Genomic DNA, 239626 nt, shown 5'->3' on the forward strand with positions numbered 1-239626 from the left:
GGTCTTTTCTCCTTAAGTTATAAGGGCCACAGTCCCTGCACCACTTCTCTACAGCCCCTCTCATGCCGACCCAAAAGAACCGTCCTCTTAGCAGGAACTCCAGTTTCTTCCAACTGAAGTGCCCCACTCTGTCATGGTAAGCCCCTAGGACCATAGCTGCATCCCGCCTTGGGACCACGACTTGCCAGGTCAGCTCGTGTGTCCAGTGGTTGACAAGTCTTCTGCACAGCTTGCCTTCATAGAGGAACAGCTTGCTCTTCTCTTTCCATAGCTGCTTGGCTTCCTCTGGAGCATACGGATCTAAGCGGGCGTCTTCCTGGGTCAGCAGATCTTTCACCAGGCGGATCGCAGGATCACTATCTTGGGTCTCGGCCCAGCTGTGGTGAGGTAGGGGATTGATCATAACGGTTGTTAAATCTTCCTCCTTCATGCGGTGGGAGTATTGGTCTTCTGGGTCTTCGTCACCTTCAGGAAGTGAGGCATTCTCGACAGGGCGTCAGCGTTGGCATTGGTTTTGCCTGCCCGGTACTTGATCACGAAGTCATAATTGGAGAGACGGGCCATCCACCGCTGTTCCAGGGCACCAAGTCTTGCACTGTCTAGGTGTGTTAACGGGTTGTTGTCCATGTACACAGTGAACTTCGCGGAGGCCAGGTAATGCTTGAAGCGTTCCGTTACGGCCCACACCACCGCCAAGAATTCTAGCTTGAAGGAGCTGTAATTCTCCGGGTTCCTCTCGGTGGGCCTCAGCTTCCGGCTGGCGTACGCGATCACCCTTTCTCTGCCCTGTTGGTTTTGTGACAGTACGGCTCCCAGTCCCACATTACTGGCGTCTGTGTGGAGAATAAAAGGCTGGCCATAATCAGGGTAGGCCAGGATCTCATATCCTGTGAGGGCCATCTTCAACTGGCGGAAGGACTCCTCTTCCGGTTTATCCCACTTGAAGGCTGGCTTTTGGCTTCTGGACTTAGACTGTCCTATCAGGAGGTCCTGCATAGGAGCTGCCATCTTAGTGAACCTGGGGATGAACCTTCGGTAGTAGCCTACCAACCCGAGGAACTGCCTCACTTCTTTGATGTTCGAGGGGCTTGGCCAGCTCTTGATTGCTGTGACCTTGTCAGGTCGGGGGCTACTCCTTCCGCACTTACCACGTGCCCTAGGTACTGGACTTTCGGTTTCAACAGGTGACACTTTGATGGTTTCACCTTCAGGCCATAGCCTGCCAGGGCTTCGAACACTTCGGCCAGGTGCTTTAGATGGTCCTCGTAAGTCTTCGAATAGACGATCACGTCGTCCAGGTAAAGGAGGACCGTCTCGAAGTTTCGGTGCCCTAGACAGCATTCCATCAGCCTCTGGAAGGTCCCTGGAGCATTGCAGAGCCCAAAGGGCATACAGTTGAACTCGCTCAGTCCCATCGGGGTGGTGAAGGCGGTCTTCTCCTTGTCAGCCTCTGCCACAGGAATCTGCCAGTACCCGCTAGTAAGGTCCAAAGTAGAAAAGAAGTTAGCTGATTTTAGTGCGGCTAAAGACTCCTCTATTCTAGGCAGCGGATATACGTCTTTGTGGGTGATACGGTTGATTTGGCTATAGTCCACGCACATTCTCATGGTGCCGTCTTTCTTTTTTTACCAGAACCAGGGGGGCTGCCCAGGGGCTACAGCTATCTCTAATGACCCCAGCTTCTTTCATTTCTCTTAGCATGCCCTTTGCGTTCTGATAATGTGCAGAGGGTACAGGTCTATGTCTCTCTTTTATTGGTGGGTGGCTCCCCGTGGGGATATGGTGCTCTATCTGCCGAAGTCTAGCGGGAGCTTACTAAAAATTCTCTCGTACTCCTGGACCACCCGGTAGACTCATTGGTTTTGGTGCAGGGGAATGGAGTCAGCACCCACATGGAGTTTCTGGCACCAGTCCTCCTTTTGTTTCTGGAAGCCATTACCCTCCGCCTGTGGAGATGGAGGCAAAGGCTCCACGGCCCTGATAGCTTTGTGTTCGACAGCAAACACTTTGGCAAGTGTAGCGTACCTGGGTAAGTGTACCTCTCTCTCTCCAATGTTGAGAATGCGAACGGGCACCTTCCCATGACGGACATCAACCACCCCCTGGGCTGTCAAAATGGTGGGCCTGCTGTCTGAGTACACGGGTTCTACCATAGCTTGGTAGTCTCTACCTCTCAACCCGATTGCAGTCTGACACCAGATCATCATTTCACTTTTGGGAGGCATGGAAATGGGGAAAGGGTCACTCAGTCTTACGCTACCGATCTCACCACCAGACAGTTCTACCTGCTGCCGTCTCATCAGGGCTTTTATCTGCTTGTTGAGGACTCTCTGTTGGCTGGAACTAGCATTCACCGCCACCTGTTGTAGAATCACAATTACCTCTGAAAGACAATTTTCAATCACGTTAGTACCCACAGTTATTTTAGGGTGACTTTCACGACGGTCAATGTCCACAATAATCACTCCCTGTGCCGGTAGTTCAACTTTACCAATTTTAATGGTCATCTCCTTGAACCCCATCTGCGGCACAGGCAAGCCATTACTGGCGATGATGCTCAAGTCACTGTCTGGATACAGTGTTATATCAGCATCAGTCCAATACTGCTTAAAAAGTACATAAGGGATAGTAGTTACTTGCGACCCGGTATCCAGCAAGGCGCTCATGGGGATGCCGTCCAGCACCACGGGTAAAACCGGGCACCCCCCAACGTACTTATCACGCCAATTATAAGGGCCTGGTGATCTTATGCCTGGGGTTTGGCCCTCTGCCCCAGGTTGGACCCGTTTAAATTACAGTACCTGGAGATGTGTCCGGGCTGGTTGCATCGACGGCAAATGGGCTGTCCATCCTCTGCGTAGCAATCTGTGGGCCTCCCTCGGAACGACGGGATCCTCCTCTGTCGATGCCACGGGACATCCTCCGAACTTGAGGCCAACTCGATGGGTCTTGACTGGTCCACTTGCAACGCCTGGACGGTCCTGGTCAACGCCACGACGCTCCTGGTCAGCTCCTGGACTTGGTGGTGCAGATCTTTCGATGGGGCTTGGTTCAGGGCCTGTGCGTCAGCCCCCACGGAGTCCATAAAGGAGGGCACTGTCTCCTGGTGATAGGTGAGAGCAGGGCGCCGGGGGTTTATAGCACCACTTGTTGCGGGTTCGCGGAGCACCCTTATGGCCCTGTCCTTGAATTGGGCAAAGGTCAGATCAGGGTTCTGAAAGAACATGAGGTGCAGCTGGGTTCTGTGGGCGCTAGACAGCAGACCTTCTATGAACTGTTCTGTTAATAGCCTATCTGTATCTTGCACGCTGCCAGGGTCAGCTTGTTTGATGGATCTCAAGGCTTCCTGCAAATTTAGAGCATAGTCTCTGATGCTGTCCTGTGCCCGCTGCTTACATCCATAGAAACGCATTTTAATTTCAGCGGAGGTACGGGTATCAAAGGTACTCCGCAGCTGGGCCAGAATGTCCTTTACAGTTCTTTTCTCCTCAGCGGGCCATGACTTTACCTCCCGCTGGGCTGCGCCAGTTAACTGCCCTGTCAGTATGCTAATCCTCTGTTCCTCTGTCAGGGGGTAAACTTGGAACAAACTGTACAGCCTTTCCTTAAAGTCGGTTAGTGCATGGGGCTCCCCTGAATACTTGGGCAGCCAGGCCGCTCCAGGGATGTAAGGCAGGGAAAATGGCATCACCGTTGCTGCAGCGGCGCTGGTGGTAGAAGGTACCTCCGCGTCCGTCATCTTCCTCCCCCCTAGTTAAGCGTGGCCTACCTTTCGACGATCCTCTTCTGTAGGCCGCGGCTCAGCTGGTGCTGCTCCGGACGAGGACCTTGCATCGCGTCCTGGTAACATAGTAACATAGTAACATAGTTTTTAAGGTTGAAGGAAGACTAAGTCCATCTAGTTCAACCCATAGCCTAACTTGTTGATCCAGAGGAAGGCAAAAAAAAACCATGTGGCAAACACTAAGCTCCACATTGGGGAAAAAAATTCCTTCCCGACTCCATACGACAATCAGACTAGTTCCCTGGATCAACGCCCTATCAAGGAATCTAGTATTTATAACCTGTAATATTATACTTTTCAAGAAAGGCTTCCATGCCCTTCTTAAATTTTAACAGTGAATCACTCATTACAACATCATGCGACAGAGAGTTCCATAGTCTCACTGCTCTTACAGTAAAGAATCCCCGTCTCTGATTATGATTAAACCTTCTTTCCTCCAGACGTAGAAGATGCCCCCTTGTCCCCATCTCATAGTAACATAGTAACATAGTTTTTAAGGTTGAAGGAAGACTAAGTCCATCTAGTCCAACCCATAGCCTAACTTGTTGATCCAGAGGAAGGCAAAAAAAAACCATGTGGCAAACACTAAGCTCCACATTGGGGAAAAAAATTCCTTCCTGACTCCATACGACAATCAGACTAGTTCCCTGGATCAACGCCCTATCAAGGAATCTAGTATTTATAACCTGTAATATTATACTTTTCAAGAAAGGCTTCCATGCCCTTCTTAAATTTTAACAGTGAATCACTCATTACAACATCATGCGACAGAGAGTTCCATAGTCTCACTGCTCTTACAGTAAAGAATCCCCGTCTCTGATTATGTTTAAACCTTCTTTCCTCCAGACGTAGAAGATGCCCCCTTGTCCCAGTCTCAGGCCTCAGAGTAAAAAGATCAGTAGAAAGGTCTTTGTACTGTCCCCTCATATACTTGCACATAGTAATAAGATCACCCCTAAGCTTGCGTTTCTCCAACGTAAATAACCCCAAGTGTAATAACCTGTCCTGGTATTGCAGACCCCCCAGTCCTCTAATAACCTTGGTCGCTCTTCTCTGCACCCGCTCTAGTTCAGCTATGTCTTTCTTATACACCGGAGACCAGAACTGTACACAGTATTCTAAGTGTGGTCGAACTAATGACTTGTATAGAGGTAAAATTATGTTCTCCTCATGAGCATCTATGCCTCTTTTAATGCATCCCATTATTTTATTTGCCTTTGCAGCAGCAGCCTGACACTGGCCACTAAACATGAGCTTGTCATCCACCAATACACCCAGGTCTTTTTCAGTTACAGTTTTGCCCAGTGTTTTACAATTAAGCATATAATTATACATTTTATTTCCTCTGCCCAAGTGCATTACCTTACATTTATCCCCATTAAAGCTCATTTGCCATTTATCAGCCCAAGCTTCTAGTTTACATAGATCCTCCTGTAATATAAAATTGTCCTCCTCTGTATTGATTACCCTGCAGAGTTTAGGGTCATCTGCAAATATTGAAATTTTACTCTGTATGCCCCCTACAAGGTCATTAATAAATATGTTAAAAAGAAGGGGGCCCAATACTGACCCCTGTAGTACCTCACTGTTAACTGAGACCCAGTCTGAGTGTTTTCCATTAATAACCACCCTTTGTTTCCTATCACTGAGCCAATTCTTAACCCACATACATATATTTTCCCCTATCCCCATTGTTCTCATTTTATGTATCAACCTTTTGTGTGGAACCGTATCAAAAGCTTTTGAAAAGTCCATATACACAACATCCACTGCATTTCCTTGGTCCAGTCCAGAACTTGCCTCCTCATAAAAACTGATCAGATTAGTTTGACAGGAACGGTCCCTCGTAAACCCATGTTGATATTGGGTCATGAGGTTATTCTTCTTCAGATACTCTAGTATAGCATCTCTTAGGAAACCCTCCAGGATTTTACCCACAGTAGAGGTTAAGCTTTACCGGCCTATAATTTCCAAGTTCAGTTTTTGTCCCCTTTTTGAATATTGGCACCACATTTGCTATACGCCAGTCCTGTGGTACAGACCCTGTTATTATGGAATCTTTAAAGATTAAAAATAATGGTCTATCTATGACGTTACTTAATTCCTGCAGTACTCGCGGGTGTATCCCATCCGGGCCCGGGGATTTGTCAACTTTAGTGATTTTTAGACGCCACCGTACTTCCTGCTGGGTTAAGCAAGTGACATTTACTGGAGAATTTTTGTTATCACTAATCATGTTTTCTGTCATGCGATTTTCTTGTGTAAATACGGTTGAAAAAAAATCATTTAGCATATTGGCTTTTTCCTCATCCTCATCCACCATTTCACCCAGACTATTTTTAAGGGGGCCAACACTATCATTTTTTAGTTTTTTACTATTTATGTAGTTAAAGAATATTTTGGGGTTATTTTTACTTTCTCTGGCAATGATTCTCTCTGCCTCAATCTTTGCTGCCTTGATTTGGTTTTTACATAATTTATTTAATTTTCTATATTTATTTAATGCCTCATCACTACCTACTTGCTTTAGTTCTCTAAATGCTTTCTTTTTGTCACTTATTGCGCCCCTTACAGCTCTATTTAGCCATAGTGGTTTCCTCCTATTTCTAGCATGTTTATTCCCATAGGGTATATATTGTACACAGGTCCTATTCAGGATGTTAATAAATGTCTCCCATTTGCTTTGTGTAGTTTTATGTCTCAGGATATCGTCCCAGTTTATTGCACTAAGATCATCTCTTAACCGTTGGAAATTTGCCTTCCTGAAGTTTAGTGTCCTTGTAACCCCTCTACTACACATCTTATTAAAGGTTACATGAAAACGTATTATTTTGTGATCACTATTACCCAAGTGACCCCCAACTCGTATATTTGATATGCGGTCTGGCCTATTGGTTAATATTAGGTCTAGCAGTGCCCCCCTTCTAGTTGGGTCCTGAACCAGTTGTGAAAGGTAATTGTCTCTCATAGTAGTCAAAAACCTATTTCCTTTGCTTGAACTACATGTTTCTGTCCCCCAATGTATTTCAGGGTAGTTGAAGTCTCCCATAATAATGACTTCTCCTTGAGTCGCTGCTTCATCTATTTGCTTTACGAGGATATTCTCCGCTACTTCCATTATTTTTGGAGACTTATAACAAACTCCTATCGGTATTTTATTATTTTTTCCCCCTCCCCTTATCTCCACCCACAGGGACTCTACATTTTCATTAGATTCACATATATCCTCCCGCAAGACAGGTTTTAAGGATGATTTTACATATAAACACACACCCACCCTCGCTTGTTTGTACGGTCATTTCTGAACAGACTATAGCCCTGTAAATTAACTGCCCAGTCATGGCTCTCGCCCAGCCACGTCTCAGATATCCCTACTGACGCGCCCCCTGGGCCTGTGCTGTGCAGGGGGATACCTGGAGCCGGATCGCTGGGGGTTGTAGTCCTCCGTGGCGGTGACCCGGTCCGTGCCCAGGGCGGTCAAACCAGTGGCAGTCTTAAGTAATAACAATGTCCGACTACGCCACCCGTGGATTGCGATCAGTGGGGACCGCCGCTGCGCTGCAGACTGCTGAGGCTGATGTAATTTGCGCAGCCGAGTATGGAATAACTCCCCATGGGAGAAGTATTGCCTCAGGGTAGCTAGTGTGGAAGATGGGAGTGATGGTGTGAGCGTCCCAGTAGTAATGGTGCTGGTGCGGCGATGAAACACAGAGACGTGTGGTGCAGTTCAGGGTCTTTACTGATGGTATAAAGCAGACCCTTCCGGGAGTACTGGTTAGCAGTAGGGGTCTGGTCAGTCTGTGAGCAAAGAAGGATCTCCCCTGGCCAGGTGGAGTTGTAGGCCTCCCCGACTATCTGCACTCTTTCCTGGCTACCTTGCTCTATGCGGGTAGAAGTAGCCCACGTCCCTGAGTATACCGTGTGGTGCTCACCCGTATGGCCGGTGACTTGGGGCCTTCCGTTAGCCTCCGCTTCACGATGGCGGTGCTGGTCCCTTGCTTGTGACTGTGCCTCCGGGCTTCTAAGGCCAGAGGACATGGAATCCTCTGCCGGTTGGATTCTGCTGCTGGACCTGGATGTCCCCACAGCCTCGGACTCCGTGTCCGGGTTTAGTGTCTTCAGCCAAGGCGAGCTTTCTAGCTTCCAGCCTCTGGCACTCGCTCCTGCTCCTACAGAGCTCCTGTTGTCACTTTCCCTGTGTCTGCTGTCCTCCAGACCTGACTGCCCTGCTTGTTCTGCAGGCTCTGTCTGGGACTTCACTGTCTAATCCCGCCCCAGACCCAGTTTATAAGGGCAGATTCCTCCCCTCCCAGGTCTGGGTGGGCCGTGTTGCATGCTTAGGGCTCCTGACCAGAGAAACCTCCCACTTGCTCTCAGACATAATATTTCTATTACTGTGGCAACCAGACCCCTGGGGTCTGGGGAGCCGCCTTTTTCTTTTCAAGACCTGCTCTCCAGGTACCAGGGGAACAGCGGGAGCATGTTGGTTATAAGTCCTCTCCTGCCTTTCTCTTGATTGACAGAGACTTCGCTCGACGCTCTCCTGTACCTTCCAGTACTGCTGCTGCTGTTCTGTATCCCAGTCTGCTTCTGGCGAGGTATCCTAGGGTGTCAGGACTCCCATATCCAGGTCAACAGGCAGCTTACCAGGTTTTGCTCTCATTAGGTAAGCCGGGGTACAGTTGGTGGAACCTACCGGGATGTGGTTATACAGGTCCACCAGATCGGGCAGTTTCTCAGGCCACAGACTGCGTTCTTCCAAGGGCAATGTTTTTAGCAGATCTATCACCACCTGGTTCATCTTCTCGCAGAGTCCATTGGTTTGGGGGTGATAGGGCGTTGTTATCTTCTTGCAGCCATACAGGTTGCAGAACTCCTGGAAGACCTCCGCTTCGAAGGCTGGTCCTTGGTCCGTCATCACTTGGTCCGGGTACCCGTGTGGGCGGCAGAAGTGCAGCTGGAAGGCTCTGGCTGCTGTCTGAGCCGTCAGGTCTTTGACAGGGACCACCACCAGGAACCGGGAGTAGTGATCCACGATGGTTAGGGCGTAGACATACCCGCTTCTGCTTGGAGCCAGTTTAACATGGTCCAGAGCGACCAATTCCAACGGCTGACTGGTGATGATGGGCTGCAGGGGAGTCCTCTGGCTGGCACGGTCCCATCTTCTTAGATTGCACGGGCCACAGTCTCTACACCACCTCTCAATGGCTCCTTTCATGCCTATCCAGTAGAACCGTTCACGCAGCAGGAACTCCAGCTTCTTCCATCCGAAGTGCCCTGCCCCATTGTGGTAGGCCTCCAGCACCATAGCTGCGTCCCGTCTCGGTACCACCACCTGCCAGATCAGTTCATGTGTCCGGGAATTGACCATTCTGCGGCACAACTTCTCCTTGTAGAGGAACAGTCTGCTCTTCTCCGTCCACAGTTGCTTGGTCTCTTCCGGAGCATCTGGGTCCAGGCGGGCGTCAGCCTGGGTCAGCATCTCCTTCACCAGACGGACTGTGGGGTCACTGTTTTGCGTCTCCGCCCAGTTGTAGTGGGGTAAGGGGTTGAACGTAGCGGATCGCTGGCCCCTCACACGGTGGGAATACTGGGTAATCCCATGACGGTGGAACGCAGGGAGTTCGCCCTCTTCCAGTTCTTCTGGATCTTCCCCTCCGTCCGGTAGGTTTGGCATCCTGGACAGGGCGTCCGCGTTGGTATTGGAGCGTCCTGCCCGGTACTTGATCGTGAACTCAAAATTGGACAGGCGGGCCATCCATCTCTGCTCCAGGGCACCCAGTCTTGCAGTGTCCAGGTGTGTCAACGGGTTGTTGTCCGTGTACACGGTGAACCTGGAAGAGGCAAGGTAATGCTTAAAACGTTCGGTTACTGCCCACACCACTGCCAGGAACTCTAGCTTGAACGAGCTGTAATTCTCAGGGTTTCTTTCCGTGGGTCGCAGTTTTCGGCTGGCGTAAGCAATTACCCGTTCTCTGCCCTGCTGGATCTGGGACAGAACGGCTCCTAGCCCGATGTTGCTTGCGTCCGTGTGGAGGATAAAGGGCTGGCTGTAATCAGGGTACGCCAGGATTTCATCCCCCGTGAGGGCCATCTTCAACTGGCGGAATGACTCCTCTTCCAGATTTTCCGATTTGAAGGGTGGCTTCTGGTTTTTGGCCTTCCTGGACTGGCCTATCAGGAGGTCCTGCATAGGAGCTGCCTTCTTGGTAAAACCGGGAATGAATCTTCGGTAGTAGCCTACCAACCCGAGGAACTGCCGCACTTCCTTTATGCTGGATGGTCTTGGCCAGTCCTTAATCACGGTGATCTTGTCAGGGTCGGGGGCTACTCCGTCAGCACTCACCACGTGTCCCAGGTACTGCACCTTTGGCTTCAGTAGATGACACTTTGAGGGTTTTACCTTTAGGCCATAGTTTGACAGGGCTTCAAACACTTCTGCCAGGTGTTCCAGATGGTCCTCATAGGTCTTGGAATAGACGATGACGTCGTCCAGGTATAATAGGACCGTCTCGAAGTTCCGGTGTCCCAGACAGCATTCCATCAGCCGTTGGAAGGTTCCTGGTGCGTTGCAGAGCCCGAACGGCATACAATTAAATTCGCTGAGTCACATCGGGGTGGTGAATGTGGTCTTCTCCCGGTCCGCCTCTGCTACAGGAACCTGCCAGTACCCGCTAGTGAGATCCAAAGTAGAGAAGAAGTTAGCAGATTTTAATGCAGCTAAGGACTCTTCTATCCTTGGTAACGGGTACGCATCTTTGTGTGTGATACGGTTGACCTTCCTGTAGTCTACACACATTCTCATGGTGTTGTCTTTCTTTTTCACTAAGACTAGTGGAGCTGCCCAGGGGCTACAGCTGTCCCTAATTACCCCAGCCTCCTTCATGTCTTTTAACATCCCCTTGGCGTGCTGATAGTGTGCAGGGGGTACGGGTCGGTATCTCTCCTTTATGGGAGGATGGTCTCCCGTGGGGATGTGATGTTCTACCCCCTTTACTTGCTCGAAGTCTAGCGGGTGTTTACTAAACACTCTCTCGTACTCTTGGACCACCCGATAGACTCCCTGTTTTTGGTGTGAGGGAGTGGAGTCAGTACCCAAATGCAGTTGCTGACACCAGTCCTCCATTGGTTTCTTAGAGCCGTTACCTTCCTCTGGTTGAGATGGAGGCAAGGGTTCCACGGCCTGTACAGAGTTCTGGTTGATGGTGAACAATTTGGCTAGCGTGGCATACCGGGGCAGGTATACTTCTCTCTCCCCGATATTCATGATGCGGACGGGCACCCTCCCATGACGTACATCGACCACCCCCCGTGCTGTCAAAATGGTGGGCCTACTGTCTGAGTAGACGGGTTGTACCATTGCTTGGTAGTCTCTACCTCTTAGACCAATAGCTGCACGGCACCAAATCATCATCTCACTTTTTGGGGGCATGGCAATAGGGAACGGGTCACACATTCTCACGCTACCTATCTCACCACCAGATAGTTCCACCTGTTGCCGTTTCATCAGTGCCCGGATTTCTTTTTGGGGGACACGCTGCTGGCTGGAACTGGCGTTCTTGGCAACCTGTTGCAAAATAAGAATCACCTCTGCAAGACAGTTTTCAATTACGTTAGTACCTAGGGTTATTTTTGGGTGACTCTCGCGACGGTCAATGTCCACAATGATCAGTCCTTGTGCCGGCAGTTCAACTTTACCGACCTTGATGGTCACTTCCTTAAATCCTATCTGTGGCACGGGCTGACCATTGCTGGCGATAATGCTCAGGTCGTCATCTAGGTAGCGGGTTATGTCCGAGTCATTCTAGTACCGCTTGAAGAGCACGTACGGGATGGTGGTGACCTGTGACCTGGTGTCTAGTAGGGCACTCATAGGAATGCCATCCAGTACCACAGGCAAAACCGGACGTCCCCCTACGTATTTGTCACGCCAGTTCGATGGGCCTGATGATCTTATGCCTGGGGGTTGGCCCTCTACCCCAGGTTGTGCCCGTTTAAATGACAGTACCTTGCCATATGTCCGGGTTGATTGCAGCGGCGGCAGATGGGTCGTCCGTCCTCGTTGCATCTGTCGCTGGGTCTTCCTCTGGCCGGTGGGGTCCTCCTCAGTCGGCGCCACGGGACGTCCTCCGTTCCGGATGCCAGCTGGATCTTTCCTGGAGAAGAGACCTGCAAGGACTGCACAGTTCTGGTTAGCGCGGCAACACTCTTAGTCAGCTCTTGGACCTGATGGTGCAGGTCTGTAGCCGGGTTATTGTTCAAAGCCTGCGCATCAGCTCCCACAGGCCATGCAGACAAGGGCGCCGCGTCCTGGTGATAAGTGATAGCAGGGCGCCTGTGGGTCACAGTGCCACCTGGTGCCGGTTCTCGGAGCACCCGAATGGCTCTGTCCTTGAACTGTACAAAGTCCAGGTCAGGGTCCTGTAAGGCCATTGCCCGCACTGGGTTCGGTGGGCATTGCACAGTAGACCCTCAATAAATTGTTCAGTCAACAGCTTGTCTTCATTTCCCACGCTGTCAGGGTCTGCCTGCTTAATGGCTATCAGGGCCTCTTGTAGGTTTAGAGCATAGTCTCTTATACTTTCATGTGCCCGCTGTTTGCACCCGTAAAATCTGAGCTTTATTTCGGCTGAGGTGCGGGTGTCAAATGTGTCTTTCAGCCGGGCTAGTATTTCTCTGACAGTCCTCTTCTTCCCAGGTGACCAGGACTTTACCTCCCTTTGGGCTGCCCTGATTAACTGGGCCACCAGAATGCTCACTTTTTGCTCTTCTGTGAGGGGGTATACCTGGAAGAGGCTATCAAGTCTTTCCCTAAAGTCACTCAGGGTATGTGACTCCCCTGAGTACTGGGGTAGCCAGGTTGCCCCCAGGATATAGGGCATGGTGAATGGCATGACCGCTGCAGCGGTTGCGCTGGTGTGGCGGTGGAGCTCCCCTCGGTGCCCGACATCCTCCTTCCCCCCTAGTGGACCGTGGCCTACCTTGCGATGCTCTTCTTCCGTAGGCCGCGGCTCCGCAGTCAATCGTCGGGGTAGAGGACCTGGCGTCCCGCTCCGATGACGTCAGCGTCGCTCTTCCTCCCTTCTAGGACCTTGCGCAGCGTCAGTGCGTGGGGCGGAGCTTCGGATCTCACGAGCTTTCGGCGTCCACGCCCCTCTTCTTCCCGCGCGGCGTCCTGAAGATGGCGTCCGATGGCGGGAAGCAGCTGTGGATGGCGGGAAGACGGCAGAAGACGGCGGGAAACGGTCCAAGATGGCGTCCGATGGCGGGAAACGACTCCGGAGGGCGGGAAACTTCACCACAGGTAAGTATAAAAGTCTTTTTCAGGCACGCAGTACCCGGTGGTTGCGGGCACGAAATCCTGCCGACTACGCCAAAGTTGACGCGCCCCCTGGGCCTGTGCTGTGCAGGGGGATACCCGGAGCCGGATCGCTGGGGGTTGTAGTCCTCCGTGGCGGTGACCCGGTCCATGCCCAGGGCGGTCAAACCAGTGGCAGTCTTAAGTAATAACAATGTCCGACTACGCCACCCGTGGATTGCGGTCAGTGGGGACCGCTGCTGCGCTGAGGCTGATGTAATTTCCGCAGCCGAGTATTGAATAACTCCCCACGGGAGAAGTATTGCCTCAAGGTAGCTAGTGTGGAAGATGGGAGTGATGGTGTGAGCGTCCCAGTAGTAATGGTGCTGGTGCGGCGATGAAACACAGAGACGTGTGGTGCAGTTCAGGGTCTTTACTGATGGTATAAAGCAGACCCTCCCGGGAGTACTGGTTAGCAGTAGGGGTCTGGTCAGTCTGTGAGCAAGCAGGATCTCCCCTGGCCAGGTGGAGTTGTAGGCCTCCCCACTATCTGAACTCTTTCCTGGCTACCTTGCTCTATGCGGGTAGAAGTAGCCCACGTCCCTGAGTATACCGTGTGGTGCTCACCCGTATGGCCGGTGACTTGGGGCCTTCCGTTAGCCTCCGCTTCACGATGGCGGTGCTGGTCCCTTGCTTGTGACCGTGCCTCCGGGCTTCTAAGGCCAGAGGACATGGAATCCTCTGCCGTTTGGATTCTGCTGCTGGACCTGGATGTCCCCACAGCCTCGGACTCCGTGTCCGGGTTTAGTGTCTTCAGCCAAGGCGAGCTTTCTAGCTTCCAGCCTCTGGCACTCGCTCCTGCTCCTACAGAGCTCCTGTTGTCACTTTCCCTGTGTCTGCTGTCCTCCAGACCTGACTGCCCTGCTTGTTCTGCAGGCTCTGTCTGGGACTTCACTGTCTAATCCCGCCCCAGACCCAGTTTATAAGGGCAGATTCCTCCCCTCCCAGGTCAGGGTGGGCCGTGTTGCATGCTTAGGGCTCCTGACCAGAGAAACCTCCCACTTGCTCTCAGACATAATATTTCTATTACTGTGGAAACCAGACCCCTGGGGTGTCACACTACCATGTCATAATTATTTTCCAACAAAATTAATTCTAATTCCTCCATTTTGTTGGCGAGGCTTCTGGCATTAGTGTACATGCATTTTATGTATCTCTCTGTACCTCTATTCCTTCTTACTATATTGACTGTTCTAACCCACCCCCAATTTCTTTATTTGTGCCCAGGTCACTATCTGCACTATCTTCCCCACCAATAAAATGAATACCCTCCCCCCCAATCCCTAGTTTAAACACTCCTCCAGCCATTTTCTCCCCCAGCACAGCTGCACCCTCCCCATTAAGGTGCCTAGTTCTCCAGGAACCCAAATCCCTCCTTCCTACACCAGTTCTTGAGCCACTTATTTATCTCCCTAATCTCCCGTTGCCTCTCTGGCGTGGCACGTGGTACCGGTAGTATTTCAGAGAATACCACCTTGGAGGTCCTTGCTTTCAGCTTCCATCCTAATTCCCTGAAATCATCTGTAAGGTCCTTCCACCTACCTCTAACTTTGTCATTTGTGCCAATGTGCACCATGACCGCTGGGTCCTTACCAGCCCCTCCCAGTAATCTGTCAACCCGATCAGCGATGTGCCGGACTCGAGTGCCAGGTAGGCAGCACACTGTTCGATGATCCCTGTCTTTGTGACAGATTGCCCTATCTGTTCCCCTAATAATTGAGTCCCCCACTACCAGCACCTGCCTGGCCTGCCCTACTCTCCTATTTCTCTCTTTACTGGAGCTGACACTCCTCCGGCTTTCAGGGGACATGCCTTGCTGCAGTAGTGCTACCCCTGTACCGTCACTCCCCTCATCTGCCAACTTTGCAAACTTATTGGGGTGTGCAAGGAGACTAGCCTCCCTGGCACTCTTCCCTCTACCACCCCTTCTAACTGTCACCCAACTAGCGACCTCACTGTCCTGCAGCTCCCGACTACCACCCTCCCCCACATCTACCCCAGTGAGCTGCTGCTCAGTGAGCAGCAGACTCCTTTCCATGTTGTCAATGGATCTCAGTGTTGCCAGCTGCTCATGTAGATCCAGTATCTGGGCTTCCAAACGCACAACGTGCACACATCTGTAAGCAACCTCGACCGGCTGTTCAAGGAACACATACATGTGGCAAGATGTACACTGGATAGCATTGTCAATAATGGAGCTCATTTCCTAATGGGGATTGCAATATACAGAATGTTAAGTAAAAAGTAAAGTAAAGAATTAATTAAATACAGTCAGCAATTCAGTCCAAAGTCCTCCCTTCCAAAGTCCCTGAATACAAAGTCACTGAAAAACAAGTCACACACTTACTTTCGTTCGCACTCGCAAACTAAGAGATTTAACCCCTTAAATACCGGGGACGTATTAGTATGCATATTTGCGTACTGCCCGTTCAGTGAGGGCTGCTGCGCTGAGCCCTCACTGAACGGAGCACATGTCAGCTGATTCTTACAGCTGACATGTGCCCGCAACAGCCGCGGGTGGAATCGCGATCCACCCGCGGCTGTTAACATGTTAAATGCCGCTGTCAATCTCTGACAGCAGCATTTAACGCGCGCTTCCGGGTAGCCCGTCATAAGCCCCACCCACCGGCGACCCCGTCACGTGATCGCGGGTCGCTGATGGGTGGGCATGACAACCCAGGGTCTGCAGCAGACACCTGTGGTTGTCATGATCTTGTCGCTATGAGCGCCACCTAGTGGTCGGCGCTCATAGCACAGGACCATTTCTGCTGCATGCAGGGGACCTGCTCGTCCCCTGTATGTAGCAGAGGCGATTGGATAGTTGCTGCTTCTAGTCTCCTATGGAGACTATAGAAGCATGCAAAAAGTTAAAAAAAAAAGTTTTTAAAAATATAAAAAAAAAATAAAAAAATATAAAAGTTTAAATCACCCCCCTTTTGCCCCATTCAAAATAAAATAATAAAAAATAAGCCCCACATACACATATTTGGTATCGCCGCGTTCAGAATCGCCCGATCTATCAATATAAAAAAAGAATTAATCCGATCGGTAAACGGCGTAACGAGAAAAAAATTCTAAACACCAGAATTACGTTTTTTGGTCGCCGCAAAATTGCAATAAAATGCAATAACGGACGATCAAAACATCGGATCTACCCCAAATGTTATCAATAAAAATGTCAGCCCGGTGCGCAAAAAATAAGCCATCAACCAGCCCCAGATCACGAAAAATGGAGACGCTACGGGTCTTAGAAAATGGCGCTATTTTTTTATTTATTTTTTTTAACCAAATTTTGGAATTTTTTTTCACCACTTAAATATAAAAGAACCTATACATGTTTGGTGTCTATGAACTCGTAATGACCTGTAGAATAAGAAGGGCAGGTCAGTTTTAGCAGTCAGTGAACGTGGTAAAAAATAAAAATAAAAAACAACTGTGGTATTGCACTTTTTTTGCAATTTTACCGCACTTGGAATTTTTTTCCCGTTTTCCCGTACAGGATATGGTAAAACTAGTAATGGCGTTGAAAACTACAACTCGTCCCGCAAAAAATAAGCCCTCACATGGCCATATTGACCAAAAAATAAAAACGCTATGACTCTGGGAACAAGGGGAGCAAAAACGAAAATGCAAAAACGGAAAATGCTCCGGGGCTTTTTTTTATGTTTTTTTTCCACCCTTTTCCAGCATTGCACCCTTCACCTCAATGCACTTCCAAAGGACTGGATGCCCAACCAGCTGCCCCTTATAAACCCTTAATTATGACCCCTTCCCCTTAATTAACCCCTTGTGAGTAAAGCTACACCTCAGGATTTTAGTGCAATGTAGTTAACCCTTAAATACACAGGTAGTAAACTAAGAAACTAAAACTAGTGAGAAAATAGATTTTAAAAAGCCCAATAAATCTAAACAGGTAGAAAAGCACTCAGCAGGTCACAATGCAGCACTCACCGCAATTCACACAGATATTTTCTGCAGGATTCCCAATACCTCTTCACTGAAAAACAAGTCACACACTTACTTTCGTTTGCACTTACGCTCCGGACACACGCAGCTCGTTCACACTTGCAAACTAAGAGATTTAAAGAGTTTTTTTTTCTTTTTCTCCCTTTTCCAGCAATGCACCCTTCACCTCAATGCACTTCCGACGTCAGCGTCGCTCTCTCTCCCTTCCAGGACCTTGCGCAGCGTTGGTGCGTGGGGCGAAGCTTCGGGTCTCGCGCGGTTTGGACGTCTACGCCCCTCTTCTTCCCGCGCGGCATCCTGAAGATGGCGTCCGATGGCGGGAAAACGGCTGAAGATGGCGGGAACCGACGGAAAATGGCGGGAACCGACGGAAGATGGCGGGAGACGGCTGAAAATGGCGGGAGACGGCTCCGGATGGCGGGGAAAACTCTTCTTCAGGTACGTGTACAGTCTTTTTCAGGCACGCAATACCCGTTTGTGGCGGGTTGGTTACTATCCTGCCGACTACGCCAAAGCTGACTCGCCCCCTGGGCCGTGGGGCACTCGGGACCGGGCTTCAGGGCAATGCTGGGAGTAGTAGTGGCGACCCGGTCCCATGGCTCAGGGTGATCAGACCAGTGGCAGTCTATGATGTGCTGTAGGTAATGTCCGACTACGCCACCCGTGGATTGCGGTCAGGGCTAACCGCCGCTGCAGTGCAGACTGCTGGGGCTGATATAAATGTGCAGCACTGAATAGTTCAACTCCCCACGGGAGGAGTATGGCCCCAGGGCAGTATATATAATGGATGATGGAGGGGATGATTCCGACCGCAATAGCCAGTAAACGGAGGCCTCTTAAACAGTTCAGGGTCTTTATTAGAACAGGTAAAATGACCCAGAAACAGGCCCGGCTAGGAGGGGGCCTGGATGTCTGAGAACAAGTGGGAAGCTGACCCTGGTCAGGGTGAGGGTGTAGGCCTACCGTGCTCTCTGTGCTCCTTCTGGCTATTTCCCTCCTTGTAGTGTAACAGCCCACGTTCCCGAGCTCACCGTGTCCTCTCGCCCGTATGGCTTGCAACTTGGGTCCCTTTCTACTCCCGGCCTGGTACAGCTTTGCTGGTCCCTTCTGCTGTGGCGGAGCCTTCGGGCTTCTTAGGCCAAGGAACATACAGTCCCCTAGGGACTGGTTATCTGCTGTAGGACTTGGAATCCTCCCAGCCTCAGACACCAAAGTCTGGTAGATTAGTTTCTTTGTCTGCCAGGACAGGCTCACTTCACCTCTTGTCCCTGGCTCGTGGCTCTCCTACTGCCACACATCCTCTTAGGCTGCAACACAACTGTCTGTCCCTGCTCTGGGACACCTCTCAATCCAGTGACAGGTTGTCCAGTTCTCCCTAACCCTGCCCCCAGCTCCAGCTTTTATAGGGGCAGCCTGCTCCCCCTACTGGTCTGGGACAGGAGGTGCTGCATGCTAATGGTCCTTGACTAGAGGACCTCCCCCTTGCTCTCAGACACAGCTTTATTATATTTGTGGCATCCAGGCCAGGGTGACACACGCACACTACAGCGAAATAGGCTGTCCTTCCCACTAAATGCACTGGGGAGGGCACAGGTAATGTTTTGGTATGAGCGCTTGTGTATAAGGGGCAGCGGGACAAATAGGGGCGGCTAGGGATTGAATATGGACACCCAGCCGCCCCCTGGCGGCTGGGGACCGAGTGTGGACACCCGGCCGCCGGGCGGCTGGGGACTGAGTATGGATACCAGGCCGCCAACGCAGCCATGACATGGTGGCCGGCGTCTGCCTCCACAAGCCTAAAAGGCCTCATTTCAAGTGAAAGCAAGCTAGCAGTATGGTATTGCAGCCTGGGAGTGGGTGGGTGGCAGGCTGCACACTTACGCTTGCATTCCAAGAAAACAAAGCAGATGCTAACTTCTATCATCATCATCATGCTCCTCACCTTGGCACTCTCAACTCCCCTGATGGAGAAGCCAGGGCCCACCGGAGGAGTCTCTGGTTGTCTGGTGGGCTCATCCAATGCTGTCCTAAAGCAGGCCAGGCTAAGAAAAGTTTGGGGAAGGTTCCTGGGACAAATAGCGGTGGCTGGGGACCGAGTATGGAGACCTCGCCGCTGACACAGCCATGAGGTAGTGGCCAGCTTTGGCCTCCTCCAAACTAAAAGGCCCCATTTCAAGTGCAAGCTAGCAGTATAGTATTGCAGCCTGCGGGTCGGTGGTTGGCTGCATATTTGCGCTTGCATTGCAAGGAATGGGGGAGGTACAATTGAACACTACCCTGGGACAAGGACTTGCACGGGGATAGTTGCAAGTCTGCATCTTCTGATGCGGCAAGGATCACTTCTGATGGGCACACTTTTAGGCAGTGACCTGGGTGTCAGAGATGCTTCCAGGGGTCTTCCCCATGCTGTTCCCATGTCTTTTCAGCACTGTATGCATGTGTCACACAGCACATGGCCAGATAAGGTTGTAAAATGTTAAAATGACATTTCCCGGTGAATGCATTTGTCACGGTTGAAAGCAATACAAAAGTGCAAAAACGCATAAAAAATGCTACTTGTGAACATAGCCCAAGGTGTGGAGGAGTATTTTTGTTTTTGGTTATTTAGGCTATGTGCCCACGATGCAGAAATGCTCCAGATTTTTCCTGAGCGTTTCTGCATCTCCCCCGGCAGAAAAAACGCATGCGGATTGTACATGCGTTTTTCCTGCCAGGGACATGCGGATGTGAAGCGTTCTTCACATGCATGTCCGCATGCGGGTTGTCAAGCGCTTTCCAAGCGATTTTAGCATCACTTGGAAAGTGCTTGTCAACTTGGTCACACTATATAAATCCATGCAAACAGTATGGATTTATATAGTGTGACCTAAAGAATGGTTAAAAATAAAAATAAATTTATACTTACCTTCCTATGGCCCCCGCAGTCTTGCTTTGCTGCGTCCTGGCTGCCGGCAGATCGCAGTACACTGAAGGACCTGCTGACGTCAGCATCGCGTGACCCGTCACATGACTATGACGTCAGCGCAGGTCCTTCAGTCCATCGCTAACTGCCGGCATGGGAGGACGAGCGCACCAGGGGCCATCAGAAGGTAAGTATAACATTTATTTTTTATATAAGGGTATGTGCCCACGTAGCGTTTTACAAGCGTATATGCTGCGGAATTTCCGCAGCGTAAACGCTTGGGAAACACTTGGTAATCCGCCCCCCATGGTCCCCAATGACAAGCCGCAATGTCAATGCCCATGCTGCGGATTTTTCTGCAGCGTTTATGCTGAGCTCAAAAATCCGCAGCATGTCCATTAATTTTGCGGACACACAGGGTAATCGCCGCCATTGACTTGCATTGAAATGCATAATATCCGTGTCAGTACTTTTGTACACACGGATATTATGCGTTTCTATGTGCGGATGGTACCCAAGTCTGGAGGAGAGGAGACTCTCCTCCAGACCTGTATACCATAGAAACTGTAAAAAAAGAATTTAAAAGAAAAAATAAAGTTTATACTTACCTTCCGATGTACTCCCGGTGTTTTGTCCACGCCGTCCGGTCTCTTGCAATGCTCCCGCTGTTGTGAAGACCCTGCCATGACGTCACTGAGTCATGTGACCCATCACATGGCTCAATGACGTCACCGCAGGTCCTTCACACCACCGCGAGCCGCCCAACACACCGGACGTGGCAGAGAGAACACCGGTAGGACACCGGAAGGTGAGTATAAACTTTATTTTTTTATTTTTTACCATTTTATTCTTTTTTTTTAACTAACTTGGTCACACTACTATAAATCCATGCCGGTTGCATGGATTTATATAGTGTGAACAAGTTGTCAAGCACTTTTCCAAGTGATGCTAAAATCGCTTGGAAAAGCGCTTGATAACCCGCATGCAGAAATGCAAGCAAAGACGCTTGACAAACATTACTACCTGGCGGGAAAAACGCATCTAAAAAACGCATGCGTTTTTCCTGCCAGGGAGAAGTGTAAAAAATATGCAGCATTTCTGCATCGTGGGCACATAGCCTTATTCTTTTTTTCACAGGTTCTATGGTACCCGGGTCCGGAGGAGAGCCTCCTCTCCTCTAGACCCGGGTACCATCCGCACATTAGAACACATGGAATGCGCATCTACATATACAGTGATGCGGAATCCATGCGTTCCAATGCAAGTCAATGGCGGAGAAAACGCAGCGCTTCCGCAAAATAATTGGTAGTGCTGCGTTTTTTTCCGCAATGATAATCCGCAGCGGAAATTTCCGTAGCATGTGCACAGCACATGCGGATTATCATTGGGGAACATGGCAGGCCTTCTACCATGCGTTTTTTAAGCGTTTCTGCAGCGTTTTTGCCGCTGCGGAAACGCTTAAAAAACGCATCGTGGGCACACAGCCTTATTTTACCTTATACACCTGGAAACGATGTTCCTTAACATATTTCATAAGAAAACAGTTTCAGTTTCGTTTTTGAACATTTTATTGTGAGCCCGTAAAAGTGGCTTAATACCTCTGACCACGTTGTTGACAGCAGTGACCTGTGGGTCAGAAATGCTTCCTGGGGTGATCCCCATGCTGTCCCCATGTAATTTGAGCACTGTCACTATCGTTTTGGGCACTTTTTAGGCTTTCTACAGACTGCCGAGGGTGCCGTCGCAAAAATGCTGGGGTCTCCCATAGACTAACATTGGGTTCGTTGCTCGGGTCGAGCACCCGAGTATCACGGTGAGCTCGGCCCGAGCTTCGAGCACCCGAGCATTTTAGTGCTCGCTCAACACTACTGAACATACATTTCAGTAGGCCAACATTTTGGATCTTAAAACATTTTTCAAGCAGTTGTTATATAGTATTCTAATTTACTGAGATAATGACTTTTGTGTTTTCATTGGCTGTAAGCCATAATCGTCAACATTAACAGAAATAAACACTTGAAATAGATCACTCTGTAATGACTCTATAATAATATATGAGGTTTACTTTTTGTATTGAAGAACTGAAATAAATTAACTTTTTGATGATATTCTAATTTTGTGAGATGCACATATATATATATATATATATATATATATATATACACAGTACAGACTAAAAGTTTGGATACACCTCATTTAAAGATTTTTCTGTATTTTCTTGACTATGAAAATTGTACATTCACACTGAAAGCATCAAAACTATGAATTAATACATGTGGAATTATATACTTAACAAAAAAGTGTGAAACAACTGAAAATATGTCTTATATTCTAGGTTCTTCAAAGTAGCCACCTTTTGCTTTGATGACTGCTTTGCACACTCTTGGCATTCTCTTGATGAGCTTCAAGTGGTAGTCACCGGAAATGGTCTTCCAACAATCTTGAAGGAGTTCCCAGAGATGCTTAGCACTTGTTGGCCCTTTTGCTTTCACTCTGTGGTCCAGCCAGGGTCGGTCTGGGCTGGCGGGATACCGGGAAATTTCCCGGTGGGCCCCGCCCCCTGCTGCAGAGTAGAGGGGGGAGAAGAGAACAAAAAAAAATCCTGCGGTTTTAAGGGGCACGGGCCCTTTAAAAGCGCAGGCACAGTGCATGCAGGGACGCGCGCACGCAGCGTTCATTACCTGAAACACCGCGGCGCACGTCCCAGTGAAGCCGCTGAAGCTGCGTGTCTCCCTTCGCCGGCCGGCGTATGACGTCATCGTCATGCGCCTGCTGTGAAGGAGGCGTGCAACTCAGGAGAAGGAGGACACTGCACGGGAGCGCAGGAAGGTAAGAGGTGTGTGTGTGTGTGTGTGTGTGTTGGTCTGGACACACAAGGCGGGGCCCAGCTGGACACACAAGGGGGGGCCCAGCTGGACACACAAGGGGGGGCCCAGCTGGACACACAAGGGGGGGGCCCAGCTGGACACACAAGGGGGGGGCCCAGCTGGACACACAAGGGGGGGGCCCAGCTGGACACACTAGAAGGGGGCCCAGCTGGACACACAAGAAGGGGGCCCAGCTGGACACACAAGAAGGGGGCCCAGCTGGACACACAAGGGGGTAGGCTGGCTGGACACACAAGGGGGGAGCCAACTGGACACAAAAGCGGTGGTCCTGGATGGACACACAAGGGGGGGAACCCTGGCTGGACACACAAGCAGGGGGCCCAGCTGGACACACAAGGTGGGAGCGGACTGGACACACAAGGAGGGGCCCTGGCTGTACACACAAGGGGGAACACTGGATGAACACACAAGGGGGCCCAGCTGGACACACAAGGGGGGGCCCAGCTGGACACACAAGGGGGGGCCCAGCTGGACAGACACACAAGGGGGTAGCCAGGCTGGACACACAAGGGGGTAGCTGACTGGTCACACAAGGGAGGAACCCTGGCTGGACACACAAGGGGGGAACCCTGGCTGGACACACAAGGGGGGAACCCTGGCTGGACACAAGGGGGGAACCCTGGCGGGACACACAAGGGGGGAACCCTGGCGGGACACACAAGGGGGGAACCCTGGATGGACACACAAGGGGGGAAGCCTGGATGGACACACGAGGGGGAACTCTGGCTGGACACACGAGGGGGGGCCAAGCTGGACACACGAGGTGGGAGCCCTGGCAGGATACGCAAGGGGGTCCCTGGCTGGACATGCAAGGGGGAACCCTAGCTGGACATGCAAGGGGGGGCCCGGCTGGACACGCAAGGGGGGGGCCCTGGATGGATGCACAAGGGGGCGAGCCCTGGCTGGACGCACAAGGGGGAGCCCTGGCTGGACACACAAGGGGGAGCCCTGGCTGGACACACAAGGGGGGGCCCTGGCTGGACACACAACGGGGAACCCTGGCTGGACCCAGGCAAAGGGGGGTGGGCAGGATGGGTATATGGGGGGGCAGGCTGGACACATGGAGGCCAGGATGGATATATGGGGGGCAGGATGGATATATGGGGGGGCAGGCTGGACTCATGGAGGCCAGGATGGATATATGGGGGGGACAAGCTGGACTCATGGAGGCCAGGATGGATATATGGGGGGGCCAGGCTGAACACATGGAGGCCAGGATGGATAAATGAGGGGGGGACAGGCTGGACACATGGGGGGCTAGGATGAATATGTGGGGGGGGCGGGCTCGATACACATGGGCTAGCATAAATATATGGAGGGGCACGCTGGATATATGGGGGGTGTCTCAGGATGGATATATGCAGGGGGTAAGGGCAGTATGGATATATGAGGGGGGAGGCTGGACACATGGAGGCCAGGATGGATATGTAGAGGGCAGGCTGGACACATGGAGGATATATGGGGGGGATATATGGGGGCACAGGCTGGAAACATGGAGGCAAGGATGGATATGTGGGGGGGGCAGACTGGCCACATAGGGGGGCTAGGATGGGTATATGGGAGGGGGCAGGCTCGATACACGTGTGCTAGGATAAATATATGGAGAGGTCACACTAGACAAATGGTGGCCAGAAGGGACATATGGGGGTGCCTGGCTACACAAGGGACTTAATTACTGTTTGAGAGCCAGATTGAGGAACATACTTTATTAGTTTATGGTTACCAGTGGGGAACATTATTACTTTAGATTCCAATTATTATTATTACATTATTACTTCTGTAATATAATTTACTTTTTAGGAAATTGTTTTCCATGGGATGGGACAAAAGAGGGGTCCTGTTATTGTGCAGGACGGCACTATGTTGCTTTTTTTCTTCAACTGGTGTAGTGTAGAAGTCGGGGAGGAAAAGTGGGAATATTCTCTAGAAGAGATCAGTTATTGATAACTGTGTGTTATTTTCTGCAGAGATGATTCCTGGCTGGAAGAAGTGATGGCTGTCTGTGCCAGATGAAGAAGAAAAGCGAAGATGAAGGACTTCACCTAGAGACATCACTGGTGAGTCAGTGTATTACATGTACACTTACACTACACACATGGTCAAAATTGTTGGTACCCCTCGTTTAATGAAAGAAAAACTCACAATGGTCACAGAAATAACTTGAATCTGATAAATTACAAATTTTTGAAAATGAACAAATGAAGGTCAGACATTGCTTTTCTGCTTCCACAGAATTTAAAAAAAAATTAAACTCATGAAATAGGCCTGGACAGAAATGATGGTTCTTCTTAACTTAATATTTTGTTGAACAACCTTTTGAGGCAATCACTGCAATCAAACCATTCCTGTAACTGTCAATGAGACTTCTACACCTCTCGACAGCTATTTTGGCCACTCCTCATGAGCAAACTGCTCCAGTTGTATTGTGTGTGAAGGTTGCCTTCTCCAGACGGCATGTTTCAGCTTTCCAAAGATGCTCCATAGGATTTAGGTCAGGGCTCATAGAAGGCCACTTCAGAATAGTTTAATGTTTTCCTCTTAGCCATTCTTGGGTGTTTTTAGCTGTGCGTTTTGGGTCATTATCCTGTTGCAAGACCCATGACCTGCGACTGAGACCAAGCTTTCTGACACTGGGCAGCACATTTCTCTCTAGAATCCCTTGATAGTCTTGAGATTTCCTTGTACCCTGCACAGATTCAAGACACCCTGTACCAGATGCAGCAAAGCAGCCCCAGAACATAACAGCCTCCCCCATATTTCACAGTAGGGACAGTGTTCTTTTCTTGATATGCTTCATTTTTCCGTCTGTGAACATAGAGCTGATGTGCCTTGCCAAAAACTTCCATTTTTGTCTCATCTGTCCATAGTACATTCTCCCAAAAGCTTTGTGGCTTGTCAACATGTAGTTTGGCAAATTCCAGTCTGGCTTTTTTACTATTTTTTTTTTCAACAATGGTGTTCTCCTTGGTCGTCTTACATGAAGTTCACTTTGGATCAAACAACGGTGGATAGTACGATCTGACACTGATGTTCCTTGAGCTTGAAGTTCACCTTTAATCTCTTTAGAAGTTTTCCTGGACTCTTTTGTTACCATTCATATTATCCATCTCTTTGATTTGTTATCAATTTTCCTCCTGCGACCACGACCAGGGAGGTTGGCTACAGTCCCATGGATCTTAAATTTCTGAATAATATGTGCACCTGTAGTCACAGGAACATCAAGCTGCTTGGAGATGGTCTTATAACCTTTACCTTTTAACATGCTTTTCTATAATTTTCTTTCTAATCTCCTGAAACAACTCTTTCCTTTGTTTCCTCTGGTCCATGTTGAGTGTGGTACACACCATGTCACCAAACAACACAGTGAGTATCTGTAGCCCTATATATAGTTACATAGTTAGTAAAGCCGAATAAAGACTTGCGTCCATCAAGTTCGACCTGTTAGTTCTGTAATTGCTAAAGATGATCCAGAGGAGGGCAAAAACCCCAAATGATTTAGCCAATCTTCACCTGAGGAAAAATTCCCTCCCGACTCTGAAACCAGCAGTCAGAATAAATCCCTGTATCAACCTACTATTTTATTCTATTTTTAAGTATATGCAGAAATCTGCCTGGTATCTAGAAAAGCATCCAGTCCCCGCTTGCACTGGTTTAGTGAATCCGACATTACCGTCTCCTCACTCAGTGAATTCCATATTCTCACTGCTCTTACCGTAAAGAACCCCTTCCTATGCTGGTGCTGAAACCTTTTCTCTTCCAGTCTTAGTGAATGCCCTCTTGTTACCGTAATATCCCTCCTTTTGAACAAATCCCGGGCAAGGTCTCTATACTGTCCCCTAACATATTTGTACACATTTATTATGTCCCCCCTCAACCTTCTCTTTTCCAGGCTGAATAGTCCTAGTTTTGCCAACCTCTCTGGGTATTGCAGTCCCTCCATTCCCCTTATTAATTTTGTTGCCCTCCTTTGTACCTTTTCAAGCTCATTTATATCCTTTCTATATATTGGGGCCCATAACTGAGCACAGTATTCCAAGTGTGGTCTGACCAGTGCTTTGTACAGTGGAAGAACAATGTTCTCATCCTTTGCAGCTATACCTCTTCTGATACATCCCATTACCCTGTTTGCCCTTACAGCAGCCGCCTGACTTTGGGCACTCCAATTTAGTTTGCTATCAATCAAGATGCCCAAGTCCTTCTCCATCTCTGAATTCCCCAATGGTTTCCCATTCAGTGAGTACTGGTGACTTCCATTTTTCCTTCCCATATGTATGACCTTACATTTCTCCTCGTTAAACCTCATTTGCCATTTAATGCTCCACCTACCCAGCTTATCCAAATCCCTCTGTAGGTCTTCACTATCCTCTTTTGTATTAATTGTTTTACATAACTTTGTGTCATCTGCAAATATTGATATTTTACTATTTATCCCGTTGACTATGTCGTTAATAAATATATTAAATAACATTGGGCCTAGTACAGACCCCTGTGGTACCCCACTAGTGATGCTTACCCAATCTGAGTATATTCCATTTATAACCACCCTCTGCCTTCTATCCTTTAGCCAGTTAGCTACCCACTTGCAGACATTTTCCCCCAGCCCCATCATTCTCATTTTGTATACCAACCTATTATGTGGCACGCTATCGAACGCTTTTGAGAAGTCGAGATACACGACATCCACTGGTTCCCCCTGATCTACTCGAGAGCTAACCTCCTCGTAGAAGTCAATCAGGTTTGTTTGGCAGGAGCGATTCCTCATGAATCCATGTTGGTTCGGGGTTAATAGATTATTAGCATCAAGATGCTCCATGATTGCCTCATTAATAAAGCCTTCAAAAATTTTGCCCACAACGGACGTCAGACTCACCGGCCGATAGTTTCCGGTGTTACTTTTTGCTCCCTTTTTGAATATTGGCACTACATTCGCCTGTCGCCAATCAAGTGGTACAGACCCAGTCTCAACAGAGTCCTTAAATATAAGATATAACGGTCTGTCTATCACATTACTTAGTTCCCTTAGTACCCGTGGGTGTATGCCATCAGGTCCTGGTGATTTGTTTATTTTAATGTTACTGAGGCGTTTCTGTACCCCAGCTTGGGTTAGATTTGTCATACTTAGTGGAGGATTAAGTTTGTCACTTCTCATTTCGCCTGTTAGTTCTTTTTCCTTTGTGAAAGTTGACGAAAAAAATTTATTTAATAGATTAGCTTTATCCTCATCTTTCTCTATGATTTTGCCTTCATCACTTTTTATCGGTCCAATATTATTCGATTTAATCCTTTTACTATTTATATACGTAAAGAACAGTTTGGGATTTGATCTACTTTCCCTAGCAATACGTCTCTCTGTTTCCTCCTTTGCTATTTTTATTTGTTTTTTACAGGTTCTCGTTTTTTCCTTGTAACACATTAGTGCCTCCTTACTGTTTTCCTGTTTTAATCTCTTGAATGCCTCTTTTTTGCTATTTAACGCCCCTTTTACGTTCTTGTTCAACCATATTGGTTTCCTCTTATTTCTGGCCCTTTTATTCCCATACGGTATATACCTCTCGCACTGAGTATTCAGAATTCTTTTGAAGGTTTCCCATTTACTATTCGTATTTCCTTGATTAAGAACTTTGTCCCAGTCTATAAGTTGAAGGTTTTCTTTCAGCTGATCAAACTTCGCCCTCCTAAAGTTTAATGTTTTTGTTGTTCCCTTATTGATAACCCTACTGAAGGGCATTTTGAAATTGATAATATTATGATCGCTATTACCTAGGTACCCCCCTATCTGTACCTCAGTTATTCTATCAGGCCTATTAGTCAATATTAAGTCCAACACGGCCTTCCCTCTCGTTGGTTCCTGCACTAGTTGGGAGAGATAATTATCCTTGATATTTGTCAAGAACCTTTTTCCTTTCTGCGATCTACAGGTTTCTGTTTCCCAGTCAATATCCGGGTAGTTGAAGTCCCCCATTACAATCACCTCATTATGTTTTGCTACTTTGTCTATTTGTCCTAATAGCAGTTTCTCATTCTCCTCTGTTATATTAGGTGGCTTATAGCAGACCCCCAGTAATATTTTATTATTATTTTTTGCCCCCTCTATCTCTACCCACATGGACTCGACCCCCTCTTCTCCCTCTCCTATATCTTCCCTTAGTCTGGGCTTTAGACGTGACCTTACATATAAGCAGACTCCTCCGCCCTTCCCCTGTTTCCGGTCCCTTCTAAATAAACTATAATCTGTTAAATTTACCGCCCAGTCGTAGCTATCGTCTAGCCAAGTCTCTGTTATACCTACGATGTCATACCTCTCCTCCGATATAAGCGCCCGCAGCTCATCCGCCTTATTGGTCAGGCTTCTTGCGTTGGTCAGCATGCAAGATAAAACTTTGGGGTTATTTAGCATCCTATTCTTCTCTAACGATCTAACTGTACTATCCCCACCCCCCTCTCCACCCTCATTATATTCACTTCTCCCCTTTCCCCTTGCTTGCCTCACATCCCACCTATGTCCTTGGTTTCCCCCCCCGTCTCTAGTTTAAAAACTCCTCCAACCTATTAGCCATCTTCTTCCCCAGCACCGCTGCACCCTCCCCATTGAGGTGCAGCCCGTCCCTACGGTAGAGCCTGTAGCCGACAGCGAAGTCGGCCCAGTTCTCCATGAACCCAAACCCTTCTGCCTTGCACCAACTCTTTAGCCACTTATTCACCTCCCTAACCTCCCGTTGGCGCTCCTGTGTGGCTCGCGGGATTGGTAGTATTTCTGAGAAAACTACCTTGGAGGTCCTTGCCCTAAGCTTCCTACCTAGATCCCTGAAATCATTTTTAAGGACCCTCCATCTACCACTCACTTTGTCATTGGTGCCAATGTGGACCATGACCGCTGGGTCTTCGCCAGCCCCACCCAGTAACCTGTCAACCCGATCCGCGATGTGCCGGACTCGAGCGCCAGGGAGGCAGCACACCGTTCGGCGATCCCGGTCTTTGTGACAGATTGCCCTGTCTGTCCCCCTAATAATAGAGTCACCCACTACCAGGACCTGTCTAGCCTGCCCTACACTTCCCCCCTCCCCCTCATTACTGGAGCATACACTCCCCCGGCGGTCAGAGGATCTGTCGTGCTCCAATAATGCCGGTTCTGAACCAGCCTTCCTATACTTCTTCCCTCTATCCCTTCTAACTGTTACCCAGCTCCCTGCCTGTTCAGCCTGCGCTTCCCCACTAAGCTCCACCCCCAGTGTTGACCCATTGAGTGTCTGCTCGGTGAGCAGCAAACTCCGTTCCATGTTGTCGATGCTCCTCAGTACCGCTATCTGAGCACTTAGATCCAGGATTTGGGCTTCCAAGTGCACGATATGCTCACATCTCTCGCAGCAGTATGGATCCCTGAGCGGTAGCTCAGGGAATGCATACATTGCGCAAGATGTACACTGCACGGCTCTGGCCAACATGGACGTCATTCTAAATATGGGGATACAGTCAGTATATATGTACAAGTACAAAACACAATTATTTATATATAGGTGTATGGACGGGGATCAATTAGGGATGTGCAAGTGTATCGATTAGATATCGGCGCGGGATCAGTTAAGTATGGACGGGGGATCAATTAAGTATCAATTAAGTATGGACGGGGGATCAGCTGAGTGGGTCAGGTGGATTAATTAAGTATGGACGGTGTGTCAATTAACTATGGACTGGGATCAATAAGTATGGACTGGGGAAATAATTAATTGTGGACTAGGGAATCAATCAATTAATTATGGACAGGGGGTTTAATTAAATAGGATGGGGGGTAAAGCAAATAAATAGGTATGGACGGTGGGTCAATTAACTAAGGACTGGGGATCAATAAGTATCAATAATATCAATAAATATGGACTGGGGAAATAATTAATTGTGGTCTGGGGAATCAATCAATTAATTATGGACAGGGGTTAATTAAATATGGTGGGGGATAAGGCAAATAGATAGGGACTGGGGATGAGTAAAAGTGGACAAGGGGAATCTATTAAATAGGACAAGGGGGATCAATCAATTATGGGCTGGGGGGGTCAATCATTTAAATGTGGTCAGGGGGATCACTTTAATATGGACGGGGGGTGGTCGGGGATCAGTTAAATGAGGACGGGGGGGTCAATTTAATGTGGTCAGAGGGATCAGTTAAATATGGACGGGGTGTTCAGGGGAATCAATTTAAATATGGACGGGGTGATCAATTAAATATGGACGGGGGGGTAATCAATTAAATATGGACTAGGGACTACAATACAATTACAATACAGATACAAATACAATACAGTACAGTACACACTTGGGTTCAGTAGGGCCGCTTATCGCGGCCTCCTGCCCCTCACTCACCTCCTCTAGGGACGCTGCACGCTATCACAGCGCGCTTGTCCCTCCGGTCGCCTCTTACCGGTCCTCCTGATCACCTCCTGGTCACCACCACCTGTCACCCTCCGCTGGCCGGCACTGCACGCTGCCACAGCGCTCTCTTGCGCTCGTCCCTCCGGTCGCCTCCTACTGGTCCTCCCGGTCCGCTCGGTCACCTCCGCCTGGCTCTCCTCCCTTCCCAGGAGCTCTCTCCACACAAACCCACTGACTGACTCTCCATACAAGCCCACTGACTGATTACAAGATTGTAGACACCTGTGATGCTAAATAGTGGACACAACTTGATTTAACATGTCTCTTTTGTCACATTATTTTCAGGGGTACCATCATTTCTGTCCAGGCCTATTTCATGAGTTTAATTTTTTTTTAAATTCAGTGGAAGCAGAAAAGCAATGTCTGACTTTCATTTGTTCATTTTCATAGATTTTTAATTTATTATTACTTTTGTCAGATTCAAGTTATTTCTGTGACCATTGTGGGTTTTTCTTTCATTAAACGAGGGGTACCAACAATTCTGACCACGTGTGTATATAGTATATACAGAACTCCTGTGTATGTCACTGGTGATCACTGTATTATGTATACACTATATACAGAGCTTCTGTGTATAATGTCACTGGTGACCACTGTATTACCTGTACACTAAATACAGAGCTCCAGTGTATAATGTCACTGGTGATCACTGTATTACCTGTACACTGACACTATATACAGAGCTCCTGTATATAATGTCACTGGTGAACCCTGTATTACCTGTACACTGACACTATATACTGAGCTCCAGTGTATAATGTCACTGGTGGTCACTGTATTACCTGTACACTGTACACTATATACAGAGCTCCTGTGTATAATGTCACTGGTGATCCCTGTATTACCTGTACACTAACACTATATACAGACCTCCTGTGTATAATGTCGCTGGTGGTAATAACAGTGTTGTTAGTATTGTGGTTTGTATTCATGATCAGTATTGTAGTATTTGGTCACTTTGGGGTGGTAATATGTGGTCTGGTCATAGTGTGGCCTTATTTGTTCCTTGTATGTGGTATTATTCGGTCACTATGTGATCTAGTCATGGTGTGGCGATATTTGTCCCTTTTGTATGTGGTATTATTGGTGTTCATATAGTGGACTGTGTTGTGTATGGCAGTCATTTTGTTCTTGCTGATATTAACTAGGAAAAGATTTTTTTCCATTAGGCCACAGCCCCATCATTAGTATTTGGTCAGTATTTTTTCTCAGGAGTCGCTGCCAAAACCAGGAGTGGGTGATAAATGCAGAATTGGTGACTTGTTTCTATTATACCTTTTCTCTGATTGTTCCTCACCTGGTTTTGGCTCCCACTCCTGAGAAAAAATACTGACCGAATACTGACCAAATACTGATAGTGGGGCCGTGGCTTTAGAGATTAAATACTTGGATCAGAGCGGCAGAGATGCACTTACAGGGGTTCTCCGGTGAAAACAAGTAATCACCTCTCCACAGGATCAGTGATGATATTGATTGGTGGGGGTCTGACTACTGGGACACAATCGGCAGAATGGGAAGCTTTTCTCCCCATTAGACTGGAGCGGCATGTGAGATGCGACCACTGATCCATTCATTCCCTCAGTGACTGTGAGCGCTGCTCTTTTTTGGAAGCTGCATTTTAAAATGGGGATAAGTGTCCTGTCAGGGATGAAACTTCCCCATTCTTCTGATAGGCGCGTTTTCCAATGTGCGGACCCAAACGATCAATAAGTGATCACCGATCATGTGGATCCCATGGATCGGTGATAACTTGTTTTAACCAAAGAACCCCTTTAATGCAAACTACCGTAATTATACATCCCAGTTAGTGTCGCACAGTAGATGTGCAGGAGCCGCCTGTCAATGCTCCACTATAACAGGGATAGCGGATAACAGATATTTGCATATGGCTGTAGGTGGGCCCCTAGAGTCAGTTCTCCCTGTGGGCCCCAGACACCTCAGTCCGACCCTGGGTCCAGCTCACCCCAAACCATCTCGATTGGGTTCAGGTCTGGTGACTGTGGAGGCCAGGTCATCTGGCGTAGCACCCCATCACTCTCCTTCTTGGTCAAATAGCCTTTACACAGCCTGGAGGTGTGTTTGGGGTCATTGTCCTGTTGAAAAATAAATGATGGTCCAACTAAACGCAAACCGGATGGAATAGCATGCCGCTGCAAGATGCGGTAGTAGCCATGCTGGTTCAGTATGCCTTCAATTTTGAATAATTCCCCAACAGTGTCACCAGCAAAGCACCCCCACACCATCACACCTCCTCCTCCATGCTTCACGGTGGGAACCAGGCATGTAGAGTCCTTCAAGATTGTTGGAAGACCATTTCCGGTGACTACCTCTTGAAGCTCATCAAGAGAATGCCAAGAGTGTGCAAAGCAGTCATCAAAGCAAAACGTGGCTACTTTGAAGAACCTAGAATATAAGACATATTTTCAGTTGTTTCACACTTTTTTGTTAAGTATATAATTCCACATGTGTTAATTCATAGTTTTAATGCCTTCATTGTGACTGTACAATTTTCATAATTGCAAAAAATACTTCGGCACTCCATACATGAATATATGAGAAATATTGTATCTAGACTAATGTCACTTTGAAAAATGAAGTTTTTTTGCGCATAATTTGGCCAATTTATGTGTGCCCATCAACCACGACAAGGTCACCTTCGTATGATGGGAAACTACGCTACGCTACCACTGGATATTTCTCATATATTCATGTATGGAGTGCCGAAGTATTTTTTGCAATTGAGATTACTTTTTTCTTCAGAGCACCCGAATAGACCAGTGAGCGACCCCTCTCTGTTTTCTATTAATCATTTTTGGGATCCCGCTCCTGGAACATTGCAGCAGGTACGTGTTCACACTATTAGAAGTTTGACAGCTTTTTTTCTGACCATGTGTCCCTCCCATTCAGTCACAGGTGGTTTTAACTAGCTCTACCAGCCCATACATTGTAGGTTAAAAGCCCAAGCAGAGACATATTGTTCATACAGGCTAACAGCCCAAGAGTGGCATATCCAGTGGTATCGTATCGTAGTTTCCCATCATACGAAGGTGACCTTGTCATGGTTGATGGGCACACATAAATTGGCCAAATTATGCGCAAAAAACCTTCATTTTTCAAAGTGACATTAGTCTAGATACAATATTTCTCATATATTCATGTATGGAGTGCCGAAGTATTTTTTGCAATTGAGATTAGGTACTTTTTTCTTCAGAGCACCCGAATAGACCAGTGAGCGACCCCTCTCTGTTTTCTATGTACAATTTTCATAGTCATGAAAATAAAGAAAAATCTTTAAATGAGAAGGTGTGTCCAAACTTTTGGTCTGTAATGTATATATATGGACAAATCATCCCCACTGTTCTTCAACATACCGTATTTTTGCGGACTATAAGATGCACCGGACTATAAGACGCACCTAGGCTTTAGAGGAGGAAAATAGAAAAAAAAATTAAGCAAAAAATGTGGTCATGATGCCCTGTTAAGGGGGAGGGGGTCTGCTGCTGACACTGTTTTAGGGGTAATGTCCCCCAATTCTGTTAATATCCCCCATCCTGGTATATATGGCCCCCTCCTTTCTGTTATACGTGGCCCTCATCCCCATCCTGATATGCATGGCACCCAAGATCCCCAACCCTGGTATGCATGGCCCCCCTCATCTGTCTTCCTGGTATGTATGGCACCTTTAATCCTGGTATGTATGGCCCCCACCTCACACCCATCCTGGTATGTATGGCACCTTCATCCCTCTTCCTGGTATGTATGGCACCTTCATTCCTGTTCCTGGTATGTATGGCACTCTTTATCCCTGTATGTATGGCACCCTTCATCCTGGTATGTATGGCACCCTTCATCCCTGTATATATGGCCCCCCTCATTCCTGTATGTATGACCCCCCTCATCCTGGTATGCTTGGCACCCCCTGATCCCGTCGTGCTGCACAAGAAAGAAATAAACAATTATACTCACCTCCTCTCTGCTCCAGCGCTGTGTCCCGCTCTGTACCGGAATAGTCACTGCTCCCCACGCTGGGACTGCGTGCGTGAGGAGCAGTGACCATTCATTCTAATAGCGCGCACACTGTAGTCGCAGCGCGGCTCCTGCTTTGCTCGCCTGTCAGCGTGCCCATTATTAAAGTCCATGAATATTCACCACACCATGAGGGGGGCATACATACAGGGATGAAGGGTGCCATACATACCAGGAAGAGGGATGAGGGGGGCCATACATACAGGGAAGAAGGGTGCTATACATACTAGGAGCCGTGCTGCAGTCACAGTGTGCTGGCTATTAAGGAAAATGAATAGTCACTGCTCCCCACGCCCATGGGCATGGGGAGCAGTGAATATTCATTTTCTTTAGTAGTGGGCACAGTGTAGGCTGCAGCAGGCGGCTGCTGCCTCCTGTGCCCCGCTACTCCGCCGCTGTCGCTTCCCCCACATTCCCCACCACCCACAGCCACAGTATTTATGTATATCGGACTATAATACCAGGGGCGGACCTACCGCCCGTGCAGCCGGTTCATTGAACGGGGGCCCCCGAGGGAGAGGGGGCCCCTCCAGCCTCCAGCAGGGCCGCCATCAGGGCATGACTGCCCTGACTCCAGCATGGGGCCTGGCCAGTCGGGGCCCCCTCGGAGCCCCATTGGGGCCCCCCTCTTGTGCGTCTCCTCATGGGGCCCCCCCTGCAGGACCCCCCGCCGTCACATGACCGGAGATGTCCCTTCGCTCAGCATGGGCCCCGGCCCAATGCTGAGTGCAGGGACATCTCCGGTCATGTGACGGCGCCGGCACAATACTTACCCCTCCCTGTGCCTCCGCAGCGTCTTCCGCGTCCTCTGACTGTAACGTCTCAGGTCAGAGGGCGCTGTGATATGTTTACACCGCGCGCGATCTCTCCTGAGCTGTCACAGCGGGAAGACGCGGGCGATGCTGGAATCCGGATCAGCATCAGGTAAGAAGTGAGGTGAGTATTTGATTTTTTTTTTTTATGTATGGGGCCATGGGGCATTATATGGTGGGGGGAGAGTGGGTGTGACATCCTGCATGGGGCATTATAGGGGGGGGGTGACATCCTGCATGGGGCATTATATGGGGGGGTGGTGTGACATCCTGCATGGGGCATTATATGGGGGGGTGACATCCTGCATGGGGCATTATATGGGGGGGGTGACATCCTGCATGGGGCATTATATGGTGGGGGGGTGTGACATCCTGCATGGGGCATTATATGGGGGGGGTGACATCCTGCATGGGGCATTATATGGGGGGGTGACATACTGCATGGGGCATTATAAGAGGGGAAGGGGGGAAGTGACGTCCTGCATGGGGCAATATAAGGGAGGGGGTGTGACATCCTGCATGGGGCAATATAAGGGAGGGGGTGTGACATCCTGCATGGGGCATTATAAGGGCGGGGGTGTGACATCCTGCATGGGGCATTATAAGAGGGGAAGGGGGAAAGTGACATCCTGCATGGGGCATTACAAGGGAGGGGGTGACATCCTGCATGGGGCATTATAAGGGGGGGGTGACATCCTGCATGGGGGCATTATATGGGGGTGGGGGTGTGTGACATCCTGCATGGGGCATTATAAGAGGGGGAGGGGGGAATTGACATCCTGCATGGGGCATTATATGGGGGTGGGGGAGAGTGTGACATCCTGCATGGGGCATTATAAGAAGGGAAGGGGGAAGTGACATCCTGCATGGGGCATTATAAGAGGGGAAGGGGAAGTGACATCCTGCATGGGGCATTATAAGGGAGGGGGGGTGTGACATCCTGCATGGGGCATTATAAGGGAGGGGGTGTGACATCCTGCATGGGGCATTATAAGAGGGGGAGGGGGGAATTGACATCCTGCATGGGGCATTATAAGGAGGGAGGGTGTGTGACATACTGCATGGGGCATTATAAGAAGGGGGGGTGTGACCTCCTGCTTGGGGCATTGTAAGAGAGGGGGTGGTCTGACATACTGCATGGGGCATTGAAAAGGGGGGAAGTGACATCCTGCAAGGGGCATTATATGGGGGGGGAGAGGTGACATCCTGCATGGGGCATTTTATGGGGGGTAGAGGTGACATCCTGCATAGGGCATTAAAGGGGGGTGTCATCCTGCATGGGGCATTATAAGGGGGGAACAGCCTGCATGGAGCGTTACATGCAGGCCAATATTCTGTATGGAGTGTTACATGGGGGTCAGTATTCTGTATGGAGCGTTATATGGGGGACAGTATTCTGTATGGAGCGTTATATTGGGGTCAGTATCCTGTATGGAGCGTTATATGGGCGTCAGTATTCTGTATGGAGCGTTATATGGGGGTAAGTATTCTGTATGGAGCGTTATATGGTGGTCAGTATTCTGTATGGAGCATTTTATGGGGGCCAGCAGGGCCGGCTCCAGGTTTTTCTGGGCCCCGGGCGAAAGAGTCTCAGTGGCCCCTTTAACACATACCACGATTCATGATGCACAGATACTGCAGAGAAATATATATATATATATATATATATATATATATATTGTACAATGCAAAGATTTCACTTCTTACATTACATGAGTGATATCTATTGTAAATTCCACAATAGCTCAGAAACCAGCGAATCGCTCCACACAGTATACTGGCGCCCATATAAGGCTCCATACGGAATACTGGCCCCCATATAACGCTTCATACAGAATACTGGCCCCCATATAAGGCCCCATAAGGAATACTGGCCCCCATATAAGGCCCCATGCGGAATACTGACCCCCATATAAGGCTCCATGCGGAATACTGACCCCCATATAAGGCTCCATGCGGAATACTGACCCCCATATAAGGCTCCATGCAGAATACTGACCAAATATAAGGCTCCATGCGGAATACTGACCCCCATATAAGGCTCCATGCGGAATACTGACCCCCATATAAGGCTCCATGCGGAATACTGGCCCCCATATAAGGGTCCATACAGAATACTGGCCCCCATATAACGCTCCATACAGGATACTGGTCCCCTTATAAAGCTCCATACAGGATACTGGCCCCCATACAATGCTGCATGCAGGCTGTTACCCCCCACATAATGCCCCATACAGGCTGTCCCCCCCTTATAATGCTATAAGGCTCCATACGGAATACTGGCCCCCATATAAGGCTCCATACGGAATACTGGCCCCCATATAAGGCTCCATATGGAATACTGGCCCCCATATAAGGCTCCATATGGAATACTGGCCCCCATATGGAATACTGGCCCCCATATAAGGCTCCATACGGAATACTGGCTTCCATATAAGGCTCCATACGGAATACTGGCCCCCATATAAGGCTCCATACAGAATACTGGCCCCCATATAACGCTCCATACAGGATACTGGTCCCCTTATAAAGCTCCATACAGGATACTGGCCCCCATATAACGCTCCATACAGGATACTGGTCCCCTTATAAAACTACATACAGGATACTGGCCCCCATATAACGCTCCATACAGGATACCGGTCCCCTTATAACGCTCCATACAGGATACTGGCCCCCATATAATGCTGCATGCAGGCTGTTACCCCCCACATAATGCCCCATACAGGCTGTCCCCCCCTTATAATGCCGCATGCAGGCTGTCCCCCCCTTATAATGCCCCATGCAGGCTGTCACCCCTCCTCTTTATAATGCCCCATGCAGGATGTCCCCCCCTCTCTTTATAATGCCCCATGCAGGATGCCCCCCACCCTCTTTATAATGCCCCATGCAGGCTGTTCCCCACCTTATAATGCCCCATGCAGGCTGTCACCCCCCCTCTTTATAATGCCCCATGCAGGATGTCCCCCCTTCTCTTTATAATGCCCCATGCAGGCTGTCACCCCTCCTCTTTATAATGCCCCATGCAGGATGTCCCCCCCTCTCTTTATACTGCCCCATGCAGGCTGTTCCTCACCTTATAATGCCCCATGCAGGCTGTCACCCCTCCTCTTTATAATGCCCCATGCAGGATGTCCCCCCCTCTCTTTATACTGCCCCATGCAGGCTGTTCCTCACCTTATAATGCCCCATGCAGGATGTTCCCCCCTCTCTTTATACTGCCCCATGCCTCCATACATTAAAAAAAAAAAATCAAATACTCACCTCCCTTCTCCTCACCTGCTACCAACCGCCCGCTGCCCGCTGTCCACTGCTCGGGTCCGGGTCTCCAGCGTTGTCGGCGTCTTCCCGCTCAGCGCTCCCTGTGACGGCTCAGGGGAGGGCGCGGTGTAAAGGCGTCACCGCGCCCTCTGACCTGAGACGTCACAGGGAGCGCAGAGCAGGAAGACAGCTGATCTGCGGAGGCACGGGGAGAGGTAAGTATCCGGCTGCCGGGGCCCTGAGCAAACGGCGGAGAAGGGCGGGCGCTGGCACTGCTCTCCTCCGCCCATAGCCCAGCGGGGTGCGCGACCGCCAGTGGGCCCCTCTGCCTGCTCAGGGCCCCGGCATTTGCCCGGGTGCGCCAGGTGCTGACGCCGGCCCTGGGGGCCAGTATTCTGTATGCAGTGTTATATGGGGACCAGTATCCTGTATGGAGCATTATATGGGGACCAGTATCCTGTATGGAGCATTATATGGGGACCAGTATCCTGTATGGAGCATTATGAGGGGGTAGAGGTGACATCCTGCATAGGGCATTAAAGGGGGGTGTCATCCTGCATGGGGCATTATAAGGGGGGAACAGCCTGCATGGAGCGTTACATGCAGGCCAATATTCTGTATGGAGTGTTATATGGGGGTCAGTATTCTGTATGGAGCGTTATATGGGGGACAGTATTCTGTATGGAGCGTTATATTGGGGTCAGTATCCTGTATGGAGCGTTATATGGGGGTCAGTATTCTGTATGGAGCGTTATATGGGGGTAAGTATTATGTATGGAGCGTTATATGGTGGTCAGTATTCTGTATGGAGCATTTTATGGGGGCCAGTATTCTGTATGCAGTGTTATATGGGGACCAGTATCCTGTATGGAGCATTATATGGGGACCAGTATCCTGTATGGAGCATTATATGGGGACCAGTATCCTGTATGGAGCATTATAAGGGGGTCAGTATCCTGTATGGAGCATTATATGGTGCCCATAATACTGTATGGAGGACTATACTGTCCGGTCTGCACTGTGCGCTGTGAGGATTCGCCGGTTTCTGAGCTATTGTAGAATTTACAATAGATATCGCTCGTGTAATGGGGCATTATAAGGGGGGAACAGCCTGCATGGAGCGTTATATGGGGGCCAATATTCTGTATGGAGGGTTATATGGGGGTCAGTATTCTGTATGGAGCGTTATATGGGGGACAGTATTCTGTATGGAGCGTTAAACACATGAGCTGATGGCAAAATGGGGCACTTTTATCTCTGTTAAATGAAGCGGCAATCCACTTGCTCGACCACCGCTCTATTCATTCCCAATCAGGCTGTCTCTGCTTTTTCTGGCACTCCGTAGAGACTGAATGGAGCGGCAGTCAGGCGTCTTCCTTGTCCCTCCATTTTGTGCTCCATCAGGGATAAAAATTCTCTATTGTGCTGATCTGTGACAGTCCCAGCAGTCGGACACCCACCGATCAGCAAGTTATCACCTATCCTGAGGGCATTCCCTTGAAAGACCTGTGATAATTGGAAGCCCTGTTGAAAATTTTGCAATGGAGCTCACGAGCCTCAAGTTACGCCACTGGTCCATTTAAAAAAAAATAAAAATTTCGTATGCATCATAAAAGTGATAGAAACGTCTATTTTCCCCTTTTGTTTTTCCCTCCCCTTCTTACAACAGCTATAATGTTATTATTTTTTTTGCTTTGCTAGTTGTAGTTTTGGATAACCCATTCACTTTAACATATAATGTGCTAAAAGAAAACACATAAAAAAAATCCTAGTGGGATGGAATAGAAGAAAAATGGAAATTTTGCAGGTTTTTTTAGAGTTTTGTTTTTATGACTTTCACTTTGTGGTAAAAATGAAATGATAACCCTGGTCTACGGGTCAGTACGGTCATGGTGGTACCAGGTTTCAATACAGTAGTTTTTTTATTTCACTACTTAATAAAAAGTAAAAGAAAAAAAAATTAGTCTTCAGTCGCCATAATATCAGAGCTATAACTATTTTATGTTTTGATCGACAGAGTTGTATCAAGACTTTTTTCTTTTTTTTGTGGGATGAGCTGCATTTTATATCACCAATTTGGCATCCGTACGACTTTCTGATTTCCTTTAAGGCGGAGTTCACACGATGCGTTTTTAATGCGTTTCCGCTGCGTTTTTGCAGCTGCGTAAACGCCGCGGAAAAGCATTAAAAACGCATGGTAGAAGGGCAGCAATGTTCCCCAATTGAAATCCGCATGTGCTGAGCCCATGATGCGGATTTTTCCGCAGCGTAAACGTTGCGCTCAAAAATCCGCAGCATGTCAATTAATTTTGCGTAAACGCGGCGTTTTCGCCGCCATTGACTTGCATTAGAACGCGCCAATTCCGCAAGACTGCATCTGTACTTGTGTTATTGGCGCGTTCTAATGTGCGGATGGTACCCGGGTGTAAAGAAGATGAGACTTTCCTCCACACCCAGGTACCATTTAAAAAGCTGTAAAACAAGAATAAAATAAAAAATAAAGATATATTCACCTTCTGACGGCCCCCTGTCTCCTTCCCTCTGCTCGCGTGCAAGACTGAAGGACCTTCGATGACGTCACAGTCATGTGACCGCAGACCCTTCAGCGCAGTGTCTCGCGATATCCCGGCAGCCAGGAACAAGCCAGGAACAAACGTGGCAGCACACGCCGGGCCATCGGAGGGTAAGTATAGCTTTATTTTTTGATTTTTAAACATTCTTATACGGTCACACTATATAAATCCATGCCGTTTGCATGGATTTATATAGTGTGACCTAGTTGTCAAGCACTTTCCAAGTGATGCTAAAATCGCCTGGAAAGCGCTTGTCAATCCGCATGCCGAAACGCATGTGAATCCGCATGTATTCCGCAGGAAAAACGCATGTACAATCCGCATGCGTTTTTTCTGCCAGGGAGATGCAGAAATGATGCAGAAATTTTCTGCTTCATTTCCGCATCGTGTGCACATACCCTTACACCATATTTCTGTGGATGCATAGTAATAAAAACAAAAGAAAAAAACAGCAATTTTGCCATTTCGATCTTTTTCTGTTTCGGTATTCATTTTATAGAATACATATTAGGCTATGTGCACACGTTGTGTTTTTGTCAAGATTTTTTTTTGTGCAGATTTGTCACAAAACTTGAAAGGATTCCTGATACCAACAAAGTGAGTCCTGAAATCTCGTGCACACGTAGCTTATTTTTTCCTTGCAGATTTGGAGCAGTTATAAATCTGCAGCATGTCAATTCTTTCAGTGTTTTTCCTGCAGATTTCAACTATACTAATGAGTAGGGGGAAAAAATGTGAAAAACTCATCAAAAACGCACCAAAATGTGGCAAAATCAGGGGAATTTTACACTACGCTTTTCCAGCCAAGAGATGCAAAAATGGTGCAGAAATTACTGCACCAAATATTTAACGTGTACACATACCCATAAATGAATTTTTTATTATTATTTCAAAAAATTTATGTTTACTGTATTTTTCGGACTATAAGACGCACCTTTTTCCGCCAAAATTTTGGAGGAAAGTGGGGGGTGCGTCAGGGGCGGACACAGACTGTAGTGGGCCCCTGTGCAAGAATTGTTTTGGGGCCCCCCCCCCTGCCCTTCATAGGGGACATGAAGCCCCCCCCCCCTGTGCATCTCTCATCCCCCCGTGCATCTCTGATTCCCCCCACTCCTAGTTAATTAATTGTATTTAAAAAAATAAAACTTGTTATACTTACCCCCAGGGCCAGATCCAGGTTTTTGTGGGCCCCGGGCAACAGAGTTTCAGTGGCCCCTTTAACACATACCACGATTCATGATGCACAGATACCACAGAGAAATATACAGTGCCTACAAGTAGTATTCAACCCCCTGCAGATTTAGCTGGTTTGATAAGATGCAAATAAGTTAGAGCCTTCAAACTGCAAACGAGAGTAGGTTTTATGAACAGAAGCATAAATCTTACAAACCAAAAAGTTATGTTGCTCAGTTGAATTTTATTAAATTTTAAACATAAAAGTGTGGGTCAATTATTATACAACCCCTATGTTTAATATTTTATGGAATAACCCTTGTTTGCAATTACAGCTAATAATCGTCTTTTATAAGACCTGATCAGGCCGGCACAGGTCTGTGGAGTTATCTTGGCCCACTACTCCATGCAGATCTTCTCCAAGTTATCTAGGTTCTTTGGGTGTCTCATGTGGACTTTATTCTTGAGCTCCTTCCACAAGTTTTCAATTGGGTTAAGGTCAGGAGACTGACTAGGCCACTCCAACACCTTGACTTTTTCCCTCTTGAACCAGGCCTTGGTTTTCTTGGCTGTGTGCTTTGGGTCGTTGTCTTGTTGGAAGATGAAATTACGACCCATCTTAAGATCCTTGATGGAGGAGCGGAGGTTCTTGGCCAAAATCTCCAGGTAGGCCGTGCTATCCATCTTCCCATGGATGCGGACCAGATGGCCAGGCCCCTTGGCTGAGAAACAGCCCCACAGCATGATGCTGCCACCACCATGCTTGACTGTAGGGATGGTATTCTTGGGGTCGTATGCAGTGCCATCCAGTCTCCAAACGTCACGTGTGTGGTTGGCACCAAAGATCTCGATCTTGGTCTCATCAGACCATAGAACCTTGAACCAGTCTGTCTCAGAGTCCTCCAAGTGATCATGAGCAAACTGTAGATGAGCCTTGACATGACGCTTTGAAAGTAAAGGTACCATACAGGCTCGTCTGGAACGGAGACCATTGCGGTGGAGTACGTTACTTATGGTATTGACTGAAACCAATGTCCCCACTGCCATGAGATCTTCCCGGAGCTCCTTCCTTGTTGTCCTTGGGTTAGCCTTGACTCTTCGGACAAGCCTGGCCTCGGCATGGGAGGACACTTTCAAAGGCTGTCCAGACCGTGGAAGGCTAACAGTAGTTCCATAAGCCTTCCACTTACGGATGATGCTCCCAACAGTGGAGACAGGTAGGCCCAACTCCTTGGAAAGGGTTTTGTACCCCTTGCCAGCCTTGTGACCCTCCACGATCTTGTCTCTGATGGCCTTGGAATGCTCCTTTGTCTTTCCCATGTTGACCATGTCTGAGTGCTGTTCACAAGTTTGGGGAGGGTCTTAAATAGTCAGAAAAGGCTGGCAAAAGAGATCTTTAATCCACACATGTGAAGCTCATTATTCTTGGTGCCTGAACTACTTCTTAATACTTTAGGGGGACCAAACAGAATTCTTGTGGTTTGAGGGGTTGAATAATAAATGACACTCTGAATTAACTTTTAACGTTTAAAAAAAAAAAAATTTGCTGCAGTGCATTTCCCACTTCCAGGCTGATCTACAGTACAAATGTCACAATGCCAAGTTAATTCCGCATGTGTCAACCAGCTAAATCTGCAGGGGGTTGAATACTACTTGTAGGCACTGTATACATATAGTACAAGGCCAAGGATTTCACTTCTTACATTACATGAGCGATATCTATTGTAAATTCTACAATAGCTCAGAAACCGGCGAATCCTCACAGCGCACAGTGCAGACCGGACAGTATAGTCCTCCATACAGTATTATGGGCACCATATAATGCTCCATACAGGATACTGACCCCCTTATAATGCTTCATACAGGATACTGGTCATCATATAATGCTCCATACAGGATACTGGTCCCCATATAACGCTCCATACAGGATACTGGTCCCCATATAACGCTCCATACAGGATACTCGTCCCCATATAACGCTCCATACAGGATACTGGTCCCCATATAACGCTCCATACAGGATACTGGTCCCCATATAACACTGCATACAGAATACTGGCCCCCGACCGTCATTGATCAATGACTTGTTTTCACTGGAAAACCTGTTTAAGAGCAATGGTCTTTTCATGAGGACCAAATTTCAGCTTCCAAAGCCCTGCACTCACTATAGTTACCCCCTGTCAACCACTCCATTCCTTTCCTAATCTGGGTTACTATGCTAGCATGACATGTATGTGAGGTAATGGTGCCATTTTACCTCACAGATACATAGAGGCGCTTATTTATGTGCTTTATTTTTGCAGGGTTATTATCTCAGTACTTTGTGTCATGTTTTCCTAAATACTGGTGTAAGAGCTTGGTCTTTTCCTAAGGACCAAATGTCAGCTTCTGAGGCCCTGCAACCATTATAGTTACCTCCTTGGCAACCACACCTCTCCCATTTCTTCCTCCATTTTTTTTTTAATGCACTGAGTTTTATAGACGATGCCCAAAATGTGACTGAAAATTCTCCATAACTAAACATCAGGACAAAGGGGGGTAAACGTCCCTTGTGGCCTGATACAGTTTACCATGATACCATGAGGTGTTTGTGAGGTAATGGCACCATTTTACCTCACAAATACATAGAGGCGCTTATTTATGGGCTTAATTTTTGCCTGGCTGTTTTATTATCTCAGTACTTTGTGTCATGTTTTCCCACACAGATGCAGGTGTAAGAGCATTGGTCTTTTCATAAGGACAAAATGTCAGCTTCCAAGGCCCTGCAACCACTCCATTCCTTTCCTAACCTGGGTTGCCTCCATTTTGATTTTTGTCACTACAGTGAGTCGAGGTCCAAAATATGACTGAAAATTCTCCATAACTAAACAGGACAAAGGAGGGTAAAGGTCCCTTGTGGCCTGATACAGTGATACTGCGCTATAACATGAGGAGTTTGTGAGGTAATGTCGCCATTTTACCTCACAGAAATATCAAGGCGCTTATGTACGCGCTTTATTTTTGCTGGGCTGTTTATTAGCTCAGTATTTTGTGTCGTGTTTTCCCACACAGCTGCAGGTGTGTGGTGTCACGTAATGGCGGCGGTTACATGAAGCCGGTTGTTACTTTCCTCAGCGCTGCCTTCCATTGGGCTGCGCGCTGACGGTTGTAACAAGTTGTCAGCCCCTCCCCCTCTGCCCGTGCTTTCTCTGACGGTTGGTAACTGACTGCGCTCAGATCCGTCGCCACACGAGTGGAATAACATGTCGGCCATTGCCGGTGATTCCTCCCCTCCTATTCGACCCCCTCGGACCCCAAAATGTACCCGCTGCCGAAATCACGGCATTTTGGTACCGGTGCGGGGTCACTCAGGGGGTTGCAGGTGGAGACTTTGCAATTGCCCCAAATGTGCCCTCATCACCCAGAGACACAAGATCCTGTCGGCGCATAAACTGCTCCCCAAGCCGGGGAGAGAGGAGCCAGCCCCGGAGGACCGACGTGGGAAGGCCGGGACCCCCGAGAGAACCGGGAACCTGTCCACGGGTAACCACACTAGTGACGTCATGGCTGAGCGTGGGGCGTGACGTCATTACATGATTGCTGTGACGCCATAGCAGGTTTTCTTCTGCATTATGAGGACAGATATGTTATTATGTGGCCATAGTGGTGCACGTTGTATAAAAATCCACAGAAACCAGTAGGAAATGGCAAAAAAAAAAAGCATTGATTCCTATGGGAGTCAGCCATTTATCTAACTTTGCTGCTCTGGGAATTGGAATATCCCTTTAATTGTAATTTTTCTCACTATTTTTATGTTTCTGTCCACATGTGGACTTGTTTCTTGCTGGAGTAGTTGTTTTGAATGACACCATTGTTTTTAATATATAATGTACAGAAAAATTGGGGGAAAAACCGATCCAAGTGCAATGAAATGGTGAAAAAAATGCAATTCCACCAGTGTTGCTTTTTTTTCCGGCCATGACCGGCGTTCATAGGAGATTGTGATTTCTGCTATACCCCTAAGGGAACTATTAAATAAAGTTAAAAAAAAAAGTTTTAAAAAATAAAAAAAAACACAAAGTTCAAAATCACCCCCCTTATGCCCCATTAAAAATAAAACAAAAAAAATACACATATTTGGTATCGCCACATTCAGAATCGCCCGATCTATCAAAATATAAAGTAGATGAATTCGATCGGTAAACGCCGTAACGAGAAAAAAAATCAAATCACCAGAATTACATTTTTTTAGCCAACTGCAACATTGCAATAAAATGCAATAACGGGCGATCAAAACATCATATCTACCCCAAAATAAATCAATAAAAACATCAGCTCAGCGCGCAAAAAATAAGCCCTCACCCTGCCCCAGATCCCGCAAAATGAAAATGGTGCTTGTCTCGGAAAATGGCGACATAAGCTAATTTTTATTTTTCTTACAAATTTCGGATTTTTTATTTCACAGCTTAAATAAAAAAGAACCTATACATGTTTGGTATCTGCAAACTCGTACTGACCTGGAGAATCATTGCCAGGTCAGTTTTAGTATTTAGAGCTGTTAGTAAATAAAAAACCCAAAAAAAACAATTGTGGAATTGCATTTTTTTTTTGGGGCAATTTCACCACACTTGGAATTTTTTTCCCGTTTTCCAATACACGATATGGTAAAATCAATGGTGTCGTTAAAAAGTACAACTCCTCCCGCAAAAAACAAGCCCTCGTAAGGCCTTATTGATGGAAAAATAAAAAAAAGTTATGGCTCTGGGAAGAAGAGGAGCCAAAAATGAAAATGGAAAATTGCAAGGTCGTGAAGGGGTTATTTTTTGTTTGTGTTTAATTATTACATTATTGTTAGGCTCTCTAGGGGACTTTATACAGCGAAAAAATCACAGTCTCTTATGCATCCTGACTTGTGGATGGGCTTCACAGGGAAATGGTAGCTGCGAAAGGGTCTTTCAGCAGAGCCCTGGATGCCTTGAGCTCCCAACAAGTACCCTCGGGGGGCCGATGGACACTGCAGCAATTGTGCCGTGCAGCTGGGCCATTTATATGCCGCTGTCGGCGATTGTCAGTGGCATTTACCATGTAAAACCTAGCATATCTGACTAATATGACATCGCCAGCAGGTGCATTGGCATGAACACTGGATTGCAGTGTAGTTTTGTATACCACCATAAATTCCATCGTGTGATCGTTCCCTGTCATCACATTCACATTTTTAGATTTGAAAAGGAAGAAAGCGTCACCGCCCAGGACTTCAGCTTTTGAAAGTGTGAAGAGAAGTGCACCCTCCATACTGACAGGTATCATCGGTCCACAGGTTTACACGCTGAACCGTGCGGGATAGCATTATTGATGTGGCTGATTTTTATCCTAACATTTTTATTCACATTTATCGTGGACCCCCTTGGGGAGAGGAATGATTATCACATTATGTATGTGTGTTTGGAATGTACGTTGTAAGGCTATGTTCACACATGTTGGGTTTTTCATAGTTTTTTGCTGCAGATTTTTATGCAAATTTTCAGCTGCTTTTTGCTGTACTAGTAAAGTCTATAAGAAACCAGAATGCTCTGTTCACACATCTTGTTTTTTTTTGCTGTGTATTTTGTGCCTTGGTTGGATTTTTGGAAAATAAAGCATGTCACTTCTTTCAGCGTTTTTTGAAGTGGCCAGGTCCAGACGGTCTGAAAGCTATCCAGCGATTACCCTAATTCGTGAACTATTACCATCAGTTTATTCCACATTTCTCCTCTTGGACTTCCCCTATTTCTGCCCTGAGCCGCAAGGGGGTCAACCCTAAGATTTGGTCTCAAGAGGCAGAAAACGCCTTTGTGTCTTATAACAGACCTTCTCCTCAGCTCCTGTGCTGCATCGTCCGGACAATAACAAGCTGTTCTTTCTGGAGGTGGATGCTTCTTCCTCAGGGGCCGGAGCCGTTCTAACTCAAGTCTTCTTCCATTCGCATGGTGACCTGCCACTTCCTATCCAAAATTTGCTCTGGAGGAGTGGCGGTTCTTGCTAGAAGGAGCAATGCATCCAGTGGTTATCTACACTGACCACAAGAATCTTGCCTATCTGCGATCTGCACAGCAGCTAAACCCATGACATGCCAAGTGGTCTCTGTTTTTCGCCCGCTTCAACTTCACTCTCCATTTTCGGCCGTCAGACAAGAACGTCAAGGCTGCTGCTCTCTCGTCTAGATCCTTCCAGTCTTCCGACCAGGAGGAGGAGCCTCAACACATCGAGCCCTCCAAAATTCTTACGGTCGCTTCGTTGGATTTCTCTCGGTTCCTTCTGGAAAAACTTATGTTGCTGAACGTGATAGGAAGCGGGTTCTTCTGTAGGGTCACTCGTCTAAGTTGGCTGAACATGCCGGACAGAAGAAAACGGCTCTCCTCATTTCCCGACATTATTGGTGGCTGACCCTGTGCAAGGGATATTGCAGATTTCGTCTCTGCCTGTCCCTCTTGTGCACAGAACAAAACCCCGAAACAGCTTCCGACCGGCCGGCTACTTCCTTTGCCTGTACCCTCTGCTCCCTGGCAGGATATTACAATGGATTGCATCACTGATCTTCCAGTATTGGCCTAGTGTATCATCATCTGGGTGGTTGTGGATCGCTTCTCCAAAATGGCCCATCTGCTCCAGTGCTTGCAGAGAAGTTCATTCTACATATTTTCCACCTCCATGGTCTACCGATCCATATTGTCTTAGATAGAGGCTTCCAGTTTACTTCTCTCTTCTGGAAGGCCACCTACAAATTACTTAATGTCACTCTGGATTTCTATTCTGCCTACCATCCGCAATCCAATGCCCAGGTAGAGCGGGTTAATCAGATCTTGACCAACTTCCTGCGGCACTTCGTCAGTGCCCACCACCGTGGCTGGTTCAAACTCCTGCCTTGGGACAAAATCTCGTTCAACAACCATGTGACTGAATCCTCTGCTAAATCTCCATTTTTTGTAGTCTACGGTCAACATTCCAATATTCCGTTCCCTGTTTCTACTACCCCCGATATTCATATTGCTGAATCCCTCGTCAAGGGTTTTTCTAGGATCTGGGAGGACACCAAGTCCATATTATTGAAGTCCTGTAAATGGATGAAAAGACACGAGGACGTCTGGTTCCTCCTCTGCCTGCTTCGTCCTGGGGACAAGGTTTGGCTGTCGTCTAAGTATGTCCGTCTCAAGGTACCCTCCTATAAACTGGGCTCTTGTTTCATCGGTCCGTTCGAGGTTCTGAAACAGATTAAGCCAGTAGCCTAGAAGCTCAGACTCCCGGTCTCTTTATGGAACCCCAATTTTTTTATGTATCTCTCCTCAAGCCGTTTGTTCTCAGTCCTTTTTTCAAAAATCCTGGTTCCACTCCTGCTTCAGTCAGCACTGAAGACTTTTTCGAGGTAGAGAACATTCTGGCCACCAAGAGGGTAAAAGGAAAGCCTTTTTTTCTTGTAGACTGGAAGGGGTTAAGGGGTTTGGTCCTGGGTACCCAGGGAAAGCATCCATACCCCTCTCCTGGAGAGATTTCTTGCAGGCTTGAAAATGAGGGGGCGTAAAGGGGGTATTGTAGCATCTGCGTCCCTGCATGCTGCCCCTCTCTCCTGGCAGGGATGCCGACTAACTCACCGCCGCGGTCCCGCCCTTCACCCGATGTCCGGGGTAGGTGCACAAATCCCCAGGCACCTTGAGGGTCAGCTGCCATCCATCTGAGGTCAGTCCTGGTGTAGCACCTGGTCCCACCTCCCTCGTCTCTCCTCAGATCATGGTATCATCAGCTGCCGTGCATCCAAAGTGAGGCACTTAGTTATGCCCTTCCAGGCCTTCCTTGGATCACGCCTCAGTGGTTCCACCATCCAGTCCCTTACAGTGTCCTCACCTGAGAATGGCAGTTAGTACAGTTTAATTAAATTAGTGATATGTGCTAAAGTAAACATTGCCTGATCATCTCAATGCTCGACCATTGTGTAAAACTAAACATTGCCTGACTAATATGTGAAATTGAACAATGCCTGACCAACTCAGTGGCTGACCAATGTGTGAAAGTGAACTGTGGCCCAACAGAGAGTGGGTCTTAAGCAGGGCTGTGGAGTCGGAGCCCATTTTGTCGGAGTCGGTATAAAATGGACCGACTCCTAAAATATATAATAAGGCTGTGTTCACACGATGCGTATTTCATGCGTTTCCGCGGCGTTTTTGCAGTTGCGTAAACGCCGCGGAAACGCATGAAAAACGCATGGTAGAAGGGCAGCAATGTTCCCCAATGGAAATCCGCATGTGCTGTGCCCATGATGCGGATTTTTCCGCAGCGTTAACGCTGCGGTCAAAAATCCGCAGCATGTCAATTAATTTTGCGGAAACGCAGCGATTTCGCCGCCATTGACTTGCATTAGAACGCGCCAATTCCGCAAGACAGCATTTGTACTTGCGTAATTGGTGCGTTCTAATGTGCGGATGGTACCCGGGTGTGGAGGAGAGGAGAGTCTCATCCACACCCAGGTACCATTAAAAAAGCTGTAAAAAGAAGAATAAAATAAAAAATAAATGTATTCTTACCTTCTGTCGGCCCGCGCAGCGCTCCCGCTTGGTTTCCGGCACTTGCAGTGAGTTGTAGGACCTGCGGTGACGTCAGAGTCATGTGACGGGTCACGTGACGCTGACGTCGGCAGGTCTTTCAATTCAAAGTTGCCGGCAGCCGGGAGAACGGAGTGAGCAGGACAGCGCGGGCCATCGGAGGTAAGTATATACACTCTCTCGGTTCACACTGTATAAATCCATGCTGTTTGCATGGATTTATATAGTGTGACCTAGTTGTCAAGCACTTTCCAGGTGATGCTAACATCGCCTGGAAAGCGCTTGTCAATCTGCATGCGGAAACGCATGTGAATCTGCATGTGGATCCGCATGTATTCTGCAGGAAAAACGCATGCACAATCTGCATGCGTTTTTTCTGCCAGGGAGATGCAGAAATGATGCAGAAATTTTCTGCTTCATTTCTGCATCGTGTGCACATACCCTAAATTGGGTACAGTTGTTCATTGCAGTTTGTGGGGAATATTTTTTCATAAGAATTTGGGAAAGTTATGAAATGTCCTATAAATGTCTGTCCTATTCCTGATCTAAGGGTCTAGACTTTTAGCTGAGATGAATCTGTGCTACAGTAAATTTATCACTTAAACATGAGCCGTGTATGAGGGAGTCGGAGTCATGGAAATTGAGGAGTCGGAGGTTTGGCTTACCGACTCCACAGCCCTGGTCTTAAGGGTAAAAGAATAGTTTTCAGACCTTTAAGTTATACCTATAAAACTGTTTTACTAGTTAACCCCTTCAGTGAACACCGTAAAAAATAAATGAAAAACAAGGCAAAAAACAATGCTTTATCACCATACCGCCAAACAAAAAGTGGACTAAAACGTGATCATAAAGACGCATGTAAATAAAAATGGTACCACTAAAAACGTCATCTTGTCCTCCATAAAACAAGCTGCCATACTGCTCCGTCAGCGGAAAAATAAAAAGTTACAGCTCTCAGAATAAAGCGATGCCAAAATAATTATTTTTTCTATAAAATAATTTAGTATTGTGTAAAAGTGCCAAAACATAAAAAAAAGATATAAATGTAGTATCGCTGTAAACGAACTGACCAGAAGAATAACGCTGCCTTATCAATTTTACCACACATGGAACATGATAAAAAAAAATCCCAAAAAACAATTCCTGAAGTGCTAGTTTTTGTTCATTCTGCCTCCCAAAAAACGGAATAGAAAGCGGTCCAAAAATATCACGTGCCCGAAAATGGTACCAATAAAAACGTCAACTCGCAAAAAAACAAGCAGTCACATGACTCTGTTGGCAAAAATATGGAAAAATTATAGCTCTCAAAATATGGCAATGCAAAAACTTGTTTTTACAATAAAAAGCCTCTTTTAGTGTGTGACAGCTGGTAAACATAAAAATCGATATAAATCTGGTATCGCTGTAATTGCTCCAACGAAGAATAAAGTCGCCTAATCAATTATACCGCATGAGGAACGGCGTAAAAAATAAATATAACCAATGCTTAACCTGCTGTTGATTGGTTCTTTCTGCCTCCCAAAGATCGCAGTAAGGCTGTCACATTTATCCTGCGCTCTATGCTGAGCGCTTACATCGGGGTTTCAGTGTAAATCTGTGAAATACTTGATTCAGACGGAACCCCTGACAGAAGATTCCCTATAGTGAGGCAGATGGAGACACTGTGGACGCCGCCTGGCCTATGATCCAACGGTGTCCATCTTTTTATTATGCGTGCATAAAAGTGCCGTCGGCCACAGTTTTGTGCACTTCTAAAAAGAAGGATACCGCTGAACAGAGGCCAGATGGAGTCCAGAGTGACTCTGCTGTCTCGTTATATTGAATGGATCCCTCGGGGATTTCATCTGAATCACGTCACTTGGAGATTTAGATGGAAACCCCCATATCAGTGCTCAGCTTAGAGCGCAAGATAAACGTGATCCAAAATGTTATGTAAAATGTTCCCAATACAAGCTTCAACTCCATTCACAAAAAAGCAAATCCCCACTCAGGTCCGTCATCTGGTAAAAAAAAATAAAGGGGCTTCCACATTACTGATAGCACAAAGGCTCTGTAAAAGCAAAATGGCTCCTTACCCTTCAAAAGAAATCCAGTAAATTCTGCTCTCCCAAATCCAAATGCCCCCCTCCCTTCTGAGCTCCAGTGTGTGTCTAAACCGCAGTTAGCGACCACATGTTTGGCATTCCTGTAGCGATGAGAGCCCGTCTTAATTTACGGGTGCATGTCTCCAGAAGCACAAGCTGGGCACAACGTACTGGTCACTACAACGGCAGTTTGCAATCTTCACTTAGCAACATCCGCTGCGGCTTGTTTCTGGAAAACACCCATGGAGTCAAAATCGTCACTACACCTGTAGATAAATTCACAAAAGGGTATAATTTCCAAAATGGGGTCACTTGAGGGGAATTCTGCTTTTCTAGCACATAGGGGTTCTGTATATGGAGCCTGCATACTATTCTAGGAAAAACTGCGCTCCAGGAGGCAAAAAGCGCTCCATCCCTTCACCAAATTTTCGATTTTTTCACAAATAAACGTAAGTCATATCAAAGAAATTCGACCACTGTCATGAAGTACAATACGTCACGAAAAAAACAGTCTCAGAATCACTGGGATCCTTTGAAGCGTTCCAGAGCTATTACCTAAAAAAATTGCCCTGGTCAGGAAGGTGAAAACAGGCTTCGGGGTGAAGGGGTTAAGTAAATCCAGACCAATAGATAAATCGGTAAGCTCACTGCTTTTTTTTTTCAGGACCTCCCAAGAACCCCTCAGAATATGCACCAACCTTGGATTACTTTGAAAGAGAGACTACAAGGATGTATCTTGGCTGTCCACCTATATATCACTACCCTGCCTTCCAAATAGGCTTACCTCCACCAGGATTTGGGAATGCATTCATCCCACCTTCTACCTCTCCCACTTCTCCTGTTATTCCATTGAGAGGCTTACGGCCTTGCTACCCAGTGAGTACAGGACTACGATGAGAGTAGATGGTTACACATTGTACATTGGTAAATAATGAATAATGGTCTAATGTGGAACAGTCACATAACCGTTGCCTACCTAAATGAAGGTGGATAAAGACCCAAAAGTAATCATATTGTTGCACGAGCAGTTCTGATTGCAGCTATAGCAGATTTACTAATGCGTTATCATAGTTATACGAGTCATTACACTTGCATTGGGAGTATATATAGATATGTGGGTTTTCAACACTTTACGAAAAAAAGTGATTTTTTTTAAAAATAATTTTCATTAGAATCTCACAATCATTTGCAACTGAACCACCTGCATTTTTTACATACAACGTCATCCATCTGGGTGGGGTTATAAACGGCATGGCTGTATGGAAACATTTTTATACATATATGAATATTTATATATACGTTTAATGATTTGCTTCATTTTTGCAGTTACAAGATGGAAGAGGAGATTTCCGTCCAACCTATTACCCTTCAATACCTCAGTACATGCCACCTGGTTTTCTGCAAGGTCTGCACTACATGCCTCCTACCATGCCTATGAATGTTACATTCATGGCAGAACCTAAGAAAATCTTATCTGGTAAGGGACAAACATATTGGCCAAATTCATCATGGTGTATTCACCAGAATGCTGGTGTAAAACACTTTGCAATGTCAAAAAATGTACGCACAATTGAGGATGTACAAAAATGTTGCTACTTTTGACAATTTAGTTGGCAGTGCTAGAAAAAAACGTGGCAATGCCCGCCTGGCAATTTCATCACTACACAGTAGTAGCTTAAATTACATCATAAATGTTTGCGGGCTCCCTGGCTGGAGTAACATTTCTGGCGAAGGCATACAGCAGCATTAAGAGATGCCCACCTCTTAATGAATTAGGAGCTTCTTACTCCTACATTGCCTTCATTAAGACTGGCATACAAAACGCCAGCTTTATTGAATTGGGCCAGTACTTCTCTTCTTTGTAAAAGTGAATAAGTCCAGGGCTACACCACAAGTTTTTATAGATAGGAGTCCTAAAAATAATACTGCAGCTTGGACAACCATCATCACTTCATACAGTTTTGGTTGCAGGCATATACAATCCGGCTCATCGTTATTGGCACCCATGAAGTTTAAGTACATAATGTGGAATATCTCCTGAAAACAATGAATCAAGTGAAACCGTTTTTTTGTATAGAGCACTCGTGTTAAATACAAAACAGCAAATGATAAACAATAATTTAAAACAAAAAACAATGGGAGGGAAAAATAGAAAAACCTGAAGCTTGCTGTGTCACTGGTATTGGCACCCTTTACATTAATTTAGTATGGAAACACATTTTGACTCGCCTGTGGTAAATCACAAAAGAGATTTACCGGTGATTATTGTCTGTGCCCATGTGACATGAATTAGCCAACGAATGATGACTTCAGTGTTTTAAAAAGCCACATGGTAGGCCCTGTTCCTTTGTCACAATGGTGAAGACAAAGGAGCTGTCTGAGGACATCAGAACTTCTATTATTAGCAAACACAAGACTTCCAAAGGGTATAAGGCCATCACCAAGCACCTTGGTATCCCAGTTTCAACAGTGCGCAATGTTATTAAGACATCTGCCAAGCATGGAACCATCAAAAGCCTCCCTGGACGTACAGGAAAGTTGACAAGAGATGTCTTCGAAGGTTGGTGCGAATGGTGGAAAAAACAACAAGTTCAAACATCCAAAGACCTGAAGGCCAACCTGGAACAGTCTGGGGTCATGGTTTCAACAAGTATACGCTGCACACTAAACAAAGCAGAGTTTTATGGGTGAAACCATTGCTGAAGAAAATACATAAAAAGGAACTGATCTTTGCCAAATAGTTCCTTGACAAACCACAGTCCTTCTGGGAAAATGTTGTGTGGACAGATGAAACAAAAATAGAGCATTTTGGCAATGCAAAGCAACAGTTTGTTTACAGACGGCGCAATGAAGCTTATAAGGAAAAGAACACTTTACCAACAGTTAAGCATGGTGGAGGATCCATAATGCTGTGGGGTTGCTTTGCTGCATCTGAAACTGGGGGCCTTGACTGTATCACAGGAATCATGAAGTCAGAATTATCAAGTGATTTTAGATCGAAATGTCCTACTCGGTGTAAGAAAACTTGGTTTCGAAAATCATGGGTCCTCCAGCAAGAAAATGACCAAAAGCACACATCCAAAAGTACACAGGAATGGTTGAAAAAGAAAAATGGACTGTTTTAAAATGGCCAGAAATGAGTCCTGACCTCAATGCCACTGAAAATCTTGAGTGAGCTCAAATCTGCCATTGGGAAAAAGAATCCTGCAAACATTCAAGAGCTTGAACAAACTGCAAAGGAAGAGTGGGAGAAAATTCCAGCTGAGAAGTGCATGAAGCTTATAGATGGCTCCAAGAAACTTTGGAAGCTGTTAGCAATGCCAAAGTGTGTGCAACCAAGTATTAATTAGGGGTGCCTTTATTGCTGCACATGCTGTTTATTCTGTTTCTTCTTTGAAATTGCAACATGGACGTTGTAAAACCACGTTTTATTGTTATATTACTTTGGACCACTAACTAAAAAATTCTGAGGATAGAACTTTGGTACATTTCCATTTATTTCTGAAGATATTGTACAGGCTATGAAAAAAATGAAGGTGCCAGTAATGGTGAGCAGCACTGTATACTATCTAATAGGCTCACATTACAGACTGCTAGAAATCCACTTGTAAAATTGGAGATCAGTGACATACAGTTTATCCTGTGATAGCACCACTACAGCAGAGAGTGACTAATTTTGATCTGTAGAGACCTAAATACATTAACTATCCCTGTGACATCAACAACTGGAAAGAACATATTTGACCATGTTCTAGGTGTCCGATCTTAAAAGGTTAATACCGATATTGCAAGTTATCACTTACTCAGTGGTTGCACCTGTTAAAGGGGTTGTGCACTATCTGGACAACCCCCTTTAAATAAAGTACTCCCCCTGTAAAATAAAAATAACATCCTGCACTGGCGCTGTTCTAGTGATGTCAGCATCAGGGCTCACGTGACATTGTTATGCCACGTGAGCTCTGCAGCCAATTATCGGTCACGCAAGACTCAGCGATAACATTGCTAGAACAGCGCCAGTTCCTTGCAACCTGCGATGGCAATTTACTCAGATTGACTTTGACAAGTGAATCCAGAAATACATCCTGATCTAGCAAAAATTTTCTCAGCTCTCTCAAGCTTCTTAATTTTGTTGGGATATATAAAGCAACACATGAATATTATTCATGATTAATATAAGCTGCTGAAAACAGTAGCGGATTTATCCTGATGGTTAAATAGCAATTGTATGTTAATACAGAGGTATTTGTGTTCTAGGTCAGGCTGTTCCAGATAGCCAGAACCTTAGGATTGCATCAGAGAGGAGCGAGACACCAGCCAGGGGCAAAACTACCTAATAATTTGTAGTATTACTGACATATGTATGTATTGATATTTTTAGGTTTATTTGTTATTATACCCTCAACACTTGCACGGAGTGAAAGTGGCTGAACAGTTTTATTGAAATGGAAGACAACTGCAAGATCTTAGTGTACAGTTTAATTTAGATGTTGATTTTCCGAGAGCTGCTGAGAGTGATTCTCTTGTGCTGTTCTGTTTCTTTATCCTGCTCTATAGGTATATAGATGAGAGAAAATGCTCCAAAACTCCAGTTACGGGGCTAAGGGTCCATTTACATCAGTGTTTCCCAAACTCCAGTCCTCATGGCCCCCAACAGATCATGTTTTCAGGATTTCCCTAGTATTGCACAGGAGGTGGAAGTATCATCAAGGCATCAGAGGTTGCCACAGGTGAACGCACCTGTGCAATACTAAGGAAATCCTAGAAACATGATTAATGTGGGGCAGTGAGGATTGGAGTTTGGGAAACAATAGTTTACATGGACTGACCAGCGGCACGATACGACCGCTGCTTGGTAAACGTTTACCTATCGGCTGTCGTTTGAATGAGCATTTACACAATCAGACCAAAGTAAGCAACGTGCACCAAGAAATCTATACTAGTTCGCTCAGTGCACATAGGCTGCCGTAGTCCTCGGCAGCGGGAGTCCTGTTTATTACACAGGGCAATGCAAGAACGATGATCTTTTACATTGCACAAAAAATAACTTCACCTGATGAACGAGCATTTTGCTTGTTCATCGGGTGATCGGCAGCTTGTTTACACGGCAAGATTATTGTGAAACGAGTGTTTCTAACAACGCTCGTTCACAATTATCTCGCAGCCTAAATGCAGCTTAAGTCCGTGCCTATTAGGACAGCCCAGTATTCATGATAATGCAGTTTTTGCAGTGCACACGGGATGGACATTACCCCTGAGATATACGTTGGTCAGCTACTTAATTACTACTGTATTTGTATACTGCATTCTGATGAATCTTTTATGACCAATGAAATGACTTATGAATTGATAGGATGACATCTTAGAAATACTGAATTGAGGTAGAAAAAAAAAGAAGATCTCTGCCTCCTCTGCACCTAGGACTGATTAGACCGTTATGTCTACACATACCTGTTTTCAGTTATAATTGTTACATAAGAGATGATTTATTCAGTTTTTGTCTCATTTACGTTACCACTTTGTAATTGTTCCCTTGCAGTGTACCAGAGAATTTATTTAAATGCATGTTGCAAATAAAAGTTGAAAGTTTCATTTCCTATCATCTTTCTTTATCCTGCAAACCTAAACCCATGTGCGTCTGACAGTATGTGTTTTTTTTTGTTCGCCGTCAATGTATATGTGTGTGTGTCGAGATATATGAGTATACAGATGCATCTCACTAAATTAGAATATCATCAAAAAGTTAATTTATTCCAGTTCTTCAATACAAAAAGTGAAACTCCTATATTATATAGAGTCATTGCAAACTTGTCTATTGGTCATGAGTGGCTTGACACAAGGAATGTGACACTTGTAGCCCATGTCCTGGATACGTCTGTGTGTGGTGGCTCTTGAAGTAACGACTCCAGCAGCAGTCCTTAAGGGACCTTTTTAAATGCAACGGAAGCCTTGGCAGGTGTTTTTTTGTTAATTATTCTAATTTACTGAGATAATGACTTTTGTGTTTTCATTGGCTGTAAGCCATAATCATCAACATTAACAGAAATAAACACTTGGAATAGATCACTCTGTTTGCAATGACTCTATATAATATACGAGTTTCACTTTTTGTATTGAAGAACTGAAATAAATTAACTTTTTGATGATATTCTAATTTAGTGAGAAGCACTTGTATATATCTATATATAAAAACAACCACATTTGTTTCATTTTACTTCAGATTTGCAGGACTAGGCGTCTTCATAAAAATCAACTGGAAATTTCTCTTTTTAGCGACTACATATAAAATCTAGTAGATGAAATACTTGCCAGATAGAAGATGTGCCTTCAAGCTAATTTCTTATTTATGTAATATTTTCTGATGTTTATCCAGAAGGGGGCAGCAGAGCACAAATTATTTTTTCCTAAATTTAGTTGCATGCTTCCTATAAGCTGCTACACCTCTGTGTATTATTGTCTATACTGCATACATAGGGTGCATGGCTGGCCTAGATTTAAATGATGACCAGACAAGGTTTTACAGTGATCGTCAGCCATAGTTTTTTTTTATTAAAGTACTTGCAGTAAATAATCTACCAGTTTTTAATACTTTTTTTCCTGTTGCATTTTTTTCTCTTTGAAGTCAGTAATGACAAAACCTCACAAAAATGTGACTGAGGGCATGAAAAAAGCTGTGGTATCGAAAATCAAAATAATACAGAATATGTTGGGGAAAAAAGGAATACCACGTTTGAAAAACGTATATCAATCACTTAGACCATGACAGCCAATCACAGCACAGCCTATAGCAGTTTAAGAAACTTAAGCTGAGTCCTGATTGGTTGCTCGGGACTCCAAGGCTGTTTTTACTGTCAGCACATTTTACTAAATGAGGCCTTTGGTGTGACTGCAAATACAGCTAACATACAGATACTGCATTTTCTCATCTAATGGAAACTAAACGTCTTGGGGCCCATTCATGATTGACAATTTTTTTTTAAGTTACTTTGTTTTTTGTCTTGAAGCGTCCGCTGACATTTTTTACACAAAATTCCGAAAGACGGCGGTCACAGTGCATTAAATTTTCACAAAATAAAAAATACTCGATTTTTTATCTTTATCCCGTCTTGCGACTTTTTAACTCATAAAGCTGCGTGTTCTGCTAAAATATGTACAACATTTTCAGGCATAGTTTCAGGCATACATGAAACAACCCTGGGAGGGAATGATGGGGGCTGTGGTACACTTGCAATAAATGTTTGCAATTTTTTGAAAAGTCGAAAATGATGAAAAGGCGAAAACATGTGGAACCCTAAACTCCAACCATGATGGCGAACTAAAAAAAACACAAACACATTAAAGAAAAGATGAATATATGGCATGTGCAAAAAAAGGTGCAAAACACCAAAATCTTGACAAAAAACAGCATAAATGCAAAAGTGATTCAGGCCCCTTGTGTGAATTGGAAAGGATTTTTTTGGATGAGATATTTTTTTCCTTCAGATCCTGTTTGTTGACAGCCACTTCCACCTCTCCGTAGTGCAATCACCAGCGTACTCCTGACAAATTCCACGAATTACACAACTCTCTTTACGTACGTATAAAACTGAGCTCAGAAATGTTCAGTAATGTAATCCATATGGCCAACCCTCCTTATTTAATTTCCCCGTAACTTTTAATTATTAACTGAATTACTTGTATTTGAATGTTATTACTGTGCTAACAATAAGATTTAGTGTTCTGCCCGGAGCCATTGGTCTGAAAGCGTTTCTCTCTTTTATGGCCTCGATAATTAAACCCAGCTTCACAGAGAGGGGAATGCATCAATGTTTCTGTAAACTGTCTGAGAAGCATGGCTGCCGTTATGAAGTTTAGTAAAAAAAAACCTCATTAGCTCAGTTATTAAAACACCTTTGTCATATTAGTGACACCTCACTTATAAAGAATGTAACTGTGACCAATAGACTTACAACGTCAGCTTCATCAGATAAACCCCTGCTACAGTTAGAAGAAAGGATCCATGGACTTGTGTCGTGCTGATCTCAGGGTAGAAGGTAGCACCAGACATACAGTATATACGATGTAGGCTTTGTTCACATCTGAGTTGGAGGCTCTGTCTCAAATTCTTTCATATTTAATCGGATAAAAATCACAATTGATGATCAACTCAGCTGAACCCTATTGAACCAGTTGACATTTAACACCTATTCAAAGCATGAGTGATAGGACTGAAGTCTCCTTTCAACCTATGTAACTCAGGACCCACAACAATAAACATTAAACTGAGGGTCCCGAGCACCTTTTCAATGCATGAATGGAGATGGGAGGAGATTGAATGAAGCAATGATGGAGCACGCATCTATCAACTCCATTCAATATCTATGGGGTGTCTGCGATGTACTCTGCTGTCTCTACCAATTCCATAGACCTTAAATAGCGCCGTACCACATGTTATCGAACACTGGTCGCATAGTGATTGGTGAGGGAAACAGTAAAAGAGCCCCTATCGTTCTGACATTTGCCACATAACGGGGATAGGTTAAAAAATGTCTGATGTGGAAAAATCCATGTGAAGGAGCTGTCTCAACATCATAAAAGGTTAAAATTGCAAAGTGCATGTAAAGACTCAACAACTTTGCAACTTGCTTCTTATTAAAAATCCTAGGTTACCAGTTACCTCCGCAGTGTATCAGCAGTGGCCAGTCTCCTAGGCAAGGAGCGCAGTGCTTGCAAGCACTTTGCCATAGAGTTTGTAATTAATGCTCTGAATGAAGCTCTTCGGATTGCTGGAATTATTTGATCCTCAGATACTGCAGCGGTAAAGCTGCCTCAGGATGAGAGGGCACTCACTTCAGATCAGCAGTGCAGCCATGCCGCCAGCACAACCTGTCAATCATCAGGACCGCACTGCCCCCTTGAAAACAAAACTGGCCAAATAAATACTATGGTATAGAACAAGGTGCTAGGACAGGTTGTCCGGCACCAGGTTCAAATTGCCTACTCTCAAACGATATGAAAAAACCAGAGGACACACGAGTATAGTAGCAAAAAACAAAAAATATATTTATTAATAATACAAAAACATAGTAGTAGAAAGTATTACAGAGAAAAAGTAATAGGGCAAAAGGGATCTAAAAAAGCAGTGCCAGACCCCGTGACCCATGGCAGTAAAACTGCAAGGCAGTCCCAGGTAAAAAAGGCATCATTAAGTGTACATATATAAAGACCCTCCAAATGACAGTACATAATAACCACGCATAATTATAATGGTTAACCCTTAATAGGGCACATGTCTAAGGAGGGCCATATAGTCCAAGAACACTCCCGGTGGTCATACATACAAATCATGCTTAATAGCAGTAATTGACCCTTATAAGAAACAAATCAAAGAGGGGTCATATAATGAGCACAAAGCTCAAAGAGTAGTAACTCTATATAGAGATAGTATGGATGACAGAGATCGAAGTCCTGACTACTATATACCCAGGAAGTGCCTAAAAGCACAGGGAATGCCAAAGAGGTAAAGAAGATAACTCACCCAGATGATAGACACCGGGCAACGGAGAGCCTGCAGACTGCCAGAGGGATCAAAGGGAGTACCAACAGATAGAGACGCGCCTCGACGCGCGTTTCGCTCTTCTTTTTCAAGAGGCGCTATTTAGTGCACCTAACAGGACCTGAATATATACGCCCACCACCAGTCACGTGATAAATCACGTGACTGGTAGGGACGCAATTCATTGGTGTAAAGCGGCGCGTGTGCCCAATACCGCGCCCCCCGCCGCACGCGTCACGGCCACCAACACCAGAGCGCGCGCCCGGGGGCGTGCCTAGGAAACGCCCCCAGGGTCGCGCCCGGGAACACAGGCAGCCAGACACAAGCGCAGGCAAGACAAGGGTTAGAGAACCCGCGTTCCACCAATGAATAAGTAAGAATAACAGATAAAGAAGTGCATAGGGCACTAAGAGCATAGAGAGACATCAATAAAGTAGAAAATTCTCTGTCCCTTAACAATAAGTATAACAGATGACTGGGGCATCAAAATACAGAAGACCCAAAATAATCACATATGTAATTAGGAACATTCCCAAATAGGGTCTGGATCACAGGGTGTATACATAAATATAATTCGACATAAAGCCACATTCCCCCACAGAGAATGATTGGAGACTGATAATCATCAGAAAGTTCTTGGGAGATGCTCCAAAGTGTCAACTGTAGATCATCTTGAATACTGAGTAGAACAGAGTCCATAAGGTGCACATAATAAGGAGTTCATAGCCATAAATCTAAAAGTATAAAAAGGGAAAAGTGAGAGAAAAATATAATAAAACAGAAGTTAAAAACTGAGGCACAGACAACGGATCGGAGAGACACAACACTGAGGGGGAGCACCAACAACCGAAAGGGCCCAATCACAGGAATGATGAAAAATTCAAATTTTCATTAAGGCCGCGCGGTACCAGGGTATCCAGGATGCAAATCCATCTGGCCTCTTTTTGTGCAAGGCACAATTTATAGTCACCCCCCCGAGAGCCCAGATGCACCACGTCAATTCCACGCACCATGAGACTGCGCGGATCGCAGTCATGGGCTAATTTAAAATGCCGTGGCAAGGTTCTGAGCTCCCGGGGGTCCGACACAGATCTAGCCGCGCCAATATCCCGAACATGCTCCCGTACCCGAATCCTCAATTCCCTTGTAGTAAGACCTACATAAATTTTGTGACAACCACACGTGGCGTAATACACCACGTGTGTTGTACCACAGGAAATATATTTGAGGATTCGGTATGTCCGGGAGCCCTCTGAATTCATAAAAGAGGAGCAACGGAGCACATTAGCGCAAGCTACACAATGGCCACATGGATAGGATCCAACCCTGGGACCGCGCGACCCAAAGGGGTTGGGTGTTGGTGGGACGTAGTGACTGGAGGTGACCAAGTCCCCCAGATTCCTGGCTCTTCTAGCAGTCATAAGTGGAGATTGTCCCACAACATCCCTCAAAGAGGGCTCCGCCCCAAGAACACTCCAGTGTCTCGAGAGGACCCGCCTCATAGAATCCCACCCATGATTATAGGTGGAGATGAAGCGGGTCCTCCCAGGACACTCAGACGGTGGCGATCTCGGAGGGGGGTATAATAGACTACTGCGGGGGGTACTGCGGGCCCTACCATAGCCACGGCCGATACACCGGTTACTATAACCTCTTTGTCTAAAGCGTTGTGTCAGAGCAGCCGCCTGCTTATCAAAGCTGTCCTCCGTCGAGCAAATGCGCCTAATCCTGAGGAATTGTCCGACCGGGACGGCCCTGATGGTGGAAGGGGTATGACCAGAGGCAGCGTGTACCAAGGAGTTCACAGCCGTTGGCTTCCTGAAGACGTCAGTCTGAATGAGGGAGTGTGAGTCCACCATCAGAGTGACGTCCAGGAAGTCCAAACGTGTGAAGCTATGGGTATATGTTAAATTAATACCCCACTCGTTGGTATTAAGCCGCCCCATGAAGTCATCGAGCTCCTCCGTCGTCCCCCGCCAAAAAAATAAGATATCATCGATGTACCTGAGCCATGCCACGACCCGGTCAGCGCCCCGGACACCATCGTCCCCAAAAATCACCCTCTCCCAAGCGCCAAGGAAGAGGTTTGCATACGATGGTGCGCAGGCCGCCCCCATGGCCGTGCCACGTCGCTGCAGGTACACCGTATCTTTAAAAAGAAAATAATTATGGCAGAGGATAAAACGGAGGAGCTCTAAGATGCAGACTGGACACCGAGGAGTGGTGCACCCCTGAAGCATTATGTTGAGATAGCCCCTTTAAAGGGAACCTGTCACGTCCTAGCTGCCTTTTACACTGCCCCCGTAGCATTGTTAGTGATGCATCACTAACAAGCTTTTTCCATTAAAATAGGTGCAGCTATAATGATTTTATAATCTTTAATAAACTTAGATCCTACCTGCTCATTCAGTCATAGGGACGTGCTTGTCATATTCAGTCATGGGCGGGAGCAGCATTCACTCACTGCTGGCGCAGCCCATGTATTTGAATCCTGTATATGTCCGGCCGCCTGTGCAATGAGGCTGTGTGATTACCAGCTTCACTGCGCATGCGCTATGATGCGCTATCTTCCCCACGCATACGCAGTGAAGCTGGTAATTACACAGCCTCACTGCGCAGGCGGCCGGACATATACAAGTGCGCCCCACAATATCAGCGCTTGCTGGGAGCAGGATTCAAATACATGGACGGCACCAGCAGTGAGTGAATGCTGCTCCCGCCCATGACTGAATATGACAAGCACGTCCCTATGACTGAATGAGCAGGTAGGATCTAAGTATATTAAAGATTATAAAATCATTATAGCTGCACCAATTTTAATGGAAAAAGCTTGTTAGTGATGCATCACTAACAACGCTATGGGGGCAGTGTAGAGGGCAGCTAGGACGTGACAGGTTCCCTTTAAGTGAGTGGAGTACATCGGTCACTCGTAATACAATATAGTTCAGCTATTTATTTGGCACAATAAGGGCACTATAGATTTCTGTTTAAGGGGTTGCCTTATAAAAGGCATCCTTGCAGAATTAGGCGTCTGTTAAACTGCTTATTTTGGCAGCACACAGACATTATCCCCAGCAACTACTGTAGCTTTGTTGTAGTTTTTACACTTTTTTCCCTATTTGTATTTCCAAATAATGGACATTTTACTGAAACTGAAATCAATTTTTGGGACATTACTATCGACTCAGCTTCTCACCGCAAACAACCCTGAATATTCAGGTTTTGTGGGACCATGGTACCTCGCTGCAAGGCACCACTTTCACATTGGGTGGAATAACTGAACACTTTTCTGATGTCGCCCCATAACGTGGTTACTATGGGACCAAGGCATGTTAAGTAATAGACTGCTGAAAGGCTTTCTTTACCGAATTATGTCTGCCGTACAAATTATTTCATGGCAGCCGTTCTGTATACACAAACCTGGGGCCACAGGCCGTTGTTGTTGACATTTTGATAGTTTACAGCGTGATTGTGATACATACAGCCATTACAGCAGCTGTCTCCTGTCTCTGTCACTTGTCTCATGCAGGTCAGAGGAGAAAAATAACAGCGTAATCGGTACAATATGTTTTTGTCAACAGGTTCTTGCTTTTAAAAATCGAAGAATAACAATAATTCGGTTCTACCCAGATCTCTCGGGCCATGTACATGATATCCTTGTGCCCTATTTCTGTTATTGACTTTTATGACATTTGAGGGCTGATGAAATATAAGAATGAAAGAAATAGCAATGTTACCAGTATGTGGATTACAAAATACGACTCAGTACTTTACAAGGAAGTGCCTTAACTTGTTCTGCCTATTTACAAACCTACGAAGAGATGACTCTGCTTTTGTCATTGGGATCCATAGCACTGTCTATAGGGCCAACCTCATATGTCATGTGTCGTATGTCCTAATAGGGTGCAAGGCCAGGAATTATCTTGCGGGGACAAACCCCTTTAAAGTGGTGATCCAAAACTAATATTGCTTTTCATGTTAAATGTCTCTATTTATTTTTAATAATATAATAGTTTTTCTAATATGGCTTAATTAAAAAGTCCCTACTCTTCCCTTTGTAATCTAACTGCTTTATTTTACTTTTTTTTTTTTTTTTTTCTTTAACCTATTCCCATTTTGATGATGCTTTATTTGAGAATCCCCAGTGCATGCTGGGATACTCAAACAAGTAGTCATCAGGGGGCAGAGATTGAGGTCCCCACCCTGAAACGAATCAACATCAGTGACGTCCGTTTTAGGGGCTAGTCCCTGCTGTAACAAGCAGGTATCGGTTGTCAATTTGATGTGTGCTCAATACGAGCTCCTTTCATACACTGCAATATTCTTCTCCATGCACAGTGACAGTGCGCTCCCTCACAGGCTCTAATGAGAAGTGATGAGCCAGCAAGAGAGCGCACTGTCACTGCACATTGTAAAGTGAGAACGCGGCAAGCAGACACCAGTGCTGCCCCTGAAAGTGACTTCAATTGTCTCTTTTTATATAAATAGAATACAAAAACATTGTAATTTACAGTACGTCCAGTTTTAATGTTCTCACATGGGATAGAACGTATAAAACAGAATACAAGAGTTATAAATCATATATACATGAGGTCTGTGCTGGAGTTACTAAGTGTTATTAATACCTACATTAAAATATATTGTGTATAGATATATCTATATATAAAGTACAATTTTCAAAGTGCCTTAAGTTTGAACTTTGCCACATAAAATGACAAACTGCAGAAGATGATAATATACTATAACATACAAATAATTATACAAGAAAAGATTCATTAAATTAGAGCAGTTTATGTAGACTTTAGACCGCGCGGTGCAGAGCTGAGGGGCTCTAAGTGTCCGTGTAAATGGACGGAATCTGGGGGAGACAGTGATCAAAGGCCGCATTCGGAAAAAAGTCTCTTTCTTGGGAGCAGTTGGTCCTGCCGCTTTCAGGGACACAATGTCCATCATACCCTGTGAAAAGAAAAAATAAAGCTGTGCTTATAAAAAATACATTACTGTTAAATGGATGAGTTGCACATGACAAGTTACATTGCTTCCTTTATTTTCCAAAGCTTTCCTAAAAATGTGAGCAGAAATCTGATTGTTTTCTATGAGAACATGACTCTCTTTTCCTTTACATAAGTATTATGGTAGTACTTCTCGTCCACACTAAGGCCTCATTCAGACGTCCATGCTTTTTCTCCGACCCATAGACTTGATTGGATAATTTTGATCCATGACCTGGACATGTGTCCTTGATTTTCTTTTGCGGACACACGGTCTGCAAAAAACAACGGACATATGAGTAGCATGTCACTGATAGAACATGTTTGCGATTCCCGGATGTCTGAATGAGGCCTAAGGGTTTTTTGACATTGATTTTTCTGGCTGAAAAATCCACTTCCAAAAACCATATAAAGAACCGACTTTTTCAAGTTTTTTTGGTGAGTTTTTTTGTATGGGGCATTTTTCTACTTTAATTGATTCATTAGCCAAATTTGGAGCGCTTTTTTTTTCCCAAGCAGAAAATCCTCAAGATTTGACACCTTACTTCTTTTTCCACATGAAAACAAATCAGCACCATGTCATGTGCACTATAGGCGAGTTTCACCATTGGAGTAAATAGGAAGCTTAATTGAAGAGAAGAATCTGTTCCAAAAACCACTTTAAAAATTCCATGTGAAAATACCCTTGGAAAACTCTTCTTATTGATTTTAATGGGAAATCCAAATTGATATTTATCCAGAATTTTTTTTCTGACAAAGTATTAAAAAATAAAGAAAAGACGTGTCACTTCTCAAAACTTGTGAAGCCAAAAGACTTTAAAAAAAATGCTTCAAAAGCCTCAAATTTGAAAACCTCAAAAAGCCGCAGGGATTACATACACACACAAAAAAAGATCTGTACCTGTGCTTGGGGTGCCTGGGCCATGGTATCGATCTGGCTCCAGCCCTTCTCTGTAGCATTCTGGATACTGCACAAAACTACCTTGAAATTCTGCACAAATAAAATCATTTTTATCTTCAGCACAAAATACATCACAAAACTCAGGTCTTTTATCAATAAATACATTGTTGTTTTTTTTCCTCACTTTTAATACATTGAAGAGTTTGAGTGGGTATATTATATTGATGACCAAACTGTAAGATAAGGCATACATATCAGATTATTGAGGCCCAACACCAAAAACACCGAGTGATCAGATGTTATTAGCTCCGGTGGTAGCTGGATATAAACATTGAACTGTGTTAAACAGCGTTAAACGTCCGATCCCAAGAATTCTCCTAATAGGAATTGATCTGCAGGAGCCACTGCGCATTGAACAGAGCTGTTCAATGGGCCCAATTCATTAAAGGGGTTGTCCACTACTTTTACATTGATGCTCCATCCGTAGGATAGGGCATCAATGTCTGATCGGCCGGGGTCCCGCAACTGCCACCTCCACCGATCAGCTGTAATCGGTGTAGGCGGCAGCGGCCACTGACCGAAAGTGCTTACTTGCGGAGCTTGGCTGTCTAGTTGTAGTGGCCGCCGCAGGGTACTGCACATCCGCCTCCTGCAGCACCGATAACAGCTGACCGACATTTCCAGAATAATTTACACTACTAAAATGGCATAAATTTTGATTAAGTTATCAGGTGGTATTTGTCTCGCCCCATCCCACCCAATTGCGACCAGTTTGGTGGAGCTGGCCAGAACTGGCATAAAAACTACAATTTCAAGGTGTTTTACGACAAAATTCTAACAAAAGCTGCTTGATGAATCAGGCTCTACGTGTCTTCATCCAGCCGCCATTGGAACTAATAACAGCTGATCAGTGGAGGTGCTGAGTGTCAGACCCCTACCAATCTGACATTGATGACCTACCCTTAATATTTTATACCTGAACAAATTCTTTAAGTCTCATCACTTCTATAGGCTACAATTGATTTTTTATTATAAAATACAATGCAGGTTCATGGTTTAAGAAAAAGCATACCCCCACCACTGATTTGCAACTTTCTGCCTATGCACAGTGTACACAGAAAGCTGCCAATCAGTAGTGTGAGTGGGGTTATACAGGGCTCCGCATTCAGAGCTCTGCTAGATCTGCAGTAAATAAAACAGGGATTTTTTTCAAAACTGAAGCGTCCATTAAAGTTAGTGATACATCACAGTAATCAGGGTCTCTGCACCTACATTATGTTGCTCTCAGATGGGATAGTAAAAACCTGGTAACGGATTCCTTTTAAATAGTCAGAACCAATTGGATTTTTTGTGACTTGCTTGTCACGGCCTCAGTACCTTTATGGGTTGTAATGCCACCCCATTGACCTGCATTGCACTGCAATGTGGCAGCAGCATAGAGCAAACATTGGCTGCACATGTAGCCCCAATATTATAGGACCAAACCTACTCATGGAAACCAATACATCTGTTCACATGTGCTCCTGGAACAATGCGTGGAGGAGGGTGTCTATAATATTACTACATCTGCAATGATTCAATTATAGTTTTCAAGAATCTCACTGGATAATAAAAAAAAATATATAAAAAGAAGAACTAAATTAAATTGACATTATAACATGTTTTATACCTTGGATTTGGGGTTCTGTAGGACTCTGAAATGTGCGGTAATGTTTCCCCGCTAAACATTGCTCTCCATGGTGAGATTTGTTGTGGGGGGCGGTAGAGGATCCTCGCTGTAGTAATGAAGATGAGACCGTAGACTTCATAGGGCTGGCGAGATGGCTGAGAACATGGGGAGACATTCTGCGAGACACACACAAGAGACGACAATGTCAATCTGGAAGGTGTGGTGCCACATATTTCATAATCATCGCTCATGTTCTTCATAAAAATGGATTCTGTACCACTTCCTGTCCTATTTATACATGGACATCATCTACCTTGGCGTTTTTAGTTATTTCTGTCGCGGTCATGTTTATAAAGTGGTTACAGAACCGTTCATTTGCAAATCTCTTTGACATGAATCACTTTAGTTTGGCTATGAATCACTTAATTTGCTATCTCCCAAGTGGTTGGCATACTTGTACTTCTTGTCATGCATAGATTGTAAGTGTTAATTGGTTCCCCATGTTCTTGTGGATCAATATATTGGAATGTTTCATTATATGGGGCAGCTTCTTGGCACTAAGTCCAGGTACTAGATCTGTTAGTTGAAACGTTTCCTAGATCTTTCTCTAATAGGAACATCGCAATCTGTACAAACACAGCTGTTGTTGCTATCGTGACAATGCATCTTTATAAACTTTTTAGCCAAAAAAGTATTTTCTTCCCTTCTCTTGATGGATAAGGACGATCAACTGAGGTATCCCATATTCAGATTTTCCTCTATGGATTAAAGGGAACCTGTCTAGTCCCAACGTTTTCATATAACATTATGTTTTAGGCTATGTTCACATAGAATGAGGTGTTTTCATGTGGAAACTCTCATTTTTGGAGATCTTTTAGAGGAATTTTTCTTTTCCTGCAGCACTGTTTGCAGCCTTTTGATTGGACAGTGTCTAGTTTGGAGCATGTTCCGTGATAATCCTTTTCACAGAAGTGACATGCACTTTTTTTCTCCACAAAGGCGTTTTTCAAAACTGTTTCAGGAAAAAAAAAATATTAAACAGTATAAAAAAACCTCCTTATGTGGATTTCCCATAAAAATAAATAGGAAGAGTTGTCTAACCATTTTTTGTGGGGGATTTTAGATCGCGTCCACTCCCAAAAAAACGTTGTGACCGTAGCCTTACAGCTTTATTCCTACATTGGAATGGAGTTTTTGATGTTTCATACAAATTTGAGCAAAATCAACTTAGATCTCATGCAGACGAGCGTATAAATTGGACGTGTGCTGTCTGATTATTACTCTGACTCAACGTTATTCAGATGAACGATTTTTCTCTCAGTCCGTGAAGAGTGTAAAGCGCGGTGTGCACTACTTGAGTATATTGGATGAGACTCACAAATTGAAGTCTATGGGTGCGTAAAAAAAAAAAAAACGGATCTCATACCGAACTTCCATATGGCAACCAATTTTTACAGATACATTTCCGTTATAAACCTAGGAAACTATATTTGATCATGTGGATGTATGAAAACAACACACGCAGACATCACATGGATGACACACGGACGTAAAAAGCGGACAAATGAATGGCACATGGATGAAAATCAGAGGAAAATCATATTTTTCATGTACTCATCTGCAACTGGCCTTATAAAGTGCTGCAGGACTAGTCCAGTGGGACGTCTATGCACCCAGACTAGTCCTGCCTCAGTTGCTGCAAACACTCCTTTTGGGCGTGATTGACATTTTCTGTGCTGCACAGGTTTTCTTCTCAGTCCCGTGAATCCTGTACATGCACACAATGGCTTATAATTAGTTATGTTGAAACTTTTTGATGGCTGGGAAGTACTATGGGGGTCTGGGCTGTGGAGGTTCCTGGGCAATTACCCTTCTGCCCTCAATGGTAACTGCACATTAGACTTCAATATGTCATGTTCCTCAAGCTTCTGGTATTCGGGGAGTAAATCGGGCCATATAGTCCAAACAAAGTTGGTACTGCGCCACCCAAACAGGTGGAGCCGGGGGGGGGGAGGGTATAGACATTATCTAACTCATTAGCTACTTTGAGAGCATTGACATTTACCACATTAATTGGGTATGCAGTAATGTAACGATTTGTAAATTATGCCTATAAAAATTGTCAGGCCTGGAAGCTCCATGCTGAATGTTAGCCCTGTAAGCTACATGTTTCCTGAGCTGCTCAGACATTAATCACCGCAGGTCCCTGAATATATTCTACCTCATGGTCTTCAATCATTAAGACGAAAACTGTAACAAACTGACCACTCTCCACAACTCCGGCCACTGCTCTCCCTCCCCCAGAGTAAACAGCGCTCCTGATGCTGTCACATCCTGCCTGAACATTTGCAAGTAAATTAGTAGGTAATTTTACAGAAATATTTAAATGTCTACAGTTATGAGGGAAGGAGGGGATTGCGCTTATTTTGGCTCAGAACATGATGCACAAATTTATTAACCCTTTAAATCTCAAACGAAGCTTTTTGGCCACCTCGGAATTAGTGCCATGCTATTTAGGTTTCTAAACGAATGTATGTATTAAGACTAGAAAAGGCAATAATGTCCAAAATTAACCTTGTTCTTAGGTCTGAGCTAACAAAACTGATGAACAAAGCAAACCTGTGGATATAAATTTATACACACTAAATGGACAAGAGGTTTTTCATTCAGTCCTATTGTCACAGGTGTAAAAAATCAAGCTCCTAGCCATGCAATCTGCCTTTATTTTCAACAGTCCCATAGACAAATGAATGGAGAGGAGGTTGAGCGTGCGCCATCTCTGCTCCATTCAAGATTGGGCTGTTTCCTTGATTCCAGTGCTCCGTTCTCAGGATCAGGAGGTATGCGCCTGACGGTGGCCATTATCTAGATGGATGATAAGCCATTAGACCACCATAGGGACTCATTGTAAGGTCACAGACAGACGGCCGAAATACATCACGCTGTCACACTCAGGTCAAGAGAGGTGCCGGGCCAGTCTGTGCACTGCGATGCGATCCTCGCATGAGAAATACGGCCATCTGTCTGCACCCTAAACGAGGGTGTACTTCTTGGTATATGATTCTTTTTTGCTGCGGTCTCTGAATAGGAAAGTGCTGTCTGCTGCGCTTTCCTATACAAGTCAGCAAGCAGTGTGCAGCAAACTTTTGGCCTCCGTCTGATGAATGGGAGCCTATGGCAGTGTTACAGTATACATCAGAAATTGCTTGTGTATACTGTAGGCTAAGTGCACAGACGCAGTGTGAACTTGGCTTTAGGGCTCATTCAGACATCCGTTTTTCCGTTTGTTGTACAACTTCTATCTGTGTTTTTTATGGATAGAACTCATAGCTATTTTAGTCTATTGGGCTGTTCGCACGCCCATTATATTTTTGATGCTTGAGTGGTGCATACAAAATTACAGTGTCTTGTCCGGATCAATTAATTTATGGGTCCATGAAAAAAAATCAGACCTCAGTCATGTGCTGTCTGTTTTTAATGGACTGTTTTATATGAGAGTGTTGAGAAAAATCTATTTTTTTTCAATCCAAGAAATACTAATGAAACTCGGACCAAACTCTGATAAGTTTGATGTGTCACATGACCCTCTTCCCATTGAAAAAAATAAAGTTGGATCCAAATTGGCCGACTTCAAAATGGCCACCATGGTCACCACCCATCTGGAAAAGTTTTCCCCCTCCCATATACTAATGTGCCACAAACAGGAAGTTGATATCACCAACCATTCCCATTTTATTTAGGTGCATCCATATAAATGGCCCACCCTGTACTGTAAACTGCCACAATTTTTCTGTGCTGAATGCATGCATTGTGACAATGTGGCCTTAATATACATCCATATGTGATTGTGTAAACGGTACCTCTCTAGAGCGCTCTCGGCAACAGATAGCAGACAGTTGGTAGGTGAATCCAACGCAGGACATCGTGACGAAACTGCAGAGGCCGGAGACATTAAACCAGGAGTTGCTGTGTTCTGGTTATTGGAGCACAGACTATATAACCCTGGAGTATAAACCAAGAAATAAAGAAACTATCAATATAAAGTAATATGTAAAGCTAGTCTGCTGTGGAAGAATGTTCTGAACTGAATCCTAGAGATCCTATGCCCACTGACCGCTTTTATCATACTGAGCATTGTAAGCAAAGGTGTGACTTGAGGCTCCTGGGACCCAAGGCAAAATCTACAACAGTTGCCCCCAGCTATATTGTGGCATATACACTGCTCAAAAAAAAATTGGGAACACTTGCACAACACAGTAAAACCATACGACAATCAATCTGTCCAGTTAGAAAGAATAAGTGATTGTGAATCCTTGTCTCCTGCTTTGGTGCAATTGAGAGTGACAAAAGGAGCACTGGGAAGGCAACAGCAAGACAACCCCAACCCCAAAAAAGGGAATGGGTTTAGGTGATGGCCACAAACAACAACTGTCTCCTTCTCCTTCCTTCCCGATTCTTCTCTAGTTTCGCTATTTGCTGCTGTCCTTGTAATTACTGGGGCCGTACCTGCAGCCCATTTAGGTTGCACAGAAAGTCCAGCACCTCCACGATGATGCATCCGTAAGTGCTGTCGAAAGAATGCTGTATCTCTCAGCGCAGTCTCAAGAGCATGGAGCAGATACCATGACACCAACTGTTAAATGAGGAGAACTGGACCGGTACGTAGAACTGCATCAATGCAGCAGCAGGACCTGTATCTACTGCCACGTGCAAGTAGGAGCTTTGCCAGAGCACTACAAAATTACCTCCTGTAGGCTCCTGGTGGGCATGTTTCTGGCTAAATTGTCAAAAATAGACTCCATGAGGGTGGCATTGGGGCCCGACGTCCTAAGGAGAGACCTGGTCTCACAGCTCAGTGCGATGCTGCTCGATTGGCATGCCATGGATCGGAGGAGAACACCAGAATTGGCAGGTCCACCATTGATGCCAAGTACTTTTCACAGTTCACACTGAGCACATGTGACAGACGTGAAAGTCTCAAAACACCATGGTGAATAATATGCTTGACTGGTCTGGCCGTTGGTCAGTGATGGTGTGGTAAGGCTTACCCTTGGAAGGTCGCACAAACCACGATGTGATAGCCAATGGTGACCTTACTGCTGATAGATACCGAGATAAAATCATCAGAACCATTGGTGCAGTGGGCCCTGCATTCCTCCTGGTGTAGGACAATTCCCAACCTCATGCAGCCAGAGTGTGAATTCAATTCCAGGTTGACAAAATCATTGATGCCACAGACTGTCACTCACGTTCTTCAAACCTGAATCCAATTGAGAACTTCAGAGACAATTTGCATCACTGCATCTGATGCCACCAAGTAGCGCCGCAGATTATCCAAGAAATCATTGATGCGCTGATGCAAGTCTGGGCGAAAACTTAGGACTAGTGTTGAGCGAATTTGTTCGGCATTTCAAATTCGGCTTCATGTTCAGGGTTCCGGCTTGTTTGCGCCAAAAGATTGGCTCCGCCCACGAACATCCCTGATTTGCCACTCTGCCACTCTGATGTTATCTGCGTGACAGTGTGGCAAATCAGGGCTGTTCGTGGGTGGAGCCAATTTTTTGGCGCAAACAAGCCAGAACCCCGAACATGAACCCGAATTTGAAATGCCGAACAAATTTGCTCAACACTACTTAGGACACCTTGCAACTTCTCATCAGGAGCATGCCCAGACGTTGTCGAGAGTACATATAGGAACAAGGGAGCCATACATACTACGGAGTCACATAACTAGTTACTGTGATGAAATTCACGTAAATTGGATTTAGACCACGGCCCCACTATCAGTATTTGGTCAGTCTTCCGTCAGTATTTTTTCTCAGGAGTGGGAGCCAAACCAGGAGTGGGTAATAAATGCAGAATTGGTGACTTGTTTCTATTATACCTTTTCTCTGATTGTTCCTCACCTGGTTTTGGCTCCCATTCCGAAGAAAAAATACGAAAAATAGTGATAGTGGGGCCGTGGCCTTACTTTGATTTGGGGAGTAATGTTGAATCCAGCGCTCAGTTGGGTGATGGTTTTGCTTTCCACTGACTATTGATACATCATTTTGTTCATGAATTACACAATTTATATAAATAGTCTCTTCACGGTGTAAGAGAACAGGGACTCTAGGGCCGTCTGTTGGAGGCTGCAATCCAGAAAGTCAACATCGACCCTTTAAAGAGCTTTGCCAGACCAGATCCACTATTTGCAAACACATTTTTTTTTAAGAGCTCGAGATCGTGCTGTCCACCCAAATGCGCTGAAAAATCTGGACATTGCAAAAGTGCACAAGGATGTGGTCTAGCGTTGCCAATTCCAAAGGGGGAAGGGCACGGAAGTTTAGGGAAAGCCTGTAGTGGCTCACGGCGTTCATCTAGGCTGACACCCCAGCGGAACTAGGAGCTCAGTCTAAGTTGGCTCTCTTTCTGGAGAAGCAGAGGTTTGCAGGGAGAAGCAGAACCTGATTCCCCCTCTCCCAGGGTGATCAAGAGGAAATCCAAAAAGGAACCACACCCCGAAAGCACCGTATGAGGAATACACACAGTGAAAAAAGTGACACACTGAAAACAATTAGAATAAATAATGAGGTGTAATACTGACCGGACCTTAAGCTGAGAAATGTAAAAATTTCTAATTCTAGCCAGCAGGCCCGGAAAAAAAGGTGTATGCTCATAAGTGTGAAAAAGAAAGCTCCAAATGGGCCATAGAAGACAAATAGGGTCCCACACCCTGAGAGCTAAGGGTCACTTCTACACCTTGTGCTCTCAAACTTGCTATCGATCCTGACAGTCAGGGTTACCTGACCGATGACTATCGGAGGTGCTCAGGGTAGACCCAAAGCTTCCATCCGGTGAGCATTACTGTATCTGCTCTAACATCAGCAGAAGCTGTTCTTGATCTTTAATAAAGGCTAAGAAGTATTTATCAAAAACGTCTTGCGGGGTTTTTGCCCCTCATTAGTGCAAAGCAGAAGGGGGATCCTTTCTACTTGTAGACAGCACCAAGTCGGCGTAAGAAAAACTTCTTGGCCGTGTAATGCTCCACTGGGAATTTATATATGCAAGTAGCCTCTTCACAGAAGAATAGTGACTCTAATGCCACCGACTGTAAGCAGCAATCTTACCTCTAACAGGTGTCACTAGAGTCCCTGGTCCCCTAAACCTCCTAATTCCCAGGGGAGCATTTAATAGACTATAAGTTTTTTTACGCCAACTCAGTGCTCTCCACAAGAAGAAACATTACCCTTTTGACAATTTATATAAGATTTTTTCAAATTGAATCTTTCAGTCATCGAGATTTGACGTGTGATCTAAATGTTCCCGTATTTTATTTTTGAGCAGTGTTTTTTATAAAGCAGAGAGACCTCTGACCTTCTCAGGCACCAGGACATGTGTGCGACTATTGCCTCTATACCCCCTAATGCAACCCGTGTATTTAGTCAATAGTTAGGCCACAGGTTGGAGACCACTAATGTAATCCATATATAAAAGCTCCTACTCCAGAGGATGCTTTGGATATTGATAAATATATGTAAGGTTTCTGAAAAAAAAAACATTTAAGAAAATAAATTCCCAAGTCAGCTCTCGGCCTGCCTAGTATCAGTATGACTTCTTAGAAATAAAATATAGATGAAATCACGTAACATAGAGCCTTATCCAAAGTAAAAACCCACAGTCTACTGATTAGAGCCCAGAAACTTTACTTTACCGCTGACTCCTGGCAATGCAGGGTTAACGGGCTTATTATTCCCAGGATAGCCTGGTATTTACCACTATGATTAATGGCCAGAAAACAAATGATTATCCATCTGTATGTAATTAACTGTTTGCAGGCTGCCACATGGTTAGTGAGGGGCGATGTTCCGGCACATGATGTGATCGGCGTCTTACATACTGTAGGAATAGGATTATACCTGTCAGCATGTCACATGGTCTCGTGCCATTCATAATCTCATGTGTCAAGACTTTTGTCCATTTTCCGTCCAGTGTATGTTGCACCTGTAACAAAAAACATTTTTTAAATGATTAATCCACAAGTAGGAAAGAAAAAATGGAATATTCAGGACCTGTTAGAGCGTATGATGTCCTCCAATATCACATCTACATTCCTAATTATTTATAATTCTCATATTTTAGTATGAAAAAAGTCCCAAAACTCCATAACTTCAAAACATTTTTGGAGTTTTATGTGTCAAACAAAATTGTATCTTGGGAGTGAAAGCGTTTGTGTCAGGATGACAAACCCTGTTAATATACTCTGTCACCTAATCTGAGAGCAGTATTACGTAGAGTCAGAGACACTGATTCCAGTGATGTATCACTTAATGGGCTGCTTGTTATAGTTTTGATAAAATCACAGTTTCATCAGCAGGAGATTATCACTAGAGCACTAGTAAACCACCTTCCATGTAGACTTCCATATTCATAAGCTCTGAGTAACCCCGCCCCCACCACTGACTGGCTGCTTTCTGCCTATGCACACGGAAAGCTCCCAATCAGCGGTGTGGGCGGGGTTATACCAAATTCAGCATTCAAAGAACTGGTAGATCTGCAGCAGAGAAAACTGTCATTTTTATCAAAACTGCAGCAAACAGCCCAGTAAGTGACACATCGCTGGAATCAGGTTCTCTGCCTCTACATCATGCTGCTCTCAGAGGGGGTAGCAAAAACCTAATGATAGATTCCCTTTAAGGCATATGACCTTCATATAAAGTAGTCTTCCTCTCCTTAGTAGCATGTATAAGAGCAGCCCCTGCTTTTGTGGCCGAGCACCTCCTTCATTACATGGTTGGCCACTAGAGAAAAAAGATAAAAACTACACTTGTTCGGCATTCAGTTTGATTCTCTGTGGCAGCCGGACTAGAGCAGTGTTCACTTCTGTGCCAGCAATCCTCTACCCGGCTCATTATACCCCTATAATGTCATGACATTGTGATTAGCCTAGTCACAAGCTAAGTGGCAGACGCGCCCAGGATGTCGGGCAGAGGATTGCCAAGCAAAAAAAAAAACTCTGCCCAGATCCAGCTGTCACAAAGGACTGAACTGGACGCCGGACAAGAGTAGTTTGAATCTTTTTGCTCATCTTTATTGCCACTCATATGACTTTGGCCTCTATTTATAATGAGTCTTCTTGGGACTACCCATTTAAACAGGCTGCTCAGTTCACAATAACAATTTCCCAATAAATGCATCTTTCACAGTTGTAATACATGGTGGTCTCCAAGTCTCCTCTGCAGAAGAGCTACTGTATCACAAATTGCTGGAAAAAAATCATTGCTGTCCATGAATGAAAGATGAGAGAACACACAGTTTGCTGTTTATTGGGCTGTGCAGCAGCAGACAGGTCGGGGTGTCCATTGTCTCCTGTGAATTGACGAAAGCACCAACAATGGACAAGTGAGCATCATAATTGGATGATGGAGCAGTGAAAGAAGGTGGCCTGGTCTGAGGGATCCTATTTTCTTTTACATCATATAGATACATGGGTGCATGTGCTTCCCTTACCTGGGGAAGAGACGGCGCCAGGTCCACCACTAGAAGTAGTCAAGGCAATATGATACTCTGGGCATTGTTCTAATGGGAAATCTTGGCAGTCCAGTGGATATTTCTTATGCACCAAAGGCCATTCTATGCAGGCTTGGTAAGCCCCCCCCAAAGGTCCAAATCAACTTTAAAAATCCAAGAAAATCTGAAGCACCAGAAAACTTCTCATAGGGATAAGATATAGGTTTTAGTCTACCTTTTAAAGCATATGGCTGTAGTTACAAACGAGGTAGATGAATCAAGCGACTTTCGGCCATGATATGCCTTTCTCAAGCCAAAATTACAAATTACAAAATGTCAGCCATAACATTCATATTATGGCTCACTTTTTGTAATTTGTAATTTTGTCTTGAGAAAGGCATATCATAGCCGAAACGTTGCTTTATTCATCTACCTCATTTGTAAGTACTACCGTATGCTTTTAAAATAAATAGAATAAAAGATATATTTTATCCATATGAGAAGTTTTCTGGTGCCTCCAATTTCCTTGGATTTTTGGAGGGAAATCTTGGAATTTATGTGGATGTTGCTATGACATGTACCACCTGCCAAAACACTGTACACCCCAAGTTCCCACCTTGATACAACGGAATTCCCTAATGGCAGTGGCCCCTATCAACTGGATAAAGCTCCCTCCTGACGAAACCACTGTAGTCGGTGAAACGCGCATCGAGGTGGGTCTGTGAGGTTATGGTCTCCTGTTCATCATTATGGCCAGAGGTATTGTTTTAGATTATTGTTCTTTTTCTATTCAATGCTTGGTATGTGGTTCATGTTGGCATTATACCGATAGATTTAATATCTTCTCCTGAGCAGAAATATTTGTAATATGTGACCAAGAATATATTTATTATTGTATTACACTAGTTGATAACTATTTATATTAGTATTTTGTAGATCAGTATGTATTCACATATTTGTGATTTATTTAATTTTTTGGCCTTTATTTTGATGGATTGCAGACACCTCTAATCTACTTTTGCGTCATATAGCAGAACTTTAGCCCCCTAGTGGGCATTTTTTCCCATCCCTTTTCCTTATTATATGCAGAAGTGGGGGAACAGGGTTAGGTGACTAGTTGTCTTGTTTTTTTCATTTTTATCAATGAGTACTTGTATTGGGCTGTCATTCTGTGTATGGTGACATACTGTGTGTGGGGGATATAAAGTGGTTCCATAATACTATGTGTAAGGGGGTGTGGGGCCATCATAAATTGTAGTGAGTTTCAGGGGCCATCAACTGAATGTTGGGATGCTCAAACTGTCTGTGGGGGCAATAATACTGTGTGCGGGGGCTAGGGAGGAGGGTTCTGTGGGGGCCATTATTCTGTGTGGATGGCTGTGGAGTGGCTGGTATACTGTGTGGGGTCCACACTATTCAGTGTAAAGGGCTGTGAGGTGGCTATTATACTCGGTGGGGGCATTATACAGTGTGGAGGGATGTGGGGGCCTCATAATGTGTAGTGACCAACATACTGTGTTTTTAGACTATGGGGGCCATTATACTGCGTTTTGGGACTAGGGGGGGCCATCATACTGTATTGGGGTCACTGGGGGACTCATAATATGCATCATATTCTGTGGGGGGCAGTACTGTTGGGGCATTATATTTTGCAGGGGTGGGGGAGTTCTGTGGTGACCCCATACTGTGCGGTTGGTGGGTACGGTGAAGGAAGAATTCACCTTGAGTGTGGCGGCTACTGTGGAGGAATTCATTTTGAAGGTATCATAGTGTGTTTGGGGGGGGGGCATTTTTGTTGTCATTATGCTCTATGGAGGCCATGAAAGAGATATGATAATAGGTGACTGACAACACTAAGGGGCTTTAGTAGGGCAAAATTACTTTGTAAGCACAATAAATGTCCCTCTCACTGTCTGTAAGGCCGGTTTCACACGTCCGTATCTCCGGTACCGGTAAGACCGGTACCAGAGATATCCGTGTCCCGTGTATCCGAGTGTGTCACACGTGTGGCAACTGTGTACCGCCCGTGTGCCGCATCAGGATCACACAGACCGCCGCCTGGGAATCAGCGCTACAGTTAGCGCTGTTCCCAAGCGCCGGGTGCTGAATGCTGCCCTCATGATGGTTCCCTACCGGCGCTGCGATCAGCACCAGCAGGGACCTTGATGAGGGTAGTGGTAGTCTGATCCCGCAGTGTCCCTGTGTAAAAATAAGAATGAAATTATAAAATCCATATAATCACCTGTCCGGAGATGTCACCCGCTGTAATCCATGCGACCGCTGACACAGAGAAGCCGGGGAGAATGAGCGGCTCCAAAGCTGAGCTCAGGAGCAGTGTCCTGTCACTCACTGAGCGCAGCTCCAGAGCGGCTCATTCTCCTCTGTCAGCGGTCGCATGGATGACAGCAGGGGACACTTAGGACAGGTGAGTATATGGATTTTATTATTTTATTCTTATTTTTACACAGGCACACTGCGGGATCAGACTACTACTACCCTCATCATTGTCCCTGCTGGTGCTGATCGCAGGGTCGGCAGGGAGCCATGATGAGGGCAGTGTTCAGTGCCCGGCACTTGGGAACAGCGCTAACTGTGCCGCAGATTCCCAGGCACCGGTACGCGTCGAACCGATGTCATCCGTGTGGTACGTTTTGCAGACCGTGTATCCGTAAAAAAACGGACATGTCAGTGTGTGGAGCACACGGATACACTGTCTGTGAAAACACACTGACATGTGCACAGACCCATTGATTTTAATGGGTCTGCATATATCAGTGTCTCCGGTATGTGGGGTAAAATCTAAAAGAAGCAGCCAAAGTGAGGAGAGCAGGGTATGCACCTTACTGCAGTATGAAGCATTAGTGACTCTGTGAACAAACGACAACTGTAATGGAATGTGCACACTGTATTTGGTGCAGAAATTTCTGCACCATTTTTGCATCTCTTGGCAAGAAAAATGCAGCGGCAAAAGTGCTTTGTTTTTTTACTTGCTTTTTTTGGTGCAGATTTTCTCCTCATTCATTAGTATGGGGGAAATCTGCAGCAAATAACTGACATGCTGCAGATTCCAATCTGCTCCAAATCTGCAAGTCACAAATAAGCAACGTGTGCCTGAGACTTCAGGATTCTCATTCACTTTGCTGGTATCAGGAAACCCTTCAGGTTTTGTGACAATCTGCACTGAAAAAAATGCAGCAAAAATGCAACGTGTGCACATAGCCTTAAGGTTGCAAACATGTTCTGTATAATTTTACTACTTTGTGATCCCTGCTCTATGAGAATGAAGAGGTCAGATGTGCTTTGAAGAAAAGTTCATGACATCGATATTAAGTAAAACATTTAAATTAGGATCAAGCCCAAGATAAAGACCGTACCCTTAGTCCTTAAATTACTGGATAATATGTTTTCATATCATAGCATTCTTTTTTTTTTTTTTTTTTAAAGTCAAATGTAAGACCTAGCCAAACTCAATTCTTTCACCCTTAACTATAAATCCCTGCTAAAACCTACAAATAAGTCAGCTTCAGAGTTTCTCTCTATTTGGATGTGGTTGGGCAATACGCCAGCAGATGTTTTACATCTGGGCAGTTAATGCAAAACGGATAAGAATGACAAACGGAGTAAAATGAAAGAGCGATAGGAAAAACATGGATATCAGCAAGGAGATATATGTGTCAGCCCAGCTTCTGGAAATTGATAGTATTCAAGTGTACACACATCTGAAGACATCTGACTCTGGAGACAAAATTACAACTCCCAGTGTCATGTTCAGAGTTGGACTTTTGGAACAGTTAAGAGTCACAGACTGGAGACCACTTTAATGAAGACTCATTAATGTAGTTGTAACTATGGTCTGTATTCTCTTTTGTCATTCCTGGTTGACACTGAGCCATATAGGCAAAGTCTCCTGACTGCATGGAATGGCCACTGTAAGCCAAACTGGGATACTACAATCCTATTCATCCTTTAGTTCCTCCCATGAGGTACAAAAGTCTTTCCTGGTTGGCTTAGAGGAGTAATTTATCTTGCCTTTACCCCCTCCTTAACAAGAAATCAGGAGTTTTATTCTCATCTGTGGTCCTCTTCTGCTTCCCCTGGCCATTAAAGTTTCCAGCCCCATGCTTATCTTGGTCTTGTACACTTGTGCTTTGGATGTCAGGATACGGTTTCTTATGATGTTGTAATGCCCCAGTAGCATGGGGTCAACAAAAGTTGTGAAGTCACAGAGTGGCCAGCATAATGCAAATCTTCTAAAAGGGAACCTGTCAGATTACAGGCAGGCTCCCTGGAGGGGAGATTAGAGGGGACATTTGCTTATTACCAATTAGTTCATTTGCCGATCTTCATCAAAATTGCGTTGGCATAAAGCGTACCAAATTTATTAAAGGGTGCCTGCCTCAACATAGATGTCACATCTTGGGCAAAACCCTAAATCTACCCAAGCTATGAGCTGGCAGAGATTTCTGCTGTGATTTCCACCAACTTCTGGACTCTGTTATTGAAAATACATCAGGCTGTGGGGGCCTGATTTCCTCCCACTAACAGCTGACAGGTTCCCTTTAGAGCACACATGTCAAACTCCAGCCCATGGGCCAAATCAGGCCTGCAGGGTGGTTTTATTTGCCCCTCGACACCAGAACCACTGCCCCTATGTGGGGCCATTATTCTGTATGGAGGACTATGGGGGCCTTTATTTTGTATAGAGGACTATGTGGGGCCCATTATTCTGTATGAAGGACTATGTGGGGCCCATTATTCTGTATGGAGGACTATGTGGGGCCCATTATTCTGTATGGAGGACTATGTGGGGCCATTATTCTGTATGGAGGACTATGTGGGGCCCATTATACTGTATGGAGGACTATGTGGGGCCCATTATACTGTATGGAGGACTATGTGGGGCCCATTATTCTGTATGGAGGACTATGTGGGGCCCATTATACTGTATGGAGGACTATGTGGGGCCCATTATACTGTATGGAGGACTATGTGGGGCCCATTATACTGTATGGAGGACTATGTGGGGCCATTATTCTGTAAGTAGAATCATAGAATCATAGAATGGTAGAGTTGGAAGGGACCTCCTGGGTCATCTGGTCCAACCCCCTGCTCAAAGCAGGATTCACTAGATCATCTCAGACAGATGTCTGTCCAGCCTCTGTTTGATTGAAGACGTCCATTGAAGGGGAACTCACCACCTCTCGTGGCAGCCTGTTCCACTCATTAATCACCCTAACTGTCAAAAAGTTTTTTCTAATATCTAATCTGTGTCTCCTCCCATTTAGTTTCATCCCATTGCTTCTAGTCTTTCCTTGTGCAAATGAGAATAAAGATGATCCTTCTACAATGTGACAGCCCTTGACATATTTGTAGACAGCTATTAAGTCTCCTCTCAGTCTTCTTTTTTGCAAGCTAAACATTCCCAAATCCTGCAACCGTTCCTCATAGGACATGGTTTGCAGACCAGTCACCATTCTGGTCGCTCTTCTCTGAACTTGCTCAAGTTTGTCTATGTCTTTTTTAAAATGTGGTGCCCAAAACTGTACACAGTATTCCAGATGAGGTCTGACCAAAGAGGAGTAAAGACCGATAATGACTTCACGTGATCTAGACTGTATGCTTCTGTTAATACATCCCAGAATTGTATTTGCCTTTTTTGCTGCTGCATCACACTGTTGACTCATGTTCAGTCTATGATCTATTAGTATACCTAAGTCTTTTTCACATGTACTGTTGCTTAGCTCTATTCCTCCCATTCTGTATATGCTTTTTTCATTTTTATTGCCCAGATGTAGTACTTTGCATTTTTCCCTGTTAAAAACCATTCTGTTGGTTGCTGCCCACTGCTCCAGTTTATTTAGGTCTTTTTGAATCCTCTCTCTCTCTTCTCTAGTATTAGCTATCCCTCCTAGCTTTGTGTCATCAGCAAATTTAATCAGCTTACCCTCAATTCCTTCATCTAAATCATTGATAAAGATGTTGAACAATACAGGTCCCAGGACGGAGCCCTGTGGTACCCCACTTGAGACATTCATCCAGCTGGATGTGAAGCCATTTACAACCACCCTTTGAGTCCGATCACTAAGCCAGTTATGAATCCACCTAACAGTTGCCTGGTCCATTGCATACTTGGTCATTTTTTCAATAAGGATGGTGTGAGATACTTTGTCAAATGCTTTGCTGAAGTCAAGATATACTATATCTACAGCATTTCCCTGATCCACCCAGTCAGTGATTCTGTCATAGAAGGAAATTAAGTTAGTCTGACATGACTTGTTAGTTACAAACCCATGCTGACTCTGGTTAATCACTTCCTTCTTATCCATGTACTTACATACATGTTGTTTAATAATTTGTTCAAAGATCTTTCCTGGTATAGAAGTCAGACTCACCGGCCTATAGTTCCCTGGGTCCACCTTCTTCCCCTTTTTGAAGATAGGAACAACATTTGCTCTTCTCCAGTCTTCTGGGACTTCTCCTGTTCTCCAAGAATTTTCAAAGATTATGGAGAGTGGTTCTAAAATTTCTTCTACGATCTCCTTCAGTACTCTGGGGTGTAATTCATCTGGACCTGGAGACTATGTGGGGCCCATTATTCTGCATGGAGGACTATGGGGGCCTTTATTCTGTATGGAGTACTATGTGAGGCCCATTATTCTGTATGAAAGACAATGTGGGCCCCATTATTCTATATGGAGGACTATGCGGAGCCCATTATTCTGTATGGAGGACTATGTGGGGCCCATTATTCTGTATGGAGGACTATGTGGGGCCATTATTCTATAAGGAGGACTATGTGGGGCCCATTATTCTGTATGGAGGACTATGTGGGGCCCATTATTCTGTATGGAGGACTATGTGGGGCCATTATTCTGTATGGAGGACTATGTGGGGCCATTATTCTATAAGGAGGACTATGTGGGGCCCATTATACTGTATACTGGTTGGCCCACGACTTTGACGTAGTTTTTAATTTTGGCCCTCTGTGTGTTTGAGTTTGACATCCCTGCTTTAGAGAGAACTGGGTAGGGGAAGACGTGTTCATTAAGAGGCTTCTTCTAACTCCTCCTTGTTGGGCTTGACTTATAGAACATGTCTATTACTAAATTCAGATAAGGAGAGATCTATCAATTAATTCAGATGGGGAGAAGTCAGCATGCAGCCACTCCAGACTTTTCTTCCCCTGTACATTTTTCAGACGGTTTCCTTTAAAAGCTTCAGCATTTTGGAGTAAGGGCTCATTCAGACGTAAGTTTTTTCATACATGAGAAAAACGGACCAAGTTTCATCAGTGCTTTTGATCAGAGTTTCAACAGAGAGTCAGCAGAGTTTGGTCTGAGTTTCATCAGCTTTTTTCCGATGAGAAAATTTTTTTTTTCCGCTTTTCCTATCAACCATAAAAAAATGGACAGCATATGGATGGCATCCAATTGCCATCAAATTTTTGTCACAAAGATTGCACTGGCGTTTTTAATCTGACAATCTGATCAATACTGGTCAAGTCTACAATTTTGCGCACACCACTTTTGAGTCGCAAAAATTTGCACAAGAAATTACCGGTTTTGATCATAGCCTAACAGTTTTGGCTATGGAAATGTATTATCTAAGCTCTCTTGTCCTCCTGACTGATGGTATATCATTGTAGCAACTGTGGTAGATCAACTCACTCGTCTGCATATAGAGGTAGACACAGGAACACTGTCTCTTTAAGTCTTACACTGCTTTTATTAAAAGTACTGCATAAAACCAGTGCAACGTTAGCAAAACAAACATGGCTTTCCTGGCCTAACAGGAAAACAAAAACCTGATGTATGGCACAGTCCTTGTTGCTATGGGAATATGTCCGCTTCAGGAACATATAACACAAGGTCCAGCTTTCCTTAACACGAAAACACCGCTCCAGAGCTTTCACCTCCAGACCCACCCACACAAAATGCCCTAGAAAGCTGGATATTTATCCTCTGGACTCCTGCTACTCTACAGCTGTTCAATCATCCTAGCGATAAACATGGCTGATTAACCCCTCTCAGCACTGCTGAGATCATTTTTCCTACATTTATATTACTGCAGCTAACAACCTCAGTGCTGCATATCTCTCCTCTAGTACTTTGCCAGTGACTTTGTCGCACAACGCTTTCCATACACTTTTCCTGTGGTTCTAGTACCTTATTGCGCAGCTGCTGCTCTTTTACGGTGTGCGCCTTCACGTGTTTCCGTAGTGAGCTGGGGTCTGTATAGCGTTTACAGCAGCCAGGTATCTGACAGGCATACGGCTTCTGTGGTAGGAATTAGAAAAATAGTAGACATTTTATTTTTTCTATAAAAATGACTTTGCAAAATTATTCATATCTATATAAACAACAAAGCAAAATAATAGTGTTCAGTATTCAAAACCCCTTCCGAACGTAGGATGTAGTAGAACATCATGAGCTGAGCCCGCACCATACACTGACACCAGTGACCAGACCTGAGCTCCAATTGTTGCAGTTTAACCATTTAAATGCAGCTGGCGTTAAATGATTGGGTTGCTGGTGCAGTATTGCACTACACTGTGTGCAGAATTAATAGGCAAGTTGTATTTTAGAGGATTATTTTTATTATTGATCAACAACTATGTTCTCAATCAACCCAAAAGACTCATAAATATCCAAGCTTAATATTTTTGGAAGTTGGAGTGGGCTTTTTTTAGATTTGGCTATCTTAGGAGGATATCTGTTTGTGCAGGTAACTATTACTGTGCAGAATTATTAGGCAACTTAATAAAAACCAAATATAATCCCATCTCACTTGTTTATTTTCACCAGCTAAACCAATATCAGTGCACAAAATTTAGAAATAAACATTTCTGACATGCAAAAACAAAAACAAAAAAAATTGTGATCAATATAGCCACCTTTCTTTATGATGACACTCAGCAGCCTTCCATCCATAGATTCTGTCAGTTGCTTGATCTGTTTTCGATCAACATTGCGTGCAGCAGCCACCACAGCCTCCCAGACACTGCTCCGAGAGGTGTACTGTTTTCCCTCCCTGTAGATCTCACATTTTATGATGGACCACAGGTTCTCTATGGGGTTCAGATCAGGTGAACAAGGGGGCCATGTCATTATTTTTTCTTCTTTTAGACCTTTACTGGCCAGCCACGCTGTGGAGTAGTTGGATGCATGTGATAGAGCATTGTCCTGCATGAAAATCATGTTTTTCTTGAACGATACCGACTTCTTCCTGTACCACTGCTTGAAGAAGTTGTCTTCCAGAAACTGCCAGTAGGTCTGGGAGTTGAGCTTCACTCCATCCTCCACCCGAAAAGGTCCCACAAGTTCATCTTTGATGATACCAGCCCATACCAGTAGCCCACCTCCACCTTGCTGGCGTCTGAGTCGGAGTGGTGCTCTCTGCCCCTTACTGATCCAGCCTCTGGCCCATCCATCTGGCCCATCAAGAGTCACTCTCATTTCATCAGTCCATAACACCTTTGAAAAATCAGTCTTAAGATATTTCTTGACCCATTCTTGTCGTTTTATCTTATGTTTCTTGTTCAAAGGTGGTCGTTTTTCAGCCTTCCTTACCTTGGCCATGTCCCTGAGTATCGCACACCTTGTGCTTTTTGATACTCCAGTAACATTGCAGCTCTGAAAAACTGGTGGCGAATGGCATCTTGGCCGCTTCACCCTTGATTTTCCTCAATTCATGGGCAGTTATTTTGCGCCTTTTTTGGCCAACACGCTTCTTGCGACCCTGTTGGCTATTTGTCATGAAACGCTTGATTGTTCGGTGATCACGCTTCAAAAGTTTGGAAATTTCAAGACTGCTGCATCCCTCTGCAAGACATCTCACAATTTTGGACTTTTCAGAGCCCGTCAAATCTCTCTTCTGACCCATTTTGCCAAAGGAAAGGAAGTTGCCTAATAATTAAGCCCACTTTATATAGGGTGTTGATGTCATTAGTCAACACCCCTCCTCATTACAGAGATGCACAACACCAGATTTACTTAATTGGTAGTTGGCTCTCAAGCCTATGCAGCTTGGAAGAGGACAACATGTATAAAAAGTATCGAAGTGATCAAAATACGCATTTGCCTAATAATTCTGCACGCGGTGTATATAGAGCAAGCGATGAAATTAAAAAATAAAGTAGAAAAAATGTTTAAAATTCTCCTTTTCCCAACTTAAAAATAATTTAAATAACTCACATATTTGGTATCACCGCATCTATAAAAGTCAGATCAAAATATAAAATGAATTAACCTACACGATGAAAACTGTAAAGAGAAAAAAATTAAACCAACAGATTTGCAGTAATGCATTAAAAAAAAGACCAAAATGCACATACCCCAAAAATGTATCAATAATTGGGGGAAGCCCTAGAGATTGTGTGATTGGAGCTTTGCAGTCCAGTTGGGAATAAAGTGGCGGTGCGCGTGTTTAACCTCCGCTCCATTCATTGTCTATGGGACTGCTGGAGAGAAAAGAGCGCTGGTCTCAGCTTTCACTGGCCAGCCCCATTAACAATAAATGGAGGGGAGTCCGAGCATGCGCATCTCCGCTCTATTCCTGACGGGGCTGCAGAGCCCCCTTTTCAGGGGAGGGGGTCCCAGAGGTTGAATCCACAGAGATCTACATGTTATCCCCTCTTATGTGGATAGAGGATAACTTTATTTTTTTAGGAATAACCCTTTAAGAGTAAAGACATGATTTGCTATTCATGTGTAATACATTTACCACAGGGGTAGTGTATGCTCATGTTACAGATACAACAAAGGTTATAAGGAATGTTTTACTTTACCTTTCTGCAGATACAATATATTATATTTCAGAGAAAGAAAAGAAAAAGACAGATTATGTCAGTAAAGTCAGAAAGTACAGTCCATAGTAGCAGCAATCAATAAAGTGAAGCTCTGCTTATTACATATAGAAAACATAAACAGCATTTTGTATATATTACATTAATTTTTTTATGTAGGGATGTATTTAATTTAGTTTTGAAAAGTTTCATAGAACCGAATATATGTTAGGTAGAGATGAGCAATTTGTTTCGCACTGTCATGGTCCGACGTCCAGTCTGGTCCTCTGTGGCAAAGCAGATTATGCCATTATGATGTTCAGGGCCTAATAAGCACCAGAGGCACCAAGGATGTTGGACACAGAAGTGAAGACCGGCTGCCCCAGAGGACTGGGCTGGGTCCTGGATCAGGGTAGCACAAATCGAATTGCCCATCTCTAACATTGGGTTCTAACTATACAGGATGCAGAGGTTGAAATCACATCAAAGCCTAAGCCCCTATGGGACTCAGTGTCCCTTGTACCACATAGGATGACAAGGGTAATATGAAAAGTGCTTGATATTTATGGGTCTTGGCTCAGATTTTATATTGAAGTCCTGGAGCTTCAAATGTTTCGCCTAATTCCTGCTACATTGTTGATGTGGTTACGTGTTCCTAATACCTGCCAACTGTCTCAGATTTTCCGGGATACCTGGGCAGAAACAGGGCAGAGTTTACATAAAAATGGGTGTCTTGAGGCAAACTGGGGTAGGGTGAGGTTGGGGATGGGATATAAACATCCCCTGAAATGTTGGCAACTATGCAAGTCCTTGTGTTAAGGAATCATTGCTGCAGGAAGAAGTAAAGACAGCGGAGAACCAGGCAGAGCGGCAGAACAAGAAAGGCAGGGGATTCATGTGTTTTGCTTTTTTCATTGTTTTAACCCACTCCGAGCCTTTTTTAAGTGCATTTTTTTACTTGCCAAGAAAACTTTTGGAGCCTGACGCTATTGATGATAGTGCTCAATGGGTTAGAGGAGGTAATAATGGTGCAAATTTTACTAGGAGTGAAAAAGAAGAGGTCTCACAGCAAGGGGCATAACTATAATAGGTGCAGGGGTTGTAATCACACCCGGATCCTGGAGCCTAAGACCAATACTATTAAATATTTGCAATAGTTGGGGGTCCCATTGAAGTTTTTGCACTCAAGTTACGCCACTGTTTATAGCAAAGATCTGAATAGGATCCCGATTATTAAGGCCGCATATCAAGGATCAAAATAAGGTCCCAACACAATCCCAACCCCAACAGGAGAGGCTTTCGTTGCCTTCACCCTATATGGTCCTTTCTATGTCCCTTTTCTTCCCCATGCTTGCTTGCAATGCTGTTCCTCTGGGGGGGGGGGGAGTCCTGCATAGGTCCTCACCACTCTGTAGTGATGGGGTGGAGGCCAACCGAGGCTGAGCTCCTTCTCTCTTCTTCTCTGTCTCTATGGTTTTCTCTTACTTTGTTTCTCTACTTCCCCCCATATCTGTTATCTGTTTCATTCTGTCTATGTAAAAAGCTTTATATAAAGTTTATTTGAGGCTTTGTTAAACCTTAATGCATTACTGTCAGTAAAGTGTCACTTAGTACAGCAGCCTATACGTTGTTATATTCGCTGGCACACAAGGCCACAATCTTGCATTACACATGATTATTTACCATTGATTGGGGCCAGCGGTTATTAAGTCATAGATATCCCATTAAATATAGATCATTCTATGGTTTGTTTGCTTTTTTGCTTTGGCTCTAGCACCATATTCGGTAATGCTACAATTCTACGTTCCCAGTAATCCTTTTAGTCTAATTTATGGAATGAATAAATGTATAACATTTGATTATATTCACATTTTTATTGCTTTGTTTTTCGTACTTTGCATTTTGGGCAGCATGACATGACATGCTCTCATAGTACTCGCGATTAATATTCAGGCCAAGGAACTAAGTGGGTGTGTCGTGGGAACAAATTTTGGCTTAATTATGAGACTGTTGTGACTAATAAATATGGTCTGTGTAGGCATAATACATATATCCAGCGGTGGAGTGGGAGTGATCTGAGATGGGGAAAGCTTATGGGACATCAGCAGTCACTATAGCCATGATACATTTGATTTTGATTAATAAAATGCATTTGAAGAACACTTATTGGCATTTTCATTTTTTTTTTGCAGGCTCTGTACCTAAAATTAAAAGGGAGTTTGTCACCCCCAAAACTCATTTTAAATTAGCAGATAAAATAAGGGACATAGGCTCTATAAAAATTATAGCTGTAGTCTAGCTTCTCGTGCCTTTGTTGTCCATAAAATGATCTTTATTCAATATGCAAACTAGAGTGCTTGGTGTGGCGTGCAATGTTCTGCCTCTCTCAATTGCTATGCCTTACCATCTCATTCGACATTGATTGACAGCGCTCGCTGTCAAGGCGTGTGAGCGCGTGTGCTCATTGTCAGTGCAAAGGCTAAGCAGGCATGCACACATCCCTCTCCCCTGTCTGCTGTGGATGCTCGCTACACTCACTCCCATAAGTGTAGTCAGTGTGCAGCCTGAGAGAGAAAAGAGGGCTGTGAGCACCCGCTCGAGTCCTGCACTGTCACTGTGTGTGAGCACGCTTTGCTCCAGTACTGTCAGTGTGTGCGTGCGCGAGAGAGCACTGTCAATCAACAGGAAGGCAGAGAAGCCTGGTATTTGAGGGGGCAGAATGTTGACAAATCCCTTTAATAATGACTTAAAGGGGTTGTCCACTACTCGGACAACCCATTCTCAATCCCCAGGTTTTCCCCCAGTAAAATAACAACACCTATACTTAGCTCTGGTTCAGGCTCCGTTCCAGCAATGTCAGCACTGGCTCTCCCAGGGTTCACGTGACATTGTTATATCACGCGAGTCCTGTGGCCAAACAGCACTGGCTTCACTCTCCTCTCCTTCAGACACATCAGGCATCAGAGATCAGAGTGACAGTTGCTCTCTCATCTCCTCCGGATGTCAATTACGTCTGTAGGAGAGGAGAGTGAAGCCAGTGCTTATTGGCCGCAGGGATTGCGTGACATAATAATGTCACGCGAGCCCTGCAAGAGCCAATGCCGACACCATTGGAACGGCACCAGCACCAGAGGTGAGTATAGGTGTTGTTATTTTACTGGGGAGACACATATGGATTAAGACGGGGTTGTCTGAATAGTGGACAACCCCTTTAAATTGATCAGGGAACGAACATGGACACTCTGCCATACCCTAATGGTCAGTCAGTCAGTCCCTGCATACATTTAAGAAGTTACAGTTTTGAGTTAGACTTTGGAGTCATTTGGAGACATATTTTGTTAACCCCTAATGAATATGTAAGCAAAAAAGACAGGTGTCTTGGGTGCCTTCAGGTGCAATCTGTTGCCATCTGTAACCTCTGTATCACTTAACCCACTGATCAGTACACAAACTGTATACATAGTCGGGACTTATAGGCCAGGCAATGCATCATGGGGCAAGAACATGCAACTTAACTCTACTTTAGGATGTAGAATGCCGGCTTCATAGTCTAATTTATTGAAGATAGATGGCAGTAAGGATATTTAGCCAAAAGGAAACAACAACCAGCAAAAACAACTGTTTCAAGGTAGGCACCCTTTATGAGTATAGAGCAGGAAACTAGTTTGCTGCATGAAAGATGTCTTAAGAAGGTGCAGGCCGGGGTACTGTTTTTCCTTGCAGATGCAAATGCCTCATAGGGAAAAGTATGCAAATAAGCTTTCCTTGATGAGGAAAAAAATCTGGCTCTTTAGTGCCACATACGAAAGCCGGTTAATTGTATAATGGTGGTCATTTTGGTTTTCACTCTGCTTCCCTAAAAGCAAAAATCTACTAAGTGGCTGAATAGAATATTGCATTATTTTATCAAAGGCAAAAACTCATAAAAATATCATTTTAAAGGTTTATTATCATTTTCATAAATAGGTATTATTAAACAGTATTTGTAAATGCAAGCAATTTTTCAAATTACTGATTATTAAAATTCTCAGTAATTTTTGAAATATTCACACTTTCCTTTTGTTTACAGCTCATTGCCTTAGAGACCAACCTTCGCTGCTAGACAGCAGAAAATATGCAGGGCTTACAATCTCTTTTCTATTGAGCTTGTAAGCACTGTTTTGAAGCTGGCCGGGATCACAGGAGCTGTGATCTCCTAATCCTGACTAGCTTTAAAGCAGTGCTTACAAGCTTTACAGCAGAGGTGGTCGGCCTCCAAGGCAACAAGCTGTAAACGAAAGAACGCGTCAATATCTGAAAATTGGCTGCAAATTTTAATAAGTAGTAAATTACAAAAAGTGTTTGTTTTTACAAGCAGTAGCCAATAATATCCATCTAAGAAGATGGGAATAACCCTTTGAGAATGCATACTGGTAATATATTGATTTCCTGGGTGTAAACATCTCGTGTTCTTCTTGTCTACATTTCTTACCGTGTCCTGATGGGTTCTCTGGTGCTTTGCTCTGTCACTGGAGTTACTGAAGGCTTTTAGACAGCCGGGATGTTGACACACGTACGGCCTTTCTCCAGTGTGGCTACGTAGGTGAATTTTCAAGTTTTCCAGCCTGGAAAATGCTTTATTGCAACCTTCAAACTGCGAAAAAAAAAAATATAATACTTTATCTTTAGAAAAAAACTGCAAGAATTTAATATATATTTTAAATCGGCATGGATTTGCACCAAGCAGATAGGACTAAAAGTGGGGAAGGGAAATGTCCTCAGTTATGCTGGCCATACACTAGTAAATTGGCCCAGCGTCCAATATTTTATCAGTGAATGGAAAAATGTCATGCTTGCATTCAGACGCGGAAAACAGTCTTAACCTGGTCCTGGTCACAATGATGATGGCCTTATTTTAATGTATCAGTGTGTATAAGAGCTGTCAGCCTGGTCCACTTATAATAGGTAGATGTAATGTTAATTGATTTATTAATATTGCCAAATAACTTTGTTTATGAAGTAGACTCATACACATGCTTACATACAATACACACACACAGGCCAAAAAATAAATGAAAAAGTGAGACGTGGCTGTATGACACTAGGTTTCTAATTTAATCTTAAGTGCCCTTATTAATCGTACCAAAAAGTGCAAATATAAAAAGTGCCATAAAGAGCCCGTATTAATAGTACCCAAAAGCGTAAATATAAAAAGTACCATACATTGCTCATATTAATAGTACCAAAAAGTGCAAATATAAAAAGTACCATTCAGGGCCTGTATTAATAGTAGTACCAAAATGTGCACATTTAAACATTAACATATAGTGCTCAGACCAATGATGTCATACCGTTACCAGTGTCACACATTTTGAATATTTCCATACAGTGCCAAAAATAGTAGTGCCATACAGTAATACTAACAAACAGTGTCCATATGAATATTGTTATTCAGTGCCCATCTGAATAGTCATTGATCCAGCATAGCTCAGCACTGGCAGGATTCACAACAAAGAAGAAGAGATGTCTGCGTTGAATGGCTGGACAGGGAGTGGTTCCCAGGTACCTGGCAATCTGCGGCTGTCAGTGGTTGATAGTAGAAGAAACAGATTGAAATTTGGCAAACAACCCTTTCTGTAATCTGCTTGTGATTTTAATAAATAAGTAGTGGTTCTCTCAAGCCTTAAAAATAACTGCTTTATATACAAGTTAAATAACCTGCTATTACTACAAGCGCTTAGAATGTAAAATATCCATTTTTGCCTGATTTGCATTTGAAGATTTATTGGCGATAGTTTACTGAGCGCTGGGAGATGCATCGCTATATTAAGAGACTTTTAATTAAACCCATTTGAGAATTTCACAGTTTTCTTTATGAAGACTCCTAAAAAAGGCAATGTTTGAATTTCTATTTGTACTGTTGAATTTTTTGGATGTTATGAGCCTTCAGTTTACATGCTGTGAAAATATTTCATGTATTTGGGTAAGAAATATACTGAATAGCTTATAAATTATATCTGTGTTTTTATCATAAAATGACATTCCAGTTTTACAATACTGTATACCTATCTGCTGTCACGGGTGTGTCAGAAGTGACAGACAGTCGCCCTGCAGTTAGTTGCAGAAGATCTCTTAATTTGGCATTACAGGCACCTTCTTAGCTGTCTCACTCTAGGACCCAGCGGCTACCTTCCTCCGGCTAATTGACACCCAGGCTGGGTGTTTAAATATTGGATGTCGCTAGAGGGAGGTGTCGGTGATATTCACATAACCCCTTGTGAAGGCTTGGAGCAAGTGCAGTTCTTTCTTCCTCTCTGGTGCTAAGAGGACGTGTGTGCCATCTCTCTGAAGTTGACTCAAGATAAGTTACTTCCCCGGTGTCTGTCTCCCTTGCTGTCTTTAGTTGTCAGTGGGGATTGACTAGCGCTCACCCCCCCTTCCCTATCCAGGGCCAAGCACTAGGGAAATACAGGGATAAGTTCCTGTGTGGTGATTGGTGAGGAACCAATATAGGGACGGTAGGTGCGACAGGGTGATTGCAGATCAGCCTAGGAGGTCTCCACTCCCCCTTTCCCTAGTGTCTGGGCTCCCTTCCCCTCATCCCTTCATGTCACACTTTGTCTTTCCTACACTGTGCGTGACATCTACACTATATGGACTAAAGTATTGGGACACTACACATTACACCTACCAGAGCTTTTATGGCCTCTCATTCTACATCCAAAGGAATTAATATGGAGTCGGTCCCTTTGCAGCTATAACAGCTCTCACTCCCCTAGGAACACTTTGTCCAAAAGTTTGGAGGGGCCTGTTGAAATTTTTGCCTATTCATCCGGAAGAGCATTTGTGAGGTCAGAGAAGAAGAGAGGCCGGGCTCATAATCTTCATTCTAGGTCATCCCAAAGGTGTTGGATGGAGTTGAGGTCCGGGTTCTGTGGGGCCGCTTATGTTTTTCCACACAAAACTCCCCCCAACCATGTCTATATGGACCTTGTGCACTGGGCACAGTCATGGGGAACAGAAAAGAGCCTTCCCTAAACTGTTCCTATGGAAGCTATAATTGTCCACAATGTCTGTTATTAAGATTTCCCTTCACTGGAATTAAGGGTCTACTGCCAAACCCTAGGAAACAACTCCATAGTATTATCCCTCTTCCGCCAAATTGTACAGCGGGCACAATGTAGTCAGGCGGGTAACGTTCTTCTGGAAATCACCAACTCGTCCATCAGACGCCAGATAGAGAAGTGTGATCCGTCACTGCACAGAACATGTCTCCTCCAGAGTCCAGTGGTGGCGGCTTTACACCACTCCATCCAACGCTCAGCATTGTGCTTGGTGATGTACGGCTGCATGCAGCTGCTTAGCCATGAAGCTCCCGGCGGGGGCACAGTGTTTGTGCTGATGTTACCAGAGGAGGTCTGGACTCTGACAATTTACTATCTACTCCTCGGCTTCTGCCTCCGGTGCCCTCATCGCGCGCTATTCATCTATTTAACATATATAGAGGCCATGAAACACATTAGAGCAGATTACTCTCAAGGCTCCTAATTATTCTCTTAAGTACTGTAACATTGTAGACAAATGTAAATGCTGTATGACTTTAATATTAAATAAATGCACTAAGAGAGAGTGAATAGTGATCATTTCTCTGATGGGAGCAAAGACTGAGCGTGGCCATTCTTGGCATCAGTTTACCATGATTGCACAAATTTTTTGGGAACAAATCCGATTAATGCTCCAGAAAATCTGTTAAGCTAAATGGAGTTCCATCTAACTTATCTCTAAACTTTTTAATAAAAAACTTTAGTCCAGAAATTTAAAATGAATTTGAATCAAATGATACAACTTTTTGAATAAGACATATTTATATTTTGCCCTAGTACATAATTGTCTCAATGTATCCAGAAATATATCTTATAGGAAGCAACATATTTACATGTATTATATTTTTATATTTATGAGTCTGGATGTAGACATAGAAATTAGAAAGAAATTATTTGATCTTTCTTTCATATTGCTGAATACATATTTCTTAATTTTAAGCTACATTTTAGGCATCATGTTTGAAATATATATTTGTGTTGTTTTTTTTTACATAAAAGTTTATACTTGATTGTCTGCTGATTCACTTATGTTGTGAAAAAGAAACTATTTGTTTTGTGCCTAATGCTATTCAACAGAAGACCTTACACATATGGCACAGTACTAAGGAGCCATAGGCACTGCAAGTAGGTGTAATACATAATATTCTTTTGTACAGTATGTCTCCATATGGTATAGTAGGCATATAGTAGGCATACAGATGTACTAGTGACGCGCCCCTGGGCCTGTGTCGCGCTGCGTTGCGCATGCGGGAGCTTACCCGGAGCCGGATCTCTTGAGGGTTGTAGTCTCGTGGCGGTGATCCGGTCCGTGCCCAGGGAGTCAGACTAAGTGGCGCTGTATCAGCGGTAGATGTTGGATGACTACGCCACCCGTTGAATGCAGCTTTGGAGCTGCCGCTGCAGAGCAGACCGCTGAGGCCGGTGGTAGGATGGTGCAGCGGGGATGGTATAACCCCCAACGGGAGGGGTATGGCCTCAGGGCAGCCGATGTGGATGATGGGGGTAGCAGGAACCACTCAGAGACGGTACGGTGTAGTTCAGGGTCTTTACTGGTGACAACGATAGACCCTCCCGGAGTACTGGCTAGCGATTGGGGCCTGGTCAGTCCTTGAGCAGATGGGATCTCCCCTGGCCAGGCGGAGTTGTAGGCCTCCCAAACTAACGATACTCTTCTGGCTACCTTGCTAGAAGCGAGTATAAGTAGCCCACGTCCCTGAGTGTACCGTGTGGTGCTCACCCGTATGGCCGGTGACTCGGGGCCTTCTAGTAGCTTCCGCTCCACGACGGCGGTGCTGGTCCCATGCGTGTGACCGTGCCTTCGGGTTTCTTGGCCAGAGGACCTGAAATCCCCTGCCTGACGGATTCTGCTGCTGGGTAGGAGTTAGTCCCCACAGCCTCGGACTCCGGGTCCGGTAAGAAATCTTCTCAGTCAGGGCGAGCGCTGCAGCTGCCAGCCCCTGACTCTTTGTAACACTGCTCCCACAGAGCTCCTGTTGTTTCTTCCTATGCTGCTTCTCTTCTCTACTTCTGGCATGGCCCAGGAGCTGGGCCCAGCCGGAGCCACAGCTCCCTGTCTGAACTGTCTAACCCTGCCTCAGCCCCAGGTTTTTATAGGGGAAGTTCTTCCCCTCCCAGGACTGGGCAGGAGGTGTGGCATGCATAGGATTCCTGACCAAGAGACCTCCCACCTGCTCTCAGACATAACACTGCCGTTACTGTGGAAACCAGACCCCTGGGGTGCCACACTAGGACTTACTAGACCCATATTATGCCTTGCATGCAAATGTCCCAAACATGAACAGAACCTTCGAACGCAATCTGACTCTACAGACAGAAATGTTTTAAGGCTATGGATACCTTTGGTTTTGGTTAGAAAATGTAACCAATTTTCTTGGGCAACTTGCATTTATTACAATTCAGTGCAGGATGCCTAATGCTGTTCAGCAGCAAATAAAACAGCCTGGATCTCCTCTGTCGTTTTTAGGACATGAATCTAAGCTTTATTCTTATTTAATATAATCAGAATTGAGCTATAGCCATGTTCTGGAGAAGACAAGCGGGGATGGAGGCTGAGTCAACAGGGAGCTGGCTGTTGGGATTCTCACTGAATGGCATTGAGCAGATTGCAATGTATTGTAACACATGCAAGCTGCCAACATAAAACAGTTAAAAATCATTAGTGGATAACAATTACATATATCTTTTCCACGTTCTTCACATCATTCTTATCACTCCCTTTTTGAATGTAAGTGATTCAAGATAGAAGAGAGAGGACAGAAAGTAAATACTTTGAAGGGCACCCCAACAGGGGACTACTGAGTCAAACATGGATCATCATAAAGCCTTATAACAATGTAAGTTCTGTTCAGTATACCAACTTGGGTCATGGCCTTAAAGGGGTTATCTGGGACCAAGCAATTAATGACCCATCAAGTAAGTGGGAGATAAACTGCAGTACTCAGCAGCAGCTACTGAACAATTTATAGAATAGAGCTGCAGTGTTCTGCTCTGTACACAGCTTACATCTGGCCGATTCTGGAGCAAATATCAGCTGATCGTGAGAATGTTGGCTGTCGGACCCACACCAATCTCATATAGTTGACTTATCCTATGGGTAGGAAAACCAAGGAAATGAGCCAGAACATATGTTGGTATAAGTGCAAAGTGTAGGTGCACGTTCACACTGTAACCATTTAACAGACAAAACTTAGGATAAAAAGCAAAATGAGCAAATACCCTGTAGTAAATAAATAAATAAATAGTAATAATACATGTAAATAACATGGTGTACTTATTCTACAATATGTTGATAAAAAAGCGTAAAAGCCACCCCACCCCAACTAGGTGTACCCAATTGGGACTATCTTCTCTCCAGTACTAAACCTCACCATGTGTTAGGAGACCTCAATATGGATGGGGGCACAGCAGGACCCAGGCCTGACTGTTCAGACACCTGCCCATGGGAAGCGACAGTGGTGTGAAAAAGTGTTTGCCCCCTTCCTGATTTCTTATTCTTTTGCATGGTTGTCGAGGGGGGCAAACACTTTTTCACACCAATGTATATAGAAGAAATTCACAGCTCAAAAAGGGTGAGCCACTTCTCTGTTTCTACAAAGTACAAGAAACTAAAACAAAACCAAAGAAATGAGCCGAAACATGTAAATAAGATAGGGTACAGTACGGCTTGGGTCCTTCCCTGCCCCTCCCCATCCATATTGAGGTCTTCTGACACATGGTGAGGTTTAATACTAGAGATAGGATCATCCTTATTGGGTTCACCTTGTCGTGGTAGGATTGCATTTACGCTTTTTTTTATCAAAAAAGTGTCAACTAAGTACACTATGTTATTTACATGTTCTATTACTTTTTATTTAGTTAATGCAGGGTATTTTCTCATTTTGTTTTTTATCTTAGGTTTTATCCTATGGATAGGTCATCAATTGTTTAGTCCTGGACAACTGCTTTAAATGGATAGAACATTGCAAGCTTATCAGATGAGATTTGTAACTGACAAAAATATCATATGTTTTGCATTATTCCATAATGGATTTCATGTTAATCTGAATTTTCAGAAAATCCCCTGTATGGCTGTTACCAAAATTGAAAACACTCCTGGCAATTTATGGGTTAAGCTATGCATTACAGAAGTGAAGCCTCAGACCACCATGGAAAATTCACAGTGTACAGAAGCGAGAAACGTAACCATAATCCCTTCTAATTAATCTAATCACAATATTTAACTAGCTGCGCTCCCACTGAAGCAGCTAATTAAGCCTTCTGCCATCAGGCCGTGTTTTGATTAAGTGATGCAGCCCCGACCATTACAAACTTAATACAAGATATACAATTAGTGTATACATTACGTCAGCTCCAAACAAAGATCCTATTCAGCCAGGCCAGGGACCGCGCTTTCTCAGCTCTTTTGAGGGTTTCATTTTGGAATTAACAAATTATTCTTTCACAGAAAGCGGACAAACTATAGTAGCGAGAATGTGTACTCTATGTTTCGTTACACCATACACATATTAAAATATATCTGGAAATATCAGTCGTTCACTCATGAACATAAATGGTTAAGAACTTTGACGTTTACTTAATTTAAAACTGTGATTGATAAGATCTCAAAATTGGGTTCTATATGCTTTTTTCCTTAGGTGACTTTAAGATACCCGCAATGGGGTGCCTAATTAGTTACTCGTCAAAATCACTCGTCAGAATCACTGGTCAAAATCACTCGTCAGAATCACTGGTCAAAATCACTCGTCAGAATCACTGGTCAAAATCACTCGTCAGAATCATTCGTCAGAATCGCTCGTCAGAATCGCTCGCCAGAATCGCTCGTCAGAATCACTCGTCAAAATCACTCGTCAGAATCACTCGTCAAAATCACTCGTCAGAATCACTCGTCAGAATCACTGGTCAAAATCACTCGTCAGAATCATTCGTCAGAATCGCTCGTCAGAATCGCTCGTCAGAATCATTCATCAGAATCACTAGTCAGAATCACTAGTCAGAATCACTCGTCAAAATCACTCGTCAAAATCACTAGTCAGAATCACTCGTTGTAGCGCTGGCGTCCCTGCCCTCTGCTAGGCAGGGACGCTGCTCCCCTCACCGCTCTGCTCCGTGCCCGGCGTCCTCTCCCCGCTCTGCTGTCAGCGCGCGCTCCTTCCCGGCGTCCTCCTCCCGCTCTGCTCTCAGCGCGCGCTCCTTCCCGGCCCCTGTGCTTAGGGCGCGCGCGCGCGCGCTCCCCTCCTCTTAAAGGGGCCGCGCGCGCCGTCCTAAGGAGTCCCCGGCCAATGGCCGGAGGACTTCATCATATATAAGGCACCTCCTCCAAAATGGAGGTGCCCGAGCAATGTTGTTTGCACCTGTGTCTCACCTGTGCTTCAGCCCTCAGGTCCCGTTGCCAGTTACCTGCCAGTTACCTGCCAGTTTCCTGCCAGTTTCCTGCTAGTTACCTGCCTGATTCCTGCCTGAATACTTGTTACCTGTCTGCCAGCCTGAGGTCCGACGGTCTGCCTTACTACTCCTGTCAGTCTGTCTAAAGGACCAGCCTGCCCGCTCACCTGGGAGCGCATATCAGCTACCTGCCTGCTTGCCTGAGGTCCGACGGTCTGCCTTACTACTCCGGTCAGTCTGTCTATGGACCAGCTTGCCCGCTCACCTGGGAGCGCTTCTCCGTTATCTGCCTGCTTGCCAGCCCGGAGGCTCCGTTGTCACGTGCTGTGACCACCAGCTATCTCAGAGACTCTTGCCCGCTCACCTGGGAGCGCATCTCCGTTACCTGCCTGCTTGCCAGCCCGGAGGTCCCGTTGTCACGTGCGGTGACCACCAGCTATTCCAGAGACTCTTGCCCGCTCACCTGGGAGCGCTTCTCCGTTACCTACCTGCCTGCCAGCCCGGAGGTTCCGCCGTCACGTGCCGTGACCACCTGCTATTCCAGAGACTCTCGCTTGCTCACCTGGGAGCACACATCTACCATCTGCCTGCTAGCCTACCCGGAGGCTCTGCCATCACAGGTCGTACCTACCCCTTACCCAGAGACTGCCCTGATCACTTGCCGTAACTCCCTGTCCGTTCACCCAGAGACTGCCACCCGCTCCCTTACAAGGGCCGCCCCCTTGTATAGTAGCTCAGAGGTTCCGCCTCCCGGACCCGTTACAGTTTGCTCGGGCCATGGAACCCGGTGGCACCCAAGCTCCCTCGCTCTCGGACCTCTGTCTTGAACTGTCCCGTCAGAGGTCCCAACAGGAGGCCATCCTGGGTCACCTGCGGAATGTTAATACTCGCCTGAACACTCTGTCTGATCCACCAACAACCTCCGCCAGTGCCATATCTTGCAATCCGGCAGCTCCGCTGCCCACTAATACTATGGTATCCTACCCCGGACCCCGGCTTTCTGCACCTCCTCGCTTCGGAGGCGACCCCGTCCAGGCTCGGGGCTTCATAAATCAGTGCACCCTGCACTTTGAACTTTTGTCCCATCAGTTTAATTCCGACCGGGCCAAAATTGCCTTTATCATGTCCCATCTCACCGGGGAGGCCCTGGCCTGGCTAAATCCTCTATGGGAGAGAGGAGACCCCCTGGTGTCCAACTTGCCTGCTTTTCTCTCGGCTTTCCGGAAAGTCTTCGACGAACCCGGACGGAAGACCTCATCCGCATCCTCTCTGCTACGCCTCCGTCAGGAGGGTCTCACCGTGGGCCAATATGCCATACGGTTCCGCACCCTTGCCTCGGAGCTGGCCTGGGATAACGACGCTCTGGTATCCGTCTTCTGGGAGGGTCTGTCCGGTCGTATTAAAGATGAACTTGCTGGTCGGGACATTCCTACCTCTCTCGATGATCTAATAACCCTTGCCACCCGGATTGACCTACGGTTCCAGGAGCGTGCCAAAGAGGTCACCCGTGAGAGAAGGATTCCACGTTTAGCTCCTACTTTCCAGAAACCCGTCATTCCCTCCATCTCTCCCCAGGTACACTCTCCTGAGCCTATGCAGGTCGACCAGACCAAGATGGTCAAAACCCGTCAGGACTCACGCCGTGCCGAGGGGAGCTGCTTCTACTGTGGCAGTAAGGAGCACCGGATCCGTGCCTGCCCGGAGAGGTCGGGAAACGCCTGTGTCTAGGTTCGCTCAGAGAGGTCCACCTAGACAAGAATAAATCCTCTCCATCCCTGCTGTTGTCAGTTTCGATCATCTACGGGGAGAACCGTTATTTCGAACTAGCCCAACTTGACTCTGGAGCAGCCGGGAACCTTATTTCACAGTCCCTGGTTGAGAAATACCGCATCCCCACCAAACCTCTGGCTGTACCCTTGTCTGTCGCTGCCGTGGATGGGGGCCTCTTACCTCGCCCCATTCAACTCATCACCGAATCCATTACCCTGCAGGTGGGAATGCTGCATTCTGAAAGTATCTCCTTTCATGTTCTGCCTGGACTCTCTCACGCCCTCTTGCTAGGTCTGCCCTGGCTCCAGAGACATGCACCCGTGCTAGACTGGCAAACCGGAGAGGTCCTTCGCTGGGGACAAGACTGTCATAAAACCTGCCTGGTTCCCGTCCATCCCGTCCGTCCCTCTCCTACCCCAGCTAATCTACCTGGACTTCCGATTCCTTATTGGTCTTATGCAGATGTCTTTAATAAAAAGGAGGCAGAGACATTACCACCACATAGACCATACGACTGTCCCATCGATCTGCTACCCGGTACTACTCCTCCCCGTGGGCGTATCTATCCTTTATCCGCTGCTGAGACCCGGTCAATGTCCGAATATATTGAGGAGAATCTGGCCAGAGGATTCATCCGGAAATCTACCTCCCCGGCGGGAGCAGGCTTCTTTTTCGTCAAAAAGAAGGACGGCTCTCTCCGTCCCTGTATAGACTATAGAGGCCTAAACCTGATCACGGTGAAGAATAAGTACCCCCTCCCGCTCATTCCAGAATTATTTGATCGCCTGAGGGGGGCTAGGATCTTCACCAAACTGGACCTTCGTGGGGCGTACAACCTGGTTCGTATTCGTCAGGGGGATGAATGGAAGACGGCATTCAACACCCGGGACGGCCACTATGAATACCTGGTAATGCCCTTTGGTCTCTGTAACGCTCCTGCCGTCTTTCAAGAGTTGGTCAATGACATCTTCCGGGACCTTCTCTACTCCTGCGTAGTGGTGTACCTGGACGACATCTTGGTCTTCTCTCCGGATCTCCAGACTCACCGGAGGGACGTTCGTCAGGTCCTGCTCAGGCTAAGGCAGAACCATCTCTACGCTAAATTTGAGAAGTGCCTCTTTGAGCAGACCTCGCTTCCGTTTCTGGGCTACATTATCTCTCAGACCGGCCTACAAATGGATCCTGAGAAACTGTCTGCCATCGAGAAATGGCCCCGACCGGAGGGGTTGAAGGCCATTCAGCGATTCCTGGGCTTCGCCAACTACTACCGCCTCTTCATACCACACTTCTCTTCCCGGACGGCCCCAATTTCTGCGCTCACCCGTAAAGGTACTAATCCCAAAGAGTGGCCACCCGAAGCAGAGGAGGCCTTTCTTTCCCTTAAACAGGCCTTCTCTTCCGCCCCGGTGCTGCATCGCCCAGATGGCAACAAACAGTTCTTCCTGGAAGTTGACGCCTCCTCCTCTGGAGCCGGAGCGGTACTTACTCAAAAATCATCTTCCGGGAGGATGGTAACTTGTGGCTTCTTCTCTAAACTCTTCTCCTCCTCTGAGCGCAACTATTCCATAGGAGACCGAGAGTTATTGGCCATCAAACTGGCATTGGAGGAGTGGCGTTACCTGCTCGAGGGGGCTCTTCACCCGGTAATAATTTACACTGACCACAAGAACTTGGCTTACCTCCAGCATGCCCAGAGACTTAACCCGCGCCAAGCCCGGTGGTCCTTGTTTTTTGCTCGTTTTGATTTTGTCCTTCATTTTCGCCCGGCTGACAAAAACGTCAAGGCGGACGCCTTGTCTCGGTCCTTTCTGGTGTCTGATCTCGAGGAGGATCCGAAACATATCATTGATCCCGCCAGAGTAATGCAGGTGGCTCCCGTGAGTCTAAATCGTCTTCCTCCTGGTAAGACGTTCGTACCAGTACCTGATCGGGAGAAGATCCTACACTGGGGTCATTCTTCTAAACTAGCTGGCCACGCCGGTCAGAAAAAGACCCTCCAGCTTATTACCCGGCACTACTGGTGGCCTAACCTGCACAAGGATGTAATAGACTTTGTTTCTGCCTGTGTGTCCTGCGCCCGCAACAAAGTTCCGAGACACCTGCCGGCCGGCCGCCTCCTACCTCTGCCAGTACCTGCTGCCCCCTGGCAGCATATAGCGATGGACTTCATTACTGATCTACCCGTCTCTGCCGGTTGTACGGTCATTTGGGTGGTCGCTGACCGCTTCTCCAAGATGGCTCACTTCATTCCACTGCCAGGTCTTCCGTCTGCACCCGAGCTGGCTAAAGACTTTATCCGCCACATCTTCCGTCTTCATGGCCTGCCCCGTCACATCGTGTCGGATCGTGGGGTACAGTTCACTTCCCGTTTCTGGAGAGCCACTTGTAAATTGCTGGACGTCACCCTGGACTTCTCCTCCGCTTACCACCCACAGTCTAATGGTCAAGTGGAGCGGATCAATCAGAACCTGACCAGTTACCTTCGGCACTTCGTTAATGCCCACCATTCTGATTGGGTGGATCTCCTGCCATGGGCCGAATTCTCGTACAACAATCACGAGAGCGAGTCTTCCTCCAAATCCCCGTTTTTTGTAGTCTACGGTCAGCATCCTCGGATCCCGTTTCCCGTCTCCACCTCGGCGGACAATCCGGCTGCGGAATCTCTTGTTAACAAATTTTCCTCCATATGGGAGAGTACCCGGTCCGCACTCCTTCTGTCATCCGAGCGTATGAAAAGACACGCTGACAAAAAACGTCTGGACCCTCCTCAATTCCGCCCTGGGGATAAAGTCTGGCTCTCGTCCAAATATGTCCGGCTCAAGATCCCTTCCTATAAGTTAGGGCCTCGGTTCATCGGCCCACTGGAGGTCATCAGTCAGATCAACCCGGTGGCCTATAAATTGAAACTCCCGGCCAACTTACGGATCCCTAACTCCTTCCATGTGTCTCTCCTCAAACCTGTGGTGCTTAACTCTTTTTCCAAGTCTACAGGTACGCCTCCTGCTCCGGTTTCTGCTGAGGACGAGTTTGAGGTAGAGAACATTCTTGCCACCAAAAGGGTAAGAGGAAAGACCTTTTTTCTGGTAGATTGGAAGGGGTTTGGTCCTGAGGAGAGAACGTGGGAGCCCCGGGAGAACATCCATGCCCCTCTCATCCTAGCTAAATTTCTGTCTGGCCTAAAAAAGGGGGGGCCTAAAGGGGGGGGTACTGTAGCGCTGGCGTCCCTGCCCTCTGCTAGGCAGGGACGCTGCTCCCCTCACCGCTCTGCTCCGTGCCCGGCGTCCTCTCCCCGCTCTGCTGTCAGCGTGCGCTCCTTCCCGGCGTCCTCCTCCCGCTCTGCTCTCAGCGCGTGCTCCTTCCCGGCCCCTGTGCTTAGGGCGCGCGCGCGCGCGCTCCCCTCCTCTTAAAGGGGCCGCGCGCGCCGTCCTAAGGAGTCCCCGGCCAATGGCCGGAGGACTTCATCATATATAAGGCACCTCCTCCAAAATGGAGGTGCCCGAGCAATGTTGTTTGCACCTGTGTCTCACCTGTGCTTCAGCCCTCAGGTCCCGTTGCCAGTTACCTGCCAGTTACCTGCCAGTTTCCTGCCAGTTTCCTGCTAGTTACCTGCCTGATTCCTGCCTGAATACTTGTTACCTGTCTGCCAGCCTGAGGTCCGACGGTCTGCCTTACTACTCCTGTCAGTCTGTCTAAAGGACCAGCCTGCCCGCTCACCTGGGAGCGCATATCAGCTACCTGCCTGCTTGCCTGAGGTCCGACGGTCTGCCTTACTACTCCGGTCAGTCTGTCTATGGACCAGCTTGCCCGCTCACCTGGGAGCGCTTCTCCGTTATCTGCCTGCTTGCCAGCCCGGAGGCTCCGTTGTCACGTGCTGTGACCACCAGCTATCTCAGAGACTCTTGCCCGCTCACCTGGGAGCGCATCTCCGTTACCTGCCTGCTTGCCAGCCCGGAGGTCCCGTTGTCACGTGCGGTGACCACCAGCTATTCCAGAGACTCTTGCCCGCTCACCTGGGAGCGCTTCTCCGTTACCTACCTGCCTGCCAGCCCGGAGGTTCTGCCGTCACGTGCCGTGACCACCTGCTATTCCAGAGACTCTCGCTTGCTCACCTGGGAGCACACATCTACCATCTGCCTGCTAGCCTACCCGGAGGCTCTGCCATCACAGGTCGTACCTACCCCTTACCCAGAGACTGCCCTGATCACTTGCCGTAACTCCCTGTCCGTTCACCCAGAGACTGCCACCCGCTCCCTTACAAGGGCCGCCCCCTTGTATAGTAGCTCAGAGGTTCCGCCTCCCGGACCCGTTACACTCGTCAGAATCACTCGTCAGAATCACTCGTCAGAATCACTCGTCAAAATCACTCATCAGAATCATTCGTCAGAATCGCTCGTCAGAATCACTGGTCAGAATCACTCGTCAAAATCATTCGTCAAAATCATTCGTCAAAATCACTCACCAGAATCATTCGTCAGAATCGCTCGTCAGAATCGCTCGTCAGAATCACTGGTCAGAATCACTGGTCAGAATCACTCGTCAGAATCACTTGTCAAAATCACTTGTCAGAATCAGTTCTCAGACAGGGTATTTAGCCTCAAACTGACATCATTCTGATGTTTGATTTTGATATCTGATCATGTCCTAAAATGGACACTGTATACTTGGGCCAAAAAAATGTTTTCATCACAACATGTTCGATTACAGGAAGAGAACTAACACACACAAGAATAAGAGACCATATAATATAGACAAGAGAGGAACTACATCTACAAAAACTAAAACAAATAACAGCACCATCTGCTGTCTACTCAACACAGTTACCCTACAACATAAGCCTGCAGCTGTTGTATACTGTGAGCATTTTTAGGGTGTAAGTATATCAGGTGCAGATGTTGCATTCTTCAACTTACACCACAAACAAAATCTAAATAATTACATGCATATTGTTTACATTAGTTATTTATTATTTAATGGCCTTCGGCTCGATTTGGAGCCATGGCGACATGATGGATGAACGATCTGTAGGAAGATCGATCTTGTGCAAGTCTAGATAGCTCCACCAGGGTCTTCTCTGCCGTTATCTTCGCAGTATCAAGCCATCGGGTGGCTAGTCTTCCTCTTCGCCTTATCCCTTCTTTTCTTCCGACCATGATGTCCTTCTCCAGTGATCGCTCTCTTCGTATGATGTGTCCAAAGTAGACAAGTTGTAGCTTTGTGATCCTGGCTTCGAGTGACATGTCTGGCTTGATTTGTTCCAAAATTGATTTGTTTGTTCTTCTTTCCATTCAACCAATTGATAAATCCTTCGCCAGCACCACATTTCGAAGGTGTCGATTCTTCTTTTGTTGTTGATGATTCTTCTTCTTGTTTACATTGGTTTTAGCCACAACTAAATTTCCCCTAAGGCTATGTGCCCACGTAGTGTTTTTGTAGCGTTTTTGCGGCATATTTACGGCCGCGAAAACGCTTGTAAAACAGTCTGCTATGCAAAGCAATGTGAATTCGGATGTGCTGTGCACATGATGCGCTAATTTGCGCGCCGAATTCACATTGCTTTGCAAAACGCAGCATGACCATTTCTACCGCGATTACGCTACAGCGTAATCGCGGTGCGTGTGGTACCTGGGATGAAGACGAGACTACAACTCCTCTTCATCTCGGCTACCACGCGGTGAAAAAAAGAAATAAAAAAGTTAAAAATAAACAAAACCTGTATATTCACCTCTCCGACGGTCCCCGGTCTCCTCCGGTCTGCTCCCGGCCGCGTCTTCTCTCTTCAGCGTCCCGCGGTGTGCTGTCAGGACCTGCGGTGACGTCATTTAGTCACCTGATGGTCACGCGACCGCTGACGTCAGCGGTCAGGTGATGGTCGCGTGTCAAGCACTTTTCCAAGTGATGCTCAAAATCGCTTGGAAAAGTACTTGAAAAAACGCATGTAAAAACACATGTAAAAACGCTTCTCTCTGGCAGAAAAAACGCATGTAAATCTGCATGCTTTTTTTCTGCCAGAGAGAGACAAAAACGCTCTGCATCAAATGTGCTACGTGGGCACATAGCCTAATACTTTCCCTGTGCAAAAATGGGCTCAGTCTGGGGGTCTGAAGACAAATTTAAGTTTATTATTTTACTCTTTGGGGGACCCCTACAGGATTTTTGCATTGGCTATAGTCAACTTGAACAGATTATCTGTTTATGGGAGGGGGGAGTCGATGGCCCTATTTATGTAAGGGGCACTTTGCTGGCACTGTTCAGGAGAAAATTTGGACAGCATTGTCAATAGAGGACTATGGCTTTGGGGCATGACCTAAATTTGTTATAAGGTTTTACATGATTTTACTGCATCTTTTGCCAACCTGAAAATGACACTAGGGCAAAAACACATGTAAAACTTTTACTTGGGATTTTCTGCATGGATTTATAAGCAGAAAATCTGCAACATAATTATAGCACCTACTAGAAAACGTCATCTACACTTTATGGAAAATTTCCAAACTTACAATTATGAAATTTGCAGCAAGTCAATTCTTTCTATTGATTTTCAGTGCGGATTTCACCCTTTGTATAAGTAGATATCTGCGGCAAATCAACAACTCAATCGTCACATAACAAATTTTGCAGCAGATTTGCTGCTGGTGCACTATGTAAAATCCAGAGCAAATCAGCAATTTGTGCAAGTACCTTTTAAAAGTTAGCGAGTATGTAATAATTCTTATTTCCATAGGCAACAGAAATTAAAATAATATTCAATTATAGTACAGAAAAAAAACAGAATAGGCAATGAAAAGTGATTATGGAGGACGGCCGTGCGGGATCTGATGCAGCAGAATTGTGCAATGTACAGTAGCATCGTGTACACAGTATTCTCCGCAGCGCGTACATGAAATGCCATTACATCACTGAAGAATAAACCCCCTTGGTCCACTCATAAACTCCATGACTGTGAAAGCATTCCCCGAGGCAATAAATTTTGACCTGTAGGCTGGGTACCGTCCAGATGTATTCATTCCACATCGTGCGGCTGGTTGTAATTATTTGCAGGCTGAGGTGAGATTTACAGTTAGAAAAGTTTGGGGAATGTTACATTTGGATTCCATTTTCATCTTCTGACAGATAGATGTAGAATATTTATCAATGATCTCAATTGACTCCATGCAGTGGTGTAACTTGCAGCTTGTGGGCCCCAATGCAAAATCTCCAATGGGGCCCTTAACTAACACAGGTCTTTAATAGTAATAGTCTTTTCATATAGGGCAAAGGGACCTTCGTGTCCCCCTAGTCTCCAGGGCTAGGGTACGATAGCAACCCCTGCACCTATTATAGTTACGCCCCTGACTCTATGTAATACCAGGCCACCTGCAATCAGGTCACCAACAAGTAGACAACCCCTTTAAGGACTGCTTAAAAGGGTCTTATAATAAGTTAATCTTGATTCTTGTACTACAACTTTTACTTTCATACCATATGAAATAAGATATATTTCAATATTTTTACTGATGTAAATACTTTTATGCCCAAAAATTACAAAAGTATTGTTGGAGTGATACCTTTATTGGCTAACCAGAAAAAAGAAGAAATAAAAAAAAAATATATATATATATATATATATATATATATATATATATATATATATATATATATGCAAGCTGTATTGTACATCACAATATTTTTACTGAAATTTTGAAAGCTGAAAATTTAAAAAATTAAAATTATAAAAAAATTAATGCTAATAAACAAAATATCTGTCATCAAAGTGAGGTCTGTTATAAGATTTTAGAAATAAAAGGAAGCAAAAAAGTGAACCAGCATTATTTTACTATTTTCACATACTTAAAGGGGTTGTCCGGGCATAGGTATTTATGACCTGTCTACAGGATAGCTCATTCATAGCAGATCGGTGAGGGTCACTCCTTTTCCCTCCCTTCTCTCAGTGATAGCCACGGCCCCACTATCAGTATTTGGTCAGTATTCGGTCAGTATTTTTTCTCAGTAGTGAGAGCCAAAACCAGGAGTGGGTGATAAATGCAGAATTGGTGACTTGTTTCTATTATACCTTTTCTCTGATTGTTCCTCATCTGGTTTTGGCTCCAACTCCTGAGAAAAAATACTGACCGAATACTGACCAAATACTGATAGTGGGGCTGTGGCCTTAGTAAGACATCCGTTTTTCTCATGTACAAGATTATTTTAATCAGAGTTGATAGGGTTTGATAGGGTTGTCCGAGTGTCATCATTTTTTCTTGTACGTGGAAAAAAAAAAAGTTTCTCCACCTTCTCCTATGTAACAGTCCGTGAATATCATACCACACTCGGATGCCATTTGAGTTCTGTCTGATTTTTTCACGGACCCATAGATTTGCATTGCCGATTTTGATCTGACACTCATTTCAAAATCAAACATGTCTCCACAATTTTGCACAGACCACTCGTCCACAGAAAATCAGGGACATGTGAATGGCTCTATAGAATATCACAGGTATGAATGCTATCCGTGAAAACAATGAATATCACTCATACTGAAAATTGGACGTCTGAATGAGGTCGTATAGATAATGGAAGGAGGAGAGGGTAATATACAGATCTGCAATAGACAGGGGAGAGAGAGTATCTTGGAGGACACAGAAAAAGAGGCTATAGAAGAGGAAGAAAACACAAGGCGAGAACAATACAGTATTGGAGATGTGCTGATACATGAAATTAAGTAAAAACAGCAGCACTCTGGATACACACAGAGCTCACATTCAGCCTGTATTACTGGGAGGGACACTCCCTCAAAAGAAAAATTGGAAACTTGGATTAAGTTGCAAATCAGGGGGTCTAAAATGAATGAAGAAATTAAAATTGCAGAATGAAGACATTGAAAAAGTTTCAGTCTACAATTTTCACAACTAAAGGTGTCCACTAAGATATTGTAAAAATATTTAAAAAATGTATTAAACAAATTCTACTGGTTGTAAAACATTACCAACAAATACAAAATTGAGGAGTGTCGCTTTCCCTACAGGAAATACTTTCACATAATAATTAGAACTTTATGACCTGGTTCCCAGAGAAAGGAAAATGGCAGCATGGACTCAGAATTTGAATTTTCAGTAAATATGGTTTTGGTGGGAAGTGGTGCGGCAGGACGCTTTTATTTTTTTATGTAATGGGAATATTCACGGTTTTAATATTGATGGCCTATCCCTATGATTGAGATTTGATTGATGGGAGTACCAGGCACAGTCATCTGTACAGGTGCACATACAGGTGCATCTCACTAAATTAGAATATCACGAAAAAGTTAATTTATTTCAGTTCTTCAATATAAAAAGTGAAACTCATATTATATAGAGTCATTACAAACAGAGTGATCTATTTCAAGTGTTTATTTCTGTTAATGTTGATGATTATGGCTTACAGCCAATGAAAACACAAAAGTCATTATCTCAGTAAATTAGAATACTTTTATAACAACAGCTTGAAAAATGTTTTTAAAATCTGAAATGTTGGTCTACTGAAATGTATGTTCAGTAAATGCCCTCAATACTTGGTCGGGGCTCCTGTTGCATCAATTACTGCATCAATGCGGCGTGGCATAGAGGCGATCAGCCTGTGGCACTGCTGAGGTGTTATGGAAGCCCAGGTTGCTTTGATAGCAGCCTTCAGCTCGTCTGCATTGTTGGGTCTGGTGTCTCATCTTCCTCTTGACAATACCCCATAGATTCTCTATAATAGATTCTCTATGGGGTTAAGGTCAGGCGAGTTTGCTGCCAATCACGCACAGTGATACTGTTGTGTGTAAACCAGGTATTGGTACTTTTGGCAGTGTGGACAGGGACCAAGTCCTGCTGGAGAATGACATTTCCATCTCCAAAAAGCTTGTCGGAAGAGGGAAGCATGAAGTGCTCTAAAATTTCCTGGTAGACGGCTGCGCTGACTTTGGTCTTGATAAAACCCAGTGGACCTACACCAGCAGATGACATGGCTCCCCAAACCATCACTGATTGTGGAAACGGCACACTAGACCTCAAGCAGCTTGTATTGTGGCCTCTCCACTCTTCCTCCAGACTCTGTGACCTTGTGGAGTGTGTCAATGACTGCCTTCTGGACATCTGTCAAGTCAGCAGTCTTCCCCATGATTGTGAAACCTACTGAAACAGACTAAGGGACCTTTTTAAATGCGTAGGAAGCCTTTGCTGGTGTTTTTTGTTAATTACTTTAATTTACTGAAATAATGAGTTTTGTGTCTTCATTGGTTGTAAGCCATAATCATCAACATCAACAGAAATAAACACTTGAAATAGATCACTCTGTTTGTAGTGACTCTATCTAATATATATATATAATATATTAATCCAATATTTTGGATTGAAGAACTGAAATAAATTAACTTTTTGATGATATTCTAATTTTGTGAGATGCACCTGTAGGAACTGTTGTGTTGGTGCAAAAAAAAAAAAAAGAATATTCTCCTTATTTCTACTTATTAGCCATTGACCCGGAGACAGACGCCCACTGATTAAACGTTTTCCTAATGATAGTCCTTCATTGTTTAAATCCTGAAAACCCCCTTTACATTTACACGGCATTTTATATCTTAGAAGATAGGCACAAAATAAAAAAATAATGTCAGTGGCATTTACTTTTCCAAAATTTGTAGACCCATTGAATTGGACTATGTATGCCCAGTGCATTCGATCCCACAATAAATATTTTTAACCTTATATGTAAATGCCATTGGAGTTAATGCCTCATGGTCTCTAATTTTAAGACCGTGATGTTTTTTGACAAAGTCCATCCATATTCAGTTGGCTGAACCTTCTGTCCAGACTGCAATCTCCATTTCTCCTCATGAGGAAGAGGATGACTCTGAGATGTAACTTCATGAACCCCTTGCCTTATGGAGCAGATCATTTACTCCATATTTGACAGGTTGGTGGGTTTGCATTTACCCATGATCACCCATGTGAGATGGATTTGCTAAAATATATAATGCTAAGAAAAATTCACACAATGAGTTCATCGTTTTGGAAGTAAAGTCTGCACATCCATTTCACGGCCCACACTTCATCCATAGATCAAAAAGCTGGATAATGTATGTAAGCACCGGCTGGGAAGAAGGAGGTTATTCTGCTTCCATATAAAAGCATATTAAATTTGCTAATATCTCTTGTCTCAGACAATCAAAATTCCAGTCGTCTGGAACACTGAATCTAAGAAAGCAGGAAAATTAATCTTCAAACATGAAGGTCTAGAAGGCATTGCCTCATTATTTTGGTTGGACACTATTCTGATTATAATGCAGATAAATCTCAAATGCAATAAAACTAAAATAACACGCGCTAAGTATGAAACATAACAGGATATTGCAGGGAGATTAGACGGTTTCCTCTTACTACTGCATGGACCAAGTGAATGGACCTGGTGAGAAGAAGACATTATGAAATGGGGGGTGAATGTAGGATCTGGCAGTCATGGACAAGCCAGGCAAACCTTGAGCATCCAGATGAGGAGGAAGACAGTAATTGAGATCAGATGGAGGGATGAGCTTGTTACTACAAGGAATTACCTTGTGATCACTCTTTTTGGAACTATCAGAAAGGGACTAAGTGGTATTTTGAAAGACCACAATAAATTGTCTCATTTATTTCCTGTTTTTAAAGAGTCTACAATCCTTTGTTTAAACATCTCAGTCAGTCATATTGGCCCTTATTCATCAAGGCCGATGATTTTCTCTCCGGTCTTGATGAAGAAGCGTACTGGACTCAGATGCTCCTGATTCATTAAGATTCACACACCGCTTAAAGAAGCACTCCTCCCATCAAAGTTTTTATCCTCTTAATATATTGCAATCATCATATCATATAGCAATCCGTGCTTACAATTGCTCATTTTCCCCTTCTACCCAGCTAATTCTTCTCTTCTCCATTAGGTCTATGACATCATGTGATTAAAAACAGACTAGCTGAATCCTTCTGAGCTCCATGTAGAAACAAAAGGTCAATTTTCCCTCTATCAGTCACTGCAAAAGTCCCTGGCATGGGGGGAGGAGGTAGCAGCTGGGTCAGGAGTTGAAGAGGAGGTGGAACTGGGCAGCCAGAGACTTTGCAGTGTTGTAGAGTTGTAGTTCCAATGATGACTCATGCAGGGAAAAGAGACTTAGAGCTTAGAAGGATTCTGCTCATCAGTTTTTAATCACATGATGTCACAGACCTAATGGAAAAGAGAAGCATTAGCTGGGTAGAAGGGAAAAATGAGCAATTGTAAGTATACAATGCTATATAATATTGTAGCACCCTGAGGATTCGGCTGCTACAGGGGTATTGCACCTCAACCCAGAGGTGTGATATTCCACTTCCGGGTAAGGATGGAGTGTGGATCTGAGCTCGGTAGGCTGCATGCACTACACACATCCCATTTCCGAGGAACAGGCCGACGGTACTCCCACTTAGAAATGTGCAGGTACGACCGAGTCTGTTCCTGGCTGGAGTGGGAGGGGGGTGGTACATCCCAAGTAGTGTAGGGGCAGATAGGGGGAGCAGCCTGGGTAAAGATAGGAGCTCATTGGGTGCTGGTCACCTGAGCTCACACATAGAGGGTGTATATAAGGTGGGCACCATCAAAGAACAGGGTCAGTCAGTCAGCCACAGTCAGTCAGTCTGTGAGGAGCCAGAGAGACGTCAGTCTGTCAGAGGCAGGAAGAGGAGCAGAGCAGATCCACAGAGAGAGAGTGGAGCAGAGAAAGAAAGACCCAGAGGGGGAAACAGAAGAGAGGACTCTGAGAACCCAAATTCAAGCTACGGGTGAAGAGTCGGCATTAGGGTACCGGAACCCAAGCTGGTGGGGGCAAAAACACACCCTAGCCAGAGACCGGAGGCCGTGGGCAGCGTCTGCCACGGCCACCCACCACATCCACCACGAAGGCATACCACGTGGAGGGTCAGGGAACCCAAGGCCAAGGGTCTCCCAACAGAAGGCCCGAGGGAGCTGGACCTGGGTGGATCAATAGTGGGGACGGCCAGAGAAAGGACAGAAGGAGAGCTCAGGGTCACGCTCCGGACTCGCTTGGGGGTTGGCTGGATCCAGGACCTGGTGGACGCAGCACGGCTCGGGAGGTCACTTGAAGCTGGAGTGACCGGAACATCAGCAGTGAGTAAATACCCTAAACTGCACAACCCGACTCTGTCTTCCTTTAACATCTATGCCGCACCACCACAACCCCCATCCTCTGCACCTGACCCCCTGAGGCTATACCCCACCCGTTGGGGGTTATACCACCAAAAGCTGCACCTACACCATCAGCCTCAGCGGACCCTGCTGCAGCGGCGGCCATAGTGACCGCAATACAACGGGTGGCGTAGTCGACAATAAAGAACTTAATAACATCTGTAGGACTGCCACATACAACTGAGTTTGACACCCTGGGCACGGACCGGGTCACAGCCACTCGGAAGACTACAACTCCCATCTGATCCGGCTCTGGATATTCCCCTAAAGAATATGGCCCAGGGGGCGCGTCAACTTTGGCGTAGTCGGCAGGATTACGTGCCCGCAACACCCGGGTACTGCGTGCCTGAAGAAAAGAACGAGTTTACCTCAAAAAGAAGTCTCCTGCCGGTTCCGGAGGGTCCCCGCCATCGGACTCCGTCACAGATCGATTCCCGCCGGTTGTCCGCCATTAACAGCTTTTTCCCGCCATCTGCAGAGTTTCCCGCCACTGGGAGACGATTCCCGCCATTTCCAAAGGTTTCCCGCCTTGTCAGAGCGGACGCCATTATGGGCGTGCCAGAGGATGGCGAGAGGCCACCTCCCATCGTGGGCCAGGACCGAAAATGGCGCCAAAAGTGGAAACCGCCCCCACCAACAGAGACTGTGATGCTAGAGGTGTCTGTCAGCGTGAAAGAACAGCCCCTGGAGCTGACAATCACCAAGTGGCCCCGGGACCGCCCTCGAAGTGGGGAGGAGACGAAAGGAGAGAACAAAGATGGGTGTCGCTTGGAGCAGTCTAGAGCGAGCGCACCCGGAGGCAAGAAGCCTGGAGAAGAGTATCGGAGGAGCTTACCCGGAGATGGCGAGAAAGCAGAGCAGCACCGGCCCGTTGGCCAGGAGCCTGCTAGAGACAGAGGAGGGAAAGCAGAGCAGCACCGGCCCGCTGGCCAGGAGCCTGCTGGAGACAACTGTAGGAGAGCAGAGCAGCACCGACCCGTTGGTCAGGAGCCTGCTGGAAGCAACGACCCCACTAGGCCTAGTGGAGGTCCTAGCACAGCTCCCCCGAGACCGGGAGTGTGCACAGACCGCTCTGGAGGGCCTCGCAAGGAGGATGGCCCGGGTGCAGCGAGAGACGTTGGCGGAGTGGAGCCGTGAGATGGCCCAGCAGACCGAGACCTGTCAGCGGAGCACGCCACCCGAGACGAGGAGACAGACCGCCTCTGAGGATGGCGCGGGAGGATTGAAGGCCGGAGACGGCGCCGAGAAGGGAGCCGAACGAGTGGAGGCAGGTAAAGGGGACGTCTATACCCCAAACCGGGAAACCGCGTACCTGCCCCAGCTCCCCGTCGCAGAGCCCGAAGTCTATCCTGCCGTGCCCGTCGCTGCAACGTCACCGCCGCAGACTAGGCCTCAAACGGGAGCCGCGACCCCTGTGACGTCACACGCCTCGACCCCGGGCGTGACCAAGCAGGAAGTACCACCAGCCTGGTCGCAAGGCCTAGTACCCCCGGGCGCCGCAATACCAACAGCGCCCCCTACCTCCGCGGAGCCCCCGGCCTGGTCGCAGGGCCAAGTAGCCCAGGGCGCCGCCGTCCTTACGGTGCCCTTCACCTTCCAGATACCCCAGGCCTGGCCGCAAGGCCCGGGCAACCCGGGCGCTAACACCACCGCGCCCATAAGACCAAGAGTGCCGCATCTGGGAGAGGACCTGTACGCCCAGCATATGTGCCCGGATGGGCAGCCATTTATTTGGCCACCGGAGTTCCACCATCCCCGACTCCGGAGAGAGAGACCCCTGGATGAACCCCTGATCCCGGCTCCAAAGCCCGTAAAGAGGATCTCGCCCCCGCTAGCAGAAGCGCAGTTCGAGTGGGACCCCACCGGAGAAGATCTCATGGGGTTCACTCAAGAGACTCGGGCAGCTGCAGCGGAGCGTGCTGAGTGCTGCCGCCAACAGCTCGAGGACTTTGAGAGGGAGCGGAGAGAGAGGCGGGTCCGGGAACAGCAAGCTCAAATAAGGAGCGCGGAGCAGAAGAGCCGGGCCAGGAGAGACCCCCGTGCAGCGCATAGTCCCCGCACCACCGGGACTGTGATAAAGTTTAACATGCAGCATGGGTGGGGCTTCATCCGAGACCACCGCACCCTAGGCGACGTCTTCGTGACCAGGAGAGACGTTGAGTCCCACCTACCGGAGGGACACAGAGGTCGTGACCTTTACATCGGGGACGAGGTCACCTTCACCCGGCACAAGTGTGCCAAAGGACCCTACGCCCTCCATGTGCATCGTCTGACGGAGGAAGAGCTGCGGTGTGAGGAGGAAGAACAAGAGGACCCGGACGGGTCTGAAACTAGAGCCAAAGGTAACAATAAAGAAAGAGCAGGAGGACGCCGTCGTTAAGTACAGCGAAGCAGGAGCTGTATATAGTTGCCCGTCGGGGCACCATAAACTGAAACCATAAACTGAAACTGTTACTGTTGCTAAATATAGTCCCCGTTGGGACCAGCAAGTGTGAACTGTTACCCGTTTAACCCCTAAATCCCACTGACCGAGGACTGAGAGCGGTCATTCCTCCCCAATACCTGGCCGAGGACTGAGAGCGGCCACTTTCCTTGTATATAGTTGCGCGTCCTAAAGCGCCCCCTACCGGTTTTATAAGAAAACCAGTTTTCTAGAGAGACTGTCGCACTTTACCCGGTCACACGTTGCACAGTGACCGGAGGAGGAGCCAGAGGCGACGAGAATGTTTTATTTGCTAATATATGATGTTTTATATGTTTTATACGTTTATGCAAAAATTTGTATGTTTTGGTGTTATGTCTTACAGCCCGAGGACGTGCTGTGATTTACCAGGGGGGAATGTAGCACCCTGAGGATTCGGCTGCTACAGGGGTATTGCACCTCAACCCAGAGGTGTGATATTCCACTTCCGGGTAAGGATGGAGTGTGGATCTGAGCTCGGTAGGCTGCATGCACTACACACATCCCATTTCCGAGGAACAGGCCGACGGTACTCCCACTTAGAAATGTGCAGGTACGACCGAGTCTGTTCCTGGCTGGAGTGGGAGGGGGGTGGTACATCCCAAGTAGTGTAGGGACAGATAGGGGGAGCAGCCTGGGTAAAGATAGGAGCTCATTGGGTGCTGGTCACCTGAGCTCACACATAGAGGGTGTATATAAGGTGGGCACCATCAAAGAACAGGGTCAGTCAGTCAGCCACAGTCAGTCAGTCTGTGAGGAGCCAGAGAGACGTCAGTCTGTCAGAGGCAGGAAGAGGAGCAGAGCAGATCCACAGAGAGAGAGTGGAGCAGAGAAAGAAAGACCCAGAGGGGGAAACAGAAGAGAGGACTCTGAGAACCCAAATTCAAGCTACGGGTGAAGAGTCGGCATTAGGGTACCGGAACCCAAGCTGGTGGGGGCAAAAACACACCCTAGCCAGAGACCGGAGGCCGTGGGCAGCGTCTGCCACGGCCACCCACCACATCCACCACGAAGGCATACCACGTGGAGGGTCAGGGAACCCAAGGCCAAGGGTCTCCCAACAGAAGGCCCGAGGGAGCTGGACCTGGGTGGATCAATAGTGGGGACGGCCAGAGAAAGGACAGAAGGAGAGCTCAGGGTCACGCTCCGGACTCGCTTGGGGGTTGGCTGGATCCAGGACCTGGTGGACGCAGCACGGCTCGGGAGGTCACTTGAAGCTGGAGTGACCGGAACATCAGCAGTGAGTAAATACCCTAAACTGCACAACCCGACTCTGTCTTCCTTTAACATCTATGCCGCACCACCACAACCCCCATCCTCTGCACCTGACCCCCTGAGGCTATACCCCACCCGTTGGGGGTTATACCACCAAAAGCTGCACCTACACCATCAGCCTCAGCGGACCCTGCTGCAGCGGCGGCCATAGTGACCGCAATACAACGGGTGGCGTAGTCGACAATAAAGAACTTAATAACATCTGTAGGACTGCCACATACAACTGAGTTTGACACCCTGGGCACGGACCGGGTCACAGCCACTCGGAAGACTACAACTCCCATCTGATCCGGCTCCGGATATTCCCCTAAAGAATATGGCCCAGGGGGCGCGTCAATATGATGAATGCAACATATTAAGAGGATAAAAACTTTGATGGGAGTGCTAATTTAATGAATTAGGAGTGTCTGACAAGTGGCCTGTGTCTTTGTCACGGGTGTGTCAGAGGTGACAGACAGTCGCCCTGCAGTTGGTTGCAGGAGATCTCTACATTTGGCATTACAGACATCTTCTTAGAGGCTGTCTTTAGGACCCAGCGGCTACCTCTCTCTGGCTAATTAACACCCTGACTGGGTGAATAAATACTTGCTGTGTTTCAGAGGGAGGTGCCGGTAATATTCATTACTACTTGTGAAAGTTTTATCAAGAGCAGTACTTTGTCCTGTCTGGAGCTTGAGGACGTGTGGGCAGTTGTCTGGAGTCCGTCTAAAGCGAAGCAATTTCCCCCTGTTTGTCCACCCCTGTTGTCTATAGTGTTTAGTGGAGATCGACTAGTGCTCATCTCCTCCCTTCCCTAGCCTTAGCCATACGCCAGGGAAAGACAGGGTGAGGCACGCGTGCGGTGAGGAGCGTGTGGTGGCTCCTCACCAATGCATCATTGGTGAGGTGCCAATACAGGGACGTTAGGGGAGACAGGGTGACGCTAGATCAACCTAGGAGGTCTCCACTTCGCCCCTTTCCCTAGAGTCTGGGCTCCCTTTCCCTCTTCCCTTTGTGCTGCACTAAGTCTTTAACACACCTTGTGTGACAGCCTTGCCACAAATCTCTATCATGGACTGTAGTAAGTTTTCTGGTATAAGGAACGCAACAGCTGGTCATGGATTAAATGAGCTGTGGCGTCCCAAACGTTTTGCCAGAGCTGGGTGAAACTGTCATGAATATGCTAAAAGTCACAAAATTGTGCAAAAATGTAGATACTTTTCAAAGTGATTTGGGCCACAATTCTGGCATAATCTTTTTGATTAATCGGGGCCAGTGCTTTTCTTTATATTTTCTCTCTCGTGTACAATGCAATGACAATTAAAGACATCTGGTCACATTTTTCGAATCGCTAGTAGACTGCAAGAATTAGACTTCGTTACCTTTAGCATCATGGCGTCCCTTCATGACAGCTACAATGGATCCCTTTCCAAGTGACATGTATCACTTTTAATCTTTATGATTCATTATGGTTTTCCAATGTGTACATAAAAATGTTGCCTGTCTGTGATTTTTGCATAAGTTATCCATTAAATGAAAAAATCAGGCTAGCAACTCTGGCATTTAGGTACAGGGCTAACGCAGCAAACTGAATATCTGCTCTGGGTGAAGGAGTATCTTCTTGTTCTCTGTAGCTTAAGGATTGATGACAGTTTTTGGAAATTGCAGCCTTTCATGATCACTGATAGATGTGACTCGATGTACTTCAGCGGAATGCAGCACGATGCAACCGTACAAGCTGCTCCTTGTTACATGCCACATTGCGAGCAGCCTCTGCCTCAGATCTCCGACTATCTTTCCAAGGTGACCCAATAAATTCTAGCTGCTAGTCAACAGCAGTGGAGAAAAGACATTATTATAAGCTATTTTCTTCTAAAGACAGCACTAAATCACATTTCCAGCTATCTTCACTCATCTTTTTATGTATGTGTCTTAGGTTACAAAATTAAATTGTTATAGTTATTTGTAACTTTTTTTTAAAAAATATTTTACATTTTTTGGGACTTTTTTTCCTTGCTTTTGTAGTGATTTGGCATACATGTAAACTTTTGCAAACAACCAACTAAAGTTTAAAAAATGGGGAGCGGGGTTCTCTCCCAGTAATAGGCTGTAAGGCATGAGTATGGCTATCAGGGAAGCCGGCACAGCAGATGATAAGGGACTCTGCATCATTACAAATTTTTATGATGCAATTGGAAACACCTTGAACAGGGAGACAGGAACAAGGTGACTTTGATGACTAGTCACGAGGGCAGGTGCCCACTGGCTTCTCCCTGCTCAGGTTTCTTCCTATGTGTGTATAAGGAGGGACCCATCAGTCAAGCAGAGCCATGCATAAAGAAGCCGGCGGGGACACATTAACCTGTGATCTGCCATCCCAATCACCTGATTCTTAGCTCCTTGGCTCAAAATATGTAAGCTTTTGTAAAGATGGAGCCAGTCTCTGAATCATTCTGTCTGTGGTTTGAGCAGTTTAAATCACCTGAAAGGGTCCCTTTAAGAGTACAGGGTAGTAAATGAAGTCTATTGATAGATGTGAATAATGAACAGGGAGTGGAAAATGTAATAGGGTCCCGTTCTAAATCTTGCCATGAAACCTTATTGTTGCTATTTATGCCCCTGTTGTCTTCATTTTCCCACTTCCTTCACTATGACATTTTCTTTTAACTTTCAGGGCATACAGTATTTTCCAAAAGTTCCAGTTTTGCTGGAACTGTCTAAATTGTTCATAAAAAAACAGCAAATTTTGGGTCTGGGCAAGGTCAAAAAGGGGCAATGTTTATGTAAACCCCAAAAGTTGACAGTCCCATAAAGTTTTGGGTGCTCCTCAGTTAGTACTGGAGCAGGACTAAAAGATCTGTAATTTACCATGGGCCATGTTGGTAATTATACTATACTGTAACATTACTAGTTGTACAACTACTGTGCTGTAGTTTTATAAAGTACAGTAGATTATCCTGGTAGGCTGTGTGCCCACGATGCGTTTTTTAAGCTTTTCCGCAGCGGCAAAAACGCTGCAGAAACGCTTAAAAAACGCATGATAGAAGGCCTGCCATGGTCCCCAATGATAATCCGCATGTGCTGTGCACATGCTGCGGAAATTTCCGCTGCGGGTTATCATTGCGGAAAAAAACGCAGCACTACCAATTATTTTGCGGAAGCGCTGCATTTTCGCCGCCATTGACTTGCATTGAAACACATGGATTCCGCATCACTGTATATGTAGATGCGCATTCCACGCGTTTCAATGTGCGGATGGTACCCGGGTCTGGAGGACAGGAGACTCTCCTCTGGACCCGGGTACCATAGAAGCTGTGAAAAAAAGAATAAAATAAAAAATAAATTTTATATTTACCTTCTGATGGCCCCCGATGCGCTCGTCCTCCCATGCCGGCAGCTCGCGATGGACTGAAGGACCTGCGCTGATGTCATAGTCATGTGACGGCAGGTCCTTCAGTGTACCGCGAGCTGCTGACAAGGGAGAACGGAGCGAAGCAAGAGTCCGGGGGCCATCGGAAGGTAAGTATAGATTTATTTTTTTTATTTTTAACCATTCTTTCGGTCACACTATATAAATCCATGCCGTTTGCATGGATTTATATAGTGTGACCAAGTTGACAAGCACTTTCCAAGTGATGCTAAAATCGCTTGGAAAGCGCTTGACAACCCGCATGCGGAAATGCAAGTGAAGAACGCTTCACTTCCGCTTGTCCCTGGCAGGAAAAACGCATGTACAATCCGCATGTACAATCCGCATGTACAATCCGCATGTACAATCCGCATTTGTTTTTTCTGCCAAGGAGATGCAGAAACGCTCAGGAAAAATCCGGAGCGTTTCTGCATCGTGGGCACATAGCCGTACTGTGACATCACTGTGTGTATTATCCCTGTATTGTGACATCACTGTGTTTATTATTATTTTACTGTAACATCAATGTATGTATTATCCATATACTATAACATTACTGTGTTTAACCCTGTACTGTGACATCACTGTGTTCATATCTCTGTACTGTGACATCATTGTGTTTATTATCTCTGTACTGTGACATCACTGTGTTTATTATTTCTGTGCTGTGACATCACTGTGTGTATTATCCCTGTACTGTGACATCACTGTGTTTATTATCTCTGTACTGTGACATCACTGTGTTTATTATCTCTGTACTGTGACATCACTGTGTGTATTATCCCTGTACTGTGACATCACTGTGTTTATTATACCTGTACTGTGACATCACTGTGTGTATTATCCCTGTACTGTGACATCACTGTGTGTATTATCCCTGTACTGTGACATCACTGTGTTTATTATCACTGTACTGTGACATCACTGTGTGTATTATTCATGTACTGTGACATCACAGTGTTTGTTATCCATATACTGTAACATTACTGGGTTTACTATCCTGTACTGTGACATCACTGTGTATGTTATCTCTGTACTGTGACATCACTGTGTTTACTATCCTGTACTGTGACATCACTGTGTTCATATCTCTGTACTGTGACATCACTGTGTTTATTATCTCTGTACTGTGACATCACTGTGTGTTTTATCCCTGTACTGTGACATCACTGTGTTTATTATCACTGTACTGTGACATCACTGTGTTTATTATCCCTGTACTGTGACATCACTGTGTTTATTATCACTGTACTGTGACATCACTGTGTGTATTATTCCTGTACTGTGACATCACTGTGTTTATTATCCCTGTACTGTGACATCACAGTGTTTATTATATCTGTACTGTGACATCACTGTGTTTATTATCCCTGTACTGTGACATCACTGTGTTTATTATCACTGTATTGTGACATCACTGTGTGTATTATTCCTGTACTGTGACATCACTGTGTTTATTACCCCTGTACTGTGACATCACTGTGTGTATTACCCCTGTACTGTGACATCACTGTGTGTATTACCCCTGTACTGTGACATCACTGTGTTTATTACCCCTGTACTGTGACATCACTGTGTTTATTATCCCTGTACTGTGACATCACTGTATTTATTATCCCTGAACTGTGACATCACTGTGTTTATTATCCATGTACTGTGACATCACTGTGTGTATTATCTCTGTACTATGACATCACTGTATTTATTATCCCTGTACTGTGACATCATTGTGTTTATTATCCATGTACTGTGACATCACTGTGTTTATTATCACTGTACTGTGACATCACTGTGTGTATTATTCCTGTACTGTGACATCACTGTGTTTATTATCTCTGTACTATGACATCACTGTATTTATTATCCCTGTACTGTGACATCATTGTGTTTATTATCCATGTACTGTGACATCACTGTGTTTATTATCACTGTACTGTGACATCACTGTGTGTATTATCTCTGTACTGTGACATCACAGTGTTTATTATCTCTGTACTATGACATCACTATATTTATTATCCCTGTACTGTGACATCACTGTTTATTATCCCTGTACTGTGACATCACTGTTTATTATCCCTGTACTGTGACATCACTGTTTATTATCCCTGTACTGTGACATCACTGTGTTTATTATCCATGCACTGTGACATCACTGTGTTTATTATCTCTGTACTATGACATCACTGTATTTATTATCCCTGTACTATGACATCACTGTTTTTATTATCCCTGTACTGTGACATCACTGTTTATTATCCCTGTACTGTGACATCACGGTGTGTATTATCTCTGTACTGTGACATCATTGTGTATATAATCCCTGTACTGTGACATCACTGTGTGAATTATCCTCATATGCTCTATATCTATGATGAAAATTTGGAGTCCCGTGCCAGAATAACAAGTCCTGACATCTGTATCTACACATAGCATAGTGCTAAAAGGTAGATATTCATTTATGGTAACGCATGATTGTAAGAAGATATGAACTCACCATACACTTATTTGGCTTTTCCCCAGAGTGCACCCTCATGTGGATGAGTAGTTTATACCGGGCATTGAAAGGTTTGAAACGTCTTGTACAACCAGCCCAGAAACACGTGAAATCCTCCCCCGTGCGCTGGTCAATGTGCGTCTTCTCAATGTGTCTCACTAATTCCTCCTGCTGATCATAAAAGGCGCTGCAATCTATCCAGCGGCACAGCTGTCTACTGTCTGTGCCAAGTTCGTCCCGTTCATCAGTTGATATAGTCTTTGGCGGCATGGCATGCGCAAGATGATGGGGAGAAAGAAGTCCTTGTGGATAGTTGTCTTCCGGCTCTTGCTTCAGAAAGTTGAGCTTACTACAGTCGTTGGGTATTGTGTTTAGATAGAGATTGGCACTGCCCTCTGAACAGGGCACATTCACTTGCTTGGGAGATTTCATTTCATACTGTCCGGCACTAGGGAGCAGGCAATGAGCAGAAGAAGGCAATGTACAAACACCCTCGGGTTGGGATGCCTTTGGTGGGCTACAATTAGGAACACCCCCGGAATTAAATTGTGTACGAGGAGGAGAAACGCAAATCCCATTCACGCAAGGTGGCAATGACGTGTGAGAGGAGTGAATAATTCCCACTATTTCAACGCTATCAGTGGAACATCCTCGTCTTCCACCAGACTGTTGCTGGGCAGAGGTAGGATTGCTACTGGCTGTCAATGAGCCTGGGAAAGTGCTGTGTGTAGCATCTAAAAAGTACGATGACAGACACTGTTTCAATCCATTGTGTGTCACCGCTGTGTCAGGAAGCAGAGACGCTCTTAACTCTGAGATGCCCGAGTGCCGCGATCCGGCCGACAGATGGGAGAAGTCGCAGGAACCTTCTTGCTTGATTCGACTGGCGGAGCGTGCCCCATTCAGACAGAAAGATATAGAGGTGCAATAACGGGAAGACCTGCAGGGAAAGAGGGAACAAAGACACTGAACCTAAGTATAACTTAGCTGTTCCTCAAATTCTCAGTTTTCTGACCACATCTTACATAGCCGACATTTCTTACCTTTGACAAAACCATTATTTATCTTTGATGCAGCAGGCCACCCAATTTTCAATATGGTTATTTACCGTATAGAGCCAAGACTCATGTAAAATGTCTAGGCAAATGGGACAGTTTTGATAAGTCCTGCTTTGGTCTTCAGACAACCATAATGTAGTTATATTATGACTATGGGTCTCATGACCTAAACTGACAGCTTCATGTATATCAGGCCAGAAAATGCAGCCATACTACAATCATTAATATGCGGCCATACTACAGTCATTAATATACAGCCATACTACAGTCATTAATATACTGCCATACTACAGTCATTAATATGCGGCCATACTACAGTCATTAAAATAGTGCCATACTACAGTCATTAAAATACAGCCATACTACAGTCCTTAATATACTGACATACTACTGTCATTAATATGCGGCTATACTACAGTCATTAAAATGCAGCCATACTTCAGTCATTAATATACTGCCATACTACAGTCATTAAAATGTGGCTATACTACAGTCATTAAAATGCGGCTATACTACAGTCATTAAAATGCTGCCATACTACAGTCATTAATATACAGCCATACTACAGTCATTAAAATGTGGCCATACTACAGTCATTAATATACTGCCATACTATAGTCATTAAAATGCTGCCATACTACAGTCATTAAAATACTGCCATACTACAGTCATTAAAATACTGCCATACTACAGTCATTAATATACTGCCATACTACAGTCACTAAAATGCTGCCATACTACAGTCATTAAAATGTGGCCATACTACAGTCATTAAAATACAGCCATACTACAGTCCTTAATATACTGACATACTACTGTCATTAATATGCGGCTATACTACAGTCATTAAAATGTGGCTATACTACAGTCATTAAAATGTGGCCATACTACAGTCATTAAAATACAGCCATACTACAGTCCTTAATATACTGACATACTACTGTCATTAATATGCGGCTATACTACAGTCATTAAAATGTGGCTATACTACTGTCATTAATATGCGGCTATACTACAGTCATTAATATACTGCCATACTTCAGTCATTAATATAATGCCATACTACAGTCATTAAAATGTGGCTATACTACAGTCATTAAAATGCGGCTATACTACAGTCATTAAAATGCTGCCATACTACAGTCATTAATATACAGCCATACTACAGTCATTAAAATGTGGCCATACTACAGTCATTAATATACTGCCATACTATAGTCATTAAAATGCTGCCATACTACAGTCATTAATATACTGCCATACTACAGTCATTAAAATACTGCCATACTACAGTCATTAATATACTGCCATACTACAGTCACTAAAATGCTGCCATACTACAGTCATTAAAATGTGGCCATACTACAGTCATTAAAATACTGCCATACTACAGTCATTCATATACTGCCATACTACAGTCATTAAAACACTGCCATACTACAGTCATTAATATACTGCCATACTACGGTCATTAAAATGCTGCCATACTAGAGTCATTAATATACTGCCATACTACAGGCATTAATATACTGCCATACTACAGTCATTAATATACTGCCATACTACAGTCACTAAAATGCTGCCATACTACAGTCATTAATATACTGCCATACTACAGGCATTAAAATACTGCCATACTACAGTCATTAATATACTGCCATACTACAGTCACTAAAATGCTGCCTTACTACAGTCATTAATATACTGCCATACTACAGTCATTAAAATGCTGCCATACTACAGTCATTAAAATGCTGCCATACTATACTACAGTCATTAATATACTGCCATATTACAGTCATCAAAATGCGCTCATGTGATAGCAACTCGTGAATGCTTTCTTCCAAAAATAAAGGATCATATTGTTGTAAAACTTTCTTGATCAAAAAATTCATCCAAATTTAGGACTGCTGATCAAAGCTGCAACATTTCATCCATTTTCCCTAACATCATGATATATCCTTTATCCATATTCCTATCATTGACCCTTATAACCACTTTTCCTCTGCCCATCAAACTTCTTAATGAGTAATTCAACTTTTATTATTTTTTTTTATAATTTTGTCCAGCATGGAAAGTTATAAAATTTTGCAAATCACTTTATTAGGGAATTTGTCTTCATTCCTGGAAAAATAATTGCGCGTATCAACTCCTTCTTTTCTCCTGTCTATCTGCCTGCCATCAGCTGAATTGATATCAGAACATCTTCGTGTGGAGTACAGATGATGGCAGTGAAAGGATCAGCACTGTCTCCTCCTCTGAGTGTTGTGTTTATAAGAACAATCGAATGCAGTAGTTTATCCCCAGAGTTAGGGTATGTGCATACGGTCAGGAGCCGCCTTCGGCCCCGACACTGCGGATTAGCCGCGTGACTTCCACTCATTATGGAAATGAGTGGCGCCATATTTTTTTTTCACATGCGGACATTCCTCATTGATGTTAGTCTATGGGGAAAGTCCATATGCAGACACGCAAGAGAAATTGGCATGCTGCGGGTCTGAAAGACTTCAGTTTCCGTGGGTGATCCACAAACGCATAGTGGACATGGGGTCTCTAGAAATCCCATCCACTATGCTGTAACATCTGAACACTGCGGGTTTGATGCTACATAACCCACAGCTTCAAACCCGCAGCGGCTCCTGACCGTGTGCACATACCCAAAGTGGTATTAGTTGATCTAATATCAATGCAGTTAAAGGCAGGGAAATAGAATGGGTTAAACCAGGGGTTTGGAAGCCACTGACATACAATTTTTTTTATTGAAATAAAAATAAATCACTTGATAAAGTGATTTGCAAAGTTTCATAACTTTCCATCCTGGCCAAAATTATATAAAAAAAAAGTTTTGTTACTTTTTAAAGATGACCTATGAATCTCCTAATACAATATGTCTGTTTTAGTGAATGTTTGCAGATAAATATTTAACTATAACTTTCAATTGATATCTATCCAGCATAAAATGATATATGTTACTGGAAAATAAAAGCAGAAAACATCGCCTTACCTCGATCACACTCCCAGGAGTACGTCGTAGGCTGCTCTCCTCTATCTAACACACTATGTCTCCCTTCGATATCGCAGATATCGCACCACTCAATGCTACCGTCTAAATGGATCCATGGAGAACTACATTGTGTAGATTAAGCCTTTGATGTACAACCTGATTGGTGAGATTACGAGAGGACCACGTGACAAGGACAATGAACCTGCTCCTGTGTAATGTGTCTCTTCGTCCTGGGAAAAACATTAGGGATGAGGTGGAGAGAAGGGTCGGATTTCTGATGTATGAGCATCTCTCATCCCTTCATTATGGGAAGTACAATATGGTAACAAGTATCCGACCTGACCCTTAACCTGTACTTTATACTCTCCCTCCTAATTACTATTGTCTTATAATTGCCCTCACTGATAGAAGATGAGACCACATAATTACGCTACTCTCGTGTTTTTTTTTATTCTTCGATAAGAAGGTATGACATCTAACCTGAAATATACCTCAACGCCAAGAGCACATATAGTGTAACCGACTCCGTGGTCATTTGTTTGACATTATCCTATTATTACAGATCTCTCGTTAGAGCACATACATTCATTACCTGGTATTTGTGTACTCAGCATCGGCCGCATTCTCGTAAGAACCCACGATCTCATCAGAAGATGCCGGATTCCTGACATGGCCAAGGAAAGTGTCTCTGTCCTCAAAGACCGTGCTGGTCATGCCTTCGATTCCTAGCAAGCTCTTCTTCAGATTATACTGAGCAAATCCTCCATTCACTACAACAGAATAAGGATACTGTCGAGCCCCAAATCATTGCTTTATGGTCAATTAAGCCAACATTGTAATCATAAATTATGATAAGAAATAGGATATATTATTGCTATTCAACCTAATACAATAAGACTGTGTTCATACATCTGTTTTTATTCCAAATTTATAGAAAATGGAAAGAAAATGTTCAGTCATACGACTCATTTGTTTTACTTTTCCTGAAATGTCACAATGTGTAGCTTAAAAAGAACCTATCACTTTCCATAAATATTCTGTTGTTCTCCTGAATCTTGCCCTGTTATTGTTTTGCTCCTGTGCCTCTCCTTTCCTGAGATATGGTCCCCTCTTCCCTATATTTAAGTCTTTTTTTTTAACCAAGTGGGCATGCTCATCAATTCTTTTGTCATGCATCTGGGTTCAAACCCTTGAGCCTGTGCTTTGTGGTCGGCTCTCTGTCCGCTTAGCCACAGCAGACTCACCTCCTCTCCAGGTGTTTAGTTTCTGTTATCCTTGCTTCAATCTTATTAGGGTAACAGGTGTTTTCATTTACTCATTTGTCTGCCCTATCACCTTTCCGGTGCGGCTATATATACTTTCCCCCTGCTGGTATTTCCTGCTGGTGATAGTCTCATTTAGATATCCAGCCATACTGCTGTAGTTTAAGCCAGTCAGTGAAAGACCAGCTAGGGTTTATCTCTCTGCTGTTTGCGTTCTTTAATCTGCACCTATCTTCCGTTTATTTTTAGGAAGTAGGTGGCATATTTTATAACAGTACGTACTTAATCCTTTATTTTGTGGTTTGTTTTACTCACTCTAAGATCTCTTTCTATTTCAGCACGCTTTCCCCTCTGTAGGTAATTTGCACTTTGCTTTGCTCTCCGGGTCTTTAGGAGGAATGTGAGGCACTCGACAGCCTTTCAGGCAGGTCTGAGTTGCCATTGTCTAGACCATACCTGGCCCACAGGGTGATTATATTTGGCCCGTGACACCAGAACCGCCACCCCTATGTGGGGCCCATTATTCTGTATGGAGGACTATGTGGGGCCCATTATTCTGTATGGAGGACTATGTGGGGCTCATTATTCTGTATGGAGGACTATGTGGGGCTCATTAACTGTATACTGGTTAGCCCGCGACTTTGTGGGGCTCATTATTCTGTATGGAGGATTATATAGGGCCCATTATTCTGTATGGAGGACTATGTGGGGCCCATTATTCTGTATGGAGGATTATATGGGGCCCATTATACTGTATGGAGGACTATGTGGGGCCATTATTCTGTATGGAGGATTATGTGGGGCCATTATTCTGTATGGAGGACTATGTGAGGCCCATTATTCTGTATGGAGGACTATGTGGGGCCCATTATTCTGTATGGAGGACTATGTGGGGCTCATTATACTGTATACTGGTTAGCCCGCGACTTTGTCCAAGTTTTTCATTTTGGCCCTTTGTGTGTTTGAGTTTGACATCCCTGGTCTAGACTGTGGTTAAGGCTATGTCAGCTCACGCAGGAACCAGTAGGGACTGTGGGGTCAGGATCTCTAGTCTGTACAGGAACCAGCAGGGTCAGTTGCAGTTTTTAGTGTATTAGTTATTTTTCCGAGTGAGTTGCTACACTATCATAACATCTTCCCTCTGGGTGTCTTATTAATGACCACGCCCAGTTGGCCAAAAGGACAAGATTTTCAAACAGGGAAGAGAGATCCATATCTCAGGAACAGAGAAGCGTCGAAACAAAAGAAAAACAATGCCAGACTCAGGAGAACAGCGGCATTTACACCAGGTAAAAGAAAATAAATATTTATTGGAAATGGCAGGTCTGCTCTAATAGGGTAAAAAAAGGATTTTTGTGTTTAATACTAAAGCATCCCAAGTATGGATACCAAACAAACCGCTCTACATGTTGAGCATATGGTACATTATATATTGCATGCATTACATTATAATTTTGCTCCAAAAATCCTAAGAAAGCTCCACAGACTCATATGAGTGTCATCGGTTTGTTAGTAGGATCTGGCAGTAGATACATAAATGCTGACTTTTACTTGCAAAACTCTGCTGGAGAAGACTATTCATCTTACTGATATGATGACAGGGCATGGATCAAAGAATAATATAGTGATGAGCGGCAGTGGATTCCTGGACCGCCGACTAACGGGTCACTATTGGAGCAATCTACTTATATAGGAAGTTCTGCCATGATGGCTGTAATAGGATTCAATAATCTGAAACCTCTCCTATAAGGACAAAGACGACAATCACAAACCTAATGATATATTAGAGGGGCTCCTGGATCCGTCCATATTGGGTCTCATTGGCTTCAGTGTACCATACACATTACACTAACATCGGCCGAACCCGCCGATATCGATGGCTTCAGACAACAGTCTAATGTGTATGGGTGCCCCCTACAGATGATTTTGTAGAAGATAAGAATCCGACATGTCCAATTTCAGACTTTAGGCAGTTATCTGGCAATATTATTAACATACTTGCCAGTTTTTAGAAAATGTCTTTCGGGAGACTCGAGTGTTATTTTCTTATGCAAAAACATGCTCATTTTTCACAGATCATGGCCACTTAACTTGGCCAAAAACAATTTCCGCAGAAGAATCAAAACATAGGACGGGTATTTGTGTGACTGAGCGGCAGGCTGAAAGACCGATCATGCCCTCTAAGTGTGCGTCTCGCCACCAGGGCTGAGTACGGTGACACAATATCCTGGCGGCATACATAGGAAATATTCAGGGAGTGCTACTTCTTAGGAGGCTTCTGCACTGCCAAGTCTTCCTGCAGTCCATATGGTCTTCCTTTTTTCTGTGGGAACTTCCCGGACAAGTAAGCTTGAGTATTAGGACATGTTATGGCGATGTTATTTGGACGTTATATACTAGGGTGCTGACAATAATCTTAGGTCCACAACAGAAATCTCTTGAAATAAATAGCCTGGCTAAATTGCAACTACAAAATAAGCTGAAAGGGCGTCCATCACCCCCACAACACAATTTAAACTAAACTCAGAGTCATGTAGGGGATTTAGCCCTATAAAAATTATAACTGTATAAATTTATCCCTCCATTGTGAAAAATGCTCTATATGGGTGCTCGGTGCACCCTTGGTATGGCTGAGCGGCTTCTGTGCAGCATTCTGTCCTCTGTATTTGGGTACCTCCGTCATCCTCTCTGGTAATTGACAGGGCTGTCTTGCCCCTATCCAGTATTGTTTTAGTATAGTAGAGTGGCCACAGCAGATACAGGTGCATCTCACTAAATTAGAATATTACCAAAAAGATAATTTATTTCAGTTCTTAAATACAAAAAGTGAAACTCTTATATTATATAGAGTCATTACAAACAGAGTGATCTATTTCAAGTGTTTATTTCTGTTAATGTTGATGATTATGGCTTACAGCCAATGAAAACCCAAAAGTCATTATCTCAGTAAATTAGAATACTTTATAACAACAGCTTGAAAAATAATTTTTAAATCCAAAATGTTGGTCTACTGAAATGTATGTTCAGTAAATGCCCTCAATACTTGGTCGGGGCTCCTTTTGCATCAATTACTGCATCAATGCGGCGTGGCATGGAGGGATCAGCCTGTGGCACTGCTGAGGTGTCATGGAAGCCCAGGTTGCTTTGATAGCAGCCTTCAGCTTGTCTGCATTGTTGGGTCTGGGGTCTCTCATCTTCCTCTTGACAATACCCCATAGATTCTCTATAATAGATTCTCTATGGGGTTAAGGTCAGGCGAGTTTGCTGCCAATCAAGCACAGTGATACTGTTGTGTGTAAACCAGGTATTGGTACTTTTGGCAGTGTGGACAGGGGCCAAGTCCTGCTGGAGAATGACATTTCCATCTCCAAAAAGCTTGTTGGCAGAGGGAAGCATGAAGTGCTCTAAAATGTCCTGGTAGACGGCTGTGCTGACTTTGGTCTTGATAAAACACAGTGGACCTACACCAGCAGATGACATGGCTCCCCAAACCATCACTGATTGTGGAAGCTTCACACTAGACCTCAAGCAGCTTGGATTGTGGCCTCTCCACTCTTCCTCCAGACTCTGGGACCTTGTGGAGTGTGTCAATGACTGCCTTCTGGACATCTGTCAAGTCAGCAGTCTTCCCCATGATTGTGGAGCCTACTGAAACAGACCAAGGGACCTTTTTAAATGCTTAGGAAGCATTTACAGGTGTTAATTATTTTAATTTACTGAGATAATGAGTTTTGTGTTTTCATTGGCTGTAAGCCATAATCATCGACATTAACAGAAATAGATCACTCTGTTTGTAATGACTCTATATAATATAGGAGTTTCACTTTTTGGATTGAAGAACTGAAATGAATTAACTTTTTGATGATATTCTAATTTTGTGAGATGCACCTGTAGGTTAGAAAACTGTGTGCGTATGATTTTTGTAGGGGCTAAGTCAACTATGTGGGCAGTTTAAAGAAAACCTTTCACTGGATTTTTTTTTTGTTTATTTCAATTGAATATCTTCTCTTTCTTTTTCTTCTGTGCCTCTCCATTCCAAAGTTATACTCCCTAGTAATAATGGTGTAAACTTTCCCTTAAACTGACTGGGGGCGTATATCACAGAACTTCTATGTTAGGGGCGTTTACTTTTCCCTTCTTTTACACTGGCCAATCAGAACACTGCCATGCCCACAGATAATTTATGTGGTCACTACACTCAGTAAGGAAAGTTTGCACCATTATTACTGGGGTGGGCGAGGTATAACTTTGGAACGGAGGGGCACAGAAGAAAAAGATAAACTGTTCAAGAATCAGTGGAGCAGTAACAATGGGAGGAGAAACTCTGTTTAAATAAAAAAATCTAGTGAAACATCGTCTTTAAAAAAATGTTTGAGTGTGATTGCAGACTCCTTTTATCTCAAACTAAATATTCCACTAGTGTCTGATGACCCTGATAATTTGGGGATAACATCTCACTATATAAAAACCATCACTGCTATATGAGAGGATGCTGTTATAAGACATAACTCTCCAGAATGAATTCATCGGTTCTATTTGTTCTCCAGATCATGTTAAGAGAATTGCATCAATCCTCCATTGCCAGAAAAACCATTTAGTATCACAATATAAGATTTGGCGTCCTCAACAAAGTTTAAGCATAGCATCATCCAATTAATTTATTTTATTAATTTGGTCTAAAATTTTATATGATTGTAAAGCTGGAAATCATCCTTAGCATTGGGCGGGGGTAAGAGAATGATGAATCCTAGAAGCTCAATCTTAAAAGGAAAATCTTACATGTCTCATTACTATTAAATATCTATTTGGCAATGCAAAAACACCCTCTCGCTGTCCCAGCCCATTCCTAAATTTACAATAATGAGGATTTAAGAACCAGAAGAATTTTGGGCAGTGGCCAGACTTGGGCTAGAAAGCAAAATCTGTTACAGGATCCCCCAACCTTCATGCATGTTCAGTATAGTATTGATCTGAACTATACATTAATTCATAGGTTTTACCATTATCTACAATTTATAATATGACAGTGACTTTTTTCCCATCAATTAGGGTCATTAAAGGGTCGATATTGACTTTTAGGATTACTACTCCCAATAGAAGGTGCTTGAGTTCTAGTCCTCTTCCTCTCTGAAGAGGGTATGATATGTCTATGATTAAGAGTTGGATCTACTCGAAACGCGTCAGAAAAACTCTTCTGTACTGTCTATAATTTAAAGGGTTTGTCCACTTCTTTATATGATCCCCCAATGTATTCCCCCAGGGCCCATGAGTGTTTGTGTAAATACCTTGTTGTGCCTTTTCTGCCTGTGAGCGGCGCTATCACTGGCCGCTCACAGGCAGCATGTGACCCCCGGCTGCAGCCGGCTCTGACATCCGCTGACGTCACGACAAGTCCAGGCTCCACCGGTGGACGCTGGGCTGTGGACGAGGTTACCCCGCGCGTCACACCCGGCATCTACCGCGCGCTCTACCTCTCCTCATTCACTGGGAAAGCGCGCGGTGGATGCTGGATGTGACGCACGGGGTAACCCCGCCCACAACCTAGCATCCACCGCAAGGAGCGGGTCACTGATGTCACACCTCACTTGTCGTGACATCAGTGACGGGTCACGTGATGCCTCTGAGTGGCCAGCAATAGCGCCGCTCAGAGGCAGAAAAGGCACCGCAAGTTATTTGCAAAAACACTTCTGGGCCCCGGGGGGATACATTGGGGGGTTCATATAAAGTAGTGGACAACTTCTTTAATGGATTTACATTAAAGACTCTTGGATTTTAACCCACTGTTTGCTAGACTTCAAACTATCATTGATCAATATTTAATACTAAATCTCCAAGTCCAAGTACAAAAATGACAAACAAAAAAGAATAATTCATGTTATTTCACAAATCTGAAGGAAGATAAAGAGATGCTGCTGCATTGAAATCTGTGTTGTTGTTTTTCCCTGTCCACATGAGTAGGGTTATAAAAATCTTATTTATATGTCTTGTACTTTAAAGGAAATCTGTCAGTAGGTTCAACTCTCCTAACCTGTCTATATGGGCATGTAGGTCATAGGAAGCTAAATAAAATGATTCCTTGATATCTGCGATCCAATGTCTTATTCCAGAGAAATCCACGTTTTTGTTAATATGTAAATGAGCTTTTAAGATCTACGGGTTGGACATAGATCCCTCTGAGAATTTCCCTCCATTGCTTATTTTAAATAATAGGGATCATTACCAGTGGAAGAAATGTAGATCAGGTATATATATCTCACTCCTCTGCTGTGTGTTACCCCTTCTGAAATCTGCATTGTACCTCCATGTTATTTGCAATACTCTGCAGCTAATCACTGGTATATATATCCCATTCAGCTACGTTGTTTAATCCATGATACTTTAAGGTCATCACACTTACTTTAACAGTTTATGATCCATGTTGAGTTGCCAGTCTGTTTTCTTTATGCTGTTTTATTGTCTCCTGTTGTCTTCAGCTAGATGAGTGATTGCTAACGAGTTAAATCTGTGTAGATCTAAGCAGATGCGTCCCTATATATTGAGACATAGTCAAGGGGCAGAATCTATGCAGGGGCATTTATGCATAAAGCATTTATGCATACTTTATTGAAGTGCCATAGTTTATCAACGTGCCTCGGCAGTTAGACATGGCAGTTGGACAGGGCAGGAGACAGGTAAGACATGCAAGACAATTAAACAAACTTGCTTCCAGGTCATCTGTTTTGCAAACAGTATTCACCATTTGTATTTGTGCCATTTACGTTCTGTCTGCTACAATCATCCACATTCACCGTTCTCCCACAAATCCTGCACATTTCATCCATATTAACCCCTCTCTCCTCCCTTCTCCTATGTAGAGCTGTCATGCTCTCTTCACAATGTTATACCACACAGATCCATTCATTCCCACCATACAACACAGGAAACGCTCTCACAAATCACTCAACCATCTGCTCACTCTCTATATCCTCCTTCTCTTAGTCGCAGGTGATATTTCTCCTAATCCAGGACCCTCCAGTAATAATAACACTTACCCTTTCCCTGTTACATTCAGAAACCCTGCTAATCTTATTAATATTCCTTGCATGCCTTCTGTCTCCTCCAACTGTGCCCTTTGGAATGCACGCTCAGCATGTAATAAACTCTCTTACATCCATGACTTTTTCCTCTCTAATTCCCTCAACCTTCTGGCTCTCACCGAAACCTGGATCCAGCAGTCGGACACCACTGCCACTGTTGCTCTCTCATATGGTGGCCTACACTTCTCTCATACCCCGAGACCTGACAACAGATCAGGTGGAGGTGTTGGTCTGCTTCTTTCAACAAAATGTACTTTTCAGGTTATCCCCCGAGTACCCTCCCTTACCTTCCCTTCTTTGAGACCCACACAGTCAGACTCTACCGGCCCTTTTCCCTGCGAGTGGCGGTTGTCTATCACCCTCCAGGTCCCTCCCGTCAGTTCCTGGATCACTTTGCTGCCTGGCTTCCAAATTTTCTATCCTGCGACATCCCCACTCTAATTATGGGAGATTTTAACATCCCAATTAGTGATCCCCTTTCCCCATATGCCGCTCATCTTTTATCGCTAACTTCCTCCTTCGGCCTTTCACAGCTTGCTAATTCTCCTACACATGAAGACGGGAACACATTGGACCCGATCTTCTCTCGGCTTTGCTCAGCACATGACTTTACTAACTCTCCCCTTCCACTCTCTGACCATAATCTTCTTTTATTCACTGTCAAGAACTGTGACTCTACTCAAGAAACCCTCACTTTCCACACTTATAGAAATATACAGTAAAGACCAAAAGTTTGGACACACCTTCTCATTTTAAGATTTTTCTGTATTTTCATGACTATGAAAATTGTACATTCACACTGAAGGCATCAAAACTATGAATTAACACATGTGGAATTATATACTTAACAAAAAAGTGTGAAAAAAATGAAAATATGTCTTATATTCTAGGTTCTTCAAAGTAGCCACCTTTGGCTTTGATGACTGCTTTGCACACTCTTGGCATTCTCTTGATGAGCTTCAAGAGGTAGTCACTGGAAATGGTCTTCCAACAATCTTGAAGGAGTTCCTAGAAATGCTTAGCACTTGTTGGCCCTTTTGCCTTCACTTTGCGGTCCAGCTCACCCCAAACCATCTCGATTGGGTTCAGGTCTGGTGACTGTGGAGGCCAGGTCATCTGGCGTAGCACCCCATCACTCTCCTTCATGGTCAAATAGCCCTTACACAGCCTGGAGGTGTGTTTGGGGTCATTGTCCTGTTGACAAATAAATGATGGTCCAATTAAACGCAAACCGGATGGAATAGCATGCCGCTGCAAGATGCTGTGGTAGCCATGCTGGTTCAGTATGCCTTCAATTTTGAATAAATCCCCAACAGTGTCACGGTGGTTGGAACCAAAGAGCTCAAATTTGGACTCATGAGACCAAAGCACAGATTTCCACTGGTCTAATGCCCATTCCTTGTGTTCTTTAGCCCAAACAAGTCTCTTCTGCTTGTTGCCTGTCCTTAGCAGTGGTTTTATAGCAGCTATTTAACCATGAAGGTCTGCTGCACAAAGTCTCCTCTTAACAGCTGTTGTAGAGATGTGTCTGCTGCTAGAACTCTATGTGGCATTGACCTGGTCTCTAATCTGAGCTGCTGTTAACCTGCGATTTCTGAGGCTGGTGACTCGGATAAACTTATCCTCAGAAGCAGAGGTGACTCTTGGTCTTCCTTTCCTGGGGCGGTCCTCATGTAAGCCAGTTTCTTTGTAGCGCTTGATGGTTTTTGCAACTGCACTTGGGGACACTTTCAAAGTTTGCCCAATTTTTCGGACTGACTGACCTTCATTTCTTAAAGTAATGATGGCCACTCGTTTTTCTTTACTTAGCTGCTTTTTTCTTTAAATAATACAAATTCTAACAGTCTATTCAGTAGGACTATCAGCTGTGTATCCACCAGACTTCTGCACAACACAACTGATGGTCCCAACCCCACTTATAAGGCAAGAAATCCCACTTATTAAACCTGACAGGGCACACCTGTGAAGTGAAAACCATTTCCGGTGACTACCTCTTGAAGCTCATCAAGAGAATGCCAAGAGTGTGCAAAGCAGTCATCAAAGCAAAAGGTGGCTACTTTGAAGAACCTAGAATATAAGACATATTTTTAGTTGTTTCACACTTTTTTGTTAAGTATATAATTCCACATGTGTTAATTCATAGTTTTGATGCCTTCAGTGTGAATGTACAATTTTCATAGTCATGAAAATACAGAAAAATCTTTAAATGAGAAGGTGTGTCCAAACTTTTGGTCTGTACTGTACGCGCCATTAACACCCAGAAATTTATGAAAAAGTTGCAATCATCATTTGCTCCAATCTCCTTCCTCTCATGTCCCGACTCTGCATTGAAGCATTACAACAAAATATTGCTATGCGCCCTGGATGAAGCCGCAGCTCCTACACAAAGAACAATTCGGCATAGACTGCGACAACCCTGGCACACACCTCAAACACGTTTTCTCCAGCGGTGCTCCAGGTGCGCTGAACGGCTGTGGAGAAAATCTAATTTGCCCGAAGATTTCCTCCATTATAAATTTATCCTGAAAACATATAACTCTGCCCTTCACCTCTCCAAACAAACCTACTTTAACAACCTCATCATCTCACTTTCCAATAAACCTAAACGACTCTTTGACACATTTCACTCTCTCCTCAATCAAACAGCACAGGCCTCGATCACCGACCTCAGCGCTGACGATCTGGCCAATTATTTCAAAGAAAAAATTGACCATATCCAACAGAAAATTTTCTCCCAATCCCCAAATGTTATGCATGCCCCCCCCCCCCCATTGTATCTTGCTCACTTTCTGACTTTGAACCAGTCACGGAAGATGAAGTGATCAGGCTCCTTGCATCTTCTCGCCCTACCACTTGCACCAGCGACCCTATTCCCTCACATCTCCTTCAGTCCCTTTCTCCAGGTGTCACCTAACTAAAATTTTCAACCTCTCCCTCTCATCTGGTATCTTTCCCTCTTCTTTTAAACACACCAGCATACATCCATTACTTAAAAAAACATCCTTTGACCAGAACTGCACGGCCAACTACAGACCTGTTTTAAATCTTTTCTTTATCTCTAAACTCCTGGAAAGTCTGGTCCATTCCCGTCTAATCCGCTATCTCTCAGATAACTCTCTTCTTGACCCTTTACAATCTGGTTTCCGCTCTTTACATTTTACTGAAACTGCCATCACTATAGTCTCTAATGATCTACTAACAGTTAAATCTAATGGACACTATTTCCTGTTGATTCTCCTGGATCTCTCTGCAGCATTTGACACTGTGGATCACCAGCTCCTCCTCACTATGCTCCGCTCTATTGGCCTCAAGGACACTGTTCTCTCCGGGTTCTCCTCCTACCTCTCTGACCGCTCCTTCTCTGTGTCTTTTGCCAACTCCTCCTCCTCTCTCCTTCCCCTTACTGTCGGGGTTCCTCAAGGATCAGTCCTAGGCCTCCTTCTTTTCTCCTTATACACCGCTCCTATTGGACAAACAATCAGCAGATTCGGTTTTCAGTACCATCTCTATGCTGATGACACCCAATTATACACATCTTCTCCGGACATCACCCCTGCATTACTACAAAAGACCAGTGATTGTCTTTCTGCTGTGTCTAACACTATGTCCTCCCTCTGTCTAAAACTGAATCTGTTAAAAACTGAACTACTCGTATTTCCTCCCTCCACTAACCTACCTGTGCCCGATATTGACATTCCCATGTGTGGCTCCACCATTACTCCCCAGCAACAAGCCTGCTGTCTTGGGGTAAAGTTTCATTCAGATCTTTCCTTCACTCCTCACATCAAATCACTCGCTCGCTCATGTCATCTACACCTCAAAAACATCTCAAGAATCAGGACTTTTCTTACCTTTGACTCGGCAAAAATTCTTACTGTAGTTCTTATTCATTCTCGTCTCGACTATTGCAACTCTTTACTTATCGGTCTCCCTCTTACTAAACCCTCCCCTCTCCAATCCGTCCTTAACGCAGCAGCCAGGATCATATTCCTCGCCAACCGCTACACCGATGCCTCTTCCCTGTGCCATTCATTGCACTGGTTGCCCATCCAATATAGAGTTCAATATAAACTTATCACGCTTAGTGCCCTCCGTTCTGCCAATGACTTAGAACTAAAATCCTCCATAATCCGAACTTCCCACTCCTGTCTCCAAGATTTCTCGCGTGCTGCACCAATTCTTTGGAATGCACTACCCAGGACAGTTTGATTAATTCCCAATACCCACAGTTTCAAGCGGACCCTAAAAAACTCATTTCTTTAGACTGACCTATTGCCTCTAACACTAACTGTCCCAGTTTTGGCCCATATTAAAATATTCTACAATTTCAGGTTTATACCATCCATGCACTTAATAACCTCGGTCAGGACTGTACACATACTGGCAGGCGACCAGTCCATGTATTATTATTTATCCTATTTAGTATATCAAGGCTGCATTATACAATATATGTACATTTTACCTTTTGTGTCTCCCCCATTTCCTCATGGACTGTAAGCTTGTGAGCAGGGCCCTCACTCCTTTCGATATGAGATATGCTTATTCTGTATTGTCTGTATAAGTCCCCCCTAAAATTGTAAAGTGCTGCGGAATATGTTGGCGCTATAAAAATAAAAATAATTATTATTATCAGGAGAGCAGACTGTCAGTCATTATATGAATCACACTGATAGCGCCTCCTTTCATTTAAAATAGGTTCTGGAAGCAGATTCTCAGGGAGATCTATGTCCGGCCCATAGATCTTAACAGCTCATTTACATATTAAGAAAAACATGGATTTCTCTGGAATAATACATCTGATTGCAGATATCAGTGTATCATTTTATTCAACTTTCTATGACCCGTTTGCCCATACACACGACTTAGGAGAGCTGATCCTACTGACAGATTCCCTTTAATATTTTTCTGATTCTAAACCGAAAATCTACAACAAATCAGCCACATCTAAACCTTAGGCCTTATTCACACTTGGGTATTTTGGTAAATATTTTATTTCAGTATTTTTAAGTTAAATACAATGGGAAAAACAATAAATTAAGGAATTACAACCTTTCAGTGTTTGCCTTTCTGGACCACAGGATATAAAGGCACATTCACTTTGAAGATTCGGAGGCCTGGTTGTGTAATGATATAATTCCTGATGGTTTTCTTTTGGTATCAGAAAAAAAACATGTACAAAGATTATGTTTAAAGCCTTTTGCACAGTGCCCCAGACAAACATGGCACTGTAACACAAGAGGACTCAGTTCAACAAAATAGTCAGAATGGGTAACAAATCATAGTGGTTACTCAGAATGGGCACAGTTGCAGTCTGGGGTACACCGCTTGATGGTTACAGTATTTGGTACACAACTTGGCTATTACTGGTAACTCATTGCAAGACAATTGGAAAACTCTCAGGAACACAGACTTAAGGATGTAGCAACGGCATAGCATGGTGGAAAGAGACATTGACAATTGCACTGGGTGAAAAATTCTTAGAGGCAGTAAAATTTCAAAAGAAAATAAAAAAGCAAGCAGGGGTGTTATCGCTAGTGCCAAAGATTCAGGTCATTTGCAGATGTCTTGAACTTCTGTCCCGGGTCTTCTTGCAAACTCGACTTTGATCTCACTGACCTCTCAGTCCCGCGTGCTGCAGCCCTTCAGCAGTCTGTGGCTTACAGGATGGAGGCTGATCAAAGTGTCAGCATCCCAAAGCAGGTTGTGCAGTGACATCACTTAATTGCGTCGGATGTGCTGCAAAAGTCGCATTATTATTTTTTAAGCGGGCCCTAAGGGGGTATTAATATTTTATCATGGGGGGCACTTGGGCTGTTATTTTTTTTTAAGGAGTCACTCAGGTGGCATTATTAGTGGGTTATGGGTTGCTATAAAGTTGGCAGGATCACAGATGCCCTTTGCAGTTGTACCAAATCACAACATAATATATACAGTGCATTGTGAAAGTATTTGGCCCCCTTGAACTTTTCTACCTTTTGTCACATTTCTGACTTCAAACATAAAGATATAAAATTCTATTTTTTGGGGGAAGAATCAACAACAAGTGGGACACAATCGTGAAGTGGAACGAAATTTATTGAATATTTTAAACTTTTTTAGCAAATTAAAAACTGAAAAGTGGGGCGTGCACTATTATTACTTGTTGTTGATTCTTCCCCCTAAAATTAGAATTTTATATCTTTATGTTTGAAGCCAGAAATGTTGCAAAAGGTAGAAAAGTTCAAGGGGGCCAAATACTTTCACAATGCACTGTACATTTTTCCTGCAACAGAAACATGCAGCGTCACATTACAGTGTCACCCATCATCACTGATCAGAGGCGCTGCTTGGCTTCTCTGCGCAAATACAGATAGCAATCAATACTTTTAAAGGGACTGTGACTGGCACATGAAACATGGTAATAGCATGACTTGCCATACACATCAACCATAACATAGGCACATCACAAATGATATCTGACTTCTCTGGCGTACTAGTAACGGTCAGCCCAAGTTCACCGATGTGCCATAGGCACCCTCCTTACAGACAGACCAGATAATATATTGAGGATAAAACATGAAGCCTAAATTTTTAGTTTTTGCCTGAAGTTACATTTTGCTTACCAACTAATAAAAAATATATTTATTAAATCAATATGTACAAAAGAAACAGCTTTATGAGATGTCCTGTATTTATTACATTTTAATTAAAATATGTGGCTTCCCTACCAGGCTTTAATACTAACAGTCTGCCAACTTTTTGATTGCAAAAATATTGTACTACTATGTGCTACGACTTTAAAACTCTTTCTCATTCTTCAGGCAGCTAATATATATAGATATACAGTACAGACCGAAAGTTTGGACACACCTTCACATTTAAAGATTTTTCTGTATTTTCCTGACTATGAAAATTGTACATTCACACTGAAGGCATCAAAACTATGAATTAACACATGTGGAATTATATACTTAACAAAAAAGTGTGAAACAACTGAAAATATGTCTTATATTCTAGGTTCTTCAAAGTAGCCACCTTTTGCTTTGATGACTGCTTTGCACACTCTTGGCATTCTCTTGATGAGCTTCAAGAGGTAGTCACCGGAAATGGTTTTCACTTCACAGGTGTGCCCTGTCAGGTTTAATAAGTGGGATTTCTTGCCTTATAAATGGGGTTGGGACCATCAGTTGTGTTGTGCAGAAGTCTGGTGGATACACAGCTGATAGTCCTACTGAATGGACTGTTAGAATTTGTATTATGGCAAGAAAAAAGCAGCTAAGTAAAGAAAAACGAGTGGCCATCATTACTTTAAGAAATGAAGGTCAGTCAGTGCGAAAAATTGGGCAAACTTTGAAAGTGTCCCCAAGAGCAGTTGCAAAAATCATCAAGCGCTACAAAGAAACTGGCTCACATGAGGACCGCCCCAGGAAAGGAAGACCAAGAGTCACCTCTGCTTCTGAGGATAAGTTTATCCGAGTCACCAGCCTCAGAAATCGCAGGTTAACAGCAGCTCAGATTAGAGACCAGGTCAATGCCACACACAGTTCTAGCAGCAGACACATCTCTTCAACAACTGTTAAGAGGAGACTTTGTGCAGCAGGCCTTCATGGTAAAATAGCTGCTAGGAAACCTCTGCTAAGGAAAGGCAACAAGCAGAAGAGACTTGTTTGGGCTAAAGAACACAAGGAATGAACATTAGACCAGTGGAAACCTGTGCTTTGGTCTGATGAGTCCAAATTTGAGATCTTTGGTTCCAACCACCGTGTCTTTGTGCGACGAGGAAAGGTGAATGGATGGACTCTACATACCTAGTTCCCACCGTGAAGCATGGAGGAGGAGGTGTGATGGTGCTTTGTTGGTGATACTGTTGGGGATTTATTCAAAATTGAAGGCATACTGAACCAGCATGGCTACCACAGCATCTTGCAGCGGCATGCTATTCCATCCGGCTTGCGTTTAGTTGGACCATCATTTATTTTTCAACAGGACAATGACCCCAAACACACCTCCAGGCTGTGTAAGGGCTATTTGACCAAAAAGGAGAGTGATGGGGTGCTACGCCAGATGACCTGGCCTCCACAGTCACCAGACCTGAACCCAATTGAGATGGTTTGGGGTGAGCTGGACCGCAGAGTGAAGGCAAAAGGGTCAACAAGTGCTAAGCATCTCTGGGAACTCCTTCAAGATTGTTGGAAGACCATTTCCGGTGACTACCTCTTGAAGCTCATCAAGAGAATGCCAAGAGTGTGCAAAGCAGTCATCAAAGCAAAAGGTGGCTACTTTGAAGAATCTAGAATATAAGACATATTTTCAGTTGTTTCACACTTTTTTGTTAAGTATATAATTCCACATTTGTTAATTCATAGTTTTGATGCCTTCATTGTGAATGTACAATTTTCATAGTCAGTAAAATACAGAAAAATATTTAAATGAGAAGGTGTGTCCAAACTTTTGGTCTGTACTGTGTATATATATATATATATATATATATATATATATATATATATATATATACATTTATACACTGCTCAAAAAAATAAAGGGAACACTTGAACAACACAGTGTAACTCCAAGTCAATAACACTTCTGTGAAATCTACCTGTCCAGTTATGAAGCAACACTGAGGCTGTGTGCCCACGATGCGTTTTTTAAGCGTTTCCGCAGCAGCGAAAACGCTGCAGAAACGCTTAAAAAACGCATGATAATCCGCATTTGCTGTGCACATGCTGCGCAAATTTCCGCTGCGGATTATCATTGCAGAAACAAACGCAGCACTACCAATTATTTTACGGAAGCGCAGCGTTTTCGCCGCCATTGACTTGCATTAGAACGCATGGAATCCGCATCACTGCATCTGTACATGCGGATTACATGCGTTTCAATGTGCGGATGGTACCCAGGTGTTGTGGACAGGAGACTCTCCTCTGGACCCGGGTACCATACAACCTGTAAAAAAAAAGAATAAAATAAAAAATAAATATTATATTTACCTTCTGATGGCCCGCGGTGCACTCGTCTTCACTTGCCGGCAGCTCGTGGTGGATTAAAGGACCGGCGCTGACGTCATAGTTATGTGACGGCAGGTCCTTCAGTGTAGTGCACCGGGAGCTGCCAGCAGCCAGGACGGAGCGAAGCAAGACTGCGGGGGCCATCAGAAGGTAAGTATAGATTTATTTTTTTATTTTTTACCATTCTTTCGGTCACACTATATAAATCCATGCCATTTGCATGGATTTATATAGTGTGACCAAGTTGTCAAGCACTTTCCAAGTGATGCTAAAATCGCTTGTAAAGCGCTTGTCACCCCGCATGCGGAAATGCATGTGAAGAACGCTTCACTTCCGCTTGTCCGTGGCAGGAAAAACACATGTACAATCCGCATGTACAATCCGCATGTACTATCCGCATGCGTTTTTTCTGCCAGGGAGATGCAGAAACGCTCAGGAAAAAATCCTGAGCATTTCTGCATCGTGAGCACATAGCCTGATTGTGAATCAATTTCTCCTGCTGTTGTGCAAATGGAACAGACAACTAGTAGAAATGTTAGGTAATTAGCAAGATACCACCTATAAAGGAGTGGTTCTGCAGGTGGTGACCACAGACCATTTCTCTGTTCTCATCCTTTTTGGCTGTTTTTTGGTCACTTTTTCATTTTGCCATTGCTCTCACCCCTAGAGGTACAGTAGCATGAGGCGGTGTCTACAGTACAACCCACAGAAGTTGCTCAGGTAGTGCCGTTCATCCAGGATGGCACATCAGTGCGAGCTGTGGCAAGAAAGGTAGCTGTGTCTGTCAGCACAGTGTCCAGAGCATGGAACAGATACCAGGAGATGTGGAGGGAGCCGTAGGAGGGCAACAACCCAGCAGCAGGGTCGTTACCTCCTCCTTTGTGCAAGGAGGAACAGGAGGAGCACTGCCAGAGCCCTGCAAAATGACCTCTAGCAGGCCACAAATGTGCATGGGTCTGCACCAACGGTTAGAAACCGACTCCATGAGGGTGGTATGAGGGCCCGACGTCCACAGATGGGGGTTGTGCTCACAGCCCAACACTGTGCAGGACGCTTGGCATTTGCCACAGAACACCGGGATTGGCAAAGTCGCCACTGGCGCCCTGTGCTCTTCACAGATGAAAGCAGGTTCACACTGAGCACATGTGACAGACGTGACAGAGTCTGGAGACGCCATGGAGAGCGATCTGCTGCCTGCAACATCCTTCAGCATGACCAGTTTGGCAGTGGGTCAGTAATAGTGTGGGGTGGTATTTCTTTGGAGGGCCGCACAGCCCTCCATGTGCTCGCCAGAGGTAGCCTGACTGCCATTAGGTACCGAGATGAGATCCTCAGACCCCTTTTGAGACCATATGCTGGTGCGGTTGTCCCTGGGTTCCTCCTAATGCAGGACAATGCCAGACATCATGTGGCTGGAGTGTGTCAGCAGTTCCTGCAAGATGAAGGCATTGAAGCTATGGACTAGCCCCCCCGTTCTCCAGACCTGAATCCGATTGAGCATATCTCGCTCCATCCACCAACGTCACGTTGCACCACAGACTGTCCAGGAGTTGGCGGATGCTTTAGTCCAGGTCTGGGAGGAGATCCCACAGGAGACCATCCGCAACCTCATCTGGAGCATGCCCAGGCGTTGTAGGGGGGTCATACAGGCATGTGGAGGCCACACACAATACTGAGCCTCATTTTGACTTGTTTTAAGGACCTTACATCAAAGTTGAATCAGCCTGTAGTGTGTTTTTCCACTTTAATTTTGGGGGTGACTCCAAATCCAGGCCTCCATTGATTAATAAATTTGATTTCCATTGATGATTTTTGTGTGATTTTGTTGTCAGCACATTCAACTTTGTACAGAACAAAGTATTCAATGAGAATATTTCATTCATTCAGATCTAGGATGTGTTATTTGAGTGTTCCCTTTATTTTTTTGAGCAGTATATATATATATATATATATATATATATATATATATATATATATGTATGTATATGTGGCGCCCCTGAGGGTTTGGTCGCCACAGAGGTACTGCACCTCACCCTTAGGTGTGGTGTCTCCCTTTTTCTCAGGTAAGAAGGGAGTGCTGCACAGAACCCCAACACCTGCATCCAACACTACACTACCCCAGGCCAGCAGGAGGGGCAAGACGCAATGTAGTTTTCTGCTGAGCCCTGATCCTGGCTGGGGTGGGGGGAACCCAAAGTTAGGGGGAACCAGTAGTGGGTGTGGGTGGAGGAAGAAGTTCATGGGAGCATTCATACAGTAAAGATATAAAATAGGGAAGCCATCTTAGGGTGGCAGAACAGAAAGTCTAGTAGTTGGAGTACAGTCTGGGAGCAGAGTCTCTCTAAGAGCTCTGCTCCACTACAAGGGCCCAGGACTGAGGCCCAGGAGGGGAGCAGGGAGTAGACTCCGATCTACTAAAGGAATCCTAGGGGAGTACGGCAAGTGCAGGCGGTACCCGTACACCCCGAACCTGCCAAGTATCAGGAGGATCTAGGCCGCAAGAAGGGGACCGGCCCCTGGCCCAGTTGTGCAGCTTCAAGCCTCGGCTGGAAAAACCGGAGGCTTCTGACTTCTACAGCAGAAGCCAACCTCTCACTTCAATCCAAGAGTAAGGTTGGGCAGGTCTGAGCAACTCCGATGGATAGGGGGGACCTCGCAACACCTGAATAGGATTCACAGTGAGAATCGCAGGGCAGGAGGGAGTAAAGACCCAGCGTGAAGTCGGTCTATGAAGGTACATTTGAAAGTGGGGTTCTGCCAGGTACACCCGAGCTGCCTGAGGAAGGACTGAACCCCTGCCCGATGAACGCAGTGCGACGAGGGAGGTTTGCACCAGTACAGTGCGCCTGTGGACTGTCTAAGATCGCCATGGGACCGCCCCCAAAAGAGGAGAGGAGGAGGAGAAAAAGAATGGAGACAGGGTGTGGTCTCAACCCGTCTAGCCAGACCGCACCCGGCAGCCAAGATGGAAGGAAGCAAAAACCAAGCCTCTGCCTCTGGCCTGCCGCTGCACCGAGCCACCCCCTCCAACATGGAGGAAGATATGGAGAAGCTATCCCCGAAGGATGTGGAGTTCCTCGAGAGCGAGGTCCTCGAGCTGGGCCAGCAGGTGGAGTGAGCCTAGCAGGCAGTGGTCGCTCAGTGGAAAAGTGAGCTGCTGGAGAAACTAGCCGCCCGCCGGAAAGTGAGACCGGATGCCAGCAGCTGCACACCAGCCCCGGCAGAGTTCGCAGGAAACCAAGAGGTCGTATGGAACACAGGAGCAGGTAGGAGAGAATCCCCAGCCCCAGGCGCTGCCAGCGCCAACCTGCTCCTGAGCGTCCTGCCCCAGCCCCCGCCATATGCTGCTTTACTCTGGCCGGAACCGATATGCAGCCCAGAACCTCCACCCCCGGGCGCGGAACCCGAAAACCCCGCACCAGGGGCCTTCCCGGAACCCCCGCCTCTGAGCGCTGCACTGGAGGGTCCCCCATACGGCGCCCTCCCGGAACCTCAAATCCCGGGCGCTGAAGCCGCAGGCCTGTTACTGGGAGCCCTTCCGCCACCTCCGCCTCCGACGCTGGAATGGATTTACAGCGCGCCGGTCTTTGACTGGTCCGCCCGGTTTGAGGATCAGCAGCCGTGCCCGCTCCTCCCAATGCCAGCACCCCCGTTTGCCTGCACCGGCGGAGAGGAGTTATGCTGGGACAACCGGGGGGGAGATCTGATGGGGCTCACCTATGAAACAGAGTCCACCTCCCAGCAGAGGAAGGAATTCTGCCGGCGGGAGCTGCGGCAATTAGAGAGGGAGCGACGCGCGCGGGAGGCGCGCAGTGAACGCCTGGAGGCCCGTGACAAGGCCGCCAAGGCACAAGTCCGCCAGGCGGAGACAGCCAAGCCCCAGCCCCCATGAGGAAGGCCTCATAGTCAAGTTTAACCTCAAGGCTGGGTGGGGCTTCATCCGTAGTCCCGAGTTCGACAGGGACATTTTTGTCAACCGGCGGGATGTGGAGCCTGAGCTGGAAGAAGGCCATCCCGACCGGAAACTGTATCCGGGAGACCATGTCACGTTCATCCGGCATCATGGTGAGTGTGGCTGGTATGCCCTGCAAGTGTACCATGTCACCAAGGACGCACTGCTGCAGGAAGTCCCTTGTGACCCGGCTGGGTCAGGGAAAAACTAAGAATACCCCAGGAGGGGTCCCCAGTACTAGGCGTCCGGGTGCTGAGTTCATAATGTTGTTTTATAATAGGTTTTCTTAGGTACCCGTAAGGGTATAGAGACAATAGGGAAGAGGACAGTGATCTCCCTACAAACTTTCCATTGTAAATAAGTTTTGAACTTCTTAAAGTGCACCCTATTGGTTTTATAAGTGCAATCTTTACCTCAGAACAAAAACCCGTTTGGCGTGGCGGAGGAGGAGGTCCAGTATCTGGATCATCTATGCCCTGCAGTCACGCCCAGGGCCTACGTTGAGGGTTTGCAGACGGGAACCAAAGGTTAGGGGGAACCAGTAGTGGATGTGGGTGGAGGAAGAAGTTCATGGGAGCACTCATACACTAAAGATATAAAATAGGGAAGCCATCTTAGGGTGGCAGAACAGAGAGTCTAGTAGTTGTAGTACAATCTGGGAGCAGAGTCTCTTTAGGAGCTCTGCTCCACTACAAGGGCCCAGGACTGAGGCCCAGGAGGGGAGCGCGGAGTAGGCTCCGATCTACTAAAGGGATCCTAGGGGAGTACGGCAAGTGCAGGCGGCACCCGTACACCCCGAACCTGCCAAGCGTCAGGAGGATCTAGGCCGCAAGAAGGGGACCAGCCCCTGGCCCAGTCGTGCAGCTTCAAGCCTCAGCTGGAAAAACCGGAGGCTTCTGACTTCTACAGCAGAAGCCAACCTCTCACTTCAATCCAAGAGTAAGGTCGGGCAGGTCTGAGCAACTCCGACGGACAGGGGGGACCTCGCAACACCCGAATAGGATTCACAGTGAGAAGCGCAGGGCAGGAGGGAGTAAAGACCCAGCATGAAGTCGGTCTAGGAAGGTACATTTAAAAGTGGGGTTCTGCCAGGTACACCCGAGCTGCCTGAGGAAGGACTGAACCCCTGCCCGGTGAACGCAGTGCGACGAGGGAGGTTTGCACCAGTACAGTGCACCTGTGGACTGCCTAAGAACTGTGAGTAAATCTTGGATGACTGCACTAAGCTGCCTGCGCTCCTTTCTTTCGCCTGTGCCATTTCCCTCCCAGCACTACAACGCCCAGCTCACCTCCTCCATCTTTTCCTACACTGCCCTGAGGCCTGCTCCACCTGTGGGGAGCCGTTCCATCACAAGCTGCCCTACCACCTGCCTCAGAGGACTGTCGCAGCGCTGGTGATCCTCACCAGACACCACAGGTGGCGTCACGACAAATCCCCTATTCATATCCCCCCCCCCTTCTTCAGTGACCGCCCTGGGCCACGGACCGGGCCAGCCACCGTGATATCCCCCCGGCAACCATAAGGCCCGGCTGCCGAGTACCCCACGGCCCTGGGGGCACGTCATATATGTATATGTATATATATATATATATATATATAATGTCTAGTATATATACTAGGTATACAATGGGGAAAATAAGTATTTGATACACTGCCAATTTTACAAGTTTTCCCACCTACAAAGAATGGAGAGGTCTGTAATTTCTATCATAGGTACACTTCACCTGGGAAAGACAGAATCTAAAAAAAATCCAGAAAATAACATTGTATGATTTTTACATAATTAATTTGCATTTTATTGCATGAAATAAGTATTTGATACAATAGAAAAACAGAACTTAATATTTGATACAGAAACCTTTGTTTGCGATTACAGAGGTCATACGTTTCCTGTAGTTCTTGACCAAGTTTGCACACACTGCAGCAGGGATTTTGGTCCACTCCTCCATACAGATCTTCTCCAGATCTTTCAGGTTTCGGGGCTGTCACTGGGCAATATTGAGTTACAGCTCCCTCCAAAGATTTTCTATTGGGTTCAGGTCTGGAGACTTGCTAGGCCACTCCAGGACCTTGAAATGCTTCTTATGGAGCCAATCCTTAGTTGCCCTGGCTGTGTGTTTCTGGTCATTGTCATGCTGGAAGACCAAGCCACGACCCATCTTCAATGCTCTTACTGAGGGAAGGAAGTTGTTGGCCTAAATCTCATGATACATAATCCCAACCATCCTCCCTTTAATACAGTTTAGTCGTCCTGTCCCCTTTGCAGAATAGCACCCCCAAAGTAAGATGTTTCCCCCACCATGCTCCATGGTTGGGACATGTTCTTGGGGATGGACTCATCTTTCTTCTTCCTCCAAACACAGCGAGTGGAGTTGATTCCAAAAAGTTCTATTTTGGTCTGATCACATAACCTTCTCCCATGCCTCCTCTGGATCATCCAATGGTCATTTACAAACTTCAAACAGGCCTGTACATGTGCTGGCTTGAGCAGGGGCACCTTGCATGCCCTGCAGGATTTTAATCCATGATGGTGTAGTGTGTTTCTAATAGTAATGTTTGAGACTGTGGTCCCAGCTCTCTAAAAGGTCATTGACCAGTTCCTCCCATGTAGTTCTGGACTGATTCTTGACCTTTCTCAGAATCATTCTTACCCGACGAGACAAGATCCTGCATGGAGCCCCAGACCGCGAGGAAGATTGACAGTCATCTTGTGTTTTTTCCATTTTCTAATAATTGTGCCAACAGCTGTTGCCTTCTCACCAAGGTGCTTGCCTATTGTCCTGTAGCCCATCCTAGTCTTGTGCAAGTCTACAATTTTGTCTCTGGTGTCCTTAGACAGCTCTTTGGTTTTGGCCATGGTGGAGAGGTTGGAGTGTGATTAAGATAGAGTGTGGAAAGGTGTTTCTTATACAGGTAATGAGTTTAAACAGGTGCAATTAATACAGGTAATGAGTGCAGAGTAGCAGGGCTTCTTAAAGAAAAAATAACATGTCTGTGAGAGCCAGATTCTTGCTGGTTGGTAGGTGATCAAATACTTATTTCATGCAATAAAATGCAATTGGATTATTTAAAAATCATACAATGTGACTTTCTGGTTTTTATTTTTAGATTCTGTCTCTCAGAGTTGAAGTGTACCTACAATAAAAATTACAGACCTCTACATTCTTTGTAGGTGGGAAAACTTGCAAAATCGGCAGTGTATCAAATACTTATTTTCCCCACAGTATACATATTAGAGATGATTAAGAATTAACTTAGAGTCAAATATACTGATATTTGAAGGTCACTGTGAAATTAAAACAGTCTACTATTCAATTCAGGAGAATCGGCAAAAAAAAAAAAATGCATGGCGACAGTTCACACAAAGCTGAAAAGTCACAGAGCGGGCTAATGACATCAGGTGTCTTATAACTAAATACAGTTATCACATGGTCTAGCGCAGTCATCTGGGACTATCACAGCCAGTGTGACAGCATAAAAGATGAGGGCCGGCCAGGAAGCGCCCTTTTATGCTTTTATTCCATAGAGATAGAGGTCAGATCACACAGCTCATTCCACATAGCGACAAAAAAAGGGCAAAATTGCTTTGTATTGTACTACTGCACTAGTGAAGCACATTGAATATGGGAGTGGTAGTCAGTCTGGGAACAATAATCTGAAGATTCAAGTGAGATAGGGAGGTGCTGTAGCTGCAGTCAGTGTGACTGTGAATTCATTGATCTGTGATATTCTGCAGTAACTGCACAGCTCCTTAATAACAGTATTTTTTTACTCTTCACACACTGCAATTATAACCCAGGAAGGAAGTTTAATACTCTGTCCTTATTTTGCTAGTAAAGAAGAATCCTGAAACCTAGGCTTGTGTGTCACAGGCATGGAAGACATTTCTTCAAATACAAGTCTCCAGAATCCATACATTTTATTCCAACTGTCTACTTCAAAAAGTGTGCATGTTGTTATAAATTGTATTTATTTGTATTTTTTTTCACACTTCTTTGTTGCAGTATTTTAAAATTAGACCTGTACACACATCACCCAAAGGGGTGCAATTTTTTATTGTTTTTTTTTTTTAATCTGTAATTTAACAAACACATTTAAATTTTTTGAGTACCTGTTTTAATAATACAACTTATCAACCATACACTCCACAACCATACTGCACTCTGTTGCTGTATCTTTGTTTCCAGGCAGGAGCCTCTTTGTACCAACTTTGCAAAATAGCATTTTGGGTTAGGTTACATTTTTGTTCAACAGTATGGGGGAAAAAAACATAAAAAAAAAAAAAAAAAAATTGAATAAAAAAAGTGGTTAAGGTTTTAAAACTGTTTTAATAGCCGCATTTAACAACTGTAGTCGCCACAAGAACACTGCAAATTGCTTTCCATGCATGTACATAGCATTTTAGAGTTATGCATGTTTTATTTTTTGACAAGTAGGGGGGTATAACTGAAAAAAAAAGCTAGGTTGAGGTCACTTGGACATTACTAAGGCTGTGTTTGCACTAAAGGGGCTCAAATAGTCATAGGAAACCATTTAATGTTATACATCTATTTTAAGGGATTTAATTACAGGCTTTGTAGTATTGAGATTCGTGGCAAATTTATTCGCTGCAAATCAAACTTTCTGGGAAAATTTGGTGGGGAATTCGAATTGCAAAGATTCATTCTTCTCTAATATATGTCGATATTGTGCAACTTTTACGTTGTACATAGTTGTACTACTGAACTCATAACAGTTAATCGGGTATTACTGTACTTTCGTAACGCCAAACATTTTTTTTTACTGTAGGACGATCATGGAAAGAGACAAAAAAATAATTTTGGCATGCTCCATCAGATGTTGTATGGCAGAAATATCAAACCCCATTAGCATTGACTCTATAGAGAATTATCATTGTAACAAGGTGTAATATGGAGATATCATACAGGTAGGGACTCAATGTGCCACTGTACAGGCTCTGCCATTAAATCATCATGGCACTGTGATGGTGACATCACAACAGCGATTTCCCGCAGAGAACTTATGTTTCTGTCTTAACTTTGACGCACCTAAAATTAGTTGCGGGCTACATGGCAATTTGCAGTCTCGTGTCAGTCGTGATGAAATTGTTGTGTGGCCACAAGGTTTTCCTTTTGCAAAAAAACCCACAAAGGGTCACAAACTCACTTAGGATATGTTTTTGCCTTAGAAAACTACAACAGTCACGTTGTGTGAATTTACTGTTATTCATGAACAACTGCAAGCCACCATGTTCCCTGAGCCATTTTTATAGATCCTACTGTCACGGGTCACCCATGCAATAAAAGCTAGCATGTAATGAAATATAAAAAGAATAAAAATAATAGCACACAGATAAGTGGTGCCATATGCAGAAACAGAAAAAAAATGATGAAAAAAATCATGTGTACTTCTCATGTCATCAAATTACTAAAACTGAAAATACTCAATTGGTGCCTTAAAAATGGATTCCATATAGACACCATTAGTATGACATCTATTTTTATGGATACATTGTAATAATGATTGAAAGTGTATTTAAACTATTATTATATTTTATATTCTTGATTTATAAATGGATGTCATACAGATGAGTAATCGTATGTTCTCTCTGGATGAAAAATGGATGATTTTACATACACTCGGCTGAACCCGGCATTACTGTCGTGGCATTTAATCAATTACCAGACAAGAACAATACATATGTGGCAATGCACATAAATGTCATTTGTAAATTTTGGAGCAATCTGAAAATATTTCCATGTTCTTTCAATCCTTCCAATGTCTCTTGGAGCCATGACACCTGCAATGGATCCATATTTCTAACTGATCCTGAAGGATCCCATTGGTTCTGTGAGATACTGTTATTTCTGACAGCAGAAAAAAGCGGTGCAGGAGCCAATAAAAATAATGAAAAAGTATTAATGCGAATAAGTCTTTACAAGAGCGCAGTTTGGCAAAGTTTTATATGATGCAGTACAAGTAACCTGGATAGGGCAAAATGCCTTCCCAAAGTGGTCTGATTTTCATCAGTGTTTGGTTCGATTCTCATTTTTTACAATCAGTTTCACCAGTGATTTTCATGTAAATAAAAATAAATAAATACATTTGTAAAGCTTCTCCTATTCATTGTAATATTAATCATGGACAGCATATAGACTCGGCAATTACACCATACCTGTGTTTTCCATGATTTTCATGGACCTGTAAACTTGTACTGGGCAATTTTGACTCGTGATTCGGATCAAAACTGGACATGATTCTGTTGCGGACACACAGTAAAAAAACACGGACATGTGAAAACTGCCATTGTAAACCATAAAGGAATTTTAACACCATGTCTAATTTTACTAGTAAAGAAGAATCCTGAAACCTAGGCTTGTGTGTCACAAGCAGGAAAGCCATATTTTTTTTTCTTAAATACAAATCACAAATCTCCAGAATCCAAAAATTTGAAATCAACTGTCTACCCTCACAAAGTGTGCATGTTGTCATTTATACATTTTAATTATTTTTTTTTTCTTTGCAACCTTTTTTTGTTGCAGTAGTTCAATATTGGACATGTATGCGCCTCCCAAATACAACGACCTACTGCATGTTTTCATTTTAGGGACAAGAAACTAACAAGCTTTTCTTGTCCTGTTATTTTTTTTATTTAAATCTTTTACATAACGGACCCATTTACATTTTTTTAAATACCTGTTTTAATGTGCAAGTAACCTCAACTTAGCTCAATAGACTCATAGACTATAATGGGGACGTGTTCTATCCCTGAAAAATGTGAAATGGACGTCTGAGTGATGCTATATCGGGTGTTTTATTCTTTTAAATCATGTTTACGGCATCAGACAGATAAGAAGATTCCGATAGTTTGGCAGATATTTCTGCCGCAAAATAACAATCTGGAATTTTTTTTTCAGACTACTAGCAGAAGTCTGAGCAGATAAAAACGATTGGAAAGTGACCAGCATTTTTTTTAAATAAATGACTTATACTTTTCAATGTTCTGTACATATTTCTATGACCATTCTATTATGCAGAATGTTGGATAATCGGGCACTTATCATCCCCAATAAAAAACAGAATATATATATAAGCATTTTATAGTTATTAAGCGGTTACGACCATACCTTTGGCTTTAGATTTGCAGAAATAAAGAACGCATAGCTTATCCAACGCCAGTTACCTTCTCCACAGCATGAAGATATGATATGCAAAAGTATCCGACCCCCCCGGTTTCACATTATTACCGCACGTCACTACCTAGAACTGGCGACAATCAGAGGGTTGTTTCTTTTCTTTTTTTTTTCAATTCAGAGAAAAATCCTGTCTAATGCTTCCACACGCGCTCTCTACCTAGAGCACAGAGGCAATAAGAGGTTTTCACGTCAGAAAGAGCGTGAAATAGAAAGCAGATGTGCCAGGCCGATCATTCCACAGCTATGTTTCTAGAATATAACACGGCTACATGACATGTCAAACAGCTGAAAGCAGCTTCCACTGTTGCCAAAACCGCAACACCAATGAAGTTTATAATCGGCTCCGACAATATCAGACACACAGGGAAAGAGAATCACTTGCTTTTCCTTTGTGGTTGCTTTATGCCTTGGATAATCAAACACACACAGATGGTAATGCTCCAAGTAGATAATCACGTATGCCCTATACAAGTGTTAATATCAGTTCTATTCTAATAACTTATATTAAAAGTTTCAAGGTAACAAATCATATTGTAATGATTTTCATCCACAGAGATGTTAGGCAGGATTGTGGAAAATCCGCAGAGTATTAGAATACCAGCAAAATTATCCTACTTCTATTTAACATGAATTGCCACCTTCGTCCTGTCCTGCATCACATAGACAACGCACTGATTTTAATGACTAATCCCTAATTTCCCCTGTGGTGGTGCTGTAGGCAAACGGAACAATTAGGACATAGATGCTAGCAACAAAAAAACTTTTTCTCCACTCATGGTTATTGGTTGGATATTTTTTTGTATCCCTTTCCTGTGTTATACAGTTATACTACCTTTTCCCGTAGATCCATTGACAGTTCTTTTGCTTTCCCCATGACTCACAATCCAGAAACGTCAGTGGCTGGATGAAAGATGCAAGAGTCTGTCTGGATCCCAGAAACTCACTCAGCTTTTATGCACACACACTGATTACTAGCAAACAGGTCACAGGGGAGGATGTTACCTTTAGTAGCCATTTAAACCCATTTGTGTCAAATTCTGTGCATGTTATTAGGTCAAAATTACCAGGGTATGTGAACTTTTGATAAGGGTCATTTGGATGTTTTTGGTTGTCATTAAGATATAAAAAGAGAAAACACAGTAGTTTGACAATAAATGGCTTCACCCAACCAATAACCATGAGTGGAGAAAAAGTTTTTTTTGTTATCATTCCTATTCTCTGAAACAAGGTCAGGAAAGGAAAAATTCTGCCGGGGTATGTAAACTTTTGAGCACAACTGTGTATATAAGATAGGGGCAGCTTCTGCCCAAAGAATGGTCAGGTTAGTTTTTTTAGGCACTTCATGACTTTCGACGCCTGAAGCGGTTAAAAGAAGTCACAAAAAATGGAACATATTATGACGGGTTTACAGCAACAGAGAAGGGCCAGAAGACTGCGGCGTCTGATTTCATGTACTCCTGCACTGATCTGTTCAGTTGAGATTCTCTGAAGCTTTCCAGCTTTGACGATCTCAGCTATTCAGTGTTGTCCACTTCCCTCTGCTATTTATACTCGCCTCTGGCAATCAGGATTGCCAATGTTAGTTTTATACTGCTTGGTGTCGAGTTGGAGGTGTTTGTTGAAGAGGCGTTTGGAGTGTTGTTCAAAAGACTTTTGCTTGGTGATTTGTCTGTGTGCATATCCTTATCCTTTCTTATTTGGTTTTTCCTTCATTTTTACTTCCCGGTGTTCCACTCTATTGTTTGTGAGTGCATATTTGTATGATTGGTATTTTCATTTATCCCTGTACGTCTTCCCTTGTTAGTATGGTTTGTGTATTCTTATATACAACTACTCCCCACTTCCCTGGGTAGGGGAGGGGACAGATCAGGGCTGATTCGGTAGCTCAGCAAGGTGCGTGGCTCCAGCGTCTTCACCATTAGAAGTTAACCGTGGAGTAGGGATAGCTAGGGTGCCCATAGCTTTAGGGATAGGGAAGGAGCCCCAGGATATCAAACAACAGTCACGTGACACATATGCATCATTTTGAGATTGCTATGCATATGTTCATTATTTTTCATGTTTATCGAGCACAATTTTAGTAGGGTCCAAGAGGAAGCCGCCTGAAAAAGACGTCCTATGCACATACCGTTGCTTACAAATTTAAAAAACAGATAACAGACAATAGTTTTGGCTCCTGCAGGGGGACACTTTTTTTAAAAGAGAATCTGTCATCAGGATTTTATCCTCCAACGAAGGACATGTATGTAAAGGTGTATAAAACTGAGCAAAATCCTATATTTCTTGTAGAAATCCGTTTTGCTGTTTTACAGAAATCCATAGTTGAAATTGTATGCTATGGAGTTGCAAGTGCAGTGGGCAGGCGATGCACTTACAGCTCTCCTGCCTCTCACCCTATTCCCCGCCTGCTGTCTGCCTCTTGTCTCTGACTGACAAGTCACTGAAACATGAGTAATTTATCAGAGACAGGAGGCAGGCAGCAGGCGGGGAATAGGGAGTGAGGCAGGAGAGCTATAAGCTTAACCATCATAAAGGGTTTGTCCAGGTTTGGGATGAAAGTCTGAGTCACTCTATTTACTGCAGACTAATGAATCCTCACAACCCGTGCATCATATGCTGTCAGGATTCTCCGATGCTAGTGGTAAGACCTGGCAATCACATAACTACAAGTATGGGATATGCATTTGTGGCACCCCAGGTCTGGCCGCCACAGTGGCAGCAATGTCAAGTCTGAGAGCAGGTGGGAGGTTCCCTGGTTGGGGACAATTAGCATGCAGCACCTCCTGCCTCAGTCCAGGGAGGGGAGAAACCTGCCCTTTATAAACTGGATCTGGGGCGGGGTTAGTCAGACAGAGACCAGACAGAGACAAGTGCCAGACAAGTTCCAGACAAGTTGCAAATAGGGACAGGTCAGCTGCAGGCTGAGGAGTCCCTGTAGGCAGAGGAGGAACACGAGGCCAGGAGGGGAGCTAGCAGAGCTCGTCCTGCCTAGAGACTTGCAAAGCCGGACACTGGAGTCCCAGGCTGTGAGGGTTATAGGCCCAGCAGCAGAAAACCACCACGCAGGGGACTTCAAGTCCTCTGGCCCAAGGAAGCCCGGAGACTCAGCCACACGAGAGGGACCACTACTACCCCGGAGGGGTGAGAGGTACGGAAGGCCAGAGTCGCCAGTCATACGGGTGAGAACAACACGGTACACTCAGAGACGTGGGCTACCACTACACTACAGCAGGATAGCCAAGAAAGAGTGAAGTCAGCACAGTAGGCCTATAAACCCCCCCTGACCAGCAGGATTTCCCAGTTGCTCTCAGACTGACCAGGCCTCCATTGTTAACCTGTATTCCGGATGGGTCCCTTAATACCACCAACAGTAAAGACCCTGAATTGCATGATAGACTCCGTGTGTTACCGATGCTCCCGCGCACCATCACCACCAACATCCACACACTGCCCTGAGGCTACACTCCTCCCGTGGGGAGTTGTACTACCCTAAGCTGCACCCACAACACCAGCCTCAGCGGTCTGCCCTGCAGCGGCGGTTCACCCTGACCGCAATCCACGGGTGGCGTAGTCGGACATTTAAAATACAACAAACAGACTGCCATTCGGTTTGACCACCCTGAGCCACGGGACCGGGTCACCGCCACGCGGAGACTACAACCCCCAGCATCCCACAAAAGGTCCGGTTCCGGGTTCCCCACACCGCCCAGGGGGCGCGTCACATTCTTCTGGTCACATTCCGACTAGACATAAAATACGAATGAATTGAGAGAAGCTGATCACATCTAGTCAGTACGGGACTGCATTTATCCAAATTGCATACTCGCGATCACATCACCACTCGCTCATGCCGCCAGCAACGGAGAATCCTGACAATTTGCAGTGCAAGTTTTTCATTCCAAACTTGTACAAACTCTTTAAGCACAAATTCAGATGTCCATGAAATATGGGCCGAGTACAGGGCGCGATGCATGGACTAGCTGTGGGTCACCTGAAAGGAATTTGACAGCCTTACCTGCATATATGAGGCTGCTGAATCCACATCAGGAGACCTGCGTCCTGTCAGTTCATCACAGTTCATACATGGACCGTGTTTCACGGACATCTGACTGAGGCCTTATACTGTAAAATAACAATCAGGGTAGGCGCCCACCCTCCACAGGTCCAGTGCTGGCTCTCCACTGCTACTCCGGCCTTTGTGTTGTGGCTTCAGCCAATCACTAAGCTCAGCAGCTCTGCTGATGTACAGTTAGGTCCATATATATTTGGACAGAGACAACATTTTTCTAATTTTGGTTCTAGACATTACCACAATGAATTTTAAACAAAACAATTCAGATGCAGTTGAAGTTCAGACTTTCAGCTTTCATTTGAGGGTATCCACATTAAAATTGGATGAAGGGTTTAGGAGTTTCAGCTCCTTAACATGTGCCACCCTGTTTTTAAAGGGACCAAAAGTAATTGGACAGATTAAATAATTGTAAATAAAATGTTCATTTCTAGTACTTGGTTGAAAACCCTTTGTTGGCAATGACTGCCTGAAGTCTTGAACTCACGGACATTACCAGACGCTGTGTTTCCTCCTTTTTGATGCTCTGCCAGGCCTTCACTGCGGTGGTTTTCAGTTGCTGTTTGTTTGTGGGCCTTTCTGTTTGAAGTTTAGTCTTTAACAAGTGAAATGCATGCTCAATTGGGTTGAGATCAGGTGACTGACTTGGCCATTCAAGAATATTCCACGTCTTTGCTTTAATAAACTCCTGGGTGCTTTGGCTTTATGTTTTGGGTCATTGTCCATCTGTAGTATGAAACGACGACCAATCAGTTTGGCTGCATTTGGCTGGATCTGAGCACAGAGTATGGCTCTGAATACATCAGAATACATTCGGCTGCTTCTGTCCTGTGTCACATCATCAATAAACACTAGTGACCCAGTGCCACTGGCAGCCATGCATGCCCAAGCCATCACACTGCCTCTGCCGTGTTTTACAGATGATGTGGTATGCTTTGGGTCATGAGCTGTTCCACGCCTTCGCCATACTTTTCTCTTTCCATCATTCTGGTAGAGGTTGATCTTGGTTTCATCTGTCCAAAGAATATTCTTCCAGAACTATGCTGGCTTTTTTTAGATGTTTTTTACTAAAGTCCAGTCTAGCCTTTTTATTCTTGATGCTTATGAGTGGCTTGCACCGTGCAGTGAAACCTCTGTATTTACTTTCATGCAGTCTTCTCTTTATGGTAGATTTGGATATTGATACTCCTACCTCCTGGAGAGTGTTGTTCACTTGGTTGGCTGTTGTGAAGGGGTTTCTCTTCACCATGGAGATTATTCTGCGATCATCCACCACTGTTGTCTTCCTCTTCCGTGGGCGCCCAGGTCTTTTTGCATTGATGAGTTCACCAGTGCTTTCTTTCTTTCTCAGGATGTACCAAACTGTAGATTTTGCCACTCCTAATATTGTAGCAATTTCTCGGATGTTTTTTTTCTGTTTTTGCAGCTTAAGGATGGCTTGTTTCACCTGCATGGAGAGCTCCTTTGACCGCATGTTTACTTCACAGCAAAACCTTCCAAATGCAAGCACCACACCTCAAATCAACTCCAGGCCTTTTATCTGCTTAATTGAGAATGACATAACGAAGGGATTGCCCACACCTGTCCATGAAATAGCCTTGGAGTCAATTGTCCAATTACTTTTGGTCCCTTTAAAAACAGGGTGGCACATGTTAAGGAGCTGAAACTCCTAAACCCTTCATCCAATTTTAATGTGGATACCCTCAAATGAAAGCTGAAAGTCTGAACTTCAACTGCATCTGAATTGTTTTGTTTAAAATTCATTGTTGTAATGTCTAGAACCAAAATTAGAAAAATGTTGTCTCTGTCCAAATATATATGGACCTAACTGTAGGTAGCATGAGCCACTGAGTTCAGTGATCGTCTGTAGCAGTGATGTTCGCTGCAGACAAAACAGAGACAGTCGATGCTGTACTTGAGGACATTAAGTATCTGCTCTGTTTGCTACTTTCCAAGTATAAAAGCTTTATTTTTGTCCAATTTTCTAGACCGTATAAATCTGTCTAGTGAGGTACAAAAAGTGTCTAAAACACATAATAAATCTGGTGCATGGCATGTACGATAGGTTTGGTGGTGCAAATAGAGTCCGCTTAGCTTAATAAATGCCCCAGATTGTCTTAAGACCCACTAAATGCCCCTTTAGAGTGTGCCATCTTCACCTGGCAACAGGTCACATGCTGCCTCTTATTAAGATAACTTCTTCCATTAGTTTGAGTTCTTCTTTCTTAGATTTGGGTGTGTCAAGGTTTCACTGTCAAAACCGAAATTTCGGAATGTGTTTTCTTTCCAGTGGAAGAAATTAAAAAGTTCTGAGCAGTTTGTCTCATTTTCCACTCACATGCCAACAAGTGTAATGTGAACGTATGGAAGGAGCCTTCTCATTGTCATTGGCTGCTATTCCCAGCGCAAAGCGCATATAGATTCAGAAGAACAGAAGAACGTAAGTCAGGGCATAGCACCATGAAAGTATAATAGCAAAGAAAGTGCAGCACTCTGCAAAGCAATGTTTAACTCCTTGAAAACAAAATGTGTAACATTTTAATTAAAGAGAACTTGCCACTTGCCATAAATAAGAAATTTTGTTACAAGGTGTAAATGCCGCTGTTCTCCTGAATCAGGTATTATTTTTCTTATGTTCCTGGGCCTCTCCGTTCCTGAGATATGTCTCTTCCCTTTAAGTAAATCTATTTTTTTTAACCAAGTGGGCATAGGTGTTAATCCTTCTTTGTGGGCGTCTTGTTGGGGACCACACCCAGTTGGATAAAAGTCTGGATTTATATACAGGGTGGTGAAGGTCATATCTGAGGAACTGAGTGGTGCAGAAACATTAAATAAATGATTCTAGATTCAGGAGGACAGTGGAATTTAAACCAGGTAAATGATCGGGTGGTGCCAGACACAAGATTGACTGACATTGCTAAAAATTTGACCCCACTCTGGGTAGCAGGGCTGCACTTTCCCCACGTGGCCATTAAATTCCAGTGCTCTGCAGAAACTGAAGCATAGGCATTGTATGGGCTTTGCTAAGTTCGCCGTTTCATCCACTGATTTTACATTTCCCCACCTTCCTCACTAGTGATTGACAGTTCTGTCTTGCCTGGAGCAAGCACTGTCTGCAGAGAAATCTCAGCTACGCCAGCGCTGTCAATCATCAGGGAGGGAGGTGGGGACATGCAAAACCAATGGGCGGAATTGTGCACTGCAGAACAGAGGCAGCAATTAGGACATAGGTAATCACTAGTGTTGAGCAAGCACTAAAATGCTCCGGTGCTCGAAGCTCGGGCCGAGCTCACCGTGATACTCGGGTGCTCGACCCGAGCAATGAGCCCAATGTTAGTCTATGGGAGACCCGAGCATTTTTGCGGCGGCACCCCTGGCAGTCTATAGAAAGCCTAAAAAGTGCCCAAAACGATAGTGTCAGTGCTCAAAAGACATGGGGACAGCATGGGCATCGCCCCAGGAAGCATTTCTGACCCCCTGGTCACTGCTGTCAACAACGTGGTCAGAAGTATTAAGCCACTTTTACGGGCTCACAATAAAACGTTCAAAAACGAAACTGAAACGGTTTTCCTGTGAAATATGTTAAGGAACTTCCTTTCCAGGGTAAAGACTTGTGTATAAGGTAAAATAAATAACCAAAAACAAAAATATTCCTCCACACCTTGGGCTATGTTCACAAGTAGCAATTTTTATGCGTTTTTGCACTTTTGTATTGCTTTCAACCGTGACAAATGCATTCACCGGGAAATGTCATTTTAACATTTTACAATCTTATCTGGCCATGTGCTGTGTGACACATGCATACAGTGCTGAAAAGACATGGGAACAGCATGGGGAAGACCCCTGGAAGCATCTCTGACACCCAGGTCACTGCCTAAAAGTGTGCCCATCAGAAGTGATCCTTGCCGCATCAGAAGATGCAGACTTGCAACTATCCCCGTGCAAGTCCTTGTCCCAGGGCAGTGTTCAATTGTACCTTCCCCATTCCTTGCAATGCAAGCGCAAGTATGCAGCCTGCCACCCACCCACACCCAGGCTGCAATACCATACTGCTTGCTTGCTTGCACTTGAAATTGGGCCTTTTAGGCATGTGGAGGCAGAAGCCGGCCACCATGTCGTGGCTGCATCGGCGGCCTGGTATCCATACTCAGTCCTCAGCTGCCCGGCGGCCGGGTGTCCATGCTTGGTCCCCAGCCGCCCCGCGGCCGGGTGCCCACACACGGTCCCCAGCCGCCTGGGGGCGGCCCGGTGTCCATAAACGGTCCCCAGCCCCTATTTCTCCTGGGAACTTCCCCCACACTTTTCTTAGCCTGGCCTGCTTTAGGGCAGCATTGGACGAGCCCACCAGAGAACCAGACTCCTCCAGTGGGTCCTGGCTTCTCCATCAGGGGAGTTGAGAGTGCTAAGGTGAGGAGCATGATGATGATGATAGAAGTTAGCATCTGCTTTGTTTTCTTGGAATGCAAGCGTAAGTGTGCAACCTGCCACCCACCCACCCCCAGGCTGCAATACCATACTGCTAGCTTGCTTGCACTTGAAATTGGGCCTTTTAGGCATGTGGAGGCAGACGCCGGCCACCATGTCATGGCAGCGTCGGCGACCTGGTATCCATACTCAGTCCCCAGCTGCCCCTATTTTTCCTGGGAACTTCCCCCACACTTTTCTTAGCCTGACCTGCTTTAGGGCAGCATTGGGCGAGCCCACCAGAGAACCAGACTCCTCCGGTAGGCCCTGGCTTCTCCATCAGGGGAGTTGAGAGTGCCAAGGTGAGGAGCATGATGATGATGATAGAAGTTAGCATCTGCTTTGTTTTCTTGGAATGCAAGCGTAAGAGTGCAACCTGCCACCCACCCACCCCCAGGCTGCAATACCATACTGCTAGCTTGCTTGCTGTTAGAACCCTCCTGTTAGTTTTTTCTATCTTGTGTTTTGCGGTCACGTGACCATCTGCCTATATATTTCTGTTCCGCCCTTCTGGCTTTGCTGGACTTCAGTGTTGTTTGACTGTCTCTCTAGCCAGGTGCTTCGGTGCCTATCTCTGTCTAGTTCGCTTGGTCCTCTGGGACCTCTAGTACTTTTTGTCAGTTTGTCTTTTGTGCTCTGCAACAACTTCTGTTTAGGAGGTGTCCCATTTTTGTCCCAGTCCTTAGTTCATTTAGGGACCCCTCCCTTTATTCTATAGGTCTTCTTTCAGACTAGCCGAGGACTAAGGCGGGTCTGTTCACAAGGAACAGGCAGCCCGCTACATCGTAGGGATTCAGCTTAGTCTTACTGTAGGGACAGCTTTCCCCTATCTTTCCTTAGCTTATGTTGCAGAGCATAACAGTAAGTCCAGCCCAAAAAAACTAAAAGGAAAGAAATTCGGGGATCAGTATGGCTTCCATCCAGGAGTTGGCTCAACGCCTGCAGGGATTGTCTCTGGAGGTGGCCGAGCTTCAGCAACACGTGAGTAGCTGTCCTGGAGCGCATTTTGTCGAACCCAAGGTAGGACTGCCTGATGTTTTTTATGGTAAACAGCAAGATTTTTTTTCCATTAAAAATGCTTGTTTGTTATATTTTCGTTTGAGACCAAGATCCTCTGGGAATGAATCACAGCGCATTGGTTTTATTATGTCACTTTTGCGCAAAGAACCACAGGGTTGGGCCTTTTCTCTCCAGCCTAATGATCCGTCTTTAAGTTCTGTTGAAGAATTTTTTTCTGCTATGGGGCTATTATATGACGATCCTGATCGAATCTCATCTGCTGAATCAGAACTTAGACGTTTGAATCAGGGGTCTGATGATGTTGAAAATTATTGCACACACTTCAGGAGATGGGCCTCAGAAGTTAAATGGAATGATTCTGCTCTGAGATGTTTATTTATTGCTGGTCTGAGTGAAAGGGTTAAGGATTTGCTAATTGCATTCCCTGCACCTGAGACTCTGCAGGAAGCTATGCAGTTAGCTGTTCGTGTGGACAGGAGACTGAGGTTCAGGGTGAATGATGTAAAAACTCCTGTAACGTCAGGTCCTAGTTCCCAGAAAATCTGCTCTGACAGCGGAGAACCAATGGACGTGGGGGCAATGTCACTCCGCTCTCAGGAAAGAGACCGGAGATTCGCCGAGGGTTTATGTCTTTATTGTGGTAAAGGTGATCATTTGATTAAGTATTGTGAGCGTCGTTTAAGTAAAGAAAAAAAAAAGGTCAGTTACGCCCGTATAGCTTGTTTATGCTCTGCAGGAGTATTTCTTTCTGGGTGTACTACTCTGCAGGGAGATTTGATTGAATTTCAGGTATTTGTGGATTGTGGTTCAACACTTAATGTGATTGATAAAGGGTTTTTGGAAAACCTTAAATTGAAATCAAAACCTTTGTCATCTTCTATTTCTGTGGTTGCAATTGATAACACTCCTTTGAAATGTATTACTCACAAGACTGCTGCATTTTCCCTCACTATCAATGGAGTTCACCAAGAAATTTTGGACTTGGTTGTTTTGGATAATTTGCCCTCTCCAGTTGTTCTAGGATTGCCTTGGTTAAAACTGCACAATCCTTTATTGGACTGGTCTACTAATGTGATTAAGTCTTGGAGTCCCAAGTGCTATGATAAATGTTGTAATGGTCGCATTGCGGCTGTGGAAAAAGGGGAATTACCTGTACCTATTCAAGATTTTTGGAGTTTTTTTTCGGAGGAGGAGTCGCAAGTTTTACCTCCTCATAGGGATTATGATTGCGCCATTGAGTTCCTGAAGCTACTCTTCCCAAGAGTCGCTTGTTTAATCTGACTATCCCTGAAAGAAAGGCCTTGGAGGAGTACATACAGACTAGCCTGGCTGCTGGTCACATTAGACCTTCTAAGTCGCCTGTGGCAGTTGGATTCTTCTTTGTTAAAAAAAAGGACGGCGGTTTACGTCCATGTCTGGATTTTCGTGAAATTAATAAGATTACCGTACGCAATTCCTACCCATTACCGTTAGTTCCTGACTTGTTTAACCAGTTAGTGGGAGCCAAGTGGTTCTCCAAAATTGATCTCCGGGGGGCATAGAATTTGTTACGTGTGAAGGAGGGTGATGAATGGAAAACGGCTTTTAACACTCCGGTAGGTCATTTTGAGAATCTGGTGATGCCCTTCGGTCTTACCAATGCACCTGCATTTTTTCAGAACCTTATTAATGACATCCTGAGACCTCTGATTGGTAAGAATGTGGTTGTGTATTTGGATGACATTTTGATTTACTCACCAGATCTAGAGTCCCATTGGCAAAGTGTACGTGAAGTTTTGCAGTAATTGAGTGATAATTCACTCTTTGCTAAGCTGGGGAAATGTGAGTTCGCTGTGCAGAAAATTAGTTTTTTGGGCTACATTGCCTCCAGCGAGGGCTTTGAGATGGACCCTGTGAAGGTTCAGGCTGTGCAGGAATGGCCTAGGCCTATTGGTTTGAAATCTATACAGAGATTTTGGGGTTTTGCCAATTATTACAGGAAATTCATTAAGAATTTTTCTGCAATTGGTAAACCTCTATCCGATCTCACAAGGAAAGGTGCGAATACGGCCCAGTGGACTACTGAGGCCATTGAAGCGTTTGAGTATCTCAAAGAGAGGTTCAGTTCTGCCCCTATCCTTATGCAGCCTGATGAGACCAAGCCTTTTTTGGTCGACGTCGATGCTTCATCGGTGGGGGTCGGAGCAGTTTTGTCTCAGGAGAACAAGGGTGTAGTACGTCCTTGTGCCTTCTTTTCGAAAAAAAATTCGGAAACCAAACTGAATTATGATGTTGGAAATCGGGAGTTGCTGGCTATTAAACTCGCGTTTGAACATTGGCATCATTTTTTGGAAGGCGCTAGATTTCCTATTCAGGTTTTCACAAATCATAAGAAGTTGATCTATCTGGATGCAGCCAAGCGCTTGAATGCCCGTCAAGCTAGGTGGGCACTTTTTTTTTCTCGGTTTCATTTTTCTGTTACCTATATCCCTGGTACTAAGAATGTTAAAGCCGATGCTTTATCTCGCAGCTTCTCTCCTACGGTCGGTGCCGAGGAGGAGGAGAGCATTTTACAGAAAGGAGTTGTGGTGGCGGCTTTGGACTCCGTTTTGGAGAATGGGATTCTGAAAGCTCAAGATGATGCTACATCTAACACTCCCCATGGGAGGTTGTTCGTGCCTAGAGCCTTTAGGAGAGATTTGTTTGTGGAGTGTCATGAGTCTCTGTTGGCAGGTCATCCAGGAATTTCGGAGACTAAGAGACTGATCAGTCGCAGTTTTTGGTGGCCTGGATGGCAGAAGAAAGTCATCAAGTGGGTGCGTCAGTGTACTGTGTGCGCTAGGTCAAAGGCTTCACATACTCCTGCTGCGGGGTTGCTTTGCCCTCTGGAGGTTCCTAGTGTGCCTTGGACGCATGTCACTATTGATTTTATTACTGATCTTCCTGTGTCCAAGGGTTTTACTGTCATCTGGGTGGTCGCGGACCGTTTTAGTAATATGTGTCATTTGGTTCCATTCATTAAGTTGCCCTGCGCCAAGACACTCGCTAAGGCGTTTGTTAAGGAGATTGTCTAGCGCCATGGCGTTCCCACGGATATTGTTTCTGATAGAGGACCTCAGTTTGTGGCTCGCTTTTGGTGTGCTTTTTGTGACAGGTTGAGAGTCCATTTGTCATTTTCGTCTGGTTATCATCCTGAGTCTAATGGACAGACTGAAAGAACGAACCAGGATGTTGAACAGTTTTTGCGTTGTTTTGTGGCGGACAATCAAGAGGTGTGGTCTGAGTTTCTGCCTCTCGCAGAATTTGCTCTTAACAATCATACATCCTCCTCTGCTGGGTGTTCTCCTTTTTTTTGTTGTACTGGGAGACATCCGTCTTTTGGTCCGCTTTCCAAATTGGGGTCGGCGGTGCCGGAGGAGGAGAATTTTTCCGGTGATTTGGAGAGAGTTTGGACTAATGTACGTTGTAACCTTCAAGAGGCTAACAAAAAGTCCAAGAAGTATTTTGACAGGAAGCGTAAAGAGGTTTTGTTTACTTTGGGTGACATGTTTTGGTTGTCCTCGAAGAACCTGCGGTTGAGGATTCCCTCTAAAAAACTGGGTCCTAAGTTTGTGGGTTCATTTAAAGTGCTTCGGGTTGTAAACCAGTCTGCTGTTAGGTTGGATGTCCCTTCTTCCTGGAAGATTAATCCTGTGTTTCATGTTTCCTTGTTGAAAAAGGCTGACTTATCTGATAGGGACGTCACTGTCACGTATCTTGAATTCTAGATGGCATAGAGGGAGATTACAGTATCTTGTCTCCTGGAAGGGTTTCGGTCCCGAAGACAACTCCTGGATAAGGACGGATGATGTCTCTGCTCCTAGGCTTGTTAAAGCTTTCCACAGGAGGTTTCCGGATAGGCCTGGGCCTGGAGGATCCGGAGGATCCTCATAAAAGAGGGGGTACTGTTAGAACCCTCCTGTTAGTCTTTTCTATCTTGTGTTTTGCTCTCACGTGACCATCTGCCTATATATTCCAGCTCCACCCTTCTGGCTTTGCTGGGCTTCAGTGTTGTTTGACTGTCTCTCTAGCCAGGTGCTTCGGTGCCTATCTTTGTCTAGTTCCCTTGGTCCTCTGGGACCTCTAGTACTTTTTGTCAGTTTGTCTTTTGTGCTCTGCAACAACTTCTGTTTAGGAGGTGTCCCATTTTTGTCCCAGTCCTTAGTTCATTTAGGGACCCCTCCCTTTATTCTATAGGTCTTCTTTCAGACTAGCCGAGGACTAAGGCGGGTCTGTTCACAAGGAACAGGCAGCCCGCTACATCGTAGGGATTCATCTTAGTCTTACTGTAGGGACAGCTGTCCCCTATCTTTCCTTAGCTTATGTTGCAGATCATAACACTTTCACTTGAAATTGGGCCTTTTAGGCATGTGGAGGCAGGCGCCGGCCACCATGTCATGGCTGCGTTGGCGGCCTGGTATCCATACTCAGTCCCCAGCCGCCCGGCGGCCGGGTGTCCACGCTCGGTCCCCAGCCCCGAGGGGGCGGCCGGGTGCCATACTCGGTCCCCAGCTGCCCCTATTTCTCTTGGGAACTTCCCACACACTTTTCTTAGCCTGGCCTACTTTAGGGCAGCATTGGACGAGCCCACCAGAGAACCAGACTCCTCCCGTGGGCCCTGGCTTCTCCATCAGGGGAGTTGAGAGTGCCAAGGTGAGGAGCATGATGATGATGATAGAAGTTAGCATCTGCTTTGTTTTCTTGGAATGCAAGCGTAAATGTGCAACCTGCCACCCACCCACTCCCAGGCTGCAATACCATACTGCTAGCTTGCTTGCACTTGAAATTGAGCCTTTTAGGCATGTGGAGGCAGACGCCGGCCACCATGTCATGGCTGCGTCGGTGGCCTGGTATCCATACTCAGTCCCCAGCCGCCCAGCGGCCGGGTGTCCACGCTCGGTCCCCAGCCGCCAGGGGGCGGCCGGGTGTCCATACTCGGTCCCCAGCCTCCCCGCAGCTGGGTGCTCACACACGGTCCCCAGCCGCCTGGGGGCGGCCGGGTGTCCATAAATGGTCCCCAGCCGCCCCTATTTGAAGGACAGCCTAACCACAAACACGTGGACATGTGAATGTGGCCAGGGACGGTCCACCTGACTGACGCCTTCACACTGGGTTAATATTGTGGAAGCCGGGACACAGTTGGACACTGGGATGCAACACATCCTCCAGACATAGAGGATTGCGGGTCCTGGGTCAATCAGGTTTCAACACAAAGTTCAGACGGTAGACAGCAGCAGTGGTCGGCCTTCTACACAACGAGTAAATTATTCATGATCATGAGGCCACCCATCTCCTTAGCTTTCTGTTCCTTTGAATGCAAGCGCATGTATGTAGTAGCGGCTAGGCCTGAGGTGGTCAGCGTTTTGGCGCATATCCTACCTCCTCCGAGGATTGCTGGATGTTTTCCTGCTACTATCCCAGTTCTATGACTCCCGTTAAAACAAAGCTTCAGGTGATGAATGATGGATGAAGTGGTGGCAAAGGAGAAAGAGCAGGAGGAACAGGGATCATTCACATCAATATCAGGCCAGTAAACCACACATGTCTTGTAGGATATGTTTCTGTACCAAAAGGCTACACAGTTATAGGGCATACAGTGAGTGCAATGCCTACCAAACATTTCGAGGCACTCCAATGCCCCTTGGAAGTGACATGGAGGTCAGAGGGTCTTAACTAAACCGTTTTTTCCATTTATAGCAACTGGGTCTCCTGTACACTGTTGGCCTAAGCAGTGAATGGAAGGCTTTCCAAAAATTATGAGGAACTGCAATGCCCCTTGAAACAGACATGGATTACAGCATACTAAAAACCTTGTACCCATTATTGGGGAGTGGGTCTCCCTTAGTGTTCGCCTATGGATTGAAAAGCAAAAGCTGACTAAAATTAGGAGGAAATGCAATGCCTGCTGGAAGAGTCGTGGAGGTTAGAGGTAATTAAAAACAACATTTCAATGCCCCTTGGAAGAGCTGTGGAGTTCAGAGTGGTTTAACAAGACGGTTTTAATGCCCCTTGGAAGAGACTTGGAGGTCACAGTAGCTTAACAAGATGGTTTTAATGCCCCTTGGAAGAGACGTGGAGGTCGCAGTAGCTTAACAAGATGGTTTTAATGCCCCTTGGAAGAGACGTGGAGGTCACACTGGAATAAAAAGACAATATCAATGCCCCTTGGAAGAGTGGTGGAGGTCGCAGTAGCTTAACAAGACTGTTTTAATGCCCCTTGGAAGAGACGTGGAGGTCACAGTGGAATAAAAAGACAATATCAATGCCCCTTGGAAAAGTGGTGGAGGTCGCTGTATCTTAACAAGACGGTTTTATTGCTCCTTGGAGAAGTGGTGGAGATCGCAGTAGCTTAACAAGACGCTTTTAATGCCCCTTGGAAGAGCGGTGGAGGTCGCAGTAGCTTAACAAGACCGTTTTAATGCCCCTTGGAAGTGATGTGGAGGTCGCAGTAGCTTAACAAGACGGTTTTATTGCCCCTTGGAATAGACGTGGAGGTCACAGTAGCTTAACAAGACGGTTAAAATGCCCCTTGGAAGAGACGTGGAGGTCAGAGTGGTTTAACAAGACAGTTTTAATGCCCCTTGGAAGAGTGGTGGAGGTTACAGTGGAATAAAAAGACAATATCAATGCCCCATGGAAGAGACGTGGAGGTCACAGTAGCTTAACAAGACGGTTTTAATGCCCCTTGGAGACGTGGTGGAGGTCGCAGTAGCTTAACAAGACGGTTTTAATGCCCCTTGGATGAGCGGTGGAGGTCGCAGTAGCTTAACAAGATGGTTTTAATGCTCCTTGGAAGAGACGTGGAGATCGCAGTAGCTTAACAAGACGGTTTTAATGCCCCTTGGAAAAGATGTGGAGGTCACAGTAGCTTAACAAGACGGTTTAAATGCCCCTTGGAAGAGACGTGGAGGTCAAAGTGGTTTAACAAGACAGTTTTAATGCCCCTTGAAAGAGTGGTGGAGGTTACAGTGGAATAAAAAGACAATATCAATGCCCCATGGAAGAGACGTGGAGGTCACAGTAGCTTAACAAGACGGTTTTAATGCCCCTTGGAAGAGACATGGAGGTCGCAGTAGCTTAACAAGACGGTTTTAATGCCCCTTACAAGAGCCATGCAGTACAGCATATTAAAAACATTATTCCCATTATTGGGGAGTGGGTCTCCCATAGTCTTTGCATATGCCTTCCAAGCAAAAGCTGCCAAAAATTAGGACGGAGGAACTTGCAATGCTGGCAACATGGACCACGGTCACCCTGGTGGTATAGTAGTGGTGGAGGCTGAGGATAAGGAGAAGAGCAAAATACAGCCGAAATGAGGAAGCGTATACCCATGTGTGGGTGTGAAGCGGTGCATGGGAATACACTTCCTGAAATAACACAGTGGATTTGACTTTATGTTACTCTGTTGTCATTTGGTGGTGATGAGAAGTCTGGCCCAATCCAGCCCTTGTTCATTTTGATAAGGGTCAGCTTGTCAGCATTGTCAGTTGACAGGCGAGTGCGCTTATCAGTTATAATTTCCCCAGCGGCACTAAAAACACGCTCCGATAACACGCTAGTGGCAGGGCAAGCCAGGACCTCCTAGGCGTACAGAGCGAGTTCATTCCAAGTGTCCAGCTTGGATACCCAATAATTAAAAGAAACAGAGGAATCATGGAGGATGCTGGTACGGTCGGCAAGGTACTCCCTCACCATCTTTTGAAACTTTCCACTCCTAGTGAGAGTACCCCGCGCCTCAGGGCCTGTAAGCTGGGCGGGTCTCAGAAAACTGTCCCAGAACATTGACAGTGTTCCCCTGCCTCTGCTGGATTGGAGTTGCGTCTCTCTCGCCTGTACGCCTTGGTTGGTCAACGAACTGTGACCTCTGCCGCTAGCGTGTTCAGATGGGAATTTTTTAACAGTTCTGCAGCAAGGGCCTTCTGGTACTGCCACATTTTTGTAGACCTCTCCACCTCAGGAATAAGAGAGTGAAAGTTCTCCTTGTAGTGGGGGTCTAAAAGTGTCACCAACCAGTAATGACTGTCACCCAACATTTTGACAACGCGAGGGTCACGGTTAAGGCAGCGTAACATAAAGTCAGCCATGCGTGCCAGACTGGTAACGGGCAAGACTTCCGTGTCCTCACCAAGATGACGACTGACCATGCTCTCCTCCTCCTCCTCCCCCCTGTCCTCAGGCCACCCACGCCGAACCGACGGTATGACAGTTGTACAGGTACTACCGTCTACAGCGCATGATACCAGCTCCTGTTCTTCCTCCTCCTCCTCTTCCTCATTGTCCCCCAATGCACGTTGGGATGAGATGAGGCTGGGCTGTGTGTAATCGCCCGCTACGGCTTCTTGATCCATCTCATAATACTCTGGCTGCAATGCCTCCTCTTTAATTCTCTGCAGAGAGCGTTGCAAAAGACAGACAAGTGGGATGCTGACGCTAATGATGGCGTCATTGCCACTCACCATCTTGGTGGACTCCTCAAAGTTTGTCAAGATGGTACATATGTCAGACATCCAGGTCCACTCCTGAGTGGAGTCTGACCTGAATATCGACGGCCTTGTTGCAGCTGGTACTCCACAACTGCTCTCTTCTGCTCACAAATCCTTTGCAACATGTGGAGGGTAGAGTTCCAACGTGTGGGGACATCACACACCAGTCGGTGTGCCGGAAGCTGCAAACGCTGCTGCAACACAGCAAGGGCGGCGAAAGCTGTAGCCGACTTGCAAAAATGAGCTGACAGGCGACGTACTTTGACGAGCAGATCTGGCAACTCGGGGTACGATTTAAGAAACCGCTGAACCACGAGGTTAAGCACATGAGCCAGGCATGGTATGTGTGTGATCTCGCCTCGCCTCAGAGCCGCCACCAGGTTACGGCCATTGTCACACACGACCATGCCTGGATGTAGGTTCAGCAGTCTCAGCCACAGATCTGCCTGCTCTTTCACAGCTGTCCACAACTCACAAGCAGTGTGAGATTTATCACCTAAGCTTATGAGTTTCAGCACAGCCTGTTGCCGCTTGGCTGAGGCAGTACTGCAGTGCTTCCAGCTTGTAACTGATGTGGTGATATCTGAGATGGAGGCTGAACATGAGGAGGAGGAGGAGGATGATGCTCAGGAGCTGTACACTGTGGGGGCAACTCTGACTGACATGGGTCCCGCAATCCTCGGTGTGGGGATGATGTGTTCCGTCCCAAGGTCCGACTGGGTCCCGGCTTCCACTATGTTTACCCAGTGTGCCATCAGGGAGATGTACCGTCCCTGGCCACAAGCACTTGTTCACGTGTCCATTGTCAAGTGGACTCTCCCAGTAACTGCGTTGTTGAGGGCACGGCAGATGTTTTGGGACACGTGCTTGTGTAGTGCGGGGATGGCTCACCGGGCAAAATAGTGTCGGCTGGGGACCGAGTACCGAGGGACGGCCACCGCCATAAGGTTGCGGAAGGATTCCGTCTCCACCAGCCTAAAAGGCAGCATTTCCAGTGCAAGCAGTCGTGAAATGTGCGAATTTAGGACTGTGGCCTGTGGAGCGTTGGCTGCGAATTTGCGCTTTCGTTCAAAGGTCTGGGATATGGACAATTGAACGCTGCGGTGGGACGTGGACGTTGTTTCTTGAGAAACTGCCATAACAAGTGAAGACTGAGAGGAGGGGGCATCTTTGCATGCAGTATGGACAGGGGATTGCCTTGCACGCACAACAGGGGGTTCTCTTACACGCATAACAGCGGAAGAAGCAGTGGTGACACCCGCTGACACTGGTCGTGGACCCTGGGGTTCGCCCCACAAAGTCGGGTGCTTTGCTGACATGTGCCTGATCATTCTGGTTGTGGTCAGGCTGGTAGTTTTGTCACCCCTGCTGATGCTGGCATGGCAGGTGGTACAAATGGCCTTTTTGGGGTTATCAGCAGAGTCTTTAAAAAAATTCCAGACTCTGGAAGACCTACCGGTTGTACTGGCAACGTCCCTCATGTTGGTGTTACGGGGAACTGTTGCCCGCCTTCTGTGTGCGGCCACCACACTGCTTCTTCCTGCCTGTTGGGGTACTCTGCCTCCCTCCCCCTGTGTGCTGCTGGCCTCGCTCTGCATGTCATCCTGCCACGTTGGGTCAGTTACTAGATCATCCACCACCTCCTCCTCTTCCACTTGCGCACCACGATCCTCCTGCTCACTTCGTGGCAATTGTGTCTCATCATCGTCCACCTCTTGTGACAAATTGCCAGCGTCGACTTCCTCTGGCCGTGGCTGTTCAAATATTTGGGCATCGCTACATGGGATCTCCTCTTCCACCACTTCAAGCGGAGAAGGCGAGGGGCACAAATATGGAAATGGACCAGTGAACAGCTCTTCAGAGTGTCCAAGTGTGGGATCAGTTGCTGTCTGACGACACTCGGCATGGTGGGAGGAAGGAGCATCAGGGTGAGGAGGAGTATGCGGTCGAGACTCACGGCTACTAAAACTTGACCGTGTGGAAGACAGACCGGAGGTGGTGGTGCCCAGGTAACTGGAAGTATTATCTGCTATCCAATTAATAACCTGTTCACACTGATCAGTTCGCAATACTGGTGTTGTAGTGTGCTTCCCTAGTAATTCGGTCAAGAAGTGGGAGCGAGAAGATGTGGCTGTTGGTTGTGGCACATTTTCACCTTGGCCATGGCCCCGTCCTCTACACGCACCATCACCAGAACGTCCAGTTCCACGTCCCTTGCCACGCGCCTTGCCCATTGTAAATGAAGTAAAATAGCTTACACTCGCACTATCAATGGAAAAAGGCTAATAGAAAGGAGATTAGAACCGTGGAAGAGGAAAACCACAGTTCTATTTCTCTGTCCTACACCAGACTCTTTTAAACAGATATATTTGTGTCTGAACAGTCAGGGAGACACTATTACTGTTTTTTTTTACGGAAAAAAATGCCAAAAGCAGGATAATACAGAGATTTGAACCATGGAAGAGGAAAACCACAGTTCTAGTTCTCTGGCCTACACCAGACTCTTTTAAACTGATACATTTGTGTCTGAACAGTCAGGGAGACACTATTTCAGTTTTTTTTTACTGTAAAACCCGTGGAACTGCAAAACCAAAGTTCTAGTTATCTGGCCTACACCAGACTCTTTTAAACAGATATATTGGTGTCTGAACAGTCACAGACACACTCAATTTTTTTTTTTGGGGGGGGAATACCAAAAGGTTAATAAGACCCGTATTTGTACAGTCTGACTGAGGAAAAAAAAAATACAGGATTTAGATGAAAAAAAAAGGATTTTTCCTGGCCCCTGAGACCGGGGGATAAGTCTAGCAATTTGACCAGTAGGAGCACACAGGACTGTAATGCAGCATTTGCTGGTATAACCACTGCGTCTCCTATACAACCTGCCTGCCTGCTTGCCTGATATCTGGGATGGATATTAGTCCTGAGAAGGACTGTTTGTTTGATTTTGCAGGCTTTAGAGACCCTACACTACCTATTTCGCACTATATATCTCTCCCTAACTCAGCAGCACTCTCCCTACACTGTCTGATCCCGGGCAACTGTGTCCAAGATGGCGGCACCCAGTTTTAAATACTCGAGGTGACGCTGTGCGGCCAGCCAATCACTGTAATGCCCACAAACAACATGGCTGCGGCATTACAGTGACTGGCTGGCAATCCCTGCATGTTCATTGGCTCTGTAAAGAGCGCCAAACGTGCAGGGGGGAGACCCGAGCTCCCGCCCGAGTAACCCGGAAATGCTCGGTGCTCGCCGAACATCCCGAGTAGTGAGATGCTCGGGCGAGTAACGAGCAGTGTCGAGCATGCTCGCTCAACACTAGTAATCACAGGACTTGAGAATAGATCAAATACAAGGTCCAAGAGGGCAAAAAAATTCTTTAATGATTAACCAACATTTTAATTTCTAAAATAGGGAAGAAGTTGGAAATAGACCTGCCCTTCTTAAAGGGGTTACCAGGACTATATAAATTTTTTTTTTACTGTGTGTATAAGAACTAACAGGCTGGTAGTTGTCAACTACCTGTCTGCTCTGTAGACGTCCAAAGGTAAACCGGTACTCACTTCATCCATAAAAAAAAGACTTTATTTAATCCAAGGAAAAAACAAGGTTGGTTTGTACAGTAGTACAAAGCATATGGCAGAGAGGAAACAAACACAAGTCTCGGGCAACACGTTTCTGACCTACAGGGTCCTTACTAGATACAGCCTTGAGGATTCCCTAAAACGTAACTTTTACTTGTTATCATAAAACATTGGCCTCAATTGCCATAAACCCAAGAAACTTAACCAAAATGTCCATGTTCATAAGTTCTTTTTCCTGGACTATTTTACCCTGTCGTCGGTACAGTTCTAGCACATGGGGCAAGAATTCAGTTTGTCGCCCCATCCCCTTCCCCAGCACATATGCGATTTGCACGCTAAGGCCACGGCCCCACTATCAGTATGTGGTCAGTATTTGGTCAGTATTTTTTCTCAGGAGTGGGAGCCAAAACAAGGAGTGGGTGATAAATGCAGAATTGGTGACTTGTTTCTATTATACCTTTTCTCTGATTGTTCCTCATCCAGTTTTGGCTCCCACTCCTGAGAAAAAATACTGACCGAATACTGACCAAATACTGATAGTGCGCCGTGGCCTTAGCCACATGCAGACGAGCTGCTCTTCCTAATTCTCTCTAAGAGAAGCAGTAAGAAAAGCTCGTTATCACGTGAACGTAAGTATGAAAATCACATGTGGTGAAGCGGCCATGTGATGATTGATGGAACCTGCAAGCAGAACTGAATCCTTACAGTGAGTATATTACACTCTGTTAGGATCGGCTACAGGTCTTCATTTTATAATTACAGCGGTCATCCAGGTTTGAGATGAAAGTCTGCAGTCACTCTATGTGCCTGCAGGCTTCTGAATTCTCACAGCGCATGCACTGCACACTTTTAGGATTCTCCCTTGCTGTGGCAAGAGTGGACAGTCATGTCACCACAAGTATGTGATTTGTATACTACTGGCCGCATTCCGACTGAGGCCACGCATGTCTAGACAGCACATGACCACATGTATACAAATCGCCGGCACCAGAGGATCCTGACAGCGTGCAGTGCGCACTGTGAGAATTCAGAAGTCTGCTGTCACAGACGCATCACAGACGTGGACAACACCTTTAATGCTCCTAACAGAAATAAAAACATAAAAATGTTAGCATCATAAAAAAAAATTACATCCAGGTACCTGATAGATGACGCTGTCTCTAGAGTTGTTCTCTTTCTTTTCTTCTTTATCTTGTCCAGACTCCATGATGACTTGTTTCATTCACAGCTCGTCTCTCCAGACTTCCATCTTCTCCTGTCTTCTGCAGCACATCCCCACACGATGCCCTTAAAGATAGCAGAGTCATTATAATGGTCCTAAATAAAAATATCTGCTCTACGCTGAGCCCCTGAATAAATAATTACCCCTCACTATATTCCCTGCACAAAATATGACCCCCACACTGTCCCTCTTATAGTACATGCCCTCCACACTGTTCTCTCCTTTCCATACTGGGCCCCCTCTTCACACTGTCCTCTCACACTATGTCCCCCCTATAGGGCTCAATCTCTGTACTGCGCCCTCTCATCACACGCCCCCTCCTTAGCATACTGTTCTCTAGTGGCTGTGACCTTACACTGTCCACCCCCCCCCATGCTACCCCCCATCCACTATTCAGTAACTGTTCTGTGCCCACTCACACTTTTCTTCCCCATACTGTCTCCTCACACTATTCCCCTCAATAGTCTCCTTACACGTTTCCCCTACCTCCTCATATTTCCTCCTCACACATCCCCCCAACTTCCCGCACATTTTCCACCTCACTACCAATAATGTGTCTGCACCCGCCCCCCACTCGCTCCCCACAGATTAAATCTCCCCCTTCACACTGAATAAATTCCCCCCTCCACACTGAATAAATCACCCTCCACACTGAATAAATATGCCCCCTGCACACTGAAGAAATAGCCCCCCCACGCACAATGAATAAATATGCCCCCTTTACACAATGAATAAATATGCCCCCTTTGCATAATGAATAAATATGCCCCCTGCACAATGAATACATATGCCCCCTGCACAATGAATAAATAGCCCCCTGCACAATCTATATATATAATCGTCTTATCCCGTCTGTCTGTCTGTCTTTCTGTCTGTCTGTCTGTCTGTCCAGGAAATCCCGCGTCGCTCATTGGTCCGGCAGCGACCAATCAGCGCCGCGGGATTTCTGAAAAAAGATGGCGGCCGTTAGCAGCTCATCTGCGGGACGGAGCTCAGCGGCGATGCAGCCGGGAGATGACCGGCGCTAGGCGCTCATCTCCCGACCGCCGGCCCCGCTGACCTCCATGCGGCTAGGGTGTCAAGGGAGGACCGGGGAGCGGTGCTGCGGGTCAGGATACTTCTGCTGCGAGCGCCCGCTCATGTCCTGGGTTCTCGCAGCGGAAGTAGCCGCACAGGCAGCGGCGCTGACATCCATGCGGCTAGGGTGTCAAGGGAGGACCGGGGAGCGGCGCTGCGGGTCGGGATACTTCTGCTGCGAGCGCCCGCTCATGTCCCGGGTTCTCGCAGCGGAAGTAGCCGCACAGGCAGCGCCGCTCCCCGGTCGTCACCAATACGATTCGCTGATTGGTCGCGATCTCTCGCCGCGACCAATCACTGATCTTGGCCCAAAAGTTAAACACCGCTGTGCTGATTGGTCGCGGCTGCTGCCCGCGACCAATCACCGATTTGGGCGCCACATTTAAATAGCGTCCGCGACCAATCAGCACAGCGGTGTTTAAATGTGTCTGCAAGATCGGTGATTGGTCGCGGCCGCTATTTAAATGTGGCGCCCAAATCGGCGATTGGTCGCGGGCAGCGTCCGCGACCAATCAGCACAGCAGTGTTTAAATGTGGCGCCCAAATCGGTGATTGGTCGCGGGCAGCGTCCGCGACCAATCAGCACAGCGGTGTTTAACTTTTGCAGCAAGATCAGTGATTGGTCGCGGCCGAAGACCGCGACCAATCACCGATTTGTGCGCCACATTTAAATAGCGGCCGCGACCAATCACCGATCTTGCAGAGACATTTAAACACCACTGTGCTGATTGTTCGCCAACGCTGCCCGCGACCAATCATAGATTTGGGCGCCACATTTAAATAGCGCCCGCGACCAATCACCGATCTTGCAGACACATTTCGGTGATTGGTCGCGGCCGCTATTTAAATGTGGCGCACAAATCGGTGATTGGTCGCGGTCTTCGGCCATGACCAATCACTGATCTTGCTGCAAAAGTTAAACACCGCTGTGCTGATTGGTTGCGGACGCTACCCGCGACCAGTCACCGATTTGGGCGCCACATTTAAACACTGCTGTGCTGATTGGTCGCGGACGATGCCCGCGACCAATCACCGATTTGGGCGCCACATTTAAATAGCGGCCGCGACCAATCACCGATCTTGCAGACACATTTAAACACCGCTGTGCTGATTGGTCGCGGACGCTATTTAAATGTGGCGCCCAAATCGGTGATTGGTCGCGGGCAGCGTCCGCGACCAATCAGCACAGCGGTGTTTAAATGTTGCGCCAAGATCGGTGATTGGTCGCGGCCGATATTTAAATGTGGCGCCCAAATGGGTGATTGGTCGCGGCCAGCAGCCGTGACCTATCAGCGAGATTGGCGGCAAATTTAAACAACGCTCTGCTGATTGGTCGCGGCTGCCGGCCGCGACCAATCAGCATTATTGGCACCAAATTTAAACAACGCTCTGCTGATTGGTCGCGGTGGCCGGCTGCAACCAATCAGCAATTTTGGTGCCAAATTTAAACAACGCTCTGCTGATTGGTCGCGGTCGGCGGCCGCGACCAATCAGCAGTATTGGCGCCAAATTTAAACACTGCTCTGCTGATTAGTCGTGGTCGCCGGCCACGACCAATCAGCAATATTGCCGCCAAATTTAAACACCGCTCTGCTGATTGGTCGCGGTTACCGGTCACGAATAATCAGCATTATTGGCGCCACATTTAAACACCGCTCTGCTGATTGGTCGCGGCCGTGACCAATCACCATTATTGGCGCCAAATTTAAATACCGCTCTGCTGATTGGTCGCGACCGCCGGCCGCAACCAATCAGCATTATTGGTGCCAAATTTAAACACCGCTCTGCTGATTGCGCCCGGTCGGCCGCATACATATTCTAGAATACCCGATGCGTTAGAATCGGGCCACCATCTAGTGAATACATATGCCCCCCTGCATGGGCGTACCCAGGATCAAAACTAGGGGGGGGCAAGCCATGGTCGTTCAGGTTGTAACATTTTAAAACGAAAAAGCTGAATGAAATGAAAATTTTAAGAAAATTATATGTAATTATAGAAGTGCTTTATTAGTTATTACAATTATTTGCTTGCAAAAAATTTAGATTTTTATTCTAATTACATGTCTTATACTAATATAATTTTTCTTGGGTTTGAAGAAAACTTGTTCAAAACTTTAGTTTCAATCCAGTCCTGATTTTCCTTGAAGAATTTACGATGGACGCTCATCAAACACAATCCAGTCAGTCTGTCCTCTCCCATTGTACTTCTGAGCCAGGTCTTTACCCTTCGAACGGTACTGAAAGATCGTTCAACAGTAGCTGTGGTGGACGGGAAAGCACTTAAAATGAAGAGTGCGTGCCTTGTTGCAGGGAAAAAAATATTAGCCTCCTCAAAAAGTGCAGCCACTTCAATATCTTTAACCACCTGTCCTTTCTCCAGGTCCGGACCGGTTCCTACTCCCAAGGCCCAGGCCCTTCCAAATTTCAATAATTACACAGTGAGTGAGTGTATTGTGTAATTTACACTGCCTGGCTGCCACAGTCACTGGCAGCCGGCCCACAGTAACAGGACAAGCGCTCCGCTCCGGCGGGATTCTCAGAGACCGGAAACAGGGGAGGCAGGCAGCGTGCTACGTCAGCACGCCTCAGGAGTCAGGACCCTGATCAGGTGACATGCGGCGTGCTGTGTCACTCAGCATGAGTTAAAGGTAATCACAGCCGGACCCCATGCAGTGACACTGCGCAGTTCCGGCCGCCGGGTGCAGAGCAGAGTAGTCACCTGCGGCCGGCCGCAGAGGAAACTTTCGCTGGCCGCGACCGCCGGTGATCTAAGTGTGTGTGCGGCAGGGCCGGCTCCAGGTTTTTGTGGGCCCCGGACGAAAGAGTCTCAGTGGGCCCCTTTAACACATACCACGATTCATGATGCACAGATACCAAAGAGAAATATATATATAGTACAATGCAAAGATTTCACTTCTTACATTACATGAGATATATCTATTGTAAATTCCACAATAGCTCAGAAACCGGCGAATCGCTCTACACAGTATACTGGCCCCCATAAAATGCTCCATACAGGAGACTGGCCCCCATATAACGCTCCGAACAGGATACTGGCCCCCATAAAATGCTCCATACAGAATACTGGCCCCCATAAAATGCTCCATACAGGATACTGGTCCCCATATAACGCTCCATACAGGATACTGGCCCCCATATAACACTCCATACAGAATACTGGCTCCCATATAACACTCCATACAGGATTCTGGCCTCCATATAATGCTCCATACAGAATACTGGCCCCCATATAACGCTCCATACAGAATACTGGCCCCCATATAACGCTCCATACAGGATACTGGCCCCCATATAATGCTCCATACAGAATACTGGCCCCCATAAAATGCTCCATACAGAATACTGGCCCCCATATAATTCTACATACGGAATACTGGCCCCCATATAACACTCCATACCGGATACTGGCCCCCATATAACGCTCCATACGGAATACTGGCCCCCATATAATGCTCCATAGAGGATACTAGCCCCCATATAACGCTCCATACTGAATAATGGCCCCCATATAATGCTCCATGCAGGATACTGGCCCCCATATAACGCTCAATGCAGGATACTGGCCCCCATATAACGCTCCAAACAGAATACTGGCTCCCATATAACGCTCCATGCAGGCTGTTCCCCACACATAATAAACCACGCAGGCTGTTCCCCCCACATAATGCCCCATGCAGGCTGTTCCCCCCCATATAGGATGTCACCCCCCTTATAATGCCCCATGCAGGATGACACCCCCCCTTCCTTATAATGCCCCATGCAGGATGTCACCCCCCCTCCCTTATAATGCCCCATGCAGGATGTCACATCCCCCCTCCGCCCCATGCAGGATGTCACCCCCCTCCCTTAAAATGCCCCATGCAGGATGTCACACACACCCCCTCCCTTATAATGCCCCATTCAGGATGTCACACACACCCCCTCCCTTATAATGCCCCATGCAGGATGTCACCCCCCCGTATAATGCCCCATGCAGGATGTCACCCCCCCTTATAATGCCCCATGCAGGAAGTCACACACCCCCTTATAATGCCCCATGCAGGATGTCACACACCCCCACCTCACCCCCCTCCCTTATACTGCCACAGGCCTCCATATAAAAAAAAAAAAAAATCAAATACGCACCTCACGTCTCACCTGCTGCCGCTGCTCCAGACTCCAGTGTCGCCGGCCTCATCCCACTCTGCGCTGTGACTGCTCAGGAGAGAGCGCGGTGTAAAGACATCATCGCACCCTCTGACCTGAGACGTCACAGTGCAGCAGCCACGGAGGATGCAGGAGCTGCTGCGGAGGCACAGGGAGGGGTAAGTATTGTGCCGGGTGCCGGGGCCCTGAGCAAGCGGGGGGGGGAGCAGGAGCTGACAACGCTCTCCTCCGCTCACGGGTCCCATAGCGCGCGGGGTGCCCGACGGTGAGGCCCCCCCGCCTGCTCAGGGCCCGGGCATTTGCCCGGGTGCTGACGCCAGCCCTGGTGTGCGGCGTGCGTCCCTGCTTCTAGGGGGGGCAGCTGCCCCCCCCCACGGTGGGTACGCCCATGCCCCCCTGGGCAATGAATAAATATCCCCCTGGACAATGAATAAATATGCCTCCTGCACAATGAATAAATATGCCCCCTGCACAATGAATACATATGCCCCCTGCACAATGAATACATATCCCCCCTGGACAATTAATAAATAGCCCCCTGCACAATGAATAAATAGCCCCCAGCACAATGAATACATATCCCCCCTGGACAATGAATAAATAGCCCCCTGCACAATGAATAAATAGCCCCTGCACAATGAATACATATGCCCCCCTGGGCAATGAATAAATATCCCCCTGGACAATGAATAAATATCCCCCTGCACACTGAATAAATATGCCCCCTGCACACTGAATAAATATGCCCCCTGCACAATGAATAAATATGCCCCCTGCACAATGAATAAATATGCCCCCTGCACAATGAATAAATATGCCTCTTGCACAATGAATAAATATGCCCTGTAACATCCCTGGCGGCGTGCTGGCATGGCTTACCACCTCCCACCATGCAAGACCGCTATCTTACCTATCAGTCCAGGCTGCACACTTTGCTCCAGTACCTGCTGTGTGCATGTCTCTTGTCTGATTGCTTAGGGCGGCGGTGCGGTTACTGCCTGTTTCTTATAGTTACTGTGTGCATAGTCCTAATGCGTCCCCAGCCTATTGCTGTGAGTTACTGGATACTTAAACCCCCTCCACCCAGTAGGAGGTGCCTGAGCAACACTTTCTTTCAGTGTGTTCTGTGCAAATGTGTTGCCAGGTCCTGTTCTGTATCATGTCGGTTTCCGCCACCCTGGGGGCTGTATATCCAGGCCTGTTACCTGTATCTGTGACTTCTAGTCTGTTCCGCCACCCTGGAGGCTGTATACCCAGGCCCGTTACCTGTATCTGGGACTTGTAGTCTGTTTCCGCCACCCTGGGGGCTGAGTTCCCAGGCTCGTTCCTGTATCTTGTTCCTGATTCAGCTCCTGTCTGAACAGTGTCCTAGCCCGTTACTTGTTTGTCTCTATGTCCGTATCTTCCCTTTTCCTGCAGTGTCTGAACCTGCACCTAACTCCAACTCGTTGTCTCTGTACTTCTGTTTGTGAGTTTAGTGTCCACTCGCTACTGCATTGCAAGTACCTTGTGTGTATTTGCTCTGCTCTGCTTGTTTACCGCACCTGCGGGTTTTGCTCTGCTCTGCTTGTCTACCGCACCTGCGGGTTTTGCTCTGCTCTGCTTGTCTACCGCACCTGCGGGTTTTGCTCTGCTCTGCTTGTCTACCGCACCTGCGGGTTTTGCTCTGCTCTGCTTGTCTACCGCACCTGCAGGTTTTGCTCTGCTCTGCTTGTCTACCGCACCTGCGGGTTTTGCTCTGCTTTGCTTGTCTACCGCACATGCGGGTTTTGCTCTGCTCTGCTTGTCTACCGCACCTGCGGGTTTTGCTCTGCTCTGCTTGTCTACCGCACCTGCGGGTTTTGCTCTGCTCTGCTTCTCTACCTCACCTGCAGCTCTGTTCTGTATCCCAGTCTGTACTGGTCCCTATCCTGCCTGCGTTCCTACCTACCAGTACACACCTGTCTGCACACCAGTTGTGCCTGCCAGTACCCACCTATCTGCATACCAGCCGTGCCTGCCAATACCCACCTGTCTGCATACCAGTCGTGCCTGTCAGTACCCACTTGTCTGTATGCCAGCCTAACCTGCCTGTTCCTGCATTCCCCGGTGTGGGTCAACAGCTGTGACCGGGGTCTGACCTGGAGTAGCACCTGTTCCCTCTGCTCGGTCCCTCCCTGGTTCACGGAGTCAACTGAGCCGCCGTGTGACCTTGGTCGGACCGAGTTGATACTTAGTCACGCCCCTCCAGGCACTCCTCGGTTCATGGTCCAGTGGGATCACTAACCACGCTCACGCCAGTCAGTCCGGGCGTGTGCGTAACATGCCCCCTGCACAATGAATACATATGCCTCCTGCACAATGAATAAATATGCCCCCTGCACAATGAATACATATGCCCCCCGCACAATGAATAAATATGCCCCCTGCACAATGAATAAATATGCCCCCTGCACAATGAATAAATATGCCCCCTGCACAATGAATACATATGCCCCCTGCACAATGAATAAATATGCCTCCTGCACAATGAATAAATATGCCCCCTGCACAATGAATACATATGCCCCCTGCACAATGAATAAATATGCCTCCTGCACAATGAATAAATATGCCCCCTGCACAATGAATAAATATGCCCCCCCAGGCTGAATCTTCAGTGTCTTCAACTCCATAGCCACAATAGCCGCATGAGCACTTACCACCGATAGTCTTCTCTCCTGTGGGCGCCGGCGAGTGACGTCAGCAGCGCGATCACATGACCTGATCACGCTGCTGACGTCGCTCTAAGCCGACGGTCGGAGCTGCAATTGTACTTGCGTCTGAAAGACGCAAGTACAATTGAACGCTGGGAGCCGGTGCGCTGCAGCTTCTCTGTGCGGGCTGTCAGCTTGACAACCTGCTCAGAGAATGGTCGAATCCTGGTCCGGGGGTGGCAGAATACCGTCGCTGGGGGAGACACCTTGGACCGCCGTATTAGGCGGCCTGACAGCGCCCCCCCCCCCCCCCCGCCGGCTGCGCCCGGGACACATGCCCGGCCTGTTCCCCCCTAGATACGCCTCTGCCTTTAAGGGTCATTCTGGCAAAATCAGGACTGTTGGCAAGCATAGACTTTGTATCCCATCAAGTTGCTCGTAAAATCAAGAACCATGTTTACAGTGCAACAATATATTTTGTTTGCATTTGATCGGTCCTTGAGTGCCATGGATTTGTTTATGACACATCTACTGATACAACCATGAAAAAGAAAATAAAACGTTAAAGGAACTATTCACTTAGCTCCTGTGAGGTCTATCAAAATTTCTCCGACTTGCACCTCCTATGAAAAAAACAAAAAATCTCTTCCATCATGCCAGTTTACCTGTTCACCAGCTAAAGCTCAATCACCAGCCTTGTGTATAAGAAGCCAAAGAGAAGAAATGACCTCAGAGCATGAATATAAAACAGGAGCTCTCTTAATTTTACTGTACAGAAAACTAACGTATTGCCTCATAAAACCTCCACATATGCAGTTATTCTGATTTACTAGCTCTATAGGTCCAGAGCAGGGAGCCATAAATTAGAGGTTGTTTCTTTAATATATACGGCGCTGCCAAGCGTGATCCCATGTTTTGAGTATTTCATGGCTTACGAAGGGAGTGATTTCTATTTGTGGTCCGCCAGAGGACTTTGTACTATTGTATAAAGGGATGTTGGCAGCATGGTATGTGACAGTGCCACAGTTCTCCGGTAATATGGAAACATGACGGAGCACTTCTGGAACGTGAGGATCCAAATAAACCAGACTGTGTACGGCATCTTCACAGACAGAGGTTGGCGACAAATTAATTGTATGGCAGCCGTAGACAAATATGATAGCTACAACTCACCAGAACATGGAATATAAAGAAATTAATTTATCTTTATCGTGGTCTTGTTGGCACCATATGGATCAAGGTCTATAGAATGCAAAGAAAAAGGATAATATATAACACTGCCATATCATGTCAGTAGTCATTAGTGGCAATATTAAAGTTAACCGAGTTCGTTGAACTGTGAAAAATAATTCAGAAAATCCCATAAGAGAATTTCATCCTGAAGGGAACGGTTCAAGAAAATAGGTTCTGGATTGGAAGGGACCAAAAACACTGTACTTAAAACGGTTCAAGAAATAGGTTCAGGATTGGAAGGGACCAAAACCACTGTACTTCAAAACGGTTCAAGAAATAGGTTCTGGATTGGAAGGGACCAAAACCACTGTACTTCAAAATGGTTCAAGAAATAGGTTCTGGATTGGAAGGGACCAAAAAGATTGTACTTCAGTAATGGGGCTTATGGTAGCATCACATTTTTAGGCATAAATAGCATGGTTCCAGTGTAGTTAAGAATAGATAAGTAGGTATCCTGGTATTTCTTTAATGGAAGGTAAAAACAGGAGAATCAGTTCTAGGAGGAACTGTAGAGGCCCACAGAGGAAACAATGGCATAGGAACCTCAATTCAACAGACGAGCAATGTGAATTAGTGCATGGACTTTTATTGATACAAAAGCAACATGTTTCTACCTTAGCTTGAGGTCTTCATCAGGCTCTATAAAAGGATCCTTATCTCAGGACAACATCAGAGATATTGGAAGGTATGGAGAGTTTAGCAAATTATGGTTTGACTTGAAAATATTCAATATCCAGCCTCGTCCAAAAGTATTACTTCCGGAATAAGAGCATTGAAAAAAACAAAACATCATCACAGGAAGAAGCTTTCACCTGAAAAATGGTGTTCAAAAATGTCATCTAACGAGACCATTCAATTCCAGAAAGGAAGCAAACTCCATTTGGACTTCATTTCACTTCCTTTCCACCAGTGTCCATCTTTTCAGGCTACGTTCCCACGATGAGCTTTTGGTGAGTTTTTGATATTGCAGATTTTCTGCAACATTTCTGAACCCATTAAATAAAATAGGCTACTTGCATTTTTTCGAAAATACGCAGCTTAAAAATCACACCAAAAACTCATCGTGGGAACGTAGCCTTGAGCACAATAGCCCACCACGCTATTGAGTTAGGTATAAGATGAACATATCCAAAAACTAAGTCAAATGGCGTCCAAACTTTCATCCTTTGGACCTTCTTGATATTTGGTGCCTAGAAGGCAGTCACTGACACCGCTTCTCCACAACTCTCTATATCTTGTTTTAGAAAGGAACTTTAAAAACTTTTGCTGTTGTTTTGTTCAGATTTTTGTGCTTTATATATTTATTTTCCTGTCATCTACATGTCATAAATCAGCAATGGAAATATGGAAAATTGTCTATCCACTAATTGCAAGTCATATTTCAAGGGAACTTTAAGTGAGACACATAACTGCAGTTCTCTAATTAAGACGTTTTTTTCACCTTAACAGAGAAGAAAACTTCTAAAGTAGTTCTAGAATCTGCCAGATGAGCTCAGAATTTCCTCGCACCATTCAGCTCTTCATACTTGGTAGCATTTTCTACGTGTCCCGAATGAATGACGTACCTTTAAACTTCAGCTCTGTGCTTGATCTGTCAGCACTGCTCTAAAACGTGTAGTATTAAATTTGTTAATTACATGGCCAAACATCTCAGACTAGAAATATAATTAGTGAGAATGTTTACCAATCTGCATCCAATAGGGAGTCTTATAATGTTTTGGGGGATTGATTAATTTTATGGCGTCAAATTAACTGATATAAAGCAAATAAATTGGCAAATATCGATTTAAAATAATATAATTTATAAAAATAACTAAGTACATTTGGATATACTATCCCATAAATTAGCAGCCTAGATATTAAAAAAGGATATAAACTGCTTCAGGGGATTTTTTTTTTTAATTTAGAAACAAGTATATTAAGATAAAATAATTTTTGCAATTGGTTTAATTCAAAATGTTGCACTACAGAACGAGTTAACCGAGAATCTATAAGTAATCTCATTCTGATGGGAGTTTGTAACTCTTTTATCTGTCTTTTATTGAGCTCCTTTCAGATAATTTATGACCACAGACCACATCAAAGCTGAGAGGAGCCCAGAAAAAGAAAAATATAGATAAAGCAGTTACAAACTCTACTATCAGAAGGAGCTCACTAAGAAATTCCCAGCTAACTCATTCTGCAGTCAGCAATGGGCAACATTTTTAGTGAAAGTTGATGACAAAAGATTGTTAGTCCAAAATACATGCATTTAACTAAAAAGAAAATGTCCCCAATGGTGTCCATAACTGTTAAGTTTATAATATAACCCTGGTTACATTAAGATTTTTTTTTGAGAACATGGCTTTTTACAGACTAGACTAAAGAGTACGGTTCACAAAATGTCAAAGTCTAAAAGAAATTCTACTATATACACCCAATCCAATTCTACAGCATGTATGTCAGTAAGCCATTCTCTGTCAGTAACTCAACTTAAAGAGTTAACTATGTGATGCACATAGAGGACTTGATAACCTTCCTACAAAACATGGTCGGCACTCTCAAATAGGTTGTCTTCCTTAGACAACCCATAGTCAGATGCTCTATAAAAGCATTCTCCATTAATGGAGGGAATTGCTAACTTTGATCTAGTAATCAAAGAGGAGAATGACTACAACGAGTCTTTCCCTTTGGAGGGCCTGCGATGTCCATGCACTACATGGAAAACCTATTTATTTCATGGCAATCTGTGTAATGCATTATTTCACCTGTGGTTATGCTACAAGAGAATTGGACACATGCTTCTGTGATCCATCACTGATCATAACTGATTTCTAAGGATCTCAGGAGCAGCCCACCACATGATCAGCTTAGCAGCTGAAGAGTATTTATCAAAAAGGAATTGATCAAAAGTGGAGAATCCCTTCACTCAAATATTGTAGAGGCTGTCCTTCAACCACCTTCTATCAAATACCACGCTATATATTGAACTCCTGGTTTTTCCCCAAATAAAAACTCACCCAACATTTTGGATTAAACTGGACAAGTCGGCCTTTAATGTAACAAACATAACAATCAATAATTACTTTAGGTTGAAGGAGGTTCTTGGAGCTCCAAAGGCCTGTCGGTACACAAGTATTGAAATCTTTGGCATTAACCCCGGCCGCGACCACCAGCTCGGGGGCAGTTCCATCGCTGGAAAACCTTCTGCATGCCATTGACTCCCCAGGGACCGCACCCTGAAGAGTCACAAATCTCCACCAGGCCATTACCAACTTCCAAACACAAGTGGAGGGTGTCATCTACTTGATGTACAATTTTCCACCAACTCCAAGAACCTCCTCAGCCCGCCAAGCCAAAATTACACCAAAAACAATCCTACTTAAGTCTCGTTACCAAGAGAATTTTTTTTCTTTATTTTTTTTTAATAAAACAGAAAACCAAAATAAAAAGGGTTGGGCGGGCAGGACCTTTTGCTGTGCTACCCCCGTAGTGATTAGGGCATCCCAAACCCCACCTCCACTTATATGTGGCTCCTCTTTCTATACACCACCCCCATATTACCACCCCTTAAACTTTTGGCCCAACTAATTACGTACCTACCTACATGCCGACAGACTATATAACCCCCTGCTTGCCCTACAAAGCTGAGTCATGGGTTACTATGACCATGACTCTGCTGGGGCTCCATTTTTCCTTTACTTCCACCTGTTTTCTATAGCTGTATTTCCACCATAAAGGTGAATATTTCATTATCCAGCAGGAACTGAAAACTTCATGACTGAACTAAAATGATTTATATTTATTTATTTATTAATTTTGATGGGATCAGCTGACCATCTAATGTGTATGGGGGGGTCTCCTCACTGTCCCCTGATAGATTATATTGGTCATCTTTTTGTTCGGTGGGGATATAAGCCGGTGCCAAAAGAGTCACCATGTCTATAATTGAAAACGCAGGTTACATTAACACATCCAAGCGTTGTGGTCCAAGTAAAGGCTTTGATGCACTGACCAGCCACCTGTCTCCTGACCTGAACTCAACATCTTCATAAATGCCTTTAAAGCTGTAGAGTTTGGGTCAGGAGATCCGTGGCCGGTTCGTGCATTGCGGTCTGCACTCACATCACGACACACGAATGTGCAGATGTGTGGTTGTAGCCTCAGGTTGGCCATACACATTAGATGGCTGTCGGCCAAATGATGCTTTGACTGATCGTTTGGCCAACAGCCATCTCAGCCAACACTCCCATACACAGGAGCGCTCGCTCAGCTGAGCACTTCTGTGTTCTCTATGAGAAAGCCACCGGCAGACATGTCTGCCGGTGGCTATCTCAGGGAGAACAATGCTAAGGTCAGTCTGATATAGGACATGTCTGCTCGACATCTCTCCCAGCCATCAATCGGTAAGCACCCCCATACATATTAGACTGTCGGCCAAACAAGTTGATAATGGCCGGTTCGGCCAAACAAGTTGATAATGGCCGGTTCAGCCGACATTTGTCTAATGTGGAAGATCTTTACTCTCAGCTTCTATGCAACTATTTGTGTTTTTGGAAAAATGCAATTAAAAAGAATTTATTAAAATAATTGCCTCCGGTAAACGCTAGGTAAATATTGACATAGAGGCTTCTCCGCTACAGATGCTAAATTCATTTCTCTTACACAATTCCACATTTCAATTCCACATTTTACCATTTTTTAGGAATATACAAAATCCAGGATCCTGTTACGGATTAAGAATAAAAGCAAAAATTAGATTCAGCTGGATCTTTAGGATTTGACCAACTGAATCCTGATTTGCAAACAATTTCTGCGCACACGACATTGTATTATCGGATCCAGATGGTAATATATTGCTCATATAAAACTAGTGGTCTTTGTGCTTCTGGTCTTAAAAGATTTCGTATAACTTAAAGCTTCTGCAAAAAAAAAGCCTTTTATAAGTTGCATCATTGTTTGAAATCCAATATTCAGTCGAATTCTAAAAGTTTTAGATTTTAAAGTCTGAAATTAGGCAATTATATTTCTGTATTTTCTCATTAACAGCTGAGAGTTTACTTGTAAAATTTTTGTAGATATTTTGTAAAAGTACTCCAGGGTCCAAGATGATGATGATGGTTTTGTCTATAGATTAATGTATTGACAGAAGAAGGTGACATATTTTCTGAATGTGAATTTCATAAATTTGATCTGGAAGAAGCTTGAACTACAATATGTCAGGGGCAGAACAGACTTTTGTTGTCCATGGCAGGTATTTCAGAAAAGTCAAAACTCCATCAGTCCCTGAGGCATGATGTGCCCTATATTATAACAAATCCCCAGCATTCTCAATTCATTAATTACTCCCCCTCCACCCTCTCCAAAAATAGTGGCCTTATTAGCTGCTTACTCCATCTGTCCCTTATCACTGGCCCTGGTATAACATTGTCTTTCTATGTCACTTCTGCAAATAAATGGCACAATGAAGTGATCCAGATGTCATAATGTTTTTCTCTATAGTTAGACATGTGATAAAACAAATACATTCCTGCTATAACCTAGTCATGCACAGAGGAAATTCGGGGTAATCGCAGACTAGGGTAAGATGTATCTACAATATAGAGCAGAGTGGTCCCCAACCTTTTTTACCTTGAGAGCCACATTCAACTCTAAGAGATGGTCGCGAGCCACATCCGGCACCCCTTCACCCCCATTGTAGTGAGACTCAGAACCCGCCATGACCGGTGTGATGATAGTCAAAGTGTCCCCACTGAAAACAAACTGAGACATTTTGCCCTCATCTCATATAGGCAGTATACTTACATTCAAGGGTTCCCGCTTAAAGCCCATACGGTATGTCTGTATCATGCACACTCACCTCATTGTTGCATACAGCTTCAAGTATCTGGTTTGACTATCAGTATCACCCTTTGTTCTCCAGTTTACCATATTTATCTCTCCATCCCATGGGCCAGCATATGCACATCTAGATTGGCTCTTCTGTCCAGGACTACTCAGAAAAGTCACCATCTGGTGACCTTCTCTTCATAACTGGTCACTAAACCTGGTGCTAAGCTGGCAGACAGCCACAAGCCACACATCATGGGTCCGCGAGCCACATGTGGCTCCCAGGCCACAGGTTGGGGACACCTGGTGTAGACCTTCTGGAGGAAAAAAAGCATACTTTGTTTGTCTCACTTCTGTACATAGTTTATAGGTGCCCTATTATAGCTCTGTACAACTTGGAGGTTTCATGCAATCATTTGGCCATGTCCATGAGATCTAATGGGTAATTATTCTTATTGATGACACAAGCTTGTTGTCAGAATTCCTGTTGTCCTTCTACAGTTTGACCACTAGTAGCTGCTATTGTTCACCTTAATAATTGTGCTGCAATCCCACTCCTTACCACTGGAGGCTGCTGTTGTGTTCTGCAATTGCCCTTTACTAAGATGGCAGATTCTGAACTTGTGGGATCCATCTTGTTTCTTGTTTGGGTCTACTTAAAGCTGCATGGATCTCTCACTCATTGCTTGAGTATTGTGTCTAGCTGTCAGCCTAGTTTCAGTCTCCAGCTCCTGAACATTCTTACCCAGACTGTTCTCACCTATCTACGGATAGTTTCCTACAAGAACTTCTACTACCGCTTGCTGTTCCTGCTCGTGCTCCTTCGGCCACTGGTTTCCAGCAGTACTACGCCAGTACCGTAACACTCGTATAGGGAATGTGACGGCCACCAAGCTCCTTTGTTCAAGCTTTGAACTTTGGGCAAAGTTTGGTTGTTATTTATATATAATCACAACATGACCAATTATAACACTTGATCTAAAGTGCGTAGCATTCTTCTCCACTTTGAGAGATTGGACATAAAATGGGCATTTTTGGATTTCAATTAGTCCTTTCACAAAACTCAAAGCTCCTGTATGTAGGAAATGTCGTTTTGTCCAGAATACCGTTATAGAGGATCGGTCATCAGACTAGGATGCTTTATTTGAGGGCAGCGTATTATAGGAACAAATCCAATCTATTAGCTCACATGGCGAATCCCAAATGAAAGTGCTCCTCCGCCATGCTCACCAGTAATTGATGAACTATGTGTACATATGGGGTTACATAGCTACTGGGATTTCCGGGGAGAACTTTCTTTCATGTATATATCACAGTCTTAAAGGGATTGTATCATCTTCAATCATCAGGAGAGCAGAGAATTCAGAAGAGTACAAGTTTGCCTGTGCAGCTCAGGGGCAGTCAAGCTAGCCGGATCCAGCAATGTGGCCAGCTTCAGAACATCACTTACAAGCTCTAGAGCAAAGACCTTGTAAGTGCTGCCCTCTTTGTTTAGGACACCGTCCACCACTGTTAGACTGTAGAGGTGGATGGCAACCTAAGCAATGAGCCATAAGCAATAAAATTAAAGACCCTCCGTTGTTGAGAATGGAGAGGATTTTGGAAAGTTGCCTATTTTTACAAGCATTTTGCAGTTTGAAGCATTTATGATGTTGAGACAACTCCTTTAACTATGAGTCTACAGTACACTTTGATTGTTCCTTTTAGCCAAAAAGTACATTTTTTGTGCTTTTGGACTTATAGAAGAGTGGACTTGTCGCGATACAATGTTGTTATTAAGCTGGACAGCAAAATGTCATCGTTTTAAGTGGTAAAATATGTAAACCTCTGTCCATCTGTTAAATCATTTAATTGAAGGGAAATGTAGACAGATTTTCATAAATCGTAATTCAATAAAATGGTACAAGACCTGTTTTTGTCCCTTTAGGTAATTTTAAAAGGCAGATGTCACAGGTACAGTGTAACATACCTGGCGGCGTCCTTGCATAGTGGTCCATCTCCCACTGTGCAAGAGCGCGCACTTGATCTCCTGTCCAGAATGTCTCTCTGGCTTCCCTCCATGCTGTCTGTTTGTGTCTGTTTCTGCTGCTTAAGGGCGGCGCCCGATCACTTCCTGCTTTTTGTACCTGCTGTGGGTCACACCCCTTGTGCGTCCTCAGCCTATTGCTGTCTGTCACCTGGTATATAGCTCAGCTGCGCCCATCTATCCCTGCCTGAGCATAGTGTTTCTTTCAGTGTGTGCTTGCACTCTGAAGGTGCCAGGTCCCGTTCTGTGTTCTCTTGTCTGCCTATCCTGGAGGCTGTATTTCCAGGCCTGTCTGAACACGCTCCTAGCCTGTTCCTCCTGCCTTCTAGGGGCCGATTACCTAGACCTGTTCCTGTATCTTGTCTGACCTGTCTGAACACGCTCCTAGCCTGTTCCTCCTGCCTTCTAGGGGCCGATTACCTAGACCTGTTCCTGTATCTTGTCTGACCTGCCTGAACACGCTCCTAGCCTGTTCCTCCTGCCTTCTAGGGGCCGATTACCTAGACCTGTTCCTGTATCTTGTCTGACCTGTCTGAACACGCTCCTAGCCTGTTCCTCCCGCCTTCTAGGGGCCGATTACCTAGACCCGCTCCTGTATCTTGTCTGTCCTGTCTGAACACGCTCCTTGCCTGTTCGTCCTGCCTCTCTGGGGGCCGTATTCCCAGACCCGCTCCTGTATCCCGCTGCAGTGTCGGTCTCCTCCGTACACTCAGTTCCAGTCTGAACTCTCTCCTATCCTTTACCTGTTTTGCCTCTATGTCCGTTCCCTTCCTTTTTCTGCAGAGTCTGAACTCGTACCTAACTCCTGCTTGTTGTCTCTGTACTCCCGTTTGTGAGTTTGTGGTCCACTCGCTACTTCACTGCAAGTACCCTGTGGGTGTCTGGCTCTGCCTTTCCCTTCCTGTCTGTTCCGTGTGAACAGAGCCCTGTCCCCCCTACTCAGCCTAGCCTGCTCTGACTCCTTTGCTCACCGCTCCGGCGGTTCTAGCCTGCTCTGACTCCTTTGCTTACCGCTCCGGCGGTTCTAGCCTGCTCTGACTCCTTGCTTACTGCTCCGGCAGTCCTGTCCTGCCCTGCTTCTGCCCGCTGCTCCGGCAGTCCTGTCCTGCCCTGCTTCTGCCCGCTGCTCCGGCAGTCCTGTCCTGCCCTGCTTCTGCCCGCTGCTCCGGCAGTCCTGTCCTGCCCTGCTTCTGCCCGCTGCTCCGGCAGTCCTGTCCTGCCCTGCTTCTGCCCGCTGCTCCGGCAGTCCTGTCCTGCCCTGCTTCTGCCCGCTGCTCCGGCAGTCCTGTCCTGCCCTGCTTCTGCCCGCTGCTCCGGCAGTCCTGTCCTGCCCTGCTTGTGCTCGCTGCTCCTGCAGCCCCGTCCTGCTCTGTTCTTGCCCACCGCTTCGGGCGTTCCCTCTCTGCTGTGGTTGTCTACCGCATCTGCGGTTCTGTGACCCAGTCTGTACTGGGTCTTAACCTTTCTGTGCTCCAGCCCGTCCTTTCGGCCAGTACCTCCCTGCCTGCATACTCGCCTGTATCCACCCATCTGCATACCTGCCGTGTTTGCTTATATCCACCAGTCTGTGCCAGCCTAACCTGCCTGTTCCTGAGTCCCAGTGTGTACTGGGTCCTATCCCGCCTGTGTTCCTACCTGCTAGTGCCTCCCTGTCTGCACTCTAGCTGTGCTTGCCTGTACCCCTCTACCTGTATTGTTCCTGAGTCCCAGTGTGTACTGGGTCCTATCCCGCCTGTGTTCCTACCTGCTAGTGCCTCCCTGTCTGCACTCTAGCTGCGCTTGCCTTTACCCGCCTGCCTGCATACCAGTCGTGCCTGCCTATACCCTCCAGTCTGTGCGCCAGCCTAACCAGCCTGATCCAGTAATCCCTGTGTGGGTCAACCCCCGTGTCCGGAGTTTGACCTGGAGTAGCACCTGGTCCCTCTGCCCGGTTTCTCCCTGGTGCACTGGCGTCGTATGCCGTCGTGCCATCTTGGTCGGATCGGCCAGATACTTAGTCACGCCCCTCCAGGCACTCTCCGGTTCATGGTCCAGTGGAATCACTACAATCACACGCACACGCCGCTCAGCCCGGGCGTGTGCATAACAGCATGCTCAGGCCATGGTTCCCGTTGAGCCCCACGGCCTTCGCTCTCTGAGAAGTTTTCCAGCGAATACATGCATTAAAATAAATAAATAAATATTTTTTTTTTCCTTTAGCTGAGTTCCAGGCGAATTACGCACCCGTCCAGATGGATCTATCTGCTCTCGTTCCCGCGGATCCGCTACGTTATTATGGGGATCCTAGACAAAGTCGTGCATTTGTGGAGCAATGCATGCTACACTTCAAGTTCTACCCTCTATGTTTTCCCACCGATCGGGTTAAGGTGGCATTCATTATGTCTTACCTGGCGGGTGATGCCTTGGAATGGATCAACCCCCTATATGAAACACAGGATCCGATCCTCCTGGACCTAATGGCCTTCCTGGTGGCCTTTCTAATGGTCTTCGATGATCCTAACCCGGAGGCTCCTGCTGAAGCTTCACTTCCCAATATCCCGGAGCAGCCCCAATGGGTAATGTGTGTGGGTAGCGCAATAGTCCTCCAGCCCAATGAGACTACTGCCCACCCAGAATCCTCACAGGGTGACTACGCTTTCCGGAATACTTCTCCCAACCTCAAGAGGCAGTCCAGACGTGCTAGACGTAGAGGCAAGCCGTCACGCCAGGGTCTGTCCTCCCTGAGACCTCCTGACCCCAACCTTGAAGTCCCTACTGAAGCTTCATCTCCCTGTATCCCGGAGAAGCCCCAACGGGTAATGTGCGTGGGTAGTGCACCAGTTCTCCTGCCCGAAGAGACTTCTGCCCATCCAGACTCCACACAGGAGAACTTCCTGCACCCGGCATCAGATGCTTCACCCACTTTAACCGGTGTGCATGTCCAAGGATGCTCCAAAGCTGTGGTTACCTCAGAGTCTGTGCACCTCTACTACCTGGCGGAGGACCCCCTGTTGCCTCCTGAATCCTCCGGGATACCACTCGATGACAAATGGAGAGAGAATTCTCTACACCCGGTACTCGATACTTTGTCCGCTTCGTCCTGTGAGCCTGACAATGGGTACCCCAAAGTGGTAGTTACCCCCGAGTCTCTACACCCCTCCGACCAGGCGGAGGACCTCCAGTTGTCTCCTGAACCCTTCGGGGTGCTACCTGGTAGCGAAAGGACAGAGACTCTCCTATACTCTGTACCTGATACCTCGCTCGCTTCGTCCAGTGAGTCCAACCTAGTGTACTCTGAAGCAGTGGTTACTCCCGAGTCTCTACACTCCTCTGACCAGGCGGAAGACCTCCAGTTGTCTCCAGAACCCTTCGGGGTGCCACCTGGTGGTAAATGGACAGAGACTTTCCTATATCCTGGATCTGATACCTCGCTTGCTTCGTCCAGTGAGTCCGACCTAGTGTACTCTGAAGCAGAGGTTACCCGTGAGTCTCTACACCCCTCTGACCAGGCGGAGGACCGCCAGTTGTCTCCAGAACCCTTCGGGGTGCCACCTGGTGGAGAATGGACAGAGACTTTCCTATACTCGGTACCCGATACCTCGCCTGCTTCGTCCAGTGAGTCCGACCTAGTGTACTCTGAAGCAGATGTTTTCTCTGAGCCTCTGCACTCTTCTGACCCGGCGGAGGACCTCCAGTTGTTTCCTGAATCCTCCGGGGTACCACCAGAAAACAAAGAGACAGTGACTTTTCCTCATTATGTACCTGATAACCCGTCTATTTCTTCCTGTGAGCTTGACAAGATGTACCTCGAAGCAGAGATTACCCCCAAGTCTCTGTCCCCCTCCAACCCGGTGGAGGACTTCCAGTTGTCTCCTGTACCCTCTGGGGTGCCACCTGAAAATATGTGGAGAGAGACTTCCTTGTGTGCTGTTCCTGGTACTCCACCCGTTTCGTCTGTTGCTAAGGGTGGCTGGATGGGAGGTAGCATCCTAGCTACCCAGAGGAGACCAGTTTTTCCGGTGGACAGTGGAAGTGATCTCTTCGAAGTGAAGAATTGGCCCTCGAATTCCCTGCGGAAGATTCTGGCAGGCCTGAAGAAGAGGGGGCGTAAGGGGGGGGGTACTGTAACATACCTGGCGGTGTCCTTGCATAGTGGTCCATCTCCCACTGTGCAAGAGCGCGCACTTGATCTCCTGTCCAGAATGTCTCTCTGGCTTCCCTCCATGCTGTCTGTTTGTGTCTGTTTCTGCTGCTTAAGGGCGGCGCCCGATCACTTCCTGCTTTTTGTACCTGCTGTGGGTCACACCCCTTGTGCGTCCTCAGCCTATTGCTGTCTGTCACCTGGTATATAGCTCAGCTGCGCCCATCTATCCCTGCCTGAGCATAGTGTTTCTTTCAGTGTGTGCTTGCACTCTGAAGGTGCCAGGTCCCGTTCTGTGTTCTCTTGTCTGCCTATCCTGGAGGCTGTATTTCCAGGCCTGTCTGAACACGCTCCTAGCCTGTTCCTCCTGCCTTCTAGGGGCCGATTACCTAGACCTGTTCCTGTATCTTGTCTGACCTGTCTGAACACGCTCCTAGCCTGTTCCTCCTGCCTTCTAGGGGCCGATTACCTAGACCTGTTCCTGTATCTTGTCTGACCTGCCTGAACACGCTCCTAGCCTGTTCCTCCTGCCTTCTAGGGGCCGATTACCTAGACCTGTTCCTGTATCTTGTCTGACCTGTCTGAACACGCTCCTAGCCTGTTCCTCCCGCCTTCTAGGGGCCGATTACCTAGACCCGCTCCTGTATCTTGTCTGTCCTGTCTGAACACGCTCCTTGCCTGTTCGTCCTGCCTCTCTGGGGGCCGTATTCCCAGACCCGCTCCTGTATCCCGCTGCAGTGTCGGTCTCCTCCGTACACTCAGTTCCAGTCTGAACTCTCTCCTATCCTTTACCTGTTTTGCCTCTATGTCCGTTCCCTTCCTTTTTCTGCAGAGTCTGAACTCGTACCTAACTCCTGCTTGTTGTCTCTGTACTCCCGTTTGTGAGTTTGTGGTCCACTCGCTACTTCACTGCAAGTACCCTGTGGGTGTCTGGCTCTGCCTTTCCCTTCCTGTCTGTTCCGTGTGAACAGAGCCCTGTCCCCTCTACTCAGCCTAGCCTGCTCTGACTCCTTTGCTCACCGCTCCGGCGGTTCTAGCCTGCTCTGACTCCTTTGCTTACCGCTCCGGCGGTTCTAGCCTGCTCTGACTCCTTGCTTACTGCTCCGGCAGTCCTGTCCTGCCCTGCTTCTGCCCGCTGCTCCGGCAGTCCTGTCCTGCCCTGCTTCTGCCCGCTGCTCCGGCAGTCCTGTCCTGCCCTGCTTCTGCCCACTGCTCCGGCAGTCCTGTCCTGCCCTGCTTCTGCCCGCTGCTCCGGCAGTCCTGTCCTGCCCTGCTTCTGCCCGCTGCTCCGGCAGTCCTGTCCTGCCCTGCTTCTGCCCGCTGCTCCGGCAGTCCTGTCCTGCCCTGCTTCTGCCCGCTGCTCCGGCAGTCCTGTCCTGCCCTGCTTCTGCCCGCTGCTCCGGCAGTCCTGTCCTGCCCTGCTTGTGCTCGCTGCTCCTGCAGCCCCGTCCTGCTCTGTTCTTGCCCACCGCTTCGGGCGTTCCCTCTCTGCTGTGGTTGTCTACCGCATCTGCGGTTCTGTGACCCAGTCTGTACTGGGTCTTAACCTTTCTGTGCTCCAGCCCGTCCTTTCGGCCAGTACCTCCCTGCCTGCATACTCGCCTGTATCCACCCATCTGCATACCTGCCGTGTTTGCTTATATCCACCAGTCTGTGCCAGCCTAACCTGCCTGTTCCTGAGTCCCAGTGTGTACTGGGTCCTATCCCGCCTGTGTTCCTACCTGCTAGTGCCTCCCTGTCTGCACTCTAGCTGTGCTTGCCTGTACCCCTCTACCTGTATTGTTCCTGAGTCCCAGTGTGTACTGGGTCCTATCCCGCCTGTGTTCGTACCTGCTAGTGCCTCCCTGTCTGCACTCTAGCTGCGCTTGCCTTTACCCGCCTGCCTGCATACCAGTCGTGCCTGCCTATACCCTCCAGTCTGTGCGCCAGCCTAACCAGCCTGATCCAGTAATCCCTGTGTGGGTCAACCCCCGTGTCCGGAGTTTGACCTGGAGTAGCACCTGGTCCCTCTGCCCGGTTTCTCCCTGGTGCACTGGCGTCGTATGCCGTCGTGCCATCTTGGTCGGATCGGCCAGATACTTAGTCACGCCCCTCCAGGCACTCTCCGGTTCATGGTCCAGTGGAATCACTACAATCACACGCACACGCCGCTCAGCCCGGGCGTGTGCATAACATACAGTTAAGCCTGACATATAAGAGGCTGTTGTGTTCAGGTCTGGTGACCAGCGGAGAGTACAGAAATCTTGGTCCGTGTTCAGACTGTGAAAAATGGTCTTAAGCTTCTATACGTTCTTGAGGAATCTGATCCCCCCCATTTTCTATAAGAAAACAGAATGGCAGACAGTTCTTCCCAACATGCTTAAACATTTTTTTGCAAAACTGACAATTTAAGATTGTTGTAAGCTATTTACTCCCCCATTCTCCACTCGATCATTATATGATGCTGAAAAGTCTTATTTACGCATCAGAAACAATCTCAAGAAAACACTAAGAAAGACTAAAGAGAACAAAGGAATGCAGAGACAAAGCGCCAGTTTGGAATGGGCATCAATTTGGAAAGGGCATGATAGGGGTATGAGCAAGCACAACTTATAAACTCCAGGTTTTTCTGGGTGATTTTGGATACCATTCTCTTAAATTTTTCCCAATCTCCACTCAAGAGAAGAATGAGCTTTGAGACTTTAATGTTTCAAGTTAAATGAAACCTGATTAAAAAAATATGTTTTTAATAGAGTGAAACTGGCTAAAGCCACACAGCATCAAACAGCGAGAATCAGTGCCCAACGAACTGGCTCTGCTCGACTCGAACAATCACTGCATTAATAAGAAACACACAGCAACCGCACAGAGTGAACTAATGTACAACAGAGTCAGAGAAACTGCTTGTAATTGATCAGAATGAATCCCTCAAACAGCCCGGTAATTACGCACTAATGCACTCAATAGTCCGTTTCTCTTCTCCCATGGGATAAAAAAGTTTTCTCGTTCTAGATAATGAACCTCCATGGAACCTTTAATGTGTATTATCATCTATAGAACCCTGGCAACTTTTCTTTTGCATAGATCTCCAGTGTTAGAGGAGATTAGGCAAGCAGAAGGTTCCTCTAAGAAGTCAACGCAACATGTTGTTTAACCGAAAAAATGAACTGGAGTGTAAAGTTGGTATGCATATTAAAATATAGGATCATGGTCACATTGGCTATTAGACAAAACTTAAGGCAGAAACCAAACGAACATAAACCCTACTGTAAGTAAATAATTAAAAGCAATAGTGCATATTAATGACACTGGGTTCTTAGTAAACACCGTTTTTGATCAAAAAAAGTGTAAAAGCCATCTCATGCTGTACTCAAATTGGGATGGTCCTAACATCTAGTATTAAAATCTTTTCATGTGTCAAAGTGATGTCAACGTGAATAAAGGCTGAGCAGGACCGGGTAATGAATATGGATACACAGCAAATAGGAAACTATATAAACATGTAAATATATTGCTTGTTGGGTTCTTAAAAGTGCACTTTAACTTCATGAAAGGGTCACACACATAATTTTCACCCAGGGCTAGGTGTAGGGGTAGACAGGACAATTCGGTCCTTGTCAAAATCAAGAATAGAGCCACTCCAAAAGAGCAGATCTTGTGGAATTGTCCTAGTATGAAGTAATTAGAGCGTAACAAAAATGATCTTGTGGAATCCATTTCTTGATGGATCAGATCTCTCTTGGTGGCACAATAGACATCTACACCATATTAGGTGATTGATTTTAATGTTACGGTAGAATGACGTACATAACCAGACACATAGAGAAATGGATTCTGGAGGCGCTCCCGTGGAAGAAAGAGTAACCAAAAAATTGTTGAATCTTCCAAATGTGGTGCACCACATTTGGAAGATTCAACAATTTTTTGGTTACTCTTTTTTCCACGGGAGCGCCTCCAGAATCCATTTGTCTCAATTTGTTCACGTGGTGGCTGTCTGTCGGGTATCACAAATATATCACCACCGTCTATGGAAGAGCTGCAAACTGTGGTCTGAGAACCCTAATAACGGATAAATTCCTCCAATAGAGTTGTGCCTATCAGCACAACTTGCTCAGGTGAGCATAAAAGATTTTATATTCTTTTAAAATTTTTAGTCTCTACTTACTACGCTCAGGTAGCGCTCTCTTTCCCTTTTTCCTCCACATCTTTCTACCCAGGAACAATAACCAGACACAGTGACATTGCTAACACATGGCATCAAGGACACATGTCTACTGTCCCGGATCTCCTGGCATTGACACACAATTGTGTCTGCATCCTCCTTCTCTATCAGTGCCCCCATAATCATTATGGCCTTTGAATAGCCCAAAACTTTTGAAAAATCGAAAAGACACCACTGTGCCCTTATAGCAAAAGAGGAAACAGAAGGGATTTTCTGGTATTCATTGTTGGGCACAGTACTAAGTGTATCGGGTGCGCATAATCCTGCAGAAGGCTTCCCTTGGGGCCATACACCTGACACATATGTAGCGCCCCGAGGGTTCGGTCGCTACAGAGGTATTGCACCTCAACCAGAGGTGTGATATCCCACTCCCGGGTAAGGATGGTGTGTGGACCGGGACTCAGTTAGCTGCATGCATCACACACACCCCATTTCCGGGGGACAGCTCAACGGTGCTCCCATTAGACAGTAATGCAGGCACGACAGAACATGTCCCTGGCTGGAGTGGGGGGGGGGGGAAACCCAGTGATGTAGGAGCAGGAGAGGACGGTCTCTGGGCATAGGTAGGAGCCCATTGGTTGCAAATCACCTGGGCTCATACACAGAGAGGGAGGTATAAGAGGTGGGCACCATCTTAGTTCTGGGTCAGTTCAGAGAAGAAGTCAGACAGGAGGAGGAGAGAATGAGTTCAGCCAGAGAGGGCTGACAGGGAGCTGTGGCTCAGTCTGGGCCCAGCTCCACGAGCCAGGCCTACAGTGAAGGCCAGAGCCAGAGGAGAGGAACGGAAACAGAAAGGAACAGAAAGGAAAGTGAGAAGGAACAGAACACCAAGAGAGGCCCAGAGACACGAAGGCAGAAGGAACCCTAAGGACCCAGGAGATTGCGGGTGACGGGTTGGCAGAACAGGGTACCGGATCCCAAGTTGGTAGAGGCGACTAATCCTTAACCAAGAACCGGAGGTCGTGAACATATCTTGGTGTGACCCCTCGCTACACCTACTAGAAAGGCACACCACATAGGGTCAGGGAGGTGAGCACAAAGCCCTCCCAAGAGAAGGCCCGCGGGAGCTGGATAGACGTAGTGTCACTGGTGGGGCACGGCCAGAGAAAGGAATAGAAGGGAGTCCTGTGACACACTCGGGAATTGCCTGGGGGTTGACCGAGCCCCGCATCTGGTGGACGCAGCACGGCTTGGGCAGTCATTGTCAGCGGAGTGACTGGGAATATAAAGAACTGTGAGTAAAGAACTTGAACTGCAACCCCACGTCTCTGTGCTTCATCGCCGCACCAGCACTACTAGTGCTGGGACGCCCGTGCACCATCACTCCCATCATCCACACTTACTGCCCTGGGGCTGCACTCTTCCCGTGGGGAGTCACACTACCTCAGCTGCATACACCATCAGCCCCAGCGGTCTACCTTGCAGCGGCGGTCCACACTGACCGCAATCCACGGGTGGCGTAGTCGGACAATTAACTTAAAACCCATAAAAGACTGCCGCTGGTTTGACCACCCTGAGCCACGGGACCGGGTCGCCGCCACGGAGACTACAATCCCCCAGAGACCTGGTTCCGGGTAACCCACTACACGTGTACGCAAGGCCCAGGGGGCGCGTCACATACACCCATAGGGTCCAGAGTTAAGAATCATGGATCTGCACACTGGTCAGGACAAATTATTAAACCTTTACCAATCCAACATCTGACCTCATCTTGTTCCACTCGGATGTCGGAAGTCGTCAGATATGTTTTCTTGTTGCACTTATTCTGATTAGTGCTGACTTTAGCCATCAGATAGTAAAGGTTGTACTTTCTGCTTCTTGGCAGGCTATGTGTTTTGAAAAATCTGTGAAAAACTGGATTGAAAAGAGTTAATATATATTAATCTAAAAGATGTCCATGTACAAGCTACCTAAAAAAAACAGATGTAGTTTTTTTTACAAACTTTAATTCACCCTTCAAAATTAAAGAAAAAGCAACTGGGAAGAACTAAAAAAGCCATTGTGAAAAAGCCTGGCCGGAGTTGTGTGTGATGATAAATGAGGATCGATAGTCCCTATAATTGCCAATGAAGCAAAGAACTAACTCCATTCAGAAGGAACTTGCATAATCAAAGGGAGTAAAACCGCATGTTCCCTAAGGTGTACAGTACAAAGATTTGCATGTCACCGTCACTCCACAGGCATAACAAGAATGTAAGGGTCATATTTCCATGATTGGCTTGTTGGCTTTACCACAGGGTGACCCATCGTGCCTTAATAAGCCATGAAATTGGATCGAACCTTTTCATTTTGATCATAACCTTTCATCATCATCATTGGATTAAGCAGATTTCAAGAAGTGCAGACTGATTAGAAATGTTGGCCGTAACCTAGAACCAAGACTCAAGGTGTTTACCTCAACTGAAAGGCTTTTTGGGTATGGTAATGCCAAGCATAACAACAAAGAATGGCCAACATGGCAGGTCAACAGTTTCTAAACCTCATACTACATTAGTGGGTATACAGCAGACCGCTAACCGTATATCTCAACCTTATACATCAAAAAATATTAATTGGAGTTCCCATGCCCAGCACTAAGAATTTTACTTGGTCATCAAGAACGTTATTTCTCTTTGCACTATAATGATATATCAACCCAGAGGCATGAATTAAAGTTACTAGGCAAAAATACTCACAATGATATCTGTTACGCATGCAGGTGGAGCACGTGGTTAGTGAACCCACTGTGCCACGGGGCCGGGTTTACCTAGGAGGGGTGTAGCTAAGCCGCTACATGGTGTTCACTAGAGCTCCTGATGGTGAAGTCAGGCTTGAGCTGCAAGTAGCCGCCAGGTACCACTTCTAGGCAGTCACCGGTACTGCAACTGCTGACCCTGGGGGCCAGGTACGCAGACACAGATAGGATTAGGGCTCCGTTCAGACTTGCAGGTTCTGGATCCTCTGCAGAACGGTTACTGACACAGACACAGACTCGGGCTCCGTTCAGACTACTAGGTTCAGGATCCACGGGTAGAACGGTTACTGACATGGAGACTCCGGATATATGGGGTACTTGGATAGGCACACTTTCAGACATATGGGACTAGGATAGTGATTCAAGGACTGACCGTACACGGACCGGGGGACGAGGTTGAGGCACTGGCTGCACTAGGGCTAGGGACTACGGGTTCAGGACTGGCCACACCAGGATCAGGGACTTCGGGTTCAGGACTGGCTGCACAAAGTCCAGGGACTTCAGGTTTAGGACTGGCCGCACAAGGTCCAGGGACTTCGGGTTCAGGACTGGCCAGACAAGGACCAGGGACTACGGGTTCAGGACAATGGCCACACCAAAACCAGGGGACCTCAGAACTGATTAGTAGACTACCACACTACCTAATGATTCATGGTGTTGATTGGCACCTCCCTATTGGGGAGGGTGCTTTTTAAATAAGATGCCTCCCAGCTATTGGCTGGGAGCCATCTTGCAGGTGTACTCTAACACTAAATGCATCCCAGCCATTGGGTGAGGGCATTTCACTATGTGCGCGCTCTGCCCCTAGAAGAGTAGGAAGTGCGCGCACACTTGGGGCGCCACCAGGAAATGCAGCGCGCACAACACCTGAAGACACGGCGTACGCCAGGGACCATGCTAGCGTCACTGCATGGAGGGGGAAGGGGAACCACGCAGAGGCACCGGCAAATAGCGTTACAATATCCCAACAACAATATCCCAACAGGAAAGAGTAAAGTGAACTAATGAATTATGTAAACATTAGATAACCATATAGGAATAATATGCACAGTGATGTCACAGTACAATAGTGGATCATTAAACAGTGAAAATGCTCAAAACAGGAATAATAGACAAAGTGATGCCACAGTATATGGGTATTAGACGATGTGCGTTCATAGTAAAGAATTAATGCACACAGTAATATCATTATAGGAAAATAATGCACACTGCAATGGCACAGTATAGGGATAATAAACAGCAGTGAAGATGTACAGAGAAGAAACATTGGCATTATCTAAGTCTCAGGTGTGTGCAACTTCTGTATCCTCTATAGTTAAAGGGGTTATCCAGGCATAACGTATTAGTGACCCATCCTTAGGATAGATCACCCATATCAGATTGGTGGGGGTCCAACACCCGACACCCCCAGCAATCAGGTGATATTAGCTTTGACGATGGCCAGATGTTAACACTGAATGGAGCTGAGCAGCTCAGGTCTGTTTAATGTGTAGTGGCCACTGCCTGGTACTGCAGATCAGCTCCTATCTAGATTAATAGAAGCTGATCTGCAGGACATTTGTACAGTATATACTTGTAAAGTCCCCAAAAATTATAGATATTGCCCATAATGCACTTTTTTCAGAAAAGTGAATTCGTATTAATGTTAAATTAGAAGCTGGCCATCTCCACCAAGAGAAACAGTACCCTCAAGACTTTCATACTATAAATCCATCTATAAATCACTCTTAAGACCACATCTAGAATATGGTATCCAGTTTTGGGCTCCACATTTTAAAAAGGATAATCTTAACTTAGAGTCAGTTCAAAGGCGGCAACTAGATTATTACAAGGGATGGAGGCCTCACCTATAATGAGAAGTTAGAAAAGCTAGGCTTGCTTAGATTGGAAAAAAAGTTGCCTTGGAGATCTTATTTATATGTATCAATACATGTGTGGTCAATATAAAGGACTGGCACATGACTTATTCCTTCCAAAGACCTTACAAAGGACCAGGGGGCACTCGTTATTTTTGGAGGAAAGGCGATTTCGGCAGCTAAATAGGAAAGGGTTCTTTACAGTTAGAGCAGTCAAGAGATAGTAATGGCAGTTACTATATCAACATTTAAAAAAGAGCTGCATACTTTTTTCATAATAAATGGTATTATGGTTTATGAAGAATCTAGCAATAGAGAATGTAAAACTAGGCTAAGAAGGTTGAACTTGATGGACCTGTGTCTTTTTTCAACCTATATAAATACAGAAACATTGGTTTATTGGGTTTCTATGAAATTGGTCTTTGTGTGTTTTCACTTTTATGGGAATTTGTAAGTCCCACCAGAGATTAGATTGATCAGAATGATTCCAAACTGTGTACAGCCCTACAGAATATGTTCGTGCCACATGTGCCATGAAGAGTCAATTGGCATGGTCTTCAAGAGATATGGCATACTTCCACTGTTATCACATTATAGGTGAAACATATGCGCTGCACACATAGTAACAGCCTAATAGTACCAATAATATCATTCATCCAGTCTGCGCATAAATTCTAAGTGAAATTTGTGGATGTGTCAGAGAAAAAGCCCCACAACAATGGGAAAATGGTGGATAGAGGTGATGACCCTATGGGATTTGAGTCTATGCCAACCACGGAGCCAACTTGCTGACAATTTATTGCATGTTTCCTTTTTCTCTATTGTCGATTCATTGATTTTACTCAACATTTATCCTCGCGACCACTCCTGCAAGTATAAAAATGGATCTCGTTTTGGCTGTAAATTCTCGGCTGGCCTCAGAACTTCTCGAGTCGCCAGCATTCCTACCAGTTCCAGAGCTCTGCATGGTCTGATTCATGAAGCAGGGTTGTATATGTGTACCTTGTCTTGGATACCGGCATGTGGATATCATTTATGCCTATTACCACTGAAAGCTTGTCTTTTCTGTTTGTGTTGGATTACATAAACTTCAATACTTCTGGGTTTCAAAGAATTTATCTCGGTTAAAGTTATTTTACTCTAAACATAAAATTGCCCATTTAATTCCCTATGGTGATAAACTCGAACAGAAAAAGATAATATGTTTCAAATAGAAAAATATTAAATAATCCTGTCCAACAAACGTTATTGCAGAATATAAAAGATTGTGATGATGAGTGCACATATTGCCGGAGACAGGCCAAGCTTCTGAGAATAAACAGATTGCATTAGTTATATCTATGCAAGTATATATAGATATGTATGTATGGTATATGCACAAACATAAAGGTGTGCGTTTCTGCATAATATACATAAAAATAGCACTAAATCTACCATAAAATTGTATCAATCTTACATTTATTTTTAAACACTTTTGCCAAACTTGATAACTTTTAGAAATTCTCCTTTCAAAAGAATTGGTTGTGTGGCGTGCTAAGAGTGTCACTAATTTTATTTAAAGCATAAACAGATCCCGTTTAGGAACCACACCATTTCCGCACCCCATTTCCATTGTGTGATTGTGAGTCTGCACTCGAGGGCTGAGTCTGATGAGGCCACTGTCACGCAAGGTGTGGGAAAGACTAAGTCCAACACGCAGGGATGAGGGGAAGGGAGCCCAGACACTAGGTAAAAGGTAGTGGAGACTTCCTAGGTTGATCTGATATCACCCTGTCTTCCCTATTGTTCCTATACTGGTTCCTCCCCAATCACCATACAGGAACCTAAGCCCTGTATCTCCCTAGCTCTTGGCCCTGGATAGTGAAGGGGGGATAAGCACTAGTCAGTCCCCACTAACAACTAAAGACAATAAGGGAGACAAAGACGAGGGAAAGTAACTTAACTTGAGCTGACTTCAGAGAGATTACACCAAATGTCCTCCTATCACCAGAGAGGAAGTAAGCAGACTGCAGTAACTCCAAGCCTTCACAAGGAAATATGTGAATATCACCAGCACCTCCCTGTAGCAAACAGAAAGTACTTACACACCCAGGCCTGGGTGTCAATTAGCAGGAGGGAGGTAGCCGCTGGGTCCTGGAGTGAGACAGATTTAAGAGGGTGTCTGTAATGCCAAACGAAGAGATCTTCTGCAACGCCATTCACAGAAATATCCAAAAAGTTATGCTTTCTGGAAGGCTTTTGCAACACTGCAGAGTTTTTCGAACCCTAACCTTTTCGTCTGAACCACCCGGACATTTGGGGAGAGTTGGCTATTGTGACATTTAGATACTCTCATGATATATTGACGTATTCAAATGCACACTCACAACATACATAGCAACACCCATGCACACTCAAAACATACAATATCAATCAAAAGTATTGACACGCTGGTTCATACAATGTTTTTCATTGTTCTTATTGGAATGTGCAAACTGTAGATTCAGACTGAAGGCAGTAAAACCATGAAGGAACATATATGAAATCAAGCAGTAAAGAAACACGTCTGAAACAAACCAAAATATCTGTTAAGCCTTATACCTTCAAAGTACCCCTGTTTCACTCTGATGATAGTATTACACACTCTTGTCATTCTCTGAAGCAGCTTCATCAGGTGTCACAGGTGTATCAGAGGTGACAGACAGTCGCCCAGCAGTTGGTTGCAGGAGATCTCTACGTTTGGCATTACAGACATCTTCTTAGATGAGTGACTGTCTCTAGGACCTAGCGGCTACCTCCCTCTGGTAAATAGCTCCCTGGCATGGGTGTATATATACCTGGTGTGTCTGAAAGGGAGGTGCCGGCTATATTCATTTCTACTTGTGAAGGCTTAGCAAGAGCAGTACTTTGTCCACTCTGGAGCTTGAGGTCGAGTTCACATTTGTCTGGAGTCATCTAAAGCTAAGCATTCTCCCCGTTTGTCTACCCTTGTTGTCTATAGAGTTTTAGCGGAGATCGACTAGTGCTCATCTCCTTCCATCCCTAGCCATAGCCTTACGCCATGGAAAGACAGGGCGAGGCACGCGTGCGGCGATTGCTGAAGAGGCATTATAGGGACGGTAGTTGAGACAGGGTGACACTAGACAAGACTAGGAGGTCTCCATTTCCCCCGTGTCTGGGCTCCCTTTCCCTCTTCCCTCTGTGTTGCACTAAGTCTTTCTCACACCTGGAGTGACATCAGGTCATCACCTGAAATGGCTTCCAATAGTCTTGAAGGAGTTCCCAGAGGAGCTGAGCACTTGGCTGCTTTCACTCTGTCAATTTATCCCAAACCATCTCAATTGGGTTGAGGTCGGGTGATTGTGGAAGCCATGTCTTCTGTCTGTTAGGCTCCCCTTGTGAGGTGGATTCTCTATGTCCCAGCAACTGAAAAGCACATAGGAGCAAGGACTTGGAGCATTACAGGCCACAAACCAATCGGACGCAGAAAAGTCCAAAACAACACAGGCAGATGCAAGCTAGGAGCAGATAGAAGTGCACAGCAAAATAAAGAGGACTAAGAGTCTTAATAACAAGACACAGGTGTACGTCTTAGTGGGCCTTAAATAGGATAGGCAGATGATGTCATGGGAGCACACCAGGTCACATGTAAAACCCAGCGTGGAGCAGAGTGCAGCGGCCAAAGGGAAAGGTGGTTAAGTCCTGCCGAGCCCAGTCAGATGCATAACATAGGACTCCATCCCTCTTAAACACATAGCCCTTACATAGCCTCAAAGTGTGTTTTGGGTCATTATCCTGTTGCAACACAAATGATGGTCAGATTAAGTGCAAACCAGATGGGATGGTGGTCGTTGCAGAATACCTTGGTAGCCATGCTGGGTAAGTATGACTTGGATTTGGAATAAATCACCAACACTGTCACCAGCATATCACCCTCACACCATCGCGCCTTCCCCTCCATGCTTCACAGAGGGCGCAACACATGTGAAAACCATCCCCTCATCTTTTCTGCATCTCACAAAACATGGTGGTTGGTGACAAAAATAAAAAATGTTGTCTTGTCATGCCATAGTACAGATTTCCACTGATCTAATGTCGTTTCCTTTTGTTGTGTGGCCAAAACAAGTCTCTACCTCTTCTTTGTAGTCCACAGTAGTGGCTTCTTTGCAACAATTCAACCATAAAGGCCTGCTGCTTGTAGTCTCCTCTAGATAGTTAATATTGAGATGTGTCTGATACTTGATATCTGTACATAATTTATGACAGAAGAAACGTAGGCTAGATATGCGTATCAGTAAGTTATCTACAGTCAGTGGTTAATGGCCAGATTGCTCCTCAAGGCTGCGGTCAACCTAAGGTCATCACAACGAGCCATTGACCAGAAGCAAAATGGCTGCAGTTGTGATAGGGAGATGATTTATGAACTGGGAAGGAATGACTGACATCCACATTTCTAGTCTTCGTCTCCTGGAATAAAATGAAGATATCGCCTTTATTATATGTTGCGTAAACAGTTAATATAGGCCATATCCGTGGTGCCTCTATGGTAAAACAATAATCTCCCTCTACAAAAAATCAATTGCATTAGCTGGAGATTGTATCCTTACAAATGTTTTCTTGGCAAAGTATCATTACAACAATAATCATAGTATTACATAGTATTCCCAATGTTAGGCAATTCCCAATTGTTCTGGTCTTTGCTACAGTTGGAATGATCTTGACACGTTTATAGCTGGATGTCCTAATAGCAAAAAATATTGGAACATTTGTCAATCTAGTGTAAAACATTTTTTTTATATTTCCACCATTAAGATTTATTAGAAACTTTGCTGTCCATTTATTTTTAATACAAACAATAAACCATTAATATCACCCCCTATGTTACACGTATAGACAGCAAAATTTCCTATGTGGTTGAAATTTATGCAAATATGGTATAATTTTCTATTAATTTCAACAGTGTCAATTTCGATGAGCCGGGTCACTAGATTAGCCATAGTAAAAATTGAAATCAGAAAACCACATTGCTTTTTTGGCACAACACAACATATTCGTAATCTGCGGTGTTTTCTTTTTGCTCTACAAATTGCTTGGGTTTACTCTCTAAGTGCTGCCTTGTATTTGGTTCAGTCCGGCTTTGTAAAATATGCCACTTTTATCAGCTTTTAATGCCCTAAATGACTAAATCAAGAACACATGGCTCATGAATATCGGCTGTCAAGCCGTATTAGACTCACGCTTACAACTACAAGTCCATAGGCAGACACTTTGTCATGAATGTGCCTTGAAAACATTAGATCTTTCACGGGGAAAATCAAACCATGTGTGGCCTCTGACCGAGATAGTCTTACTAAAAGGGGACTTCAGGTATTATCTTCTGCATTCCAGAATCCTTCAAATACTCATAATTAATTGCGTACAAAAACAATTTTACTGTACTGGATGCTGATTTGTATGCAATGATCAAAAGGCTTTGGTGCCTGCAAGGCACCTGTTAATAGGAGACTGTTGCTTCTGGGCTTATGTCATGGGCTTACGAGGGATCTTCCAGTAAAAGTGGTAGAAAGGTTAGCAGGGTGCTAAGTGCTGTTATTAATAGGAAGGTCATAAAGCCAATGCATACTATTCATTTTGTGCGTTCAATAGTAAAAGTGTTGGAACAGCCATGGGATCAAACACGGCTCTCGAGGAGCCCACACCTTAAAACACACATCACTCTCATCTGTTCCTTATTAACATTACCTAAACTCTTCATATATACCTATTCCAAAATGTTACTGGTATTTTCTACCTTCTCGGATTTGCACAATAATAGGATGACACAATTCAAATCCATCATTGTCATATGGGACGATAGTGGTGATGATGGAATTTAGGTTTTATTTTCAACCTTGACCACCAGCAGAATATGTCCAGTCAATGGTATTTGATAAAAAAAAACACTTATTTAAATGACTTTTAGGACTTTATGATGCTAATTCATAGTCCAAATGGAAGAACCAAGAAGAGAAATATACAGTAAGATCAGTGTCTTCAGGAAGAGATGCTGACTCAATGTGACATTGGACTGCCCATTGGTCACGTGCATTACCGAGTGTCCCAACCCAACTTAAAGGGGTTGTTCACCTTCAAGAACATTTTTTTTTCTTACTTAAATGCATTAAATTGGGGCTAAAAATGATTCTTCAAATTTGTTTTCATTAAAAATTTTACACTGTTTGCCATCTATAGACCCTGTATTACACTGTCTAATGCTGGCTGCAGAATGAGTTACCGGAAAGAAAAAATATATATTTTTAGGCCCAATTGTATGCATTTAAGTAAGAAAAAAAATTGTCCGCAATGTCAACATTGTCCACAGAAGGTGGACAACCCCTTTAAGAAAAGTGAACAAAATATTTTAAAACTTGCCAGAAAGCAGTGGATGCATTAAAGTTCTCCTGGCAATCCTGCGCTACCACCTTTGTAGTCGCGTAGATTTTAGCTGTCCTTCTATGAAGACATTATAACATTATGAATACCCTCAGTAACCACTGCAGCCAATCGTGACATCAGCCGTCATATTCTGACCATACTACCATGACCGCTAAAGACAGTGATTGGCTGCAGTGGTAACGCGAATGTTGTCAAATTATCAAAATTGCAGGACTGCTGGGAAAGACTGTTCAGACCACCAGAGCACCAGTACTGGCTAAGCAGGGAAGTTACCTAGTGATTTTATTAATTTTAATGCATGCATTGCTTTCTGACCAATTTTATAAAAATGTTGACAATCCCTTTTTTTTACGTGGTGTAAATGCCGCTGTTCTCCTGAATCTGCTGTTCTTTTCTTTTGATCCTCAGTCTCTCTGTTCCTGAGATATAGTCCTCTTTCTCTGTATGTCTTGTTATTTTAAGTAAGGTGGACGGGGTCCTTAAGAACATACCCACAAAGATGAGTTTAGGTTTATGCCCTTTGGCTAAAAAGTCTAGATTCATTTATAGTGAAAAGAAGACCATATCTCCAGAAGGGAAAGGTGCAGGAACAAAAGAAAAACAATGCTGGATTCAGGAGAACAGCGGCATTTACACCATGTACTTACACCATATAAAGAAATTACATATTTATGGCAAATAGTTCAACAAATGTAGATGAGGTTTATGCTACATAGCGGCATCATCTATCATGTTCAATCTTGTATGGTAACTACATTAACCCCTTCACCACCTTGCGATTTTCCATTTTTGCGTTTTCATTTTTTGCTCCCCTTCTTCACAGAGCCATAACTTTTTCATCTTTCCATGAATATAGATGTATGTGTAGCATAAATGCTGATCTTCTATGATCGGGGCCGGCATTCATAGGAAGTTCTCAATGACAGGCACGGGGGTCTTCTGCAGTCCCCCGGCTGTCATGAGAACCCATCGGCGCCCACCGATCACTTGACAGGGGCGCTGATCGGCGTGTCTTAAGACGCACATCTGGTTTGTATGAGTTAAATGCTGCTGTCAGAGATTGACAGCGCCATTTAATATGTTAACAGCCGCGGGTGGATCGCAATTTCACTCGCGCCTGTTAGAGGCATATGATCTGACCAGCTGTCATGTGCCGGGAAAGATGCGGGCTCAGCGCTGGAGCCCGCATCAAAGACAGGGTAATAACCTTGGATGTACCTATACGTCCAAGGTTATATAGGGGTTAAGTTAAACTGGACACAAGTGAAAGTGCCATTTTCTTAGCTTTTGCTGGAATTCAAAAACTACCTGGCCTAAAACCAAGCATCATAGATGGTTCCATAAGGCAGGAGAACAGATACAAATGATGTATAATAAAATGTGACAACTATAAATTCAAGTAAAAAAAAAACTTAAATCTTGCAGCAATAACGTCTCACAATGCAACAAACTGATAAAACTAGAAAGAGTAATGCAGAGACAAGACAGAAGTAAACGTCCTATGATAAATGGAGCCTGATTCTAGGGATGAACGCACTTGTACATAGGGGTTGTGCAATTCCTATATAACTATAACACTCCCATTGTCCAAATTACTTATGTACAACGAGCCCGTGCAAAGCTTTCAACATTTTTATTTATTCGGTAAGAAGAAAAATAGTGTCTCCTATTTCTCAGAGAAGAAATTGAGGGATGTGAGGAGGACAGTCAATTTGAAGCACCTTTCTTCTCTTGATAATAGGGAGGGAGAGAGTAAGTGGGCCCCCTATCTGTCTCATATACATGCACCTAACAGGGTAAATAAAAATCAATTCTCTAAACCTCTTTTATAGAGGACCTATCAGATGCTCAAAAAATGTAGTTAAATACTTGTACAACTCCATGTGCTCCCCTGATTCTGACGCTCTTTTACATTTTGTGCTGCGTCGCTCCGTTGCAGATATATTCACATTTGTTGCAGTAGGTATGAAGCGCAGTATGGGAAACCTCTGCTCAGACCAACTGAGTGTTTCTTCAGGGTCTTCTTTGGGTTGTGCACTTTCAACCTTCCCTCCCAGACACTGCCAATCACAGCTTGGGAGCGTCTGAGACTGCTAGTTCAACTACTGAGCTGTGATTGACAGTGTCTGGGAGGGAAAAGTGAAAGCACACACCCCCATAGAAGACTCTGAAGAAACACCCAGTTGTCATGCAAGCAGAGATTTCCCATAGTGCGCACCAAAAGCAACAAATACGATTATTTCTGACTCAGGAAAAACGGAAAAGAGCGTCAGAATCAGGGGAGCTTAGGGATTTTTCCAAGCTATTTATCACAATTTGTTTTGTGCTGTTCTTCTTTTATTCCTGCTGGTAATATATGATTAAATTGACAATAGGGTACATCCACTCAAAAACTGGTCAGTGACAGACTATGTAGGGACAAACCCAGTTGACAGGCGGAAATATAACTCCCAGTTGTTAATTTATTGACACACTTCCAGGAGGAATAGAACAATATAGTTCTCTAAGGAAAGATACGGAATTGTTATTTCATGGAAGCAGTGAAGCCGGGACAGTGGACCATATGGGTTTCAAATGTTGGAAGTTTTGAGAATAAGCTATTAATGTCAGGACTTTGCCTAGTACATGTGCCACATACAGTACAGACCAAAAGTTTGGACACACCTTCTCATTTAAAGATTTTTCTGTATTTTCATGACTATGAAAATTGTACATTCACACTGAAGGCATCAAAACTATGAATTAACACATGTGGAATTATATACTTAACAAAAAAGTGTGAAACAACTGAAAATATGTCTTATATTCTAGGTTCTTCAAAGTAGCCACCTTTTGCTTTGATGACTGCTTTGCACACTCTTGGCATTCTCTTGATGAGCTTCAAGAGGTAGTCACCAGAAATGGTCTTCCAACAATCTTGAAGGAGTTCCCAGAGATGCTTAGCACTTGTTGGCCCTTTTGCCTTCACTCTGCGGTCCAGCTCACCCCAAACCATCTCGATTGGGTTCAGGTCTGGTGACTGTGGAGGCCAGGTCATCTGGCGTAGCACCCCATCACTCTCCTTCTTGGTCAAATAGCCCTTACACAGCCTGGAGGTGTGTTTGGGGTCATTGTCCTGTTGTAAAATAAATGATGGTCCAACTAAACGCAAACTGGATGGAATAGCATGCCGCTGCAAGATGCTGTGGTAGCCATGCTGGTTCAGTATGCCTTAAATTTTGAATAAATCCCCAACAGTGTCACCAGCAAAGCACCCCCACACCATCACACCTCCTCCTCCATGCTTCACAGTGGGAACCAGGCATGTAGAGTCCATACGTTCACCAAGGTGTGTCCAAACTTTTGGTCTGTACTGTATGTAGCACCCTGAGGATTCGGCTGCTACAGGGGTATTGCACCTCAAGCCAGAGGTGTGGTATTCCACTCCCGGGTAAGGATGGAGTGTGGAACTGAGCTCAGTAGGCTGCATGCACTACATACATCCCATTTCCGGGGGACAGATCAATGGTGCTCCCACTAGGTATATGTGCAGGTACGACAGTGTCTGTCCCTGGCTGGAGTGGGAGGGGGGGTGGAACATCCCAGTAGTGTAGGGGCAGATAGGGGGAGCAGTCTGGGTAATGCTAGGAGCTCATTGGGTGCTGGTCACCTGAGCTCACACATAGAGGGAGTATATAAGGTGGGAACCATCTTAGATCAGGGTCAGACAGGCAGACAGTTACCAGTCAGTCTTTTGTAGAGGGTCAAGCAGTCCTGAAAGAAGAGAGAGAGGAGAAGAAAAGGACCCAGAGGGGAAGAAGAGGGAACCCCAAATACAACCAGAAGGGTGAAGGGTTGGCACAAGGGTACCGGATCCCAAGCTGGTGGAGGGCACTAATCCTCAGCCAGAGACCGGAGGTTGTGGGCAGGATCTGCCACGACCCCCCACTAAATCCACTGCGAAGGCACACCGAGTATAGGGTCAGGGAACCCAGAGACAAGGGTTTTACCAACAAGAGGCCCGAGGGAGCCGGACATAAGTGGATCCCTGGTGGGGAAGGCCAGAGAAAAGGAATGTCAGAAAGGGAGCTCAGGATCACGCTCCAGAATTACCTGGGGGTTGGCCGAGTCCAGGACCTGGTGGACGCAGCACGGCTCGGGCGGTCACTCAAGGCCGGAGTGACCAGCACAACAGCAGTAAGTAAAAACCCTGAACTGCACAGCCCGACTCTGAGTTTTATTACCATCCTCACAGCACCACCACAACCACCACCCTCTACAACTGACCCCCTGAGGCTATACCCCTCCCGTTGGGGGTTATACTACCAGAAGCTGCACACACACCACCAGCCTCAGCGGACCCTGCTGCAGCGGCGGCCGTATTGACCGCAAATCAACGGGTGGCGTAGTCGACACTAAAGAACATCCAGCAACATCTGTAGGACTGCCACACACTGAGCTTGACACCCTGGGCACGGACCGGGTCACCGCCACTCGGAGACTACAACCCCCATCTGATCCGGCTCCGGGTATCCCCCAAACAACACTGGCCCAGGGGGCGCGTCACTGTACACTAAGGCAGGGAAGGTCTCCCATTTCCTTATTTATTGCACCATGAAAGGAACATTCTCCATCCCCCATTCTGTTTTACAGTTTGACACAGGAATTCTCCTTCTCATGAAATCAGAATATACTAAAAGCATTTTTTTGTGATATTTGTTTGTTTTCCAGAAATAACAATATTAAAATTCTGACACATTCATTGACATTACATCATCGCCCATGCATATTCTAACACTAGTAACTGTCTTATGTATTTCCAGCATATAACTAAGTTATTCCAGCATTTAATATCCTGATGGCTCAATACAAAGGGATCAACACTTAAAGGCACCCTACTTTCCCAGTCTCGTACTTGGTATCTGTACATTCACTTTTTGGCGCGTACTGCACCAACTTTGCAGCCTTTACCCATTTGCTAAATACTTTTTTTTCCAGGGATATTTGAAGGAATCCTTCAGAATTAGTCTGGAAACTTTTAGCCTACGGCACAAGTATGTATATCCATTTTTAGATTTTATGAAAGATCTTTTCCATAATGAGCCCATTAATAGAAAGTTTAAATATAAACCAAATTAGCAGAAAATCTCAACAACACAAAAAAAACAACTAAATAAATAACAAGTGGAGAAAGTACAAACCGAGATCTAGTAAATGAAATGGTGACTTCACACAAACAACTGGCAAAACTTGCATAGCCCTAAGCGCTGACGTATGGTATTTTCATATTACAGATACGAACTTGAGCTATAAAACCAGGGATTCAGTACTAATTTTTAATAGATTCATGACGCCAAATTTTTAAAGGGTGTAAATACTTTTGCTGCCAATTTATATATATGTCATACCTTAAAGAATAAATTCATAAAGTAACACATAATTGGTGGATAAAGGTTGAACTTGATGGACCTAAGTCTTTTTTCAACCTATATAACTTATGTAACCTTGTTAAAAGTCCCACCGTTTGGTGTAAAGAGATCTTTTACCAACATATGTGTTTCTGTGGTTACAGACTACAAACAAGCCCTATGTAGTCTGAATCTACAGCCATGCCCTCTGAATTATTTACACAGTAAATTAATTCAATATTCCCATCTCTGGCATTAACAGCATATCAGAAAGTTATGTCCCAAGTGTCTAATAGATGGAACCTGCATTTATAGGAAGAATTTGGCCACGTCTCATGCTTTTGTTAATGGAGAGGTGACTGAACATGTGCGACGCTCTCCAATAACTGGTATGGGAGCTCCAAACGTTACCAAGCACAAGTGAATATGCCTTAAATGACCAAGATGGTACAACCCCTTTAAGGTTTAGTCTTGAAATCTCGGATTTGGAGTTCATATAGTAAATGTGCTTTACTCCTTTTTAACAGTGTTGATCTTCAGGTTAGATGATTAAGTAGGAGGCAGTGGAGAAGTACAGGTAGATGGGTAACACACCAGGGCGTACATACCATAGAAGCCGGATGAGAAGGGGCTTAGCCCTAGTTGGTCTTCTTTCCTTTGTCTTGGATGGAGAAAACCAGTAAGGGACTTGCTTCTCCATGGAAAATGCATACCTATTATCCAGAAATGTGGAAAACAAACACTGGCCCCTTTGACTTTGTTGGCTACCAAGACTTAGTGCCCTAATAGAAAATAATTTTTGATATTCGCTATTGAGCTCCATCTTATCTAACTCAGGGGGGTTGAGGATAGAGTTGTTGGTTCTTTACCTACCATTTGGTGTAAAGAGATCTTTTACCAACATATTTGTTTCTGTGGTTACAGACTACAAACAAACCCTATGTAGTCTGATAGTCTGATCCTGCAGCTATGCCCTCTGCATCAGTTACACAGAAAATGAATTGGGTACTCCCATCTCTGGCATGAATGGAGAATAATTTTTGAGATTTTCTATTGAGCCCCATTGTCACGATTCCTTCTCTCAGTGATTGATTGCTAAGCTGTCCTATGGAAAGTGGGTCATGCTGAGTTGTCGGTGCTTTGATTGACAGCCTGGCTGTCCAATCTTGTAATGGGCATGCTGAGCTGAGTTCATATCTTCTGCTGCCTGACCCTTTGGACCGTGTTCTAACTATCCCTTTGTCTTGTCCCTTTGCTTTGATCCGCTATCTCCTGGTATTTTGACCCCGGACCGTGACCTAAGTTGTGCCTTTGTCTTTTCCCTTCGTGCTCTCTAGGTATTGACCTCGGAACGTCAGACTTCTCTGCCTCACGGTCTGTCCATGAGTAGTGACTAGCATTATACCCATCTTATCTAGCTGAGGAGGGTTGAGGATAGAGTTGGTTTTATCGAGTGGAGAACCACTAAATTTCCCAGTGCTCCTATTTCCTACCTATAATCATGGTCGTAGCCTCGGTGCAATATTCAGGTCTCTTGTGGTCTAGTTCTGACCTAACCATCAGTCAACATGATCTAACAAGTCTGACTGTCGACGTATATGACAAATTCCAACCTAGGTGACAAATTAATTTTTTAACCAGTTAAAAAAAATTCCAGAAAACGTCATTAGAGTCAACACAAAAGAGACATTGTTATAGAAGACATGAAAATGTAATTTTTTTTCAAATGATATATTTTTGTAAAATGAGAAAATCACACATCGTCCAAACAAATCATTAGCTCCATCTACAAATAAATGAAACTTTTGTTGAGTTTAATTTAAAACATAAACCCGAAACTTTGATTTCAATGTGGAGAAAATTGTATGGACAGGATTAGTGCAGCCCTCGTAAAATGTAAATACAGTCTGATCTCAATTTTATAAAACAACAGGCAGAAATTAACAGCAGATTTCTTACATTTCGACATTTTCAATAAGATGTGTTATTAAATACATTAGGGAAGATTTCTCAAAAAAAGAACATGCAGCTCGGTACGGAACAAATCACACAAGAACAATTTTCGCTTTATGACAATTGTAGAGACAAAATTAAAGGCCATGTACGTTAACATTGTCCAGATCTCCCTGGCTGTCGTCACTAATAACTTCTCACAACATTTTAAGAGAGAAAGTTTAGCCCAAGAAAAACTCCTCAAGATTTGGAGGCAAAGGCTTTTTAATAAAGGAGAGCTAGGCTGGAGAGTTATAAAATATATCAAGAAGATCATTGACATTCTGTCTTCTACACAATATATTTAAGAAATTGTTCCCATTTTAGACATCTATGGTGAATTTCTGTGCTTGTTTGGTGTAACTGCTGCTGAATTTAAAGGGGTTCTCTGCTTAATAGGTACAGTAAATTTCTCTCTGGGCATCCATGAGGTTAAAATAATAAAAGTGGGCATACTCATCCCTGCACTCTGCTCCCTGCTCCAACAGTCTCTGCCACGCCAAGAGCAGTGATGTCACCAACCAACAATGACTTTCTGCCTGCTGATTGGCTGCAGGGTTAGGAGTTCTGGCGGTCAGTGATGTCATTGCTGCTGGACTGTCACGGAGGCAACTAGCATGTATCCTCAGCACCACCCTATTCACTGTGCGGTTTCTCCTCGTGGCAGGCCATGCCGCTGAACTTGTTCCCGCCTGACTCCCCTGCACGGCTGCTACAGCAAGGTGTTTCCATCTGGCCTTAAGGGAGAGTGGTCAGTATCTGCAGGAATTTAACCATGCTGTGTCCTACAGGGGTCTGGCTCCCCAGTCTATCCCATGCAAGCAGGTTCTATTTAAGGCAGCTCCTCGCACCATTCCTTGCCCAAACATTAGTTCCTTCCCTGTTTGTATCTATACATGCAATCACGTATTGTGATTCTCGATACTGACTCGGCTAGCTAGCTGTCCTGTCTGACCTCTCAGCTCCTGACCCCGGCTATTTATACTGATCCTGTGCAGCCTGCCCTGACCTCGTACCGCTTGACCACACTTTGTCTTTGCCATCCTGTACTGTACCTCTAACCCTCCGGTCAGCTGCTGCAGACCCAAAGACTGCCCTGGAGTGGCACCTGGCGACTACCGGCTGCCAAGCCTAACCTCATTACCAGAGGCTTGAGGGAACACTAGGTAGTCGCTTATTCACGCCAGGGTAAGTCCAGCCCATGGTGCAGTGGGTCCACACCCACCCGTATTACATAGCGTTGCACAGACCAGCAGAGTCCTTAAGAGTGTCAGTTCTGAGGCAGGGAGTGGAGTATTGGGGTGAGTTTACTATCTTTTTAATGAGCAGAGAACCCCTAGAAATTCAACAAGGTCAAAGCCCTTTCTCATCAGGCTTCTATGGCATATATACCCGGGTGCATTACCCATCTACCTGTACTCCTCCACTGCCTCCTACTCGATCATCCAACCTGAAGATCAACACTGTTAAAGAGGGTCAAAGCAATTTTACAATATGAATGTCAAATCTTACATTCCCAGACTAAACCTTAAATGGGTTGTACCATCTTGGACATTAAGGCATATACACTTGTGCTTGGTAACGTTTGGAACTCTCATACATGCTATTGAAGTGCAGATGTTCAGCCTCCTCTCCATTTCTAGCAGCTTGAGACATGGCCAAGTTCTTCAGATTAATGTAGTTCCCATCTTTAATTGAACCCCTTTAATTGAAAAACACATAAATACTGTTGCGGATTTCAGCTTCCAGCAGATTCATCAGCACTCAGATTTTATGAGAGAATGAATTGTTTTACTTGCTGCATACAACAACCATTATTTTCATCACCACAGCATGGAGAATTAAAGGGAAGTATTGACACAAACAAAACAGACAGGTCATATAATACAGAGCAGAGAGGCGTTACGCACTTATCATCAAACTGTAACACTTAACACACTCCCATCTGCTGTCTGCTTGACACAGTCCCTCTAGCATAAGTCTGCAGACACTGATACACTAGTAGCGAGCGACCGCAGCAGAGATGAAAAGGTGCTGTGTTCGCTCCTGAAGTAACACTGTGTGCTCACACGCTGAAGCTTTATTTTCAGGCAGCGTTCACTCTGGCCAAGTAAGTGCTGTCAATCTACATAGGGAGAGGTGGCGGAGCACGGAAATCAGGGGGTGGAATGATGCACTCAAAGCTTGTGGTCACACCAAGGGTGCACTGAGAACCCTCATTTACATATCAGACTTTCTGCTTTTAGGCACATCAAAGGAAATGTTTCATACGCCCAATCTATGATTTTTATAGGTGCTAAGTAGTTAATTTAAATAATGTTTTTGAGGTGACAGGCATTTATCTCTTTCTTTAATAGGAAAAGTATAATAGAAAAACGTCACCGTTTCTGAACTTTTTTCACCCACTCTGGGTTTTGGCTTACAAAAACTGATGTAAAATACTGACCAAATACTTAAAGTTTGAATGTGGCCTTAGCCTGGGGCTACAAGGTGACGTCAGGTGACAGCAATTCTTAGACAAGGTATGCAACCAAAAAAACCTATGTACAACTTGTCTGCAACTTGCTCTCATGTAATTATATTAGAGCTGTGATTTTGCTGTGAAAAAAAAAGTTGAAGTTGCATGCAACTTACATTGAAGTCTACGACAAGTGACTCGCCTCCAAACAGAAATTCCAACATATTTGGAAACATATACAACTCACACAGCTGCTGTAGGTGGACCAAGAGATGTCGCCATGCGAGATTGCAATATTACTGTCACACGACACATGTCGCCATTTAGCCCCAGCCTTATAATGGTAGATAGTCTATTAGTCTCGGCATCTTGCCTCTGCACTGCAACTTATATGTAAAAGAAGAAGTGCAAAAGTACTGTAAATCTCTGCAAATTTCGTTCATTCTTTTGATACAATCTGACCCTTTTTTTCATCAAAATATCCAACCCAACTCTCCCACGATCCACTTATAAGAAATTTTAAATATATTCTATTAAAACTTTTATTACCAATGTACAGTAACATTCCTTTAATTCAATAGTCCAGAAATTCTGCTAGGTCATAAAGATAACTAAATATGAGACTTCTCTGACACTAAAAGGGTCTTCTAGTGAAAGCAAGTTATCACATACCCAAAGGATAGGTCATGATCAATGGGGGTCCGACCCCTGAGACCCGCACCTTTTGGCAGAATGTGGCATTTTTATCCCTGTTAGAATGGAGCGGCAGTGTGCATGTGCGACGTGCGCTCCATTCACTCCCTATTGGGCTGTCGAGTGCTGCGCTCGGCTTTTTCAAGCAGCCTCACGTTGAATGGATGGAGCAGCGGTCGGGCATCCAAACTGCTGCTCCGTTCTAATGGGGATAAAAATGCCTCGTACAGAATAAAAATTCCCCTGTTCTGCTAATCGTGCAGGTCGCAGTTGTCGGACCACCACGATCAGTCCGTTATCTCCTATCATGTGGGTAGGTGATGACTTGTTTTAACCACACAACCCCTTTAATAAAACAAAAATGCAAACAAAAACATAAATTAAGAGCAGATTTCTGATTTTATTTTGGGCTTTGATGAAGAATTATAGACTTTTTAATAACTGTCGGCTAATCCAGAACATTTACTAATCCAGCATCCTTAATGACGGATTTTTGAAGATCATTTTAATTTTGGCAAATAAGCATCGGTGTATAATTCCAACATGTGATATTGCTCTATTTTATACTAAAGGGAAAGTGATTTGAAGTAATGTCCGCATTTTAGCAGGACCCCCGATTGACAACCTAGCAAACAAAGGAAGCAGACACGGGGTCTCTGCACACAGATTACTGAACGTAGCGGCTCTCCGGAGACCGACGGACTCAATGACCTCATATTGTAAATAAACAGCTTTTATAAACCCCTCTCTCTGTGTCTCCGCAGCGTTGCATCATATTAAAAAGCATCAGAAGAAGCCATAATTGTGGAGCCTGAGCTGCTGAAATATATCATAAAACCCCAAATCTGTACATTATTTATCCGTCTGTACTTTATTTTCTAATCTCTTTATTACCTGTCAAAAACTGGCAACGATTAAAATACACAAAATGGCCGTCACACCGAACAAAACCATACAAAGAGCGGTGATATACATGATAGTCACCACATGATATAAATATGGGGATAGCAAATAATACATGTCAGAGCGTATATGTATGGTAAATGTATGTCTAAAAAGTGTGTACATAGTTTAAGACTATGGATACAGGAAAGATTTATCAAAACTAGAACAACAGAGAAATGGAGCTGTTGTCCCTAGCAACCAATCAGAGACCAGCTTACATTTTACAGTGGCCCTTTGGAAAATGAAAGCCAAGATCTGATTGGTTGCTATGGGCAACTTATAAATCTCCATCATTTTTTTCACAAATTAGATTTTAGAAAAGATTACAAATATATTACAATATGGCTATGTACAGGTGCATCTCACTAAATTAGAATATCATCAAAAAGTTAATTTATTTCAGTTTTTCAATACAAAAAGTGAAACTTAAGTATTATATAGAGTCATTACAAACAGAGTGATCTATTTCAAGTGTTTATTTCTGTTAATGTTGATGATTATGGCTTACAGCCAATGAAAACACAAAAGTCATTATCTCAGTAAATTAAAATAATTAACAAAAAACACCTGCAAAGGCTTCCTAAGCTTTTAAAAAGGTCCCTTAGTCTGTTTCAGTAGGTTCCACAATCATGGGGAAGACTGCTGACTTGACAGATGTCCAGAAGGCAGTCAGTGACACACTCCACAAGGTCCCAGAGTCTGGAGGAAGAGTGGAGAGGCCACAATCCAAGCTGCTTGAGGTCTAGTGTGCCGTTTCCACAATCAGTGATGGTTTGGGGAGCCATGTCATCTGCTGGTGTAGGTCCACTGTGTTTTATCAAGACCAAAGTCAGCGCAGCCGTCTACCAGGACATTTTAGAGCACTTCATGCTTCCCTCTGCCGACAAGCTTTTTGGAGATGGAAATTTCATTCTCCAGCAGGACTTGGCACCTGTCCACACTGCCAAAAGTACCAATACCTGGTTTACACACAACAGTATCACTGTGCTTGATTGGCAGCAAACTCACCTGACCTTAACCCCATAGAGAATCTATTATAGAGAATCTATGGGGTATTGTCAAGAGGAAGATGAGACACCAGACCCAACAATGCAGACGAGCTGAAGGCAAAGCAACCTGGGCTTCCATAACACCTCAGCAGTGCCACAGGCTGATCCCTCCATGCCACGCCGTATTCATGCAGTAATTGATGCAAAAGGAGCCCCGACCAAGTATTGAGTGCATTTACTGAACATACATTTCAGTAGGACAACATTTCGGATTTTAAAATCATTTTTCAATCTGTTGTTATAAAACTATTCTAATTTACTGAGATAATGACTTTTGTGTTTTCATTGGCTGTAAGCCACAATCATCAACATTACCAGAAATATACACTTGAAATAGATCACTCTGTGTGTAATGACTCTAGATAATATAGCAGTTTCATTTTTTGTATTGAAGAACTGAAATTAATTAACTTTTTGATGATATTCTAATTTAGTGAGATGCACCTGTACATAGCTGTGTAAAAAAGCTGATACAAAGACTAAGGACTCATGCACATTACTGCATTACTGATCTGTGTTGTCCATATATGTAAAATGTAAAATATACATCTATATTGTGCATAAATCATCATGGCGATATGTGCCTCTCATGTTATACAGATTTATACTGAGGATAAGAATATGGCATGTTTTATTATTGTGATGGATTCACCAGTAATCTTTCTAGTGGAGAAAATGGTGCCTCGTGGAGGCAACATACTATAGCAATGGTGCGCCAATGCCTGGGAACAGACCTTTGCCCGGTGCAAGAGACCTTACCTCTTCCCGCTTAAGCCAATTTTTTTTGCATTTTTAGCTTTTTTTATCTCTTATTCCAAGAGCCATTACTTTTTTTTCCTGTTCTCATAGCCCTATGAGGGCTTTTTTTTTGGTTGACACAAGTTGTAGTTTTGAATGACACCAATCGTTTTGCATACATATAATGTAATGAAAAAACATGGAAAAAATGACAAGGACCGTGAAATGGTGATAAAAAATAAAAATCTGCCATTATTTTTTTGTTGTGTTTCAATGGTTAAAAAAATACGAACTTTGTAAAAAAGAAAAATGGTGTGTGTTGCTGTTTTCTGAACTTTTTTATTTTTCCATTGATGGGGCTGTAGTTTTTATAGGTATGATTTAGGGCTACAAATGATGTTTTTCAACATTTTATAGGCAGTTGTGGTATCAGAAAAATGACAAGTCTAGCTTTAAGATTTTTTTTTTCTTTATGGCATTTACCATATGGTTGAAATAATTTTAGATTTTAATAGCTTTCACTTCGCAGTGAAATCAGTATGATAATAATAATCAATATATAGTGCAGCACAGTGGCTCAGTGGTTAGCACTGTACGGCGGCTCAATGGTTTGCACTATTGCTTTGCAGCGCTGGGGTCCTGGGTTTGAATCCCACCAAGGACAACATCTGCAAGGAGTTTGTATGTTCTCCCTGTGTTTGTGTGGGTTTCCTCTGGGTTCTCCAGTTTCCTCCCACACTCCAAAGACATTCTGATAGGGAATGTAGATTATGAGCCCCAACAGGGACAGTGATGATATCTGTAAAGCGCTGTGGAATTAATGGTGCTATATAAGTGAGATAAATATATATCTTTATTTTTGTACTGGAAGAAGGGGGTTATTTAAACTTTTTTTTTTTTTTTTTAAACATTCTTTTTTAATTTGTTGGGAGTACAAAGATGGTGACCGTAAGTAGGCAACTCATTGGCACCACTCGATCACAATCTGGCGTGCCAACGGGATTCCACCACTTACATGCTGCATGTCAGAGATTGACGGCGGCATCTAAGGGGTTAAATGGCAGTACTCAGAGCTAGCTCCAGTCGCTGCTGTAAAAAACAGGTGCTGGATTTATAACGAAGCCAACACCAACTATTTATGGAGTGGGTTCAGCTCCTAAGCCCAATCCATGCACCCAACTCCGATGTGCTCTGTATGTGTATGGCGGATGTTGGGAAGTGCATTACCTTATAAAAAAGCATAACCTTATAAAGTGAAAAACATTCTTATACAGTATGCCATAGATTGAGCAAATTTAGAGGAATCTGGGACCCTGGCCATTAGTGGTCATGGACACTTACCAACCACTTTAGCCTTGCTACACTTCATTTAGACAAATTAAATGCATTTGAGAAGCACTTATTTATTTTTGCAGGGACATAAATTTTAATGAACATCAAAAACCCAAGGAGCATGGGTTTATTTAATTGCAGAGACATGTCCAATATTGATTCACGGGTTGGATCAAAATTGGTAATGCAAGTCTATGGATCTGTGAAAAAAAAATCTGACAGCACTATTTTATTTAGCCAACAGTTTCATCTTGGAAAAGGAGTCAAATTCAACAGACTTGCACCAAATTCACAAAATGTCCCAAAGACATCTGTAAATCAGGTGTGAGCACTATGCATTGAAGTGTAATAGCTGAATCTAGCCAAAATACTGCATTACTCAGACGTTCCAGATTTTTCACGCACGCAATAAACTGTCTACGTTTCATCATGTTTTAGTTATTATCATCAGTGGTTTTCACGCATTAAAAAAATAAACGGCAAAGCTTCTCTTATATATTGCAATGTCAATCACGGGCAGCACACCTATTGCACACTGATGCCATCCGTGATTGTCACAGACCTATAGTCTTGTATGTGTAATTGTGATCTGTGACTCCGATCAAAAACAGACACACGTCCGTGATTTTTTTTTGCAGACAAATGGTCCGCAAATAACCCAACGGAGGAAGCGTGTATAGACTTTGATGAGTGTTCTATCTGCAAAAAAAAAACACGTACATGATTCACGGATGTCTGTATGAGGCTTTAATATGTGGCTAATGTTTTTGGATTTTTTTTTTTTATTTTCTTTTTATGTTACGCATACTGTATAAAGCTTATGAGCATTTACACATTAATCTAAAAGACAGAAAAAGTTACAGCATCTGGACTTGAGAAAAAAAAAAAATCTTCAACATGTTTATTCACCTCTTGTACGTGATATTTTAGCTTTACGATCCATGTTCTGTTATTTTTTTAGGGTTGTTGTTTTTTTTTACATTTTTATTTCATACATAACTCAGGAAAAAAAATAGACATTGTGTTAACCTATTCTAAATCAGTGAGTTATCTCAATGTGCACATGAAACAGATTACCGATAAATTCAGCCCAGCAACATCTGTGTATATACACTACATCTGAATGATGTTTCCCATTAGCATACAGCACTGATACATCTTTATATTTCCTATAGCTGAATTGTGGTTGTCATTTGGCATAACCCATCATGACATAACACAACTGTAATCTTCTGTTTTGCATGGGACTGCAGCTAAATTTAAAAACATAATATATCTGCGCAAATGAAATTCGAGGAGAATCCCACTGGTTTCGACTTACCCTTCATGCCGCTGTAGTGACGCTCGTAGTAGTGTTACCGGTCCTGTGATAATATGATCCTCACCCTAATAGCAGGAAACTTCCATGTCTAGTGAGAGTACCCTCCTTTGCCAGGTTTGAATGCACAGCACAGAAAGAAGGGTCTGCGGATGGTGGGAGTAGTGACTGAAGGAGGACCCCTCTCATTATCAGAAGAATTATGCACACACCCCTCCATCCATAGCACACACCCAATAATGACAGAGACATTGGACCCCATTATTATACCTACACTATTATCTACGACTGCTGCTAAATGTACAGAATATAATCTTCCATATAAACTTTGAATCCAAAAAATCAGGGACACTATTGGTAGCATAAGTCGTAGGAGTGTCAGCAACTATTCTGGGTAATTAGACACCAGGCTTGCAGTTCAGCGACATTTTGTATTGCTCGGATGGAATCCTAAATAAAAGAATTAAGCAACTTTACAAAGTCTTTAGTTAAAAATATTTTATTATTAGATGTATACATCTCCTATGCAGACCTTTGTGTCTCCACGGCAACAGACTACAAACAAACACCGTGTAGTCTGATCCAGTAGTCATACTCCCTTTTTTATGCATCAGGAACATTGAAGTAGGGTACAGATCCTGAGATCTCATTAATATTTCTAATAGTTTTATTTTACCATAGAAGTGAATGGGGCAATAGATTCAAACAGAAAGCACTGAAGTCCATTTGGACCAGCCATATTTTCCATAAGATGGCTACCGCGATAGTACTGCAGAGAAAATATTATATATATTATATATATATTAAAATCAGTTTTCTTAACTTTTTGCTATATATTGTTTTTTCCATATCACAAATTGTATTAAAAATAAAAAAATCTTGCAATTTTCACACCGGCCATTGAGGCTTTTTTAGACTGTTTTCAGGAAATTCACTTGCACATTAGCAGCAATGTACAGTCTGACTGTTTTGTATTGAAGTGTCTAATGAGCATGTGCAGAGATCATTGCGGAAGGAGGGTAACAGGGTCAACTGTGACATTGGCTATTGTAATCAGTGGGTACTCTATTATCAGCTGTGTATAGAGGTGTTACCAGTCATTGTATTCCTGGCTCTGATGATAAGGAACCTGCTGAAAACTTTTCTTCAATGGACAGTAGGCAAAATTCAGAAATAGCCTCCATCAGTGTCCAGTGTGAAACTTGCAAGATTACTAATTTAGCTAGTTAATAAAGATGGGATGATGATGGGATGAAAATCACAGCAATTTTAGGCACCATTTATATGAGTGTCTGACCGCACAAAAGTTGCACTAATGACATTATAGATGTATCACATAATGACTTTATATGTACTTTTCATACAAATGTGACATTATACTGCCCCGTACTTCTCTTAGCACTGTGCATGAGTAGGATACATGGCAATACTTTGCCCTTATGCATTGCTGCTGTGCTGTGTATTTTCAAGTACAGGTCACATAATGTAGTATTCGTTCAGTTCTGATCCCTGTGAGGCTTGTATCCCATAGTCTCATGATAAATTAAGACAATGCATAAAATCCTACCTTTGCTGTATAAAAGGCAGTTTGCTCCCGGCATTTCACTAATGGATCATCCTCCTTCCTTCTCTACATCTTACCTCCTTATACATTCCCCTCTGTGTGCCCTGTACTTAGAAAAAATAATAGTGCCCATACCATTTTTTTTTAGAATACCTGCGCCCCCTAGTGCACATCATGCAGTACTGCAAGACAATTACTCAATTTGAGGTTTCCACTGTGAGTTTTTGATGTTGCACCCATTAAGTAAAAAACAGTCTACTTGCATTTTTTTTCGAAAAAAACTCACCAAAAACTCATGATAAGGTTGCATTAGTTTTCACGGCGTTTTGGAGTTTGGTCTTAGATGCAGTTTTGGACTTGTTCTTTGGAATCCACTCCTAGCTTTAACCCCCAAAAACTGCATTAAACACTGCAATGAAAACGGCATGTTATTCCAGGCTTAAGCACATACTAGTTTTTTGCTAAAGATTTTATGGCATGAAAATAGGTCTTAGAACCCCAAAGCATTTTTTGTGCGTTATTTTTTTGGGCTTTACACTGTTTTTGTGTTTGTTTTTTCTACTTTCAATTGATTAAAATAACAAATTTTGTGTTTTTGGCGTTTTTTAAGCAGTTTTAATGGTCTCTGGAATTGACATGCGGAAAAATAAAAGTAAAAAAAAAACAAAAACACTACACTATAGGTTTAATAGGAATCCTATTCAAAAAGTATTTGTGTGTGAACATTACCCAAAATCCATTTTTTTAATGGGGATTTTTCTGTCTCAGAAATCTACCTTTAAGCAAAACCTAAGTTCGGCACTTTTATTTAACATAGCTTTGTGAATGGGGTCTCAAAAGATTCAGTAGTCTCATGTAGTAATTTTTCAATTACGCAAAGAACGGTCAAGGTATCTTCAGGGTTTGAACAGTGTAAGGCCACGTTCACACATTCAGTATTTTATATCGGTATTGGTAAGCAAAAAACAAGAGTGGAACAATCAGAGGAAAAGCATACATTATCCAGCAGTTCAGACATGGATTAGTAGAGTAAGTACACCAGCCTCATTCGGTCAAAATATTTTTTAAATGGGTTTTCAGGTCCTAGAAAACGCCTGTCTTCATGTTTAAAAAACAAGATTGTTTTACTCACCATCCCCAGGTCCTGTGCTGAGTCGCCGCCGCTGCTTCTGGTTTTGGTTATTGTCCGCAGCACTTAAGGCACATAGAGCTCAGCGGCTCAGCCCAAGATGATGGCATGAGCCACTCAGTTCACCGCTTGGTTGCATTGCTGTCAATGTGACGTCAGCGCTGCAGACAATAACAGACAAGGAGCAGCAGGCAGAAACTCAGCGCTGGACCAGGGGAGGGGGAGTAAAACTCTCAAGAATCCAAACTAACTATGAATATTAAAACAAGGGAAATTAGGTCCAGCACCACTTGCGTGGAATAGAGATTATAAAAACATAAAAAATTTACTATGAACTCATTTTATAAAACAGTGAGCTTAAAAAGAGCGAATCAGAAACATGCTGTCTGACGAGTTTCGAACATTTAGTTCTTGGTCATAGTCTAGCTAGGTTCCTGCCGGGAAGATCTGTTGCACTGTGGCATTCATAACAGCAGTCATAGCATTATACAGCGGATCAGAACCACATCTGACAGGGCCCCTCCTCATAAACTTATAATGGGCCCTTATAATTGGACCTGACTAATAGACAACCATAGGTGTGAATGTGCAACAAAGGAGGGACCATTCACTCCCATCTTACTCCCTGGGTCGTGAGTCAAAATGCTTCCACACCAGATGCAACAAGCATCAAAGCTTTTTTTTCCCTGCAAGTAGCATAATTTTATCAATTTTACCAGAAACTACACAAATAATTCCAAGCAAAGTTATTAGAAATCGTGTCTATAGTCCATAGTGTAATCCACAGCAGTGTTTCTCTCAGAGTAGCAGGATAACCTGGAGATGCTGTGGATTATATACTGCTCAAAAAAATAAAGGGAACACTCAAATAACACATCCTAGATCTGAATGAATGAAATATTCTCATTGAATACTTTGTTCTGTACAAAGTTGAATGTGCTGACAACAAAATCACACAAAAATCATCAATGGAAATCAAATTTATTAACCAATGGAGGCCTGGATTTGGAGTCACCCCCAAAATTAAAGTGGAAAAACACACTACAGGCTGATCCAACTTTGATGTA

The 239626-nt window shown here is 45.1% G+C and overlaps 2 protein-coding genes across 3 annotated transcripts; one reads left to right on the forward strand and one right to left on the reverse strand.

The window, feature by feature from the left end:
- Positions 1–46380: 46380 nt before the first annotated feature.
- On the forward strand, positions 46381–58134 carry DMRTB1 (DMRT like family B with proline rich C-terminal 1). Its single transcript, XM_073645245.1, has 5 exons — positions 46381–46686; positions 48366–48446; positions 54465–54676; positions 55127–55277; positions 58055–58134. Exons 1-5 carry the CDS (start codon positions 46407–46409, stop codon positions 58132–58134), a joined length of 804 nt encoding a protein of 267 aa, XP_073501346.1. The 5' UTR covers positions 46381–46406.
- A 9769-nt stretch (positions 58135–67903) lies between these two features.
- GLIS1 (GLIS family zinc finger 1) lies at positions 67904–237537 on the reverse strand. Of its 2 annotated transcripts, none has more exons than XM_073642620.1 (10): positions 237434–237537; positions 132902–133079; positions 128248–129187; positions 95637–95798; positions 88548–88658; positions 78792–78876; positions 74754–74895; positions 70894–71069; positions 69225–69314; positions 67904–68288 (listed from the first exon to the last, which is right to left on the reverse strand). In XM_073642620.1, exons 1-10 carry the CDS (start codon positions 237465–237467, stop codon positions 68164–68166), a joined length of 2043 nt encoding a protein of 680 aa, XP_073498721.1. In that variant the 5' UTR covers positions 237468–237537; the 3' UTR covers positions 67904–68163. The 2 variants fall into 2 exon arrangements, with proteins under 2 accessions (XP_073498721.1, XP_073498722.1); XM_073642621.1 differs by lacking the exon at positions 237434–237537 and adding an exon at positions 235870–236160.
- Positions 237538–239626: the final 2089 nt, after the last annotated feature.

This window comes from Phyllobates terribilis, unplaced genomic scaffold, assembly GCF_046119375.1.
Source record: "Phyllobates terribilis strain yellow unplaced genomic scaffold, ASM4611937v1 Scaffold_8__6_contigs__length_399053987, whole genome shotgun sequence".
In the NCBI taxonomy this organism is placed as follows: Eukaryota; Metazoa; Chordata; class Amphibia; order Anura; family Dendrobatidae; genus Phyllobates; species Phyllobates terribilis.

What these genes read in the sequence shown, in the direction of transcription:
- GLIS1 (XM_073642620.1), bottom strand. Translation starts at nt 237,467, where the DNA reads ATGCCGGGAGCAAACTGCCTTTTATACAGCAAAG. An exon ending in AGAGAACCCATCAGGACACG is followed by an intron (nt 88,659 to 95,636) that starts GTAAGAAATGTA and finishes TTCCTACCACAG; the next exon opens with AAGCCGTATGCCTGTCAGAT. An exon ending in TACAGAACCCCAAATCCAAG is followed by an intron (nt 69,315 to 70,893) that starts GTATAAAACATG and finishes TTATTTGTGCAG; the next exon opens with AATTTCAAGGTAGTTTTGTG.
- DMRTB1 (XM_073645245.1), top strand. Translation starts at nt 46,407, where the DNA reads ATGTCGGCCATTGCCGGTGATTCCTCCCCTCCTATTCGACCCCCTCGG. An exon ending in AACCGGGAACCTGTCCACGG is followed by an intron (nt 46,687 to 48,365) that starts GTAACCACACTA and finishes TCACATTTTTAG; the next exon opens with ATTTGAAAAGGAAGAAAGCG. An exon ending in ACCTAAGAAAATCTTATCTG is followed by an intron (nt 55,278 to 58,054) that starts GTAAGGGACAAA and finishes TTTGTGTTCTAG; the next exon opens with GTCAGGCTGTTCCAGATAGC.